Here is a 251,478-nt window from a genome sequence, read left to right on the forward strand (position 1 = left end):
GACCTTGGAAGTTCTCAAGTTCAGTCCCCTCATTTTACACAAGAGGAAACTAGAGGGGATATGTAATTTGCCATAGATAGTAAGTGACCAACCAAGAAATGCTCTGAGTCCAGAACCACTGTGCTTTCCACATCATCATATGGATGACTATAACCCTAGCACCCTAATCCATTGCTTTACAAGTAGCAAGCTGCTTAAGAAATGCAGTTGGAGAATTTCAAATTCAAAGAAAATTGTGTTCAAATACTTTTCAAAAATGAAAAGTTATAGCATTACTTATGCTGTGATTCTTCTGTTAGCAAAAGGTATTCATTCCAGTGACACCCCGTTGTTAGAAACTTCATGATCAGATGATAATAATATAGGGAACATAAGAATGTGTTAAGGGAGATTTATTATACAATAATATTATTAAATGCTAACTAAAATAATGTCAGATGCAGCTAAAGACAGTATCTGGAAATGAGAAGAAAGGTGGAAACAGAAAGGATTGACTGATTTAGAGTTTGGTGAAGCCTAACAGTGTTAACCTCTTCACATGAGTTAAGAAGATTTTTTTTTTAACATGACTAACTTCACATAAAGGAGCTTTGTTCCCAGAAAATTAATCACTCAAGATATGACTGGTTGTTTTCTGCTCTAGATTAACTTTAACTTTGTCTTATAATATAGAAGTGTGCTTTTTAGAAAAGCTTTTTTGATGCCTTTTTTTTTAAAAAAAATATATTTTTCTCAATCAAGCATTTATTTTCTCTCAAAAAGAAAAAAAGCTCTTGACTGTATGCATAGTCAAACAACATAAATTTCCACATTGACCATTTTTAAAAATGTGTGTCTGTGTCTTGAAGCCATCACCTCTCTGTGGTTTGTGCATGTTTCATCACAGACACTCTGGAATCATGGTCCTTGCATTGTTCAGAGTTCTTAAGTCTCTGGTGCCTTTGATTTTTACTATAACACATCATCCAGATTTTGCAGGTGAGTAAGAAAAATAATTCAAAGCAATAATCTTCCACTAGGGATGTACTTTTAAGAAAACTTGATACATGAACATGAGTTTAACAAAATATAAAATTTAAAGTAGGAATTATTTGTTTTACTGAAGGATTCTTCTAGTTAAAAAATTAATTTTAGGGTACCTTTAGAAAGTGAGTTTCTTTGCATTTAACATTCTCAGTTTCAAAGATTCTACAATTTCTCAGTACATCTCTGGAATAAAGCAAGGCTTATCTGTAATGGACAGCGAGGTGGCATAGAGGATAAAGTACCAAGCGAGGAGTCAGGTAGACCTCCGTTCAAATTCAGCCTCAGACACTTACTAGCTCTGGGCTAGTGTGTGACCCTGGGCCAGTCACTTAACCTTGTTTGCCTCAATGTCCTCATCTGTAAAATGAACTGGAGAAGGAACTGGTACCATTCCAGTATCTTTGCCAAGAAAAACAAATGGGGTCACAAAGAGGTGGTCATACTGAAGTGACTGAACAAAAACAACAACAAAAGGCATTATCTGTACCTGAGTTGTATGTGGGATTCTTTGCTCTTACTCTATTAGGTTACCTTTCCCAAAAAGGTATGGTATTTGGAAGTCTATAATCTCTTAGGACCCACTAGCTATACCAAAAACCAAAGTTCCTCTTCTGCATCATCTTGAGATTGAAATCCAAGTAGGATACAACTTATCCCCATTCTGCATATTTTCCTAAGTGGCCCTTGGTCTCCTCCTTTTTGTCTCTCTCCAGCTCTCTCACATCTAAATACTTAAATATTTCAAGGACATGTGATTTTATGGCAGTGGGTACTGCCTTTGCCTAAGGTTGGTCACAGTAGCCCTTCCTTTGCCACTTGAGTAAATGGTCTCTAGAAGTTGTTGGAGCTAAAAAAAGAGTTGATCACCTAGTGGACAAGTTTCTGCCCACGAGCATCTCTAGCTATACTGGGCCTCAAAAGTCCAACCTCCATATAGTTAGTTATTCAATCACTCGGCTAGATGTGAAGTCTTTCCAGCTGCGTAGGACAGGTCAGCGTTTGTCCTCCACTAGCGTAAGCTCTAAGGAGACCAACGTCACCTCCACGCCATGATGAGACAACGCATAATTGTGACCATTTTTAAATGTTTAGGAGATGATCAGGCCAGTTAAACCATTCCAGGGAGCCACAGGACCCAAAGGGACAGAAGTTTTCTTAGTATCCCAGACATTCTTTCACTCAGAAAATTGTCTTCATAATTTAAGTGTTTAAGCCTGTGATAATGTACTGGCAACCACCATGGAAGACCAAAACTGAGAACTAGAATCCTCCTTCACTAGGAGCTGACATCTCATTCCCTGCTTCATTTCACACATTCCTTCCCCTCACTCACAAGTATGAAAATGACTCTAGTATCTTTTCCTTCTCCCTCCTCGTTCCTCCTCATTACATCACATAGCCTGTGTTAGGCTACTTTGGGGGGAAGTTACCTTATGGTCTTCACATTTACAAGTCTCTTTTCCTATCTTAATTTACCTGTCCTGCCTCACAATCCTTCAGGACCCTTTCTGTGACTGGATGATATAAATTAATTTGATAATTTAATTCACTTTTGAATTCTAATGGATAAATGTGTTAACCCTATCAGGGATCCTTTAAAGACAATGCTTTTTTATCCCAAAGGAATGATTTTGGTGATAGAGTAAGTGCAGCTAGGTGGTGTAGTAGATAGAGCACTGGACCTAGAGTAAGGAAGACCTGAGTTCAAATCGTACCTCAAACACTTACTAGCTGTGTGACCTGGGCAAGTCACTTAACCTCTATTTGCCTCAGTTTCCTCATCTGTAAAATGAGCAGGAGAAGGAAATTGCAAACCACTTCAGCATCTTTGCCAAGAAAACCCCAAATGGGGTCATGAAGAGTCAGAAACGACTGAACAACAAAAAAACGATAGAGTGATTTTAGGCATTTGGAGTAGGCTTCTGGAAGAGATTTTTTTGGGGGAGGGGAGGGCTCCTCAACTCATACTATCATCTAGTTTTCACAGATACACAAACTTACACAGATATTAAAAACAAACCAACCGCATATATCATATGCAATTCTCCAAAGGACGGAATAATGCATAAAAATGCAGAGAGGAGCAGAGGAAAGGAAAAGTTAAAAAAAAGAAAATAAATATACATGGAAATAATGTAATTGTAAAGGAATTATGGGATGCACACAAAAGGAAATGATACAATAAAAGGGGAAGAAAATGACTGATAGTGGGTAGTTAAGAGACAACAGAGTAAGTATGGAGGACTGGGTCTAGGACAGGAGCATGGATGTGTACTGGGCTTGGAATCAGGAAAACCAGGCTTCAGAATCTGTCTTTAAAACTTACTAGCTGTGGAACTCTTATAGGGATGTGCTGGAGCCCACTTGTATTGCTCCTAAGAGCCTATTGTTAAATTTTTACGGTAAGCATTTACTCACAATTGGAAACTGGCAAGTGTTGCATTATTATTTAGATTGTCTAGACTCAGTGATGAAGAAAATGTTAGTTATGCAGGTTAAACTTAAAATTTTGTGGTGCATTTTTGGAAAGCAAGTTATTAGACATTTAACAGTATATCCCTGGACCCTGGGTACTTATCCTTTCTGAGCCTCCATTTCCTCATCTGTAAAATGAGTGTAATGATAGGGTTTTTGTGAGGTTCAAATGAAATATATATGTGCATACATATATACATATATTTTTACATATTATACAGTATGTTTATATGTATGTATAATACATTTCTATTTCTATATTTCCATTTTTATATATGTATGTTTATATATATGTCTATCTATCTATATCTATATATATCAGACTTTGCAAGCATTAAAGTGTGATATAAATTTCAGCTCTTACTATTATGGCCATAAGATTGTCAGTGGAAAAAAAGTGATAGATGCCTTGCTAGTGAATAGAGATATGCTTTGGGTGAGATGAGTGATGTCGCCACAGAATGTTAGGCATTAAGTGCGTACTAAGAACCAGCCACTGTGCTAAGCACTGGGGTTACAAGGAAAAAGCAAAACTAGTCCCTGCCTTTAAAGAACTTATGTTCTAATGGATGAGGCCACATATACATAAATTGGTACCCACAAGCTAAATACAGAGTAGATAGAAGGTAGACTTAGAAGGGAAGGCACTAAAGAATGATCCCATAATTCTAAATAGTAATACTTTACTGCATCTAAACTGTTATAAAATCAGTGAAGCATCATTAAGTGTGGTAAGGCATTGGTAAATGTCTCTGTGAGTACCATGAACAGTTTAGCCTTTCCATTTGATATCAGGATGATGATGATAATAATAATAATAATAATAATAATGATAATAGCTCACATTTATATGGTACTTTAAACCTTACAGAACTACTTTATATATATTGTCTTGTTTGACATAAAGGTAATTCCATTTGCCAGGGAAGGGAGACGGTGGTGCTCATTATGTTTGATGTCTTATAATAACAGACAGGAAGAAATGTGTAGTTTTGTAACATCTAGACTAGACAGAATGATTATAAAATTATTAGAGCAGAGTGGATTGGTCACCTTAAGTTTATCTATTTCCTATTATGCAGCTGACCTTGCAGGGTTAAATGTAGGTCTCTTCTTGAAGCTCTGCAGTGATAAAAAACTCATTACCTCCTGAGGTAGCTCCTTAAGCGTAAAGAATTTATTGGGGGTTTTTTTTGGCATATAAAGCTGCCATCTAAGTTTTCTCTTCTCTATGCGAAACATCCTCAGTCCTTCAATTTATCTTTGTATGGGCAGCTAGATAGTACAGGATACAGTGCTGGACCTGAAGTTAGGAAAACTCATCTTCCTGAGTTCAGATCTGGCCTCAGATGCTTACTAGCTGTGTGACCCTGGGCAAATCACTTAACTTTGTTTGCCTCAGTTTCCTCATCTGTAAAATGAGTTGGAGAAGGAAGTAACAAATCACTCCAGTATCTTTGCCAAGAAAATCCCAAATGGCGTCATGAAAAGTTGGATACGACTGAACAACAAAAATGTCAGGAATGCTCTCCAGCCTCCTCACTAACTCAGTCACCACTCCACCTTCAGAAGAATGTGTTACCCAGAACTGAATACAAACTCCAGAAGTGGTCAGACTAGGGAAGAGCCCAGTTGGGTTATCATCTCCCTGGGTCTTGATACTGAAACATCTTCAGCAGAAGAGAGATGCTGTTAGACCTACATTTTAGGAATATTAATCCAATCTGGAAGCTATGCGGAGGAAGAAAGAACTGGAGCACTTCTCATCTTAATGAAATCACAGATGTAGTCCATAAAACACCAAACCTCAGAACAGACAAACAAACAAAACCACTTATTGGATATGCAGAATGAAGGGGAGGGTTGAGTCAGACTCCTAAATGGATAAGAATGCTGATGAACTTAATGGGGAAGGGATTGATAGAGAGCAGAGGAACAAGTTGGGAAAAAAACTTAAAAGACAATAGAAGCAATAGTATAGAAGGGGAGAGGAATCATCATTCACCCCAACCCAAACCAAGAACCGTTAACTTTAGTAAATGGAGTTTAGTGATCTGGGCTATGAGTGAACAACTCATTCCAGAGTGAATAGGGATAGGAACAGGAACTGAAACTATGATTTCATTGGCTCTTAGGTGAGGATATTCTCTCTCCAGTGTAGGCGACTTATAATTCCTCTACAATCTAAAGTCTTAGAGAGTTGTCTAGAACATAGAGAGGTTTAGTGACTTAATCCAAAATCACGTAGTCAGTAGGTGTCAGAGTTGGGACTTGACCAGAGGTTTTCCTGGCTCCAAGGCAAACTTCTCCATTATATAATATTTCTTCTGGGGATCTCCAAAGGAGACTTGTTTCACATCAGGCTGTGGCTTTTCCTGACTCCGTGAAACTCTGCCTCATGGACTATCCTGAAAACTGCCAAACCTAATTTGAGGTAGCAGCCTGACCCTAGTATAGGGCAAGTCTTCAGCATAATTGTTAAGTTGATGAAATTTTTCCTAGTGTTCTCTCACTTCACCCTGGAGTCAGGAACACTCCTCTTCCTGAAATCAAATCTAGACTGAGACATTTACTAGCTGTGTGACCCTGGGCAAGTCACTTACCAGTTTGCCTCAGTTTTCCTCATCTGTTAAATGAACTGGAGAAGGAGATGCAAACTATATATCCTAGATTTTCAAGGATAAGCCTGATTTTAAATGGTCTATCCTGTTATCTCAGTAAATCATTGAAAGAGCCCAAAATATTTTCCATGAATATTAATTTAACAAGTCAAGTCCAAATGATCTCTGAGTCCAAAGCATTTTTATATGCATCACACAACATTGTTTGGCATGGATTAGAGCCAGATGCCAAGAAGCATAAAGTGAGACCTACTCCTTTCTACTTACTGGATACAGTGTAAAGCTCTTGGGGTCTTCTTTAACTCACTGACCTTTAGTAAGGTACTGGCCCAAGTTTACAGCTTCAAAATTGCAGCATACTTGGGAACCACTGAGTTGACATATCAGGATTGATAGAGGTCATATACCTGAGGTGGATCTCAGGCTTGTTCTTAAAAGAAAAGAGAAAACATTCAGAGCTGAGTGGAGAGACCTGGGGAGAGGTCTACACAAGCATGGAAGATAGAAATGGTGAAGGAAGTCATTCCTGGATGAAGCAAACCTGAAGACTTTTTTCTTGCCAATACCAGAGGGGCTGGTACAGCAGTGAACCACGTTCACCAAGGGGCAACCTGGACCTCCTATTACTTTGCTGGTGTCGTGAGTCATGTTGACTGCGTAGGTAGAGATGGAAGGTGGGATGCAAAAGAGAGGACAGTTGCTTGAGACCTTTCAGAAATTAGAGTTTTCCTGACTTCCATGGATATAAGCCCATTCTGTGGTTTGTTCCTCCTTTTTTTTGGTTGAGTTCAATAAAACCAGACCTATATTCAGAGTCTTACTAGCCTGCGTGTTTGAAGCAGAGCTGAACCTCTTTAGGGAAAAACAAAACAAACCAGATATTAATGTTCCTAGGGTTTCCCTCAATTAGGATGTGAGCCAGAGAGATTTTGTGAAATATCTCTCTCAAATTATACCCAGGTACGCTGTATTAGGGTCTGAAGTTCAGTTGACACGTATAATTGAGAGATGTAAACTATGCTAATTTTGGGGTCAGAAGAATTGAGATTGAGTATTAGCCCCACCACTTACTAGCCATTTAACCTGGGGATAAAAAAAAAAATATTTGTGTTACCTACCTTGAATGACTGCTGTGGGAGTGGAATAAGATAATGATAATATATGTAAAGCACTTTGTAAAGGCATGAAATTGCTCACCTATTGGCCCATATGTCCCTAGCTCTTAGTGAGGCAGTGAATTATGATAGAATGAGAAATAGACTTAGGGTCAGAGAACTTGGGTTCAAATCCAAGGTTTGCTATTTATTTCCCATATGACTTATTCCCTATGGGCCTCAATTTCTTCTCCTGTAAAATGAGGGAGTTGGACCAGATAGTTTTTAAAGTCTTTTCCAACTTTAAACCTATGACCTACTTGGTGAATATGAGTGTGGTATTTATACCTTGGGATGGTTGGAGATGTGGTGACAATGAAAAACTACAATATATAATGGAAAGGGTAGGGAGCTTGGAATCAGAAGACCTGACTCTGGACAAGTCATTTTACGACTCAGAGCCTTAGTGTCCCCATCTGTAAAATAGAAATACTAATCCTTCCACTGCCTACCTTATAGGGTTTCTTGTAAATCTTAAAACACTCTAAAAATGTGAACCTATTATCACTGGCTATGACATTTCTAGTCATTAAACCTGTGAATACCATGCTCTATGTCCTAATATTATAGCGACAGTATTTTTCAAACCCAAACTAGGACACATAATCTGACAAAGATTATTCTTTTTGCGAAGTCTTATTAAAAATAAACTTTTTTTTCTTGAAATCAGAACTGTTCTAGAAAATTTAGAACATAGGGTCACCATACTGTGGTAGGCAAAAGATGAAATGACTGAGGAAACAAAGGTTTGAGCATCCAAGCATGGTAATTTATTAAGCAATGTATGCCAATTGCATAACAAATGGGGAACAGACCTTCTCAGCTTTGGCACAGGACCCCAAATACAGGGAGGATGGACAGATTTTTTTGCATCAAAAACAATTAGTCAAATAAGACCAATAAATTAAAAGAAAACAATTAACCAGGGTACAAAATTCTTATTGGAGGAAAGATCTTAGGGACTTTCCAAGTTGGGAGGGGGAGAGCTAATAGGTGCAGTTCCCTGAAGTCAGAAAAAGAGGTGCCCCACTTCCCACAAGTATCTATAAACAATCAAAGGAACATGGAAACAATAACTGATTGACCAGTAAAGGGCTAGTTTTCAGATCAGACATATGGGCTACTTGAGATGTATAATTGTGAGAAAACTCCTTGCATCAATCTTTGGATCTGATTGGATTTCCAGTCAACATAACCTAGGTCCTTAGTTAAAGGTCTTGAAGTGGCAGCAAGAAATGGTCCAGCTTCCCAGCCATGCAGAGCTAGGTTCAAACAATGCAATAAAACTTTCTTTTTTCCCACAATTGAACAAAGTTTTCTCACCAGATAGAAATTGGACTAGACCCATAATTGAATAGAAAGGGAACTGAGCTAGCTCCAAAATTGAGTCACAATATGGAGTCAGTGTGGTTCACTCAATTTCCGCTACCATTTGCTGTTTTAATTCCTTCAGTAGCAACTATAAAAGGCTACTGCTCAGCTGTGGCAACAAGGCAAACAGGATGGTCTGTGTTTCCCATCCTTCAACTTGGAAAATAAAGGCACCGTACTCTTCAGTTCCCTAGGAACCCAGTGCCTTTATGCCCTCTAGACAATTCCTTCCATCCAAACCTGCTCTCACCTAGTTGTTATATTGGAAACTATCACATAAATGAGAGCTATTATTAGCTTTGTTGTTGGAAGGGCATTAATAAACTAACTCATTCTAATTTGGAGGAGTGGATTGTTTTGTCCCAACTAATAACTTCATTGCAGGGTCCATTTGAAAACAACTTTCTCTTTTGTTTTAGAGATTTTCCTCAGAAACTCCAAAAGGTTAAGTGATTTGCAAATAGTAATACTGTAACATGTCAGAGGCAATTATGCATACAATGCAAAGCCTCATTAAAAATAAACTTTCTTTTCTTGAAATCAGAACTCAAATATTTCCAGCTCCAAGATTATCTCTTTTCCTCTCCACTACTTCTCCTCTTGTTCTTTAATAAATTAAAAAGCAAGAAGGACCTGAGTTCAAATGCGGCCTCAGACACATAACACTTACTAGCTGTGTGACCCCAGGCAAGTCACTTAACCCTATTGCCTAGCCAAAAAAAAAAAAAATTAAAAAGTCTTCTAAAAGACCATAAACAAAGTTTCTTAAAGCTTTTTAAAAATTTTCTGACTTCTTAAAACTAGGGCTGTCAGACACTGCACTTGAACTCAAAGCCCTGCTTACTCCAAGATTGTCCCTCTACTGACTTTGCTCACTACCTCTCCTCCTGTTCCTTCAATAAGTTGAAATGTTTTTTAAAAGACCGTAAAAAAACTTCTTAAAGCTTTCTCATTTATCACTTCTTAAAATTAAGGGTGAGGTAAAGGCTGGAAAGCATGACAAGAGGATGAACTATTCTGAACTCCATCATCTCACATGACCAGCTGCCACCTGAACATCTTTGCCTGGATAACTTTGTAAGCAATCTCAAACTCAGCATATCCCAAAATGGAGTTCATTCTGTTTCAAGGGTTCTTAACTGGCAGTTGGTGAACTTAAAATTTTTTTTTAATAACTGCATTTCAATATCATTGGTTTCTTTTGTAATCCTATGTATTTCATTTTATGCATTTAAAAACATTATTCTGAGAAGAGGTCCAAAACACAAAAAAGATTAAGAACTCCTGTTCTATTTTCATCCAAACCCATCCCTTTTCCAGACTTCCCTTTTTCTTTGGAATGCACCACAATTTTTCACATCACCCCAGATTAACAACCCTAGTGTCATCCTTGATTCTTGCCTCTTCCTGATCATTTATATTCAACCAGTTATCATACCTTATTGACTCTGCTTTCCCATTCTCTGTTGCATTCATTCCCACTACCCTATGTCAAGCCCTCCTCACCTCTTGTTTGGACTGTTGTAACAGCCTCCTAACTGGCCTCCATGCTCCCAGTCTCTCTCATCTCCATTCCATTCTTCACATCGGTCAAATTAGCCTTTCTAAAACAGAGATCTGCCTATGTCTTTCCCCTACTCAAAAAAATCTTCAGTGACTTTCTATTGCCTTCAGGATAAACCACATAATCTTCAGCTTGTCATTCAAAGCCCTCCACAATATGGCTCCCACCTACGTTTCCAGTCTGTTCTAATCAAGCTGGCTCATTACTTGTTACTCTTACATGACTATCCATTCCTGTGCATAGATTGTCTCATATGTCTGGAATTCACAATTTTGCCTGAGGCCAATGTTGAGTCACAGCCTCATTTGTGGCTCAGAGTTGGTAATTTTAACCACCCTATGGAAATCAGTCCCGTTTTGCCACTGCACTCCATACAGAGATAAAATTTCCGTTCCTGTGTGCTGCTCTATTTAGCTGTATAATCTTTGTCAAAGGTTGCTCTGTTTGGGCCTCAGTTTCCTTGTCTGTAAAATGATTGGGTTCCAAGCTAGACTATCTTAAAGATCTCTTTGAACACAAAATCTATATGCAAATAATCAAATGGATCCATGACCTCATTGATTCATGAGGTTCTTACAATATTCAGATAACAACCTATTTTGCCTTGCCTGCTTTGTGTGACTCTTTTGTGTTCTCCCAAAAATCTACCACAGGGGGCCCACAAGATGTGCTGGAGCTCTTCCTCAATTTCTTCTGACATTGTGAGGGTAGTGGGTCACTCTGGCTACCTGCCTCTCATCGCTCCCACTCACTAGGTAACCAGTTCGTCTTTTCTTTCTGTCATACAGCTCTTTGATGACATCCTTCATTCTTATTCTTCATCAGACTTCCTCACCGTTTATATTATGCAGCCTGCCCGTACTTACCATGTGCTTTTCCATTGCTCTTTGTGTAATGCATATCTTTAATTTTTCTGAAGCAGTGGCATTCCATTTCTCACTGTTATCTCTAGTCATCCTGATGAATATCTGGCCACTGGACCCAGACAGCTCTGGAGGAGAAGGTGAGGCTGGTGACTTTGCACAGCCCTCCCTCATTCAAATCAAAGTCAATTGCAAAGTCATGTCACCATCTCCCTGATGTCATGGTCCTCTATGGGAATGAAGGACAAACACAACACAAGCTATACAATGACACCAATAAAATGTTTATATTGATAATATGGGCCTTAGCTATCATGAGAAGCCAGTTTCCTAAAAGCAATCCAGCCCACTCAATTCCTTTTTGTTTTTCCATTTCTGGGTTCCTGTCATTGTATTGTCTGTCTTATATATTTACCCATACCAATGGACAAACTCTGTAGAGTGTCTATTCCAATCCGTGTTGGAATCTAGACAATAAATATTCTTCATCCATTTAGTCTTTCCTTTCTGGCAGATCTATGCCCCTAAGTTAATATACTAAACATTCCTACACATAAACCATTATGAAGAACCTACTTGATGCAAAGCAAACGTTACTGATTTTAGAGTAAGGCTGCCTTGTCAGGGTCCCCTGCCTGCCACTTGCTCGTGTTTAGTGTTTTCCAGTGTTGAATTCCTAAAACAAAGGCCTGGTCTGATTTTCAGCTCCTATTGTGGTCATCTGGGGTTACAAAGGGCAATCTTCTCCCTTGCAATAATGTTTTAGGTTGTTCTGCTTGTTTCAGAATTGTTTTACCTGATCTTTCCCTTTTGCATCCACCATGCTTCCGCTGCCTTTTCCCTCTACTCTCTGGCCACCCTTTCCCGTTGGTGAGTTCCATTTTGGTGAAGGGACCAGACCAGCTGTGCTTCACTCTCCCGACTTTGCAACTATTCCCCCTTTGTTCCCATCTACCCCCCCTTCCCCATCCCCCACCCCCATTTCACCTCCCTTGTTATCTCCTCTTACTAGACAGTAAGCTCGTTGAGGGTAGATGCTGGAATTCCTTGTGCTTAAAATTATATCCCTAGGGCTTGGCACAGTGCCTGGCACATGGAAGAAGCTTTGTGACAGCTTGTTAACTCTCTCTCTCTCTCTCAGCTTTTGTGTCTCTCTGCTTTTTGTTACTCCTGTTTTGAATATAATATGTTTTCATGATCTAACCTTTGTTTTAAAGTTTTCTCTCTTCTCTGCTTCCAATATTTTAAATGATTTTTTGCACTTAGTGACCTTTAAAATGAAAAAATAAACATACTTTCCGATATCAATAGCAACTCTTGCCTAACTCCATAACGTCTTCTTAGCTAATGGTATTTTTATATGGTTGCAAGCAATGTGTACATAGAGTTCTTTGTCCTACTCTGTTCACTTTGCATTATTCCACATAGACTTTCCATACATCAGGATGATCATCCTATTTGTCATTCTCAATGGTGGTTTAGTAAGTGCATTATTGCAGTGACCAGTCTGTTCAGTCATTTTGTCACCGTTGGGCGTCTGGGATGTTTCCAGGTTTTGGTCCTATAAATAGCACTATTATAAACACATTTGAACAAGTAGGCCCTTTTTCTTTTGGCTAATTTCCCTGGGATATATACCCAGTATTGAGATTACTGGGTCAAAGGATATGACCAATTCATAGCTTTTTCTACCACTTGCTAGATTACTCTCCAGCAGGAGTATTTAACTCAAGGTCCATGAACTTGGTGATTGTTGTTGTTGTTTTAATAATTTCAGTAATCAATTTCCTTTGGAATCCTGCGTATTTTATTCCAATGCATTTAAAAACATTATTGTGAGAATAGGTTCATAGGCTTTGCCAGCCAGTCAAGGTATCCATGATACAAAAAGCAGTTAAGAACCCATATTCTACAGAAACATTTGATCAATTTGTATTGCTACCAATAGTATATGAGTGTACCTGTTTCCTACAGCCCTGCCCATCACTGTGGGTTTTAATATTTTAACTTATTTTTCTAATTTAAGGAATATAATGAGTTGGTTTATTTTATTATATTATGTATTATAGTATCTAATAATATTATTGTAACATTTATATTATTTCATCAAATTTTGTTTTTATCAGGTTTCTCATATATTAAAATTTTAATTTATTTAGTTCTCCTTCTGGGATCCCTATTCTGTTCCACTGGTCTATTTTTTGGGGAATTTTTTTGTGAGGCAGTGGGGTTAAGTGACTTGCCCAGGGTCACACAGCTAGTAAGTGTTATGTATCTGAGGCCAGATTTGAACTCAGGTCCTCCTGACTGTAGGGCTGGTACTCTATCCACTGTGCCATCCAGCTGCCCCTGGTCTGTTTTTTATTTGGGTAGTTTTGATGGTTGTTTCTTTATAATATTTTAAAATGTGGAGGTAGTTAAATTTCCTCCTACCTCCAACCTGTATTGGTACTATATTTCAGTACTTCAGGACCCTGTGGTTTCATCCATGAGATACTTCTTTCACTGAAAAATGAATGAATAAATGAAAAGGCATTTATTAAGTGCCTACTGTATGACAGGTGCTATGTTAAGTTATACTGGAGATACAAAATAAGGCAAAAGACAGTGTCTGATCTCAAGGAGCTCACTGTTTAAAAGGGAGACAACATACAATTGTGCATAAATAAGCACAGGATAAACTGGAAATAGAGGGAAGGCAGTAGAAGGGGAATCAGGAAAGGTTTCTAGTAGAAGGTGTGATTTTAGCTGGAACTTGAAAGAAACCAGAGGTGGGAGATGAAGAGAGAGAACATTCCAGATGTGGAGGAAAGCCAGTGAAAAGGCCTTTTCAGGTGTGAGGTGATTAGGTCCTGAATGAGGGTTGTAGGAGAGGGAGTATACAAGAGGTGCTGTGCGAGTAGAAATAAAAAGATTTGGCAATGGATTTGGTATGTGGAGCAAGGGAATGAGAGTGAGTCAAGACAGATTTTGAGACAATGACTTGGGATGATAGTGGTTCTTTTGACAGTAATAGAGAGGTTTGGAAGGGGAAAAGACAATGAATTCTGTTTTGGACATGCTGGATTTGAGATGCCTATGGGACATCCAGTTTAAGACATTAAAAGACAGTTGGTGATGTGGAACTGTAACTCAGGAGAGAGACAGGGCTGTAAGTATAGATAAAAGAATCATCTGCATAGATTATAATTGAACTCATGGGAGCTGATGAGATCATCAATTGACATTATATAGGGCAAAAAGAGAAAGAGGCTTAGGTCAGAGCACTGGGGGACACCCATGGTTGGTTGGCATGACTTGGATGAGATCCAACAAATAAGACTAAGAAGGAGTAGTCAGACAGACAGTGAGAGAAGACCAGGAGAGAACAACATCATGAAAACCCAGAAAGAAGAGGGTGTCCAGGAGTAGCAGCTGATCAGTAGTGTCAAAATGCTACAGATAATTCAAGGTTGAGAACTGAGGAAAGGCCATTAGACTTGGCAGTTAAGAGGTCACTGCTATCTTTGGAAAGAGCAGTTTCTGTTGAATGATGAAACCAGATTGCAGAGGGTTTAGAAGAGAATAGAAGAAAAGGAAATAGAGGCAGGGAGTGTAGGCAGCTTTCTCAAGGCATTTAGCCAAGAAGGGGAAGAAAGACCCAGGATGATAGCTATTGGGTATGGTTTTGATGAAGTTAGGGTTTCTTAAGAATGGAGGAGACATAGGAGTGTTTATAGGGAGAACGAAAGGAGCCAGTAGATAGAGACAGAAGATTAGAGAAAATGGGGATGCTGGAGGGGGAAATCTGTTGGAAGAGATAGAATCAAGGGTGTATATTGAACAGTTTGCCTTCGCAAGGAGAAGTGGTGATTTAGGGGCAAAGATGGAGATAGTGGGAGGGAAAAGATGACTGAATTAATCGAGATAAGGAGGAAGGTAGAAGAAGCAGCTCTCAGTAAATAGCCGTGTGTGTGTGTGTGTGTGTGTGTGTGTGTGTGTGTGTGTGTGTGTGTGTGTGTGTGTGTAGAATGAGCTGAGGTCCTCAGCTGAGAAGATGGCAGGGAAAGGGTGCTGCTATGGAGAGTTTGAGAAAAACCAAGAATATTGGGAATAGCCTCTGTGGAAAAATACAAGTCAAGTGGTTGATAAGTATAGTCTGCAGTCCAAAGAAAGGAAAAGATCAGTATTACACTATGTTGCCCTCTGCTTGGAATGCTGGAGTGCTGAAGTACTTGAATGCAAGGCAAAGAGCTCCTTCCAAAGCCATCATTTTAAGAGGGCTCCCAGGCCAGTCATCTTGTCAAATATATTGCTTACATATATTATCCATGGGTTATGTGTAGCATATTACCCATACATAATAAGTGACGTATTACACATGCATGCTGCCGCTTATTACACATGGGTATTGTCATCAATTATGCCAACATTATTTATGCTACATTCTGTTTTACTTATTTTATTATATGTTATATATGTTAAATATATGTTATATGTTCATGTTTTATATTATACAGATGTCACAAATTGTATATATTATACTGTTTTATATCTGTTACATATCACATATGTGTATATAGCTATAGATATAAATATAGATATGTAGATACATGTGAGCTTTGGTTGTGGTTGCTGTTCAGTTGTTTCAGTTGTATCTGACTCTTCATGACCCTATTTTGGGGTTTTCATGGCAGGGACACTGGAGTGGTTTGCCATTTCTTTCTCCAGTTCATTTTACAGATGAGGAAATTGAGGCAAACAGGGTTAAGTGACTTGCCCAGGGTCACACAGCTAGTGAAGCCTCCCACCTAATTGGTACATTCACTACACCCTGGCCCTCTATCAGAGGACTGAATGGCTGGAAGACAAGAATTTTTAAAAAAAGGCCTTCGAAAGCCTCTATTTAAGGAAGACTCCTAAGACAACCATTTCTTCACGTCCTGTCAGGTTTACTTATTTTCCTCGACTCCATCATGTCCTCAAGAAACCTCATCATCAGGAAACTCATCATATTTCCATATTAGAGAAGCTTTGGAACTCCCATCTCCTCTCTAACTGGAGTACTAGTGTAAGAGCTAGGACTTGAAGCTAGGTGTTGGGATTCTAAATTCAGTGGTCTTTCATTACGCAAAACAAGCTCTCTCTCTTTAAAAAAAGTTGTGGTTTAGTAAGATTATAGAGAATCTTATTTGATTTTATTTGCTGTAATATGTGAGAAATAATTTTCACCAGACAAAGAAAGACTAATGCAAGATGATGTTGTGTAGTGTAGAAGATAGATTGCTGGACTTGGAATCATTAAGACCTATGTTCAAATCTCTCCTGTTGACACTTATTAGCAAGTCAATCAGCACCTAATTTATAGTGTTGTATGTGTGAAAAGAAATGTATATAAAATAAGTTACGTGTAAAATTCTTTGTAAACCTTAAAACCCCATGTGTTAAATTATTATTATTAATTAAAAAGATATATTTTGAACATGGATAAATTTAAGGATATCATATATTTTCTTATTTAATAGAAGCTTTAGCAGAGAAGAAAACATTTAAATTTAGGGTTTTATAATATTGTAAGGATGATCAACTGTGAAAGACAGGTGCTCTGATTAAGACAATGGCTCACGACAATTCTAAAGGATTGATGATGAAAAAATGTTATCTACCTCCAGAGAGAGAACTGAAAAACTCAGAATGCAGATTGAAGCATACTTTTTTTTACTTTATTTATTTTTATTGTTTTACTTTGTGTTTTTTTTGCAATATGGATTATATGGAAATATGCTTTACATGACTCCTTTTGACTTACATGACTTACATATATAATCAATAACCAAATTGCTTGCCTTCTCAAGGAGGTGGGAAGGAGAGATTTTGCGATTCAAATTTTTTTAAAAGATTGTTAAAAAAATATTTAATGAAATAAAATAATTTTAAAAAATAAAATAATAAATTTAGGTCTTTACTTATGATTAGGATAAAATAATTTGTTGAAGATTTAGTTGAACATATAATTATTGTTTAAAACTTCCTTTTACAGGATTCTTACTGCCTGGAGAAAAAGAGTAGAAAATGCAAAACAACGAAATTATAAAACCTGCCAAATACTTTTCTGAATTGGAAAAGAGTATCTTGCTTGCATTAGTGGAAAAGTATAAATATGTGCTTGAATGTAAGAAAAGTGATGCTAGGACAATTGCACTTAAACAGAGGACCTGGCAAGCCCTCGCCCATGAGTACAATTCTCAACCAAGCGTCTCACTACGAGATTTCAAACAATTGAAGAAGTGTTGGGAAAACATCAAAGCACGGACCAAAAAGATAATGGCACATGAAAGGAGAGAGAAGGTAAAACGGAGCATTAGTCCGCTTCTAAGCACACAGGGAATAGGAAAAGAGAAGATTGCCAGCATGCTCCCTGAGCAAATTTACTTTTTACAGAGTCCTCCGGAAGAAGAGTCAGAATACCACCCTGACACAGCAAACCAAGGTATAAATGCTCCTGTTACCTCTTGCTCTGTTCATTGGGATGCCATCTGCATTTTTTGTGTAATGTCCCCAGTTTTTTTTTGTTTTGTTTTGGGGTTTTTTTTGGTTTTTGGCTAGGCAATGGGGTTAAGTGACTTGCCCAGGATCACACAGCTAGTAAGTGTCAAGTGTCTGAGACCGGATTTAAACTCATATCCTCCTGACTCCAGGGCTGATGATGTATCCACTGTGCCACCTACCTGCCCAATGTCCCCAGTTTTTACACAAACTTTGATGTTGGTTCTTGATTTTCCCCATTGAAAGCTGGGGACCATGGTGTTGTTGCAAAGGGAAAGAATCAGATGCTAGAATAAGTTATTGATTTATATGTTTGCAGCCCTTTATCCTTGTGATATCTTATTACAGGTCCTACAGACACTTACAAAAATAGGAGAATTTTTTATTTAATTACCCAAGGACTGCTGGTGATTATATCATTTAGCATGATGCATCAGAAGGCATTCTAAGGATGGAAACAGGCATTCTTCAAAGGGGATCTGCCCTGTTATTAAATAGCAGAAAATGAGCATTTCCACAGTTTATTGCAATGTTTCTTCAGTGATTCCCAACTGTTAACAATACCCTAGAGGGCTGCTAGGTGGCGCAGTGGATAAAACACTGGCCCTGTAGTCAGGAGGACCTGAGTTCAAATTTGCCTCAGACACATAACACTCACTAGCTGTGTGACCCTGGGCAAGTAATTTAACTCCAATTGCCTCACCCCCCCAAAAATACCCTAGGGATCTCAAAAATTCTCAAAGAAAATTAATTTTAATTTTTTAAAGAGCGATTATAATTCTAGTATTTACATAGCACTTTAAGGGTTTTTAAATGCTTTACAAATAGAATCACAATTTATCCTCACAACAGTCTTATGAAGTAGATGCAATTATACCCATTTTACAGATGAGGAAACTGTGGCAGACAGAGTTTAGGTGACTTCCCAAGGGTCACACAGCTAGTAAATGTCTGAGTCTAGATTTGAACTCAGGTTTTCCTGATTCCTAGAATTATAACTGTTTGACAAGCATGTCATAAAGTACTTATCTAAGGAAAAGGAAGAATTGTTGCACACACACACAAAAATAATGGCTAGGTATCACAATTTAAAAGGCTAGTAGTAATCACTGAACTATTAAAATATCTGTAGATAAGTAACAGGCAAAAAGAAATGGCTATACAGAGATGCCTTCCTCTTTAGGATAATACCAGAAAATATTTATTTGTGGCTTTGGAAACCCTCAACTTAGGTACTGGGTTTTTTAAAACTAAAGCTATTTGTAAGTCAGTTATTTAGAACCTGGAACACATTTTCCCGTGGAATCAGTCCAACAAATATTTATTATACATCTGTTGTTTGTAAAACACTATATGCTAGGAGCTGAGACTAAACTAATGTTAATGGCTTTCAACAATATCTCACTAATATTAGGCTTCATAGTTTTCTTTTATTTTTTGGTCTTTTTTAATAGCTACATAGTGTGATTTTCTATATTTAAAAATTTTATATGGTAGATCCAATATGTCCCTCCTTATCTGGTGCCTTCTGAACTTCTTTCTTCTTCTCTTTATTTTTCAATCATTCATTGATGTCATTTTCTTTTCTTCCTTTTCATAGTATCTCTAACACTAATTTGCCGTTTCCCCCAATTCCTAACCCCTCATCAAAATAAAAGTTCTCTCTTTGGAGCAAATAAGCATAGTCACACAAATCAAATCCTCCTATTTGCCATATCTTAATTTATATGTCTCATTAAATACCTCTAGTCCATCACCTCTCTGCTAAGAAGGGGATCTCCTTTGACCACTTAGCAAATGGAACTGGCGACATCAGGCATATCTTTTTACATGTCTGGACTTTTCATTGGCCCTTTTAAAACAATTTTTTAAATTGATGCCTACTAGGGTTTTGTTATATTAAACTCATTTGCCAATATATTCCTCCCACTCCACCCCCAACCCTAGCCTTGAAACATCCCTTTTAACAAACTGCTAAGCAAAACCAACAGATTGTTAGTATTTTTGGATATATATATATGTTTCTCATTTTTTTCATGTTTTTCTTTGTGTATAATAAAATACTGAAGTGCAGCTCTACTACGTCATTCTGGCATGGAGCTGACCTTATCTTCCTGTCAATAGGGAGAAACTTCTAGCAAGCTAGAAATGCTAATAGAATTGACTTGACAAATGGACCAAGAATCCATCATCTCATCACCAACCTAGCCAAGTTTAAAGAAAAAGAGAGACGTTCCTAAGTGATGACTTTTTTGACCAGGGTAAATCCTGAAACTGGTCTAAACTATAATGAAGTTGTGATGTGCATTGATTTAAAGAATAAGCATGATCACAAATCTTTCAAAGTATTGAAGAAGTATCCATTAAAATATGTCTTATCTGACATCCTCCATATTTTCAGTAGTCATGAATTTATCTTTCCTTCTTAAAATGGGATAAAATAGGCGGCTAAGTAGTACAGTGGATAGAGTACTGGTCCTAGAAGCAGGAAGATCTGAGTTCATCATAAGTGATCTGAGACACTTGTTAGCTGTGTGACCCTGGGCAAATTACTTAACCTTTGCCTGCCTCAGTTTCCCCATCTGCAAAATGGGAATAATAACAGCACTTACCTCCCAGGGTTGTTGTAAGGATCTGATGAGATAATATTCATAAAGTACTTTGCAAAACTTAAGGTGCAATGTAAATGCTAAATATTTCTGTTTTCCTCTACCTTTTAGTGAGAGTTTTGAAAAAAATGTTTTTTCTTTGGCCCATCTGCAATTTATTGCATGTGTTATAAAGTATAGAAACAAGCCTTCTCTATGGTTGATCTCAAACTATAGAGAGGTCCCTGGTTGAATACCACCCTATATTCTTCAGTGTTTTTCTCAATGATTTGAAAACATGGAGGCAGGGAGGATGGAGAAACATGCATTTATTAAGCACCTGCTATGTACCAGGCACTGTGCTAAGTGCTTCATATATTATCTCTTTTGTTCCTCACAGCGATCCTATGAGGCAGGTGCTATTATTCCTGTTTTGCAGTTGAGGAAACTGAGGCAGACAGGTTAAATGACTTGTTGAGGGTCACACGGGGAGGAAGCAAACATCTGAGGTAATATTTTAACTCAGGACTTCCAGACTCCAAGCCCAGTCCTCTATCACTATGCCACCTCGATGCCAACTTAAATGGCAACAGAGATGGCATACTTGTCAGGTTCTAGGAACAAAGTTGAAAGGCATCATCAATGAATTGGCTGATTGAATTGAGATCTCATCACACAATAGTAAAGGGAAAAACAGTGAAATAAGGTTGGAAATGTAAGTTGGGGACAGATTGCAGAGGGTCTTAAATTCTAGGCTGATGAGTTTGGTTTTTTTTATCTTAGAGATAATAGGAACCACTGAAGAATTTTAAGCAACTCTTAAGATTAAGAAGTCTGGTAGGGCAAGGATATAATTTTTTCCTTTTAAAATTCCTTAGTATTCTTACTCCTTCTAGATAATTTTCACTATCAATTTTTCATATTCTTTAAAATTTCCCATAGGGCCTTAAGTATGCAATATCAATTGCATTAAATCGCCCTGAATATTTAGTCTTCCCAGGCATAATAAAATAAGTCCTCCATTTAATAATCCTTTCATTTAGTGCTCCCACTGGAATTTAATATTTCTATTTACATAAATAGCTTATTACTGGGTTTTATAACTAAATATTAAATATTTTCTATCACATTATTTTTTCTATTGTATTTTCTATCTAGGTGCTGTTAGTGTATTGGAATACAGTTGATTTTTAATTATTTATCACAACCTTGCTGCTCATTAAAATTTTCTTAAGTGATATATTTTGTTTTTACATCACCTTCATTTCCAAATATGTTCCATCGTTCATTATCTGTTCTAACAAAGAATAAAACATAAGGCAATTCAACAATGCCGGCCCAACACATCAAATAAGTCTGACATGTGGAAGGTTCTACACTCACAGTCTTTCCTCCCCCCCGCCCCATTCAGCAAAGAAGGGAAGGTGGTGCAATTTCTTATTTCCTCCTGGAGCCAAACTTAATCATTATAATGACAGAGAATGCTGAGTATATTTTGAATTTGTCATTTTAAGTTATTCTCTTGGATTTTCTAAGTTTATATTAATGTTGTCTGTATAATGTGAAATTATTTCTTACTTTCTACATTTATAACATTTCTTTTTTATTTCTGATCATGGTGATCAACATTTCTTTATTATATTCAGCAGGTATTAGTTGCAGGAGACCTTGTGCTTATTTTTAAGGGGGAACTTTTCTAGGCAGTATGATGTTAATTCTTGGTTTTAAATATGATCTCTTTGCTATATTAATAAAAATTATTCCTACCTATTTTAAGAATGGTAGCAGGGAAAAAAAAGGATGGTAGTGGATACAATCTTGCCACTTATCTGCTTAAGTAATTATGGAAGTTTTTCTTTGTTTTATACTTAATATGATACATTGATAACTTTTCTTTGTGTCATACTTTTCCTTGGTCCCAGGAAATAACTCTTAATGTCTGCTAAGTTGTTTTTTTTGTTTTTTTTGGTGAGGCAATTGGGGTCAAGTGACTTGCCCAGAGTCACACAGCTAGTAAGTGTTATGTGTCTGAGGCCACATTTTAACTCAGGTCCTCCTGACTCCAGGGTCGGTGCCCTATCCACTACGCTATCTTGCTGCCCCACTAAGATTTCTTATAGGATTATTTCAGTAAGTGGGCATGTTGCCCTTTTCTGGTGTGGGAATAAAAACCACAGTGAATAAGATTAGAATCTGTATAGCGCTTTAAGATTTGCAAAGTGCTTACTGTATCTGAGGAGTATGGAGTAACTGGGCTTTCTTGTGACCTGTCACCCTTTCCCAAGACTGTATTTGTACCCCTCGCTATCGCCAGTCATCTTGACTTTTGTCTTGCCACAGATCTTTATGACTCTGGAGGAGAGAATGAGGCTGATGACTTTGCCTGCCTGGCTTAAATCCAGTTCATGGGCAATTCATGACATCACCCTCATGATGTCATTGATCAACAACAATTTGCAAAGAGTGGAGCAGAGACTCCAGAGTAGTGTTGTTGGATAGAGATGGTCTACAGGGCCTTCTGTTCCTCTCCTATAAGATAATCCCTAGTTTATTTACAAGAGCATAGTACTCTTTGCCACATAGGTGAACCTCCCCTTTTTCTGTGATGGACTTGAAATATTTTCCTTTAATATTTTTCTTTACTTACTCTTTAAAGTGCTTGGTCAGAATTTATTTTTATTCTGTACTTGACAAATGCTGCCACCCTCCAGAAAAAAGAGCATTTCCATATACAAAATAAAACAGAAAAGGAGTATTACATATGAAATTATGGTTTTATTATGTATAGCCCATTTTTTTTAAAACATCTGTAATTAATTTAGCATGTTTCTTTCAAAGCTGTGCTGTTTCTGTTTTCTTCTGAACTTCTTTCTGGTTTTTTTTTCTGGGCAGTTTAAAAAATGCTTCATAGAACCTGCTTTTCTTTTTTGTCAAAACTATTGGCAGATTCCTTCTTCCTCCAAATCTCTCCCCACCCCACCCAGGAAAAAAAAAACACAACCTTTGTAACAAATAATAAAGAAAAACAAATCCACGCATTTGATTTACCCAAAGATATATGTCTCATGTCATGAATCCAGCACTCCAGCAGGAGGTGGGTAGTCTGTTCTATCATCAACCCTCTGGAGCCCTGGTTGGTCATCATAGTGATCAAGTTGTCAGGTCTTTCAAAGATGTTTGTTATTACAATGTTGTTATTGTATAAATAGGTTCTCTTGGTTGTGTTTACTTCACTCTACATCAGGTTTCTCTGAAAGTTTCCCTTTTGCGATTTCTCATGGCTCAGTAATATTCCACTACAGCCATATACCATAATTTCGTTAGCTGTTCTTCAATTAATGGGCATCCCCTTTGGTTCCAGTTTTGTATGTGTGTGTGTTTTGCTATAGCAAAAAGAGCTGGTACAAATATTTTTGTATATGTGAATCTTTTCCCTCTTTTTTGATCTCTTTGAGTTATAGGCTTAGTATATCACTGTCAGAGTTCAGTAGCTCTTTGAGCATACTTGCAAATAGTTACCAGAATGGCTGGGCCACTAATAGTTCACTAATGTGTCAGTCTTCTCAAATTCCTTCCAACAATTGTCATTTCCCTTTTCTGTCATCTTAGCCAATCTGATAAATATAAGGTATAACATCAGACTATTTTTAATATGGATCTCTTTGATTATTAGTGATTTGGAGCATTTTTTTTCTCCTTATGATTGTTGATTATGTAGATATCTTCCTTTGAAAACTGATTGCCTGTTCATATTCTTTGACCATTTCCTGGGGGAATATATTTTTATATTTTATTTACATAGTTATATATTTTTATTTATAAGGGGTTTATTTTATTTATATTTTATTCATATTTTTTTTGTTTTTTGTTTTTTTTAGTGAGGCAATCAGGGTTAAGTGACTTGCCCAAGGTCACACAGCTAGTACATGTCAAGTGTTTGGTCTGAGGTCGGATTTGAACTCAAGTCCTCCTGACTTCAGGGCCGGTGCTTATATGTATATATTTTAATCATTTCTATCTTATATGTTATTGTTGTTGAGCCATTTTCAGTCCTGTCCAACTCTTTGTGACCCCATTTGGGGTTTTCTTGGCAGAGATGCGGGTCCAGTTTGCCATTTCCTTCTCCAGGTCATTTTACAGATGAGGAAACTGAGGCAAACAGGGTTGAGTGACTTGCTCAGAGTCAGACAGCTAGTAAATATCTGAGGCCTGATTTGAACTTGGGAAGAAGAATCTTACTAACTCCAGGTCTGGCATTCTATCCACTGCACCACCTAACTGCCCTCTATCTTAGATATCAGATTGCTTTTGGAGAAACTTTCTGTAAAAAATTTTTCCCCAGTTAACTTTCCCTTCTCATTTTAACTTCATTGATTTTGTTTGTGCAAAAATGTTTTCAATTTTATGCTATCAAATTTGTCCGTTTTTGTCTTCTGTAATCCTCTCCATGTCTTGTCTAGTCATGAATTCTTCCCCTTATCCATTGTTGTATAAGTATCATCCTGTATGCTCTGCTAATTTATGATAGACCTTTTATATCTAGGTCATGTATCTTTTTTGGAACTTATTATGGTATATGGTGTGATATCTTGGTTTAATTGGTTGTAATTTTTTTTTAACTTTGACTCTATTCCTATTTCCTTAATCTCATCTGTATCACAAAGGTTGTATTCTTGCCCTTCCTTTTTTTTTTTTTTTTTTTGGTTTTTGCTTTTGTTAGGCAATGGGGTTAAGTGACCTGCCCAGGGTCACACAGCTAGTAAGTGTTATGTGTCTGAGGGCAGATTTGAATTCGGGTCCTCTTGAATCCAGGGCCGGTGCTTTATCCACCTTCCTCCTTTTTTTCAAATGAAGAAGGTGCCCTGATCTTAGTGCTACTATGTAGTGAGAGAATAACTGGGCTGTATTTTTTACATCATCTCTTGATATTTCAGGCTTAGACTGGATATAGCTCAATATACTGGGAATTAGGAGCTTGAGAGACCCTTCTCTGCTATTGACTTCCTATGTCACCTTAAATATGATGTGATTTCTATGTATTTTGCTTGAAAAAATGGGAAAAATGATGCCTACATATCCTTCCTCTCTCATCAGGACTTTATGCTTACAAAAAGCAATGTAATGTAATCCATGGTTGGGAAGCAACTTATCACTAGAAATGCCATTAGGCATGTTTAGAATGTGTGCTAACTTTTCTAGGTCATCCAGGTTTCATTGCTTCATTAAGAAAATGGCTGTCTAGTTAATAGCCTGAAAAAAATGTATGTATTTTCAGTTGGCCACTAGGTGCCATAGTGGATGCAGCAGTGGACTTGGATTCCATAGGAACCCCATGTCCTTATTTTAGATACTTCCTAGCTCTGAGGGGCACTTTACCTCTCTCACCTTTAATTCCCTCATCTGCAAAACAGGGATAATAATAACACTTAACCTTACAGAGATGCTGTAAGCATATAAAGAGACCACACATAAAGAAAGAGCTTTGTAGTCTTTAAAGTTCTGTAAAAATCTTAGTTATATTGTTGTGGTTGTTGTTAAAATTTAAGATGAATTTCAGATTAGTGGATACAAGACTGGCCTTGGCCACAGGAAGACCTGGGTGCAAATCTTGCATCTGACATATCCTGTCACTGTGGGTAAACCACCTAACTTTTCAGTGTCTTAGGGGAAACAATAAATTACAGACAAGTTGCCGAGTTGCATCAATGAAGGATGTTCCTACTCAAGAACTTCAGTTCTAGACTTTACTTACACTTACAAAAACAAACCCTGAACTTTATCCTATGGAGAAAACACTTTCTTCCTCCTGGCAAAAGTGCACTGAAGCAAAGACTCTATGTAAATCCATTTTATCTGATGGTTATGGTTTCAAATTTTCATACTTTCTGTTGCTTCCCATTCACTTTGTCTTGCATCTCTCCCAGGGCGTTTTGGTATTGCCCTTCCCAATCTGGCCTCTGCATTACAGCCTGTTGATATGGGATAGCAACCTTTGAATGTCTGTTTTCTGCTTCTGTCTTTCAGAACCTTTTCCTGTTTCAAGTCGAGAACTATGCGAGGAGGAGAAGGAACTCATTCACTTCCCAGTTTGTGAAGGGACCTCTCAACCTGAACCTTCATGTTCAGCGGTCAGAATGACGACCCATAAAAACTTCCGGAGCAGAGCCTCTCAGGAAAGTGCGTTAAAGAAGATGCATGAAGAGGAGCACCATCAGCAAATGTCCGTTTTGCAGCTGCAGCTGATCCAGATGAACGAAGTGCACGTGGCCAAAATCCAGCAGATCGAAAGAGAGTGCGAAATGGCAGAAGAGGAACACAGGATAAAAATGGAAGTTCTCAACAAAAAGAAGATGTATTGGGAGAGAAAACTGCAAACTTTTACCAAGGAGTGGCCTGTGTCATCATTTAACAGGCCCTTCCCCAATTCACCATAGAAGATGGGAAATGAGCACACATGGGAATTCACATTTAACTAAGGTGTTTGGGGAAAAGGGTGTGTGGAATAAATCTGTGAATCCACAACTTGTCTAAGTTGGAAGGAGACCAGTTAAGTGTCTGAGTCAAATGGAGAGTAGTAACTTTTCAGAGGTTACATTCAGGTAACACACACGTCTCGCCCCCTTTCTGACTCCTTTGTCTATAATCACCTCTACTAAAGATGAGGAAAGAAGCGATTTTAGTTTTTGAACATCGTAGCTGTAGGTGTGATCATTCTGAACGTGATGTTGTCTTTAATTAGGATTCATACAAGAACTCTGTGGGTTTGTTTTTTGTTTGTTGTTTTTTCATCAAATACAAGGTATTTATAATGTGACCGTTTATTATTATCATTTGGATTATTTTGTACGTGCAAATGAGGGAGCCTCTTGGGAGGCCAAATACTTGATCCTACCATTGCTCTGAGCACATCTGAACCGCTTCATGTAGAATTAGCTACAGAGTTGTGGCATGATCTTTTTAAAAAATCTCTTCCATTTTTATTCTTTTAAGGTGATTTTGATTTTTTTTATAATAATCATCTGGAGCCCGGCCTAGTGCTGGGGAAAGAATGGTACAAAAACAAGAGCGTGAAACAAGGATCTTGGTCAAGAGAGGTAAATGACAGAACCTGAGAGTCTGCAGAGCAATGGAGGCAGATAGGAGTCTGAAATGGCAGAGGGTAAGGGGGCCAACTGAATGCCAAGTAGACAGTGGAATGACAGTGGAAAAAATATTAGCTCTGGAATCAGAGCACTTGGGTTCAAATCTTGCCTCTGACATTTACTGTTGGTGTGATCGTGGGTTCAGTTGTGATCACTTATCCTTCCTGGCCTCAGTTTCCTCAATTATAAAATAAAGTTGTATTAGATAGCCTCAGATCCTTTCTAGCTATGGGGTTAGGACCTGAAATCCAAGTTCTTTTGGCCGTGTGTGTCAGAGGGTATGAAAGAGCAACCAGCACTGTATAAAGAGGCCAGGTTTCTTCCAGAGAGAGCCAGGATTTTGTAAGCATAATAAGATGGACAATGTGTGAGACAGATTTTGGATAATAGGTAGTTTATTAAGAGAGACAAATATAGAGACAGATTGAGAGACAGTCAAGGGAGGGATGGAAAGAGAGATGACTACAAAGTCATGAGAGAGATATGACTATAGTGTATGTATGTGTGTGTGTGTGTGTGTGAGAGAGAGAGAGAGAGAGAGAGAGAGAGAGAGAGAGAGAGAGAGAGAACTATTAATTTATATAATCGGTTGTTTTGGAAAGGTATTTCCAAAGAGAAGTTTGAATTCCAAAACTGTTCTGAGCAATGGTAGCTCATATCATTGAGTAAAGTGCACGGCCTCCAGGGTGATCAAGAGGAAGGAAGGCATTCACTTGGATGAATACATTTGAGTACATTTGTTGCACTGTCTTATTATTTTATAATCACATCTTGTATATTTTAAGAAGATACTGCCCTCCTGGCAGCGTTCCCAAGGGCTCCCCTCACCTTTTCTCTGGATTTCCTACCTACTTCTATAGTATTAAATTATTGATTTCCTTTTATTTGGGCTTCCAGTCACACCCAAGGAGAGGCTCATTCACCAGCCATGCCAAAGATGCTAGCTTATAGTCGTGTCATAAAATGATGCATTTAGAGAGTGGTGAGCTGGTTGATTGCTTTTCCTATCTTACCAACATGGACTGATTCAACAGAAACTTTGAGAAGTGTTTCCTGAGCATAAAATTACAATTTGGAGAAGAAAAAGCTAGGATAAGCAAGGCGATGAACACTGTAAGAGATGGCAAAATTTCAGTCATTAGAACATTGGACTCAATGTTCAAATCAGAAGATTTGAGTTTCCATTCTACTTACTTATATAACTTCAATATGTCACTACACCGAGCCTCAATTTCCCCATATATAGAATGAGGGGATTGGACTTGATGACCTCTTAAGGTTCCTTCTAGCTCGAAAACTTCAATCCTATGACCCCTCTGAGCCTCAGTTTCCTCATCTGTAAAATGGGGATAATAATGGTTGTACTATCTACCTCACAGGGTGGTTGTGAGGAAGAGTGCTTTGTAAACTGTGAAGCACCATGTAAATGTGAACTATTATTATTATAAATTATAAGGTAGTTCATTAGTTTTCCAAGGCAAAATTTCCCAAGGCCATATGTGATGAGATAAGGAATCAGAATAATGAATGGGATATACTCTATATGGACACTATGAAGAGAATGCTGAATTTGGGGTTAGGAAGCCTGGGTTTGAGTCCAACTCAGACACTCACTGGCTGTATGACTCTGGGAAAGTTACTTAACCTTTATAAGCCTCTGTTTCCTGATCTATAAAATGGGGATAATAATACCTGTATTACCTACCTCACAGGGTTGTTGTGGGGAAAAAACTTGGAAAAGCTTAAAAGATATAAATGTAAGTTGTTATCATGCTTAGGTTCTGGAGGACAAAGACTTATTTTGTTTAGAGCATCAGTACCAACAATATCCTAAAACAATGCATCTGCAGAAGGGTTGTGTGCACCAAGCAAAAGGAATGCATTTCTAAACACTTGAGGCACCTGACATCTTCTGGGCTTTCAATGCATCACTTGCTCTACTTTTTAAAATGATTTAGTATTTTCCCCCCAATTACATGCAAAAACAATTTTTACCATTAGTCTTTTAAACACTCTGAGTTCCAAATCCTCTCCCTTGGGGCAGCTAGGTGGCGCAGTGGATAGAGCACCGGCCCTGGAGTCAGGAGTACTTGAGTTCAAATCCAGCCTCAGACACATAACACTTACTAGCTGTGTGACCCTGGGCAAGGCACTTAACCCCATTGCCTAGCCAAAAAAAATTAATTAATTAATTAATTGGAAAAAAAAAAACAAATTCTCTCCCTCCTTCCCTGCCTCATTGAGAAGGCAAGCGATTTGATATAGGTTATACATGTGTTATAGGTTATACATGTGCAGTCCATTACTTCTTTTCTAACAGCCTGTCCCTTATTCTCCCACTTCCTTGGGTCCCTGCGTTCTGTCTAAACAATATATCTCTAAATTCTCTTCAGTTCCCTGTGGATCCTACCAAGGTCCATATTTATTGCAGATGGCACAGTGTGGTGGAAATAGCACTGGAATTCAGAAGACATGATTCCAGACCCAGATCCATCACTGGGTATTAGTATGACCCTGGGCAAATGCCTTCCCCTTTCTGGGCGTCAGTCTTCTCATCTGTAGAGGGAAGGGTTTGGACTAAATGGCAGGTAGTATAGTGGATAAAGTCAAGAAGACCTGAGTTCAAATCCTGCCTCTAGCTTTGTGACACTGGGTATGTCACTTAACTCTCAATTCCTCAATTTTCTCATCTGTAAAATTAGGGAGACTAGATTTCATGACCTCTAAGGCCCTTTCCATCTCTAACATTCTATGTTCTTGGGTAGGAGATCCTATCATAGCTTCAGAGTTTGAAGGGACCTTAGAGACCATCTAACTCAATTCCACTTATTTTATAGGTGAAAAAAAAAAAGGTCCACAGAGCTTCATGTGATCTACTGAAGGTCACATTTTTATTGTTCAGTAGTTTCAGTCATGCCTGACTCTTTGTGACCTCATCTGGGGTTTTCTTGGTAAAGAGACTTGGGTGGTTTAGCCATTTCCTTCTCCAGCTCATTTTACAGATGAGAAAACTGAGGCAAATAGGGGTAAGTAACTTGCCCAGGGTCACACAGCTAGTAAGTGTCTGAGGCTGGATTTGAACTCAGGTCTTCATGACTCCAAGCCCAGCACTCTATCTACTGCACCACCTAGCTGTCTTGTAGGTCACATAGGTAGTAAATAGTAGAAGTGGGATTTTAACCAAAGTCCTATGATTTCAAAGCCATTGCTTGTTTTCACACTGTACTCAAAGTAATCAAAATGAAGCAATATGGATTTCTTTTTCTTTTGTTTTTTGGCTAAAGAGAAGCACGCCATCCACTGGATGAATTTTCTCAGTTTCTGTTTTCAGGACAGTCTGGTCTTTGTGTGTGTTTATGTGTGTGCATGGAAATTTAAGACTGGTGTTAGGACTAGATAGGATAATGCTGGGCAACTTGACAGATGAGGGAAGAAGGAATGATAAGGAGATATATGGGAGATTAGTGTGAAGTGACTGAGTGGGTGAAGCCAAATTATAGAGCACCTTGAGTGCCAGACTGAAAAATTTGGACTTTTTTCAGTAGGCAGGAGGGACTCATTGAATCTCTTTGAACTGGGAGTTGACATGAGCAACACAGTGCTTTAGAAAGATTTCCCTTGCAGTGATTTGTGGAATGTACTGGAGTAGGGAGAGATTAACAGCAGAGAAACTGGCTATCAGGCTCTTGCAATGAGCCAAGGAATAGGTAATTAGGACCTGCACTGGGGCCATAGCAATGGAAGGAGAGGAATGAGCAATAGTACAGGAGAGACATTGCAGAGAAGAGAGGACCGGGTTTAGAGATGGGAGGTGAGGGAGCAAGAGGGAAAAGAAACAGATTATTTTGAAGTTTCAGGTATGGGTAAATTAGAGAAAAGTGATACATGGATAGGAATGGGGAGGTCCAGAGGAGATCCTCACAGGAGACACAGGTGTGCACTCGTAGGCCCCAGCCCTTCCAGGAACCCTACAATGCTGCTGCCTCGCCCTCCTCTTCACTTTCTCTTGTTACTCCATTTCCACCCTACTACCTCAGCTGTGGTCAACTCTACATTTGCTGCTGGGATCATTCCATTGCCCCACCACCATCCTTTCTGCTTCTCCTGATGCTGCTTACATCTTTAGCTATGCCTACCTTCACATTCTTCACCCACTCCCATCACCTCAGGCAGCGCCACTACCACTACCACTAAAACCATTGACTGAGGGCTGGGAAACTACTCCCTGCCAATACCTTGTGTCCAGGCAGTTGAGCCTCCACAAATTATGAAATGTTGATATTTTAAAAACATTTTCCTATAAAGGAGCTTTGGTCCCAGGGAATTTAATGGAATGAATGTACAACACATCCCTTTCTGTGTTACTCAGAGAGCCTACAAAAGTGAATGTTTCCCTGGCTAGTGTTATAATAGTGTCCTCTTGCATTTACATTAAAAATAAAGTATATTTTGAGGGCAGTGTTTTGGGGAAGGCAAATGAATTTTTTATGTAAATTATTTCCACGCTAGTCACATTGAAAAAAAAGCAAGAAAAATAAAGTGAGAAAATTATACTTTAATTTGTACTCAAAGTCCATCAGTTCTCTCTCTGAAGATGGATAGCATTTTTTCATCATGAGTCCTTTGGAACTGTCTTGGATGACTGTATTGATCAAAGCAGCCAAGACTTTCAACAGCTGATCGTTATTACAACATTGCTGTTACTGTGCACAATGATCTCCCAGTTCTTCTCACTTCACTTTACATCAGGCCATATACATCTTGCCATGTTTTTCTGAAACCACCCCCTGTCATTTCCTACAGCACATCAGTGCTCCATCACAATCATATGCTATAACTTGTTCAGCCATTCCCCAGTTGATAAGCATCCTCTTGATTTCCAATTCTTTGCCACCACAATGAACTGTTACAAATATTTTTGTACATATGGGTCCTTTTCTTTTTCCTTTGATATCTTTGGGAAAGGCAAGTGAATTGTATTTCACTTTGAAGGGTCTCTCTGTAGGGAGAATGGCAAAAATATTGTCTGATTGTGAACAATGGGCAGAGGTTGAGGAGAAAAGAGGCTTGGTATATAAAACCTCATAAGCCTGGAAAAGAAGAGGACATGCATTTTCATTGGCACTAATTCATCAGTCTCCTGCCAGTCATATCCCTCTGCCTTTGTACCCTATGACACTGACATTTTTCTCCCTCTAAGAAATATAATGAGGCAATTCTTCTGTACATTCCAATGGCATAGAAAAGAATGATACTTGTCATAGTACTATATTTCATTTTGGAAACCTCAATGTCAAAGCATATAACCTAATTATATTTCACTGGACCCCTTGGATTTCCTTGGTGTCTTCTATCTATGGCTCATTCCTGGATGGCCATCTTATTTTCCTTCTTGCCTTCTCACCTCCCTTGACATCTCCCCCATTTGTTCCCATGTCTTCTCTATTTTTTCCATATGGCTTCCCCTTCCTTACTTCATTTCCCCAAATCTCTAGCTTGGCACTGTTTCCCCTTTCTCAACATGGGCCTCAATTCTCCCACATCCTGGAGGTCAAATTACTCTGTGTGTGTGTGTGTGTGTGTATGTGTGTGAAGGGAGTTGTGGAATACTTAAAATTAGACTGTATATTCTTACATTTGGTATGGATAGGCTGAAGGTGACCTTTGGAAGAGCCAAGTAAATAGGGTCCTGCTGTATTGTGCCAGCTTCTATGTTGGCAAAATTCAACAGCTGTTGGAAGCCAGTGAGGGAATAATGGGATTAATGGTGGCTGCAAATTCTATTCTTAACTTTGCCATGAAGTGTGCCCTTGAATGCAACTTCATTTTTCTCTGCCTTGGTTTTTCCATTAGTGAAATTGGTTTGATGCTTATCTACCTCCCACGAATGTTGTTAAGATTAATCAGTTAATGGTGGCAAAACATTTTTGTAATAAAAAGTATTCTAAAGTATGTGACATTGTTGTAATGCTAACATTCACTCCTGGTCTTAAAAGTCTTTCTGTGTTCATTTTCCCTGCTATAGCAGCATTACAGATGTGCCCACTTAAAAAAAAACTCATAGCTTTGTGTGATCGTACACCCTTACCCCCTTCTCCCAGCTGGGGAAGCTGGAGCCGGTAAATTGCTTCACTTAGAGGCACTTAGTTGCAGCAGAGCTAAAGCTGATAGGTGTTTGCAACATGGTGAGAACTCAGAAATAGAGGGCCACCAGGCTGCCAAAGGAAGTGAACCAGCCCAGTTCAGAAAAAAAGGAGCAGGTTAAAGCTTCTGGGCTGACCACTATTGGAATGGGGCCTATGAGTGGCCACTGTACTTCTAGTCCAGGTGAGATAGGAAGATACAGTCTCAAAAAAAATTAAGCATATACAAATCCAACATATATTAGAACATGGTTGTTTGCTTTACAAAAGAGTTCAATATAGGAGTCCTGTAAATAGTGAGCCTTTAGGGATAGTTAAATAGAATTCCTTTTCCAAAAATGTGATTTACATATAGCTTTTACAGAACATTTCTACTGAATAAAGAAAGGCAGTCCAATATATTTGATGGGTTTCTGAAATAATTGAAAACTCAGGAATAGGTCAGTCAGCTTATTATGATAAACTAGATGGCAGTTCTATGGTCATCTCCACATGACTCTCTGGATGGTGGCTCTCTTGTTATTTATGTGAGAAGGGTGGCTCAGTTACTCCCTTAACACACTAGGATTTGAAGATCTGGTTGGACCAGTAAAACATATGAAGGCTCATAGATATTCCTAATATCAACCTGGTTTAATAGAATTTTTTTTTAAAGCAATGGACTGGGAGTCAGAAAGTCTGGGTTTGACCAGTTTCACCACTTGCTGTCTGACCTCAGGCAAGTCACTGAAAGACTCTGAGCTGAAGATTCCTCCTCTATAAAAAGAAGGCTTGTCCTTAAAGTGTTTACCTTTAGTGGGAGCCAAGTACTTTTCAGACGGCAAAGTACTTTGGAAACCTGAGCTGATGTAGTAGTCACTTGGAAGCCCAGATTTCAGATTTAGATTTTTCTGATTTTGCCCTTCTTTTTGCGCAAAGCATGAGATGAACCCCTTGGAGTTGATGAGGGGAAAAAATCCTTATCTTCCTGTTCTTTTTCCACTGTTAGCTGGTGGATTTTCCAACAGTGGGCTAGTGAAAGTACCTAAGGGGCTCTGAAAACCATTTAGGAAAGTGTTGAGAGTGGATAGCAACCCCTAGAGAAGGTATTCTTAACTGTTTTTTTGTGTCAATCTGTGGCAGTCTGGTGAAGTTTATGGATCACTTCTCAGAATAATGTTTTTAGTTGCATAAAATAAAACACAGTAACCCATCATTTTGAAACCTAGTTATGAACCTGTTAAAGAAATGTGTGATGTAGCAATATGTCTAACAGCAGTTCTAATAACTACCATAATTTCAAAGGAGCGATGAGGTAAAATGATATTTCAAGAAAATCTGTAACTGCTAATATGGTATGAAAATATCTGATTTCTATTGGTGATAAAATCACAGCTATTGCTAACATTACTGTGGTTTGTTGCTTATATTCACAATGGAAGACAATGTTAAATTTCACTTAGAGGTTAGTAAAAATAAAGATGTAATTTTTTTCAATTTTTTTTCAAAATAATCTATGGACCTGGGGGTGGGGGTCTGTGGACCCTACCCTCAACAATACCAATTCACACATAGTGTATCTGATCTTAGTCTGGTCTAAACCTCCATCTTGATTTTTAGTGACATAGCAAGCAAGAGAATTCTCTCTTTCATGTTGCAGAAAGGTATTCTGTGGGTTGCTGCTGGCCATTGGCCAGAAAACCAAGTTCATAATTTCAAAATATTTAGAGATCACTGACTTCTTATACTGGTTATTCAGTCTGTTAGGACCTCAGGTTTACTGCCAAGTGATATTGGATGCAAATCTTGAAAAACATTCACAAGGCTAAAAGAATTTGGCCTCAAAGGTACTTGAACAGGTAGTTCAAGTCATACATTAGACATTTCCTAATTGTCAATTACATGCAGAATACTCTGCTAAGAGCTGGAGCCGGGAAGATTATAGGGAAAAGCTCAGTCAGGCAAAAAGCTTCTATTAAGCACTTTCTAGGAGCCAATGCTAAATGCTGGGGATACTGAGGAAGGAAAAAAAAAAAGAAAAAGCCCTATCCATGTCCACAAGGAGCATACAGTGTAAGGGTGGGAGGTCAAGGGGAAGAGGCAACATGTAAATAATTAGGTATGTGCAAAATACATACAGAGAAGACGAAAGGTAATAATAACAAAGGTAAAAAGGATAAAGGTAATATGAGAGGGGAAGGCACTAGTTGCTAGGACCTCCTGCAGAAGGTAGAATTTAAGCTGAATCTTGAAGGGAACCAGGGAAGTTGAGAGACAAAGGGAGAGAGGGAGACCATTCCTGGCATAGGGAACAGCCAGTAAAATGGGCATGGGGATGGCAGAGGGAGTGTCCTTCAAGGTCCTACATCATAGCTGGATTATATCATTCATGGCAGGGGGAATAAATAAGAAGAATAATGGAGAGGTAAGAAGGCGCCAAGTTGTGGGGAGCTTTAAATACTAAACAGAAGAATTGATATTTCATGCTGATGGGAAAGGAAGCCACCAGAGCCCAGTGAATGGGGCTGGAGAGGCGGGGTGGAGGAACATAATTAGACCTTCACATTAGAAAAAATACTTTGGCAGCTAAGTGAAGAACAGATTGGAGTAAGGAGAGACAAGGTCAGAGGACTATTGCCACAGTCCAGGAAGGAGGTGATATGATGAGATCCTGAATAAGTGGAGAGAATGGGGAAATATACAAGAGATGCTGTGAAGATAAAAATGTTAAGATTTGGCATTAGATTTGATATGTGGAGTAAGTGAATGAGAGTGAAGAGATGAGGATGACACAAGAGATTGTGAGCATGAATAAATGGGAGGATGGTGATGCCCTGATAGGAAAGTCAGGAAAGTTTTCCTTGATATAAGGAAGTTTGGAAGGGGGAACAGATTGGAGAAAAGATGATAAGTACTGTTTTGGACACATTGAGTTTAAGATGCTTATGGGACATCCAGTTTGAGACATTTAAAAGGCAGTTGGTGATGCACAATTGTAAATTCAGGAGAGACTAAAGCTGTACACATATATCTGGGAACTGTTTGCATAGAAATGATAAGAAAATGCATGGAGGCTGATGAAATCACCAAGTGAGACTGTATAGAGGGAAAGAGAAAAAAGGCCTAGCCTTGGGGAATACCAATAGTTAGCTGGCATGACCTGGATAAGATATAGCAAAAAAGACTGAGTAGTCAGACAGTAAGAGAAGTGTCATGAAAACCTAGAGAGGAGAGAGGAGCCTGGATCACAGGCTAATCTACAGTATAAAAATACTGAAGATAAGTCAAGAAGGATGAGAATCGAGGAAAGGCCATTAGAGTTGACAATTAAAAGATCATTGATGTCTTTGGAAAGGGCAATTTCAGTTGATTGATGAGATTTGAAGTCAGACTGTAAAGAGAAGAAGCCAGCAGATAGGGAAAATGATGATAAGATGGAGTTGAAAGGACAGTGGCCACAATTTACTAGAGAAGTAAGAAGGGGATAGGATCAAAGGTGCATGTAGATAGATGGGCCTTGGCAAGGAAGAGGGCCACTTTTTTTATTTGGAGTGAAGGAGGAGATTATTGGGAAAGATATCTGAATGATATGAGAGGAGAAGGGGTAGCTCTTTGTTAGTAGCCTCAGTTTGGGGGGGGGAGGGTGAAATATGAGGCAAGGTGCTCAACTAAGAGTATAGGGATCAAGTCAACAGAGTATTGTGATTTCGTCCAGTTCCATTCAGCAGCAAAGGAAATAAAAAAAGGTAGATGACAGGAGTAATCCAGAGTTGGGAGGTAGTTAGGTTATGATTAGTAATAAGAAGAGGGAAGAAATTTAAGATGAAATTCATTTGGTTCAGCAAAGGTTGGAGATAGGGAAGAGAGGAGAGTAGAGGTCAGTTCAGTGGTGATGGCCTGGATAAGAACTGAGGGTGGAGGGGAATCTAGGTAATGGAGAGGAGGAAGAACAGGGTTAGAGGTTTTAAGGCACTGGGAAAGAGAATGATAAAAGACTATGATTAGATGAAGGAATTTCAGAGTTTGTGAACAAGAATAAGTTTGTGAAAAAGGACCGGTAATACTTGTGGGTGATGGCAAGATCAAGGGTGTAACCATCTCCATGTTTTAGCTGAGGTGGATTGCAAGAGGTCATGGGAGGTGAGTAGACTGAGGAATTGAGAAGTTGGGGTATTGGAGTGGGGTCCCAATATGTATACAGGCAGCTAAGTGGCTCAGTGGATAGAGGGCTGGGCCTGGAGTCAGAAAGACCTGAGTTCAAATCCAGCCTCAGACACCAGCTGTGTGACCTTAGGCAAGTCACTTAACCTCTGTTTGCCTTAATCCACTAGAGAAAAAAATGGCAAGCCATTCCACTATCCTTGCCAAGAAAACCCCAAGGACAGCACTGATGTGCTATTCAAGACTGAATGTATATTGAAGGACTCTGGTATGAGGAAAGGAAATGAGGAGGAAAGAAAGACTGTGAGCAAAGTACTGAATTCATTGAGAAATGAAGGGGAAGTGTCCTGAGGGCAAAAGATAATTGCCGTTAGATAAAGAAATTTAGTTAAGAAACAGTTTAGGCCTTTATGGAGCTTATAGTCTCTTAGGGCCATCTAAACAACCTATCCCCCTTCCCATCCCTGACATCCTCCAGCCCTTGCTTGAAAGTTCCAGTGAGAGGAAACACCCTACCTAGAGGCAGTCCATTCTATTTATGGATGGCACTAATTGTTCATAAATTTTTTCCTGAAATAAGCTTGAATTTGTCTCCTTCAAATTTTCATCTGTTCCTCTGAATTCTGCCCTTCAGAGCCAAACGGAGTAAGTCTGATAAGTCTTCACATAACAGCCCTTCAAATATTTGAAGACAGCCATCATGTCTAAGCCTTCTCTTCTCCAGGCTAAACATTCCCAGTTCCTTCACCAGATCATTACATGGCATAAAGCTTTTCACTCTTTGGCTTTTCACCCATTCCGAGTTGCTGTGCTCTGGAAATTCTCCAATTTATCAACATCCTTCCTAAAATATGGTTCTCAGAACTGAACACAATATTCCAGATGTTACTTGTCCAGGGAAGACTGCTGGCTTCCTCCTTATTCCTATAGGCCAGGAGTTCTTGACCTTTTTTGTGACATGGACCCCTTTGGGAGTCTGGGGAAGCCTATGGACTCCTTTCTCAGAAGAATGTTTTTAAGTGCGTAAAATTAAGTGCATAGGATCACAAGGAAAACCAGTTATACTGAAATACAATTATCAAAATATTGTTTAGAAAGCTCATGGACCTGAAGTTAAGAACCTCTACAGTAAGCCATGATTCTATTAATACAGCCCCAAAATGCAATAGTTTTGGGGGCTGCTGCATTTTATCCTCAAAACAGCTCATGAGGTAGGTACAAATATATTATTATGCCCATTTCACAAATGCTCAGAGAGGTTGACTTGCCCATGGTTATATAGCTACTAAGAGTTTAGCTGTGGGATTTGAACTCAGGCCTTTCTCATTCCAAGTCCAGTTGCTTTTTTTTTCCCCACTACACTACACTACCTGTGTTATAAGCTGTGGGGCTGCATGGAGGGTTAGTGATGGGTTTTGCCCTTTCTAATATCCTCAGTACTTAGCACAGTTCCACTTAACAAATGCTTGTTGATTATCCCAACAGGCCTTCCTTTTTTCCTAATATTCTAATTCTAAATAATTTGACACCTCTACTTCCTCTCACCCTAAGATAATTATAGAAGTAATTATTAGCACTAAGATCCAGCTCAGTTTTCCATATATCTTTGGCAGAAAAATCCAGTATTGTGAAATCTCTTCTACTAAAACACTGATGTTTTATAATAAACAGCTTGGTTTCACAATGACCTTTCCACCCCATACATCCCACAATCCTGCTGGCATCCTTCAGGAAGAGGTAAAAAGCATGACCTTGTTCCCATCTGAATTTTCCATAGTCTAGTTCTTTCTTTCTTTCTTTCTTTCTTTTTTTCTTTCTTTCTTTCTTTCTTTCTTTCTTTCTTTCTTTCTTCCTTTTTTTTTTTGGTGAGGCAATTGGGGTTAAGTGATTTGCCCAGTGTCACACAGCTAGTATGTGTTATGTGTCTGAGGCTGGATTTGAACTCAGGTCCTCCTGACTCCAGGGCTGGTGCTCTACCCACTGCACCACCTAGCTGCCCCCCCAACCCCATCTGAATTTTCTAGTGAAACATGACACCTGCTGATCTTCCAGTCTGTGTGACTCCTTTACCTGTTCAGTCCCTGCTTTCATGTGATCAGAAGTAGCCAAAAGTACCCTAACTTTCAGAACATCAGAAAGACAGCCCCCACTCCCCACTCTAATCCATCCTCCATTTCACTTCAAATTGGTGCTTCCTAAAATGCAAGTCTGATCATATCACATACCCCTTCCCAAAACCCATTAAATAAACTCCAGTGGCTCCCAATTACTCCCAGAATCAAATATAAAACCCTGTGACTTCCAGAGCCCTTCATAATCCTGCCCCTTTTTACCTTTCCAGTCTTCTTAAAACTTACCGCCCTTCGTGTTCTCTGGCTCTCTGTCCTATGTGCCTGGAACTCTCACCCTGCTCATCTCTACCTCCTGGCTTCCCTGGGTTCCTTTAAAGTCTCAGCTGCAGTCCCACCTTCTGCAAGAAACCTTCCTCAGCACCTTAATCCCAGTACCTGCCTTCAGAGATCACCATCAATTTATCCTGTACTTATCTTGGTTGTACATAGTTATTTACATGTTGTCTTCTTCATGAGATTTTGAGCTCCTTGAGGGTAGGGACTGGTTTTGTTTTGTTTGGGGTTTTTTGCCTTTTCGTTTTCTTTTCTTTTTTTTTTTTTTGTATCCTCAGCACTTAGGATAGTGCCTGGACACTATAGTTGACTGACAGTTAATCAAATGCCAAATTCTGTCAATTCTACCCCCACAACATCTCTCCCATTTTCTCCCTAAAACTCCAATTTAGGCCTGCATCATCTCTCCTCTGGACCAGATTTCTGATTGGCCACTCTGCTTCTAATTTTTCTTTTCTCCAGTCCATCTGCCATATAATAGCCAAAATAATTCTTCCTAAGGTACAGGTCTAACCAAGTCATTTCCTTTCTCAAAAACCTCTGGTGACTCCCTAATACCTCTAAGAGGATAAAATACACACTCTTTATTTTGGCTTTGAAGGGTCCCAGTAATCTGACTTCAGTTTACCTTTCCAGATCTATCCTCCTGGTACAGTATCACTTCTGGCCAAACTAGATTATCGGTTATTCTCTGAGGTCAACAAACACTCACTAGGTGCTTATTACATGCTAGGTCCTATGTTAATTGCTGGAGATACAAAGAAAGGCAAAAAACAGTCCTAACCTTTAAGGAGCTCACATTCTTAGGGTGTTTATAGTGGAAGACAACATGCAAACCGTTGTGCACAAACAAGACACAGATTGGTTAAACTGGCAGATAACCGCTAAGGGACGACACTAGCATTCACATAAGTGATGCCTGGAATTCACACCCCCTTCTCTGCCTGTCACAAACATGATCTTTCTCCACGAACCGTTCTGTGATCCTCCCAATTTGTGCCTGCTTTCCCTTCACAGTACCTAATATTTACTTATATGTGTTGCATCCATCTATTATTAGAATGTAAGCATCCTGAGAAGCATGGAATAGATTTGCATGCCAATGCCTACTACAATACAATGCTTTACACCTTTTGTGGGGGGAGGCAAAAGACCTGGGTTAAAATTTCAGCTCCACTTTTTTCTACCTGTGTGGCTTCTGGTTTCAGTTTCCTCATATTTAAAATTTTTTTCCCTTTTTTAAAATTTATTTTTATTTTTCAACTTTCACTTTCACAAGATTTTGAGTTCCAAATATTCTCCCTATCTCATCCCATCCCAAGATGGCATGCATTCTGTATACCCCTTCCTCTAATCTGCCCTCCCTTCTATCTCACCCCGCCCATTCTCTTATCCCCTTCCCCTTCTATTTTCCTGTAGGGCAGGATAGATTTCTATATCCCATTTCCTGTACTCATATTTAAAATTAAAGCGTCATACTAGATGATCCCCAAAGTTCCTTGGAAACTTAAAACTTTGACCCCATCTAGGGGACCTGATCCTTGTTTCTTCCCTCTGACTTCTTCCCATCACTCTTTGTCCTTCTCTGTACCTAAATTCCAATCAGAAGCCCCTCCCTCAGCTAGGCAGCACAGGTCTAAGCACTTTTCCCTGACAAGAAGAGCATGAAACTGACGGTCAGAAGCCTGAGGTTCTGTTTTAAGTTCCAAAATATTGGACAAGTCTTTTCTACTTTGGCCTGCCTCACTTGCCCCAAATGCAAATTAACACCAAAGGGCTCAAATGATAGTTACTTGCATTTTCTGTCAGGAAACACTTCTAAACACTTCTGTTTTGGTTATCACCCACCAAGCTCAGAGTCTTATCATTGAAGAATAAGCTTACTTCTATTTAATAACTCAGAAGAACAGCAATTGACCATGTTTTCAAGGTTCAGACATGTTACATCCTAATCCAAACATTCTATGCTTCCCTCATAAGCATGAAACCTATATAGCCAAAGAGATTATGAAAACTAAAGTAGAAAAAGTTCTGGTCTCCGGGAGTTGAATGATCTGGATATAAGCTGTGTGACCTGGGCAAGTAATTTGACCTCTTTGGGTCTTAGTTATCTCAGTCTTAAAATAGAGATAATAATGTTTGTTCTGCTGTAACATTTATTACTCAGGCCCTCATTACCTGAAGGCTAGGTAGGTTATATTTTATCCTTCCTCTAGGGTTCTCAAGAACCCTTCTTAAGGAGAAGCAAAGGGGTTTTCTAGGCTTTCTGCAACTGGTTCTAACACACCACCAGACACCAAAGGTGTCTCCTCTAGTGTATGGGAGGGTCCCGAGCACCTCAGTTCCATTTAATCACTAACAAAGTAGCTTTTACAAAGGAATGTTTACTTCAAAGGTACAATAACAAATAGATAGGCATACTCTCCCAAAATGTGGAACATAATCCACCTCCATTATACTACTAACCTCATATGCTGGGGGAGTGGAAGAGCATTAGGTTCATATCTTAACTCAATTAACTCACTTACCTGCAGAACACACAGTCTCAAGTTTCAAGTCCAAAGCCCCCATCAGGTTCCCCTGTTGGGCAGCCTGGCTGCAAGCTTTGGCTCAAAGATCACCATGGGTTGAAGTGGTGGGAATCACCTCCAACACCTGACACTAGAATAAACCCAGCACCACCAGGCCCATTCCTCTCAGAGCCAGGGTAAAAGAGAGGCTGTGCAAGGGAAGGAACTTTTCACCTCTCACAGGTTCATTCAGTTTATGATGTCAAAGCTCTGGGTGAACAGTGTGGTCTTCACCCTCTGGATTTAGCAGGAGGGAGTGCAGAAAAGAATGTGAGTCAGAAAGAAGGACCATCCTATGCCCAAAGGGCTATAAAAATGTGCATACCCTTTGACCCAGCAATAGCACTTCTAGGGCTATATTCCAAAGAGATCATAAAAATGGAAAAAGGACCCACATGTACAAAAATATTCATAGCTGCTCTTTTTGTGGTGTCAAAGAATTGGAAATTGAGAGGATACCCATCAATTGGGGAATGGCTGAGCAAGTTGTGGTATATGAATGTAATGGAATACTATTGTGCTTTAAGAAATGATGAACAGGCTGACTTCAGAAAAATCTGGAAAAACTTGTGTGGTCTGAGTGTAGTGAGCAGAACCAAGAGAACGTTGTACACAATAACAATCACATTGTGTGATGACTAATATTGATAAACTTAACCCTTCCCAGCAATACAAGGATCTAAGACATTTCCAGAGGCCTCATGATGGAAAATGCTATCCACATCCAAAGAAAGAACTATGGAATTTGAATACAGATCAAAGCATACTATTTGCTATTTTTTTTCTCTTCTGTTGAGTTTTGTTTCCTCTTTCTGGTGGTTCCTCCTATTGGTTCTAATTTTTACTTACAACATCACTAATGTGAAAATATGTTTAATAGGAATGTATATTGTATAGACTATAACAGATTGTGCGCCATCTTGGGGAGGGTGGTGGGGAGGAAGGGGGAGAAAAATATTAAACTCAAAAGCATATAGAAGTAATTGTTGATAAATCAAAATAAATTAATTTTAAAAAAAAGACCATCTTAGTCTTGCCAGTATTAAAAATGCATCCAATCAGAGGAGGCTACATCCCTTCACCTAGTAGGGCATGCAGAGCACTTCCATGTTAGGCCCTCTAGGCCTGCCCCAAAGGCCCCTCAGGATGCCTCCTTACACTACCTATCTTACAGAGAAGGCACTGCTGACCTGGCCTGGAGGACTGGGTTCAAGTACCAGTTTTGCTTTCTGGTCACGAGCAAATCACTTAAGTCAGTGCTCCACACCTTTCTCTAAAACCATGGTCTATGGATGAGTGGCCAATCTATCAGTTGACAGAGTTGCCAAATCGGGAGTTCCTCATACTGATGGAAATCATGAGTCTAAACCAAAAAACTTGACCTTAGATTTAGGGCTAGAAAGGACCTTAGAGGTTATCTAGTGCAACCCTCTCATGTTACAGATGAGGAACTGAGTCTGACAGATGTTAAGTGACTTGCCCAAGGTCACACAGAATTGGTAAGTATCTGAAATAGGATATGAAACCTAGTCTTCTAGGTGCCAAGGCCAGTACGCTATCCGTTACATGATGTCGCTGTGAGGAAAGAAAGCATTTTGTAATAACTAAAATACTAAATAAATGATTATTCCCACTCCTCCTAAGCGGTGAAGAAGGCATTTTACACAGATTTAAAGAGCTATAGAAATGTTTGCTATGATTACTACTAGTATGATCCCCTCATTGCTGTGAAGATAACATTTTGTAAAAATTAAAATGCTACAGAAATGTACATTAACACCAACAACACCTAACCCCCTTTGCCCCCCTACTATCTAGCTACCTCAAAAAGTTCTAAGGAAAGCACTTTGTGGACTTCAAAGTACTAAAGAAATATGAGCTCTTATGGCTTACTGGTCTTTTGATTAACTCAATTTGCCACAAACTATCACAATGCTGCCACTTTACCCACTAATCTGACAGAAGCATCACCAAAGCAATTCAGAGTAAAGCTTTATGCGAAAGTCAGTAAATGTGTAATGTGTTAACATTGTCATGGTATTGCTGCTTGGGGCATCTGGGCCTCACTGGAGTTCAGCATTTGCTGTTGATAGCAGCATTCCCTCGTTCTTCATATTCCTCTTTGCTGACCCAGAGTTGCTGGAAGGCTTGGAGTGAGGCCAGGATGGAGCCTCCAGTCCATACAGAAGTCTTCCTCTCTGGTGCTGCCGCCACGAGGGGACTGTCACCGGGAAAGAGCTGGCTCAGCTCCCTCTGGAAGCGGTCTGGGAAGCCATCCAGCATAGTGCAGCCCCCACATAAGAGGATATTGGCCATCATCTCCTCCTTAAAGGAGGCTTCGCATTTGTTGAGACAGGCAGCAGTCATGGAGGGCAGGCCTTGCTGGCTAGAGCCAGTCAGGGAGGGCTTGAAGAGCATTTCAGAGCACAAGAACCTCTCCTTGCCAATAGTGATCAGTTTCCCATCCGGGAGCTCATAGTCGACCCGTAGGTCTTCGATAGGCAAGCTAAACTCTTCATCTGGATCAGATGCCACGTAACAACACTTCTTCTTAATGTGTTCCATGATGTGTAGATGTTCATCGTTGAATTTGTGCCCAGCTTCATTCAGTAATTTCATTAGGTGATCGGTTAGGTCGCAGCCAGCATAGTCCACATGGCCTATCAAACCGGGTATGATGTCCCCCTCTGAAATGGGCACGACATAGGAGACACCATGGCCACTCTCTACTACCAGTCCTGAGGTCTTGCCATAGGAATAGATGGACAGCAGGGACTGAGAAGCAATGTGCATGGCTGGGATGCTAAAAGTCTCAAACATCAGTTCTGCATACTTCTCCCGGTTACTGCTGGGACTCAGTGGAGGGTCAGAAACAAGAACAGCGTGTTCCTCGGGGACTATCTTCATGGCTGAATGAAAGATGTACGCCCAGATGTCCTGGACGCAGTCCCAGTCCACCACGATACCGTGTTTGAGAGGGTTGACCAACTTGAGGGGTATTTCTATGTTCAAAAGTTCATGTCCGACATAGGTTTCTTTCTGGTTGTCTCCGGAGTTGGCAGTCTCCAGGAAATGCTTACCAACTGTCGACGAGATGAAATAGGTGGGCCTTGGTTCTCCTGCATAGCCACACTTACAATACTGGGAGCCAAGGTCGATGATTAGTGCTTTGACCTTTCTTGTTTTCTTTGGTTTCATCTTCATCTGTGCCGATGTCCCATTATCTATGGATTTCCCATCTAGGCTCATTAACACACTGGCTTCCCCAGGATCACCTTGGGCAGTTCCTACAGGCATGGGCCTAGGGCTGGGGGTGTTTCTCGTTGCCATTTGCCTCCCTGACTCAGTTTTCACATCCACATACTTGAAATCTGTGGTGAGAAATAAGTAAGGATTACTCTCTGGTGGGTGTCATGGCGATAGCTGTAACTATGATGTAATAAGCATTCATACTTCAGAGCTTCTCTGCCCCCCCACCCCCCAGTGGTCTATATGATGTACTGAGGACATGTGAACTCTTCACTTAAAAGTTTTTGTCCAGCAGAAAATGCATACCAGTTCATTTTAAAACTCCGAACTCCATTTATTCTGAGAAGCTCTCTATGCCTCTTCCTTTTCCTCCTTTGCTAAGGAAGGTTGAGTCCTCTAAAAGTGTTAGTAACACGTGTTTCAAAGAATCAGGCAGGTCCAGAACTGAAGTTCCCCTGATTAATTTCTTTGAGAAGGTATAAAAAACTGTCAGCCAGGCAAGTCAAGGGAGGCAACTTGAGAAATGCTATTCTAAGACAAGAAACAAAAACCTAATTTAGTAAATATAGTTGTTGTGGCATACGGTATAGCGAGCCAGCCTTGGAGCCTGGAAGAGCTAGGATTAAGTCCCCTTCAAATACGTATTGGCTATGTGACCCAGGGCAAATAACTTTCAGTACTCTAAGCAATTCTCCTAGACTAGAAATTGCAGAGAAAATACTGACCTGTATTATAGAAGGAGTAGCCTATACTAATGAAATAAATCCAATTCTCATTCCTTTACTATATTTTAAGAGGCAATGTAGAGTAAAGGAAAGTGAGTTAGACTGGGAATCAGAAGACTTTAGTCTGAGATCTATCTCCAGTCATTAATCGTGTGACCTTAGACTTTTATTTGAAGAAACTGAGGCTCAGGGGAATTATCTCTAAAAGGGATTAATATTAATTAACAGTCCTGCCTGCCTCACAGTGTGATTTTGAGAATCGAATGAGATGTTGTAGGTAAATGTTCTTTGTAAAATGTAGAACAGTACACAAATGAAAGCTATTATTTACATTAGCATTATCATGATCCTCCTTTTTTTAGTAGAACAGGAAGTTCTACTATATGGAAATGTTTTCTCTCTCTCTCTGTTTTAATAAATTCAAGATAAAAAATAAAATTAAAAAATGGCATTATTATGATGGTTAAAAGTAATTTAGATCTATGGCAGCAATTAAAAAACAGAATAAATAGAACAGTTCAATATATATTCATTAAGGTCCTGGGCTAGGTGCTAGGGAATATACAAATATGAGTAAGACACAATCCCTTCCCTCAAGTAGTTTTTAATCTAGAAGGAAATAATACACAAATAAGTCTAACATGGAACAAAACAGACATGCATAAGAGGGGTACAAAGTATATAACATCAGAGGAAGGGAAGATCATTTTTGACTGGGAACCAGAGAAGGCTTCATGGAGTAAGTAGGTAGCATTTGAGTCAATTCTTTAAGGAGGAATGGTATTATTTTAACAAATCTTGAAGACAGAGTTAGAGGAGAATATTTCAGTCATAGGGGATGGTGTGAACCTAAAAGCAGGGAGATAGGAAAGTACAAAATTTGTATAAGAGACAGAGATTAGTAAAACTTAGGGATAGGCTTGAAGCAGGGAAACCAATTAGGAAGCTATTTCAGTACTCCAGGACAGAGGGGATATGTGAGTGGAGAGAAGGGGATGCATGAGATAGAAACAACAAGATTTGGCAATTGGTTGCACATATAGAGTGAGAGTGACAAATGGAGGATGCCACCAAGGTGGCCAACCTGGTGTCTGGAAGGATGGTGGTGCCCTCAACTGTAATAGGGAAGTTTAAAGAGAAATGGATTTGAAAGGAGAAATAACGAGCTCTGTTTTGGACACGTCTGCAGAATTTGAGTTGCCAACTGAACATCTTGTTTGAAATACTCAATAGGCAGTTGGTGATGCAAACCCGGTGCTCAGGAGAGAGGCGAGATCTGGTAGTTATCTGACAACTGAACCCGGGGAGGCTGATTAAATCACCAGGAGTGAGAGCATAGAATGATAATAGCTAACATTTAGATAGTGCTCACTAAATACCAGGCACAGGGCTAAGCACTTTACAATTATTACCCCATTTGATCCTGGGAGGTAGATGTTATCATCTCCAAGGCAAATAGAGGCTAAGTGACTTGGCTAGGATTATATAGCTAGTATCTGAGGCCAAATTTGAACTCTGACTTCAGGCCTGGCACTCTATCCACTGTGCCCAGGAAAGGTCTAGGAGATTAAGGGACTTTTCTAGAGTCTACCTTCTATCTACTATGTATCTTGTATGAACCTCGTTCTTTACATGGTGTCTCTCGCATTAGAATGCTAGTTCCTTGAGGACAGGGACTATTTTTTGCTTTCTCTGTATACCCAAGCAGTTAGCACAGTGCCTGGTATACAGTAAGCACTTAATCCATGCTTGGTAACCAAATGGATGATGAACCAGCAAAGGATCTTGAGAAGAAGCAGTCAGGTAGGTAGCAGGAGAACCAACTCTATGCCAGGCACTGGGCTAGCCCTGGGGTTACAAAGACAAACATGACACAGACCTTGACTTCAGGAACTGACATTCTATCAGGGAAGATAATGAATGAATGAAAAAGTATTTAATAAGCCCTTACTATGAAGCAAATCTGTTGAGCCATACATAACTACCAGGAAGTCTGGAGTTGTTGGTCTGATGGTATGATAGGTTTTAAAGTTCAGTCTCCTAGTTTTCTTCCAGGTTGACCTCAAGCCCCACCTGCATGAAACCTTTCCCTGACCTGATGGCACTACCACCTCCCTTTCCCCTAAAAAAATTACCTTGTATTTAAAATGTAAGCCCATTGAGGGCAGAGATTATTTCATTTTTTTCTTTTTAGTCTAGGGCAGTATTTGGTGTAGGCACTTAAATGTTTGTTGATTGATTACATATAGGCAAATGGTGAGAGATCAGTTAGTCTAGGGTAAGGCAGGTTGAGTTCCTAATAGCCTGACCCAGCAGTCCAAGCAAGAAGCAAATTTCAAATACAACAATGGCTCTCCTTTACCTACTGAATAACAATTCAGTATTCAAGTTCTTCCATAATCTGGCTCCAAGTTACCTTTCTAGCCTTCTCTAATAGGACTTTTCATCGTGTACTGTGTGTTTTAGCCAAATTGGATGTCCTTTTTCTCCCTGAAATGGGTCTCATGCTTTTTTACTTCCATGCTTTTGTTCTTACTTCCCTAAACCCAGAATGCTTCCCTCCCACCCCTCATCCTATCTCTGAGAGGAGCAAGGATCTAACCACTCACTACCTCAACTACTGCTTCCTCTTAAGCCCCAGTGGAGTTACTGAAGCATCATAAGCCCAAAAGTACTGGGGATAGTAGGATAGTAGTGCCGCCTACCCACCCACCCCTGGCACCAGACCATATAACATACACACAATACAAGTGTAGTGGACATGAAAGGTGGGATTTGGTTCCAAAGCCTCTATCAATAGCTAGTTCATGTGATCACAGAAAGCAAAGGGGAAGATAAAAAGACATGCTAACACCGCCCTGTTATCCTTTCAAGAAAAGTGAAATTACTTCTGATAGAATTACAAGGGGAGCCTGGCCATTGACTGAGAAAGTGATTGGCCATACCTGCCCAGAGTATCCCTTAAAAGACAGTTGGACAATTTGAGAAAATTCAAGCCCCAGTTGAAGGGTAGCAGACACATGCACACTCTCTATGGAGATAGACACATTCTAGACAGGAAGCAGTTTTAAGGAGCAAGGCCTTTGGCAGCAGAAAAGAGAGTCTCAAGAAAGAAGTAGCCTGGATAGTAGTTTTGGGCTGTGGAGAGCAGGTTTATAGAGTTCAGTTGAGCAACCTGCCTAGCACTATTGGATACTATGCCTAGAGGAGATCAGTATGCAGACACCTTGTGAAGAGGAAAGGACACTGGAGTCCTGCAGAATCAGAGGCAGGAGTTGCCTTGTCTATATGTCATCATCATTATATTCCAAGTCTGTGCTCCGCTTGTCCCACAAGTATATGAGAAGAATGCTTTGAGGTTCTTATGCCATCTTAGTAAATTAATTCCTTTGCTTTAATTGTTAAAGAAGACAATCAATGAGGATAGGGGAAAGAGAGAGAGAGACAGAGAGAGAGAGAGAAGAGAGAAAGAGAGGAGAGAGAGAGAGAGGAGAGAGAGGAGAGAAGAGAGAAAGAGAGAAGAGAGAGAAAGAGAGAGAGAGACAGAGAGAGAGAGAGACAGAGAGAGAAATTGTATTGTATAAGGCTTTGGGGCAACAGGGCTTCTGACTGGCCTCAGGAGTACCTAAGTCTGATGGATTCAGCTCCTTACCTACTACCCTTAGTAACACTCATGTAGATGGGAGAAATGATATCTATAGTGAATATTAACACCAAATTTTATTCATCTTCTGGAAACATGATTAACAAGTACTATTTCTATAACCTATTATTGTGCCATTAGAGCGAGATATAGTGGATGTAGTGGATAGAAAGCTGGCCTTAGAGTTAGAAAGACCTGTGTTCAAGACCTGTCTCTGGCACACACTGGCTGTGTCACCCTGGGCAAGAAAGTCACTTAAACTCTCAGTCAACTCTCTAAGATAACAGTTCTCAAAGTATGGCCCATTGACCCCCAGGGGTCCCTGAGGCCTTTTTCTAGGGGTCTGTGAGGTCAAAATTATTTTCATAATAATACTAAAATGTTATACCTATTAAAATACTCCCTTTTCCAACTACATATCTGTGTGAAGCTGAATTTTCTTTCTATACTTCAATCAAAACATCGTAACAGATTGAAGTGACTATGACGATCAGTTCTATTAAGCCAGATGTGATTTTCAAAAACATGTAAAAACAATGCCACTCTTATCACTAATTTTTTTTTGTTTTAGAAGATATTTTCCATAAATAATGTTATTTATGTTAACAGGTAATGAGTTTATTACATTTTAAACAAATCAATAAGTATTATAAAAATGTATTCATTTTAATTTCTAATATAGTAAATATTGATAGATATAATACACATAAACAAAAGCTATTTGTGGTACTGAGTTTTTGAGAGTGTAAGAGTCCCGAGACCAAAAAGTTTGGGAACAGCTTGCTCTAAAACTATAAGTTGCAGAGAAAGTACTAATATGACTAGATAGAGGGAATTTCCTCATACAGTATTTCCTTAACCAATTAAACCCACAGGCCCATTCCCTTTTCTTCCTTTAAGATAAGAAAAACAGAAAATACATAAGCTTCTCTGTTATAAACAAAAATAATCTTAAAGAACTTCTTTTTTTTGTTAGTTTTATATTTGTTTATAATACAGCCTGTCTAACATTACTTTAAGAAGCTGTATCGCCACTCTAGCTTTGCAGAGTTGAAAGGCTGAATAGGACCATAACCCAGGTAACACTTTTAGTCCCACAGGGTAATGGTGTCTAAGGTTGCTAGTAAGGGAATGGGGTAGAGAAGAGGTTCCAGGAAGCTTAGTTACTAAGAAGTAGTTCTTAGAGTAACTTGAGAGACTTTCATTGACTAGCAAGCAAGTCTCCTTCAGCAGTTATGATAGAAAAAAAGGAATATACTTTTTTTCTAGCATGAATTATTTTTATGATATTTAATTTAAAAATATCATTTGGCCTCATTTTCTCAGGGATATATGTGTGTATGTGCGTGTATGTGTGTGTGTGTATTATACACATACACACACATATTTGAGAGGAGTCATGGTAAGTGGGAACAGGTGAAATAGGATGGCCCATGATGATTTTCCCCACTGTAAGACCCGAGAACCACTGAGAGGCAGAGATAAGGAAAAAGAAATCACCCACATAGTGTTTTATGGCAAGTGGTATAGAAAGGAAAGCCAAAGGTTTGAGTGATTTTAAGTAGGAAGCCCTAGGAAAAGAGCACACAAAAATGACCTACTTTTTTTATCCAAGATTTATCCTACAGCAGACAAAACTTCTCAGTCACTGAAAACCATTATTCCACCAGGCCCTACCAACAGTTGCCTTCTGTCATAATCAGTGATGTCATTGTCAGGAAGATTCTGAAGTCACCATTTTGATTTTGGCCTCTTCCTCTATATTACGCCAATAGAGCCTAAGAAAAGAGTCATCCATGAGAGGAGGGGAAAAAAAATGGCATTCACACAGACATGGGCTCCACAGGTAGCGACTATAGGGGAAGGCCCAGCAAAGAGAGCTCTACTTGTTAAAGCAACTGAACAATTTTCAAAGGAACCTGAGTCTTTCCAGGTTGCCTCCTTGACAGAAGGTCCTGCAAAAAAGGCACTGCTTATCAATAAGAAGAAGAAACCTGAAGAAAATGCCCTTTCTACATTAGTTAAGGAGAAACCAAAGAGAGTGAAGAAAACTAGAGCAGTGGTTGTTGACATCGGCACGGGCTACTGTAAATGTGGCTATGCTGGAGAGCCAAGGCCGAGCCATATGATTTCATCTATGGTAGGGAAACCTTATATGGAGACCGCTAAAACTGGAGACAACCGAAAAGAAACCTTTATTGGACGTGAGCTCCTGTGCCCTGATATCCGCCTTAAATTAGTCAATCCCCTGAGACACGGTATCATCGTGGATTGGGACGCAGTGCAGGATATCTGGGAATATCTTTTTCTGCACGAGATGAGGATCCCTACAGAGGAACATGCTGTTTTAGTGTCAGACCCTCCCCTGGGTCCCTATACCAACAGGGAGAAGTATGCAGAGATGCTCTTTGAAACCTTCAACACTCCAGCAATGCACATAGCCTATCAATCTCGACTGTCCATGTACTCTTACGGAAAGACGTCAGGTCTGGTAGTAGAAGTTGGCCATGGTGTTTCCTATGTGGTCCCAATCTTTGAGGGATATCCTTTGCCAAGCATCACAGGTAGGCTAGACTACGCTGGCTCTGACCTTACTGCCTATCTAATGACACTAATGAATCAATCTGGGAAGCACTTTACAGAAGACCAAACAGACATTGTAGAAGACATCAAGAAGAAATGCTGCTTTATGGCTCCCGATCCCATCCAAGGGAGTTCCCACATCAAAGATGACATGATTAAATACCGGCTTCCAGATGGAGAACAGATTACTATTGGCCAAGAACGTTTCCTGTGTTCTGAGATGTTCTTCAAGCCTTCCCTTATCAAATCCATGCAACTGGGCCTTCATACCCAGACTATGACCTGCCTCAACAAGTGTGACATTGCCCTCAAAAGGGACCTCATGAACACCATTTTGTTGTGTGGGGGCAGCACCATGTTGAACGGCTTTCCTGTCCGTTTGCAGAAGGAGCTGTCTAAGATATGCCCAAATGACACACCTACTGTGAATGTGTTACCTGAAAGGGATTCTTCAGTGTGGACTGGAGGGTCAATCTTGGCCTCACTCCAAGGATTTCAGTCACTCTGGGTCCAGCGGTCAGAATACCAGGAACATGGGCCTTTCTTCTTATACAGGAGATGTTTCTGAAGCCAAAGCATGCCTGCTGGAACATGTACTCATAACTCAATTAACTGCTACCTCTCAGGACAGTGGCCCAAGACATATCTAAAATATCATAACTCATGTTCTATTCAATAATTACCATGTTCCAATTCACAGTGTAAATGATCTTCTGTTGCTTGATTTCACAGGAATGGCAGACATCACAAATATGTCATCTGACTTAGGTATTTGCCAAAATGAAAGGGTAGGGGGAGGAGGGAAGTTTAAAGGCATATACTATATTGTTTAACCTAAAAGACTTATTTTTCCTTTAGAGGAAAAAGAGTCTAGTTTATTTACTTACATGCAGTGCTTAGTGCAATTTTATATTTATATATTTGGGGGAAGTAAGAAGGTCCATTAGTCATAACGGTGACTATAGCTTACCAGGTGAGACACAAAAATGCATATTTTCTCCTCAAAATTGGGGTAAAATTATCCAAGAAGAGAAATGTTTAAGATAATAAGAAGAGGCCAATCATTTGTATGTATGCTCTCTTGGAAGTGGGCAAGCAAGGTTCAGTAAGGTACAGACATAAATAAGGAAATCAGTAATTAAGTAAAAGCAACTTGGACCACAGGTTCACAAACCTCTGCTAGGCCATTCATAGAGAAATGCAAATTTACATTAGAATTTTCCACCCAGGGCCACATATATCAAATAAATATGAAATTATTCTTAGAATTTGGCCTGTCAGTAGAGCATAAACTTAAAAAATTGTAGGTGTGAATTATTTTATACCTTTCCAAACTGGGGCTAGAGCAGGTTATATTTGTCAAGCAGGTTGATTATAGGAATAGGTCAACCATACAAAGAAGTATATAATCAACTAGCATTCATTAAGCAACTATTGTATGCCAGGCACTGTGCTAAGGGCTGCATAGTCAACACCCAGATGGGTCACAGACCTAATCATTCCCATTTCCCCAGACAGTCAAGACACAAAGTTCTGATGGTGGGAAAAGTCCCTTTGTCAGAACCTTAGGTGAGTCACTTACACTCCCTGGGCCTGTTTCCTTATTTGCAAAATTAGTTGGATTAGATGGTCTCGAGTTATCTTCTAGTCCTAGATCTGACATTTATTCATTAATTTATTCCATACATATATACTAAATATCTTTGTGTAAGGTACCATGGGTGAGACAGTGTGATACAGTGGAAAGAGTGCTAGCTTTAGTCGGGTTTCTATCTGTGAAACCTTGGACGAGTCACTCAATGTTTCTGAGTTTCAATTCTCTCTTCTGGAAATTGAGACAGGGCCAGAGTGGACAACTTCTAAAGTCCCTCTAGTTCTAACTTTGTGATCTTTGATTTTGCATATGACAACATCCCTGCCACCTTCAAAAAGCTTACCTAACCATGGGCAAGTTATATTCTCTCTAGGCTTCCATTTTTGTTATCTGCAATTAGACTGTTGGACTTATAAGGCATCTTTTAGATTTAAAATTCTGTGACGCCTAGGTGAATGCCTGCTGTGGATATGCTAAGGTGCTGGCTAAGTGCTATGGCAGCATAGGCCTTGCATTCGTGGCACCTTGAGCCCATTTAGGGAGATGATATGCACAGAAATAATTGTACTAGTGCTGTTGTGGAAGTAGAAGGCCAAAAACTAGAGCATTTTCTTCTACTGTGCATTTTCCACCCAAGTCTGGAAATGTTCTTAGGAGTTCCAGGGTGGTGAAGCATTGCGGGAGTAAACATCACCTAGGCTGGGTTACTCTAGAGCCAAATCATCCTTGGTCTAGAATCCCTTTGATTGTAACCCTTCTCTCTTCTCTCCCCTCCCCGCCCTTCAAAGGACAAATTCATTAACTCTAACAGAAATCTAGACCTGTGTGGAATAAACTTCTGGCTCTGCCTCTCACATATCTGGGATTCAGGGTACTCCTGGCGAAAATGAATCATATAGAGCAGTTTGCTACTGCTCAGGATCATCTACAGCAGTGGTTTCCAAAGTGGGGGCCACTACCCCCCAAAGCAGTTAATGGGAGGATGGTTCATGACAAGCCAACTGGAGAACGAGAAAATGAGTGGTATCCCACTCTTCCTATGATAGTCAACTGAATGCTTGTTTCCAGCACACCACCATTATTATCTTCACTCATTATCATCTACCACTCCTCTATTCTCACCATTGTGCAAACTCCTTACCTACCCCTTCCAGTGCCAAGTATCAATTCCTCAGGTGTTTACAACTTAATACTGACCCAGGCACCCACATCTACCGTATAATTGCCACTGGGAAAATTCTTTCTCATCTAATGTATTCACACCCTGCTCCCAAAGCATCTCATGGCTGTGGCAGGAGCCCTCAGGTTGCTGGCAGCCCGAGTTAGTGAACAGTTGACACATAGGATGAGTAGGCATGGATGGGTTACCATCTGCAGTGCTAATCTCATCTTTTCCCTTCTCTATTATTTCCTTACTTCTGCTAAGAGCATGACCACAATCACCCAGGTTTACTACCTTGGTACTATCCTCAGTTCTTCCCTCTTGTGTACTCCACATATCTAATCAGTTGCCACATCTTGGTTTTACTTCATTCCCTTTTCTCTAGGCACACTGCTATTGTTCTCCAGTTCAAAGCCTCACTCTCTCTCACCTATATTGTTGCAGTAGCAGCCTAATTATTCTCCTTGTGTGGCCTTTTCCAATTCTAGTCCAATCACCTCTGAGATGCCGAAAGGACTTTCTACAAGCAGGAGTCTGCTGTCCCACTCAGTAAACTCTGGAAGCTCCCTATTGGCTCTAGGATCAAATATAAACTCCTGGCTCCAACCTACCTTTTTAGGTTAATTATACTTTACTTCCTTCTGTACTCTATGATATAGCCAAACTATCCGTGCTATTCCTTACAACACATCTTTCCTCTCTGTACCTCTGGCCATCCCTCATGGCTGAAAGGTTCTCCCTCCTCTTACCTCATAAAATCCTGTTTCTTTCAAAGCTCACTCAAATAATACCTTTTAGATGAAGCTGTTCCGGATCCTCTCAGATCCTAGTGCCCACCCTTGCAAAATCACCTTGAATTTTGTATATATCTTGTATATGCTCATTTACATACATGTTTTCTCCTCAGACAGGATGTGAGCTGTTGGAAGGCAGGGAATATTTTAGTCTTGCCTTTGTATCCTGGTATTATGACTTGTTCAATGGACATTGCCTCGAACATTACCTCCTGTGGGACCTTTCTTGGTTTGTACAATACACATAGATAATGATCCTAAATTAAGAGATGTCACTTTGCACATTTTTTTCCTGGTTTCACTGATCTTTCACAAGGTAAATGAATTCAACAAATATTTATTAAACATCCACATGCGCAATGTACTGTAGTAGGCTCTAGAAATGCAAAAATAAGCAAGCCACGTTCCTCATGCTCTCCAAGAATTTACATTCTAGTAGCAGTAATGAAACGTATACAGATACATATATCTAAAACTAGAATATGATAAATGCTAAGAGGAATGCAAAGTGTTGAGATGAGGGAAAACCCGTTTCAAATTAGGAGAGATTAGGGAAGGCTTCATGGGAAGGTTAGCATTTTACTCTCTTGAAGGAGGGCAATATATCAGAAATAGGATGAAAAGTGTGTGTACTCGTGTGTGTGATAACAGAGGAGCAGGTTTAGGGAAATATGAACAAAGGCACATGAGGAAGTATGGGATCCATTTGGAAAAGAAAGAGGGATCCAGTTTGGCTGAAGTACAAAGTACATGATGAGAAATAGTATTAGAGAAAGTAAGAAAGAGAGTTTGGAGCAAGATTATGGAAGGACTCGAACGCTGTATTTAGTAGGCAATAGGGAGTCACTGCTATACTTGAAAGCTTCTTACCTGGGCTGGTTGGGTGATAAAAAACTCAACATGCCTCACCCTAGTCGATCTCTTCCCATTTGCTTATATTCATTCAACCAATCAAGAAGTATTTAAGTGTCTAGTATGTGCCAGGCTAAAAATACAAAAATACCCTCAAGGAGCTTATATCCTAAATATAAGGAATTTTTTTTTTTTTTGGAGGGAGGGCAGGATGAAGGGAATGTGATGGCAGTGGTGGTGGTACTGGCAAGGCAGGGAAAGGCCTCATGCAGGTAGGGCAATTCACTTAGGTACTATGTTAGTATATTCTTCAGAAAAGGATCATTGTAAATTGATTACGCATGTATGTGTATGTGTGTGTATATATATGTGTGTGTGTGTACATATATATATTTTATTTTTGAATTTTTTTGATTCAACTTAAACATTTTTATTGACATCTTTTATTTTTACATCACTTTAATTTCTCACTATATCTCTCACCTCCACAGTACATGCAGTGTTCCACATCTATGATCTCCTCTCCAAAGGGGGGGGGGGGTACATTTTCATATCTCTTTCAGGTACAAGTTTGCTCATTATAATAACAGATTTTTTTTATTCTTTCCATTTTTCACTGTTGGAATCATTGTGCATATACATTTTTCCCTCGTTTAGCTTACTTCGCCTTTTCCTCCAGGAGTCTCTATTCTTCATATCACAATAATATTCCATTACATCATGAATCACAATTTGTTCAGCCATTCTTCAAATGATGTAGTCTTAGCGTTCTAAAGAGATCTTGAATTCTTACTAATGCTCCGGGCAATAAAAGAACTCCTTTGGGATTCTAGTAAAATATAAACTCCTCAAGAGTAGGAACTATTTTTAATTTTTGGATACATTTTTCCAAAGCCTCAAAGATAATATGTGCTTAATAAACGCTTATTTAATGTCAAATTATCAGAGCCCAGACTCTAATCTGATTCAACTCTTAAGCAGTGTGGTCCTACTTGTTACAGGTCTTACAGGAAGCAAAATTCTGCAAATATTTTATTCCTATTCCAAGCTAAAACTTTGCTTTTTATAATTTGCTTAAAGCAATATCAAATATGACAAATCTGACTAGAGATTCATCAGAAAGTTACCAATGACAAGCAAGGATGTAAAAATTCTCATATTAGTATTCTATATCTATCCAGAGTAATAGAAATAGAATTTCTTGGTGGTTTCTACATATGAGTTGTTTTGGGGCTTTATTTCATATAAAAGCCAGCTTATGGAAGGTTTCGGACAAGACTTAACAGCCATGAAATGGTAATCAGAATAAACTAGACTGGCAAGCTCAACATTTGTATTCCCACACCCAATCTGCCTTTTAATTCCAACTTCTTTCCTCAAAACAGGGAAGAAAATCATCCTGAAAAATCTGCTATTTGTCAAAAAGAATGGAATGGAAATCAGAACACCATTAAAACAAAATAGTATCTGAGATTCTACATAAGACATCTCAATAAAAGCAAACAGTCTTTGGAGAATCAGGAGTGGTTATTACATTATACATATGCTATGTAGGCACTCTGCTAAATTCTGTTGTGAATGTAACAGTATTTTACAGGCATTTCAATTTGAATCCATCTTCTAACATTGCTATCTCATTAGCAGTAAGTATCAAGGCAATATAATAGTCCACATGTACAAACCGACTATCGGAGGTAAAAACTCAACACCTGGAAGCTTATGATTTGTTAAGGTATAACCTGTAATTTTTATGAAAGTAACAACTGCCAACTAAGTGAAAACTGATAAATAGGAGAGTTTAAAAATTCAATGGAACCATAAAACTTTTTATTATGCTTTAGTTAACTTGGAAAAAGACATATAAATCATCAATTTTCACAACTCTTCAGGTGGTACAACTACTAATAGCTTATTTTTCATATAGTCTGTCTTTCACCAAGAACTTTAAGCATGTTATGGGTACGATGTCATTTGCCCTCAGAATACTCTTGTGAGGTAGAAACCAGGAATCATTTTCATTTTAAAGATGGGGAAATGAGGCACAAAGACCAAGTGATTTGCCATGTGGTGAAAAGAGAAGCAGTCCTGACTCCTGCACTAAACAGGACTCACTAACTTTTAAAAACACCATGAATAAGGTACTTGTAACTTGATACTGTATACAGACTGAAGTCTCTTTCATACTGAGTATAGCATAAGACAATGAAGAGACGAGTACTCTGAAAAAAATTATTTTAAGGTGTTAGCCAAGGTCTGACCCAAAAAGCAATAGTAATTTCAGAGGATGTTCCTCTTATATTCTCCAAGGTTCAGATACTAGGACCTCAAAGTAGGGATGGAAAAACACTGAGATGAGTTTAAAATAATACTATTCACCATCAGAACACCTCCAAATGGCACAGAATTACTCTAGAAGGCTGAGTTTCCACTGGATAGTTTTATTGATCTTCGGAGGTATAAAAAGTTCTGCACCTGAAAAAAGGGGAAAGAAAACAGAAAAATCTGAATGATACAAAGAAAGATAACATCTAGCTTTAAAGGGAGAAGCAAAAATTATATGCTAAAATGAAATGAACCTGTGGATTCTAAGACCCTGGAAATCCCACATTTCAATATCTGGCTGATAAACTGTTAACAGGAACCAAGGAAACAAATGATTCCAAGGAAACAAATGATTCTGACCTTACTTTTTTTTGTCTATTATCAGAAATGATCATACTTGATGCTCTTGGGAACTACACAGTACTTCCTTTACATACACATAATGGAAAGACAACATTCATTTAAGAGGTTCAACACTAAGAAATGCAACTTGATACGGAGGTTGAGATTTTGTCCTTTTCCCAATGACCTGCTATGATCATTTTTTCAGTTCCCTCATGTCACTGTATCCAACTTCAGGAGGCAACAACAAGATCCTAGAGTCACTGCCACCACCTTAATCAGATTCCAGGTAAAATCTTGATTTAACAAGAGATTTTCAGATGATAGTTTACAATTCTAAAACTCTATCAAATTTAATACAATCAAATTCTAATATAATCAAGGAATTTGGATACTCTTAATGATCCTCAAGTTTGCTACAAGGGAATTTGATTTGAATGCTAAACATATTCCTATCAATCTAAAGCCAAGAACTTATGGAAACAGTGACTAGAAAGTTGGAATGATATAAAATTTTTTCTTCAGCTTACTAACATATTCATATTTCTTTGAAAAACTAACCCTGGAATACAGGAGCTGAAGCCTTTTGTTGTCGATAAGAAGCCATGATGCTGTTTGCAGTTGAATTGGGACCCATAACCTAAGTAGAAAACACAAATATTATTGGCAGCACATTCAAGAATAATTTTTTTCTTGTGGGTGCAAATTGTTTATAGCATTCAAAGGATCTGCCAGATGAATGAGGACAGGGCTTTTCCAAGGCACTTTGAGAGCACAGCCACACAATTCTCAGAGGAACAAGAATGTGTGAACTCCTATGAATGGCTTTATTTAGCTCTTTCAATTCTTCATTACTAGAAGAAAAAGCTTTGATTTTGAGGATCTGAACCCTGTTATATATGTATACATGCATTCAAAAAAAATTTGCTGGGAATTTACTAATTGATGCTACATTAGAGCTTATAACAAAAAAAAAAGTGTTCTGTCATTTTCCCTAAAGTTGCATAGATTTGGTGTCTGTGAGGACGATGACTGTTCCGGAGAAAAAAAGAGACATTATAAACTTCTAGACAATTTATTTACCCAAAAAGTTACAATCTCAATGAAGATGATCACTTTAAAAAATATATAATTTTGACTTTCATTAGGTGACAAGTATAAGTAGGTATTCAAATATATGAACAAGAGCATAAGAAAAGAAAAGAAATTTAAGTATATGAGCTGAAACCCAGCAGCAAGCAAATAAAAACCCAAACTGAATCCCAAAAGATTGTCATATGTCCTAGTAAGGCAGCATAACAAAGTGGATAAAGTGCTGGTCTCAGAGTAAGGAAAAACCATGTTCAAGATCCACCTTGGGCACATCCTTACTATATGACCAGACGCAAACAGCTTAGCCTTTGAGTGCCCCAAGCAGTTCCCTAAGACCAAAAGTTGCAGAACAGTTGCTGATCTCCTCTACCAAAGACATTATAGGTCTGGACCACCTATACCCCCACTCCCATCATGGAATGATGAGTATGAGAAATTGAGAGACATATGGGAAGGCTTATATGACCTAATGCAGCATGAAGAAAGGAAAACCAAGAGAATACATACCAACAACTAAAAATAATGTAAATAAAACAACACTAAAAGGCATCTAAAGTCAAGAGGCCTTCAGACCTCATCTGGAATACTGGGTTCAGTTCTGGGCCCTACAGCTGAAGTACACTGATAAGTAGAATACTGTCTACAGAGGGTCCCAAAAGTCTTAGTACAGTTTTAAGTTTAGCGGTAAGCTAAGTTTAGCTTAAAACTGCACTAAGATTTTTGGGACCCCCTATATTAAAGGAACTAGAGAACTTTAGCCTGAAAAAGACTCAGGGAGCATGTGATAACTGTTAGAAAATCTAAAGGGCTGTCATGTGGAAGAAGCATTAGACTTATTCTGTTGAGCTCCAAAGGACAATGGGTGGAAGTTGCAAAGAGACAAATTCTACCTTAATGTCAGGAAAAGCTTCCTAATAATTTAAGAACTGTTCAAAGGCAGAATGGGCTGCCTCTAAAGTTGGTAAGTTCCTCTTCCTTGGAGGTCTTCAAGCTGGGACTGGATGATCACACATCAGGTATGCTTATGGTGAGGACTTCTTTTGGTAAGAGTGAGACAAGGTGGACCCTTCCAACTCTCAAATTCTGCAAGTCTGTGAAATGCTATGATCAGTATTGGACTTACATACAATCTTCTTTTTCTTTTCCTTCTTGGAAATATTCTGGATGATATCCATCAAATTTGTAATAAAAATAAAAGACTCATTATGTGTTCCTGGCAAATCATTTAACCTTTTTTTTTCAGGCTCAGTTTTCTAATTTGTAAGGTACTTACCTTACTACCTCAAAAGGTATATATGTGAAGATCAAATGAAGTAAAATATGTCAAAATGATTAGAAAACCAGAAAGTTCTTAAGTCTCAGGGATTACAGTGTTCATGCATCCCATTTTTGTTCATTTTTAAACCTTCCTTTTATAGGTGAGGGAATTCATTATTCTGTCCCTTTTTATTGAGTTGACTTAACTAAATTTTCTTGAATTTTTATGTTGTTTACCAGTCAGTTTACCAATCAAAAAAAAAAAAAATCCAAGGAAATTTATTTTTGGTAACTCAATGAAAAGAACCAAACCATAAGTTCCCTTACTTATAAAATGGAAGTTTAAAAACAAAGCAATGGAGTCTCTCGTTGTGCACAACGCGTTACACAGACTAGCGAACAATACAGTTACACACTAGAGATGGCTAAAGGTGACCCAAAGAACCCAAAAGACAAACTGTCTGCTTATGGCTTCTTTGTACAAACATGTTGGGAGGAACATAATAAAAAAAATCCTGAAGTTCCTGTCAATTCTGCAGAACTTTCAAAGGAGTGTTCAGAAAGATGAAAGAATATGTCTGGGAAGGAAAAATTCAAGTTTGATGAAATGGCAAAGGCTGATAAGTTGCGGTATGACAGGGAGATGAAGGATTATGGACCAGCTAAAGGAGGGAAAAAGAAAAGGATCCTAATGCTCCCAAAAGGCCCCTGTCTGGTTTCTTCCTATTCTGTTCAGAATTTTGCCCCAAGATAAAATCTACAAACCCTGGGATATCCATTGGGGATGTAGCAAAAAAACTTGGTGAGAGGTGGAATAATCTGAGTGATAGTGAAAAGCAGCGATATAACAATAAGGCAGCAAAACTGAAGGAAAAGTATGAAAAGGATGTTGCTGATTATAAGTCCAAAGGAAAGTTTGACAGTGCAAAGGGAACAGCTAAAGCATTCCGGAAAAAAGTAGAGGAGGAGGAAGAGGAAGAAGATGAGGAAGATGATGATGAATAAAACTATATTATTTGTCTTAAATACCATAGAGTTGGGGAAACACTAAAACACCTTTATTGATACAGTGTCTACTGCATTTGTAGCATTTAACTTTTGAAATTGGAAACAGGTGCTCTAGACAGTTTGCCTGGTTTATCTCTCATGGATATAAAAAGTGTTACGTGCACCGTGAAACTGTATCAAAGTTGTACATATTTCCAAACATTTTTAAAATGAAAAGGAAATTTAGTGTTTTCCTCTCTCTGTGCACTTTGCTGTTGCTATAACAAAACATTTTAAAAAGTTACAGGCTTTTGTGTGTGGCAATTATGGTTATTAGTTAGAAATCCCAGGTTGTAAATTTATACTCTCTCTGTATATCTGGAGGGGAGGGGGTATGTACATATCTCCACATACCCATATAAATCTACATGTAAGTATACATATACCATATATACATACATATGTGTGTATATATATATGCGTTTATATATACATATATATGTGTGGGTGTATGTGTGTTTATATGTACTAGACAAATTCTTCTCATAAATATTTGGAATTATGACACCTTAGAAAGGGAAAATTAATTTGGATCTTTCATTAAGTGCCATGGCCCAAAGTATGCACTGTTAGAGTAGCTTTATACGATGATTGTCCATCTAGCTTAAAGTTGTCATTTTGTATATAGTGAAATAGCAGTCTGCTGCCATTCTTACATGTGGCAAGGGGGTAGGGTTCCAGCTGGCAAGAATAATGGTTTTTTGGTTGTGGTTGTTAAATGCTGTCATTTTAAAAATGGGAACTTTTTTAGAAAACTAAAGGGACAATGCAGCAATGGAAGTTAAAACATATTCTGTACCTAATATTTGAAACATTTTGTTGACTTTTTTTGTATGTTTAGAATGCTAAAATGTTCTCCAAACTAAATAAATAGTATTAACATTAAAAAAAAAAACCAAAGCAATGCAATATATGAATTATGTAATCTCTGAGAATCAAGTTAGTGAAAACTTACAGGAATAGCTGGATTCTGCTGGCGGGAGGGGGTCCAAATTTCTGGGAGTGAACTTTCCATCAGCTGCAGAGTATCCTCAAACATCTTCTGCAACTCTCTTGCTTGTTCATCATACTCAAAGAGAAAGAGTACTTTTAAAAGCTGATAAACCTCATCTAGGGAGAATAAATTTGAGACGTCATCAAGGCCTAAGAATAAGCAACTGTATCCTCATCCCTTTAATAATGCTGAAGGGGTCATAGGCTTTTTTTTCCAAAAGGAATATGGATAATATCATACACTACAGCTGTAATCCTTACATATCCCTTTCCTCCAAACAACAAACTGCAGTGTTCAGTGGTTCTGCTTTATGGAAAACAGTCATACTGTGGGTTACTCTACCTTTCCACTGGTTTCCTTTAATTCGGTAGTGGTGTTTAAGAATTTAGGTTTGATTGCTCATTGTGGGAATCCAGGGTGAAGTCTTTATTATTTATTTATTTCTTATGAACTATGTTAACTCCAAAGGCAGGACCATTTCATGACAGCATCAGACATGACTCCTTCTTTGTTTAATGCCTCCTGTTTCTTATGACTAGTACATTATGCCCATTACTAATTTCTTGTCAGTCAGTAAGTCTGTCCAAAAAACTAAGCGCTTTCCTCCTAAGGAGTAGTTTCTACATGAACCAACATATTTGGCACATGAGCATCAAGAACATACCTTTCAGTTTTTCAATGTTGTTTACCACTTCACCCAGGGCTTCCAAAAGAGCTAGGTCTTCGAGTGGACTCCCCTCTTTCAGGCTGTGTTTCTTTCTTTCTGCTTTTCGACGATTCTTGGAAGATCTCCTATTAGATTTGAGAATTAGTTTTAAAAAGGAGAACTTCTCATGGGAGAATCAGAGAACCTGAGTGGGATGGTAGTGACCAATCCATAAATGACTGAGACCTACTATTAAAGAAGCAATTGCCTAAAGAAGACTTAAATTTGGAGTTAAAGATTTAGAATTGGAAGAGACCTTAAAGTCACCTAGTTCAGATTCTTCATTGGGATGACGAAATTGAGGCCAAGAAAAGTTTAATGACTTGCCCAAAATTACACAAGGAGTATGTGGCAGGGCAAATTCAAACTCATGTCCTGTGCACCTTGCTGCCTTCTCTCCAGGTAGCGTAAAGTCAGAATCCCTTTGTGTTTAGACACAGAACAAATGTGCAGATTTAGCTAGGCTGGCAATATCAAACAAACATACACAGAACACACACAAAAACACATCAGGAGTTCTGAAACTAGAAATGATGAACCTTTAGGGGTAGAAGTAGCTACGTGATCATATCACCTGTAATAGATAAAAGGAGGCTATTAGGCACAGTCCAATCCAAATCCTAGGCTCAGGGCGAGCAGATTTCACAAAAAAGGTAGGCCCTATTTTGAGGTCTACGATTCTACAAGGGAAGTTAGTTTAAAAGGGATGGGATGCTCTTAAGAAAGAATTTCTGATGAGACAAACAAAAATGATTCCAATATGGCCCACAAGGGAGAAGTGACTAAAGGAACACAGTTTCTTTAGTTTCTGAACACAGAAGAATTTATTGACTAAGCAAACTGGTCAGGTAACCGTGGATGAATGTAAACGAATGAAGCTCCCATAAAATACTATTAGAATTAATTTATCCAACAGAAGCTTGAAATGAATGCTAAAGACTTTTTAAAGGGCTTTTTAATCTGTCCTGGGAGAGGAAAGTAGTGATCTTTGGGTAGACATCAATAACAGGAGAGATGAAAAAAAGGCAGAATTAACTTAACTACATTTTTGCTTTTTTCCCTCCACCAAAAAAAATTATCTTCAAACAATTAAATATAGGGGAAAAAAACTAATAGGAAATGAAATCCCAAGACAGTAACTGATGATATGGTATGAGGAGACCTAGCTGCCTTAATGAGTTCACATTATTATTCAGATTGAGTTTAAATACCATTTAGTCCTAACATCTTATTTTACAGACAAGGAAACTGAGGTCTAGAAGCAATGGGCGACTTGCCCAAGGCCAGCAGCAAATTAATGGCAGAACCAGGCTCTCTGCTTCTAAAATCAGGGTTCTTTCCACTACTGCATGCTGCAACCTCTGTCCTAGAAATACCAAACACTTGCATTTTATAGTATGAAGACCACAGCGCTAAGAATACAGTACAGTAAGTTGTTTAATAATCAGTATACACACGAAGATATCCTGGAGTTACTATGAGAGTATCTGCCACTCATGTCACTCCCACTCATACTGCTAGTTTCCGAGAAGAGGTCTGACTCCTGGCCATTTGGCATGTCATCATCTGTAATAGAAGAGGGATAAACAAAATTTTTTTATTCATAGTTAAAGACATACAAACACACTCATTCACTTCTGAGTTTCTCTTCCAAACATTTTAATTTAACATTTAAATTTAATTTAATTTAAGATGACTACAGTAAACTTGACAGGAAATGGAAAAATACACAATTTGAAAATAAGTCAAAGCCACAAAAGTTGACTTTAAAGTTAAACAAGACCATCTAAGATTCACTATAACTAAAGTTATTTTTCTGATATTACCATGAAGTGCCTCACTCTTATGCGAATTAAATCATTTAGCACATACCTAGATTCCCTTGCTGTGCTTGTTCCTTTAACTCTCGAACCACCAGTAAACGCTTTCTATGGCGGGTGAAAATGGCTGTCTGAGAGTCCATAAATACCACGTAGTTTTTTTGGGCTGAGTGGTAAGATGGAAAAAAAAGTTTTGGAATGGTTTTAAAGGCAAAGAGGCACAAGTAAAAATAAAAAAAAAAAAACAAACCCAGGAAGAACAAGGGTCTCAAAAGTTTTCTAACCAAGATAGCAAAATTCTCACTAGCCAATATAATATCTATCTTACAATTTAGTAGGGATAAAAAAGAAAAGTGAGACTCCAACCTCCAGTCTGTGAGGCAGCATTATGGTTAATAAAGCATAAAGTCAATATAGAAATTAAAATAAAGAGTTAATTTTATCACCTGACCAAATCTTGGTGAGAAAACTTTTCTTAGGGCATCAAGAGGAGAAATCAGCAAAAGGAGCAGAAGAATGAGGCATTAAAGTGGGAGAACTAAAGAGTATGATATCTTAAAAATCAAGGAAGGTAGGGGCAGCCAGGTGGTGCAGTGGATAGAGCACCAGCCCTAAGTGAGGAGGACCCGAGTTCAAATTCGACCTCAGATGCATAATACTTCCTAGCTAGGTGACTCTGGGCAAGTCACTTAACCCCAACTGCCTCACTAAAAAAAAAAAAATCAAGGAAGGAGAAGACTTCAAGGAGGGCCAACAAGGCTAAATGATGCAAAGAAGTCAAGGAGGACAGGGATTGAAAAATAGCCATCAGATTTATAAGACGGGCATACATAATAATGGCTTTAAGCTCTAATAGCTTAAAACTACACTAAGACTTTTGAAACATTCTGTATAGTACTTTAAGGTTGGCCCAGCACTTTACAAATATTAACTCATTGTATTCTCATAATAACAACCCTGTGAGGAGGCAAACAGGGTTAAGTGATTTGCCCAGGGTCACACAGCTAGTAAGCATCTGAGGACAGATTTGAACTTGAACTTGGGTCTTCCTGACTCAAAGTCCAGTGCTTTATCTGCTGTGCTGCCTAGCTTCATTCTCCAGTGTGACAACACTGGAAAAGAAAATGGTCAGGACCTCTCAGTCTCTCCCTCTCTGTTTCAAATGAGGCATTGTAAAGCATGAGTCCCCATTTAACAAAACGAAATACTCACCTTCTAAAATGGAAGGTTTAATATTTGTCTCTATGATGTCAAGTCTGTTGTATTTGTAAACCTAAAAGCAAAAACTCAACAATAATAATAGGAACAAAGTGAACAGGCCTCCACTAATGATAAATAAATGTTCTTTAGGAATAGCTAATTTTAGAAACTGAACATCCTTCCCAGTGAATTACTAAATGACAGCTTGGAGTACTGGGTTCAATAAAAGCTAAGAAAAGTAAAGCTTACTAATTTCAGACCAAATATAAATATATATTACATTAGGGCTAAGCTCATTTCCATATTTATAATGAAAGAACAAAAAATATGAGCCTTATCTAAATATATTTCCTCCAACCCTCAAACTAAGAGCATGAGCTCACTACTTGCCATCAGCCAATGAAAGACTTCAGGTGACTTTCTTTCCATTTTCACTACATCAACTCAATATCCATCAAAACAACAGTCTGAAAATGCTCTTACCAGTCTTAATGCTTCTTCCCAATTAGCTCCTTCTAACAGCAATAGTACAGCTTCTTCATAGTCCTGAGATGAAAATAAAAGGCAAGGTAATCACTTATGCACAATCCTCAACATTCAACAGTTTTCAAAAATGTTAAAATAAGTGAAATTAAGAAACTGGCAAAATTCTATAATCAAGCCAGATCAGCCTCTATACCCATTTAAAGAACAACATATACTAGGGTTCTGACTACTTTTATTATCTTAAGTAGTATTTAAATTGTTTTCTGTTCCTTAATGTGTACCTGCTGATAAAAAGAAGAGGGCACAAAGAACACTGAATTGGGAGTCAGCATATGGCATTAGGAAGCAAAGTATTATGTTCCACTTCCAGATCATCCACTGGCTCACATTGATTTAATTCACACTTCTGAAATCCAAATCACATATACCCATGATATCCTAATAATTGTACTGATCTTTGGAAGCTAGAATCACAAAATGTTAGAATTAGATGAGGCTGTAAAGATGACCTAGTCTTTTCATTTGAGGACGTCCTCATTTCAGCTTGAGGAGGTCCAGGGAGGGGGAAGATCATCCTCAAAGTTGCATATCTAGTTCCATGGCAGAGGAAGGATTTGAATCTAGATTTTCTGATTCTAAGTCCTATGTTCTTTTCCTACTTTTTCAGCTAATCTGACATGTTATAGGTATACCTCAAAATTATGGATGCCTTCCAGAAAAAAGAGCTATATGAAGCATATTTATGTAAACTTAAACCATGGTTCTACACTAGATCAACACCCTCCCCTCTTTTTAAGGCCATACTATTCATTTATAAGAAGTTTTTCCCATCTTTTTTGTCTATCATCTGACCACCAGCACGCTCATCTATTATTTTCTTTTTAAAAAACAGTTTCTTACTGATATCTTTTGTTTTTACATTGCTAAAATGACTCAGTATTCCCTTTCAGCTCCCCCCCCCAAATATCTATTGTGGGATGGCTTTTGATCTTATATATACAGGGTTTCCCAAAAGTCTTAGTGATGTTTTAAGCTATTAAAGTTTAAGGAAGAGGGCACAAAGCTATTAAAGATGAAAACTCCACTAAGACTTTTGGGATACCTGATACAGATATATCTATCTATCTACATGTATCTAAGTTGTCTATATATTTTGGATACCAAATCCTTATCTGAGAAATTTGACACAAAGATTTTTCCTCATTGGACCACTCTCCTTCTTAACTTAGACACATTAATTTTCTTTGTGTAAAACTTTTTCAATTTTATGTAATTAAAATCTCTATGTATAGTATCTTTTGTAATTATCTCTTATTTCTAATTATTTTTGAGAATACATCTGCCTACACCTGTGAAAGGTATATAATCTGTCTCTTCTAATTTTTTTTTTATAGTATGACCATAATATGATAATATTAAGGTTATTTATTCATTTTGAATTGTGGAATATGGTATAAGAGGCAGTCTAAGGCTAATTTCTGTCAGACTGCTTTCCAGTATTCCCCTAAGTTTTTATGAAATAGGGAATTCTTTCCTGGGTAATTTATATTTTGGGGTTTACTGAACACTGGGTTACTGAGTTCCACTATTTCAGCTTCTTCCTTGTCTAGTGTATTCCACTGATCTACCTCTCAATTTATGATCTCCCACCATTCCCAATGACTTTAGTTACTGACATTTAATCCTCCTCACTACCTTCTCCCCTACCATCATCCTAGCAGACTTCCAACATTCAATTCATGTAAGTCAACACTAATTATAATGATCGAGCTTGACTCCAAAGAATTAAGAAACTATACCTCCCTCCCTTCTTTGCAGAGGTGGGGTCAATGGATATGGAATATTGCATGTGTTGTCAGACAAGGTTATGTTGGTTGCTTTGGCTGAATTGATTTTTTAAAGTTTTTCTTGGGTGGAGCCAAGATGGCAGAGTAAAGGCAGCAAATTAGTCAAACTCTCCCATCATTCCTTCCAAACAACTTTAAAATAATGCCTCAAATCAAATTCTGGAGTGTTAGAGTCAATAAAGGTAAGAGTGAGACATTTTCCTAGCCTAACATAACTTAGGAGGTGGGAAGAGGTCTGTGTCACTGGGGTAGGAGCCAGCCCAGAGAGCAGGCCAGATGGCAGCACCAGCGGTGGGCCTTGAAAGAATTAGTGATAGCGGTTTCTAGAGCTCTCAGCCTAAAGTTGGTAAAGAAGTCAGACTGCTGGTCAGAAAGAGATTACAGGAGACTCTTTGCAGTTGGTATATTCAATTTTCTCTCCTGATCTGGTCTGTGTATTACTGGAAATTTAGGATTACACAAAACTGCATGACGAAATGACAACACAAGCAGGTAGAGAGGAACAACCCAATGAATTAGTTTGAGATTTGTGGTGAAATCATGTATTTGGGGCACTATTTACCTATATAACAATTTATTCTCACAACTGACCTGTATATCAATTTACTCTCCCTTATTTCCTAGTCAATAAGGGATTATTAAAAGCACAACTACTAAAGAAGTAAAAATGATACTCTTTAGCAAACAAATAAGGTATTAGTGCATTTTTCAAAGCAGACCTTTGCTCTAACAACTCCTATGAAGTATTTTCAATAATGTAGAGAAATTATACTAAATTTTTGGGTTTCCAAATATCAAGTCTTTCATGTTTAGCATATTGAAGAGAAGTGCTACTACACATCCCCCCAAAAGAAGAGGTTTACTAACTTTACAAATTGGGACATACTAATTTTTCACTTTGTTGACTAGGACTGGTACAGACTGGTGAAGGAAGTTAACATGAAGGAAAGAAAAGAGGTTTTACCTCAGCATACTGCTCCAAAACTAGGGCTGCATCACTGTGTTTCCTCTGCTCTGCTAGTTTTCCTGTAAGAAAAGGATGTTATTCATCAGTTGCTCATGGGGAGGCTGAGCTAATATAATAAAAATGACAATTCCACCTAAATTTATTTATTTATTCAGTGCCATATCAATCAAACTAGCAAAAAATTATTTTATAGAACTAGAAAAAATAATAACAAGATTCATCTGAAAGAAAAAAAGGTCCAGAATATCAAGGGATATGAAAAGAAAAGCTAGGGAAGGTGGCCTAGCTGCACCTGATCTTAAATTGTATTATAAAGCAGCAATCATCAAAACTACCTGGTACTGGCTAAGAAACAGAGTGGTGGATCAGTGGGATAGGTTAGGTATGCAAGACACAGTAGTCAATGACTATAGTAATCTACTATTTGATAAATCCAAAGACCTCAGCTTCTGTGATAAGAATTCACTATCTGACAAAAACTGCCGGGAAAACTGGAAATAGTACGGCAGAAACTAGGCATAGACCAAAATCTTATACCATATACCAACATAAAGTCAAAATGGGTACACGATAAAAAGGCTGATACTATAAGCAAACTGGGAGAGGAAGGAATAGTTTACCTGTCAGATTTATGGAGAACAGAAGAATTTATGACCAAACAAGAGACAGAGAACATTATGAAATGCAAAATGGATAATTTTGATTACATTAAATTGAAAAGTTTTTGCACAAACAAAGCCAATGCAACCAAGATTAGGAGGGAAACAGAAAATTGGGAAAGAATTTTTATAACCAGTGTCTCTGATAAGGGCCTCATTTCTAAAATATATAGAGAACTGAACCAAATTTATAAGAATACAAGTCATTCCCTAGTTGACAAATGGTCAAAGGATATGAATAGGCAGTTTTCAGATGAAGAAATTAAAGCTATCTATAGTCATATGGAAAAATTTCTAAATCCCTATTGATTAGAGAAATGCAAATCAAAACAAATCTGTGGTACCACATCACACCTATCAGATTGGCTAACATGGCAAAACAGGAAAATGATAAATGTTGGAGATGTGGGAAAATTAGAACATTAATGCATTGCTGGTGGAGTTGTGAACTGATCCAACCATTTTGGACAGCAATTTGGAACTATGCTCAAAGGGCTATAAAAATGTGCATACCCTTTGACCCAGTAATACCATTTCTAGGGCTGTATTCCAAAGAGATCATAAAAATGGGAAAAGTACCTACATGTTCAAAAATATTTATAGCAGCTCTTTCAGTGGTATGAAAGAATTGGAAATTGAGGGGATGCCCATCAATTGGGGAATGGCTGAACAAGTTATGATACATGAATGTATCATACTACTGTGCTATAAAAAATGATGAGCAGGTGGACTTCAGAAAAACCTAGAAAGAACTGTATGGACTGATGCTGAGTGAAGTGAGTAGAACCAGGAGAATGTTGTACACAAAAACAGCCACGTTGTGCGATGACTAACTTTGATAGACTTAGCTCTTCTCAGCAACGCAAGGATCCAAGTCTCCTGATGGAAAATGCTATCCACATCCAGAGAAAGAACTATGGAGTTTGAATGCAGATTGAAACATACTATTTGATCTTTTTTTTCCTTCTTCTGTTTTGTTTTGTTTCTTCTTTCTTGTGGTTCATCCTATTGGTTCTAATTCTTCTTTACAACATGACTAATGTGAAAATATGTTTAATAGGAATACATATATAGGGTCTATATGTTTTGAGGAGGGAAGCAGAGAGGGAGGGGGAAAATTTAAAACTCAAAAGCTTATGGAAGTGAATGTTGAAAACTAAAAATAAATTAATTTGAAAAAATTAAAAAAAGAAAAGGATGTTACTAATTGATGATTTGTCATGAAAAACCTTTTAGAAACCCCTCCAGTAAACTTTAATAGTATTTAGTTTATACCACTTTAATGTTGGAAAAAAGATATTTTAATCCCCAATCACCTGAAGTTAAGAGTTATCAGAGTGCACAGATAAATGCCTCTTTAGAATGGTATTTTATCAAGGTCCTATGAAACTAAGGACAATTTTCTGTATAGTATTAAAAAAAATAGCAAATCTGAAGAGAAATGAGAAAAACACAAATTTTAAAGCTAGCTAATTTGATTAAGGGCAACCTAATTTACTGACTCCTTAAACAGAGAGACACATTGAATCAACGGAACAAAAAGATAGAAGAAATTTTATATTTCAACAGATCAACATAACATTTTCTGAAGAAAAAAGTTTTTATATATTGTACCATGGATCAGAAAATGAGCTGCACTTAAAGTATTTATTATGCAAACATAAACACATTAGAGCTTTCCCCGCTTTGTAGCACAGTATTTATCTATTGTTTCAGCAGGAAAAGAGCTAAGTGGCAAAACAGAGAACCAAGTTAAATTTTGCAGTTTATCTGGATTGAGATATTAACCTGAAGCATGAGTTTAGATTAAGATTATTTCTATCTACCAACAATGGGAGAAAAAGCAAAGAAAGGAATATAAAAAACAATACTTGGATCAATTTCAGAGCCTAATTAAAAATACACAGAAGAGAAAATGAACAAAGGATAGAGAATCTGGACAAAAGAAATCCAACATTCATGAAGAATGAGAAAATGCTCAAAGTGTGGAGAACAAAGTCTGCAGGAAATACCTCTCAATCACTCAGCAGCGCAGACATGCAAAACATTTTTAGAAAACTTATGAAATATCTTCCTACCTATATCCCTACATGGCTAAAAATTCCATCTTCTTGCCGCATGTGAAAAAAAATTTCCCATACCTAGGAAAAAGCTAGCTGTGGCATATTGACTTCTGGTTACGTGGGGCTGTTTTAACCTAGCACACAGGTAAGATGGCCTTTATGGCTCTAGTTGAATAAAACAGAAGCAGAAAACTGGAGCAGAAGGAGTAGGGTGGGGAACCTGCGGCCTCAAAGCCAGATGTGGCCCTCTAGGTCCTCAAATGCAGCCCTTTGACTGAATCCAAACTTCATAAAACAAATCCCCTTAATAAAAGAATTTGTTTGTAAAACTTGAACTCAGTCAAAAGGCTGCACACCTAGAAGGCCACATGTGGCCACACAAGGCCGCAAGATCCCCACCCCTGGCGTAGGACCACTGGAAAAGAAGCGCCTTGGGAGCCCATGGAAGGATTTTCAGCAGGTGAGAGAAGAAAGACATATCACAATATTGTACACACTAAAGACACACAAGTCAGTGTCTTGAACTTCTTCTACAGAGAAGCCTTAGCACAACAAAGTCTCTGTCCCTTTGGGAAAAAAATTCTTGGCTACTACCAGAAACATTCAAGCTGCATCGTAACACTGTCTCCTCTTAGAGCTACATGCCTCCATGGTGCCTGCAAGTCATCTCTCTCCTACACATAGTCTAAGGAGAACTGATGCTTCCTCTAGACAAGACCAAGATGAGAAGAATAAGATGTGGCAAAAACTGAAGAACACTCCAAGCCATTTGGCCCTAGAACTCTACTTCTGTTGGCTTTTGTTTGGCTTGCAATTCTATACTGCCAAAAATTCTTTCATATTTTAGTTATATTCACAATGTGCATTTTAAAAAAAATTATCAATAGGGCTATGAGAGACGTTCATTTTTGTGGCCAGATGTATAATGATTTGTAGGTCAGGATGCTGGGTTATTGCATTTGGCAGGTGTTAAACTATCCACAAACCCAGTGAAATACACAAATAAACTCACATACACATACATACAGGTGAAAGGATACAAAAGCGATGAACGATGAAAAGTGGATGAGTGGATAGGCAGAAAGACTAAAGTAGGGCTGAATGGACAGAGATGAGGCTGAAAGACCGGAACGAATTTGGCAGCTAGGGAACTAGAGGATACAAGAGGAAAGCTATTTCTTCACCACTCAAGTATCTGTTTATGGTACTACTGTAACGGTGCTTCCCAACCAGAGCGCTGTGGACAAAACAGTCAGTTAAAAAGATCTCTCTGCTATGTTATAGTAAATCAGGTTTCTCTGAAGCTCTCTGGCTCCATTTATGTATTACTAACAGGCTGGTTCTTAACCTGTTTATTCTGAGTCTTTCATTTCCCCATTTACTCCATAATTCACAACCTTCTTACCTCCAAAATTATAAACTAGCTTTATCCTAAATCATGTCGGATTTAGGTATTCTACCATTCCCAATCTTAATTTACAGCTGTGCAAATCACCTTAAAGCGTGGCATACTAAATTAAGAATGTACAAATGGGTCAAAGAAGTAACAAAAAGAAAAGGATTGCGCAGAACTGGTGAAATAAGTATTGAGTCTTACCAGAGAGCGCTCTGCCCAGGCCAGCCAACTGGTCTTTGGTATAGTTCAGCTGAGCTGCCATACAGAAGGCTTGCTGCCAGCTGCCACTGCTCACAAAAGCATCCAGGGCTTTCCCACAGGCACCAGAGCGCGCAAATACCAGTCCTGCTTGTTCAAAAAGATTCTTTTGCTTCAGATGTTCCCCATATATGCTACTGATATCCTAAAGTGAATTTAAGGGCAAATAAAAGTACAAAAAATATAGCATCAATAAAATAAACCTAACAGAGGCTGCTTTGGTCATACAATTTTTTTTTTTTTTACCAATCACTTATTTAGGATGATAATATGTCTACATTTCTTGAAGATAAACCTCAAAGTCAAGAATAGTGTTGCTGGGCATAATACTAGTCCAAATAATGCTACTGTAAACTCAACAAAGCCTTGGGATAACAAATCACATACCTTGTATTGCTGAGAATTTGATGGGTACAATTTCAGAGCTTCATTATATAAGTTTTTGTCCTTTATCAAGTTTAAACATTCTGGAAAATACTCAGGTCCTATGGAAACAGAATTAATTAACATACAGAACTTACAGTTAGAAGGGACCTAAGAAATCATCTAGTTCAATTGCCCAATTAGTGAATAATCCCATTCAGAATAACCCTGGGAGATAAATGGATCTTTGTCATCTGTTTATAAACCTCACTACCTTCGAGGACAGCCTGTTGAAAAGCTACTTACTAGGTCATTCTTCCTTCTGTAGAATTGAAATGTGCCACTTTGTAACTTACTCATTTTACGGGAGTAAAACAGTTTACTTCATAAATAGCTCACCTCCCATGAGATTTCAAGATAGCGTGCTCAATGTAGATTCAATTTCACATATATGTGTATGTGAATAACACAAACTTCAATTATCATGTACTTATATATTACATATCACATGTACACGTATTTGTACGAGGTGTCCTAAAAGTCTTAGTGCAGCTAAGCTATTAAAACTTGTACTTTAGTAAGTGCTCATTAATCATACCTGTGATTAATGTTTGCTGAATGAATTAATAAAAAACAAAATTGGCTTTTTCATGAACTGGGCTCAAATTAGGTATCATTTTAAATGAAATTCAGTCTCTTTAAGAATAAATAAATTTGAAGTTCGTAATCACATATATTTCATGAAGTCATTCATAATCAAGTTGAAGAGAATGATGCAGTGTCCTGTGTTAAGAAAATCTGATTTATTGAGCAGCTAGGTGGCGCAGTGGATAGAGCACTGGGCCTGGAGTCGGGAGGACCCGAGTTCAAATCCAGCCTCAGATACATAATACTTACTAGCTGTCTGACCCTGGGCAAGTCACTTAACCCCAATTGCCTTGCCAAAAAAAAAAAATTATGATCATAGCTGAGGTTTTTACTTTTATATGTTTAATAGGAATGTATATGTAGAGCCTGTATCAGATTGCACGCCATCTTGGGGAGGGAGGCAGAGAGTGAGGGGGAGAAAAATTTAAAATTCAAAAGCATATGGAAATGATTGTTGAAAACTAAAAATAAATTAATAAAAAAAAAGAAAATCTGATTTAAAGAATCTGAACTTTAGTTAAAATAACTCTTTAAGACTGATAATAAATTGTCAATGGAGTCAAAGGACATGAATGGACAATTTATGAAGGAGGAAATACAGATCCATTAATAACTATGGGAAACAAAGCTCAAGTTTCCTAATAATCAGATAAATGCAAATCAAAACACTAGAAGAAAAAAAAGAAAAATTATTAAAACTCATACAAATATTTTAAAAAGCAACCTGGCAAAATACAAGAATCTTAATCTATCTTTTGACCCTTTAATTTCTGTACTAGGACCTTCTAAAAATGTCATAAAATTCACCTCTCTGTTAAAAAAAAAGTATTTATCACTGTACAAAAATATTCATTAGCTACATCATTTATAATAATGAAAAAACTGGAAACAGTTTAATATGTATAACAATTAGAAAATGGCTGAATCAATTCGGGTTCATATCATGAATGTTGTTTAAAAAAAAAGGGGGAGGGAGAGAGGGAATATGAACACAAACCAGAAAGACCCATATAAAAGATTGCAAAGCAAACTGAGTGGAACTAGAAGTGAATATACACTGATTACATACGTGCACATATATATAATGTGTGTGTGTATATATATATATATGTTTGTACACACAAGTAGGCATACATACACACACAGATACAAACATATACAAAGGAAGAAAGCCAAAGATAGTAAAACCTTAGACAGGATTGGATGGAACAGAGAATGAACACATCTTCCTTGTTTTCTGTTACCTTGTTTGCTTCTGTACTGCTAATTAAATGTTTTTAATGCCTTGCATTGTATGTGTATTTGATAGTTTGTTTATGGTTATTAAATTCATATAAAAATTAATTTTTAATGAAAATCCAATACATTGCTAAGTCCTATTGATTCTACCTTTACAACATTTCCCTGGACACTGACACCATTCTTTTAGTAACCAGAGCTTAGCTATAAACTGATAACATTTTTTGATGTCAAACGGCAATTATATTTTTAAAGGACAATAGAGCTACAGTGTTTAAGAAAGATTAGGAAGAACACTGAAAATACATTTAATTTTTGTTTATTGTCTTTTGTTAATCTGTCAAATTATTTAAAAGAATGTACAGTATAATAAGCTTGGTAGTTTTTGTGTATGACTTTATTTCTTACTTTGTATGTTTATTTCATTATTTGTATTAATGATAAGTTTATAGTAAAAAAAATTTAAGTATCCAATGTCCCTTAATTAATTTTAAATGATTCCACTTTTAAAAATCTGAATTACATGCAACATTTTAGTAATATATTTAGCTGATTAAAGTAAGATGTGCAGTTACAGTAAACAATATAGGTTTTAGATAGGAGAAATTATGATCTGCATTGCATGACTTTCTTATCAATGTTATCCTTTTAAAAACTAAATAGTAAAGAAACATAACAAATATTGTCATAGACTTACCACATTTGCTGAGGTGACCAATGGCTTTTTCATACCGTTTCAAGTGCTTATCTATTGTGTACCGTTGATAATTGGTTTCCATCTTTCTAAGTGTATTTAGAAATGGAAGATATTCTTTGGGATCCTAAAGAACCAAACAACAATGCTACATTCATTTCTCTTGAATATCAAATAACATAAGTCAATTTAGGCTAAATTTTTAAAAAATCTAAAATATTTTTACTTTTCAAGCAGAATACATTTTGATATTTAACTAAAATTTCACCTCATCTACCTCATTCTCATGCTTCATTTTATAAGCTAATAATGTCAAAGTTCCTACCTAAAAGATTATTGCAATAGACTTCTCTTACTACATTCCTTTGTTTTCAAATGTTATGTATGAAATAAACTGAATGTATAGCAACGTGCACATTAAACAAGTCTTAGGACTTATTACTCAAGTATTTACTGAATGCCAGTCTCTAAAACCACAGGGAGTCGTGGAAGATTTACACAAAACAAAAGACAAAGGGAATCAGCATGGTTTAGTAGAAAGAGCACTGATTTTAGAGCATAATAAAATAAAATAGCTAACATTAATAGAGCCCTTAAAGATTTGTAAAGTGCCTTATGTATATTCTTAGGTCTCTCTAACGCCAAGTCCAACACCTTTTCCAATATATCATTTAGGATCTGGGCTAAAATTTTGGCTCTGGTTCTTATTATTTGTATGATCTTACCTAAATTAATTAAATCTTATCCCCAGTTCCCTCACATGAAAAATGAGGGGGCTGGACTAAATAACTTCTAAAGTCTCTGTTTTAGCTCTAAATCTGATGAGCCTCTATGGTCCCTCTCCTCAGGGTAATCTCACTTGTTGGATGACAAGATCCAAAGAGGTGTTACTAATGGGTCACTGACAACCTGGAGAGAGGTGACTAGTGGAATGCCCAAAGAACTTATGCTCGGTCCAATCCTGTCCAACATTTTTATTCATGATTTAAATGGAGACACAGATGGAATACCTGTCAAATTTTAAAAAGACATGAAGCTTGGAAAGATAGCTAATTAGATGACAAAAACTGGACCCAAAAAAAGTCTACATGATAGAATAAAGAGTTGCAGTGAGTAAGAAGAAATTCAACTTGGAAAGATTTAAAATTCTATATTTGGGTTGAAAACTTTCTGCTTCACAAAAGCAGTATGGGGACAGAGGTGAAGCTAAACAACAGTTTGTATGAAAAACATGAGGTAACAGTGTGACATAGTAGTTAATAATGATGATAATGATTAATGGTAAATATTTATGTGGTACTTTAAGGTTTTCAAAGCATTTTACATATATTAACTCATTTTAATCCTCACAATGACCCTGTGAGGTAGGTGCTATTATTACCCCCATTTTATAGATGAGGAAACTGAGGCCGAAAGAGGTTAAGTAACTTGCCTAGGTTCACGCAGTGAACAAGTATCTGGGGCAGGATCTGAACTCAGATCTTACTGACTCCAAGTCCTGAGCTCTATCTACTTTGCTGCTTAGCTAAAAAAGTTATTGCTATCCTAGGCTGCATTAAAAGAAGCAATGTCCAGTATGAGGTGGGTTATGAATAATTCCACTTTATACTATTTTAATCAAGCCACACATGTTTAGTTCTGGGCAATGCGTTTTAGGAAAGACACAGAAAAGGCAGAGCACGTCCAGAAGAGGGCAACCAGGATGTTGAGAGAACTGGAGACTATTCCATATGAAGACTGCTTGAAGGAGCAGAGGACAATTAGCCCGGAGAAAAGAAGACAGAGATGATATGACAGATGTTTTCAAATATTTAAAGACTGTGATACAGAGGAGGGGTCAGCCCTGCTCAGCAGAATGTAAACTAGGGGAGGGCAGGAACAATTCCTTTTCATCTCTGTATCCACAGGGCACACAGCAGTTACTTAACTCTTGCTGTGCCGGCCACAATGACTACGTGTTGCAGAGAGGAAGATTTAAGCTTTAGCCACGGCCTAGCAGAGTCATCCAATGGGCTGCCTGCCACAGGGTGGGCTGGGGAATGGGGAGAAGGGGGCATCCCTCGTTGGAAGCCTTTAATCAGTTGTTGGAAGTCACGGGTTCAAAGTGATGATCCCTGAAGCCTCCCTTCCAACTCTTAGGTTCTGTGATGCCACTATACCATGCAGAGCTATTGTGCAATTCATTTAGGTCCTCTCTGGCAGAGCAGACTCACTTAACATAATTGGGCCATTCGTACCTGACTTGGGAAAAAGGAGAAAATATCTATTATGTGCTTTGAAGAAGTTAGAAAGACATGGGTAAATTTTACTCTTTAGGGTCTTAGACTCATATACAAAAGCAAAAGAAAAAGAAAACCCTCAGGATTGACTTTACAAGAAACCATAATTTAATCCAAGTAAATTTTGGCAACAATAAGAAGTAGTCCTTTCCATTTTTCCAGAATGGCACACGGCATGCATGTGCTTACTTAGCATTAGCGATATTTTACCTACTATTTTGAAAAAGTTCTTAAATTTTGTCATTTCTATCAGTTTTTTGGAATAAAACTTCAACTGCCACTATCAAGGTAACAGGGATAAAAAGACATAAAAACAAAAAATTATTGATATTATTCAAACCTTCTGTGACTTCTCAGCTACCATGAGCACCAAGTCAAAGTCATATGTCCCTAAAGAATGGTCATACAATTCATTGACATCCACCAAAAGCAGTAAGTATTTTAAGGCTTCCTCCGCACTCACAGCATCAGGAAAAGATGAAGTATTTCCTATAATTATTTAAAAATACACACATCAACACAGCAAAAGACAACAATAACTATGTTGGGTCTACTATTAAGTTTTATGCTAATATGCTATTACACTAACCACTGTCGTAAAAGGAAATCTCACTAAAGAAAAAAATGTATACAAGTACACCCAGAAAAGCAACAAAAATATCAATCACACCAGGATTCTATACAAGGTAGATTTGTAGAAAAGCGTAGCCTGTATTTTGAGCAGTAAAGTAGTATAATATTTTGACAGAGTTGACATATCTGAACATAAATTTTTCTGAAGTTTTACATACAACATGCAACACTATCTCTGCCCTCCCCCTTTCCTACCTAATTCCTTCTCATATGCATGCATTACACTATGATGCTTTACTCTGTTATTTAAAAAATAATTTTAGTTTTTTCTTGTGCAAATAGCATAGCTCCACAGAAAAATTTATAGCAAATTAAGAAAATTAAAATGATGACATTTGATGGGGTGCTTGGGTGCCTGTGCTTGGCCAATTTCTTGCCAGCCTCAGAAACACTATCCCTGGCAGTTTTCCCCAAGCCCAAGGACACTGTGCCTAGCAATTACTCATGAGTGGGCCCCAGCAAGACACTTATCTCTCCCTGATGCAGTTATATAAAGCTGGGTGAGGGAGTGCTGGGCTGCTCCCAGCCTAAAACCACATCTCTGGAAGCCTCCCAATTCCTTAGTAAGTTCCTGTCTTATGAGAAAACTTTCCCTTGTTGCAAAGCATTCTCTAATCAGGACAGAGAGAGAGGTGCCTGGCCCAAGGATTTCTGTCCCTGGTTGGACCAGGGTCTCTTCCTCCCACCAGATTCCCAAGATCCTTTGACATGTCCCTCCCTGTCTGGCATACTCCCTACACTTTCCCATTCATAGGACCTTTAGATTACCTAATTAGTATCCCTGGCATTCCTTTCCCATGCCCTTTTCCATATAAACCCCTAGCTCCATCCTCAGTCTCTCACAGGTTCCTTAAGAATCCTTGCCTGCTACATAGTGTAATAATAAATCTTTGCCAACTTGACTCAAAGAATGCTTGAGTCTGTGAATTCATTCCAGATGACCCCATCCTGTACTCTGCTCTTTGAGGGGTCTCAACCTCTCAGACTGCAACAATATTAACACATTGTTATTGTACCTTGAAGCTCATGGACCTTCTGCAGGACAATTTCTAGTTCTGGTTTAGTCTTTTTTATGTGAGAAGTCAGTATACATAGGCAGTACCTAAGATGAAAAGGAGGAAAAAAATAATGAAAAACATTTCCTTATGCTGTTAACTAGCATTACTAGAGACTTCATTTGACTTTTTACTCAGAAAGATTATACTTGTGCTCCTCCTTTTTTTAGGTATGAAATGCAATACTAGTATTAAAAGTTTGCCTGTGGTAAAATAATGTTTATCTATAATAGATATTGATTGCAGGGGTGGGGAACCTGCAGCCTTGAGGCCACATGTAGCCTTCTAGGTCCTCGGATGTGGCCTTTTGTGAGTCCAAAGATTAGGGTGTCTTAGATACATCCTGTAAAGCTTAACTTATTATTCAATTGAGTAACGAGGGTCTTTTAATTAACTGAAATTTATATGTCATATACAAGATCACTAATTTTCAAAGAACTAGACTATACCAAAATATGATTGACACTAAAACCATAAAAACAATTTAATTTTTTTTTTGATGATTCAGAAACAACTTCAGAATCTTTCAGTGAGTCAGTTATCATTATAAACTTCAAATAACATTGTCTAACACTGTCAAATTTTAAAAACAATAGAATGGAGTGGCTCTGGGTATGTACTTCATTACATACTCTGGAAGTTGTTTTTAGAAATAAATGCCTGATATTACTTTTTTTTTTTACTCTGATTAGAAAGAAACAACAAATAGAATGCTGTAAAAAGTTTCATATTACTCTAACAACATAATTCTTCCTGCCTCCATGCTGTTTGTCCTTTAGTTCATCTTGAACAATTATCACCATAATGAACACCCTGAAACACTATTTTGTGTAAGCCTCTCACCTGTTTAAATACTTTCTACTTTGCCGCACCACTACAGGATGAAGTCCAAATTCCCTAACCAGGTAGTCTTCCTTAAACTCGCCTCAGCCTACCTATCTGGCCTATGCTCCACCATTTTCCTATATCCCTTGTGTACTTCTGCTGGTTTATTCAAGAAGTCTAGTACTTTTCTGACTATCCATCCCTTTGCTCATACTTCCCCTCTTCAAAAATGTCTTACTGTTTTCTCTTCTTTTATCCGTGTCCTTTATCTCTTTCGAGGCCCAGGTCAAGTTCTATCCCTCTTGTGAAACCTTTCTGGGTCACTTAATTACACAGTGATCTTAGAGGATTTACAATCTATGCCACTCATTTGGCAATTAATCATATGCTGCCTGGTAATGTGTCTTGTACCATTGCCTTGTATCATCATTCAACTGTTCTTATGTATATATCTTGCCTCACAATTAGATTTGCAAATATCTTTTTTTTTGTTTTGTTTTGTTTTTTGTTTTTAGTGAGGCAATCAGGGTTAAGTGACTTGCCCAAGGTCACACAGCTAGTACGTGTCAAGTGTTTGGTCTGAGGGCAGATTTGAACTCAGGTCCTCCTGACTTCAGGGCCGGTGCTCTATCCACTGCGCCACCTAGCTATCCCTGATTTGCAAATATCTTGAAGGCAGGGATGATGATTTATACTTTGCTGTATTTTCATGAAACGTAACATGCAAGAATTGTTCAATAAGCATTTGCTAATTGTAAAGGATTTGTTCAGATCAAAAAATTCTCCCCTCTAAAAATAAATGATCTTGTTTTACTGTCTTTATTTTGAGAATTCAAGAGCAAAATCTGAAGTTGATAAATATGCCAATATCCCATTACTTAAATTTATATTTTGAGTTCACTATCTTGTCTTTAAGACAAAGTCATAACAATATTCCCCATGGTGGAATAAAAACATCTCATACTGATACAAAGTTTACAAAAGCAATGCAACAATTTTTTTGAGATAGGTAGTGTAAGTACTATTCTCCCCATTCTCCAAATTAGAATACTCAGGTCCTGAAAGGTTGAGTTAGTGTTAGATATTAAGAACTTAAATCCAGTCTTTTGATTACAAGTCAAGGGTCCTTTCTATAATTACTATACTTCCTCTTAGGGTAAAATTAAAAAAAAATGCAAATTTTGAACTAGATTCTAGGATATACAAACAGTGCTCACTTTCTGTAGACCTCTCCTTTCCCTTCCCTCTGGGGGCTCCATGTGGCCCCCATTCCCTATGTGGCTCTGCAGCCCGGCTTCAGTGCCTGGTGCTCTCTCCTACTCCCATAGCCAGAGCAGCTTTAATGCTTGCAGTGAAGGACCCCTGGAGTGGGGTTGCAACTGGGGCAGGGTCCTGCAACTTGCCTGCCAGGAAGCTGAATTTGTGTAATGCAAATTTACATAAAGCAAGAAGCGTCTATACACACAAAACACAACAGTTACTTCCAATTCTGAGGAACATCAAAGCTATACAAGCATAATTCCATACTCCTGCTATTCCATAATTTCTCTTAATATATAGCATACATACTTGTGAGGATTTATGTTCTGCATGGCTGCTCTCATGGCATCACAGATAAGGTCTACTTTTTTACCATCAGGACCTCTAGTCATCTGGATATTGTTGGCAACTGGAGGAGGGTACATAGTCTTTGTAATGTCTTCTTCCCTAACAAAAAAAAAGCATGTGAGTGTGTGTGTGTCTATGAAATATCACTAGTTGAACCCCATCACATGAATCCAGTTATTAATTTACACCCAAATGTGCCTAAGTAAAACAATGAAAAAAGTTGTAGGGACCAACAATACAGTTCTAAACAGTAAAAAATCTCATATTTGTCTTTATCAAAAATGCCAGAAGTAAATCCTAGCAGTTTATTCACGTCCCCAAAAGAAGTCATTCAAATTTATTTCAATTCCTAATGACATCAAAATTAAGAATCATTGTTCAAAGAGATTACAGCCTCTTAGAGGTCTTCTAAGAACCAGAAAAATCATTGTGTATGAGCTTCCACCTAATAAACATTCCCTCTAAAACATCTCTATTAGCCTATGTTTGAATACTTCAAGTGACAGGGAAATAAATTACTTTATAGCCCATTCCATTTTTGAACAAGCTCTAAGTAATAAAAAGCATGTAAGGAGGAGGGTAAAAATCTCCCAACACTTACTTCAATTCTGTGAAAAACAGGTTGATATAATTTACAGAATCAATCTGCTTTACAAAGGCTTCCACATTTTCAAGAAATGCCTGATAAAAAAGCAAAAATGATTTCAGTTTGTCAAATAACAAACACAAAAAGATGGTAAACAAAAGGAAATGTTTAGAGTTAATAAACTTCTGCCTTGAAATGACTCCACAATACGTAAATGTATAATTTTAAAACAATTTTATGTACACTCTCTCATACTAATTCTAAAATTAAAGTATTCAAGGTCAGTGTTAGTTCTTTGAAAATTTTCCTCATTATTTTTCTTCTCTCATTTCAGCCTTAATTGTTTCTTTCCAGATGGAAGATTTAAGTATAGGACAGAAGTGAGCTGCTATTCCCTTATGAATCTGAGGAATGTATATACGAAAATATTAGAGATTTAGACATTTACCTGAGGGTTATGATCATGAATTAGATTTAGATTAATTCTCAGTTTTCTCATACATTCAAATGCTTCTTTAAACATAAGCCTGTGGTAAGATAATAAAAAAAAAAGATGGAAAATACATATTTCAGAAAAATTCATTTCAGTGGAACCAGAATGTTTTCACTATTATAAAAAAAAATTTACAAGTACATTATCTCTCATACACAAAAAAAAATAAATTTCTATCACAAGAATGTAGTAATGGATTTCTACTTTCAAGAGCACAAAAAAAAAAAAATCAAATGCCAGAGTTCATTGAACTTCTTAAAAGATTACTGTCGGGACAGGAATCATAGGCAGAAAGAACTCACAAGGCTGTTCAAAGGCAATTTTTCTTTCAGGCTCTAAAATTTTCCTAATGCCAATAAAAACCCCCACAATCATCACACTGACAATACTGTAAATAGTGAAACTGTATATGGTACTCACCTGTCTAACCACTTCCGAATCTGAGCTAAAACCAGGGCTCGATGATAAACAACTTCTAAGTTTCCCCTTGGCATCTTTAACATAACAATGTAAATAATATAATAAATTTCATTAAAAAAAAAAAAGCAGACAGATAATAGCCTCCCAGTCCAAAGGGAAATGGGAGCAAGGTAACTGGCACACTTTCTGGCACAGACTTAGTGTAGAGGCTCAACATTAAACTATCTTTTGATGATGATGAATCTCTATCTGACTCTTGCTTTGCTATCAATAGAGGTGAACCCTCCAACAAAGTTCCTTGTGGGCAGGATTTTGTCTACATTTTGTCTACAAAGCTTTTAATAAAAGCTTTGGATGACTTTTCACAGAAGAAATCTCAAGGGCAACGGCTTCCTCTGGACATATTTTCAATTGCAGTATCAATTATATAGTAAAAATTACCTTTAAAAAAAAAAGCTGACCTGTAATACAAGCTTTGTATCCTGTGGCACAACAGTGACAATGCGGGAGCCTCTTTCTACTTTCCGGAGAGTTTCCTCATTAGAAGCAGTGCTGTTGGTCAGACCTGCTTGGAAAGCTGAAAATATCACAATAGTAAAACAAGGTGAAAAATTACCATAATCACCCAACTATATGCAGTGAAGGTCTGGACTGAAAAAGGATGCAGATATATTATAGGAACTTCAAAGAATTGTACTCAGGCTCAAACAGAGGACTAAGAAAACTTAGCCTATTTATAAGACATACCAACATGCAATCAACTCCATGACTACAATAGAGTGCTACAAGAAACAATGAATATGAAGAACTCAGAGATGCAGAGGACAAGTTTATATGAACTGATGTAGGGTGAAGTACATAAAACCAGAAAAACAACATATACAGTGACTACAACAATGTATATAGAAAAAAACAAAAAAGTGAAACTTAATGGGGAAAAAAGTCTTTTCTCTGATAAAGGGCCGGTATCAAAGACTAATTGGGAACAGATTCAAATATATAAGAACAAGAGCCATTTCCCTTAAGAGATAAATGGTTGAAGGATATGAAAAGGCAGTTCTTAAAAAAAGAAAAGTTATCAACAATCATATGAAAAAATGCTTCAGATAACTAGTAAGGGAAATGTACATTTAAAAAACTCTTGAGGTTCTCCCTCACATTCATGAGATTGGCAAAGAAAACAAAATGAAAAAATGGCGGTTGTTGGAGATGCTGCAGGAAAACAAGCACACAAATATACTGCTGATGGAATTGTAAACTGCTTTAACCATTCTGTAGAACAACATCAGCTCCCATGGACTGAATTACCAAGTCTATGCTGATGATTCTCAAATCTACCTTTCCTGCCCAAAATTCTCTGCTAACCTCCAATCTTGCATCCCCAACTGCCTTTCAGACATTTTGATGTCCAGATAGATGTCAGTAGACATCTTAAATCCAATGTGTCCAAAACTGAACTCATCTTTTCCCCTAAACCTTCCCCTGCTCTGACCTTCTCTATTACTGTAGAGGGTAGTACCCCCTCACAGTCCCCCAGGCGCACTACCTAGGAGTCATCCTGGACTGTTCACTATCTCTCACCCTCTATATCCAATCTGTTTTGCTAAAGCCTGTCAATTTTACCTTTGTAATATCTCTAGAAAATATCCTTCTCTTCTCTGACATTGCCCACATGTTAGTAGAGGCTCTGATCACCTCACTCGTGGACTACTGAAATAGCCTACTGGTGGGTCTGCCTATTTTGAGTCTCTCCCCACTCTAATTCATTCCCTTAAAGTGATTTTTCAATCACATCACACTCACTTGATAAACTCTAGGGGCTCCCCTTTGCCTCTAAGATCAATATAAAATACTCTGGCATTCAAAGTATTTTGTAATTCAACCCCTTTCTAATTTTCCAGTCTTCTTACACTTTACACTCTGACATGTACTCTTCCATCCAGTGACACTGGCTTCACTTCCACAAACAAGACACTCCGTTCCTGACTCTAGGCATTTTCTCTGGCAATCCCCCATGCCTGGAATGCTCTCCCTCATCTGCTCTGCCCACTGACTTCCCTGGTTTCCTTTAAGTTCCAATGAAAATCCCACCTTCCACAATAAGCCTTCCCCAACCCCTCTTAATTCGAGTGCCTTCCCTGTTATTTATTTCCTGTTTATCCTGTATATCTCTTACTTTGTATATATTTGCATACTATCTCCTCCAATTGTTAATTGTGAGTTCTTTGAGGGCAGAGACTACCTTTTGTCTCTTTGTATCCCCAGACCCTAACATAACGCCTGGCATCTGAACACAAGATTAGGAAGATGGGCAATAATGCAAAGAAACAAAAACAAAAAAACCGCTTGTCCTTCCTCGTCCTGAGAAAGCAGCTGTGGCAGCCTGTGATGTGTGACATAGGTTTAGGTAAGTTATGAGCTGCCTGGAGCCTTATAACCTTTGATGACTAAAGTGCACAAGCCTGAAGTAACAAGTGAAAGCTGCTGCTAACAGAAAAGATGCTGTTGCGTGTTGGGACTGAAACTGTCTATACTTACTAATTATAATTATATAACATATTTGTATATGTTATATATAATAATATATTAATATATAATTATGTGACATAATTATATTATAATTACTCCTGAGGGGAATCATCATGGAAGTAGAATAGAAGGGTACTACAGGCCTCTGGTTCATGAGACCCAGACTGAGGAATTGAGAATGGGACCTACATCTACAGAACTTAGCAAACATAGATTTCTGTTTTTTAGTGCTATGGCAACATTATACCTGTCTACTTAATAACATCCATCCTACCCTATTTACAAAGAGGGAGATAACAAAATGCCTCATGTTCAGGATGACCCTTATTCTAGAGATATAAAGAGGTGGCTAGGGAACCTAGACTGCCTAAGCCTCCTCAAAAAACTTACTCTAAATAAAATGTTACCCAGGATCTTTCACGCCTCAAGCAAAACTGGTAATATTTATTTTTGCCCATAAGTTTTATTTCCCTAATATGGACGAGAATCCCCTTAACTACTGCCTTCAAAAAAAAGAAAAACAAAATGAAAAAAAAATTTATGGGCAGCTTTTCAACTTTCAAGCAGAATGGTCTAATGTAATTATATTAAAAAAGCAGACTCCCAGAGCTGCTGATAAATGGAAGGGGTGGTGGTGGGAGGAATTATTAAATTAAGTATAATACATTAGGATAAGTGAAAAGCAGTAACTTTTAAAATGCAGAAGAAACAGAGTAGAAAGGACCTTGTCTTTTTAAGCAAACTAAAATATTACTGGTTCCTTCAGATGGTGGACAAAATAAAGGAAACGCTGGAAGAGGAAAATATGTTTGCTAAGCAATCCTTTCTTACTGCTACTGTATATAAAATATGAGGAAAGAGACCTAGTCTGTAGAATGATGGATTTAGGAGGTCAGATATATGGCAACATTTTCTGACAAGACAACCAGTGAATATTAGAATGGATTACTAACGGGATCATTAAAGAGAGTTGCAGAATCTTATTTTCTGGAGACTTTTAAAAATGGGACATGGAACAGATTCTAACTGGTTTAGAATGGCTTAATTATCCTGTCTATAAATAAATGAAGTGACTAAGCTACATCCCAAGATTCTTTACACTCTCCCACATTTAAAAAATAAAAATGAAAAAATAAGCAAGAACACAAAATCATCAAGTTTTTAGAAGGAGACAGAGAACTTCTTTCATAGTTGATTATACTTCTTATCTGAAAACTCACCTTTAAAAGAAGTATCTCTCAAGTACAGACACTGGCAGGTATGAGAGTGGGTTGTCAGCAGCAAAAATTCATCATATATTGCAAATGACATGATATTTGATGCAACCTACAAAAGCGGAGAATAAAGCATGGGAGACAAAGTCAGCATTTTGCCTATACTCTAAGCTATGCTCAATGGATCGATTTTAAAAGTTAACCTAGATACCTCAATGTCATTAATGAAAAAGCGGCACCTGTCAGTCAGTCCCAGGATGCATTCCTGCAAAAAAAAAAGAAAATGTACATTGTGAGGTCCACCCTAATTTTTCACTAGTGACAGTACAGGGACAATACCATCTCTCCTAGAATGCTCATTTGGATATTTTAATGTCTTAAAAAAAGATCAAGCTTTTCCTAATGCTCGTTTGTTTTTTTTAGTCCAAAAGATGAATTTTGCTGAGCCAATCTAATATGCAACTTCTTTCCTCACATGTTCCCTCCTAACCCAATTTTGAGAAAAAATTAGAAGCTGCTTTGTTTGCTGTCAGAAAGAATTTCTCCAAAGGTTTGGTCATAACAATTGAAAGGGTACAAACCACTAGAAAGTAAAAAATAGGATTAACTAAAGATATGTTAAGAAAGGTTAAACTGATCTGGGTTCAGAGGCCCTTCCACTTGGAGTGAGCCAGGAGAATTAGGAAAATGTATTCCTGGACAGAAAAGCTGAATTTTTTGTTTTCTTGGTCAATAACAGTTATAACCTAGAATAATTTACCTTACTATATTTTACTAGCAAAAACACAACCATCAACATTTCCATAACAAACTATTTTGATCATCATTGATATTATAACTATAGGAAGAAATAAAAATGGTAATCAAGATGATGAGAATGGAAAGAGCAAGTGAACTAGGGCACAGAAGAAACCATTACTGTAAAGGACAGGATCCTGAAAACATTAAAGGACAGACTCTCAATCTATCTGAAAAAAGAAGGAGGTAATGAACACCTGAAGGGAAAAGTATGGATGCCAATAGAAATGAAAATAGGCAATCGAAAGGATATCAACATCTAAGGACCCATATGACTACATTCACTTCTTCAAAAAAATATTTGAAAGGACTTAGGATGAAAAATGCTATCCATTCCCAGGCAAAGAATTGATGATGTCTGAATACAGACTGAAGCATACTTTTTTTTACTTTATTTTTCTTGAGGTGGTTTTTTTTTTGTATATGTTTTCTTTCACAACATGACTATTATGGAAGTGTTTTTCATGACTACACATGTATATCGAATTGCTTACCTTCTCAATTTGGAGGAGGGGAGGAGGGGAGGAGGAGGAAGGAAGAGAATTTGGAACTCAAAGTTTTAAATATGTATGTTAAAAATTGTTTTTACATGTAACTGGGGGAAAATAAATTACTAAATAAAGCCTTTAAAAAATCTTTGAAAATGATCTATATACATATCAAAGATACATGTGATAAAAACATTAGAATGGAAAAGGGCAGCTTTTGCAAAGGATTCTCTAGAATGGATCATACCTTTATAGTCACACAATTGACTAACAGGTACAGAAAACACAAGATTTAATTGTGTTTACAGTTTGTTCATTATTTTAAAAAATAGCCTTGAAAGTTCTCTTCCAACAATCTCCCTCCCCTGCGTACTTTAATATCATACGAGATTCCTTCACAGTTGCAACACAAGTACTGTGATGATCCTGATTATCAAAACTAAGAGAAGCACAAAATGGGAAGGCATTAGTTCACTAAGGGTACCTTCACTGTCATGAAGAATAACTACCACTGAGTTCAACTGTAAGATGTTGCTGCTGTTTGCAGACAGCATTTTGGTGATTGTATCAAGTTCCAGAATATTATAAAGTTCCCTTATTAAAACTAACAACTCAAAGGAATTAGGCTTAACAACCCTCACCAGAAAAAAGAAAAGTTAATAAAGAATGTTTATTCTCTAGATCATGATATACAGTTGGAGCCTATCAGGACATACATTCTGTACATGCAATGCAAATTTAAATAAGCCTGGCCCAGAATTAAACAGGAAGGAGATAGGCTGGTTTGCATTTGGAAAATTAAATTACCCTTTCAACTACCCAAGTTTCTCTTTGAAACGAAAACTCAACTTTTTAATACTAAAAGCCTTCCAATGATGCAACATGACTAGGAATACCACAATCTCTAAAGAATCAAAATTATGGATCATTCAAAGAGCAATGCAGAGATATATGGTGGGCATAAATAGGCTGCAGAATACTGACAATACTGAATTGTACACAAGAAACAATGTAAAGAGATGAATGGTTGGATGAGGATGCAGACCAGTCATAAAGTAAAGTGGCCAACCTTTGTTTAAAAAACATGGAAGAAGGCTCCCAGGATGTTGGGTGGACCATCTAGGGGGAAGTTTATGAGAAAAACATGGGGCAAGATTCAGATAGGCTGAGAAAGTGTGGATAGGTGGCAATCTGCACCATTAGAGGAAATACCCACATTGCTAAGACCAATGACTGATTGAAGCATATTCAAATATATAGTAATAGTACTCTATATGGGAAGAATCTAAATTTTTGTCATGGTTACCAGAACATTCCACATTTACAGGGTACGATAACATGTTATATGTACAGCTTTTCCTAATATTCTGTGCTTTCTGAGCACCGATTATCTTTCCATTCAATCCTATAGAACCCAAAAAGTGAGTACAGAATAAATCCACCACTGAATTTTTTGTGCAACAAGGATGTACACTTGCACAATAAGGTCTGGATTCCACCTTGATGCACTCAAAGAAGGAGTAAGAAGCATTTATTAAACTCTTCCTCTATCTATGCCAAGCACACACAAGTCAGCTGCACAGGGTGATTTGTTTCTAGCACAGAATTCCCTCTTGGAGAAGTCCTCTCCCGGGATCACTTACTTCACCACCTATCACAGCCAGTGTAGTCTGTGTGCACGGGTAGGGAAACTGGACAGCAAAACCACTGCGATCCTTCCATATTTCAATAGCAGGAGTTGGAGATTCTATAAATATATACAAAAGCATTCCTTTTTGGATTTTGATACTTTCAGAGAAACAATAGCACAAGTTTTAAGGCACTTAATCAGGTGATGTGGAACAATATTAAAGTAGTACACCAAATCATTTATACCCTCCAAAACACATAAAAGGAGGAATAATACATTTAACAATATAAATTACATTTTAAAAGGCAAGAATTCAAACCCTGAAAAAGGCTCAATGAAATATATTACACTTTTCTAAAAGACTAACAGATAGAAAAATGATACAGTAGACAGACAGAAGTTCCAACCCATGGTTATAAATAATCTAGCATTTAAGAGCAGCTAGGGTGGCACAGTAGATAGAGCTCCGGCCTTGGAGTCAGGAGGACCTGAATTCAAATCCAGCCTCAGACACTTGACACTTCCTAGTTATGTGACCCTGGGCAAGTCACTTAACCCTGATTGCCTCAACAAAAAGAAAAAAAAAATCTAGCATTTGTTTCTTTATTGGCACACCCTAAAAAGTATGATAGCTAAACTCTTCCATTTAAATTTATAAGGAAAACCCATAAAACTTATTATATAGAATTTTTATACTTACCCCAAAGGTATCTGAGGATTTGTCCATCAGCTAATTGTAGTGCCACTGACTTGGTTTTGGGATTGTGACACAGACTGATCACAACTCCATCCACAGTCACTGATGAGCTAACAGAAATGAGAGAGGAACAAACAATTATCTGACAGATTTCCTGGTTTTAGCAAGGAAAGGAATATAAGAACTGGTTTCCACATGGCATGACTTCTTCTATTTCCATACAGAGGCAAGCATGGTACAGTGGAATAAAGTCCAGGCTTAGGGTGAGAAAACCTAGATTGGAGTCCAACCAACATCATGTACAAGTCCTATGGCCTTGGGGAAGTAACAGCTTCTTGGTACCTTGATTTCCTCACCAGTTAAATACTAATGCTTGTACTACCTACACGACAGATGTGAGGGAAGCACTTTGTAAAACATAAAGTGCTATGTAAATTTAATGCGTTTTATTACTGTTATTACTAGTCTTCTTTCTGTGTCTCTACATGAGATAATTTCAAATTTGAAAAAAAAATGGCATGTTTTTGACAGCTTTCCCTAAAAATATTTAATTCCACCTGATGCAATACTGCACGCTAAATAAGGACTATGCTTTTATAGTAGGTACACTACTTTCTTGGTCACAAAAGCTTCTGTCAGAACACAAATATAAAAAGACTTGCTTTTTCTGTAGGAAAAGCTCTTTGCTAGACACAAGGCAAAAGCCCAACTTGTTCAGTGTAAAAAATTCATGACAACAGAATCTAAGATCTCTTGAATTTATCCACCGTCCATTTACTCCTTGTACAGCATTTCATTACTACTCATCTGACCTACTGCTACCTTACCAATCTTTTGATCTCAGACTTCTTACCCTCCAATCCATCTTACATATAGTACTGCCAGACTGATCACTGCGGAGTCCTGATCAAATTAATTCCCAGCCCAAACACTTTCACTGGCACCCTACTCTCTACAGAATAAAATTTTAAGTTCCTCAGTCTAGCATTCAAAGTCTTCAATGATCTGTCTCCAATCATCTTTCCCATCTAAGATTACACTATTCCAAGTCACACAGATTATAGGGTGGTAAAACTAGCCTATCTGCCATTCTTTGAACTCCTTTTTTCCTTTTCTGCTTCAAAACCTGTGCTCATCCATCCCTCTACCTGGAGGGGAATGCCAATTATTTCCTTATTCCTATTTCCAACATTTGCCTGTTTAAATCCTACTCATCCTCAAATGAGTGTTTTCTTGTCTCCTCTTATCTTGTTAAAGGGAACCGAGTTCTCTCTTCTTCTGAAATCTCATGGCTTTCTTTTTTATTCCTTTCCTATATTTATCAGGCTCTGCTTTGTATATTTGTTCCTGTCTTATTTCTCCTATAAGATTTTCAAGCATATATCATCGAATTTTGTATTACCAATGTATTACCAAGTGACAGTCAATTCAATAAATATTTGTTCAAACATCATAATTTCATTTTTATTATTAATGAATCAAAAACATCCAAAAGTTCCTAATACCTGATATTCAGACGTCCACTTTTGTCCTCTGTTTCAGAAGAGGCCACAGTCAAATGGTGCACAAGAGAACATGGGCCAGTCTGACCATGACTGACAGCCAAGAAAGCACCCTCTTGGATCCAAGTGAGAAGGCACAAGTTCAAGGGATTTACTTCCTGATCTTCTTTATCCTCCAACTGAATTCTATTTAAAATATTCAAGAAACTCAAGACATCAATAAAGTTTTAAAGGCAAACTGAAATTTTTTTGTATGTCATCTATAAACTACTTTTGCAATTTTAATTGCTCCTGTAAATTTAAAGTAATCTTTAAATTTTAAAACTAATATTTTGTTATTATTAAAAACTTTTATGCTCTGAACAGCTAAAATGACTTGAATGTATTTTCATTTGTACCTGAGTATATATTATGTTCTTGGAATTCACAACACTTTAAAAAAATAAACAATGAATTCACATTGCAAATACATTACTTAGGAGATAAAAGACTCTTAAATCTTGCCACCCTATTTCCTTGCTCAGAACTCCATGCTATTGATTTCATGGTAAAGTATAAAGGCATCATTTCTCAGGCCACCAGAAAACACTAGCCTAAAACAAGTTGTCACTTCTTAGACTGCTATGCTCTGGTTTCCACTTGCTCTAAGTTATGATAGAGAAATATGATAACTGGTTTTAAAATCTTTCCTTCTGCTGTGCAGAAGGCTACCTGAAAACAAAAGTAAACGAGATCTTTTCTACAATACATTTTACCGCATACTTTTGCCAACAAAAATCTGAAGGCAAGCTGTGCAATGGAATACACAATTTATACAAATGATGATAATATGTAATAGAATAAACTACTCAGGTTTCTTGGCAACTATATTGCTCTTTGATTATATAAAGGTCCAGTAGAGAGATTTCTGAACCTGGAGTCAAGAAGACCTAAGTTCAAATCTGACCTCAGACTGTTACCAGATACATAGCTCTGGACAAGTCCCTTATCTCAAGTTTGCCTCAGTTTCCACAACTGTAAAAAAGGGAATAATAGTACCTATTTCCCAAGGGCATTTTGAAGATAAAATGAGATATTTGTAAACCTCTTTGCAAACCTTAAAGTGCTATATAAATGCTAGTTCTTATTTTTGCCGTTATTCTAAAATAAAGATAAATCATGGCCAAAAACTAATGATGATCAATCTACCAAAAAGAAAAGGTAATTTGCAAATTAGTATCTTTTGTTGTGGTTTAAACTTGTGATTTCATCTGTGTAAGGAAATCCGGATGTGCAAAGTCCATCTACAAGTCAAGCTGGGGTCTTCAAAGGTCAAGTAACTTCCCTATGATTATATAGCTAGCATGTATCAGAAGCAGGATTTAAACCCAATCCTTTCAGGATCAAAGACTGGGCGTCAATCCACTATGCCGGTGAGGTAAAACCCAAATAGAAAGGGATCCCAGCAGCATATTGACTTAGAAAACTTCAATGAATATTATCTATGTTGTAATGTATTTTCATTTTTTTGTTAAACATCTCCCAATTACATTTTAATCTGGTGGGTAGCAGTTCTGCAGTATACCACTTATCTCTCAAAATAATGCATTATCCTTCAATTAAAACAAGGTGATTGCTTTAATTAATTTCAAAAAATTAATTATTTTAATTAATTAAAAACCTAATAGGCTGAGCTTCAATTACAGATCAGTAATAAACTTTATATTTCAATAGTATTTCTGAATTTCATATTTAGTATGGATAAGAACAAGCACAATTTTAAAGTAAAAGTCTGCCAGAAAAGTCATCTATATGTTGAAGAGGAAAAGCCTACTGAATTAATTTCCTCTACACAGGGGCTAACTTTTTTGTGTTGCAGACCCCTTCTCACAATAATGTTTTTAAATGAACAACACAAAATACATAGGATTACAAAAGAAAGCAATTATACTGAAATACAATTATCAAAATACATATTTTTTAAAACAACCCAAGTTCTCAGATCCCAGGTTAACTGCTCTATGTGATATAATGAAGTAAATACTGTTAAGATTAGTCAGATATTCATATTTCTATTACAATTTCTGTATTTCAGTTAAATGAACCTTTAGTTCAACTGGCAGAAGTGTTGTTGAGTAGATATATACAAATTATAAATATAATACTTTGCATTTGTATAGCATTTTAATATACATTATCTTATTTTGCATATTTGAAATAATGGGAACAGTTTTAAGGCAAACTGTAAGAAAGAGTAAGAGAATGTAGATCAAATTTTTGAGTGCTCAAAGTATTTCACTTCCAGGGATCTGGGGAAAAGGAACCCACACCTGAAGGGGTAGCAGATAGTATCACCAAAAGGAGAAAAGCAGGGGTAAAGGGCAATACCCTGGACTAAGAAATCTTTGAAAAAATTAAATAAACATTTATTTTTCTCAAAGGTGACTTAGCAGGTCAGGTTCTATTCCACTCCACACTGCAGCATCATATCATAAAAAAAATGCCTACTTGTATATTTTTTCCAGGTGAGGGGTCATAACAGAAACCTTAAATCCATTTCCCCCTACAGCTCCTACTTTCACTGTGGGGTCTAAATCTGCAGTACCACCTAAAAAACAAATGTAATTATGATCATCACACACATATGCAAGAATACAATTCACTACAATTTTTCCTTCATTACCATCAAACTACTTGATAAATGCATTACTACACAGTAAGGAGTGAAAGCCTGAGGGGACACTATCCCCCCTCCCCACACAGAGATATTGATCCAGAACAGAATAATGTCTTCTTATTTTTTTATTTGGAATGACTGATCATTCTTTAAAAGTAGATTAAAGTAGGGATCACAGGCTCCTTATTTTTATTGAAGAAACTGAAACACATAGAAGCTGATTTACCTAACTTATCCATGACTCTTGCACATTGTTTCTCATTTCTATAACAAATATTAAGGAACTAGATGGCTGAGGCAGGGAGAAGGGGAAGGGTAGAAGGCACTAGCCGAGAGAATGACAAGTAAGGATTTTCCAGTTTAAAAAAATTGGTCCTTACAGAACAAGTCAAGGCTTTTATAAAATAATTATATAAATCACAAATAAAACCAAAAGTTAATTCACAGTATCGGAAAGCATCAAATTTTACTTACTGATAAAATATTTTGACACAGAAGATGCTTCCCAACACTTAAACAACTGCCCTCACAAAATATAATCCCTCCCCAGTTTAAGCAAAATTGCCCAATAGTGACTGTAACTCAGAGTACAAATATCACATAAAATTTATATTTTGGTTTTAATAAAGAAGGAATCCCATAGCTATTGTATATCCCCCAGGTACAACCATACCCTTAGACACCCACTCTTCAAGCTCATGATGCTCTACAAGAATTACTTATAAGCCAACAGAAACATAAAGTAACCCTTAGTTCAATTTAATATCAAAATACACCCCAAAGGCAGTATTAAATTTAAAAATTTTTTATATATTAAAATACAACAGTAGAGTTTATTTTATTTTTTTGGATCAAGGTCTCTATCAGAATAAAACAAGGAAAAACAAAAATCTATGCATTTAAAACAAAACAAACAAACAAAAAAACACTCATACCAGATCTATAGACAGAGATCTGGTTGTTGGCATCAAGAACGGCAAGATCACTGCTTTTTTTAGGATGTGCACAGAACATGACCTGGTTCACAGGATGTGGAAGATGCAACTCATAGGTACAGAGAGGTGGAGGCACCACAGAATGTTGAAAGGCTGTCACCAATACCTTGTCTTCAATTGAAAAACAAATCAGTACATCAAGGGTTAGCTACAATGATGCTGTCATTAAAAAGTAGGCATTTAAATAATACTGCATAACTAAATAGAGATGGCAGTAGTATATCTCCATTAATTTTTCCTTAAAATCTATCTTACTTTTTCTGTCTCTGCAACAAACAAACGTAAAACGAAAGAAAATCGTAATAACAAGCTTAAAGGCTATGGTGGAATGTCCATTAGCATTACCAGATAAGGAGACACAAAGGGCATCCAAATATATGCTGTTTATATTGGGAGGGTTTCTCCTCCCCCAGGGATGGCCAAGAATTGCTGAGGTGGTCAGTGATATCCAAAAGAACAGGACAGGCACTTCAGGAATAGAAATGGGGAAATGGCCCAATTTTCAAAAAAGGGAAGGTAGTTTATTGTCTGTAAACTATAAACCACTGAGCTTATCTTCATTTAGCGGCAAAACTCTAGAACAGTGATATCAAACTCAAATAGAAAGTGGGGAAGGGTTGCTAACATAAGAAGTATACTGACTTCATTTTTTTAAAAATTTATTTTTTGTTACATTTTTAGTTCTGAACTGTTTCCCTCCCTCAAAGCTACCGTTTGACACAGATATTTATCTACCTATTAAATATCTGTAAAAAATATTATGCATACTTCTATTTATCAGTTCTTTCTCTGGAGGTGGATATCTTCCTTTACAGGTGGATATCTTCTTTTACAGGTTCTTTGTAGGTGATCTGAGTACTTACAATACTCAGAATAGCTTAGTCATTCACACTTATTCTCAAACAATTTTGCTGTTACTGTATACAATGTTCTCTTGGTTCTGCTCATTCACTCTTCATTATTTCATGTAAGTCTTTGCATGTTTTTTCTAAAATCAACCAACTCATCATTTCTTACAACACAGTAGTATTACATCACAATTATACACCACAATTTGTTAGCCACTCCTGCCAAATGATAGGCATCCCCTCAATTTCCAGTTCTTTGCCACCACAAAGAGAGCTGCTACAGCTTAGAACACATAGGTTCTTTTCCTTTTTCCCTGATCACCTTGAAAAATAGACCCTAATAGTGGTATTTCTGGGTCAAAGGGCATACACAGTGTTATAACCCTTTGGCCACAATTTCAGATTGCTTTCCAAAATGGGTGGATCAGTTCATAGTTCCACCAACAGTGTGAAATTTTTCTACATCCCCTCCAACATTTGTCATTTTCCCCTTCTATCATTTTAGCCAATCTGACAGGTGTCAGATGATATCTCAAAGTTGCTTTAATCTGCATTTCTCTAATCAATAATGATTTAGAGCATTTTTTCATAATACTATATGTCACTTTGATTTCTTCATCAAAAAACCATCTGTTCATACCCTTTGACCATTTATCAATTGGGGAATGATTCATATTCCTATAAATTTGACAAATTTCTTTATATATTAGAGATATAAGACCTTTATCTGAGAAACTGTCTATAAAATTTTTTCCTTAGTTTTCTGCTTTCCTTCTAATCTTGGCTACACTGTTTTTATCTGTACAAACCCTTTTTAATTTAATATAATTCCATTTTACATCTCACAATACTTTGTTTATTCATAAATTCTTCTCCTATTCTTAGGTCTGATAGGAAATATGTTCCATAGTCTTCTAATTTACTTATGATATCTCCTTTTACATCTAGGTCATTTTGACTTTTATCTTAGTAAATGGTGTAAAATATTGCTCTATACCTAGTTTCTGCCAGAGACTGCTATACTGAGCTTTTTAAAATCACCTACTAACATTACCTATGTTCTATTTTATTTTTATTTATTTTATTAAATATTTCCCAATTATTGGTTCTCATAGCCCAGTATGTTTGAGATTTCTGCTCTAGAGAATATTAGGAAAGAGATGGCTCTTGATAAAAGAAACATCTAAGATAACAGCAATCACAAAGATCTAGAATAGATTCTTTGAGCCCAAGTCATTACAGACTTTTCAAGAAGCCTCTCCTAGACCACCTTTGCACTAGTGCTTTCCCTCTGAGATTACCTCCAATTTACCCTTGTATATAACTGTTTGCATGTTGGCTCTCCCTGATTAGACTTACCTCCGTCAATGACAGCCACACTTGCTAGGTCACATGCATTCTCTCCGGCACTCCGGTCTGTACTCCAGTGCCAGTCATAGCAGAGGTAATGCCATCCTTGACAAAGGACATGTAATCTGTATGGAGTCACTGGGTCCCAGGTCAAGGACACAATCTTGCTCTTTTTGTAATTACTGAAGTGTAGATTTTGTTTAAGGTACCAGTGATAGTTTCCAACTGTCCACAGCTGAACTATAGGAGAAAATAACAGGGCTGTTAAAAGCTATACAGACTTAACTAAACTTCCTATTACTTGCAAGAGTGTGAAAGTGTAGGCAGTAACAGCTCTCTAGCCATTTGACCTGAAAAAGCAAGAAATTGACAACTAGGGTAGAATATGGTCAGAAGTAGTCACGATGCTAATAGTTTTGCTTAGCTATTTTTTTTTTTGTTAACAGGGAGGGTTCAGTTGGGGGGGGGAAGAAAACAAGAGATCATAACTTCTTTAAAAAACTGGTTCCTATGGAAAGAAAATGTCAGGTATCAATAAGGGGAATCATAAAGATGCTTACTTTTATCCTGGATTTGAACTTCATGGTAACAGGAATTCAGAGAAAGAAATAATCCTAAGGCATAAGATGCTCTTTCTTGGAAGGCTGTTCACAGAGTAACAGTTACAGAAGATACCTTGGCAAAATTCTGCAAATGGCCCTTAAAAATAACTAACAAAATACCCTACCCTTTATATAATTGTGAACTTACTGCTATCACTATATATTCAGATGTGTAAGTTCAGTACCAAAAAGATTTTTATTCTAGGTCAGGGGTGGGGAACCTGCATCCTCAAGGCCACATATGGTCTTCTAGATCCTTGGGTGAAGCCTTCTGACTGAGTCCAAGTTTTACAGAACAAATACTTTTTCTTTTTTTGGTGAGGCAATTGGGGTTAAGTGACTTGCCCAGGGTCACACGTTAGTGTCAAGTGTCTGAGGTCAGATTTGAACTCAGGTCCTCCTGACTCTAGAGCCAGTGCTCTATCCACTGCACCACCTAGCTGCCCCATAACAAATACTTTTATCAAGGGGATTTGTTCTGTGAAGTTTGGATTCAGTCAAAGGGCCACACTTGAGGACCTAGAGGGCCACGTGTGGTTTTGAGGCTGCAGGTTCCCCACCCCTGTACTAGGTACTTGGCTTGAAATTAAGGTACACTGCCAAGACAGTAGTAATTTGGTCATATTCTTGTACTCAGTACTCAGCTGGCTAAGAAACATGGATTAGCAAAAAGAATCCTTCGAGAAAAATAATTATATATTATTAAAGTAAATATCACCATGTTGAGCCATGTTAATTAATGAACAAGAGACAGTTTGGCATAGAGAGAAAGGGTAGTGGTGGTAGGAACAAGCATTTATTTATTTTATTTTGAATTTATTTTCTGTTCCATATTCTCTCTCTCCCCTCCCCATTGAGATGACAAGAAAAATAAAACCCATTACAAACATATAGTCATGAAAAAAGAAGGAAGGAAGGAAGGAAGAGAGGAAGAAAAGAAGAAAAGGAGGTAGGAAGGGAGGGAGGGAGGGAAGGAAGACAGGAGGAAGGCTTCAGTCTGCCCTCAGTCCATCACCTCTCTATCCAGAGGTGGATAGGTGCTTCATCACCAGTTCTTAGGAACAGTGGTTGATCACTGTGCTGATCAGTTAATAAGTCTTTCAAAATTGATTATTTTTACATTACTGTTGTTACACTGTTCTCCTAGTTCTGCCTATTTTACTTCGCTTCAGTTCAAACAAGTTTTCCCAGGTTTTTCTGAAACCATTCTCTTTATTGCTTATAACACAGTAATATTTCATCTCATTCATATACAGTAACTTGTTCAGCCATTCTCCAATTGATGGGCATCCCCTCAGTTTCCAATCTCTGCCACCACAAAAAATAAAAATAAAAAAGCTACCATAACTATTTTTATATGTATGAGTACTTTTCCATTCTGTGACCTCTTCGGGGTACAGATTTAGTAGCAGTATCACTGAGTCAAAGGGCATGCACAACTTAAGAGCTTTGTGGACACAGTTCCAGATTGCTTTCTAGAATAACTACACTAGTTCATAGCTCCATCAACAATGTATTAGTGTGCCTATTTTCCCATATCCCCTTTAGCACTTGCCATTTTTCTTTTTCTGTTATAATAACCAATCTATTGGATATGAGCTGGTACCTCAGTTATTTTAATTTGCATTTCTCTAGTTATTAGTGACTTAAGAACTTTTTTTAATATGGCTATTGATAGCTTATTGACAGTTTTATTTTCTTTTTCTGAAAACTGTCTATTTTGACCATTTATCAACTGTTCTTATTCTTGTATATTTGACTTAGTTCCCTACATAGAGAGTTCTTCTTTATGTAAATTCACATTATGCAAATTTAACATTATGTAAAGAATTCTGAAAGAAATCCACAATCCAAAAAAATCCAATGTTAACTTTACTGCACAGTGCCATGCTCTCTAACTTTTCTCCTGCCCCTCACCTTGGCACTCCACAGCCTCCCACTACCCCACCAACAAAACAAAACAAAACAACAACAAAAAAAAAATCCCCCCAAAAAAACCTCCAAGTAAAAGCAGAAGAACGGAAGAGCAGAGAGCCTGTCTCCTCCCCAGCCTAGCTGCTGGATTGGGGGCAAGCATAAGATCTCTCTAGAGAAGAGACCTTTGCCCCAGTAGGTCCATCTGCCACGTGTCTGTCTTCTGTTCATCAAGTCTGTCCCCTCCCTGGTGTGTCACCTGACCTCTCCTATCTGTGTCTACGATCGGCCGTCACGTGTCTGCCTCCCAAATGTTCTTTATGTTATTGAGTCATGTACCGGCCCCCTCCCACCACTGGCTCAGCCTCTTTTTTGCCTTCCTACATCCCTCCCTTCCCCATGTCCACGGGCAAATTTGTATGACATAAAAATTGCTTTACAGAGAGGTCTGCAGAAGGGTCCACTTATGTACAGAACTGTCTGCATAAATACACATGCATAATTATTAAAAACAAACAAAATAAGGAAATGGTAGAACAGAGTAAAGGCACTGTGAAGTCCCTGAATGAAAAAAGAGATCTCCTGTCCTTCCTACCATCCTAATATTTTTATCCAAACTCAAGATAAGCAAAGCTGTGACTCTACACCATCTTACCATAGGATGCTGGCCCTGCATTCTCTTCAAAGTTAAGGTCTTCCAGCCAAAGTGCAAGGACTGTCGAATCTGAATTCCATAGCAGCTCATTTACCTGGTAAGAAAGATTCTGTCGTTATTGTATTTTAACTATCACTGACTTTTCACTCAAGTTTCCAAAACCCAAAGACTCAGTGATGCTAGAAATGTTTCTGCTCCTTTGTACAAATCAAGAGCTCCAAGAACTTAATCGGCTGCTTAGCTGACAAGATCTCAAATAATACCTCAGTGGTGACTAAGTTGCTTTCAAAGGCGGTATCTGATTTTTAACTGGTGATTAGCTTGGTAATGAGGTGATTGTCTTGTAAAATTAACAATAAAACACAACAAATTTCTCTCCCTACACAGACTCCCATTTTCTAATACAGTTCATTCATCTCCAATATAACTTTATTTCAGGGAAAATCGGGGGTGATAGAGGACATATCACATTTCAACAATCCATCTCTCTCCGCCAGAGGAGCAAAACCATTTACATCTAAAAGGGACAAAAAATCAGTTCAAACAAACATATTCAATTTGACATTTATTCAATGTTTATGTTCAATAAGAGTCATGTTTTTAACAACAGGCACCCATGGTGGAGATGTGATAAGGTTTTCTTTAAAAAAAAAAGTTATAAACTTGTCAAACATCAATGAATTTTCCCATATTCAAAGAAGAGAGTAAGATTATATATTAACAGATGTTTTTCAGAATTGCATTTGAAGTGTCTGAAACAGTGAACAAACTATGCTGAAGAGCTCAGAAAAGAATGTCTGTATGCATCCGTCTCTCTCTTGTTTTAAGTATAAAACTCTGAGCTCCAGGTTAAGGGACTGTGTCCCACACCCAGTCCCACGCACTTCACAACTCCTCAAAGTCTGCTTAAACCAAACAGTTTTGAATGAGTCCAACCTCAAGATTAATTCTCGAGAGAAGTCAACTAACCTACTCAGCACCAGCTTACTCATAAAGTCTGCATTTTAACCAGTGAGTGAGCATTCATTAAGCACGCACTATATAGCAGGTAGGACAGCCAGGTGGTGCAGTGGGTAGAGCCCTGGGCCGGGAGTCAGAAAGACCAGAGTTCAAATCTGACCTCAGACACTTACTAGCTGCATGATCCTGGGTAAGGCACTTAATCCCTGCCTGCACAAGACCGGAGAAAGAAATGGCAAATCACTCCAGTATCTTTGCCAAGAAAACTCCAGACAGTTGGTCCACAGTCACAAAGAGTTAGTCATGACAGAACAACAAACATATGTCAGGCCCTGAAGTACAAGGAATAAAACAATCCTTACCGCAAGAGGCTTACATTCTAATGGGGAGACATCGATTACTTATATGAATATATACAGCATAAATATAAAGTGAACAAATACAAATATATACAAAGTAGTGAGGTACAAAGTAGTCTGTGAAGGAGTGGGGGCCCTAGTCGTTAGGGGAATCAGGAAAGACTTTATGCAGAAGACAGTTCTTGTACTTTGCCATAGGAAGAGAGAGATTTAAGGAGGAAGCACAATCTCAGGCTTAGCTCAGTTACTGGCACATAGGAGGCCTTAACAAAATCCTTACTGACTTGATTTGCTCCAGGTATAGCAAATAGTCAGTACAAAGGCAACTAAGTGCTGAGATGAAAAAGATGAAAAAATGCAGGGAACCGCCAAAAGAGCAGCTGTACTTGTTATGCAGTCTATCTCTATCAGATATAAGCATGATTCTTTCTATGAGAAAGAATTCATAATAATCAAAAGAAAGGATTCTGAATTCAACAAATATTTAATAGACATCCAAACGAATTCAAAAGCAACTCTATCTATCAAGCCATGATATCAGACCCATTAAAAAAGGCAAAAATTAAACTTATCCCTCTCAACACAATCAAGAAGGGGACACACCTTGCTTTTTAAATTTACTTTGCAAAAGCAATTCTCTCTTTTTTTTTGAAGAAAAGAATCGTGTAGTGTATTACATAAAGAAAGTGCTTAAAAAATGATTGCTGAATGAAATGCCAGCTATAACTGATTGATTTTCCTTATTAAGAACTTGTGTGTTTATTAATAATTAATTTAATTAATATCAGTTAATAAGACTTCTCCTTTTATACCAAAGACAATCATAAAGCTTTCCCACAGCTACAGAAAGTTTGCTCAACATGGCAAGCTTAATATTGATTCATCATGGACCTACTCACTTACCTTTACCTGACCTTTCTGGAAAGGAAGTATAAAATCTCCATGAAGAAGTCCATTTTTTTCAAAAAACACAACATCATGCTGGTTAGGTTTATTCTGTGTAGATGCAATCAAACTACCAGAAGGCCTTAAAGCAAACCAAAAGAATATTTCAGTAAGGCCAAGAGATTTTTTTTTCAAAAGCAAGAGAAAGTAGAAGTAAAAAGGGTCCCCAAAAGGGTCTGCAAAATAAGCAGAACTAGGATAATAATTTACATAATAAGCACAAGAAGGGAAAACAACATCCAAAGGCATCATAACTCTTATTAATGCAGCAAACCATCACAACTTCAGAGAATGGAGTGTAAAGCATGCCTTCCTCTTCTTGGCAGAGAAACAGTGAACTATAGGTATGGGATGAAGCATCCTTTATCAGACATTGCCAATTAGTATTTTTCTTCATTGCACTTTGTTAAAAGAAAAGGTACTATTTCAGAGAAAAGTGGGATGAAAGGAAGTGATATTAATGTTTAAAAAGTTTAAAATTTCCATAAAATCTCCATGTTAAATGACTTCACTTCTTTAGTAGTGGGTCCAAAATATTCCTCGTCTCTTTTACAACCATTAAAGATTTACCACTCTTATAAATCATACTCTCACTAGATTTCCCAATAAGTAGAAGCTACATTCATTCCTTGAGAGTTCTTAAAATAATCAGCTCAGAATTTTCCTTGTTTCAATTACTCCTTCCTATGATAATTTCCATATACATTAATAGAAAAAGAGAACTGTATATAAAATTGTGAATCTCTTATTGTAAGTTGCTTGCTTTTCCTTTAAACATAATAAATGAGATGTGTAACTGAAGGCTGTGTGGATGTTTTAGTTTATTTGAATAACTTAAAACTGCTTTCCAGAATGGTTTGGACTACTTGTTCTATGCTCAAAACAGTATATAAAATACTATAACAATATGCTTTTTGTTCCCCATCTCCATTGACTAATCCCATCCTCTGTCATCATCGGTTGTGAAGTAAAACATCAGAGTTTGTCTTCTTTTGCATTTCTCTTATTATTAGCAATGTGAAGCATCTTTTCCTGTTAATAGTCTGCAATTCTTTCTTTGAAAATTGCATGTTGATATCTTTTGACCATTTCTGTATTTGGGTCTTATATACTCCTGTTAGCTCCTACAAATTTTAGATATCTACCCCTTATCAGAGATAATGATATAAAGATTTTCATCTCAGTGGATCACTTCCTTTCTTATAATAGTTGCATTAATTTTATTCATGTCAAAGTTCTTCAATTTTATGTGATCAAAACAAAATCGCTGATTTTTTAAAATCTATTCTGCTGTCTAATGAGATATTCTCACTCATTTCTTGTGAAAGGTGTATATGGCATATTGTACAATTCCATATTTTGTGATAAGAGTATGACCAAAACAATGTAGTTTAAAAGTAAATCTTCTACAAATGTTAGTTCAATCTCTACTTAAATTTGCTTCACAGAATGAGGTTAAGCAGTGGTGTTGAGCACAGAAAGAAACAGTGGCCATTAACCAAACATAAGAATACATGTGGGTCACATCAGAAAAACACATTGTGGCCCAAGAGCCACTTGTTTGACACCTCTGAGGTAAAGTGGCTAGAACTAAAATTTAAGTTGCTCCTTCTATTGTCATCTAAGAATAAGAGGGGCAGCTAGGTGGTGCAGCGGATAGAGTGCCAGCCCTGAAGTCAGGAGGACCTGAGTTCAAATCCAGCCTCAGACCAAACACTTGACACTTACTAGCTGTGTGACCCTGGGCAAGTCACTTAACCCCAATTGCCTAAAAAAAATTTTTTTTAAAAAAGAGAATAAGCAAGGCAGCAGAAACAAATTTTGGATAGCTGGAAGTCCAAATGTTACATAAGTTATAGTTACGATAAGTTAACACTTACATAGCTCTTAAAGGTTTGCAAAGTACTTGATATAAAATATAAACGCTTAAAACTGCACTAAGACTTCTGGAACATCCTATATATTATCTCAACTGATGGTACTTCTAAGGAGCTCTTTCATGACCAGGAACTAGATTGTTTAGAGAACTTATATAAGAGATTCAAGTATACAAAGAGATGAAATAGCAAACAGAAAAATCTTTTTCAAGACTCATTTCTGATGGAGAACTGAAAATCAAAAGCAAGTCTTTGACCTTTACACAAATGAGATCTACAAACAGCAGTGAGGTCAGACCTTATCAAAGACAAACTACAAAGAATACATAAAAATCTAGCAGCATTGAAATTCCATTCTCACCAGAGTTTTAAGAGAGTCCAGAAAAAGAAATGTCAAGGTCTTGAAGTAACCATGAGCTAGCAAACAAAGCAGTATTCTTCTCCACTTACTTCCATGCCAGTGCTTGTCCTAGTCCGGCAACAGGCTCGCTGGTTGACTGTAAAACAAGCTCTCTGTTCCATACTCTGATTTTGCGAGCCCCTATAGAGTAAATGGTTTGAAAAACAGTGAATCAATATTTAAAGAAGAATGGAAGAGGGTAAGGGTGGGAATCAAGGAAATGAAGGGAAGCTACAATTTACTGTCAATTCAGCAACTTTTTGAGGAATTCCTTTATAAATGAAAAGTCCAAGATGAACTGTCCTATATAAGTTTACACACAAATAGATTCACACCTCTCTGCTAGATCCTCAAGCCTTTTAGAATTCAGAGTCTGTTCCATTTTGGATCACTTCTGTTTCTCAATGGGGCTGGTTCAAATTTTGTATTCAAAAGAAAAAATAAGCTAAAAAAAAAAGGGCAAAGTCTGTCCAAGAATTATATCTCTTGAAAAGGATGATGACATGAACATTATGTCTTTAGGACAAATCCTCACTAGGAAGACAGAGAGGAAACAAGTTTCTAATATTAAGTTACTGAGAAACTAAAATGTATTAGTAACTTAAGGGAAATAAGCCAGGGAGTTCGGGAAGAAAGTACCTACTTTTCTGAGTCACCACACTTTATATGGGTCTTTGCCAAAATAATGAATAGGAAGGGCAGCCTTGAAACCATGTCATGTAACATACAGCTGAAGGAAAATTCTTGGGGGCAAGAGTGTTATGTTATATATCTGTGCATCCCTCACAGTGCTAAGTAGTGTTTTATATACAGTAGCTGCTCAATAAATAATTGTTCAATGAATCAATCATTATTTAACTAGGAAGAGAGAAGCCGTGGGGGAGAGGTAATAGCCCTTTATATATGTGTAAAGGAAGATCATATAGCATAGAGATCACATATTGTTATCTCCACAGTGAAGAACTAGGTCCAATGGGTAGAATATAGAGGAAAGGTTTTGGCTTCATTCTTCAGGAAGCATTCTATAATAATCAGAGTTGCCTAAATCTGGCTGTCTTGAAAAGTAGTAAGCTCCTAAATAGTCGATGAGAATTTAGATGACCAAAATGAAAGGTGCTGTAGAAGGGCTCATTCATCCACCGTGCCATCCACTATAAAATACCCAAACAACATTAAATAATTTTAAACCTTAATGACTTATTATTAAAAAGTAGGCTAGGAGGCAAAAAAAAAAAGTAATCTAACACTAAGTCCTAAAAATCCTTAAGGAACATGATTTATCCTTCCAAAGACAGTAGTGTAATCAAAATATTTTATTTTGTCTCCTAGAAAAGAAAGGGAAAATACTTCCAATTTTAATTCTGTTAAGTGGCTAGTAAATTTAGTATATTTCATTTCCTGCAATAGATATTTGAGATATTTATAGAAATATCATAGAAAATAAAATTCTTTAAAAATGTGTCAGCATTTATTACATTGAAAAGGCAAAATACAAAATCTGTTATATATTTGAAAGCCTTAGTATCAACAGTTTTTTATATAGACAATTATTGCTTTCCATAAATTCACATTTTGCAAATTTGACTTTACTGAAAGAAATCTGCATTATTAAAAAAAAATCTATGTAAAAAAAAAAAGATGGGCTCTTTCATTAAGACTTTGGATCAAGACTTTTGGACCTTCTGATTCTCCTTTCATCAATTAGATTCTTTAATTCTCTGGCATTTATAAATGTAACCCTCAAGTTTACAATTGGAAAAAATTATCCCACAATGAAATGAGAGACAATGTCTTGAACTTACTAATAAGATTAAATTTTAAAAAGAATACTTATGGAAGCAGTTCATCTCCATACCTGTCTCTGGGCAAACAGCACTCACAGCAAAAAACTGCCCATCCCCTCTCCAGGTAACTTGGGGTCTATGATCATCCCAGGGCAAAGCGGGCTGCTCATTCTGAGTGGAGAAGAGAAAAAGAGAAACAGAAACATCATCTAAATACCTGAAACAGGGGCAGCTAGGTGGCACAGTGGATAGAGCATCGGCTCTGGAGTCAGGAGGACCTGAGTCCAAATCTGATCTCAGACACATAACACTCACTAACTGTGTGACCCTGGGCAAGTCACTTAACCCCAACTGCCTCACAAAAATAAATAAATAAATGAATAAATACCTGAAACAATGTATGTCCCCTCCCATAAAAGGGTCTCTGGTTATTAAAAATAAAATATTTTTATGTAGCATAAAACCCTAACTGCCTGGAGGTCAACTATCAAAAATATCTCTTGATCCATCAGGCTTTATAACCAGTATATACTTAGAAGTGGTGGGTCCCTGTAAAAGGAAACAAACAGATCCCCAACTACTTCTTTGGCAATGAAGCAGAAGACCCCGAACATCTAACAATAATGGAACACTGACAAGACTCTTCAATGAGTCATAATAATATTTAATAACTTACTTATACAGCACCTTAAAGCATTTTATGCAAAACATTTTACATGTGTCATCTCATTTGTTTCTCAAATAATCCTGTGAGGTAGGTGCTATTATCATCCTCATTTTACCAATGAAGAAATAGGCTGACAGGTTAAATGACTTGTCCAGGGTCACACAGTTAGTAAGCAGCTGAGGTGGTTTACAAACTCAAGTCTCCCTGACTCCACATCAATATTCTATACACTGTGACAAACTGCCTCCCACAGCAGGTCAGTTCACTGACTCAGCAGTACAGGAGGGCTATGACTGACTGGTGTTAAGTCAAAGATTAAGCGGAGAAGTACGAAAAGGTTGCATTAACCTTAAAACATAAAATGGATACCTGCATATGATTAAAAAAAATGAAGCACAAGAAAATGTTGATGATTGCTAAAATATTGTGAATCTCCATGGCTTAGAATGTGTAGCTTGTTAAAATTTTCTTTGCAGATTCTGAGTAACCTAAATATAAAGCTGTGCCATATAACACACAACTAAATTAGAGAACTTAAATCAACTTGCATGCAAGTGTTTTTCGAAGACAAAAATCTGAAGGTACCCCTACTTCTAGCCCAATGTTTATTAAAAAACAGAAATATTTTATGAACAGTCAGATAAGCTGTGTCTATTTTCTGAAGGGTGACACTGCTACTTCAAACTAAGACATGGCATAAGAAGGCCAGATACAGCTGATGAAAAAAAATTCAACAAATCATGTGGCCAAAGAATTATGTGGTTTTTCCCAGATAACTCATTTGAGTATAGTCAATTTTAGAAAGATGGTAAAACTTGTCTACTTTTACCCAGTGAGTATTTGTAAATTATGTGTGCCTCACATTTAAGCAGATTGCTTTTGCCTGAACTTATACACAAATGATAAAAAAAAAACTTCACTGAAAATTGAAAAATTCACTATCATAAAGGCATCATACATTTATCTCCTGTATACAGATCAATTAATGCATAGATAATCAAACTATTTTTAACAGTTTTGCATACATTTAGTGAAAGATCATTTCAGGACCACGGGCTTACTTGAAACAAGAAGAACAATTCTGTTGCTAGAGACACTTAAAGATTTCATTCTAAGGAAGTAGATTATTTCTCATTTTTTTCTTAATAGTATTTTTCCAATTACATATAAAGATAATTTTCAATATTCATTTTCACAAAATTTTGAGTTCCATATTTTTCTCCCTCCCTCCCTACTACCCCTTCCCAAGATAGCAAGCAATCTGATGTTATACATATACAATCACGTTAAACATACTTCCACGTTAGTCAAGTTATGAAAGAGGAATCTGAACAAAAGGGAAATACCACAAGAAAGAAAAAAAAGTGAAAATAGCATGCTTCAATCTGCACTGACTCCATGGTTCTTTCTCTGGAGGCAGTTAGCATTTTCCATCACTTTCGGAATTGTTTTAGATCATCGTATTGCTGAGAAGAGCTAAGTCTATCATAGTTAATCACCACACAATGTTGTTGTTGCTATGTACAATGTTCTCCTGGTTCTGCTCACTTCACAAAGCATCAGTTCATGTAAATCTTTCCAGGTTTTCCTGAAATCTGTCTGCTTACTCTTTCCTTTCTTTTTTTTCCTCAGTATTTTCTTTTTATTTTTTCCCAGTTACATGTAAAAACAATTTTTAACATTTGTTTTTAAAACTCTGAGTTCCAAATTCTCTCCCTTCCTTCCTCCCCACTCCTCCTCACTGAGAAGGTAAACAGTTTGATATAGTAATACATGTGTAGTCATACAAAATATATCCTTAATAGTCATGTTGTGAAAGAAAACATAGACCAAAAAAAAACTCAAAAAAAAAGTTTAAAAAAAGTATGCTTCAATCTGCATTCAGACACCATCAGTTCTTTGTCTGGGGATGGATAGCATTTTCCATCATAAGTCCTTCAGAGTTGTCTTGGATCATTGTATTGCTGAGAATAGTTAGGTCATTCACAGCTGATCATCTTATAACATTGCTGTTACTTTGTAAACCATACATTTCACTTTGAATCAGTCCATACATTTCTTTCTAGGTTTTTCTGAGAGCATTTTGCTCATCATTTCTTATAGTATAATAATATTCCATCATAATCACATACCACAACTTGTTCAGTCATTCCTCAACTGATGGCCATCCCTTCAATTTCCAATTCTTGGCCACCACAAAAAGAGCTGCTATATTTTTGTACATGTGGGTCCTTTTCCCTTTTTCATCTCTTCGGGATACAGACCTAGTAGTGGTATTGCTGGATCAGGATCAAAAAGTATGTACTGTTTGGTTGCCCTCTAGGCATAATTCCAAATTGCTCTCCAGAATGGTTGGCTCAGTTCACAACTCCACCAACAATGCATTAGTGTTCCAATTTTCCCACATCTTCTCCAACATTTATCATTCCTTTTCTGTCACAATAGCCAATCTGACCAGTGTAATGTGGTACCTCTGAGTCTTTTTAATTTGCATTTCTCTAATCAACAGTGATTTAGAGCATTTTTTTCATGATTATAGCTAGCTTTAATTTCTTCCACTGAAAACTACCTGTTCATATCCTTTGAACATTTATCAACTGGAGAATGACTTGTATTCTTATAATTTTGATTCCATTCTCTATAAATTTTAGAAATGAAGCCTTATGGCTGTAAAAATTGTTTCCCAGCTTTCTGCTTTCCATTTAATCTTGATTGCATTGGTTTTGTTTATACAAAAACTTTTTTAATTTAATGCAATCAAAATTATCCATTTTCCATTTCATAATGTTCTCTCTCTCTCGTTTGGTCATAAATTTGTCCCTTCTCCATAGATCTGACAGGTAAACTATTCCTTGCTCTCCTAATTTGCTTATGGCATCATCTCTTATGTCTAAATTATGTACCCATTTTGACTTTATCTTGGTATAGGATGTGAAATGTTGGCCTATGCCTACTTTCTGCCATATTATTTTCCAGTTTTCGCAGTGGTTTTTGTTAAACAGAAATTCTCATCCCAGAAGCTGGAGTCTGGGTTTATCAAACAGTAGATTACTATAGTCATTTACTACAGTACCTTTTTTTTGTTTTTGCTAGGCAGTGGGGTTAAATGACTTGCCCAGGGTCACACAGCTAGAAAGTGTCATGTGTCTGAGGCCAGATTTGAACTCAGGTCCTCCTGAATCCAGGGCCGGTGCTCTATCCACTGTGTCACCTAGTTGCTCCTTGCTACAGTATCTTGTGTACTGAAACTATTTCACTGATCTACCACTGTATTTCTGAGCCAGTACCAAGTAGTTTTGATGACTGCTACTTCATAATATAGTTTTAGATGTGGTATGGCTAGGCCACAGAAGATTATTTCTAGGAATATTTTTTACTGCCTTCCTGCCCTTCAATATTATCGTAATGACTGATGGGCCAAGTAGTTATTTACAACACAAAGTTATTACAAATAGGATTTCAGGAGAAAGTTGATCCAGAATTTTGTCTACTCTTAGACCATCATCTTCTTTCACTCCTACTGGAACTCCAAACTCTGATCTGGTTTCATCCACTCTGGTGACAAGTAAGCTTTCACTTTATTTTGCAGAAAACCAGGTTTCAGTAGCTCCAGCCACTGCCCCGCTTCCCATGCCCCTTTATGTATTGTCTTCCCCCATTAGAATTTCAGTGCCTTGAAATCAGGGACTGTTTTGCTTATATTTATAAAACCAGTTTTTAGAATGATGTTTAACACATAGTTAAAATAAAAGTCTGATCTTTTTTTAATATGCAAGATACAATTCTCAGGTTGTTTTTGTCTTGGAATTCTGTTCAAAGTCAAACAATCCAAGAATGGTTACAAAAACTATGGTCAGAGTGTGGCAAATACATTCAGAAGTGTCATCAGAGACTGCTAAAACTTTAAACAGCAATTAGAAATCATCTAGTAAAACTTCCCCAAGCAAACTGACGCCCCCAAAGGTTAAATGACTTGCCCAAGGTCACACAGTGGGTTGGTAGCAGAGCAAACGCTAGAAACCAAGGCTCCAGACTCTTTAGTCTATTGCTCTTTTCCCTTCACTATGTTTTTAATGGTGAACACTCTATAGGCTTTGGAGTAAATTAATAATACAAATTCTGAACAGGAAGAGGAACATTCCTTGTCAACAAACTTTATACAAGTGAGAAAGAATAGTATTTAAATTCAAGATGCCAAAAAAAATGCCTGTTAAATGCAACATAGCTACAAACATCCTATTAAAATTCTGATCCTTAAAAAGGTTTAACTTCAATTATCTAGAGAAAACTTAACATGACAAGACTCATTGTCTCAGGGGTTCCACTAGCTCCAGAGAACTGAACTTTTATTACACTACATAAAGATCAAATCATTTACCATCATTAGCTGGATACCTGGGATTTTCATAAAATACTTCTATATTTATTAAACATATCTGTTACTACTATACGCTTATCACTCCCAGGAATTCATTCTTTTGGGTCTGACCAGTACACTTAAATTAAAGAAATAACTTAGAAAAGAAATCATCTTTGTATGTTCATAACTATCCCCTTTTTAACTGAAAGATGTTATCATACAGAAAGGCATTACCATTTGCTTGCGATGTGCGGCTTGTTTGCCTTCTGATCCATGGAACTGAGTCTCCTTTTTCCCCCATCCAACAGTGATAAATTTACCTAGAGATTAAATTTGAAAACATGAAAGATAAAACAATTAAGCTGAATAAATTACAACAAAAACTTCCATTATTTCCTGTGTAAGCTACTAATCAGCAATTACTTGAGTTTTTAGAATTTTCATTTAATTGACTCAAAGTAATTCATCTGAAATACCTTGTTTCTTAATATGCATACCTATTACTATGAAGAATTTAAAGAAGCATTTTCTATCTCCTGTTCTTTAAAACTTATTTTAGAGATTCATCTAACAATCTTCCCAGTAAGGTAGGTCAGTAATTTTATCTTACACCACAAGTGAGCATTTTTTAAAATTATGTATCCATGAACAAAGAGCAAATTACTGGAAAAGATAAAAATGAAATTTACCATTTCCAAACTTCTAACTCACCAGCTGCCATTCAATTTTCTTGATTTTTTTTTAAAACTTTAATTCAATTTTATTTTCAGTTGCAAATTCTCTCCCTCCCTTGGGCTTCTGCCCCAGAAGCCAACTCTGAGCCTTCTCCTGGGGAGGAGTGAATGAGGAGATAAGTTTCCAAAGAAGGACCCTGTCTCTAAGTCACTGACAAATGTCTGTTCACACGTGCTCAGTCATCAATTTGATATTCATGTACCATGTAGTTATTTGCTTATAATAAAACAAAGGCATTAGTGCCCAACTTTAAAATTAAAAGTATTAGATCAAATGGTATTTCAAAGTTAGACTTTTACTCACTTTCTCCAAAATCATCTTGATGGATCTGCCTTTCAATGATCGGTTCAAAGTCTTTGGTCATCAAAATTAAGGTCTGCTGGCCTGTGGGGAAAAGAAAAAAAAAATTTTTTTGTTTCCCAAGTTTTTGCTACTCCCTAAAGACAATATTTATTCCCCAAAGCAAATGTTTAGTACTCAAAAGGATAGGAAACTAGATCTGTGATTTCACTGAAACACAGCACTCCCAAGTGAAGAGATCCCTCTACTAAAAAAGGTTAACTGATACTTTTAGAGGTGACTAGAGCACTTAGAGATCAGCAGGTATCCAAGATGAGACCAGAAGCCAGCTCTTTCTGGTTTTGAGGTTGGCTCTCTATCCACTATACTAAGCTGTCCTTTCTCAGAACTCAAAATATATCCTAATATTTCCTTTCATTCATTAGCTTGTCAGTGCCAGCGCTCATATGTATATTTGGGTGCACACACATGCCCTCATCCCTGTAATTCCATTAGTAATCACAATTCTGTTCCATGAATATTGACTACTACTACTCATTAAAGAATACTTGGGAAGCCAGTAATAGATTATTAAAAGTTATCTATTTACAGACACAATTATTAGGGATACAGACAGATATGAAAAAGAAAAATAAAACTTTTTAAAAAAATTGTTGATAAGGGTGTATCTTTCACTCTGGCATCTCAAAATTCCTAGATCTTAAATACTAGACTAGGTATATAGGATTAAGCTTAACTTAATGATGTTAACTGTTAAGAACAAATAGCATCTTGAGATTTACCAACAGTGATTCTACTAGAAAAATACACTGCATTCTCATCCACTTAAATATTTTATAACCTTGCTTTCCCTTTCTACAAACTTAGAAAATAAGGTTTTAGCAGTATACTGTGCTATAAACTCTAAGGACACAAACGAGATTCCCTCTAGACTATGATGCTCTATTACTTTTCCCCCAAAAGTCTTCCTTCTGATATATTTTTTTAAAGAAACAGCTTGAAGATCCAACAGATTGAGCTAGAATACTTTATGAGAGGGTCAGTGTAAACTGTGACAACTCAACCTGTAACAAGAAGAACAAGCTCCTGGTCTGGACTCCAACTCATGACAGACAAACCACTGGCAACACTCCCAACACACTCCAGCTGAAACACACATGGGAAAAGAAAAGTGAAATGCTGAAGTTCAAATGACCAGAAACTAGGAGCAACTGAGTGATTATTTAAATTTCCTAGCCCTGAATCAAAATAACAACCAAAAAACCCTTAAGCACCATACCCAATTTTTTTTTAAAATAAAGGAATAAATAATACAAGCTGTCCAAGATGGCTCTAATCTATGTTTCTGAGCTGATTCCAAAAGCTCTCCATTCTATCTCAACAGGCCTACTTACTGTACCTTGTACACAGAATTGCTCCTCCTGCCTCCATGCTTTTGTGGAAGTTGTCCCTCATTCCTGGGATGTTCCATTTCTCATCTCAGCCTCTTGAAATCCCTAGATGCCTACAAGGTTTGGCTCAGGTGACACCTGCTACTTGAGGCTTTTCCTAACTCCATCCCACCCTCAACTGTTTGGGCTTTTCCCCAACATCAATATTATTTTGTATTTATTTATTTAAGTACATATTAGTTCCTCATTCCCTCTCTCTCCCTGCGAGAATATAAACTCCATGAAGACAAGGACTCTTTTATTTTTGTCTTTGTATTCTTAATACAAATGTCTAACAGGCCCCTAATAAATGCTTATTGGAATGAATTAAACAAAATTTGAAATCCAATACACTTTTGATCATAAAATGATCTGAAAGATTTATCATGGATAATTTATATAGCTGATGTAAGAGACAGAAAGACAAGACAGCAAAAAGAATTAGGGAAGCCAGGTCACTAATCTGGATACACTGTTAGTAAAAAAAAAAAAAAAAAAAAGGGAGGGGGAATCCATATATACACAAAAAGAAAGTTTACTACATCAACAATCTGAGAATAAAGGAAGATGAAGTGAGTTTAGAAGCTACCTTTACCCCATTAGTCTTAATACTTTGTAGCACTGATGCATTCATGACAAAAAAAAAAAAGTAAGTCACATTAGGTGTTTAAAAGAAATGAATAAATTCAGACCTAAAAACAATTGCAATTTAGGATCACATTTTCTGGAAATAGTCAACCTACATAAAAGCACATGGCATAGCTCTTGTCAATACTGTAATATTCTCACTTGTAAAGTTCTATGATTGGTCAACAGAAGAAATTCTCTGTATGGTTCTAGCTAAAAAATACCCTCTAAACCCAGGATGGGGAACCTGTGGCCTCGAGGCCACATGTGGCCTTCTAGGTGCTCAAGTATAGGAGATCTGTTCTGTAAAACTTGGATTCAGTCAAAAGGCCACACCCAGGGACCTAGAAGGCCGCACGTGGCCTTGAGGCCACAGGTTCCCCACCCCTGCGTCTAAACACTGCCAGAGCCAGGATAGCAACTCCATTGAGTATGAGGTCACAATATGGAATACAGTGACATTTAACTTCTAAAAAATATACTCCCAAGAATATCGTAATTGATTCAAATCAAGATCTTTACTGTAAACACAGGACACATTAGGACACTTTTCAGGTTACCTGCAGATATTTATTCCACTTCCTTTTACCTGGCTCGTGCTGAGATTACAGAGCAGAACATCTCCCGAAGCCGTAGCCACACACACAGACTCTTGATCTAGCAGGTCCTGGACACCCACGATGCAGCCACTGCCATCTTCTGGCAGAAAGCCCTCTGACACCAAAGAAATCTCACAGGTTACCTTTCATCCAAAGAAAAGACACAAATGAGAAAACCAAGGTTCTCAAAACAGAATAGAACACCCAAATCACAAAATCGTGTTTAATGGCTTTACAAGTTCAGAAGTTTCATAAAATACCTTCAACTAGGGAAAATTTAAAGCTCTGCAAAGGGAAAGATCATAACAAGTAAAGAGTCAGTGAGATCTTCTTAGAGAAATGGCAAGTTAATGGTAATACACTCTGTCTTCAAAATGGGTAAAAGCTAAAAGAGTACAAAGACTAAATGTTCACCTACTGAAAGGCAGAAAGTAGGATAATGGGAAGAGAGAACCTAAATAAAAGGATTCCCACTATTTCAACCCAATCCTGTTTGTTCTAGGCAGAAATTGCATTCTGAGTACTCAGGTGTTTTCAGTGAATTCAAGTCAACAGGTCGAGGCAAATTACATTCCAGGGTAATAAAATAAAAACTATGAAAAACAGGAGAGGTGCTCCAGAATTGAAGATGGGCAAATGTTCCATTTTTTTGAAGAGCAAAAGTGTATAATTTCACTTGTAGAATAGTGATCCTCACTTAAACTCCAGGCAAAATTCTAGAAGTGATTGTTGTGTCCATCAATATCAACCTCATTCCCTTTTTGGGGAGGGTTATTAAACTGAAAGATCCACCTTATTGGAATGAATTAAACAAAATTATTGGAATAAATTAAACAAAATTAAAACAGAATTAAACCAGATGTTATAGGTATAGCAAATATGAGTTTCAGTTAGAATGTGCACAAGTATCTAACACTACCTCTGAAGAAAAAAAGCAGATGTGCTGTAAATGTCAATACTTGAATATACTTAGAACTAACTGAACCCCAAACTGGCCCCAAAAGGTAGTGACTAATGGATTTGTGTAAACCTGAGGAGAAGTCTGTAGAGGAATGCAATAAGGTTCTATTGGCTCTTCTCCCTTTCAAATTTTCACCAGTGACTTGTAAGGAGGCATAGATAACATATATGTGTGTTAAATCAGCAATTGGCATAAAACCTAGAGATAACTAATACAGTATATGATAGAATTAGAATTCCAAAAGATTTTAGAAGGCCAGAATAAGCTTAATTTAATAAAAAAAAAGAAGATAGGAATGAACATAAAGTCTTTACCACTTACACCTTTAAAAATTAACTGCATAGTACAGAATGGAGGTAATATAGCTAGGGAAGAGTTGATGTGAAAAGGATCTGGGGATATTAGTAGACTTCGAGCTCAATGTAAGTGTGATATGGCAGATTAAAAAAAAAACCCTAATATGATTTTAGGCTGCATTAGTAGAAATATGGTATCCAGAACAAAGAAGGTGAATGCCCTACTGTACTGCTGTCCTGAGCACATCTAGAATATACCTGGATGAATGAAAAGCATTTCAATTTCAGGAATGGATAAGCCAGAAAATGTCCAAGAGAAGAGGATCAGGATGGTGAAAGGACTTTAATCCATGCCACAGAAGGGACTGGTTAAAGGAATTGAGTATGTTTAACCAAAAATGGGAACGTTTAAGGAGTTGGTAACTGTCTTCGTATGTAAAGTGCTATCAAGTGGAAGAGTTGTTCTACCTCATTCCAGATGATAGCTCTAGGAAGGATTTTAACTAGACATAAGGGGGAAAAAAATATTAATAAATTGGTCCTGTCCAAAAGCAAAATGAACTTCCTGGCACGACTAATCAGGCAAGGTGTACTACATAGCTCCTGAGGTCGCTTCCCACTCAGAAATGCTAAAATTCTGTCAATACTGTAATATTCTCACTTGTAAAGTTCTATGACTGGTCAACAGAAGACAATATAAATTCTCTGTATGGTTCTAGCTAAAAAATACCCTCTAAACCAAGGATGGGGAATCTGAGGCCTCGAGGCCACACATGGCCCTCTAGATCCTTGAGTGTGGAGGATTTGTTCTGTTTAAAAACTATAATCAGTGGTACCAAAACTAAAGTGAACACCAGTGCTTCAATAGTTGTTTATAAGAATGGTATGGGAATTTGAAAGAAGAAAAAAATGGGTTCCAGTAGTTCCTTTCAGTTCATTTGTATTTTCATTTTTAGATATCATTGTCACTTCCCAATGCATTTCCCTTCCTTGGAACAAATAAATATAATCAAAAAAAGCAAATCAACACATTGGCCAGTTCTGAAAATACATGCCTCACACCATGACTATGGTCTACCATTTTTCTTCCAAGAGGCAAGAGGCATATTTCACCATCAGTCTTCAATTCCAGCAGTTTCTGAAACAATTTTGGGACCCACAAGCCCTCACAAAGCAAAACCCAAATTTATATTAATTTAACAAGGTGCATGCCATTTCACTCAACAATTCAAACAAGTAGTTATCTCTACTATTCACCAATAAATAAAAAAGTTGGTGTCTCCTTCCCCCCTATTAAAGTCCCTATGGGATGTGGAACAAAAGAAGAATGTAACTACTCAAAACACGTTAAAAAATATGTACCATAAACGAGTATTCTTTCAGTGGAAATGGAACAGTGATTATATAGATACACCCACACCCACCCCCACATATATAAAAACATATATTCATATATTGCCTGAATCTTAGGGCAAACAGAGAGTGGAAATAGATCATGACTTGAAATAACTACACCTTTTATAATACATGTAAAAGAGTAGAGATTTCTCATTAAATGAAGAATGAAAAACCATACAATTAAAATGATGCCACTAGAACCTGGAGAAAGAACTGGAGAAATTTTAGAAGAACTGGAAAAAAGGCTATGACAAGACGACATAAAATTCTCCCACAGTGACTCACTTCTCTTGCAACAGGATCCACTTCTATAAGCCCATATCCTGAGCCAATGAGCAGCGTCCCCTGATCAGTCCTGAGGGAAAAGCACTGAGGTTTCCCAAGAGTCTGAATATCCTTGAATTCCAAGGTCCGAAGTAACTTTAGGTTGCGCATGGTGAAGGAACAACTGTTGGTAAAAATAAACTTTCAAACTTAAGCAGCATCCAATCAAAAAACTAAAATGAAAAGCTTAAGTCACAATAAGTGTTTCACAGTTATTAGTAAATGGGCATCAGGAAAAAGGCTAAGAAAATAAAATCAGGCAACTACAATTCTTATTGCACAAATACATATTCACACGTGATCTCTCCCTCCCTCCCACCCCCAATCCCCCCCCATATTATATGGAGGCATATAGCAGACATTCAGGAACTAATATCTATTTCTAGCTCTGCCATTCAAAACAAGCAAATCTATGAATTTCGTATTTCTTGAGCACTGAAAGAAAAAATCCTGGATACTTCAAATATTGAAAACATGAAAACACCCAAAGCGTATTCTATCTTTGGATTACTATTATTTAAGTAAAAATAATTTAATATAATCATATATTATCAAATGAGTGATAAAAGACATGCTCTCATATAAAAGAAAATAAAATTGTATGACCTTGGGCAAGTCACTCAATTTCTCTAGAAAAGGAAGGAGTTGGACCTGATGGCTTCCAATATTAATTTCTAGGTAAAAACTATTATCCTAAATTCTCAAATGAGTACATGTACAAGTTAAGCTGAACAAGAAGCATTATAAAATTACTACTCTGAAAAATGTTCTAGGAGTTCAATAACCTCATAAAAAGTTACTTAAAATAATTAGATCCTCCTAGTAAGCATTTTTTTTTTCAATCCAATCCAATGAAAAAGTTTCAAAAGACTGCCCAGGAGATAGAAGCCTTTTGAACTGATAAAAACTGACTTTCATGACATCAAATTTAAAACTTAAAAAGATTAAATACAGCATATTTTTTTGTGCAGTTCACTTTAAGACTTTTAGTGAGACAGTAGTAGAAAGTTCTAATTTTATATCAGAAGTGAACAGCGAGCACTAGAATCCCAACAGTTTTAAGATTTCAAAACATTTTACCCCATTTGTTTTTGGGATACAAGCAAATGATTTACTTCTTAAATGTATCCAAAATCTAATCATGATCATTCCAAACTCCTCTTTCATCAAGCTTCCAACCTCATTCCCATTCCCCATATTTACTGCAGTTGACAGCTTCCTACCTCACTGAGGAAATTCAGAGCCATCTGACAGGAGCTCCTTCACAAACCCTTCCCTCACCCCCCCATGTTCTTAGCACTTCAAAGCATTACCAACCCCACAAAGAAGACTAATAATCTTTCTGACTGTACCCTTGGTCCTATCCCTCTTCCTGCTACCTTTAGAACATTTAATGGGTTTGTCTTCACTAGTTCCTTCTCAGACATTAGCTGTGTGACCTTGGATTAGACATCTGACTTCTATTTGCCTCGGTGTCCTCATCTATAAAATGGAGATGATAATAGCATCTACCTCCCAGGGTTGTTGTGACGATCCAATGAGACAATAATTGTAAAGTATTTAGCACAGTGCCTGGCACATAGTAGGCACTATATAAATGTTGGCTACTATCATCATCAGCCTACATACACTTTGGCCTCTCCAAGCCTTTAAAAAGTTTCTCTGACAATTTTACTTTAAACTAGAAAGCTTATCAATCTTCTACCCCTTTTACTGCCAAACTTAAAAACAAAAAAACCCCAAACACCATCTATACACATCCACTTCCTCACTACTTAGTTTTTCATTAAAGCCCTGCTATCTAACTCTTCCCCCTCCCCATCACTGCTTGCTCCATGGTCACAAACAGCCTATTAATGGCCTTTCTTTTGCCTCATCTACCCCTCTGTAACATTTCATACATGCCTTGCTCCTTCCAGAGCAGGGGTGGACATATCTGGCAGTTTGGTATAGTCTATGGACCTCTTCAGAATAATATTTTTAAATTTACTGTATATACAGGATTACAAAGAAAACCAGTTATATTGAACTTCATGGATCCTAGAGGTTAAGAACAACCCTTGTTCTAAAGGCTCTTATAGAGCACATCACAGAGATGTGGCTAAAGTGCTCCACCCAGAATCAGGAAGAGCTATGGTCAAACCCCACCTCTGATGGTGACTCATTGTGAGATCCCTGACAAATCAAGGGCTACAATCTATGGATGGATTTGGTTCACGTGGTAAATGGATGGTAACCATTCTTGTCCATTCTCATTGCCAGCAACCCTATTTCATTCAGATCCTTAACACCATTCACCAAAAATTTGTCTCGTCTCCTAAATGGACTCCAACCTCCAGTCTTCCCTCCGTCCCATCCATCTTACACAGCACTCTCAAATTAATCTCCCTAAATCACAATTCTGATCACTTATCCCCTCACTGAAAACCTCTAGTAGTTTCCTACTGCCTTTTTAAAAAAATTTTTTTTAGGCAATTAGGGTTAATAACTTGCCCAGGGCCACACAGCTAGTAAGTGTCAAGTGTTTGGCCTGAGGCTGGATTTGAATTCTGGTCCTCCTGACTTCAGGGCCATTGCTCTATCCACTGCACTACCTAGCTGCCCCTAAAGTCCAAATTCTTTAGGCTGTCATTTAAGACTTCCCCAGATCTGGCCCCAAACTACCTTTCTAATTAGAAAGGTGCATATTATGGTGGACAGTACTGGACCTGGTCATGTCCTGCCTTTGAAACTTACCAGCTACGTGAAGATAACAAAGTCACTTAACTTTAGCAACCTGCAGTTTCCTCATCTTTAAAATGAACGTAATATATGTGAGTACTTACCTCACAGAGTTGTGACATTCATATGAGATAATAAATGTGAAGCACTCCCTAAACTTTAAAGAGCTATAAGGAGGTCAGTTGTTATTATGAGGATCTCCTCAGATCACAGATTTAGAGATGGAAAGGACCTTAGAGGCTACCTAGTCCAACCCAAGGGGTGCTGGGGCCTCCATTTGAATTTCCAACACTACTAACTCCCTTGCTTGACTATTAATTGACATGATGACTCTTCTCACCCTCCCATGCAAAGAGGGGCAGAAGAATGGGATACTTTTTCATTCATTCACTCAACACATTTAATGTGACTAAAGCTTCCTAAATGTTTCTCTCCAGCTCCACCTTCCTTCCAGATCTCCTGGCACATGATAAATGCTTAACAAACAAATGCTTATTGACTGAGACTGACTTTTGGGGTGTGTAAGGAAACTAAAGTTTTGGAAGATTAAGTAACTCGTCCTAGGTCAAAGCGGGAGTAAGGGTCAGATATGGGATTTGACACAAGAGCCAGTACGCTCTTTCCACTATACCACACGTTGTCTCATTATTCCCCCTTCCTTACATTCCTTGGTTTCCTAACAATCTCCCTCCCCCTCCCCCTACTCATTCACTTCTCTTCTTTTGCCTTTCCACCAATTCTCCTAGTTCAAATGCTATCCATCCTTTAAGGTCTAGCCCAAATGTCATCTCCTCTATGAAGCCCTCCTTAATCAATAAACATTTGAGTGCCTACTATGTACTAAGCGCTCGGGATACAAAGAGGCAAATGACAGTCTCTGTCTTCAGGGAGCCTACAATCTAATGGGGGAGACAACATGCAAATAAATTGTATACAAAGCAAGCTATATACAAGATACATAGGAAACAACTAACAGAGGGAAGGCACTCGAATTAAAAGGAATTGGGGAAGGCTTCCCCGTAGAAGATGAGATTTTAGTTGAGACTTAAAGGATGCCAGGGAGGTCAGCACGTACACTAATCCATGGGCATACGCAATCTCTTCCTTCCCTGAGCTTCTACACTATCTTTTGTACCTCTCCTGTGCCCATTCCTCCTGGTATTAGTTATTTGTTTGAATGTCATCTCTCCTATAGAGGGTCAACTCCGTGAAGGCCGGGAGCCCATCTCCCTGACCACGCCTCACTCCCCGCAAATATTAAGGAGGAACGAAGGAATCAATGAAGGGAGTGGCCCCTTCTTCCGCCTCCCTCCCGGCTGTAGCTATCGAGTCAGAGTCGGCGGACAGTAAGGAGACAAAGTATCAATGCACAATTAATCCGGGACGCATACGTGGTGAAAACCCAAGGTGAACCCCCAGCGCCCCCGAGAAGCCCGAGCCCCTTCCTGCAGCGGGCACGCGCAAAGCCGCTCACGCGGGGGAGGGGTGGAGCGCGCATGCGCCCTAGGAGGGTGCCTCCGCGCCCTGCCCAGTCGTTCTTTCTCCGGCATGGATCCCAAATGGCCAGATTCCCCCCCACCCGAAATAACTGCGCATGCATTTACCTGCGGCTGCTCTCTCTCTAAAGCGAGTCCGGCAAGGTCCGAGCGTAGCCGTAGCCACGCGTACCCTTGTCTCGCCTCCGTGTGCACACTGTCCCCAACGCTACGACGCGCTCGCGCGAGCCGAGAACCTCGGATACGCAGGCGCCGGGGCTCGCGGCACCGACCTCCCTCCGGGCCGCGCGCGCTCTGGTTTCCGGCCGACAAGCACGCGCACCAGTTCTACGGTGTTTCTTGGGCCCTCGAGGGGCTTGCCGGGAGAGGCCGCTGGAGCCCGACGAAGTGGTGGGGAGTGGAGGTGACAAGGTTCGGTGAGCCAGCCCGGCTCCAGAGTGGCCACGGGGAAGTACACGTGACAACAACACAGCCTCGTGACCGCGGCCCAGACACGTGATGACTTCAAGGGAAAGGGCGGGAGCGCTGAAAGAAGGGCGTGCTTGGGCGGGAATGAGGTGTGAGCTGCGAGTGGGAGGAAGCCAGCTTGGTTCTCTCCACATCCTGACCCAGAATACCGAACTGCCGGCGCTGTCTGGCACGGAGGCTCCTTGGGATGGGGGCGGGGAGGACAGCCACAGGAAGTCCTGCCCAGGGGCCCCCCTCCTCTGGCCACCGAGGTACCTCCCAAACTTGTGCGGGTCCCGAAGTTTGCTGCAAGTCTCCCTCTCCCGCACCCCACATCCAGTCAGATGGCCAAGTTAAGGCTGAGTTTACATCCATTTCCTTCTCCAGTGTGTCTCTATTTTACAGATGAGGAACTGAGGCAAATAAGAGTTAAGTGACTTGTCCAGGGTCACACAGCTAGTACGTCCTGGATTTGAACTCATCTTCCTAACTCCAGGTCTGGTGCTCTATCCACGGCAGCACCTAGCTGCCCAACTCAACACTTAACAACTAATAATAATAATTATTATTATTAGCAGGCTATAATAATAGCCTCCAAGGTTTGTTGTGAGGACAAAATGATGACATTTGCAAAGAGACTATATAAATGCTAGTTATTATTATTATTGAAGTTCCTCTAAGGTGTGACTCCAACCTACTTTTCCAATCGTATCTCACATTACTCTTATGACCATTTCCTCCCTTTATTAATCGTGGGAGGAAGGCCTCCAGCTATTGAAATCCTTTCAGAGCCAGCTCAAATACTCCATTCCCTGGTACCCTACTTAAAAAGAATCTTTGCCATCTCTGGACTCTCTGAGCATTTTATATCTCTTTTTTGAACTTCTGAATGTTTTGTATCTCTTTTTTGCACTTATGAATGAATTAAAAGGTACTTATGCTAATTACCAGGGATATAAATAGAAAAGTGCAGACCACTCCCTGCCTTCAAGGAGTTCACTCACATTTTATTGGGAGAGACAACATATATCTGGAGGTTTCAACTGGGTGCAATTGCAAAGCAGTTTTCATTGACAAAAAACATAACAGTTTCTGATTTTGAACTATGTGCACCATAGTTGCTTCTCTGGATGAAAGCCATGGGGGCTAGGCTGAAAGCAGGGCTGATAGTGTGGGGTGTACTGGGTATACTGTTATTCCCAGAGTTCTTGAGCTCAGTGTCCTGGGCTTCTCCACTGAGGTCTGAGTGCCCATGGTAGTCCAGGCTTGTTGAATGTGGCTGGACCATGTTGCTACCTGTCCCTCCCTCATGGTACCTTGATGCTTCAATTAGGCTGCCTTGCCTGGCCTGGAGATGGCATTTGGTCAGTAATCAATGAGCATATTGACACCTCCACTAGGGTTGCTTCCTTGGATGATGGCTGCAGGGTCTGGGTTGCAAGGAGGAATGCTGGTGGTAGTGGTAGGGTGGTACTTATGCCCACTAGTGTCAATTGGTCAGCAGTTAGTGGACATGTCTTACCTTTCCTACTAAACAGTAATTTCCTTGAGTTAGTCAACTAATACTTAAGTGCCTGCTATGTGCCAGGCACTGTGCTTAGCGCTAGGTATACAAAGAAAAGCAAAGAACAAACAGTGCTGCTCTCTATATAAATTTATATAACTATATAAATAAAAATATATAATAAAATAATTTTATAGAACCATTTTATCTAAAATAAACTGGGAGTAGTTTCAGAGAGACTTCTTGGAGGGGCAGAGCCAAGGTAGCGGAGTAAAAGACTTCTTGCTGAAAGTGGGACTTTAGCCAAGACTTGAAGAAAGCTACAGGGTAGAATTGAGGAGGGAGAGCATTAGAGGCATGGGGAACCGCTCATGAAAAGCAATGGAGTCAGGAGATTGAACTTTGCTTGCAAGGAACAGCCAGGAGATCATTATCACTGGATCACACTATATGTGGAGGGGAGTAAGATGTAAGAAGACTGGGAAGGGGCAGAGGTGCGAGTGATGACTTTGAATGCCAAACACAAGATTTTATATTTGATCCTGGAGACTGAGGAACCACTGGAGTGTATTGAATGAGGGAGGGGGTGATGTGGTCAGACCTGCATTGTAGGGAGATTAATTTGACTTTTTTCCTGTAAAAAATTTCATTATTTATTTTAAATATTCTTTTCAAATTTTAAGTTCCAAATTCTATCCCTCCCCCACCCACTGAGAAGGCAAGCAATATGATATTAAATTATATATGTGAAGCCATACAAAACATTTCCATATTTTAAAAAAATAAGTGAGAAAATTATACTTCAGTTTGCACTCAGAGTTCATCAATTCCTTCTCCAGAGGTGGATAGTATTTTTTCAGCATGAGCTCTTTGGAATTGTCTTGTATCACTGTATTGATCAGAGTAGCCTAGCCTTTAACAGTTGATCATTATTATAACATTGCTATTACTGTGCACAATGATCTTCCAGTTCTTTTCATTTCGCTTTATATCAGTTCATATAAGTTCTGTGGTGCTGGAAGGAGTACCCCTTGCAAAGGAAATCCCAGATCACTTTTGAAGTGATGCCATACCATCAAGATGATATTGGCTGGCCAGGCCATTGAGTTTGGTACATTATAGCATAGATTTGGGACAGACTGCAAGTATACAGTGACCTGAGAGCAGAATTGAATGGAAGGAAGAGAGTGGACTAGATTGCATTTGGAAAATTATACAATGTTGAATTGTTTCCTGCAATAAAGCCTCATGTTTTCAATATACTCATTCTTCTGGTGATGCTCTATAGTTACTAATCTTGGAACATCCCAATCTGAGGAATCAAAGTTGCAAGTGACTGAAAGGACAAAGGTGAGATGTGGAGGGGAGAAGTAGTAGAACAGAAAGACCTCTGGATTTTCAGTCAGAGGACCTGAGTTCAAATCCTGGTTTTTCCATTTCCTACCTCTGAGCCATGGATAAGTCACTTCCCTTCCTTGAGCCTCAAATTTTTCATCTTTAGAATGAGGAAGTTGGATTGTATGGTTTTGGAAGTCCTTCTTAACTCTAGATCTGTGCTCCAACAGTATGTTATGACCTTTCTTGGGCTTCCATTTTTTCATCTGTCCTGGTACAAAGAAAACAGTTTTTTTTAAAAAATCTGTTCTTGTGACTTGGAGTATCTGCACTGGGTGCTATATATCCGTAGAGGCCACCATAAAACTGAGGCCTAGAGACATTAGGTTATTTGTCCAAGGTCACACAGAAAATTAAGTAGCAGAAGCTGGATTTGAACTCAGCTTCTCTGACTTTTCCAGACTCAGCTCTCTTTCTATTACATAATGCTGTCTCTCAGGAAGAGAGAGACAAATCAAAGAGAGACAGATAATATGCTAGATAGCAGAATTAGGCTCCAAAGAGAATATATCATGTTGGCCAAATGTAAAAAGATAGAATTTTAACAGCATTAATGTGAAGTCTTCAACTAGGTTTGATATGTAAAGACCTATAGAAATAACACAAGATGAAGAATTCACAACCAGATAGACATTCATTTGAAAAGCCTCAGGGGTTTAGTTGACTGTAAGTACAATGTGACTCAACAGTGTGACTGGGCAGCCAGGAAAGCTAATTTGATCTTAGGCTATAGCTGACATTTTCAAGTATGATGTTCAGGATGAAGAAAGTGTATTTTAGTTTATAAATAGTACTTTTGTAAATAGTATTTTGTAGCTACTATTTCATTCTATGCTGTCAAACCACAGGTACAACACTGAATTCAGTTTTGGGCACTATATTTTACAAAAGGCATTGACAACTTTGGAGCATACACAAAGTCCCAAGAGAGCACCATCAAATGTATCTAGCGTCAACAGTAAGACAAATTCAGACGGGAGTGAGGAGAGACAACAGTGACAGACTTTTGACCTTTGTACACAGTTCTTGGGACATTAGCTCACATGGAGGATAGAGGAAGAGGTCTTGGGATAATCTCTATCTTTGTCTACAGGGAGACCACAATTCTATTGCTTGGAGGCCACCTTCTAGGTGAGAAAGGTTGAGTTCTTATTCCAGGGAGAGTTGGTTTGGAATGTGTCAGTTATTTGGTGGGTTCCTATTTGCTAATTAATGATAAGCTTAGTTACTTCTTACCTGCTGAAGAGTACCTTTAATGTTAGCATACTTTAACTTTTGGGACCCTCAGACAAAGTGCCAGTCATCCTGAGGCAAGGGACCAGAAAAGTGAGAAGAATGGAAACTGTGTCAAACAAGGATCAGTTGAAGGAATTCAGAATGTTTGTCTTAATGAAGAAGAGACTTGAGGACATTCTTGTAACTCATAACTTGTAACATATCTTGTAACTTGTTTCATTCAGTAAGAGCTAAGGAGTTTGATAGATTGTATCCTATTTTTTGTTTTGTTTTGTTTTGCTTGGGATGTGGGAATGAGTCAGTTATTCCTTATTCCACTGCCTTTTTGAAAATAAGTCGTTCTCTAGCTCATCTGAACTGGGAATGAGCTCTTTTGCTTTTATTTTTCAAGTCAAGCTTTCCTTGTGGAATTCTAAAGGTTTTGCATGTTTGTAAAGAAATATATTTTGGAATCTTAGAGATGTCAGTTTTCTAGGTACTTCTACAAGTCCCTTTGCTATTATAGAACTGTATAATTGCTTTCTCTTTGTTGAAAGATGAATTTTATTTTATTTAATAACATTTTAAAGTTACATTGAAACTTGCATTGACTTTGCTTGTTAGGTGGAAAAATTGTATTGTGGAAACTAATTACATCTTTTGATTCAGTGATTCTATTGCTCGAACTTAATTCAATATCTTTTAGTGGACAGAGAGAATTCAATTTTAAGTTAGAAAGATCTAGGTTTGAATTCACCCCACGGACTTACTATTTGTATGATCCCAGGCAAGAGACTTAAAAACTGAGGTTTCTTGGAAGAGGTGGCACCTGACAAGCAGAGATGAGGGAATAAATTCCAGGTATGGGTTGATGAGATGGTGTGTTGAGTTCTGGGAACAGCTAGTAGTATGGTTTGACTGGAAGGTAAGAGTTTGTCAATGTGGTGTGAATTAAGTCTGGTAGAAGCCCTTAAATGTCAAGGTGAGGAACAAATATTTTATCCTAGAAGGCACTGGAGAACCACTGAAAGTTTTTTTTTTTTGAGTGGGGTGGAATGTGGCCTGACCTGAGCTTTGGGATATACTAATATAAAAAAAGGAAGGTGAGAATGCCTGAAACCATATACATATACATATACATATACATATACATATACATATATATACACACATATATACATATATACATATTATATATATACATATATATATGTAAAATAGGAGTGATGGAGAATCTCTCCTGGGGCACCTTTGAAGGAACTGGTCATGTGCCCCGGGCCTCCCTTATTTTTAACAGGGGCCGCTCAACCTCGCTCCTCATCCCAGCAGTCTATTCATCCAAGGATTGCAGAGTAGCTGAACGAACCACCGCATTCGAAGCCATTCTGGCGCTGCACAGCTGCGCCCACCTCGGCTGCCGGAAGGGGGCGCTCGCACGCGCACGAGGCTCGGTGCGCGCGGGGGCCGCCGCTCCATGTGGGAAGGCGGAAGTGCGCGGTGACTTCTCGGTGGGGCTGCGATCCTTGGATCTAGAGGAGCCGAGCTCGGCATGGCGTCCAGTGCCGGGGGCATCGCCCCTGCAGCCCCGTCGTTGGTGGATCGCTACTTCACCCGCTGGTACAAGGCCGGTAGGTGGGAGACGGCGGGGCAGGGGCGGGAGCGGTGGCTCCGGCCCTCGGACAGAAGGCCAGGCCAGGGCCAGCGGGGCGCCGACCCCGCCTTTCAGCGAGCATGCATTAAGCGCTTACTGTGTGCCCGGCGCGATGCTCAGCACTGCGGAGTCCTGGGAAGGTCAGGGCTGACCCCGCCCTGGAGGGGGCCGGTGTCATCCCACACCTGGGGTTTCGAGTCAAAGGCGGGCTCCACGAAGGGTTTCTTTATTTATCAAAAGCCGTCCTAAATGGCAAAGAATCACCCGGGCGGGGGGCGGGGGGCGAGGGGGAGCTGCTGTGATGGTGGATACGTCCAGGCGGCCGCTTTACCCGGGACTTCGGGTTTGCATCCCTCCCCGAGGCCCTGAGAGCCCAGAGTAGGCTTGGCAATGTCGGGAAAAGCCTCATGAGGCAGCAGACTTTTCGGTCCCCTCTCTCCCAGCCCTGGTGAGAAAATGGGGTGATCAAAGCCATGAGGTACCCTCCTGTATGATGTCACTTGCCACCATGAGGCTTACTGCTGCCAGCCTTCCATATAGATAAGAGAACAGTCCTCGTGGGTTCTCTTCCAACCCAGAACCTTGTAGTAGGTAGGGGCGATCCTCCTCCGTGGTGTCAGCCACAACATGGGGAAAAAGGAAGAATGTTTCCACTCTGGACCCTTAAAATACTGTTATAAGTATTTAGTTTTTAATATTAAGTTTTTTTATTGTGTTTTGGGAGGTTGGTACATCATAAGAAACTATGTGTACCGTGAAATCTGTTATCTGTGTTCTAAGATTGCTTATCAAAATGATCACTTGTCTTTGAAATGATAGGTGTTTTCTTTAAGTAGAATGTAATATTATAGCAAGTATTAATTTAGCAACTATGATACACTTAATTCTTCTGTATTTCCTAGATGTGAAGGGAAAGCCATGTGAGGATCACTGTATATTGCAACACTCTAACAGGCAAGTGAATCTGAATTGTTATTTTAATTGTTGAAAAAATTATACTACTTGAAAATAATAATAGTGTATATTTGTATTTTTTAAAGATTTACTAAGTGTTTTTCTGAAAAAAAATTATGAGGCAAGTGGTGCAGTAATGGAATTTCCATTTTATAGCTGAGAAAGGTCAAATGTCATGCTCAGGATTATGTAGTAAAAAGCTGTGGGAGCCCTGATATTATGATTGTGATAATTTTATTTGCATGTAGCATTCATTAGTGACACCTCTAAGTTGAAGCTTTTGAGTAAATAATTGCTTCTTAAATTCCTAAATTGTCATTAAAGCCTTCAAACAATTCACTTTGGGTTTACCAAGTTCACTTGCTTGGGAAATAGCAAAAACTAGGTCATCCAAAATTCAGTTAATCACCAAGGATTTATTATACTACTTTTTGCCAGGCATTATGTTACTTAAGAACTAGGTAAATCAGGAGCTCCTTCAAAGAACTTACATGTTAATGTAGGAGATATACACATATATAAATGTACAGTTTGGAGAGGGACTGCACTTGCATATGGGGGATCAGAAAAGACTCATGTAGAAGGTGGTGGTTGAGCTAAGTCCTAAAGGAAAGTAGATTCTAAGAGAAGTGAAGAAGGATGGGGGACAGCCATTGCCAAGGCACAGAGATATAGGAAAATCACTTTAATAACTGTGGGGGGATATATTGGAGTAGGGAAGAGACTTGAAGCACTGAGACCAGTTAGGAGGCTATTCTAGTAGTTTAAGGGAGAAGTGATGAAGGCTTGAAATAAGGTAGTGGCTGTGTGAGTGGACAGGAGGGGATATAGGTGAACATAGAGGAGACAGGATTGGCAACTAATTGGATAGGGTGAGAGTGAGAAGTTGAGGGTAACATTGAATCTTTGAACCTGGGTGACTGAAAGGATGATAGTGCTCTTGGGAGTTATAGGGAAGGTTGGCAGAGAGGTGAGTTTAAAGAGAATAAAAGAATTCTCTTTTAGACATGTTAAATTTTAGACATGTTAAATGGATGCCTATGGGTCATCCATTTGAAATGTCCAAAAGGCAGGTCATGTGGGACTGGAGCTTAGGAGAAAAATTGGAGCTCAATCTATAGATCCGGGAATCATCTCAATAAAAATGATAGTTGAACCCATGGGAACGGGTGAAGTGAGAGAGAGAGAGAGAGAGAGAGAGAGAGAGAGAGAATGTAGAAACAAAAGAGAAGAGGACTCAGGATAGTTCTTGGAGTACACCCAGAATTAGTGGGTATGATCCAGATGATGAGTCAGTGAGATGGACTGAAAAAACAGGAAAGAGCAATGTCAGGAAAACTCAAAGAGGAAAGAGGGTTGATCCAGGAGGGAGAGGGTTGTCTACAGTGTCAAATACTTTCTCTTTTGCAGTGAGCAGATACTTACCATCTCTCTCTATCAGCTTATAGGTTGAGTAGCATTCTTAATTATTCTCTACCGAGCATTTTATGATCAATATGTTTGATTATTTTTGGCACCTTTTTTGTGGAGTGGCTCCATTAAGTGTGTAATATTTCCTACATACATTTCTTCAGTTCACAATAATGCACTTACCAATTGCCTTTAAAAATTTTATTTTATTTTATTTTTAATTGAGTTCTAGTTCTCTTCTTCCCCCTCCCTCCCCTCAAGAAGGTAAACAATTTGATCTAAATTATAGATGAGAAATCACTAAAAAAAATTACATATTATCCATGTTGCAAACCACAAACACACAAAAACCAAGAAAAATAAAATTTAAAAAGTATGCTTCAATCTGCATTCAGAGTCCATCAGTTCTTTCTCTGGAGGTGGGTAGCATTTTTCATCATAAGTCCTTTGGACTTGTCTTGGATCATTGTATTGCTGAAAATAGCTAAGTTATTCACAATTGATCATTGTACAATATTGCTGTTACTGTGTACAATGTTCTCTTCACTTCCAAATGCCTTTTGGTTGTAGATACTCCTTATTGCAGTTCCCTAGAGTTCTTTAGTGATTTTTCTTTGCTTCATATCCAAATGAAGTATGAGTCAAGGAATAATTATGAGGCTAGAATGGACTTTAGAAGGTAATCTAGTCTAGGGTTCCTTGGCTACTTATATTTTTGATATAACCTTACTTTGTTTTATAGGACTAGAGGTTTTTCTTTCTGGTGATATGTAGCACCTACATTTTGCTGTTATAATTTGAAAAGAACTTTGAAGCAGTTTTGAGATGGCAGTCACAAGAGCAGCATAAGGGCCTGCTAGCAGGGTCCTAAGGCATTGACGCCATATCTGATACAGCTAGATTTAGATTTTGCTTTCTGGGGCATTTCAAAGGAAGAATTTAATTCAGTCCAAATGCCTACATAAATCCTTTCCCGATACCTAGCTGTTAGTACTGTCTGCCCTACTAAATTACATCGTATGTGTTTCCTATTACAGGTGTGTTGTTACCCCAGGTGAATATAAGTTCCTTAAGGGCAGAAACTGTTTTTTTTTTGTCTTTGTATCCCTAGATGGAAATTTTAACATGTCATAGGCTATATTTAAAATGAGACAGAATATATAATAACTAATATGAACAGAAGAGTAGCTGGCTTTGAGATTAGGAAAGGGAAAGCTGCAGATTAAGAACATATCACTTTTTTATTTCCAGCATTGTCCAGGGGTGAGAGGTCTCTGATTCTAGATGACTAGCCTGGTTATTTAACCAGAAGTATCATGACAATGGAAAAGTCGGTCAAAAAATGTCTATTAAGCTTTTATGTGCCAGACATTGCACTAAGTTCTAAGGATATAAACAAAAGCAAAAAACAGTCCCTGCTGTCACGAAGCAGGTGTTCTAATAGGGAGGTATATAATAACTAGATACATACAATATATATATACAGAGCAGATGAAGGTAACTTCAAGGGGGATGGTATGAGCAACAGGGGGGTGGGGGGGGAATGGACAGAAATGGCTTCTGATTTTGGAGTTTGAGCTCAGTCTTGAAGGATGAAAGGGAAACTAAGAGGTGGAGGTGAAGGGGTGAAGGGGCTGAGCATTTTAGGCATGAGGGACAGCCAGCTGGAATGCACAGAGATGAGAGGAAGGATTGTGTTAGAGGAACTCCAAGTAAGCAAGTGTAGAGCTCAGGGAGTACATGGTGGGAAGGAAGGTATAAGAAACCTGGAAAGGTAGGAAGGATTCAGGTTTTGAAGAGCTTTAAAAGACAAATAGAAGAGTTTGTATTAGATCATGCAGGTAATAGGGAGGCACTGGAGCTCATTGAGCAGGGAAGATGATATGGTCAGACCTACCTTGTCAAGAACCTAAAGAGAAATTTTAAAAAGTGGGAAGGAAGGGAGCTTAGCAGTGGCAGATTTCAAACTATCTTACAAAGCAGCATTCATCAAAATGATTTGATCCTGGTTAAAAAATAGATAGGTCAGTTAGTGAAACAGATTTGGTACACAACATACAGAAGCAAATGAACCCAGTAGCCCTATTGTTCGAAAAAACCCAAATATCCCAGATAAGGACTCACAATTTGAAAATACCTGCTAAAACTGGAAAGCAGTCTGGCAGAAATTAGGTATAAACTCACTTCTTCAAATGTATATATGACATAGACATTAAAGGTGACATAATAAACTAATTAGGAGAGGAAGAAATTACCTTTCAGATCTATGGATAGGGGGACAATGACCAAACGAGGGATAGAAAAGATTACAGAAGATAAAATAGACAATTTTTATTAACAAGTATATGCACAAACAAAACAAAACCACAATGCAGTTAACATTAGAAGGGAAATATAACTAGGGGAAAAAATCTATGCAACAGATTTCTCTGATAAAGTTGTCATATCAAGACATGCATACCATGTATAAAGAACTGATTGAAATTTATAAGGCTAAGAACCATTCCCCCATAGATGAATTTATGGTCAAAGGATATGAACAGGTAGTTTTCAAAGGAAATTCAAGTTATCAACACACTTGAAAAAATATTCCAAATCCCTAATAATTAGAGAACTACAAATTTAAAGAATATCTATGATTTATCTCACACCCGTCGGATTGGCAAAGATTACAAAAAAGAAGCATGGCAACTGTTGAAGGAGCTGTGAGGAAATAGGCACATTAATGCACTTTTGATAGAGCTATGAATTGGTATAGCCATTCTGGAAAACAGTTTGGAACTATGCTCAAAGAGTTACTAAACTCTGCATACCTTTTTGACCCAGAAATACTACTATTAGGCATTTATCACAAATAGAAGAAAGAGGAAAAGGAATCATATATTCAAAAATATTTGTAGCAGCTCTTTTTGTAGTATCAAAGAACTGGAAACTGAGGGGATGCTCATCTATTGTAGAATAGCTAAACAAATTATGGCAAATGAATGCAAGGGAATATTATTGTGCTCTAAGAAATTAAGGAGATGGTTTCAGAGAAACTGGGAAGACTTATGAACTGATGCAGAGTACAGTGTGTAGAAGTAGAACAGTAAATACAGTGACAGCATTGTAAAGACAAACAACTTTGAAAGACTTGAGAACTCCAATCAGTGATTCAGAAGACAGCTGATGAAATTTGCTACCCAATTTTCATACATTTTTGGATATAGCCAATATGGGAATTTATTTTGTTTGACTATAATGAGGGCTTCACCCCTCCCACCTCAGTTTGGAGGGTGGGGAATAAAAGTGCAAAGAAAGAAGGATAGGATAGGGGAAAAAAAAGGAAAGAGAGCCATTGAGGTTTCTTGCTTTAAATAATCCAGTTTCATGTATAATCCTGGAAATTTAGGAGAGATTATCCAGAAGGAAATAGTGACTGACAGTGTCAGGTGCTAGAGAGGTCAAGAGGGATCAGAATTGAGAAAAAGTCATTAGATTTAGCAATTAACATTGGAAACTTAGGAGAGAGCTTTTGCAGTTGAATGATGACACTAGAAGCAAGATTTCAGAAGGTTTAGAAGAGAAAGGAAGTTAGGTTACCATATGAGGATCCATTAAAAATATGTAACTCCCTTTGCCTTTATTGTGTTCATAATTTTTTTTTTGGTCTCTTCAGTGGTTTGTCCCTTTCACTGTTACCTATATACAGAACTGTTACCAAAATTAATAGATGTCATTCTAGTCTCTTCAGTCTCATAAAAATGAAGATGAAAGTGACTCAGGGTAAAAAAGTATATGTATATCTCTGTTGTCATAGATCAGAGTGTATATATGTGTTTATATCATTCTCATTTGTAATAAGTAGATAATACTTGTGCCTAATTTTGTGAGGAACAGATGAAATACTGTATATGAAGGAATTTGTAAAGCTTAAAGTGACATATATCAACTGTTGTTGTAACTATTTTACTTTCTGTCTTCCATCTTTTAGTAACCCTATTATCTCTGGTCCTGTTCTATTAGCTACTAAGATTTAATCTGTTTTCTAGCATTTTTGTATTATCTTAGGAGTAGCAGTTTTCAATTTTGTCTTAATTATTAATCCTTCATACCCTGCATATTAAGCCTTAGTTCTTTTCTTTCACCCAGCAACAACCACAGGGGAACAAAAGTCATTGCTTCTGGACCAAGTGTTGAGTAGTACAGTGTAAACTCAGAGAAATTGTACCTGACACAATAGTAGGTCATGGATGAGATTAAAATATTAACTAATGGATAATGTTTCTTTTTTATAGAATCTGTGTAATCACATTGGCAGAATCTCATCCACTTTTTCAAAATGGAAAAACAATTAAAAGTATTAACTACCAAATCAGTGCCAACTGTAGCAGACTTCAGAACAAGGTTTCTGGGAAGTTTAAACGGGTATGGATATTTGTTCTTATTATCTCTTTACATCCTCACCATTAATAGTAATATAAAAACAAATAAGCCTTGAGAGAGGATGGTGGTGAATTGATATAAAAAATCCTTTCTGATAATATAAAGAAAATATTTGTTCTCTGTACTAGTGGCAAATTCTTAAGAGTATTTATTGTCTGTAGCTAGCACAAAATTATTTTTGCCAAGGTGAAAACACAAAAGATTATTGGTATTTGTTGCCCTGTAATTAATAATTAAGTGGTATGGCTTTTGACTTTGGAAGTGAATAACAGGGATAGAAGGGGAGGTTTTGGGATTGGAGAGCAGAACCCCAGTCATGGCTAGGTTTAGTGTTCCTTGTTTTCCCATATAATCTTTTGTGATTAGGGGTGAATGCTTTTAGTGTTGTTACATGAGGGGCAGGGTGTTATAACTTACAAAGTGCTAACCAATACCTTCAAGTTTTGCCGGGGTAGGCAGATTATCATTGCTTTGCTTATTTAAGAAGCTTAAGTCTATGTGAGTGACCTCTTGTACCAGGAAAACCAGTTCTTGTAATATTTGCAAGATTTAGGCAACTTTTGTTGGGAGCATTTTATAACTTTACTGAAGTAGATTTCTTTGTTTCCAAATTTTTCTTACTACAATCCAGCCACTTGTGAACCCAGTATCTTCTATTACCAATCATATTTTATATATACAAGTATACACACCTTAACCACCTCCCTGGTTACAAACATCCTATCTTTCATACTTCTGCTGAAAAATTCCCATGAAGAAATGAAGGATGTTAAAACACAAAGGATTGCTTCATGGTACATTGAAGTATCTTAACACATTAGTCATATTTCATGTGATATTTCAGTGTTATTCATTTTAAAACAATTTTTAAAATGCTTTTAATTCAACAGAATATTTTTAAAAGAATGATATATATAGATAGATAGATAGATAAGTTTCTCAAAAAATCATGACCCCAGGTCTTCCTCAAAGTCTGTTAAAATCTGCTGAGGAAGCCCTTCTAACTCCATGACATGTTCTTCACTTTCTGATTTGTTTTAGTAAGAAAGAATGAAATTAGGAAGCAAAATTTAAAAAATTTGTACAGTGTTATAAAACCCATCATGTAAAATTTAATATTATAGAGCAACTTTGATTTTTGTACACTTTGGAAAGTTTATCCTAGAAAGTAGGCAGTAATATTACAGTTCAATTCAGTAAATATTAAACTCTTCTTACAACGTGCTGTGCTAGGTGCTGGGGGACAAAAAGATGAAAAAATAGACGATTAAGTGTGCTGGGTTTGGTCATTTTATTTAGAAGTGGGTAACTTTTATTCCCTGCTCGAAGACCTTGAATAGTTTCTTCTTACCTCAAATACAAACTCCTTGTTAAGGGGTGTAGGATTATTCCCTTGTTGCCAACCTTATTTCACAGGTACTTTTTCATACACAGTGCACTCCAGCCAAACTAGATCACTGACCTTTTCTTGATTTTTATCCTGCCTTTTTCACCTTCTGTGTATTGGTCTGTCCCTTCCCCAGGTCTTGTCCTTTTGAAATCTTTTTTTTTTTTTTTCCCAAGGCCAGCTTCAGTTCTCACTTCCCCTATGACATCTCTTTAGATTTTTTATGACACTCTGTTTGACCCCTTCTTTGCACTTAACTGAACTCCTAACTTGTGTTAGTACCGTATAGGATCATAAGATTTACACCTAGAAGGAATCTTTGAGATCATCTAATCTAAGATGGCAAAACTGAGACTTATAGAGATTTAATTTAACTTGCCAGTGGTCACGTGGTCTTCCCACTCTACGATTGTGTATAAATATATTATCCTTCCCTTACTAGATTGTCAATTCCTTCAGGGCAGGGACTCTTTAAAAATTCATCTTTGTGTATTTCTTGTGCCTAGTACAGTGCCTTGCACATAGAATATGATCAATAAATGTTTATTAGATTGATTTTCACTTATTGTTAGTAAATTTTTACAGGAATGTTAACTAGTTTATAAAAAAAAATTCACATTTATATAATACTTTAAGATTTACTAAATTCTTAGCTTTAAATATAAGGACTGCTTATATGTTAAGAAAAATTAAAATATGAATGAATTCTTGTTCTTTCTTTTATATCCAGGGGGCACAATTTCTAACAGAACTTGCGCCTCTTTGTAGGATATCCTGTTCAGATGGAGAAGAATATACTGTGTCAAGGTCAGTTGCTTTTGAAACAGAACTTGGGGGAGAAGGAGAACGGAAGCAATTTTCTTTTAAAATGGTCTTTAAAAAATTTTTTTTAACAGCTGTGTGAGAGGACGGTTGATGGAAGTGAATGAAAATATTCTAGATAAGCCATCCATTTTGCAGGAAAAGGTAAAAAAAAAAGCCTTATTTATAATTTTTGTTGGGTTTTTGTCATTTCGGCTATGTCAGATTTTGGATTTATTTTCTAGCCATCCACTGAGGGATATATTGCTGTTGTGCTACCCAAATTTGAAGAAAGCAAGAGCGTTACTGAGGGATTGTTGACACAAAAAGAATACGAAGAAGTCGTGGTGAAACGAATTAATAACAGATCAGAAACATCATGAAGACAAATGAAATCAAAAAGAAACACAGATCTATATGTGTTAAAGGACCACCTGCTGTAGAGCACGACTGGACAAGAAAGTGGTGGTAGAACAGTCCTCTCCGTATTGTGGGATGGCTCTGCTTCAGTTCCTGGCCACTTCAGTATTGGTGATCTTTGCCAGTCAGTCTTGATTTATTAGGTCATCTTTCCCTCCCCTGCCCAAGTATGCCCTATTTTTCCCTAGCTCTTCTCACTTATTCAAACGCAACATAAACATCTGGGAAACTACAAATACTATTTCCCAAATATTTTGGATTCACTTTGGCGAAACAAAAGACACCCCACACCCGACCCCTCAGGCCTCCTCGTTCACCAGTTTCACCAGAACTTTCAGACAAGGTAGTACACTCTGCCCAAGGACACTTCTTGATTGCCTGAACTGGAAGAGTAGAGATTGGGAATAAGAGAAGGTAGAAACTAGACCATCTTCTCTTTACTTATTTTTTTGACCAGATCTATTATTTGGGGAGCTTTTGGTGAGGATTTCTCTCTCCCATTGCAGATGGCCATATGCTCTTCAGCTTAAAGAGCCTAAGAAAGCTGCTTGGGCTCCTAAGAGATTAGGGACTTGCCCAGGGTAAAACTGTCTGTGTCAGAGACAGGACTTGAATCCAGGTCTTCCTGCCTCTAGGCCCAACTCTTTCTGTCCACCATGCTGTTTCCCTTGTCATCTGATCTCCAGTCAGGTTTTTCATATCTCTGTCCCTCCCGTTTCCAGGGTGTTCTCTCCCATCTCGGCTCAGAGCTGAGATGGTGAGATTCAAGTATGTGAGTTCTCACTGAAGTTGGTAGCAAATGAGTTTTAGTGCATGTGAAAGTATTACAAAAAGTATAAAATGCTATCCAATGTATAACTTTTTATTATTCTTTTTTGGGTCTTGACTGATGCTGTTGGTTGAAGAAACTCCCTTTACAAAGGCAAATGTGGTAGCTGCTTTGCAGCTTAGAGTGTTAAAAGTTGCTAACAGCCCTGAGAGGTTAAGTGACTTGCCCAGGGTTATAAAGCCTGTATTTATTGTAGCTGGGACTTTGAGGCTAGCTCCTATACACTGTGCCAGGCTGCTTCTCACTGGTAAAATACGATAATTCAATTTTTGAGCATTTATTACATGGCTACTTTATAAGTATATGTAAGGCTCTAGACCAATGTTTTTTAAACCTCAAGTATCTTGAGTAAATTTTTAGGTGAGAATTTATCATGTAATCAGTTTAGTGAAATGCAGAATTTTAGGCCTGGGAAGGGGCATTAGAGGTTATCTTCTTCATCTGTAAAGTAAGAGGTCATTTAGTCCAGTCCATTTACTTTATAGATGAAGAACCTAAGGTTCAGATGGAGGAAGTGGCTTGCCCAAGATTATACAGTCGTCGTATCTAGGACTAGGACCCAGATCCCTCGATTCTCCATAGGACCCTTTCTACCACGTCACAGTATAGATAAGGTTTGATGTTGAAATCTCTACACATTTTAGAAAAACTCAAAGAGAAAGTGAATGGTGAGTTCTGGGAGTTGAGTTTGGGGACTTTGTTATACAGAGGCATGGGAGAAAATCTGGGGTCTGAACAAAAGATGTAGGTGAAGATCCTATAGTTTGTAAAGTGTTGCAAAAATATTCATAATAAATACTACAATATCCACAACACTACAGATCTGGCCCCCATGTCTTTTCCTATGGGTTGCTAAATACATTAATTTATCTTATTAATGGATTTTCTCCATGGAAATGTATCTCCAGCTGTAAAATGGATAACTGAGGCTGTGGGGAAACATTTCACTTTACAACAAGTTCAGTTGGAGCATATTTATTCCATTAAGTAATATCTGTAAACAGTGATTTAATAATCATATAGGTATATTCCAAAATAAATGATATCTAGAGATTTAAGGTATTACAAAGCAATGAGGAATTTCCCAGAAATGAAACTGCTTCAAAAACATTTCTTTAATATGGTACTAAAAACTGTAAACATGTAAGCAGAACATAACTAATGTGGTATGTCAGAGGTTCTCGAGAACATCTTCATAGCTATTTTTTTTTAAGGCAATTGGGGTTAAGTGACTTGCCCAGGGTCACACAGCTAGTTAGTGACAAGTGTTTGGTCTGAGGCCGGATTTGAACTCAGGTCCTCCTGACTTCAGGGCCGGTGCTCTATCCACTGCGTCACCTAGCTGCCCCATAGCTATTTCTTTGGATTGAAGATTCATTAAGACATTCTGGATAAATGGCTTTGATTCTTAAATAAATGTTAGCAATGATACACATGTCTATTACAAAATCACACTGGAGTTAAAAGTTTTGAAAACTACCATGGCATTTATTAGATGCTAAGAATTGTCACAACAAGTTTGATAATCTGAAATCTTGATGGGAAGGGAAAAAAAAAAGTAGAAAGTGCTTAATTAATTTTCTCATAGCCCTGAAGAATCTGACGATTATTTGCTTTCTAAAAATGTCAGGTTTGCTATGTTATGTTCTAGAGATCTGACCCCAAAAGCTTCTACGGTTTTTTCATCCATGCTGTCTTTAGTTGTAACTGTTTGCCATCTGCTTTCCATCCAGGGTGGAAGAGAATTTATACAATCATTTTCTGATTTGCACTGTAAAAGTAATTTTATAAAGTTAAATGTGGCTTTTGTTTTTTTGTACAGTCAGTTCTGCTATAATGCTTCTTTTAAAAATTCAAATTTGTTCCAATGCAATTGATATATTAGGGAAAAATTTGAGCACAATCCATATTTCAGGTTTGCTTATGTGCTATTTTTTCTTTCAGAAACGGTAAGAACTCAAAAACTGCAACACTCGCAATAGTTCACAAGTTGTAGCCCTTTCAGCATCCACTTTCACAAGCAAACTTTAGGTCCTTTTCAAGGTAATGCACCATATATATCTTCCGTGCAGTCGGAGCACCAGAGTCACACCCTATTCCTGCTCGCTGCCTCCATGGCCAATGCCCCAGGTCCTGGAATGAGGGCCCAAGCAAGGTCACCCTCTCACCCGTAGGTGTCAGCTTTGCCAGTCCAAGCCCCTGTGTGAACCCAGAGTGCAGGCTGAGCAGTAGCCTAAGGTCATTGATGCTTTTACTATTGTAGTATTTATGCATTTAACTTTTTAACATGTGTAAAACTGTAATGTTTTTCTAGGCTCCTGTCTTTTTTTTAATGTGTCACTGATGAGGTTTTTAGGTGTTGTTGTCTTACTCCATTTTCCCTGAATACCCTGTGGGTTTTTATTTCATGATTTTGCATAGCATGGTGATTTTTAGGGACACATATATCACTTTACAGCACAACTGACAGTATATTCTTTCTCTGTGTACAAAGATAAAGGTTTGTTATGGAAGAACTAACTCACCTTATGCATCAGTTTATAGCAAACTGGGAGAAGTTGGGCCAATGTAGCCAGGACAAATCTTGTTTTTAGAATACATTTGTCAACCTGTAATTACAGAAAGACTGTCAATTTAAGCTCCAAATTTATTAAGACACTTTTACATTAAGGAAATCAGGAAACATCTATAAAACAGGTAAAGGCAATGGGTGTGAGTACTTGACTAGAAAAGTAATTTAAAGACCCCAAGCACTTTGTTCCCAAATTCTAGATTCAGAAGAGCCTTCAGGCAGCTCCACTGCCTATAACATGAATGAGACAGTTCTGCAATGAGAGCAAAGCTCTCTTTCCACTGTGGTATTAAGACACTCTAGGGAACTATGACTCCTCTCTTGAAACTTCTTCAATGTCTTGGGCCTAGCTTTGGTTGGACAAATAAGAATATGAGGACAGTCTGTAAAGTGGCTAAGGCATTTTTTTTTTAAATTAAAGCAATTCCTTATAGCCTGAGTTGATCTGCTGTAGGTTTTTGTCATCAGTTATAACAAGAGAAAAGTTATTCTGGCAGCTGAGCTGTGTGATAACACACAGGACTGTGAAATCTATACTAATATAAGCAGAAGAAGAAAGCATTTTATTTTTCTAGCTGAATAACACATCCTTTTTACCTTTGTATATATTTTATTCTGAATGGGGGTCTTAGCTGTGAGTTGGAGCTGCTGGCACAGAGGCATCAGCTTGTTTATTTCCAGTAGAAGTAAAAGCTTGTCATCATCTTTCAGCTGAAATGCAAATTTGAAAATTATAATAATTCCAATAAATAATAGCTTTTATTTTTATACCCACTGTTGTACCTTCAAAAGATGAGGCATAAGTTTAGTGTTCAGGAGACATACATTACCTGTTTTGAGAAACCTTGGAGAACTGAAGCAAGTTTTAAACCCTCTGTAGCAAAAACCTGATAGAAGGGAGAAAAAGGATTTATTTTAGATCTCAGAATCTATATTTAAGAATATTTCACAATAAACGTATTATATTTTAATTTTTATACTTTCTTAAAAAAACTTAAAAGTTATGTGACTGGGCGCTAATATTATCCCCATTAAAACAGGTCATAAGCCATAAAGAAAGGTGAACTTATAATATGAACATTTATTATTTTTCTAACAACTTATGCACATAATACAGTGTTAGTATGGGTTATCAATAATTGTATATTCAAAATTCACAGCAATATAAGCATATTCCACAAAACCTGGTTTCAAAATAACATCATTATGTATTATTATGCATTATTATACATTATGTAGTTTAACCAGATTAATCCAAGTCACAAAGTCCTTGGATAAGTAACATCATTTAACTGATCAACTCAAAAAACATGATCAGCAACGATGCTTGAGTCCCAGAAGCCCTAAACTGCTGGCATGTATTTGCTTACCATTTGTAAAGTGGTTCCTATTAAGCTAACTGATTTCCAATAACATTGTTTTGTCTGATATTTTCATAGACTCAATGTTAATGGTAAAGAAAGCCTGTATATTGCCCTGTTAATTGAAAAAAAAAAGAGATACTATTGATTTGTAAGGAGGGCATATAATTTGAGTATATTTGTTATAATGGATAGGTATACATTGCCCTTCCACATTCCTGTGGCAAATTATAAAAAAGTTCACCAGTGCACAGTCATGGAATAGAGGAAAACTACCTGGACCATATGGAGAACAGGCTTACAGTCTCATTTACAACACACTCATAATAGTATTATAAAACTGTACATTGTTGTATTTAGACTAGTGTGAAATTTAATGTCTTTAATTTAGTCTGAAATTTAATGGTAGGTGCAACATTTGTTTCACCTAGGCTAGGCTGATGTCACTTTTAAGGAGTAGGGAAGTTGTTCTTAATACTTAATTGGTTCGGGGAAATAGGGTTCAAGTGGTTGATGAGGTTTCCTGATTACCTGAGTCATAAAAGGCCTAACTTAGAGAGCCTTATTCTTATCAGAATTCCTATTGCTGGAGTCAACATAACTTTTGAGGGCTGCTTCTGTGATAAAGTGTAATTGCAGAGGGTAGTTGCATCCATCTCAATGCTGTATCCTTATTGGACCTTTTTATTTATATATATTTATAAATTTAAATTTAATAGTATATAAATTTATATATAATTTAATGCAACTAAATTTAATAAATATAATTTTATAAATATATTTATATATTTTATATATCTTTTTATTATCAAGAAAATTTTAAATGTTGTAAGGTCCATGTTTTATTGCCTTCCAAACCACAGTCTGAACCACTTGACTCGCCTGAGTTAGGCTTCGCCTACCTAGAACAAGGGAGAACTTTGATCAATATTAAGTCTATAGGCTGTAGGAAATCCTAAGTGGCTAACAAGAAGAAATGTTCATACCAGCTGGTATGGTATGTTTTTTTTCTTTCTCATCATGCAGAATTCTAAAATGATTTTACCTTGCAGTTCTTCAAAGAAATATTTTCTTTGGGAAGGAACATCACCTTCCCTGGTTCATGGAAGTGACTGTCTAAGGTCTCCATGTGGATGTTAGTTCCTCTTACCAACGATGAGGGCAGAGGGAAACTAACTGAGGATTTGGTCACCTTGGGGAAGAAGGGAATCTCTACCTTCTGTCAGAGGTGATACATGCTTGTTCAGAGAAAACAAGCTCACTTGTTAAATAGGGTAACCCCAAATGTGTAGGTCATAATAATGCCTGCCAGATAGTAACTACAGGACTGTAAAGTAACCAAAAAAAACTAATTACTAGTGGGCTTTTCGCTGTTCTTCATGTCTGTGTCACTGAGGCTGTTGTCTGAGTATCTGTAGTCCTTTTGCTTACCTTCCCTCTGAAACCTCCCTTGTTTTTTGTGCTATGCTACTCTGGTTTTCCTCCTGCCTGTAGTTTGTTTACCCTATTCACTACTATCAGATTATTTTTCCCAAAGGACTGTTTTGATGTTATTTGCTTATTAAGAACCCTTCAGTAGTTAATCGTTAAGGACTCTTTAGCCTAGTACTTGAGGTCCTTCATAATTTTGCTTCTTCAGTTTCACTTTCTAGTCTTATTTCTCCCTATTCCCCTGTATGGACCTCATTCTCTAGCCAAAATAGACTTGTTACTCCCAAGTATATTACGTGCTTTTCCCATTTCTGTGCCTTTGCTAAGACTGTTCTCTTCTCCTGGAATGTCCTCACTTCCGTCTCAACCTATTAATCCTCCCTAAGGTATAGTTCACAAGCCGCCTCTATAAAGCCTTCCCTGATTATCTCAGTTGAATGTGATCCTAGACTATAAGCTCTTTGATAATGGTGGCTGTATCTTAGTAACATACATTTGCCAAGGGTAGTTTAATAAATACTTGATGATCAAGCGGTTAAGTTAATATTCTCAGTGGGAAGCAAGGTTCAAATAATTTTTCAATTTGGAGGAATTTGGCCCAAAGGCTGCTCCATTTTGGATAAAGCATATCCTTATGAACTACAAGTTATGGCCATTTTGATCTCAATTGAGAATGGAGAACAATGACCACAGGAGAGAAAAAATTTCTAAAGGAGAAAGAAAAGATGAAGACTTGGGTATTTCTTCCCTAGGACCCTCTAAAAGGCAACGTCCATGTCAAATTTGCTAGTCCTTTTGACAAGCAGAACCCATTCCAGGTAAAGTACTGAAGGAAGCATAGCTATATAAGTTTTAAGAAAGGATAAGCCAGCTAGATCCAGCCTCTAACTGTGGTGGAAATCTAGTGCGCAGGGAGAAGGGAGAAGACAGTTGGGTTAATTTGAAGTTCTCTTAAGAATTCAACTTTCTCAGGGTAGCTTTCTCAGGGTGGTGTAGTGGATAGAGCGCTGGCCCTGGAGTCAGGAGGACCTGAGTTCAAATCCGGCTTCAGATACTTGACGTGTACTAGCTGTGTGACTTTGGGCAAGTCACTTAACCCCATTGCCTAGCAAAAATAAATTAAAAAAAAAATTCAACTTTCTCTGCCTCTCTTTTAGCTAATGGGCTAATTTATTAGTCAATTGAGAAGTAGAAGTTTGAAATGGCAATCAAATAGCTTCATTTATTAGACCTTAAGGCTTGGGTAGTCAAATGACAGAGGACCATCAAGGATTTTAAAAGAGGTTAATGTTAACCTTCCTCTGGTCTGACCTGTCATTTGGTATTCTCAAATCATTCCTTTCAAAAACTATACTTTTTGCCCATTCTCTCCACTCCTGCTGTCTCTACTTAAGTCAAGACCTTCACACCTAGATGACTTTAAAAGGCTGACTTCTTGGCTTGCTTCTCTATCCATTCTAATCCATTTTACATGCAGCTTCCAGGACAATCTTAGTAAAACAGTATATACCTATCCAAACTTATTTTTCACTGCTCCCCAATACACATCCCTCTACTCAGGCTGGTTTTCTTTTTGTTCCAACCCTCCTCTAAGCCCTTCTTCATACTTTTTATTCCTTAATCTATTCAAGACCTACCCATTCCACAAGGTTTATCAGAATTCTCACTTCTCCCAAGAAGGGGCTGCCCCAGCTATTCTAACCCAGACTTTATCTCTGAACTCCAATACAATAATGTTTTGTATTGTTTAGCACACTCATGGGAGCACAGAAAATACTTGACTGATGAATGAATCAGACAGTACATTAAGGTTGGTGAAGTCTTCCTGGTAGATATTTCTGTTGTTTGTTTGTCTTTTAAAGATCCTACTGACTACTTGGAAACCTCTACAACCTCAGGATCTGCACCTTGAGATAGATCAGTCTATAAAATGTTTAACGAGAAATATGGTGTGGACTGTTCAAAGAAAGAAGTAAAACTCTTGCTCTTGAAAAAGCTTATGAAAAGCTCACTGGCCTGACAAGTATAGATACAATATAGCAATATGGGTAGTTCAAGGCGTAAAAATAACATACATGTAAATAGTGCTCCCACTTAGGGTTATAGGATCATAGATTGAGAGTTGGAAGGGACGTCAGAAATCATGTAGTTCAACATTCATTTTATAAATGAGACTGAGGCCAGATCTCTGGCTCCAAATCCAACAGTCTTTGCATTGCACCATAGTGATGGGTCAGAATCCCATTTGCCATTATGAAAAATTTAGAGCTTTTAGGGAACTTGTTAGTTCAGAAGTAGAGGAAGAAGCTGTGAAAAGCAAAACAGCTTAGAGCAGGTATGCTTAGCTTTGTTTGTGCACCAGAAGCTTAAGGCCCCTTCTCAGAATAATGTTTTTAAATGCATAAGATAAAATACATTGGATTACAAGGGAAACCAATTGGATTGAAATTATGAGGTAATTTTTTCCCCATCAAAATTCAAGAACTACCTGGCTTAGAAAAACAGGCCCTGGCAGGCACAGGAATGTAGAAGTCCTGGTAGTCCTGGCCTACTTATATGGCAGCCTCAGTTCTCTCCATTCTCCCTCCCCTCAAATATCTTCCCATTGCTGCTTTTTTCACTTTGCTATGCTGCTTGAATATCTACCAATTAAGAAGTATCCTCTTGTATGAAAAAAAAACAAGCCTCTGGAAGGTAACTAAAGGCCCCTGACTTAGAATTTGTGGTAGTATTAGTATCACAGATTAGATATATTCTAGGTAAAATAGATATCTATACCCTATGTTGTACACCCAAGAACATAGTTTCTACTGAAAAATATACCCTAAATTCGAAAACTCTGACTTACAAACAAGCTCTTGGAACATGTTACTTGTATTAAAGGTCTGCCTTTATAAATACCTATGACTCTAAATGACAAGGAACACAGACAGGCAAGTACTCACTGGAGGGAAAGATAAATTGTGGGACAGAATGGTCAGTGTAGTTTCCTGAAGGAGGCAGACCTTGAAGCATGGGCAGGATTTGAATAGGTAGAGAGGAGAAGAAGGTATTCTAGATGGGGGAAAGATACAAACCAAGAGTGGGGAACTTCCAGCCTCAAGGCCACATGTGGCCCTCTAGGTCCCCAAGTGCAGCCCTCTGAATCCAAATTTCACAGAACAAATCCTTTTATTAAGGGGATTTATACTATAAACAAAACTGTGTAGAATAAGCAATGTGTGGGGGAAATAGTGGGTAGATTAGTCTGATTGAAGCAATTTCAGTCAATTCACTTAGCATTTATTAAGTGCCTGCTGTGTGCTATACATTATGCTAGGAAACAGCCCCAGCTCACAAGGACTTTTTGCATTCTATTAGGGAATATGTGTACATCAAACAAATAAACCCAAAGTAACTGGAGCAAAAGAACCAACAATTAGGTTCATGTAGGAGTTGGCATTTAAGCAAAGAGTTCAAACTGGGAAGTACTGTAGTCAAATAAAGTGGGAGAGGATGGGTTAGGGCCACATTTATGAATAAATTGGCAGTGGTGTAATGAATACATTAAAAGTAAAAGACTAGAGGAAAGAAATTTGCTATATAGTCTAGGCGTGAGGTAAACTAAGGTTATAGCAGCATGAATACATTACAAGAAAGAATGGATAGGACCTGAAAACTTAATTAATTATGGGAAACAAAAGGAGAGAGATGGAGCAAGACTGCCTGGAAATTTTAAGTCTGTAATGACTGAAAACAAGAGAAGTCCAAGTCTAGGGTATGGAAAAGTGAAAGGGGCCTTTTTCTGAGAGGTAGATGAATAAATTTGGTTTTGGTTATATTGGGTTTGAAGTGACAGAAACAGATTTTTTAGGTAGGAATGTTGGATTTATAATATTAGAATTTGGCAAAACAAAAAACAAGCAAACAAAAAAATCCCAACCCTAACAGAACTAGAGATTTGAGGGTCATTGGTGTAGAGGAGATAGTTGAAACAGTTTACCCATGTAAAGAGGGGAGTGTTGATCAAATTGAAGGGCATTCCAGAAGGCAATGTGGACTTTTGGAAAGACAGTAGGAGCTCTTTCCTGAGCTCTGCTATTAAAATACATGTGAATAATACTATGAAATAAGTAGTTCAATACTGTCCCTATTTTGAAGAAGGGACTCTGGGACTCAGTGGAAATGACTTGCTCAAAGTCACACAAGTATGAAAAGTCAGAGCTGGGACTCAAAGTCAGGTCTTCTGATTTTAAGTTCAGTGTTCTTCACAAAATTATTTTGCCTCTAATAACCTGTGTGTCCATGAACAAGCCACTCTGCATCTGTAAAATGAGGATCTCCATCTCTAAAATTATGAGTTAATGAAAAATAAGGCCAAAACTGAGAAAGTGCTCATTTGGGCCAGATAAAGATAAATTTGCTCTTAAGGATAAAAATTAACTCATTTTTTCTAATGTTTGGTGAGAATGTTGAGCATTAGAGAAAGGGAAAGAACTCAAGCCCTGTTAGGGCAGATAAAACAATAAAGTCAAGCAAAAGTGATGAAGTTTTTATAATTCTCCTTGAGAAAGGAAGACCAGATAAAATTCAACTACAGTTGAATCTAGTGGTTCATCATCTAGAGTACCTGCTGGGATATCTGGGAGCTTACAGTTTGCCTGAAGAATCATATACATCTGGTATTAAATCAGATACATGATCAAATGAGCTCAAAATGTTTAAAACTTATCTGATAAAATCCCAGCTATAAAAGTCAAGATGTTAGGAGAATAAATTTTAGAGCAAGGATTAAAGGGCTTAGAAAATTTACTATTAACAGGCTTTCTAGTGATAAAGTCCTCTTGTCATGAAGTTAGTATAAAAAAATAGGCATTAGAAATGGACAGGGCATCATCTGTCCCAGAAGCAAGAAGCCAACTGCTAAGTGCCATATGAGTAACCGACATCACAGTTTAATCATCTAAAAGACAGGTGATTCTTTGTAAAGTGACAGTGCCTGTACCTCAATCCAAAACTTCAGAACTAATAGAGAGTTTGGTCCAGTTTAAGGGAAAATAGCTTATTTTAAAAATCAAGTCTAAAAGGAGGTTTACTTTCTTTCATTCATATTTTGTCATTTGCTGTCCTTCACTTCATCCCAACTAAGAGTGTCTTTCCCAATGAGATTTGGCTGTGAAGCAAAGACTATGCACTTATTAACTGAAGGGGATTTCCAAGTTGGAAGATAATTCCAATTTTAGCGTAAGGGGCGGTGCTTTGGAGTGGAGGATAGAGTGGTTTGCTGGTCCTAAGCAAATTAATATCTCTGACAATTTTGAAGTTTCCTAAATTTAAAATCATTGACTTTTAGGGCTAGAAGGGACCTTGTGGGAAGGCAGGTAGCTCAGGTTCAACCCTGATCCTAGGAAATCGAAAAAGGAGGAGGGCAAAAGGAAGTATAGTATTAACACTTCCTCACTGTGACTAAATGTTGCCCTTAGAATGTGGTAGTGACCAAACATTTTCTAGATAGTGTGCGTAGATAGCTGATGGGAGGATTTTTATCCATCTTTGGAAAATCTAGAAACTTCAGATACTCTTGTATTAACTGGCAAAACCTATTATTCCTAGGAATTTTCATCAAATATGTTGTTCAAAAATGCTTCACAGAAGACTGCTACAATATCCTAATTTTATATTCTCCCTTGAAGTGACAAGAGAACAGGAAGTCATTGGTGAGAACATAGATGTTACATATTATTAGCATAAAATATTATGTAGTAATGTAAACTAGAACATAGCATACCTCTACTTGATAAATTAAATCCTGAGTACTCTTCAACAGCCCTTCCCCCCTGAAATAAACAACATTAATTTAAAAAAAAAAAGAAAAATTACTACATGGAGATTGGTCTATTTTATACATTATTAATGCTCTCAATTATTACGTATGAATTGAAACCTCAAATTTATTAAAATCTTAATGAATCAAGCAACAGAGTTCTTGTGGTTACTTATTCCATTCTACTATTAACCATATAGTAAGTATATATTTTACATGAAGAAATCAGTGTAAACTAAATTATATCTGAGTTTTACATAGCATACCTATACCTTTCAAAATCTTATATGCTTTTATTTAAAAAAAACAACAACAACCAAAAAACTATAGTATACAGAGTACTAGACAAGTGGCAAGATTTCTGAACTCTGAAGAGGAGAGATGTAGGTAATTAGCATTTTCATGATAACTGAATTCCTGCTTGAGTACTCCAAACAGATTCAAACTCAGGGCAGTTTCCTTTCCCTGGGGCTTAGGAGTATTGGAACTAAAGGGCTAATTCTCAAAGGCTGGTGAACATCTCATGACTAGGAAAAGTGGAAAGCCAACCATAAATGAAGCCAGCCTCAAGGAAGGAAAAAAGTGAGATGTAGCCAGAGAAGCAAGAAATTGAGAAGAGAAATGAAGCAAGAAATTAGATAGCAACTTTCAGATAATTAAACTGCTATTTAAGAACCTTATACAGAGAATAACCTAGAGAGCAAATTCTGTGAGAGTCTGGCAGCTTAATTGCAAAGGGCATCTTAGTCTAGCAAGAAAAGGTAGAAAGTTTACTTTAAATAATACTTGTTTAGCTGCCCTGTTTATGAGTCCCTAACCAATTAAATAGGTATAGATAGTATCCAGACAATTTATCAAAGTAGTCAGCCATGAGAGTTGCCAAAGAATAGGGCTGAAGTAATTTTGCAGTGGATGTGCTCACAGATTTAGGATTTAGATAGGACCTTACTTTGGTCATCTGGTACTACCACATAATTTTACATTTGGGGAAACTAAGGCCATGAAAGGTTTTGTGTTTTTTTGAGTACTGAATAACACTTATGCATGCACAAAGTGCAAATTGGTCTTTTTCCTAGAGTTCAAGCTGGATGAATGTGTACACTTTAAGTTATCAGGGAGGATGAAATCTTCCTTTAAAAAGTGAAAGGAAAGCTTTGGGATAGGAACAAAGGAAAAAAAGAATCCTGATTCATGTTAGGTTGTGGGAGGATAAAAAGAATATGACACATAAAGAGAAGGAAAGAAAGACCCTTGATTTAGAACTAAATATAAGACATAAAACTTTTCCCTTGGAAGAGGGAGCTAAATGCTGTTTGGAAGAAAAAACTTTTTGTGCTTCAAGGAATCAACTGGTGAGGAGGATGAAAAGAGGAGACAAGTGACAGTGGCCACTGACTTCCTACTAAAGGAGGCTGATGAACAATACAGAAGTTTGTTGTTTTCCCAGGAAACGTGTCTGGGATCTGTCAGAGCCTCTAGAAATCTGTGAAACGTTTTGACACTACCCACTCGTGGTGGCAAGTGGTACCACTAGGAGCACACTTTAAAAAAAAAAAAGCATTTCTAAGTACTGGGTAAAAAAATGAAGGTCTTGAAGGTATAGGTGTTGTTTTTAGCACTACTGACAATTGAAGGTACAGGTTCAGAAGAGAAAGGCAGCCTTGGGAAATGAAATGCAGACTAAAAAGTTGGTGGGAGAAAATAGGATTTCAGTTTTAGACCTTCATTTAAAATACAGGACATTGTGCTCTTGACCAGGGATGGAGTACACCTGGTAAGAGCCAGTAAAATGTATTTTCCCAGTCTTGCAAATCTGATCAAGGGGGCTTTAAACTGAAAATACAGTGGAGAGAGAAAGCTGTCCATATATATTTGTCATGTCAGATACCATAGAGAATCTTAGGTGTAATGTAAGAGTAATTGCAGAAAAGAGGACCAGTAATTCATAGTAAGCATTAAATAAAAAGAGAATTAGCACTAAAACTCATGGCTTGAGATGTCTATTTATAAACACAAAGACAATGGGTAACAAAAAGGGTAAATTAGAGATCCTAATCAAAGGAAGTAAATTTGACCTCAAAGGTATCACTGAACCTTGGTGGGATGAGATTCATGGCTAAAAATAGTTATGTGAGAAGTATACTTTATTCAAAAGGAACAGAACAGATTAAAAGGGTAGAGGAAACACAGTGTACATTAAGAATATATATTCATGTGAAGAAATTAAGGGGAAGCACAGTACTGGCCAAATGGTTGAAGAGCAATAGGAGAACATGAATCTGTAGGTACTCGCTGATAATCATGGAAGCAAGGCAGATGAAGTCCCTTTACCAGCTGGTACGTCTGATAAGAAGCTGTAACAATCAGTGGAAGAAATACTTGGGCACTAGTGACATAATCTCACTGTCTATCTCAGCCTTAACTAAGACAAGAAACTGAAACTTGGAAGCTGTGGGATTTTGCAGGCAAAAAAATCTGAGCAAGAACATGGAGATGCAGGTAATTTTCTACCTACAGTTTCAGACTTATTAACTTGTTGTATAAGTGTGATCCTCCAGGACCTGACTAGCAAAAGTTGACACTGTATGTGTATTCCTATTACCTCAAGTTATCATTGTATATCTTTCTGTCCCTCACTATTAAACTTCTAGGAAATAATCTATAATTACTGCATCAGCTTCCTCATCACTCAATACTAATCTTCTGTAAATTGTCTTCTGCCCCCTCTGTTTACTGAATCAGCTATCTTGAAGATTACTTTACAATTCTCAGATCCAAAGGCCATTTCTTAGTCTTCATTCTTTTCTACCATTTAATACTGATAGCCACCTGTCAAAATCTGCTCTTTCTCTCAGCATCCCTATTACTGTTGACAGCAGCATAATCTTCTGTCATAGGGATCAAAATCTCAGTCATCTTTGATTCTCCTCTCCTCCTACACCCTACATCTGATCAGTTGTTGAATCTCTTCTCACACCTACCTGCTTCTCACCACACTAGTGCAAACTAGCACTTTTACTGAGATTATTATGATCATCTCCCAGCATCTTCCCTTAATTCATCCTGCACACAGCTGCCAAAATAATCTTCTGAAGGCACAAATCTGACTCCTTTCTTCAAAAAACTTTAGTAGTTGCTCCTAACCTCATAAATATCAACTAATTAGCTTTATATTCAAGGGACTCCCCTACATTATTCCATTTGGAACTATCCATTCCAATCAATCTGTACAGTCAAGCTATTCTCAAATCTAATCATACTACCATATATTCATGGGGGCTATTGCCAATGCCTGGAATATAATCCAGTCTTTGCTTTTCTTCCTACAAAAGTTAGTGCTATATCTTCATTAAGTCTTTTCCTTATACCCCAGTTGAAAGTGATTTGTCCTTTTTCAAATTTTCACACAGTATTCTGTACTAGTCTCTTCTTTGCCCTTATCCTTAACACATTCTATCTTATTTGGGTATGTGTCATAATCCTGGATATAAATTTTAATATCATTAAGGGTCAGATAATCTGTTTTTTCGAATTTGTATTTTCATGCACAGGTGGCCTCAGGCGGCTAAGCGGCACAGTAGAGAGTGCTGGGCCCTGGAGTCAGAAAGACCTGAATTCAAATCCTACCACAGCCACTTATTACCTGTGTGACCTTAAGGCCACCCATGCGGATAAAATATGACTAATCATAATCTGTTTGCCTCAGTGTCCTCAAATGTAAAATGGGAATAACAATAAACACCTACTTTGCAGGATTATTGTGAGGTAAAGCACTTAGAGCAGTTCTTGGCACACAGTCGGCATTACGTAAATATTTATTTCCCTATTTTCTTCCCCTCATGCCTAGCCAGTCTATTGTACATAGAAAGCACCTAGGAAATGTTTGTTAAACTGTACTGTGGTCCTGGGAGAATTGAGACCTGCTGTGCTGTACCTCACTGCACCTTAAATCTTTACTAGCTAAAATGTACATATTCTTTGATCTACAGATTCCAAGTAGGTCATTAACAAAAATAAAAGCTCTATTTACACCAAAATCTCTATATCAGCACTTTTTTGTGGTCATAAAGAACAAGAAACAAAGTAGATGCTCACTTTTACTCTCATTTATTAGGAAGGAAGGGTTCCTAGGAAGAATGGAAGAAATAATCTAGGCAGGAAGCTGGAGAGAGGTTGGGAGGGGGTAAATGTGAATCAAATTCAATATCAAAAGGTTACCAAGAAGAAGAATGTAGGGAACTGATGAAAAAAGAAGTTCTACACCACTGAAAATATAAAACAAATTTGAAATTCCTCTTATGGACGGCTATCATAGAAAATATCCCATATTCCTAAGAACAGTAAGGAGGACACATGGGCAGTGTCAGGTGAAAAGAATCCTATTCCTTTTCCCAAGAGGAAATGTCTTTAAGATGGCTAACAGCTTTCTACTAAGGCATGTTGGGTAAGTGTATATAGACCTGACAAAGCAAACTAGAAGATATCTTCCTGGCATATGTATCAAAGGCATAAAAGAGAGCCGTTTAAGACTCATCAGAGTCACTAATTGCTATTTACTTCTGTTGATTTACATGGGAATGAATGACACCTTCAGAAAAAAACAAAACAAAACAAACCCCTGTAATATATATATATATATATATATACACATATACACACACACACACACACACACATATATATATACACACACATATATATCAAATGCCTCTGAAATCCTAGGTAAAACTTGAGAGCGTGGTGTGAGTTTACTTGGTCTAGCATTTGAAAGTCAGGCCTCTGAGAAAGAAAAAAAAATATGGTAAGTGAACAAATGATTACAAAAACAGTACTGAATAGAATTTTATCTTTCTGGACTAAATACTGGAATGATGGTCTTCTGGGAAAGAGTGGAGCCCCACAAAGGCTAGGAATAATTTGTTTTATAGGAGTCTCACTCCCTAGTCAAAAGGACTCCACACTAAAATTTCAAGAATAAAAATGCCAAGATAAAATTGAAAAATAATTAAAGGAAGGACACTTTATAAGATGAGGTTCATGTAAGAGGGAAGTGGGTTGGGAAAAATACTATAACATTAGATGCTTACACATTGCTATATGTCAAGGAAACCAAACAAATCTGAAATTTTAACACAAGGAGGTAACTATGACTTCGTAGAAGAATCACTGACACTTGGGAGACTCTCTACTGCAATATGGAATATATTATTTTGAGCAAATATGTAACTTTCTATTTCAAAATAAATATATCGAATAGGGAAGGGAAATAGCATCATATGTTAAAAAAGGTATATGGACACTAGAATACAAATAAAAAGTCCTTTAACATATGGCTCTGACCTTTCCAACTTTATTATTTGATACTCCTGCACATATTCTTCAGTTTAGTCAAACTGTCCTTATTGTTGTTCCTCACGTAGGCTCTTTGCTTGTGCACAGACTGTCCTTGATGCCCCCAATGTGCTCACTCCTCACTCCTCCCTCAAAAAATTCCTGGTTTGTTTCAAAGCTCCTTCGTTTCAAATGCTACCTCCTACCTGATCCCTTTTCTGATCCTTTCAGCTACTAACACTCCCTCTCACCTCAAATTACCTAGTGTTTATTTTGTATACACTTACATATGTACCGGTCATCTCCCTCAATCAAATGCAAGCTTAATAAAAGTCGAAACTTTCATTTTGTATTTTCATCTCTAGAGCCTAACACATAACAGAAGTTTGTGGACAATCCAAATTGTTGGTGGATTGGTTATAAAAACCAATAAATCTGAAGAGCTAAAGTAAAGAGAGAAAGCAAAATGATATCTTTGTGGGAATATACTGTAGACAATCCATCTGGATGGAGGATAGGGAAGATGCTTTCCTAAAAATTATGAAACAAACAGGCAAAGTCATGATGGAAAATTTCAGCTGCTCTAAAGTAGAGCAGTAGATTTGCTCTGCTGATTTCATTTTTTAGCAGGGAGAGGAAGCTGTTGGGGAAGCTACCTGCTTTCTTAATTTTGACCAAAATGAAACACTGATTACATGGAAGGTGAAAAATAACAGGAGAGAATGACCATGTTACATTGGAGTTTGTAATACAAAGGAAAGGAACTTAGGCATAGTCCAACCTGCACACTGGAATTTAAGAAAGCTGTATTAGAATGAAAAGACAGGTGTGACTCCATGGCCAAGGACTCTAAAGGGAATGGAGGCATCAAGATTGGGGCAGAATTCTTAAGGACAAAATTCTGTTTATGTAATTGTGAATGAATGTGATAAAAATAAAAGAAGCATCTAAAGAAACCAATGTGGTTGCACAAGAAACTCTCTGATGAAATTAGATTTTAAAAATATACATGAGCTGAGAAGATATAACCAAAGACAAATGCAACAGAGTGGGAGGAACCTGTCAGAAAATCTTGTTACAAAAGCTAAAGATAATAAGTCTTTTTAAAAGTGGTATCCAGAATAAGAAGAAAACAATGGGCAGGGAAGTGAAGAACCACCTAGGGGATATGGTATGATTTTAACAATCAATCAACAAGCATTTATTAAGCACCTGTTGTGCACTAGGCACTGGGAATACAAAGAATGAAATCCCTACTTGAAATGAGCTTGCACTCTTATGACAGAAGAAAGAACATTATAACTCACATTTGTTTTTTCCATTGAGTGGAAGGACGTTTAAACTGGAAAGGGGAGAACAAACATAAAGAGGGGCTTGACACCTAAGATGGTGGACAGATGGTAAGAAAATACCTGTTTTTTTAAAAAATGAATTCAAGTCTTTAGGTCCAGGTTAATTACATCTTAGGGTACTATAAAGACTCGCAGAAATGATCTAAGAAGTACTGTGGATAATTTTTGAGAAATCATGAAGAAGTACCAGATGACTAAAGATGAATTAATTTTTCCTGAATGTGTAAGAAGGAAAAGAAAGGTATTGCTTAATATAGGTCCCGAGGGAAATTCTAGAATGCACTATTAGTACAATAGCACATACAAAAAGTAGAAAAGGCAGAAGGGAAATGCAAGGTAGATATACTAATCATTATACTGTTGGAAATATAAGATCCCAGAAGTATAAGACCTGTACTTACACATATTTAATAACTTTATTTCACCAGAATTAGATAGTATTGGGATATGAATATTGGATAATATTCACAGGATTCATTGGATAACAACTGGAATACTGGATAACATTCACTTCACCAGCCCGTATATACTCTTGCTTAATGGCTGGTTGTATTCATAGAACACTTAAAAGTTTTCTCTTTCACTTAAGTAAATTTTAATTACTAGCTTTTGATATTGACTTTCATATAATAGATAATAAATAATCATTAGCAATTTAATATTCACATTTTCTTAACATGAAAGATATTGGTTGGATTGTGGACATCAAAATGGTATTTACCTAGTAAACAGGTATATGGAATAGGCCATACTGGACATGTTCTGCCCATGTCGAACAATTTCATTTTCCTGGTTCTTCCATTTTTCTATTTCACAGTCTACATCTGATGTGAGTAAACGAAGCTTAAGTCCAAGTTTTGCTATCTTCGCTTGTTCCTATAAATTAAAAATTTTAACTTTTTGGTCATTATTGACTTTAAAAAAACTTTTAAGGAGTATAAAATACAACACAATTCAATAGGAAATGGTCTCACCTCAGAATCAAGTTTGGTTGGCTTAAATGGCTTCAGGTTTGCATTATTCTTCTGTTGTAATTAAAAAAAAGTTTAAGGTAGTTTAAAAAATGGTACAATTGATCATAATGAAATAAAATAGTTAATAAAAACATAAACTAAATTCATTCTTTAAAACAAGGTTATTTGGGGGCAGCAAGGTGGCGCAGTGGATAGAGCACCGGCCCTGAAGTCAGGAGGACCTGAGTTCAAATCTGGCCTCAAACCAAACACTTGACACTTACTAGCTGTGTGACCCTGGGCAAGTCACTTAACTCCAATTGCCCAAAACAAACAAAAACAAAAAGAAGGTTATTTGCAATAAGATTTTAGTACTTGAATTAAGACTATGAAATGATTGCTATTATGAAATAAGTCAGACCCATAACATATTATATGCAATTCTTGTTTTCCTCATTTTTATGAATTTGGAATTCAGTTTATTAAATGTTTCTCTAATCCAAGAACTTACCTTCATTTAGTAAGTTAGATTGCAATGCCCTTCGTAACCCTATTTTCTAAATTTTGTAGAGGATTATACTTGTATTAAGGAACTCTGATTTTCTTATAATAAATTTAAACAAAAATTAAGGTAATATGCAAAATTATGAAAGCATTATATTCCAAGAACTCATTTCTAAGTGAATTATTTGGAATTTTTAAAACATATTTTGTAGAACAAATAATGATGAGGATTCCAGGACAGCCCACAAGAGTCTACTTAACCCATAGTGTATCTGAAATATATTTTGGCCTTCCTAAAAATCTTATTTTGAAGCTTTATTGTGATGTGGAGATGATTCTATGTTCTTGAAGGTTATATCAGCACAACACATGCTTTGCCAGGTCCTAACAAGTTGGAAAAGCTTCAAGTGTAGGCCGAGTGATAGAGTACTGTAGGTCTGTTTTACTGGAGCTGATTTTTTTTTTTTTTTTTTTGTTACTACAGCAACTCTTGAAGATAGTCTATTAACTATAGAGAGGTTGATACTTATGTCAGTAAAGAAAGTTCCTATACCACTAAAATTAAAGATTTTTGAAACACTGAAGTATCTTAAGTGTATAGATTTATAGAAATTAATTACTACACAGCAAAATGTTTCTAAAAGAAAATGAATTGAGTTCCAGCTTGGAATACCAGGAAGCCACTAACTTCTCCCCAAAGGACCCTATCTTCTACGTAATGGGAACAAGGACTCACTTAGCCACTGTTGGTGGCATCTATGATCTGGGACAAGGGTTCTAGAAAGAGTAAGAGCTGGGAGAGGCCCCAGATGTTCCGAGGATGGAAAACTGTTGGTACAGACCCTCCGAAACACTTTTTGATCTCAGGTTGACTCATGTTTACATCTTTGAGTAAGTAATGCAACCTCTCTGGGTCTTAGTTTCTGTAAAACGAGGGAGTTGGGCTAGGTGATTTTTAAGGTAGCTTCCAGCTCTAACATTTTATATGTCTATGATTCTATTTTACGAAAGGGAAGGTAAAAGACTGCATTATTCTATCATTTGGCAGTGGGCAAAAAGAATATGACTGTGAGAAAGAATGGCATGCAGCAGTGACATAGGTGGGTGTGGACAATGTGCTGAGAAGTTAAGTGACTTGCCCAGGGTCACACAGCCAATATGTGTTGGGGGGGGGACCTGAAACCAGGCCTTCCTGGCTTCAAGGCTGACTTTCTATATTGAGATATTAAAAGGCAATTAATTGCCTAAGAAACTATAGCAAATGGGTTCAAATATGCAAAACCACTTTCCAACACTTACCACTGGCTTTGGAAGTGAAAGGTAGGCACGCTTCTCTCCTACAACCAATACATGTATTAGTAAACAAAATTATTTCATAAATGTAATATTTCTCACTGTTATGTTTTTCACTATGTTAAATGTTATTACATAAACTACTAAGGAATGCTTAAGTAGTAATGCTATATATATTCTATCAATCACATGCATTTAGAAACAAAGTTCTTTCATTTATGAACCTGGAAACTGAAAAGTTATGTAATTTCATATTAAATTTATATTAGCCAATTACTTAAGATATATTCTGAGGGAGGAAATAAAATATTTCAAGTATATTCATCTTAATCTATAATCAGCTTACATTTCTTAAATAAAATTTGGCCAAAACAAAAACTGAAACAGATGATTCCCCTTAAAAGAGGCAAATGTGGATGGGTCATCAAAGTCCACGCATTTTCAGTCACAATATTACATCGGCTATATTGAAAGTTATTGTAATAGTTTGCCTGACTCCATATCCCCTCAAACATAGTGAATTTAACTAGAAGCTGTAGGTTCAGCCTCTCCTCAGACTTGAGGACTAATACTTATCCTAGAAAGAGGGAACATAAAGAATTATGTATGAGGAAGGTGGAATTATGTCACTAGTTCAGCATTAGGCAATGCTGTTGGTATTCTGATCTTGCTAACAGCACCAATCTCCCACTTCTCTTTACCCTTGTGGAAAGACTTACCTAAAAACTCACATTTTTATTAGCGGCCTGTCCCTAGAACAAATTATCCTCTCTCCCCACTCCCCATTAGACTTTACTTAACCTGATGGGCTTACATTCCTAGTCTTGACCTTATAAAGTCTGGCTTTTATTTCTACCATCTGAGCTCTTGTGTTGACAATGTAGCATCACATTGACCTTGTCAATGAAAAGTATTCCTTTAGATAAAACAAAATAGTTGCTGAGTTGCTGTTAGTGTATGTGTGTGTGTGATCCACTGTATATATATAATTTATCGTATATATATAAAATCCATTGTTCATGTGGTTTCAACCACCACCAATCTGCAGATGACTCCCAAAATGGCTCTCCTACTTATCCCTCGGCACTATGTAGGAGGCAGTCTGTACAAGATGCCTTGCAAATTTGGGTCTTTTTTGAGGTATTAAGTCATTTTCATCTTTACATCATGTGTTGTTTCCCTGATGAGATAGTAAGTTTATCAAGGATTATTTTTTTTTTTTTCCTTCACAGTACCTGGCACAGTGAACACTTAGCACAATGCCCTGAATGCAAATACTCTAGTAAATGATGAGTTAATGTTCTGAACTCAATGGCTCTGCCTCCTCGTCATCTAGTCCCTTCTGAGATCCCTATGATCTGGCTCCTATCACTCTACTGAAACTGCTTTGTCAGTGTCAAAATTCTTGCCAAATCCAATGCTATTTTCTGTCTCCATTCTCTTTGGCTATTGATTGCCCCTCTGTTTTGAAAATTTTCCACAGTTTTCATGACACAATTCTGATTCTCTTACAAGGTCTCTACCACTGATTCTTTGGCTCCTCTTATTTCTCATACCCCTAACTGTGGATATAAATAACCTAAGGTTCATACCTTGACCCTCTGGCTCTTCTCTCTTTAACTCTCAAATTAGGAACAACTATCAGTTTTGAACTATCACTTTTATTTATATCGAGTCCCTACCCTATATTTTCAATCCTGACCCCTAGTCTTGTACTTCGAATGCCTTCAGAGAAATTCCATTTGGATGGAAAAAATCAAGGCATTGTCTTCTTTTGTAAACTATCTGCCCTTCCCAATTTTCCCATTTCTTGTCAACTGTCTCACCTTTCTTCCTGTCACCTAGGCTCAAAATCTGGAAGCTATTTTCAACCTTCCCACTAATTCATCCCTTATATCTATTATCTTATATCTTCCTTTGTGGTATCTCTTGGATTCATTCCTTGCTTTCCATTATCACTGACAGCACCCTAGTCTGGTATCTTAATACCCCCTAAAATCTCAAGAGTTGTAAGGCAGCTCAGAAGTAATCTAGAACAACTCATTTATGAGTCAATAATCCTGCTTATAACATAATAACAGAAGAACTCTAATAACAGAGAAATTACTGCCTCATGAGACAACCCATTCTACTTCTGAGCAGCTCTGATTGTTAGGAAATTTTTCCTTATATTGAGCCTAAACACATTTTCCTATAACTTTTATCCATTGGTCTTAGGCAAAAAATAACAACAACAACAACAACAACAAAAACGTGGCTATTACTGCTTCCACGGGGCCACCCTCCAAAAATTTGTAAACAAGTCATATTCCCCTTAAGTTTCTTTCAGGATAAATATCTCCAGTTCCTTTAACTTAGCCAACAAACATTTATTAAAGACTTATTGGAGTCATGATTTTGAGTCCTCTCATAATCTTTGTTGCCCTCTTCTGGGTATCTATTAGCTTGTTAATATTCTTCCTAAAATGTGGCACCCAGAAATCCAAATGTGATCTGAACAGGGCTGAGTAAAGTGGGGCTATTAACTCTCTGATACTAGATACTACACTTATCATTTGGGGAGGGGGACTAATACTTACTAAGCTTTCAGTAAAAAAAAAAAAAACCCAGGCATTTTTCATATTAACCACTGTCTAGCCATGTTTTCCCCACTATATATTTATACAGTTAATTTTTTGAACCCACATTTAGTACTTTACATTTATCTTTATTAAATTTCATCTTATTAGATTTGGATCATCATTCCAATCTATTGAAATAGTTTGGGATCCCAATTCTATTATCAAATGAACCAACAGTTTCTCCCAGCTTTGCAAACTTGATAGGCGTACTATTTGTATGAATGTGTACATCTGTGTATAGGCATATTATCTGTGTGTCTATGGTCTTAGGGAGTCTCTTTAACTAGTCCCACTGTTTAACTTAAAACCAAAATTGGAACCTGATTGCTTCTACTGGGGATAGCTAGGCATATGGGGTGTCTCCTGTTAGCTTAAGTAATACATAGGTATTACCATTTCTATCACTACACATGGTATAAACCCTTTAATTTGCCAGAATATCTTCAACAAATGTTTTTCAGGTGGGTGTGATAGTCCTTGGATAAGAAGCTGATACAGGAAGTCTTCTTGTGAAATTACATAATGTGGGACCAAACATATACTTTCAATGTAGCAGAGAAGTATCCACTGCTAAAATGACCTGTTGTAGGAAATCAGATATGGGATATACCTGTGAAAAATGTTTGTGCCATGCTGGGACATGGATAGCATCACAGATCATTAGGCTAGTCAAGGACTGGGAATCCCTGGACTCCAACAAAGAATGAAAGATTACTAATCCCTAAATCAAAGCAGACAAGTCCAAGAAGTTTAATGAGGCTGGAAAGACTGGAGCAGTGTTAAAAGTCAGAGTAGTTAACAGGTCTAGTTCAAGCTAAAGATCAAGCCAGGGTCCAGAGTCTAAGAAGTCATCTAGCTCTAGGCAACAATATAAGCAAGAAGGAACATGAAATGAATTATGATCACAAGAAAGAGATTAGTTCCCATTTGTTCTCTTTTGTATGACCCAAGTGTAAGCAAACTTGGATTCTCAAGTGTATAATTATCCCCAGAGGAAAATGTCAGAGGTCTGAAGTATGTAGTATCAAAACACTGCAGGATTCACTGAAATATGCCTGATATGTGTCTAGTTACAGAACACTAGGAATTTAGAGACAGCTCTTTAATTAATTAAGATTAAGGGACTAAAATCCTTATTATTACACATCCTATTAGTGATACTCTCTGCTATGGGTTAATATTAGGAAACAGAAGGCAATACAGGGTATTTCACAGAGCATCATAGATTTACTACTGGAAGGGAACTTAGAGGACACCTAATCTGACCAACTCATTTTACAGATCAGTAAACTGAGAACTGGAGATGTTAAGTAGCTTGCTTGGAGTCACATAGCTAGAGTCAGAGGCAAGATCTGAACCTGGCTCTTCTTCCTAAATCAAACCTTCCATCCCCTATGCCACTCTTTTCCACATTTTATCTTTGTCTATTGGCTTCCTTTAGGTCCCAACTAAAATTCCACCTTCTATAGGAAGCCCTTCCCAATCCCTCTTAATTCAAATGCCTTCTCTTTCTTAATTATTTCCTGTTTTTCCTGTATATAGCTTGTTAGGACATATTTGTTTGCTTATTGTCTCCCCTATTAGATTGTGAGCTCTTTGAAAGCAGGGACTATCCTTTGCCTCCTTTTGTATTCCCAGTGCTTAGCACAATGCCTGGCACATGGTAGGTACCTAATAAATGTTTACTAACTGACTGTCTCTCATGGCAAGCATGAGGCAGGCTATTGTAGCATCTTGGTAGATAAGCGTATTTGTGATTATTTGTGTTTTTTGTCATATTGAATATTTGTATCTCCCATAAAATGGCCTTGCATAGGGTTTTTTTGTACACTTAACTTTTTTTTCTTACGGCAGGGTCAAGCCATAATGTAACTAGTCTGACATTATCGGGAATTGAAAAGAGGGCTGGCCTTGGAGTCAGGAGGTCCTGGTGATAAGTCTTGCCTCTGACACATACCAGTTGTGTGACTATGAGAAAATCACATAAACTCTCAATGCTCCAGCAACTCTCTAAGACTATAAGTTACAGATGAATTGCCATTCTGCATTGGTGGAAGGAGCTTCTATTGTGAGATTTCCCTACATTAATTAAAACACAGGTCTGGACAAAAAACCAAACCAAATCAAACCACGCACTACAACCAAAAAACCCCTACCTATACCTTTCTGAATCTGTTCCCTTCTTCCCATTCCCAATACCCTATGATCATGTCATGTCTCTATTTAAAAGCCTTTACTAGTTTTTCATTTCTGACAAAATAAAGAATAAACTCCTTATCCAGGCATTCTAAGGTCCATTCTACCCCCTCTGGTCTCATTTCACACAAGTCCCTTTTGTATTTTCTGTGCTATATAAAAACCAATCATCATCCCTCCTTCTTGACCTGCCCCTTCCCATCTCTGTGCTTTTGCTTAAGCTCTTTTCCATTATGGAACAGATTCATTTAAAAAAAAATCTATTAAGTGCCTATGCAAAGCCTTCTATTAGGTGTTGGGGACACAAAGATTAAAAAAGAAATAGTCCTTGACTTCAAGAAACCTGGGGTGAAGGGGTGAGGTGGAGAGATATGATGGTTATTCTGAGAAGTACAACACAAGGTAGAGAGTGACAGGGACAATTAAGTCTGAAGTATGAGCAATGGGAAGATGTGAGGATTTCAATTAGATGGGCAGGGGGTGCTATGGAGATTGGGTAAAGCTACTTGGAAGAGTTGGTACCCGAGTTGAGCTCTGAAGGAAAAAAAGGATTCTAAAAGGCTAAAATCAGGAGGAAGAGCATTCTAGGCATGGGGGAGGTAGAAGGCAATATACCGATCTGAAGGAATAGCTAGAAGTAGTTTGGCTGAAATGCAGAATGTGTGAAGGGAAATGATATGAAATATGTATGGAAAAGTAGGTTGGCACCAGATTACTGAGGGCCTTAAGTTAGTTTGTATTTCTCCCTTCACAGCATTGCTTGCATTTTTCTCCCCCTTCCCACTGAGCACCTACCTTAATTGAGGTCCTCATAATCTCTTGCCTGGACTATTGCGGTGGCTCCCTAATTGGTCTCCTGTCTTCAAGTGTTTCCCCACACTATCCATTCTGTTGAAGTGATACTCTTTTCTTTTTTCAAGGTTTATTAAAGATCCGCCATATTGGCCAGATTCTAAAGGAATCTGAGCATCTGTAAATTATTGGCTGGATTGTAAAAATCTGAGCAGTGGCTAGATTATATGAATCTGAGCTGAAGTGATACTCTTAATGCCTGGTTCTGACCACATCATTCTTTTGTTTAATAAATTTGAGTGGCTTCCTTTTACCTCTAGGATCAAACTCCTTATTTTGGCATGTAAAGTTCTTTACAACCTGGCTTCATTCTAACTTTCCAGCCTTATTATCTATTGCTCCATTTAATGAACCTTTTGGTCCAGTCAAATCGGTCTTTTTGCTGTTCTCCATACACATTTCCCTATCCCCCTTGGGGATGTCCCCCAAGCTTCAGATGCCCCACCTCTTCACTTCTGCCTCTTAGAATCCTCCATTCTTCAAAGTCCACCTCAACTGTCACCATCTCTGTGAGTCCTTTCATGGTCACCCCAGGTCCTAGTGCTTCTCCCACAAAAAATTAACTAGAATTTATTTTGCATACATTTATATGTGTACATGTATCTCCGAAGAGAATTTAAGCTCCTTAAGGGCATTTATATCTCCATATCCCTAGTGCCTAATATAGAGCCAAGTAAGTAGTGGATAATTAATAAATTCTTGTGGACTGACTAATTGGATTTTGTTCTGGAGACAAAGGAAACTACTAAAGGTTTTTGGACATGACAATACTTTAGGAAAACTATTTTGTCAGTTGTGTGAAGGCTAGATCAGGGAAGTTAGAGATTAGCAGTAGAGACACCAATAGGAGACTATTAAATCAAAAGTCCAGATGGAAGGTGATAATCTGAATATACAGAAGGGTCTACTTTGTAGAAAACTTCATGGAAGGTAGAATTGACAGGATTTGTCAATAGATAGATGGTATATGGGTATGTGAAGGAGGAAAGAGGCATAGATAATTGAAGTTTTGAACTTGGGTGGCTATAAGGATGGTAGTCTCCTTAACTGAAACAGTGAAGTAAAATGACAGGTTTAGGGGAAAAGATGACGAGTTCAGTTTTGTACATGTTGAATTTGAATTGCTGGCAAGAAATTCAGATGGAGATTTCAATCAGACAGTTGAAGATGCAGGACTGAAGTTCAGAAGACAGATTAGGGCTAGATATGTAGATTTGTATCTCTCTGCACACTGCCTATTAAAATTGCTTTCTTCCTGCAAGACCTAACTCTAATTTAACCTCCTGAGATGGTCTGGCTAAGCTGGATCTTACATCAATTTCTTTGCAGGCTTATTTATTCTTCAACTATTTTCCATTGTTTTTTTTAAGTCACATTGAAACAACCATCTCTTCTATGAAATTCTCCATTACTCTCATCAACTGAAAGTTATCTCCCCCTCTTCTGACCCACACAGAATTCTTACTTCTCTAATGCATTCATCATGTTTTATCTTGTATTATATATTTGTGTATGTCTTATATTTCCTATTGGATTGTATACTCCTTGAGGGTAGAAATACTGTCAATCTTTTTTTTTTTTAGGCAATTGGGGTTAAGTGACTTGTCCAGGGTCACACAGCTAGTAAGTGTCAAGTGTCTGGTCTGAGGCCAGATTTGAACTCAGGTCCTCCTGACTGCAGGGCTGGTGCTCTATACACTGCGCCACCTAGCTGCCCCTGTCAATCATTTTTGTATCTCTTCCCAGAACCTTGCATGTATATAGTGAGAACATTAAGATTGATCCTATATCACTTTCTTATTGATCCTATTTATAATTGCTTTTGTCCTATAACTGCTAAAGTCATGGTTCTTTGTCTCTAAACTTAGTTCAGAAATCAGTTGTCCTGTAATGGTTTACGTTTAAAAATTGAGCTCTCCTGCTAACCACTGATATATTCTTGCTTCAAGGAATTTTGCTGACCTTAGGGGACATGTATGAACACAAGGAAGTCAGGTCTAATATCTTTACACCATGAAGCTACTCTTCAAGGATGTCTTAATTTATTATCTAGGATATCTAATTTGTTATCATGTATCTGGACTCTCAGCGGGGAAGGAGGGGTTTTTTTGCTAGTGCCCATTACCAAACTTCCAACCAATTATGTTGTTCTCTGTGCCTCAGCTTTGCAACCAATCATATTGCCCTCAATCCCATGATATCATCTACCCTGTTCTGGTCTTTGTTCTATACTCTGCAAAACCTATAGAAGGGGAATTTTCCTTTTGCCCGGGGTCTTTGGCATAAATAGAGGCAATCAATTGATCCATTTATTGATAAGCAGCATGCCCCTGATAATAAATGTTATCTTACTCAGAGAAATGTCTCCACTTACCCTTTTGTTAAATTTAAATTGTGACAATAGTAGGCATTTCCTAAATGTTTGTTGAACTGAATGTTTCACAAATGATATGGCTTTAAAAAAAAAGAGTTGGTTTTGATTTTTTAAGTAAACACACAGCATTTGGGCAGCTAGGTGGCATAGCAGATAGGATGCTGGGCTTGACGAAAGGAAGACTCATCTTCCTGAATTCGAAGCTGGCCTCAGACACTTACTAGCTGTGTGACCCTAAGTCACTTAACTCTATTTGCCTCAGTTCCTCATCTGTAAAATGAGCTAGAGAAGGAACTGGTAAACTAATCTAGGATCATGAAGAGTCGGATATGACTGAATAACAACACAGCATTTATGCTGTGATCATTCAAAAACACGTAACAGTTACATATAGTGAAAAAACATTAATTCAATGAGATCATCATTTTAAATGGTATTTTATAATAATATGCTCCTGATAAGTGATATACTTGTTATACTAAACAAGTTTTTCCCTAAGAAATAACATGACTAAAACTACAATGAGATTTTTTCTGATAATAAGTATAAGAGATTCATAGTAATAAAAAATAAACTTTCAGGTGAAATTAAAATGAAGAATCAAAATAATTTCTTACTTGATATCTTGTGGTGCTTATTCTATATGGTGTAAAAATACCAATAAACTTACCAACCACAGGAAATATTTCAAGGTTGTGTAGTCATCAGGTAAAGAGATTCCATCCAAGAGGAAGGACAGCAGTTCAAAAATCAAATAGCTACATTCACTACATTATGAAGTGTCTATAATCCAAGCTAATAATACTAAATAAAGTATGGGATTGGTTCCAAGAACAAAGGATAGTTATAAGAGAACATTGGTAAGACTGAATCTTAATGATAAAGGCAAAATATTAAATTTAACAAGTCCTACAATACTAGTCAAGTAATAAAATGAAATTTCTACTTAATTATGCTTATCAAGATTTTAACTGCTTAAATACTAGGATAAAAAATGACTGAGGTGAACAAAAATTATGGATAACTCCATCGTTTCTCATCAGTCATACTATATTTAACTTAGTCGAGATAAAAAATAATTCTAGTCTATAATTTCTGAAAATTTACATGTTTTAGCTTAATAGCTAACCTGAGTGACAAAAGATAATTCATTTTATATCTGACAAAGCTTGGAACAAAAATTATAAACTTAACAGTTCAAAATTTAAACATGTGGCCAGCATTCTGACTTACCTCGTTTTCCTTCAAACACATCATTTATTTCTCTTAGTAATGTTGACATGTCACTAATCTGAGACTCCCAAGCTTCACAAAACACATCCAGATTTTCTTTAGCAATCTTGCTGGATGGATGTAATGTCAAAGTTTCAGCAGCTGAAATTATCTGAAGAATACATACTATATGTAAATGAATTTCAAAAAGTTTCCTCTCACTTTCTCATCTTCAATTTCTCCTTAAGTACCTAGAAACATGCTTAGTTCTCCCTTAAACTAACAAAATTCTTACTTGATCGTGCCATCCCCTCAAACTATAATCCTATTTTTTTCCCTTTTCACTGCCAAAACTCTTGACTCAGTCATTTAAATACTGCCTCAAACTTCCTCACTCCACCACTCTACGGAAACATCTGTTTTAAAGATTGTCTAATGGCCTCTCACTTGCTATATCCAACATAGCCTTTCCTCAGTCATCATTCTTTTTTTTTTAATCTTTTTTAAAAATTCATTAATTTATTTATTTTTAGTTTTCAACATTCACTTCCACAAGATTTTGAGTTCCAAATTTTCTCCCCATCGTGTCCCTCCCCTCACCCCAAGACAGCGTGCATTCTGAATACCCTTTTCCCTAATCCGCCCTCCCTTCTATCCCCCCCCTTCTCTTATCCCCTTCCCCTTCTATTTTTAAATAGGGCAGGATAGACTTCTATACCCCATTGCCTGAATATCTTATTTTCCAGTTGCATGTGAAAAGAATTTTTAACATTTGTTTTTAAAACTTTGGGTTCCAAATTTTCTCCCTTCCTCTCTCCCCAGCCACCCTCATTGAGAAGGCAAGCAGTTGGATACAGGTTATACATGTGTAGTCATGTAAAACACTTCCGTCATAGTCATGTTGTGGAAAACTATATTTCCCTTCATACTATCCTGCCCTTCCAATTTATTCTATTCTCTCTTTTGACCCTGTCTCTTCTCAGAAGTGTTTGCTTCTGATTATCCCCTCCCCCAATCGCCCCCCCATCCTCTCCCTGCTCTCTTGTCCCCTTCCCCCCCTATTTTCCTGTAGGGTAAGACAGATTTCCACACCCAATTGAGTATGTATGTTATTCCCTCCTTAAGCCAAATCTGATGAGAATAAGATTCACTCCTTCCCTCTCACCTTCCTCCACTTCCCCTCCACTGTAAAAGCCTTTTCTTGTCCATTTTATGTGAGATAATTTACCCCATTCTACCTTTCCCTTTCTTCTTCTCACAGTATAATCCTCTCTCACCCCTTAATTTTATACTCTAGATACCACCCCATCATCTTCAATTCATCCTATCTATATAATTTTTTCCCTCCAACTACCCTAATACTGACAAAGGTCTCATGAGTTACAAATATCATCTTTCCATGTAGGAATGTAAACAGTTCAACCTAAATAGGTCCCTTATGATTTCTCTTTCCTGTTACCTCTTCATGTTCCACTTGAGTCTTGTATTTGAAAGCCAAATTTTCTATTCAGCTCTGGTCTTTTCATCAAGAGTGCTTGAAAGTCCTCTATTTCACTGAATGACCATTTTTTATCTTGCAGGATTATACTCAGTTTTGCTGGGTAGGTGATTCTTGGTTGTAATCCTATCTCCTTTGCCCTCCAGAATACTATATTCCATGCCCTGCGGTCCCTTAATGTAGAAGCTGCTAAATTTTATGTTACCCTGATTGTGTTTCCACAATACTTGAATTGTTTCTTTCTGGCTGCTTGTATTATTTTCTCCTTGACCTGGGAGCTCTGGAATTTGACTACAATATTCCTAGGAGTTTTCCTTTGGAGATCTCATTCAGGAGGAGATTGGTGGATTCTTTCAATTTCTATTTTGCCCTCTGGTTCTAAAATATCAGGGCAGTTTTCCTTGACAATTTCTTGAAAGATGATATCTAGGCTCTTTTTTTGATCATGGCTTTCAGATAGTCCAATAATTTTTAAATTCTCTCTCCTGGATCTATTTTCCAGGTCAGTTGTTTTTCCAATGAGATATTTCACATTGTTTTCTAATTTTTCATTCCTTTGGATTTGTTTGACAGTGTCTTGATTTCTCATAAATTCACTAGCTTCCAATTGCTCTATTCTAATTTTTAAGGAAGTATTTTCTTCAGTAATCTTTTGGACTTCCTTTTCCATTTGGCCAATTTCGCTTTTTAGGGTATTCTTCTCCTCATTGGCTTTTTGGACTTCTTTTACCACTTGGGTTAGGCTATTTTTTAAGGTGTTATTTTCTTCAGTATTTTTTTAGGTCTCTCTTAGCAAGCTGTTGACTTGTTTTTCGTGATTTTCTTGCATCACGCTCAGTTTTTCCTCTACTTCTCTTACTTGCTTCTCAAAATCCCTTTTGAGCTCTTCCAAGGGCTGGGACTGATTCATATTTTTCGTGGAGGCTTTGGATGTAGGAGCTTTGGCTTCATTGTCTTCTTCTGGTTGTATGTTTTGATATTCTTTGTCACCAAAGTAAGGTAATATAGTCTGACTCTTTTTGCGCTGCTTACTCATGATCCTGGCCAATTACTTGAGTTTTAAACTCTTTGTTAAGGTAAGAGTCTGCTTCCAATGTGGAGAATGTACTGTCCCAAGCTTCAGGGGTTTGTACAGCTGTTTTCAGAGATACTTCTAGGGAACTGAAAATTTTCAGTTCTTCCAGGGTGCTATGATAAGGGGCGAGGTGTTTCCTCTCCACTACCACAACAAGCTCCACCAAGCCAGCACTCCTCCTCGCCCCAGGACCGCCCCTCAGAACTGTGACCCAGATCCAAGCACCGGCAAAGCAAGAGATTCCTGCCTTAGCACTGGCAAAGAGATCCCTGCAATCCCCCTCTGATCAGTCACTTGATTCCCCCTCAGTCTGTGTGCTGGAAGCTCAGGAAGCAGCTGCTGCCCGGACCATGCTCAAGACTTGCGGCTGAGACCTAGCCTCTCTCTCACCGACGTCACAGACTTTTCCCACTGACCTTCTAAGTTGTCTTTGGCATTTGTGGGTTGAGAAGTCTAGAAACTGCCACAGCGGCCTGCAATTCAGTCCTCTGAGGCCTGCTCCAGGGTCCCTGTGGCCTGCACACCCATGCCAAACTAAGCTCCTCTCCCCGCCCAGCTCAATATACCTTTCCAATCAACCATCCAGGCTGTCTTTGGCTGGAAATTTGTTTCATTCTGTCTTTTTGTGGGTTCTGCTGCTTTAGAATTTGTTTAGAGTCATTTTTTATAGGTATTTGGAGGGGTTTGGGGGGAGAGCTCAAGCAAGTCACTGTTTTCCCTCTGCCATCTTGGCTCCGCCCCCTCCCCAGCAATTTTTTTCAAAGAGTGGGTTCTTATCCCAGAAGCTGGGGTCTTTGGGTTTATCAAATAATAGATTGCTATAGTCATTGACTACTGTGTCTTTCATATTTAACCTATTCCACTGATCCACCACTCTATTTCTTAGCCAGTACCAAGCAGTTTTGATGATTGCTGCTTTATAATACAATTTAAGATCTGGAATGGCTAGGCCACCCTCCCCTGCATTTCTTTTCATTAGTTCCCTTGATATTCTGGACCTTTTGTTCTTCCAAATGAATCTTGTTATTATTTTTTCTAACTCTATAAAATAATTTTTGGTAGTTTGATTGGTATGGCACTGAATAAGTAAATTAGCTTAGGTAGAACTGTCATTTTTATTATATTAGCTCAGCCTACCCATGAGCAATTGATGTTTTTCCAGTTATTTAGATCTGACTTTATTTGAGTGAAAAGTGTTTTGTAATTGTGTTCATAGAGTTCCTGGGTTTGTTTCGGGAGGTAGACTCCTAAATATTTCATAATGTCTACAGTAAGTTTAAATAGAATTTCTCTTTCTATCTCTTGCTGTTGGGATTTGTGGGTAATATATAGAAATGCCGATGATTTATGTGGGTTTATTTTATAGCCTGCAACTTTGCTAAAGTTGTTTATTATTTCAAGTAGTTGTTACTTGATTCTCTAGGATTCTCGAAGTATAACATCATGTCATCTGGAAAGAGTGATAGCTCTGTTTTTTCTTTGCCTATTCTGATACCTTCAATTTCTTTTTCTTCTCTTATTGCTAAAGCTAACGTTTCCAGTACGATATTGAATAACAGTGGTGATAATGGACATCCTTGTTTCACCCCCGATCTCATTGGAAATGCTTCTAGCTTGTCCCCATTACATATTATGCTTGCTGAAGGTTTTAGATAGACGCTATTTATTATTTTAAGGAAGACTCCATTTATTCCTATGCTCTCTAGTGTTTTTAATAGGAATGGATGTTGTATTTTGTCAAAAGCTTTTTCTGCATCTATTGAGATGATCATGTGGTTTCTATTAGTTTTGGTGTTGATATAATGAATTATGCTGATAGTTTTCCCAATACTGAACCAGCCCTGCATTCCTGGTATAAATCCTACCTGGTCATAGTGTATTATTCTTGTGATAAGTTGCTGTAGTCTATTTGCTAATATTTTGTTTAAAATTTCTGTATCTATATTCATTAGCGAAATTGGTCTATAATTTTATTTCTCCATTTTGACTCTTCCTGGTTTAGGTATCAGCACCATATTTGTATCATAAAAAGAATTTGGTAAGACTCCTTCTTCACCTATTTTCCCAAATAGTCTATATAATATTGGAATTAATTGTTCTTTAAACGTTTGATAGAATTCACATGTAAATCCATCTGGCCCTGGAGATTTTTTCCTAGGGAGTTCATCAATGGCGTGTTCAATTTCTTTTTCTGAGATGGGATTATTTAAGTATTTTATTTCCTCTTCTGTTAATATGGGCAATTTATATTTTTGTAAATATGTATTCATTTCACTAAGATTGTCAAATTTGTTGGCATATAGTTAGGCAAAATAATCCTAATTGTTGTTTTAATTTCCTCTTCCTTGGTGGTAGCTTCACCCTTTTCATTTTGATACTGGTAATCTGGTTTTCTTTATTTTTTTAATTAAATTAACCAAAGGTTTATCAATTTTATTGGTTTTTTCATAAAACCAGCTCTTAGTTTTATTTATTAGTTCAATAGTTTTCTTAATTTCCATTTTATGAATTTTTCCTTTGGTTTTCAATATTTCTAATTTGGTGTTTAATTGAGGATTTTTAATTTGTTCTTTTTCTAGTTTTTTTAGTTGTATGCCCAATTCATTGATCTCCTCTTTTTCTATTTTATTTATGTAAGCATTTAGAGATATAAAACTTCCCCTAAGAATTGCTTTTGCTGCATCCCGTAAGTTTTGGTATGTTGTCTCATTATTGTCATTCTCTTGAATGAAATTATTGATTATTTCTATGATTTGTTGTTTGACCCACTCATTTTTTAGGACTAGATTATTTAGTTTCCAATTATTTTTTAGTCTATCTTTCCATGGCCCTTTATTACATATAATTTTTATTGCATCATGATCTGAAAAGGATGCATTTAATATTTCTTCCTTTCTTCATTGGATTGTGAGGTTTTTATGCCCTAGTACATGGTCACTTTTTGTGTATGTGCCATATACCGTTGAGAAAAAAGTATATTCCTTTCTATCCCCATTCAATTTTCTCCAGAGGCCTATCATACCTAACTTTTCTAATGTTCTATTCACCTCCTTAATTTCTTTCTTGTTTATTTTGTGGTTAGATTTATCTAGTTCAGAGAGGGGGAGGTTGAGGTCTCCCACTAGTATAGTTTTGCTGTCTATTTCTTCCTGTAACTCCCTGAATTTCTCCTCTGAGAATTTGGATGCTATACCATTTGGTGCATATATGTTTAATATTGATATTACTTCATTGTCTATGGTGCCTTTTAGCAGGATGTAGTTTCCTTCCTTATCTCTTTTGATAAGATCTATTTTTGCTTTTGCTTTGTCTGAGATCAGGATTGCTACCCCTGATTTTTTTACTTCAGCTGAAGTATAATATATTCTGCTCCTGCCTTTTACCTTTACCCTGTATGTGTCACTCTTTTTCAAATGTGTTTCCTGTAAACAACATATTGTAGGATTATGGTTTTTAATCCATTTCTGCTATATGCTTCCATTTTATGGGAGAGTTCATCCCATTTACATTCACAGTCATGATACATCTGTGTCTTTTTCTCCATCATTTTTTCCCCATTTCTGCTTTTCTTTCTCCTTTCTCCTTTCCCCCCTCACTAGTGTTTTGCTTTTGACCAGCGCCTCCTTCAGTCGCACCTCCCTTCTATTATCCCTTTCCCTTTCCTTCCCCTTTACCCTTACTGCTTCTTTCCTCCCTTCTATCCCCCTTCCCTTTCCTTTCCCCTTTTCCCTCCTACTGCCTATAGTGCAAGTTAGATTTCTATACCTAACTGATTAAGTTATTCCCTTCTGGAGTAAAATCTGATGAGAGTAAGGTTCAAACAATGCTCTAATACCTTTTTTCCCCTCTGCTCTAAGAGGTTTTTGTGTCTTTTCCTGTAATATAATTCACCCAGACTAATCCACTTACCTGGATCCATTTAAACCACTTGAATAGATTTTTAAGGTGTTATTTTCTTCAGCATTTTTTTGGGGTCTCCTTTAGCAAGCTGTTGACTTGTTTTTCATGATTTTCTTGCATCCCTCTCATTTCTCTTCCAAGGTTTCCCTCTACTTCTCTTACTTTTTCTCAAAATCCTTTTTAAGTTCTTCCATGGCCTGGGACTGATTCATATTATTCTTGGAGGCTTTGGATGTAGGAGTTTTGACTTTGTTGTCTTCTTCTGGTTGTATGTTTTGATCTTCTTTGTCATCAAAGAAAGATTCTATGGTCTGACTTTTTTTTTTTGGCACAGTTTGCTCCTAGCCAACTACTTGAGTTTTAAACTCTTTGTTAAGGTATGGGTCTGCTTTCAGTGTACAGAATGTACTGTCCCAAGTTTCAGGGGTTTTGTGCAGCTATTTTCAGAGATACTTCTAGGGACCTGTAAATTTTCAGTTCTTCCAAGGTACTACAATCAAGGGCAAGGTGTTTACTCCTTTCCTGGCCTGTGCTCTGGTGTATGAGTGACCAGAAGCACTCTTTTCTGCCTTAGAACTGTGAGAAGGATTCCCTCTCCACTGCCACTACAAGCTCCACCATGCCAGTACTCCTCCTCGCCCCAGGATCGCCACCTAGAACTGTGACCTAGATCCAAGTATGGGCAAAGCAAGAGATTCCTGCCTCTGCACCAGCAAAGAGATCCCTGCAATCCCCCTCTGAACAGTCACTCAATTCCCCCTCCATCTGTGGGCCGAGAGCTTCAGAAGCAGTCGATGCACCGGGGCTGTGTCAGGACTGGGGCTGGGACAGAGTTTCTCTCTCACCGTGGTCACAGACCTTTCCTACTGACCTTCTAAGTTGTCTTTGGCGTTTGTGGGTTGAGAAGTCTGGAAACCGCCACAGCTGCCTGTGATTCAGTTTCCTGAGGCTTGCTCCATGCTTTCTGAGGCCTGATCTTTGCCTATGCGCCCATGCTGAACTGCGCTCCTCTCCCAGCCCTGTGCAATAGACCTTTCTAATCAACCATCCAGATTGTCATGGGCTGGAAATTTGTTTCACTCTGTCTTTTTGTGGGTTCTGTTGTTCTAGAATTTGTTTAGAGTCATTTTTTTACAAGTATTTGGAGGAGTCTGAGGGAGAGCTCAAGCAAGTCACTGTTTTTACTCCACCATCTTGGCTCTGCCTCCCTCAGTCATCATTCTTCTTGATCTCCAATGCAACTCTTGACATTGCTAACCAGCCCCAACTCCAGAATACTATTTTCTCTCTTGGTTTCCATGACACTGATTTCTTTTGGTTCTCCTACCAGTATACCTGCTCCTTCTTTGCTGGCTCATACTCTGTCTTTCACCCTTAGATATTTCTCAAGGTTCTATTCTGGGCCCTTTTCTTTTATTTTATACTTTCTTCCTTGTTGATATCATTAACTCTCATGGCTTCAATTCTACCTCCACAATACATTATCCATTTACATTCACCCTCCATTCACATAGTCACTACTGTAGTTCTAGCCCTAATTCCTTCTCACCAGACCCAATTAGTCTGTCATCCAGTCTTTCCCCTCTCCAATCTGTCTTTCATATAGCTGTAAAAATAATCTTCCTAAAGCACAGGTCTGAATACATGACTTTCCTGCTTAAAAATTTTCAATGGTTTTTTATAACCTTTAAGATAAAATACAAATTCCCCAGCTTTGTATTTAAGGTTTTCCACAATCTGGCTCCAATCTACATTTTCAGCCTTATTTCATAGTACTCCCCTTCATGTACTCCATGTTCTAGCCAAACTGGACTTTTCTGAATTTAAAATTCTACCTCCCACCTCTGTCTTTGTATAGGCTGTTCCCCATGTTGGGAATGTAGTTCTTCCTCATCTCTACCTTTCAGAATTCTTATCCTCCTTCAAATGTCAACTCAGTTCATGTGGTACCTTCTCTTTGAAACTTTCCTTGAGTCCCCTCAGTTGTAAGTGCTCTCTCCCTTCTCAAACCATCTTGTATTGACTTATCTGTGTATATGATGTGCCCTTTTTAGTATAGCATACTTTTTAAGGTCAGGGGCTTTTTTTGTATGTGTCTTAATATTCCTAGCACCTAGCACAGTGCTTCACAAACAGACTGAATAAAGTTTGTGGAACTGAATTGAATATTTTCATAGTACTCAAATGTTATAGTTACCTAAGGCTTAAACTGACTGGAATGTCTGAAACAACTGAGTTAGGTATGAATAAGAACTAGCTCATGTCCAAACAATACCTCCCTGGAAATGCCATCATCCTTGAAATAATGCTACTTAAAATAATAATGGATTAAAAAAAAAAGGTTAGTGTCTAGATGGGTCAAAATTGGAAAACATCTTTGCCTGAGAGTAATCCTGGGTCTTAGCGTGTGTGTCAAGAAGAGATGACATTGGGGCAGTTAGGTAGTGCAGTAGATAGAGCACCGTCCCTGAAGTCAAGAGGACTGAGTTCAAATCCAATCTCAGACACATAAAACTCACTAGTTGTGTGGCTCTGGGTAAGTCACTTAACCCCATAGCCTCACTTTAAAAAAAAAAAAAAAAAGAAGAGATGACATCCCAGAGAGATTGAAGTATACCCTTCCATTACATCCCAACTCTGAACATAGCCTGTAAGAAGTGGTTTTACAGAGGAGCTGAAGGCAATTGATGCTAATATGTTGTAATATATGATGAAAAAAGCCTTCCTTGGGTGATGGCTAGGGGAGACAACACAGAGGCTCCCTGTGAATCTAAGGAGAGGTGGTAGAATACTAGGGATAAATTATATTGTTTGCCTGTGTTGAAACACTTACTTTCCCTATCCTAGCCCGCTTTAGCTGTTTATATTCAAGGTGGAATCTAGCTGAAATAACTTTCTAGTTGAAATAATGACACTCATAATTATCAAAACCCTTAGAAAAATAGTGTATTTCTGGGCTCTAAAATTTGAAAATCATTTGATCACGTATAAAATTATATTATGTGATTTTAGTACCCTATAGTGGGCACTTCTTGCTTTAAAACTTACAACTTACATTACAATGAAAGTTTAACAATTACAAAGCTATTTCTGCATCTATTAGGATAGGTAAATCATTCAGTCTCTCTCAGTGACCCAAGAATCTTTTTATGAGTTGCTGATCTTTTCTTTTTCTTCCATTCCCAAGGCTTAGCACTGTGCCTTTCCTATAGTAAGTCCTTAGTAAATGTTTACTCTTTGATTGATTAATCATATTATGTAAAAATGACCATCAAAATTATAAGATGAGATTCCATGACAAAATAGCTAATTTGACAAAACCAAAAAATGTTTTTAAATTAAAGCTTCATTTAAAAACACCAATCTCAAATTTTGCACATGAACAATAGTGAACCAGTTGATATAGCGGATGTCAAAGTCATACCCATACAAACTGCTATAGAAAGATCTCATGGTTTTTGTATTTGAAAATAAAATATTTCCCAGTTACTTTGAACTTATAGAGATAGCACCTGAAATTTCTCTCCTTACGGCAAAGATCTTTAACTTTTTTGGCATGAAAATTCAAAACTAAACTTTTGATTCCTAGAAAAATGTTATTTAGGAGAAAAAAAATCTAATGGCAATCATACCTGTTGACCAGTAACCTGAAATGTCTCTTCTGCATGCATACAAGTAATTTCAAGGGGTTCTGTCCCCGATATATGTCTCAACAATCGACAAGTCTAGAAAACAACAACATTTCCATAGTTTAACTTACAAATTCACATTCAAATGGGGATTAACAGCTAGAACTATGAGGATCTGGTTCAATTAAATGTAAATAAAAATTTTAAAAATAACATATATGAAACTTACAAAACATTATAAAAACAAGTTCATGGTTGCGTTCCAGACAGTTGAGGTTGTTGGAATTCTTACCACAAAAAGACAGAGATGCTAATATATGATAATAATAATATATGTAATATATTATATAATGATACCAAATTAAATTTTTTTTTTGTTTCCTGAGGACAAAATGGCAGAAGGTAATGTTAACAAATAATAAAGTTTGCTAAATAATAACACTGGAACTCACCTCAGTAAGCTGTTCTTTCTGTTCAGATAGTTTACAGGTGTATTCTGCCAAACCTTCTAAGTTTCCTTCCACTCCAGTAATTTTTAATGCTTTCAAAATCGCGTGATCCGCACGGTGCTTTAGAAGATCTGTTGCAAGCAATGTTGCTGCATTGTGAAGCTTCATTTGGGAATAATGGTGAGAGACAGATGAGTAAGGCTGGAACTGGAAAGGGCCTTAGAGGTCATCTAATAATGACCTTTCCATTTTAAAGATGAGAAAACTGAGACCTCAAAACATTGCCTGATTTGCCTAAGGTCGGGAAGATGGCAGCTTCCCGAAGTATTGCTACGAACCCCTTCCCTCTAACACTTTCCACTCCCCTCTACTGCCTCTCCTATGCTATGCTGCAGATTTTTTTCAGGAAAGTAAATGCAATTTGTATCCTTTGAGATTGCTTGTAAACTATTAACTCAGTCACACTGCAGGCTAGATTATATTCATTTAATAAGCTTGGGTCTTTCCTGACTTTCTCCCAATAAACTGCAAGACAAATCCAAAAGGTTTGTTTATTTTTAATATAATATATATCATTCTATGTAAGTTTTTAAATTTCAGAAAATATGAATTATTTATACTTTAATGCAGAATCTTTGAAGTAGAAGGATTCTGAAAGGCCATCAATCAAGCATTTATTTATTAAGGGACAACTATGCACCAGGCATGGTGCTAGACAGTGGGGATACAAATACAGGCCATCGAATTCAAACTGTACTTGAACAATATCACCCCTCTACATTTCCAACATAGGGTTACCTAGCATCTATCTGAATATTAATAGTAATAATGCCTTAAGGTTCACACATCTCATTTGATCCTCACAACAACCTCATGAAGTATTACTACAGTAATTATTATCCCCATTTTACAGATGAAGAAACTGAGACACAGAGAGGTTAAGTGACTTGCCCAGGATCATGGAACAAATAAAGATTAGAGGTGGGATTCAAACAGAATTCTTCCCGACTCCATGTAGAACACTCTCTATATAATGCCACATTTCCTCTAATAAAAGGCCTCCAGTGAATAGGAACCCACTAAGCTAAGCTCCAAGAAAGGTCAACGTTCTAATGGCAGGGAAGCTGCTCCTTATTTTGCCTTACAATTTACTCTACAATTTCTATCCCTTGTTCCTAGTTTTGCTCTATGGGACCAAGCAGAACAAATCTAATCCTTCTTCCAAGTGCTAGCCATAACTCATCTCTTACATTCCTAATTCCTCAGTCAGCCAGTCCTCACATGACATGATCTTGAGGCTCTCCACCATTCTGCTTACGCTGATCTGGATGTGCTCTACCGTGCTGATGTTCTTCATAAAATGTGATGCCTAGGATTGAACACAGTGCTCCAGCTGCACTCTGACCAGGGAAAAGTACAGCGGAACTATCACCTCCCAAGCCCCGTCTACTATGTCTTTCTTAAGACAGCTCAAGACTGCATTAGCTTTTTTGATTATCATATCTTGTTACTGATTGATAATGAGCTTACTAATCCCTTCATATCTTTTTCACATGAACTGCAACTTTTATATGAACTTTCTCTGTTTTGTACTTGTGAAGTTGATTTTTTAAAATTCAAATATAAGATCTCACATCTATCTCTATTAAATTTCATCTCAATACATACTGCCTATCATTCGAGCTTATAAAGAACATTTTGGAACCTGAATTTATGGACCAAGAAGTGAGTTACACAGGGGTTTTTAAACTGTGGTTCACGGATAGATTTTGGGGGGGTTTGAACTCAGAACTTTTAATATTTCGATAACTTTTTCAATAAAATCATCCTTTTGATAATACATTCTAGAATTTTGAAAGGAATAGGATTTGAGCTCACTCTTCATAGTTTGTGGACTTCAGTCTCTTCTTTTCCCCCCTTTAAATTAAGCCATTTACCTTTCACCAGTTCTATGGCACCTTTCTCATTCTCCATGACCTTTCAAAGATCCCTGGCAGTGGCTCAGAAATCATCTGACACTTCTCTCAGTAAGTACCCTGGATATAGTTTAACTGAACTTGGTAACTTAAATTCATTGGAGCTTTGGATTCCTCATCTATAAAACGGGAAAAATCCCAAAGGGAGGTCGTGGGAAACAAATGAGATAATGTAAGCAAAGTTTTTGGCTTCTGTTTTCTCTAAGAACAATAATCTTTGAATTGGGAGTTGAAACCTACAGTAAAGAGTAAGAATACATATACAGCACACTAAGGTTTGCAAATCATTTTGTACAAATCATTATTTCACTGATCTTTACAACTTATGAGGAAAGTGCTATATTGTTCCCATTTTACAGATAATGAACATGAGGATTTGTACAGTAGATTCTTGTTCACATATGAGTTATTCTAGAATTCAGGGGTGTCAAACTTGCCAGAGCAAAACTCCAGAGTCAAGGACCAGATTAAAATGTGATTGTGAAATTTTTTAGCGAAATAAATAAAAATAAATACAACGTGGATAATGTTAATTTGTGGTTTTCTAAGTCACTGCAGGGATCTATTTCTATTTGAGTTAGACAGCATAGGCTTAGATGACTCAGAGGTCCTTCCTAACTGAGATTCTATGGTTTTATTAATTTTTTTTGTTAAAACGATTTACTTAAATTTGTAGTACATACTGGTGTTTAGCATATAACTACATGAATAAAGAATTAAAAAAGGTTAAATTTCAAACTGTACTTACCTCTCTTTTAAATTCATGCATGCTGTGGCTTATTTTTAATATAGCTAGTTCAAGATCTTCCATGATGTTCTTTGTCTTCTTGCTTTGCTAAAATGAAAAAAAAAAGTTTCTTATTTCTATTATCTCTTTAAACCAATAATAATTCTAGTTCTATGAAATATAATTTTAGGTTGGCATTTTTAACTGTTAGAATTTATTGAGTTATGTTACAAAGTTGCCATACAGTTTTTTTTTTAATTTTAAAACCTATCATTCTTCAAATTCCTGATGTTAAAACTTAAAATGTACAAAATCAAACTCATTTTCCCTCTGAAATTCGTTTTTCCACCTGGCTGCTCTATTTGTATTAATGGCATCACCATCTACCATTTATTCCAGTTATCCAGGCTCAAAATCTCAAAGTAATCTGACTTTTTCCACTTCATGACTCTCCAAATTTACTTACCAAATCCTACCAATTTTACCTCTGCAATGTCCTTTACATATATTTCTTCCCTTCTATTTCCACTATCACCACCATAATTTAGGCCCCCATCTTTTACCTGCGCTATTATTATAATACTCTCCTGACTGATATCCCTGCTTATTGTCTCTCCCCAACTTCAGTAACCCATTCAATCTACTGCCACCATATTAATCTTCTTAAAGCACACCTCTGCTATTATTTTCTTACTTACATTATTAACCTTTTGTCTATTAACATAAATCCAAAATCTTTACCTAAACATTGCAATATGGTAAAAAGAGCATTGACTTAGGAGTCAAGAGACCTGGGTTCAAGTAACAGCTTCAAACAAGAACAGGGTGTTCCAAAAGTCTTAGTGCAATTTTAAGGTTTTAGTTATTCCAAAGTTGAAAATATCAAGTCCTTCTGCTAAGAAGAAAAAACAAAACAAAAAGCGTCCCCCTCCCCCAGGTCGCAGCACACAAAATGATCTGTTCTGGGATAGGTAAGTGCAGAAGAGTAGGAGGGGAGATGGCAAGCAAAAACCCTTTCCAAATACTTAAAAACAAACAACAACAACAAAAAACCTGTTCAACAGAAACTGTGATAAACACAGGATGATGCAAGATGAGTAAAAATGGAGAACAGTGAAAGAAAAAAAAAAGAAACAGTATTTACTAAAAGCTTTCCATGACTTCATCAAGTATAGGATATGCCAAATTAACCTCATTTTGTAGACCACTAAAGGTCACTCCTGAGGATATAAACCCTCTAGTTTCACCACGGGGTCCAAACCTGCAGTCCTGGCAATGAAGTTTAACTTCCACATGCCATAATATTTTAAGGGGGAAAACTGTTATATAGACTTTATTTTAATACAAAAAATTCTTGCTGTTTACATCCACACTGAAACCACGTGTTTAATTTGGTTTGATAGCTCCAAGATGCATTTCCAGTGCTTATGGCTGGTATAGGCAGAATTAGTAAAATCTTGTGTATGTTCCAAGATAAGTTTCAACATTGTTGAAAGATTTTCCTTAAGCTGAAAATAAAAATTTTCTCAAAGAGCTTCAACATTCATCTGAAAAGGTTTTAAAGCTTAAAACTACACTAGAATTTTGGAGCACCCTGTATTGAAGGTCAGGAGAATTTTACAGTGATGTGCACAGAAACTACTGTGTTTGCATTTCTACAAGTAACAAGAAAAATCTGTCTCCAAAATGAGTATTTTTTTTCCTTTTTTTTGTTTTTGTTTTTGGTGAGGCAATCGGGGTTAAGTGACTTGCCCAGGGTCACATAGCTAGTAAGTATCAAGTGTCTGAGATCACATTTGAACTCAGATCAAAAGAACTTTTTCTGCCTTTTTTTTTTTTCCCTTTTTGGTGAGGTGATTGGGGTTAAGTGACTTGCCCAGGGCTACATAGCTAGTAAGTATCAAGTGTCTGAGGCCAAATTTGAACTCAGGTCCTCCTGACTCCAAGGCTGGAGCTCGATCCACTGTGCTACCTAGCTGCCCCAAAATGAGTATCTGCCTGTAACTTACAGGAAAAAAATAAAAGGGCTAGGAACACATTTCTAAGACTGAAATGTTCCTTGAAAGACTGGAATAAGGGATTTGTGGAGGAAATAAAAAACAAAAAGGATATGATATGACAGCAAAATTTTCACATTTTGCATGATATAAGAATGGTGCCATAGAGAAAAACCACTGAATATCTGGAGCTACATAACAGCACAGGGACTCTTGACCTGGCATCTCTGAACATGCTTTAAAAAGTTTTTTTTTGATAACTGCATTTCAGTGTAATTGGATTCCTTTATAATCTTACGTATTTTATTAAGTGCATTTAAAAACAACATTCTGAGAAGGGTTAACCAAACTGCCAAAGAGGTCCATGACATGGAAAAAAAAATGTTAAGAACCTTTGTAATAGGAAGAGGTCTACAAGAGGTAGGGCCTGGACTATCTTTGAAAAAAGTAGCTTTTGGTACTCTATGGAAAAATATGGTTCCATAGGTGCCATCAGGAGGAAGGTACCATCAGAAGACAAAACTGTAAGTACAGTGGTTGTCCCCTCCCTGCTGAAGCTATTTATTGACGTGACATAGTACTGAGTTCGACGCTTTTCCCAGAGCACATAGGAGTGTCATGATGGAGAGTCCTATGTACCTGTGGTGATTCATGCAAGTATAAATGATATCATTATAAGGAACCTAGAAAGTAGTGCTAAGGATAATGGACTTAAGACCTAAACCAAGCCTACACAACCTGCGGCCTGCTGGCCACTTGCAGCATGCCAAAGGATTTTGGGCGGCCTGCAAAAAGTGTAGAGGAAAACAACCTCAACATTTTTCATGCGCCAGCTGAAATCCTTTGGCAGGCCACAGGTTGTACTGGCCTGACTTAGACAAAAAAACCTCCTACCAAGCTGCATTCCGCTGGACTTCTTCATCGTTTCTTTGGACCTTTCTTCCACACAACCTTTTTAATTTCCTTTTATGTGATGTCTTCCCCATTATAATATAAGCTTCTTCAGGGCAGAGGCTGGCTTTTTTTTTGCTTATATTTGTGCTCTCAGTGCTTAGCACAGTGCCTGGCACATAGTAAGCACTTTATAAAGGTGGATTTACTGCCTGACAGAGCTGGTGTTTTCATCATTGTAAATGAGGGCAGGTAAGGACTTCGGAAGACAAAGGCAAATTTAGGAAAAGAACAGAAAATAGTGTCTGAGAACAGGACTTAGATTTCTGGCCTGATGACTAAAATATAGAAATGATGGGCTCCTGATGAGGTTTGAATACTATAGAATATAGGATATATTAAATTATAGAATACTATAGAGAGCTAGGTAAAATGTTTGCTTGGAGTCTTGCACATCTAATCAAGAGAGATTTCAAGTGGAAAAGGAGAGGGAGAAAAAAAATCCAGTAAAAAAAAAACCCCACAACATTAGATATCTATATAGAAATGCACACATTATGGATAATACAGAGAATGAACTAGAGATCCTAACACAAGGAGGAAAATTCAGCCTCACAGCTATTAATGGAACTTGGGATAGGATTCAAGACTAGACGATAACTTTTCAAATGTATATTTCATTCGGGAGGAATAAAAGAGAGAAAGGGGGACAGATTAGGGTGGCAGGGCATATTAAAAAAGATATACTAACTATAAAGAAATCCAGGAAGCCAAGGGGGGCAGGATAATATGGTAGAGAACAACTGGTTGAAGATCAATGGAGAAAGAAGGAAATGATGATGCTAGAAAGTATACTATAAACCACTTAGAAGAGGGAATATTATGAATATTTTGGTAAATGGATTACAAATCTGGCATGAAAATATAATACTGTAGCAATGGGAGACTTAAATTATTACAGCCATCTACTATCTGACAAAAGCAGAATAACTAACAAATTTCTTGACTTGCCTAATGATAGTTTTATCCTTCAAAGATAAGAAATAGCTGGAAGAACTGCTATTCTGGACCTGATACTGACAAAAGAGATACTAATAGCTGAAACAGAAATGACAGAAAACTACGAAGAAAGTGATCACTCCATCCCAGTTCATGATAGAGGAGGTAAGGAAGTCAAGCAAATTCTGGCACATACCCTAGATTTTGGGAATGCAGATTTTTCAAAGGGATCAGTAATAAGACTGGTAGGAGATAATAGTCCAATATTGTGCAGGGTAAGTCAGTATAAGAAAGATGAGAAGCTTTCATGAATAAGATGGTGAAGACATGGATAAGTATGAATGAAGAGGAAAAGCAGGAACTGTTTAAAGAATCTAACACGCTTGCACAGAGCATTCATTAACCAACTCAGGTTTTAAAAAGACAACACAGAAGATGGAATCCAGGGGAAATAACTGAGGATGGATGCAAGAAAAAGGAGATAAAAAAAGAAAAAGAAAAACGGATAGTGATAAGAAGAATAAAGTATTCAACTTCTATTTTTTCTTGCAAAGACTCAGAAGAAAAAAACATGGGGAGGCAGAAACCTAAGAGGAGAAAGTGAAACACTACTTACCTGCTGCCTTTCATGTGTTAAAGTCACAAAGACCAGATGAACTACATCCTGTGGTACTAAAAGAAATGATAGATTTAAGTCCTGAGTTACTTTGAAAGATCTTAGAGAAAAGAAGAGTCACAGGACTGGAGGAAGACTAAGGTCCCAAATTTCAAAAAAAGGAAGAGATTATAGTCCTCTAATTACAAGCCTGTTACCTTTACTTTTATTCCTGGTACATTACTAAGGATGGTTCTAAGCAGTTAGAAAAAGAAACAGTGTTTATTAAAAACCTGTCATGACTTCATCAACTATAGATTATGCCAAATTAACCTAATTTTCTAGACCACTAAGGATCACTTCTGAGGATCCAGGGGTGGGGAACCTGCTGCCTAAGGGCCACATGTGGCCCTCTAGGTTCTCAAGTGCAGCCCTTTGACTGAATCCAAACTTCACAGAACAAATCCCCTTAATAAAAGAATTTGTTCTATAAAACTTGGAGTCAGTCAAAAGGCCGCACCCAAGGAACTAGAAGGCCACAGGTTCCCCACCCCTGATACTCTCTGGTCTCACCATGGGGTCCAAAATTGCAGTCCTGTTAATGAAGTTTAACTTCCACATCTCATAATACTTTGGGGGGGGGGGGAAACTGTTATATAGACTTTATTTCAACACAAAAAGTTCTTACTGCTTGCATCCATACTGAAACCAGGTGCTGCAATTCAATTTTAATTTGGTTTGATAGCTCCAAGATACGTTCTCTGTGCTCATGGCTGGTATAGGCAGAATCAGTAAAATCCTCTGTATGTTCCAAGATAAGTTTCAACATTGTTGAAAGATTTTCCTTAGACTGAAAATAAAGATTTTCTCGAAAAGCTTCAATGGTCATCTGAAAAGGAGAATTTATACTTATATAAATCTTACGTAAATTTATACTTACATAAATAAATTACAGGCACAAAACAAAATGAGTTCATTTTCATTTCCATATTTTTATATGACTGAATACCACTTGAAAAAATTATCAAATTATACTGACTAGTCCAGTATAAATTTTTGCTATCTAACATTAACTGGGCCATCACTGCGATACAGAAAACTCTTTATTAGCTATCATATCCTCTAATGAATGTTCCAAACTCTTTCTTCCTACTCAAGACTCCAATTCCACCTTTCCCCCCAAAGACTCAGCAGATGAACTCACCTACTTGAACTTTCCTAGCTTCCCATCTGTATTACTCTGAATTCTTTATATGTACAGTATTCCCTTTTTTCCTTCTTCTAATCTCAGAGGAAAAACATGGTACTTTTCCTAACCAAAGCTAACATATCCACCCTTCATGTCATCCTCAGGATATCTGTCATATCCTCTGGTACCTTGCTGCATCAGTCATCCTATTGCAGTGTGTCAGACAGGGTACTGGACTTTCTAATTCTAATCTCACCTCAGACACTTGCTATCTATGTAACCCTCATCTATAATTTAACCTCTCTGTGCCTTGGTATCATCTCATTCTCTGTTTTCTAATTCATCCCTCATACTACTGGCAGAAAAATCTTTTCTATGCATACCACTCCTCTGCTCAATAATCCCACTATCCTTCAACTGTTTACTACTGTTTACTAAGTAAAGTACATTCTCCTTTGACTAATGATCAAGAACCACAAGAAACTGGTACTTTCCTGATTCTCCAGCTTTATTTCATATTACTCCCTTGCAAGCATAGTAGTCTCTAATCAAAATGTTCTCAGAGGAACTATGCCTGTAATTTTCTTCTTCTCTCTCATTACTTGTTGAATTATTACCCGTAACTCTCATAGCCCAACTTAATACCACCTTGGCCAAGAGGCTGCCCTGATACCACTTTAGTCAACTTTTTCCTTTTTCCTTCTCCTATTTCACATAGCTCTTTATCTTGCACATTTCTAGTGCATGTATGTATTTATATTATCATAGCCAATGTATCATATCTCCTTAATAGACTTTAAGCTTCATGAGGGCAATCCAAGCTTTTAATCTTCCTCAGGACCTAATATAGTGCTCTGTACCAGTGGATGTTGGCTGAGAGATATTGTGGGAGTGGCTAGAGACCTGGCCTTGGAATCAGAAAGACCTGAATTTAAATCCCACTTCTGATACATATTGGCTCTATCACCCTAAATAAGTCAATGAACCTCTAACTCAGTGCCCCAGGCAATTCTTTAAGACTGTTAGTCTTCTTAAAGAAAAGAGGCTGACTTGCATTAATCCCAAAGAATTTCCTCAACTGGGAGTCCCCTGTATCACTGAAATCACAGATCCAGTTCTTATTTCTATTTATTATGTTATTTGCTTTGTTGTGCACAGTAGGAAATACAGAAAAGGTAAAATCTTTGCTCTCAAAGAACTTACGATCTAGTAAGGTCAATAAGAGTGAATAAAATAACCATAACTGTAATAAGATGTAGCATTGAATAGTGGAAAGAACATAGAATCTAGAATTAGAAAATCAAGGTTTCAGTCTCACTTCTGCTGATTAATAGCTGTGTGACATTAGACAAATACTTTAACTTTTCTGAACTTCGGTTTTGCTGTGTGTAAAATAGTAATAATAATATTTAAATGACCCTCTACATAGGGTAATTTCAAGGATCCAATGAGATAATATATGTAAATTATTTTGATGCTACGAAGTTTCATATAAATGTAAGCTATTATTATAATCATAATACAAAACTATTATCCTGGAAATTGTGGTAGATAATGACTCTCAGGTACATAACATTATTGAAAGAATACTGTTATTTAAAGAGATCGATCTGACTACACTAATGTAAGTGGAAAAAAAAAAAAGAAACTCAGTGTTACAAAATTAGAATGACTAAGAAGCTTGGATCTGTAGAAAAGAATAAAAAATGTACTCCTTCCTGTCTTTGTTGAGCTGCGGGAAGAGGAAGGGTATGGGTGTGGAATACTGTATTCACTGTCAGAAAGAATATTCTCGTTAGTGCTTTTTGCACCACCACCTCTTTTTTTCATTACTACAAGGGATGGATGGCATTGTATGGGGGTAAAATGGCAGAAAGAAAGAACATTTAGAAATGAAGGTGGTATAAAATGGGCCACTGTTTCAGAGAAAAGATTAGGATCATTAAAAGCACCATGAAACCTCCCAGTACAACCAGGCCTTTCTTCCTCCTGTTTAATTCTAGGACAAGCTCACTGTTCCATCTATAATGGCTAAAATGTATGTACTGATCAATTTTATGGATTGTCCATTCAATTGCATATTATAATTTAGACTAGTGTTTCTTAAGCAAACAAGCTCTAACTAAGGATTTACAAAAATATTGTTAGCTCTTTTTGCAGTGGCAAAAAATGGGAATCAGGGAGTGCCCATAAATTGGAGAATGGCTAACAAAGTATGGTATATGAATGTGATAGAATACTATGGTGTTGTAAGAACTAATGAAGAGGATGGTTTCAAAGAAACCTGGGAATACTGGTATGAACTAATACAGAGTGAAGTTAACAAAACCAGAAGAATAATTTATACAATGCCAATAATATAGTGAAGATAAATAACTTTGACAGAATTAATAACTCTGATCAGGATAATGATCAACCATGATTCCACAGTACTAATAATGAATCATGCTATGTACCTCCTGGTAAAGGTAAAGGACTCAGAACAAAGAATGAGACATATGTGTCACATATATGTGTGTGTATGTGTGTGCATTTTGGAGATGGCCAGTGCAGAAATATGTTTTGCTTGATTATATGTATTTATAACAGAGGCTTTCGTTTTTCTTTAGTTCCCAATGTAGGGGACAGAGAGAAGGGAAATTTTTGCTGATTGAAAAGAATAAAATACATTATAATTTAAAAAATAAACTTAAGGGTTCTACCACTGTGCAAAAGTTTGAGGACCACTGGTATAGATATGAGAAATTCATCATCTATTTGGCTTTTCCCACATCAATAGTTAAACTCTTGAGTGATCATGTATCTCATGTAGAAAACCCTGCAATGTATGCATAATGAGGCTGTAACATCTTTTATACTAAAGAATTGTACAATGGTAGTGGCATAAAGGATGGTATCAGAAAGATATATGAACAGAAAAGAAGGTGTGCTTATCATGTGCTTATCATGAGAGAAAGATAACCAAAAGATAGGTTTCATGCTTCAGTGGTATTCATGCAAAGCCAAGAACTTTTGAAGGACAAGAGTCACCTGCCCCAGATTTGATCTGCACTGGAGGAATAGTTTTCACATGACTGGGATCACAAATTTATGGAAATAAATGCACAGAGCTCGTGTATGAATCAGTCTTCTATAATAAACCAATTTTTAAAAAAGGTCTAAATTTAGTATGTCCTAATCACCACTAGCTGGACTGTTATCTTCAAGTTTTTAAACCAACAGCCTCAAAGTATACAACAGTGTCCTAGAGCTGGAGCTGGCACTCTTTTGGGGGTTCCATGGATCATGCTCACTATCTCAGAACAATTAATGAACTGCCTCGCCTAAGTTCTAAATTCTAAAAGTTCTAACTATTGGTACATAATGGGGATAATGGCTTCAAGCAGAAAATTACTTCTTCTCTAACAGCAGCCATATACATACCTACATATGCACTGCATTAGAGAAATAGAAAGAGGGCAACTTTTTGGTCAAAGAGAGAAATCCAAATGTTACTGAGAACCCAGGGGTGAAAATGTAGTCAATTAAAAACACAGACATTACCTATCTTTGTAAAGCTTCTGTCCTAAAACATGAACTCAAAGACACTGTTAGTAAGAGAAAATGGGAATGGAAAAAAAATTATTTCTTTCTTATTCTTACCTTAAGTTCTTTTATGCCAGCATATATACTGATAGATGATATTTCATTCTCTCCATTTGGTCTACAGTCTGTTACAATTTCAATTACTTGTTCCAAAGCCAGTTTCATTCGGTGAAATACTCCCCCTTTATTTTTACGAGCTGATTCACAATTAGGATGCCTAAGACATGTCTTTAAAAAAATGTGAACTTCTTTTAATGAATCTCTCTGTAGTGATATGAGGAATTAAAGTATTAATATTAGAGCATCAATGTAAGTAGTTCATTTATTCAGTACATAACAGGTGCCCAATAGATATGTATATAAGTAGCTAGGGCTTGGAGTTAGGAGTTGTGGATTCAAATCCACCCACACAAACTTATTGTGTGAGTTATCAGTTTCCTTATCTGTAAAATGGGGATAATTATAATTGCACAGTATAATCCAAAGGATTGTTCTATAGAATGAGAACTTTCCTACATTTTTCATGTCTTAGATTTCTTAGAATAAATTTTAAAATTTAAAGTTTTTAAAAAAGATTATTAAAAAATGATGCAAACTACCAGTGTTTTATGTTCTCAATACTGAAACATTAAAAGCACTAATTTTCATCTTACCTTTGAAGCTGTGAGAAGCATCATAGTACACTTCTCAAGAACTGCCCGAGCTGCTGCCATTTCTGCCTTTTTCTTTTCATCTTTCAAATCCTAAAATGGAATGAAAATGAAATTACTAACATTTTTGAATGACAACAGAAACAAATTCAACATCTGAAAAACTTCTTCACTTAAGAAAAAGGACTTAGAGATGTCATAATTAAAAGAAATATAAATTTATTTTTTCTACTTAATAGTATTTTATTTTTTTCCAAATACATGTAAAGATAGTTTTCAACACTCACTTTTATAAGATTTTGAGTTCCAAATTTTTTTCTCCCTCCCTCCTGCCCATTCCCCAAGACAACAAGCAATCTGATATAGGCTATGCATGTATAAAAATATAAATAATTTATAGAAATATAAATAAATATAAATATTAAATATAAATAGTGCATGTATAAAATTATAAATTATAGAAATTTATAAATTTATAGAAATTTATGAAAATGCATAAATTCATAGAAACTTAGAAATAGAAATAATTTATAGAAATATAATAGAAATAATAAATAGAAATAATTTATAGAAATATAAATAAATAGAAATAATTTATAGAAATATAAATTTTTGAAAATTATCACAAGGTTGTATTCTAAAAGCCTTACTTTTAAGTTAGTTGATTGAAATCTGGAATGTATTTCCCAAATAGAAAAAATATTAAAATACTATTAGGCCAGCCTTCAAGGGCCCATTTAATTACAACACTACTTAAAGAACTCAAACTAGGATGAACTATGGTGAATAATCTCAGTCCTGTAAAACTCATAAGGACACATACCTTTCTCCTTGAAGGAGAGAGATAAGCCTAAGGAATGAAGACCCTAGTAAACACTGCCAGAAACAGTAACTTCAAATGGATTTGCTTAAATGTTTTTGTTATTTTATAAGGGAAGGTTTAGTGGGGAGAAATGCTTTAAGGGGAAATAACTGTGGCATATAAACAAAAGGCAACGCTGTTGACTCATACTGAATTTGTAGTCCACTGAAACCTTCTGATCTTTTTCACAAAACTGTCACCTAGCCATACTTGCCCATTCTTTATTTGTAAAGTTGATTTTTTTACATTCAAATATAAAACTTTACATTTTTCTTATGAATTTCTTTATATTTATTCCATTTATGTATCAGAAAAGATAGCTACTAACAAGAAGAACCTAAACCCCTAGCCTGGATTGCTAGAGCACATTGATTTCGAAGGAGACAGGACAGAAATGGGGTAAAATGTAAAATATCTAATTAGCAGTTTTGCATCTTAGTGTAGTGGATAGTTAACTACCTTTGGAACTAGGAAGACGTGGGTTCAAATCGAACCTCTGACAAATGCTTGGTATTTGAACCCTGGGCAAGTAACTTAACCTCTGTACCCCAGGTAATACTCTATGACTCTATGGTGCACAGAAACTTCTGCCCTGAATGACTAGAAAGTTTCCTCATCCCTATATCACAAGTACCTTCTCTCTCCCTGGCCTTAACTTTCTATTTTTTTTCTTAATTATATGTAAAAACCATTAACATTCATTTTTTAAAATTTTAAGTTCCATATTTTCTCCTTCCATTCCCTCCCCACTCCTTGGGAAAACAATTTTATATAGATTAAACATGTGCAGTCACACAAAACATATTTCCATATTAAGTCATGTTACAAAAGAAAACACAGACAAAAAAACCCCAAGAAACGATAAATTTTAAAAAGTATGCTTTGATCTTCATTTAGACTCTGTCAGTTCTTTCTCTGGAGGTGGATGACATTTTTCATCATAAATCCTTTAGAACTGTCTTGAATCATTGTACTGCTGAAAATAGCTAAGTCATTCACAGTTGATCATTGTACAATATTGTTGTGACTGTATACAATGTTCTCCTGGTTCTGTTCATTTCACTTCGCATTGGTTCACATGTGCCTTTGCAGGTCTTTCTGAAAAAAATGTTTGCTTACCATTTCTTATAGCACAATAGTATTCTATCACAATCATATACCACAACTTGTTCAGCCATTCTCCAATTGATGGGCGTACCCTCAATTTCTGATCCTTTGACCCCATAAAAATAGCTGCTATAAATATTTTTGTGCATATGTGTCTTTTCCTTTTTCTTTGATCTCTCTGGGATACAGACCAAGTAGTGGTATTTTGGACCTTAACTTTCACCCATAGAGGTAACATGACACAGTGAATAACTGGGTTCAAATCTTGCTTGGGACAAAAACCAGCTGTGTGATGTTGGCCAAGGCAATTCTCTCAGGCTCTAAGTTATGAAGAAGGAGCTGATCTGCTGTGGTAGAGGGAGTATCCTCATGAGGAATCTCTTATACCAATGAAATCACAGGTCCAGTCTAAAACTCAAAGCCCATCTATCACCTTATTCAAATTGGCTCATATTTCTAGCTTGTACCTCCTGACCCCATCAATCATCCAATGTGGTACCTATTCCTCAAAGTTCCATATCATATGCAAATTTGGCAACCATGCCATCTACTCTTTCAACCAAATCCTAGTCAAAATACTGAAGAACCCAGGGTCCAAGGCTATTCTGGTCACTCCTTCCAAGCTGATATCGCAACATTATCAACTTTTATTTGGGCCCAGTCAGTCAACCAGTTCAAAATGAATCAATTCCATCAATAAGCATTTACTAAACACTTAGTATATGACAGATACTCTGCTAAAACACCAAGAATGCAAAGAAATAGCAGAAATTCTCTGCTCTCAAGGAGTTTACACTCTAATTAGGGAGATAATAGGTACATATATATGTACACAAAGCATTAGTAGCTGGGTGTGTGGTGGGGCAGACTGAGAAAAGTCTTTCTACAAAAGGTGATATTAGTTGAGTACTGAAGGAAGCTAGGAATTCTAAGAAGCTGAGGTAAAGAGGGACAACATGCCAGGTCTGAGGGAACAGTTGTTTTGGTCGTGTCTGACTCTTTGTCACCCCATTTGGGATTTTCTTGGCAAAGATACTAGAGTGGTTTGCCATTTCCTTCTTCAGCTCATTTTACAGATGAGGAGTCTGAGAATAGGGTTATGTGTCTTGACCCAGGTCACACAGCTAATAAGTGTTTGAGGACAGATTTGAACTCAGGAAGGTGAACCTTCCTGACTCCAGTCCCAGCACTCTCTCCACTGCCATCCAGCTGCTCCTTCTTCATAGACTGTGGATTTAATTATGAAGGCACTACCTGCATTAGAAAGATCCAACTCATGGGCATCCAGATGCACACTGCTTTGCCCATCTTTTCTTTCTCTTTACCCTCCTGCTCATCCCCAAACTTCCCTGGGATGATGGTACTGATTGATAGTTAGGTGTAAAGAATTTCTTTGAATAGTACTCAGAAATCCCCATCTGAATATCCATTGAACTATATATAATATTTTTTTAATTTAAATTTTCTTTTTTATTTGTGATGTTAACAATCAATACATAGGAACATTTTGGGAAAGGACAAAAAAAGAAGACTATATCAAACTATGAACTTTTTTGTTCTACATAATTTTTTAAGAAGTTATTAAATTTAAAATATGACTAATATGGAAATATGTTTCACATGATTGCACATATACAACCTATATCAAATTGCTTGCCACCTTAGGGAGGAGGGAGGGAGAAAATTTGGAACTCAAAATTTTATAAAAAAAAAGAATCTTAAAAAAATAAAAATAAATAAATTTAACAAGATAATGACAAAATTTCCCTGTTTGTATCCTCTTTTGAGCCTTTTTTCTTACGTGTATTTTCATAATGTTTCACTGATGCCCTTTTCTTTCTATTTTTTTGAATCTCCATCAGTACCCTCTAACTTCCTGTTTCCATAACAAATAAGTATATGTAAGTAAAATAATTCAATATAGTGACCACTGAAAACGCATACCTTATTTTGCACCTCTAGTCCTTCACCTGCTTTTCCTCTGGTATGAGTAGTTAACATCAATAAAAATTATTTCACATTGGATTTTTGCTGTTTTCCTCTCTAATTATTAATCTTTTCACTGAAAACTAAAGTGTATGCTAGGCAGGTAGGTGGCCCAGCAGATAGAATGCTGGATCTGGAATCTAAAACACCTGAGGCCTCAAACACTAGTTGTACGACAACATTCAATTGGGCAGTCACTTCACCTCTATCAGATTCAGTTTCCTCATCTATAAAATGAGGATAATAGTAACATCTAGCTCCCAGAGTTATTGTGAGGATAAAATAAAATAAGCATTATATAAATGCGAGCTAGTATTACAAATGATAATGAAAAGCACTCAAAGAATCATCAAAGCTTAGAGTTTGATTGATCAAATCTCATGTCTAATCCAATCTCTACCTGAAACACTTATCCTCTATTGAATAAATATTAGGTGAATGAACAAATTTAAAGTGTATGGTATTTTGAATAACATTCTTCAGGCATTTGTGGACTGGCCTCGGTACGTAACAACTATTTATTAAAAAGTTTTTTATATATATATATATATATATACACACACACAATACACATAATTGTTACACATTCCTGTGGGAAAAACAAAGCACAGCTATTTATCTGCTTCATCCTGACTCATTTCTCAAAGACATATATAAATAAAGGGTTCCAGTAAAGTTTGGGCACATAATTCACTTAGAAAAGAATATAATTTCACCTGAAAATAAAAGTAAATTCTGCTTTTTTACTATTAATTTCTAAGACCTTGAAAATACGCACATTTTGTCTGTCTCCAGTTAGGTGTGCAAACTCTACCATTTCATTTCCAAACTGACTGAATATTTGCACAAACTCCTGAAAACTCCTCACGCTCTCCAGCTGTTCCATAGTTGCAAGGACCTATAAAACAAAACATAATCTTATAATCTTAATAGTAATCAGATTAACTCTAAGATTAATTTTTTTTAAAAAGTATGTTTTTAAAGGAAGTAAATCAGGGTAATTCTTGATCAAACTGGGAAATTTACTAAACAAACTGATCATATGTTAGGGCTCTGGCCTCTGGATAGAGGCAACAGGACCCTCTCAGAGACTGGTTGACTTAAGGTCAGCTCTGTCTATGGAGTCTTTAAAAAGAAGGTAGTCCCATTTTGAGACAGTCAACTTGAGTCACCCCTACAATGTAGCACTCTAGGGACACCTCCATCACCACCCCCAACCTGCATTTACCAGTCAGGTGTCCTGGAGAACTACCCTGGGTTCATAGTACTATGTAGGTGTGCATTACTAAAACTATAGTCCATGAGCTCCCACTAATGTGTTTACCTTTAACAGTCAAAGGCTGCAATTAGCTCGAAGTAATGGCATTTAAATGACAAAGTAAGAAAGTAATAACAAAATATCTCCCCCATAAACCTGGGGCACATCCCACAAATACACTCAACATTATTAGGGAGAGATAAGCACACATACAGGTCACAAATAGAGGGAAAGATATGTAAAGATCATGTGTGGCCAGGGTGCTTATGAGGAGAGGTACATATATTGGGAACAGATGTGGCCAAAGCATGTGCAAGGAGGGGAAACTCCTTTGATGCTTCAGGGCCCTGATGTCTTCCCTCTAACCTTGGTCTTACAGTCACTTCCAGACACTGCTCCAGGGGTCAGTGTTGGTCAGTGCTTGGATGTAGTATATACCTGTAGCTTTTGCCTCAGCTAGAATTCTCAGAGGCTTTGTAGACTAAGGTATACATCACTATGAACCAAAAAACACTAATCCATTTGCATATGGTGCATTAATTTCTCTGAAACAACAAAACCCAGCTGTGCTTAAATTAACTTTTTCCAAAAATTATGACTCCTAATATGATTTAACTAAAAAAAGGCATGTCTTTTAAATGGGCTCTAATTACACAATCATCCTTCATAAAACTCACTTTATACCCTATCAAATGACTATTGTGGAGTAGAAACATAACTATTTGGGTCAGGGAACTTTCAGAAATAAAAGCTACTTTTAAAGGTTGGTCACATTATCAGAACACACTGAAATCAAGTACACCTTCAAATCATCACCTAACTAAATACCTATCAAGATTGGTGGGCCCTGTCTATTTTGATCAGTTTAACTTTATTCTTACCTATGTGTTTGGAAACCAAAATGAAAAGGTGTGCTATGAATGGGAAAGGGGACAACACCTCCCACATGCATAAAGATACAATATCTACATTTCTCTTGACCTACAGCAGGGAACCAACATTTTCTGCGCAAATCCCACAGTCTTGCCACAGAATCCATTTGCTACATAATAGTTAATGGAAAAAACCAGGTGCATACCAATTTCTGACTTCCTAGGAAGCTGTTCTTAAATGAGACAAAGGAATATAGTGCCCCAACATTACCATGACTTCAATCCTAGTCAGTTTTATCACAACAGTACAATGGCAAGGAACTGGGGTTTGTGCAAAATGCTATAGCCCCCTGCAGGAACATTCTGATAATCCTCCACTTGTCAGAATGCACAGAATTAAGAAGCATTCTGAAACATTTATGCCCAGATTAGAGTTCTGTAGTAGCAGCCACAGTCATTGCTAGAGTCAGTGCAATTTTTCAAAAGCTATAGGAAAAGTCAGAATTCATTACACAGGCACAAAGTCCTCTAGGTCTTCACAAATAAGAGTCTCCCCTTGCCCCTCCGCTCAACTTCTTCTTTCCTCAGGTAGATAATCTGAACAGAAAGAGCAGGGGTGGGGAAGGAAAGAATTGAATATTTGTAAGGTGCAGGACAAGTGGCTGTGTTCCTGGGAATGGTTTGAATGCTGCCTTATACTAATGGGCTAGGTTGCTTCTTAAGGTCCTTTCCCACCCTAACAAGGATAATAATAAAAACCTTAGAATTGTACATGGTTCAAGAACATAAAAGGAACTTTTATATACCTCACTAGATACTCCCAACCACTTGGTAAGGTAGGCAAAGCAGGGGTGATCTTTCAGGTCCTGCTTAGCTCTAAATCCTGTGATCCTAAGAAATCCTGCCTATTTCCAGATGCAGACCATTGAACATAAGAATCCTAAAGGACATAGCATAAGCCCCTTAAGGAGCTTAAGTTCCACAAAGCCAGAACTAAAGCAAAATCCAGTCACTTGCCCCAGGGTGATACTCCACGTTCCGTGTTGAAATTTACTGAGGAGGTTAAATTGATTACATATTTTTTTTATCCTATCTACAATTCATTGATTTTGTCCTGTAATTACCTAAGCAATGGTCTCTGAACTTAGTGCAGACATTTGTTCTCCTGCTAATCACTGTTCTCTTCTTGCCTCATGGAAATCTGCTATCTTTGAGGAATACATGTGGACACCAGGGAGTCTAGTCTAGTATTTTTATACCACCAAACTATCATTCAAGGATGTCTGGTTTGCTATCCAAAGAAGTCTGGTTCACAAACTCTGACCTTGCAGGTGGATTCAAATAATGAACATTTCTTAGTCACAGAAGGGAAGGATGGGGTTGTTGCTAGGCCCTCATTCTCAACTTCCAACCAATCATATTGTTTCCCACACCTCAACTCTGTAACCAATCATGTTTTCCTCACCCCTATGATGCTGCCAACTCTGTAACCAACTGTATTCTTTCCCCATCTTCAAAGTCCTGTTCTTTGTCCTTTACTCCCTAAAAACTTTAAAAGGGAAACTGTTCTTCTGCTCAGTCTTTTGGCTAAATAAGGCAAAACATTTTCCCATTCTATTGGTAGGCAGAAACCCTGTTAATAAAAAATAAAATAAAAATGTGCCTCTATCTACTACTGTTGAATTTCACTCACAACAGTTTATGGCAGGGGTGGGATCAGGGAGAATCTCCCCTCTTCTGGGCGTCGGTGAATTTTTTTCCCCACAAAGGGAGAGTTTTTTATTAGGGAATATGTTGCTCTTCACCTGAATACTAACCAGTCAGATTTTCTCCAGGGAAGAGAGTGTGGTAAGTATCCTGTTAGGAATAATTTTGTGTGTTCTGTTTTGTGTTTGTTATATGTCCTATTTGTATTAAAAGGTTACAGTTTATAGATTTGGACATAATTGGTTTGTGACTCAATTTTATGTTCTTTACTGTGAATCTCTAAATTGCAGTTGGAATGTTTTTATAAATGCTGAAATATCTGGGTGGGCCTTGAGTTAATATTCTTTGGAATTTGTTTTAAGGAACTTAAGAACCTAATTGTCAATGCTACAGACATATTTATTGCTTTGCAGCTAAGAGAGAAAGGTCATTTTGCTGATTAGAAAGAAACTGATTTGGAAGTGCTATCAGTGAAGTTTCAAAGTCAAGAAAAAAATACATTGCAACTTACATTTTAAATAGCTATGTTCTAACTATACACAATATAAAATACTTGGGAGTCTATCTGCCAAGACAAACCCAGGAACTATATGAACACAAATACAAAACACTTTTCACAGAAATAAGGTCAAATCTAAACAATTGGAAAATATTAATTGTTCATGGGTAGGCTGAATAAATAATAAAAATGACAATTCTACCTAAATTAATTTATTCAGTGCCATACCAATCAAACTATCAAAAATTATTTTATAGAGCTAGAAAAAATAATAACAAAATTCATCTGGAAGAACAAAAACTCAAGGATATTAAGGGAATCAAGGACAAAAAATGTGAAAAAAGGTAGTCTAGCTGTACCAGATCTCAAACTGTGTTATAAAGCGGTAATTATCAAGACAATCTGATACTGGCTAAGAAATAGAGTGCTGGATTAGTGGAATACATTAGGTACAAATTACATTATAGTAAATGACCATAGTAATCTAGTAAATGATAAACCCTAAGCTTTTGGAACAAAAACTTGTGATCTGACAAAAAATGCTGGGAAAAGTAGAAAACAGTATGGCAGAAACTAGGTATAGACCAATATCCCACACTGTATACCAGGATAAGGTGAAAATGAGTACATGATTTACACATGGAGGGTGATACCATAAGCAAATTAAGAGAGCATGGAATAGTTTATCTGTCAGATTTATGGATGTCTGGTTTACTATCCGAAGAAGTCTGGTTCATTATCTCTGACATTGCAAGTGGACTCAAATAATGAACATTTCTTAGTCACAGAAGGGAAGGAAGGGGTTGTTGCTAGGCCCTCATTCCCAACTTCCAACCAATCACATTGTTCCCCATACTTCAACTCTGTAACCAATCATGTTGTCCTTAACCATCATAATGGTGCAAACTCTACAACCAACTGTATTTTTCGCCATCTTTGAAGTCCTGTTTTTTGTTAATTACTTCCCAAAAACCATAAAAAGGGAGATGCCCATTCAATCTATTAGCAAGTAGTGCCCATTAATAAAAGGTTATCTTGCTCAGAAAATGTCGTAGTCTACCTTTGTTGAATTTAACTACCTCTTCCTATCTATACTGGAGATAATCTAGCAGCTGATTGTAGAAGAATCATGTTCAGATAGGAGCTGAACTCAATTGATGAAGTTCCTTTCAACTCTGGGATTCTATAGGGTGGTATAGTGGAAAGAACACTGAGTCCAGAGTCAGAAGACCTAGGTTCAAATCCTAGCTCTCTCAGTTACTACTTGTGTGTTTTTGAGCAGGTCATGTAACTTTACTGTACCTGTTTTCCTCATCTGTAAAATGAAGATGATTGGACTAGATAACTTTCCAGCACTAAATCTATCATCCTTTGATCTTTTGTGTGAGTCTGTCACAGCAGTCCGGGTTATTACTTTTTGGGAGATCATCTGTACACAATGAATATCTACTTGAGCCAACAGACTGTGAAGTTCAAACAAGATGACAAAGGCCAGGCAATCTGCCAACACTTATTTTCCAAAAGAACTCTTTCCAAAACAACTCTTATTTTCCAAAAGAAATAAGAATTGGTTGGATACCATCCAACTAATTATGCTCCCTGCCAAACATGACCATTAACTTCACATTTATTTTGTTGTACAGTAGATTCCCTTAACTTTATCACCGAGTTTATATGACCTGACTGATTCAAGATTTACTTGGCATTCCAGGTCTTCTTTTTCAAACCCAACTGAGATAATTCTTGCTCTGGTGAAATGAGTCCCCCTATTCATTCGGTGATTGTTCAAAGAATATCGTGTGTACTGTATCCTAAATTAGAAAGGGATTTAGAGATGTTTTATTATCTGACTGGGAGGAATAAATTAGCAAAGACTGATATTAGGAAAAAATGGAACAAATTCATACTCTTGCAAAAATCTGGTCTTCATTCAGAGGTATTTCAACAATCTAGGGACCTAAAGAAAAGGGTAAGCACACCTCCTGATGGGAGATACTATGAGATAATTCTAGCACCTTTATCCCCAGCTCACACAGAAGCAAGAATCACCTGCAAGCCTCTGACTATAATTGGTGTATCCAAGTACCAAACTACCCACACCCAGCAAGTTCTTGAGGAAGGAGTTAAACAGTTTCTATGCTAAGTTAAGATTTTAAACCTCGACTCAAACTGTTTTTTTGGACTGTCTGGCCTTTCAGACTTGAATCAGTTTCACTGTTCCTCATTATATTCGCCTTGACCTGCAATCTTCTAGACTCTTCCTGACCAGTTAGAACTTCAGGATCTGAAACTCGTTTTCCAGTCTTGTCCCATTATTAGTCATGTCCCAATGTGACAAACTATCATACAAGAACATTAGGCCTGCTCTAAGTCACCCAGAATGCCTTCTTTGACAATTATTTTGACCTCACTAGATGTAATTTTGTTTAAATGAATTCAACATGCAAAAAACTTTGATCTCTAAAAGATATTACCATCACCTTGCCAGCTGAGGCAAACTTCAACTTTGTGGTTCATGGTGACCCCTGGAGAGTTCTATTGGATGGACAGCCACTATGATTACAGGTTGATCACAATGTGGTCAAGGCAAGGCAAATTTTCAGCTCAATTCTGTTGAACAAAATAGGTCTGCAGGCTATTCTCCAAGTTTTATGGTAATCCATTAATATTTGGGAGCCCAGCATACACAAATTTTTATCATCACGAATAAATGGTAAGTATAGTTCCAAGTATGATAAATTTTCGCTTCTGTCTTGAATAAAAATGTTGATTCAATCAATGTTTTTTTAAATAAGTTTTTAATTGATATATTCTGTTTTTTACATTATCATAGTATCCCATGTATCCATCTTGCTGCCCTTCCCCAAGAACCATCTCATATGACAAATAATACTTTTTGGAGAGGATAAAAAAAAGTCAGTACAACTGTTTGATATACTGAAAAAGTCCACAAACATGCTTAATGTGTAACACATCTGGACTTCTCACCTCCACAAAGGGTTAGGTTGGCGGTATCTTCTCATATCTCTTCATTTGAGTCCTACTTGATCTTAATAGTTTTGTTACATTTACTTTTGGCTTTTTAGTGTGGTTTGTTCTTTCCATTTACACTGTTGTAGTATATTGTTTTCTTGGCTCAGCTTACTTCATTCTGCATCAATTCTAATGGATCTTTCCATGCTTCTCTGTATTCATCACACACATAATAGCACAGCAATATTCCATTACATTCATGTACCACAAGTTGTTTAGCCTTTCCCTAATTGATGGACATCTACTTTGCTTCCAATTCTCAATTATCACAAAAAATGCTACTATAAATATTTTGGTGTATATGGAGACTTTTTTTTCTTATCAATGGCTTCCTTGGGGTATAAGCCCAGTAATGGAGTCTCTGGCTCAAAGGGCATGGATAATTCAGTTATTTTATTTGCATGATTTCAAATTTCTTTCCAAAATGGTCATATTATTTTATAACTCTACCAACAATGTATTAGTGTGCCTATCTTTCCACAACCATTCCAATATTGACTGTTAGGATACAAAACCCTTATCAGAGAAATTTAACACAAAGATTTTTCCCCCCATTTGACCACGTCTCTTCTTATCCTTTATGTATTAATGTTGTCTGTGCAGAAGCTTTTCAGTTTCAAGTTCCCTCTTCTGCTGTAAAAATAGTATTATGTTCCTTCAGCTACTTTAATCTTTTTTTAAGGGAGCCCTGTTCCCACTGGCTCTCTTCCTCTCACCTCTGATCTCTTCTCATTTCATACCATTTTCCCTTTATGATTTGTGGTTCCTTTTTCTTTCCTCCTTTTATCTGTATATATATTTCTTCCTTCCTTTTTTTCTTTTCAGTTAGTCAAGTAGATTTCCCCTTCAACTAGTCTAGTTCCTTAGTTTTTAAATTTCATTTTCTGCACTCCTTTCCAAAAAGGAATCCTTACTCTCTTCATTATTCATATTCTCTTTCTGTTTATTCTAGATATTCATTCTCTAATTCATGACCCCTATAATTATCTACTTTCTCTCTTTTCCCTCCTATTCTTCATGTAATCAAAGCTTCCAAAGTATCTGTTCTAGGCTGTGCCCTCTAGGCACCTTCTGCTACTCCTTTATAGGACTTGCTGCACAGATTCTCTTTTTCCCATTGTCTCGTTCCCAGAACAATGCCAATTATTGCAGATGTCAGAAAGGACATTGCCCCATGGTAAGGCACTCTCCCACCAAGTCCATGATTACGCAGGCCACCACTGATCCATACTTTCTCTTGTTGACTTTTTCCCCCTACATTTGCCTGTAAATCTCCCTGTGGCCATGCTCTCCCACTCCCCCAAAAGGTAGCTGCCACCAGGGGTTCCAATGTACACCCTCCCAGGACACAATAGACTTTTCAAGCACCAAATCCCCTAGGCCTCATCCAGTATAAGGTCCTCATCTCCCTTTGCTAACCACCTCTCTTCACCCATAGGAGCACTAATTATTGGAACTTCACCCAAAGTAAGGCTTCCTTCCTTCCTTCCTTCCCTCTTTAATCTTTCCCAACTCCTCCTCATCCACTCCCCTTCTCTTTGTGAGACTACAAAGGTCACCTTCCCTGCATTGCCAGCCCTCAATTTAACCCCACCCCATCACTCCTCTCTATCACCCTACTCCCCACCCCCCACTTCTATGAAACCTCCCATGTTGTAACATAGTCCCACAACAGAAACATTCACCTATAGACAGGGTGTCACCATGTTTTGTCCTAATACCCCCAGCTTCTTCACTGTTACCTCTACCAGAATTCTACCTTCACCCATCTCCTTGTATACATTTAGAAAGAAATCTTTACTTGTCTCTCTGTTGTCACTCTGTTGCTGTTACTGTCTTTGCCTATTGCATTTATTCACTCCTGCAGAATTTCTGTTGTTTGGGATGTTCAAGAGGCGAATAATCTCTTTAGTTCTGTCTTCTTTCTAAAAATGTTTGAAATTCTTCTTTATTACTGAACATCCATTTTTGTCCTGTATAGTTAAGCTCAGATTTGCAGGATAGGTTACCCTGGGCAGCATTCTGAGCTTCATTGCTTTTTGAAACATATTCTATTCCCTCCTCTTTTTCCTAATAAGTGCAGAAAAGACTGGAGTTATTTGAATGCCCTTTTCTTTGTATTTGAAGGTTTTTCCCCTGATAGCTTACAGAACTTGTTTCTCAATTGAATTGTTAAATTTAACCACTATGTGTCCAGCCTTTTTTGTTTGTTTGTTTGCTTTGGTTTTTGGAGTGATTAGTGAATTCTTCCAACTGGAATTTCATTTTCTATGTTTAGAAGTTCTGGGTAGTTCTTTTTTTTTTTTATTATTACTATTATTTCCTTCATTATGCTGGTAAGGCTTTTTTGTCCTGTCCTATTGTCCTGAGACTTATGATATTTAGGTCGTCTCTGCATACCCTGTCTTCCAGATCAGTATGTTTTGCTTGCATTGTGAGAATATTTTCTTTTAATTTTTTTGTCTTCTCTTCTAAGATTTCCTTTACTTCTGTGTATTTACATTCTTTTCTTTCTTTCGTGAGGCTTGCCATTGCAGTTTCAAGTTTTTCTATTCTGTTCATTTTTGCTGTGCAGGATATAAATTCTGCCCTCAGAATTCTTATTTCTTTTTTAAACCACTCAGGAATGGTGTGTTGTGGTTCCATGTTCTCTTCAACTTCCACAGGGTCCTTTGTCTCATCAAGTATTAGATCATTTTCCTTTACTTTGCAGTATTTATTCATAGATGCCTGAACTTGTTTACCTAGAGGCCATATTTACTTCTGCTGTTACTGTTTATCCTGTTTATCCTTTATCTGTTTTTGTTCAAGGTCTTTTGAGTTTTTTTATTCCTGAAATCTCTGGTACTTTTAGTCTTTTCTCCCCTCCTTATTTTTCTTATTACTCACTTGGTGACCCCCTCCCTTCTGATTGTGGTTTCCTGGGGCTGAATCTCAAAGCGTCTCAGCCTTCTCCCACACTGGGCAATTCACTGTTCACCAGTCTAGGTCTCTGACCCAGCTGACTTTCGTGTTCTTTCCTTCAGGCTTGGCAGGGTGCTACACAGTCCCCCTACCCCTATACGCAGTGTCCTGACCTGATGACCTGTCCTACTCCCTCTGTTCCTCAGTTCTCTGGCCTGGCACCAGCAGTTTAGGGCTCATTTTCCTTGGCACTGTCAGTTTAGAACTTTGTCACACTGGTGCTTCTGGGTTGCAGCTCCCAGAAGGATTTTGCTCCTAAAGGGCTGTGCTCAACCTGGCTGTCAAGGCTGAAGCAAAGTTCCAAAGGCAGCACTGCAGTCTCCGTGGCACTGTAAAGATAGAGGGATGAGATTGGGTTGCAGGGGTGGGTTCTGATGTAAGCTTATATCATGTCCTTGGGTCTGCTGGTGCAGCCTCACCACCTGTAGCATGGAGGGAGGAGGGGTGCTAAGTGAACTCAGTCATGAGCATCAGTTCCTGATTTTAGTTTAACCTTCTTTTGGATTATGTCTGTCTTAGACTATGAAAACAGCTGATGCTGCTTTATCTCTGGCACATAATTTCTGTTTTGGAGAGGTCTGGGAAGTTTCAGGAATCAGAAAAAATGTCTAGTCTTCCGTATTTTTGCTCATGTGTCCCAGAACTCTCATTCAATGTCTTCATCAGTTGTCAAAATGGGCAGGTGTTCACTGCACATTTAACTGGTCTTCTGCCTTTGTCTTCCATAATTTCAACAAATTGGCTTTATAAAAGTTAAAATACTATATCATAAATATTTAAGGTATTACTTTTTTTTCAAAAGAAAATTTTTTGTGTGTTCAAAACTTGATTTCAGTTAAGGGGTATGTTAAAACCAGTTCAAATGAGATCTAATTGTTAAATTTTTATTGTGAATACTTATGCCTTAGAAATCAGCAAGCACTATAGGTTGTTTGGACTTAAGGTGACAGAGGAAAATGTTAGTAATACAGATTAAAATGAAAAATGTGTTATTCACACTTTTTTTGAGAGTTAGTTGTTGACATTATAGGAGATACCTGCATTCACTCTATCACAAAGTGTAAAAATCAGAGAGGACCTTAGAGATCATCGAGTCCAACCCCCTCATTTTACTGATAGGGAAATGAAGCCAGAGAAGGTGACTTGTTCTGGGTCACAACCTGGGTACTCAACTCAGGTATGCCACTGAATCCCAGTCTGGCAGTCTTTGAGTGTGTGTGTTTCTTTTATACCAAACTCTTATAGCTGTCAGTGTCAAGTGGAGATTTGTTTTTCAAGTATAGCTACTTAAAACCAGGGATTGTAATGAGTGATTTACACACACACACACACATACACACAAGTTTGTGTGCCATGTTATGAATCAATGCTTGCTCCCTGAAAGCTTAAAAAAAAACCATCGTCCAAAAGTATCTAACAATTAGTGGCAGAGAAAATAATGTAATGCTAGTCTTTACTGGGTCAAACGGTTTGTGAATGGTGTAGGCCATCACAAATGTACTTGTGCCAGCAACAATCTTAGAGCCATGGAGCAATTCTGCAAACCTAGCTGGAAGAGAAAGGAAGATATGTCTACACCACTTGAAACCATCAAGTAGAATATTCCCAAAGATATTAATGATATCTCAATATGCAATGAAATGTTTAATTTACCAGCACACCTCTGATCACAGTACATTTTTTATTAGGAGACCATACATAATGAAGGAGAGTAACCATTGTTTAATGAAAGGTACACTGAATCACTTCACTTGTTATCACTCATGCTAAAGAAAATATTGTGCTAGTGAAAAAATTAATTTACTATAGATTATGCTATACTATACACCATTAACTAATCCTAGAAACTTTATGAACAATTCTCATAGCTATATTTGTAAAATGAGTAGAACAGTCAAATACCTTGTTTCTTGAAGTTATTATTTGTTTAATAACTATTTGATCTGCCAGTAATAGCACTTTTGTCACAGAAGAAAGAAGTAACCTTGCAGCTTTTATGACTCCTGTTTTGTCTGTAAAAATTGTTATTTGCCCATCAGATTCTGCATTATTCAAGCTGGTTACATCTGTAAGTTCTGCAATTGTTTCTCCTGTCAAGAAAACCCAAATAAAAACAAAACTATTTTTAAAAGGTAAGCATATACTTAACATATTTAAATCAGAGTCAGTAATATTATACTGTCCTGGGAATCATGGAGCTGTACATCTTCTAATTTACATTTATGAGGAAGATGATTAAAAAGTGAATATCAAAAGATGTTTTTAAGAGACTTTAAAAATAATTTTATTTTTTCATCAATTTCATGTAAAGCCAATTTTTAATATTCACTTTTTAAAATGTTGAGTACCAAATTTTCTCCCTTCCTCCCCTTATCCCTCCCTGAGATGGTAAGCAATTTGATATAGGTTATACGTGTGGAATCATTCGAAACATATGCCCATATCAGTCACATTGTGAAAGAAGACACAAACCCAAAGGAAAACAAAAAAACCATGATACAAATAAAATGAAAAATAGTATGCTTCAATCTACATTCAGACTCCATCAGTTCTTTCTTTGGAGGTGGATGGCATTTTTCATCATGAATCCTTGGGAATTGTCTTGGACCACTGTATTGCTGAGAATAGCCAAGTCATTCACATCATTGTACAAGATTTTTGTTACTATGTACAATGTTTTCCTGGTTCTGCTCACTTCACTCTTCATCAGTTCGTGTAAATCTTTCCAGGTTTTTCTGAAATCAGCCTGCTCATCATTTCTTGTAGCACAATAGTGTTCTATCACAATCATATGCTACAACTTGTTCAGCCTTTCCCTAAATGATGGGCATCCCCTCAATTTCCAACTCTTTGCTACTACAAAAAAAGTTACTATAAATATTTTTGTAAAAATAGGTTCTTTTCCCTTTTTTGGATTTCTTTGACATAAAGACCTAGTAGTAGTATTGCTAGATCAAAGAGTCTGCATAATTTTATAGGCCTTTGGACACAGTTCCAAATTGCTCTCCAGAATGGTTGGATCAGTTCACAACTCCACCAACAGTGCATTAATGTTCCAATTTTCTCACATCCCCTCCAACATTTATCATTTTCCTTTATTTTTATTCTTTTTTTTAAGAAAAATATGTTTCTTTATTATTTTAATCTCTTTGCATTCATAACATAAGTCATTTCAACAGACATGGAATCCTTTTTTCCTCCAATGCCACAAACTGCTTTACAAATGAAAGCTGGTACTGTTGCTTATCAAAATATACAAGATAATTGATGTTTTTATATAAAACCACATTACACTTTAACTTGTTCCCAAAACCCCTTTTTTAGCCAGGTAAAAAAATGTTGTTACAAATATTTATAGCATTTTCTTGTGTTAGATGAACATTCTTACAAACTGAAAAAAGGAATTTTATGAACAGACCATTTAAAACACGATAGAATGTCAGAGGTTTCTAGCTGTGCTATTTTTTTTTCTTGAATACAGTACCGAAAATAATCCATTACCCCTTGCCTTTAACCCAAATCATTCTGTTCACGTTTAAACTCCCATTTTTCACAAAGTGGTCCATTCACCAAATAGAAAATACAAAGAAAAGGCCACTTTGCATTGGGTCTTCTTTCAGAAAGGAGCTTGGGGGAGAGTGGTGAAAGTTTAAGAGAATGTCTCTGTAAAACCAGAACAGTCAGTCTTTGGTCAGAGCAATGAGGTGACATTCCGATGCAAAAACTTGCTTGGTAAGCAATCTTTATGATTTGTGCTGCTATGGATCTAGGATGAACCTCTGAAGGATTTGGGTAACAATGTTAAAAAAAATAACAACAGCCTGGAATGTGATTAAAATGACAGTATGAAAGTAGCTATTTATTCACTAATATCACAAACAATGCAGAAATCCAAGAACTTTTTAAAAAAAGTTTACAGTGCTGATCTAAGCTTGTCAAAAAGAAGCTTCTGATCATAACTCGTATCTGCAAGGGCACTGGACCAGGCTATTATCCCACTACGCCATGTACCCCAAGTTAGAAAAGACACTATGACCCCTACAAAGATTTGAAGCAGCTCTATACTGGATTCCTGCACAATGCTATACAATGAATATCACATATCGTTCTCCTTTAAAAGAGACTTCTTAAAGAAAGCAAGTTTCCAGGTATTTCCTGGTTTCATTAGCCATTTAGCTTCAAGTATCATACCTCCTACATCTACAGGAAAGTATAAGAACTAATACTGATAAGGCTGCCCCACCAGCACCTTCAACTTAACATGTTCAAAACCAAAATTATCTTTTCCCTAAAACTCATCTTGATTTCTGACTTCCATTTTTCTGTAGTACCAATAGTTACAATCTTCCATGTTCAAAAGCTTGTAGTAAATCTCTTTTCCCTCTCTGACTTCTCATATCTAATCAGTTGGCATGTGTTGAGATCCTACTGCTTCTATATCCCTAGTATCTACTTCTTCCTTTCTAGTCCCATTATTGACCTTCTAATACATGCCTTCATTGTTATCCATGAGGACTATTGAAATATCCATCTGACTTATCTTCCCATTTCCAGTCTCTCCATCCTTCTACCCTTCTTTTGACAAAGATCTAATTGTGTCACTCCTTTCCTCAAAACTCCTCAATGACTACTACTACTGGATAAACTTCAAATTCCTGACATTCAAGCACACCAAAATATGACTTCACTCTATATTGCCAGTTTAATCTCATATTACTCTTTTTTCCATGGTACAGTCAAACTAGACTACTTCCCCATGGGGACCTTATGTAGTCTCTACTCTGCACTGTTCTTATGCATTCATCATGTATTACGGAGTATTAATATTATATGTTAATATGTGTTATACCCTCATTGAAGTAAATGGCATTGGAGAAGGAAATGGCAAATCACTCTAATATTTTTGCCAAGAAAAGCTCATGGACAGTACAGGCGTAGGGTCATGAAGAACACCACAACCCTCATATTAATATGATTGTGACCTCCATGAAGGCAGGGACTATGTCTGATTTAATCTTTGTATCCTCTTTAGTACTTAACATGCTGTGAACTTCACAATAAGAGATGTTCTAGAAAATGCTGGCTACAGTTTGCTATTGAAGTTTGTTGTTAAAGTCTGTCTGGGCTGCATACTTTATAGAAGTGATTCATGCCAATAAAAGAACACAGTATGAAGAATTTTCAAACCAGCATTTAGGGCTTATTAATTTCCTTATTAGTTCCTCTTATTAGTTACATGACTTTGGCTATGTCTTTCCTTGTTAGTAGTAAGAGTTCTGCTGTACTACACTCTGGTAAGGCAAGGAACTGAGGATATTTAGCCTAGAGAAGAGAAGCTCTGGAGAACTAGGAAAAGTCTTCATGTATATGAAGGGCTAAGATGTAGAAAAGGATTAGACTTGTGCTGCTGGTTCCAGAGGGTCAATAGATAGGAGTTACAAAGGCAAATTTAGGCTTGACATAAGGAAAGTAATCCCTAAGAATTAGAAATATGCAAAAATAGAATAAGCTGCATCAGGAGAGGGTCTGAAAGCAGAGGTTGGATGATGACTTGTCAGAGAGGATGTGGAAGGGAATTCTTTGTTCAGGTGTGGGTTGAATGAGAATCACCAGATGGTCTCTGACGTCTCTTCCAACTCTGAGAGTCTGTGAAAATATGGTTAACATTTGCATTATCTGCCTTACAGCACTTATGCTTCATTTCTTCTATTCTTTAAAATAAATTTTTTTTTCAAATAAAGATATGCCTCTCTCCTACAGCTCCCTCACCAACTAAGAAAACAAGAAATATAAAACTGCTAAGAAAATTCTTGCATTGGCCATTCCCCTGAAACACCACCCCTGGAAAAAAAAAGTCTTAATTTGCATTCTTAATTCTTTATCAGGAGGAGGGTAGCATGTTCTATGAGTACTCTGGAATCATGGTTATTCAACGTATTGATCAGAGTTCCTAAGTCTTTCAAAACTGTTTGTCCTTACAATATTGTTGTTATTGTGTAGATTGCTCTCTCGTTCTATAGATTGTACACATAGGTCTTTTTTCTTTTTCTTTGTTTTTTTGGGGGTTATGGAGACCTAGTTGTGGTAAAGCTGGGTCACAGGCTTTGCAACAGTTTAATGGCTAGACCAGTTCACAGCTCTATCAACAGTGTATTAATATGCCTATTTTCCCACAGCCCTTCTAGCATTTGTCATTTTCCTTTTTTGGTTAACTCTGTCAATCTGATGAGTGTGAGGTACATACTCAGAGTTGTTTTATTCTGTATTTCTCTAATTAGTAGTGATTTAGGGCATTTTTTGCCTATTGGTAGCCTGGATTTTTTCATCTGAAAATTATCTGTTCATATCCTTTAGCCATTTATCAAATCTTACAAATTTGAATCAGTTTCTTATAGCTTAAAAATTAGGATTTTATTAGAGAAATTTGCTGCAAGATTCACCCCCACCCCAATTATCTGCCTCCTTTCTAAATTTAGCTGGATTTTGTTTCTGCAAAAACTTTTAAATTTTATACATGGAAAATTGTCAATTTCACCTTCTGTGATCTTCCCTACATCTTATTAGGCCATGAACTCTTCTGGTACTACTAGGCCCCCTTCCTTACCATTTTTTTTTCATTAATTCCCTTGAGACTCCATTTATTCCTATGCTCTCTAGGGTTTTTTAATAGGAATGGGTGTTGTATTTTGTCAAATGCTTTTTCTGCATCTATTGAGATAATCATATGATTCTGTTAGTTTTGTTGTTGATATGGTCAATTATGCTAATAGTTTTTCTAAAACTGAACCAGCCCTGCATTCCTGGTATAAATCCTACCTGGTCATAGTGTATTATTCTCATGATAAGTTGCTGTAATTTTTTTGCTAGTATTTTATTTAAAATTTTTGCATCTATATTCATTAGAGAAATTGGTGTATAATTTTCTTTCTCTGTCTTGACTCTTTCCAGTTTAGGTATCAGTTCCATATTTGTATTAAAAAAAGAATTTGGTAGGACTCCTTCACCTATTTTCCCAAATAGTCTATATACTATTGGAATTAATTGTTCTTTAAGTGTTTGATAGAATTCACTTGCAAATCCATCTGGTCCTGGAGATTTTTTTCCTAGGGAGTTCATTTATGGCTTGTTCAATTTCTTTTTCTGAAATAGTGTTATTTAAGTATTTTATTTCTTCTTCTGTTAATCTGGGCAATTTATATTTTTGTAAATATTCATCCATTTCACTAAGATTGTCAAATTTATTGGCATACAGTTGGGCAAAATAATTCCTAATTATTGTTTTAATTGCCTTTTCATCGGTGGTGAATTCACCCTTTTCATTTTTTTTACTGGTAACTTGGTTTTCTTCTTTGTTTTATTTTTTAGTTCAATAGTTTTCTTGATTTCAATTTTATTAGTCTCTCCTTTAGTTTTCAGTATTCAGTATAATTTGGCATTTAATTGTGGAATTTTAATTTGTTATTTTTCTAGCTTTTTTAGTTGCATGCTCAATTCATTGATCTTCTCTTTCTCTATTTTATTCATGTAAGTATTTAGAAATATAAAACTTCCCCTAAGAACCGCTTTTGCTGCATCCCATAAGTTTTGGTATGTTGTCTCATTATTGTCTTTCTCTTGGATGAAGTTATTGATTGTTTCTATGATTTATTGTTTGACCCACTCATTTTTTAGGATTAGATTATTTAGTTTCCAATTAATTTTTAGTCTATCTTTCCATGGCCCTTTATTACATATAATTTTTATTGCATCATGATCTGAAAAGGATGCATTTAATATTTCTTCCTTTCTTCATTGGACTGTGAGGCTTTTATGCCCTAGCACATGATCAATTTTTGTGTAGGTGCCATATACCGTTGAGAAAGAGGTATATTTCTTTCTATCCCCATTCAATTTTCTCCAGAGGTCTACCATATCTAACTTTTCTAAAATTCTATTCACTTCCTTAACTTTTTTCTTGATTATTTTGCGGTTAGATTTATCTAGTTCAGAGAGGGAGAGGTTAAGGTCTCCCACTAGTATAGTTTTGCTGTCTATTTCTTCCTGTAACTCCCTTAACTTCTCCTCTAAGAATATAGATGCTATACTACTTGGTGCATATATGTTTAGTAATGATATTACTTTATTGTCTATAGTGTCTTTTAGCAAGATGTAGTTTCCTTCCTTATCCCTTTTAATTAGATCTATTTTTGCTTTTGCTTTGTCTGAGATCAGGATTGCTACTACCCCTGCTTTTTTACTTCAGCTGAAGCATAATAATTCTACTCCAGCCATTTATCTTTATTCTGTGTGTATCCCTCTGTTTCAAATGTGTTTCTGGTAAACAACATATTGTAGGATTATGGTTTTTAATCCATTCTGCTATCCACTTTTGTTTTATGGGAGAGTTCATCCCATTCACATTCACAGTTATGATTACTATTTGTGTCTTTCCATCCTATCCCCCACTCTTCTATGCTTTTATTTCTCCTTTGTCCCTTTCCCTCCTCACTAGAGTTTTGTTTTTGACCACTGCCTCTCTCAATCTTCCCTCCCTTCTATCAGGCCCCCCCCCCCCATTTCCCTCCTACTGCCTATTTAGCAAGTTAGATTTCTATAGCTGAGTATGTTATTCTTTCCTGGAGCCAAATCCGATGTGAGTAAGGTTCAAACAATGCTTATCTCCCTCCCTTCTTTCTCTCTACTGTAATATATCTTTGTGTACCCTTTTCTGCCTCCTCCTTTCTTCTTCTCCCCCATCTCCCTTTCTACCACTTAATTAGGTTTTTTATCATCACATCAATTTATACCCACACCCTCTGTCTATGTATATCCCTTCTAAATGTCTTAATAAAGATACAGTTCTCAAGAGTTACAAGTACCAACTTCCCAAGTAGGGAAGTAAACACTTAGCCCTTATTGAATAACATAGTTTTTTTTTCTTTCCTGTTTACTTTTTTATGCCTCTCTTGAAGTCCTGTATTTCTTCCAGTCATTCTTAAAGTCCTTGTGTCCAGGCCACTTCTTAATCTAAGACATTGCTTTTATTTGTCCTGAGGTTACTCTTTTTTGTCTTGGTCTTCCTTGTGTTTGGTGTTATCTTCTGATAGTCTTATTTTCTCGAGTTTGGCCCTTCTAGCAGCACTTAGAGACTTCAGGACCTTTTATAGAGGATTGTACTGGTTGCCCTGTTGTGATCCTTCTCCCAGTCTCTGCTGGCTGTCTTTTTTTGTGTAGTTCTGGCCTGAGTGGAAGAACTTTTTTCTGTTTCTCTTTGTTTTGTTGGAGTGTGTGTGGGAGAGCTGGGCATCTCTACAACCTTTCATCTTGCCAACTTAACCAGAAGTGTGTATTATTCAGTCTCCACAGATGGTGTTTCTGGGTCACCTGATTACTCATTCTGGCTGTGTGGAGGGAGTAATAAAGAGGAAGATGGTGTTTTGGGTCTTATTTCTCTGGCTCATGCCTCCTTGAGATGAAAAGGGCACAGAAGGAGCCAGAATGGAAAGAAAGTCATGAGTTACATTTTTGATATATTGAGTTTGAGATGCCTACAGCATATCAAAGAGAAGATGTTTTTCATTTGGTGATTAAGGATTAGAACTCAGGAGAGAAATTATCGATATAATAATATCAATATATACATGTACTGATATGTATATATGCGTATATGTATGTACACGTCATCTACATAGAGATCATTATGGATATACATACACATTATCTGCATAGGTATCATTAAACATCTCACAGCTAAGGAATTCACCAAAAGAAAGAGAATACAGTAAGAATATAAGAGGGCCCAAAAGAGCTTTCAGTGGCACTAAGAGTTAAGGGAAGATGGATGATGATCTAGCAAAAAAGAACAAATAGGAATGATTGGACAGGTGAAAGGAGAACTAAAAGAAAGCAGTATCTTGAAAGTATCTTCAAGGGAAGAGAGGGTATCCAGGAGGATAAAGTGGTCAACAATGTCAAAAGTTGCAGAGAGATCAAGATGAAGACTAAAAGAAGACCAATGAATTTAGAAATCAAAAGTTCATTGGTAACATTGGAGAGATAAGTTGAAGTCAAGTTGTTAGGGTCAAGAAATGAGTGCTGATTGCTTTTACTAGGATTTTGGTTGGGGAAAGGAAAAATATAGGATTACAACTTGAGGGGTTAACGGGATCAAGTGAAGATTTTTTTAAAGGTTGACTAGAGCATATTTGTAACCATTAGAGAAGAAACCAATATATTGAGAGTGATGATTATAGAGAGAAAAAGAGATGATTGAAGGGGCCAGTTCCCAGAGGAGACAGGAGGGGTTCAATGGAACAAGTGGCAAGTTAAAGGGTTACCTCTTTGTCAGAGACTAGAGCAAAGGATAAGAGAATGGGGAATGATGAAAACAGAAGAAGAAGCTTGAGATGAATGTCTTTTATTTTTTCAGTAAAGAGATTTTTTTTCCTCTAGGTTTCTGGATAGGGCTTAAACCAAAATATAACCAATCCTTTAAAAGTAATCCAAAGCTTCATTACAGGAGTGTCTCTGACAAGCAAGTAACATACATACATACATACATACATACATATATATATATACACATACATACATACACATATAATATATAATATACATATATGATAAATATATTATACATATATTTGTGCTATACATATCTTAACAACTAAGAATTTTCTATCTGTGCAACAATAACATTGGTATTAGACATCTAAAAATGTAAATATTCACATACCTGCTTGTTTTGCTTCCAAGCAAGCAATATTTATTTCCTCTTTCAAATCCCAATTTTCATTGGCTATAGCTTCCCCTACTGTAACAAATCTTCCAACTGCCAAGTTGACTGCTTGTCCCACTCGTTGAATTGCTTGCAAAGTCTTATCTGACCATTTGGTTTTATCTTTATGATTAATAAGTGTAGTTATCTATAAACATAAGAGAAAACTATGTTAGAATTGTATATCAATTACTTTTTAAAACTTAAAGGTGTTTACCTAATTATAATAATGGCTAATTATGGTTGTTACACAGCACAAGTTTTTTTTTTTTTAAATAAATTAAGTTAAGCATCTGGCCATTACCAGTAACATCACCCCATATCACACTTCAGGACTATTACTCCACCAAAATCAAACTTAAAGTTTATTCTGCAGACATCATCCCCATCCTCCAGCTACTGTTTGGAACAATGAGCTCTGTTCTCCCTCTTGTCACTTTATCAAACAGTAATAACAAGTGTTAGGTGGGAGGTGGATCTTGGTGGAGGAAAACTGGCTCATTACCTTCATAGAACCCACAACTGTCATCACCAAATGCTGTCCTTAGTTCCCAGTTTCTATGTTTTCCTTGAAACTCAAATTCCAGCTCTCCCTGATAGTTCTAAATCTAACTTGAATATGACAGAGCTACTCATTTTAAGCATACTTTTATATTTCATCCATTTATTTGCTTCATTTTATTGTACCAGAAGCAAAGAGACAAGTCATTTAACCTCCCGGGGCCTCAGTTTCCTCATCTTTAAAACGAGGAGCTGGACTAGATGGCCTCTGAGGTTCCTTCCAACCCTATATCTCCGATCCTATACAGAATGAAAGTTTAGTTCCTTCAAAGACATAACGGGTTGAAAAGGTCTTAGGAAAACACATACATGAAACAATGTTAAGTGGAAAATTAAAAATAATCAGTCTGCACATACTGTTTTTAACTGAAGAAGACATACATTAAAGATAGGAACAAAATTATGAGGGATGCAAACAGTTGGTTTAGACTCTTATTTTCTGTAAGTTTTTGCTCATAAGTAATAATAATAACGATACTAGCAAGAAGGGCTTTAAAACAGGCTAAAGCACCAACCATATTTCAAAGTATGCAGATTGTACAATGACTCCAGTGTTCTTTCCAATATGCATGAAAAATTAGAGTTTGTTATATTCTCAAGCTCTGGAAAAAATTTCCCTTTAGATATAGAATCTTTTCAAAATTAATTTTTGAGACTAATATCCAAGCTTTTGAATTTTGGGGGGGGTGGGGGACTGGGCAATGGGGTTAAGTGACTTGCCCAGGGTCACACAGCTAGTAAGTATCACGTGTCTGAGGCTGGATTGGAACTCAGGTCCTCCTGACTCCAGGGTCAGTGCTCTATCTATTGTGCCACCTAGCTGCCCCAAAGTTTTTGAACTTTTAAAAGAAAATGTAAATGTTTTATATAATTAAGAACAGGAATACTACGTCAGTTTCATTCTTAGTGCCAGCGCCTTTACAAAGATGGCACTTACTAAGTGTGCAGCATTATAAAGAGCACCAGATTGGAAACCAGAGGACTTAAATTCAAACAGTGACCCTGCATATGTGGGATCTCAGGAAAGTTGCTTAACCCCGCTGGGCTTCAGCCTCCTCATCAGTAACATGTGGGAAATGGACTAGATGACCTCCAATATCCCTTGCAGCTCTGAATCCTATGATACGCATACATGGTGAATTTTAAAACGGTAGAAAAAGAAAGAAAGGAACCTAACTATACATTGGCAAAGATGAAAAAAGATAAAAATAACAATTGTTGAAGGGTTCCTGGGAAGACAGCACTTCAAAGTTTACAAAATGCTTTACATGTGCTATTTCATTTAAGCTCCACAACAACCCTTCATCATCCTCTTTTCCTTTTTCCTCTCTTTATCCCATGTCTTGTTCTTTATAAAGGAGGCAAGGGTGCTACATAAAACCTAGCAAATATCTTAAAGAACTCCAAAAGATCAATGATAAAGAAAATCAAGTAGAATCAGAAATTACCTTCACCATCCAATCCAGAACTGCTAAAACCAAAACCAATAAACAAAAAACCAAAACAAAATAAAAAGCCCCAGCAGGAAGCTGATTGAAGCAGATAGAAAGGTCTAACCAGGGAAGCCAGCCTGATCACAGGTAAATAGGGAAGCTGTAAAGCTAAAGAGAGGAACCTCCCTAGGGAAGCCAGCATGAGCTCCCCCAAATAGACTTGAAACAAGCCAACCAGTACTTTGAGCAAGAGGGGATCTAATCACATCCTATAATCCTGGTTGAGGAAGCTCCTCTACAACTTAGAGTTTTAGAGTTGCTGAGTACACTGACAGAGCTACTTGAACACAGTTCTTCCAGGCTTCAAGGCCAGTCCTTCATCAACTGTGCTGTACTGCCTTTCATAGTCTGTAAAAGATTTATTTAATAATCCTGTCTTTCTACATTTAGTTATGAGCTCCTTTTGTCTCAACATATGATCAAATTTTGTAAAGGTATCCATATTTCTTTTAAAGTTGCTATGCTCTATATAATTTCTATTACATAATTGTCAAAAGTCTATCATATCTAGTTTTTCTAATTTAAAAAATTGCGTAAATTATAGCTTGTTTTTCAAATTGGTTGGACCAATTTCCTTTGCCATTACCAGTGAGTTTTAATGTGCATATCTATACCGCCAACACAGAATGATCCTCATCTTTGCACATTTGATAGGTGCCAACCTCGGAGTCATTTTAATTTATATTTCTTTTATCAGTAGTAATTTTGAGCACTTGCTAGATGGTTGTTGATAGCTTGCATTTCTTCTTTTGAGAACTATTTGTTCATATCCTCTGACCACTTATCTACTTGGAAATGGCTTTTAATAAAGTTCCTGATCTAACCTTCTTGCCTGACTTTAATGTCATCTGTCTACAAAAGATAAGAGAATTCATTTTCTAACAGTCAGAAGATCAAAAAATCTGATAGCACTTTACTAACACTTTCTTTTGCAAGAAACTTCTTGTTGAAGTATTTACCAGAAGATAAACACAAAGGCTAAAGCCAGTGTTTGCCCATTGCCTGGGGGGAGGGGAAAACAGAACTAGCCATGCTGTTTCTTTATTGGAAAAACAAACTCCAGGAAGCAAAATGGAAACAAAACTTTGCCCAAATTTTTGAAAACACCACAACTGAAATCAGTTAAACTACATTGGTCCAAAGATATGTTGCTTTGTATTTATTTAATGATGGTTATATAAAATTGGTTTGTATAAAACACAAGTGTGGCCTGTGTGTTTCAGTATCTACTTTCACATACATTGTCTGTCTCTTTCCAAGAAACTTCATTTTAGGAATGGTAATACTTTCAGGTAGCCTATATTTGGACTAATCTTAAATTTATATCTTTCTAAGAAGAAACTAGATTCCTATAGATCCCGGGGAAGGTTTGGGGTTCAACTTGCAGGGAACATATTTTAGGACACTTTCCCACAGAAAAGTGAGAGAGATAACAAGAGAAACTACTTTATTCAATTATCTAGTCCTACAAATTTATCTTTGTAGTTTGTTCGATTTGGTCAGTAATTATTCAGCACCAACAATGTGCCAGGCATTTGCTAAACATTGGGATTAGAAAGACAAAACCAAAACAAAACATTCCCTGTTTTAAAGGAACTTACATATTACTTAAGGTTTCAACCTGGGTGACTAGAAGAATAGTGTTGCCCTCAACAGAAACAGGAAGATGAGATGGAAGTGTAGGCTTAGGAGGATGATAATGAGTTCACTTTTGAAATCTGAAATGTCTGTGGGATATTCAAGTGGAGATGTGCAGTAAGCATTTGGTGATACGAGACTGAAGTTTGGGAGAGATTAAGGCTGGATATGTACATTTTAGATTTGGGAATATTGCACAGTGGTTACACTGTTAGACCTAGAATCAGGACAACCTACATTTGAATCCAGGCTCATCGACAGACTAGCTGAGTGACTCAACCCAAGTCTCAGTTTCTTTATCTATAAGATGAGATCAACAATAGCAGTAATTTCATAGAATTATTGTTAGGATCAATTGAGATAATTCATAGAAAGTGTTTCCATACTTCAAAGCACCACATAAATGCCAGTTATAACCCATAGGATGTACCAAGAGAAGGTAGAGAAGGAAGAGAGCTCTGGATGGAACCCTGGGCATACACTCCTACACAGGAGATGGATCATAGATGCTGATGCAGAGCAAGAAATGAAGAGTGTTAGAAAAGTGAACAGAGCACCAGGAGACAGAAATGTCACAAAAACATAGGGAGGAAACAATACCCAGGAGTAAGAGGAGATCGATGTCAAATGCTTCAGCACAGCTAAGAAGGATAAGGGCTAAGAAAAGGTGACTGGATTTAGCAATTAAGAGATCAGTAACCTTGGAGATAATCAGTTTTAATGCAATGGCAGTGTTAGAAGCCAGACTGGGAGGTGCTGAAAAGGTGAGCCGAATGTAATGAAGTAAAGTCAACAAATACAGACACCTTTTTTCTAGGAGTTTGGCTATAAAAGGGAGGAGAGATAAAGCATGATATCCTGAGGGAATAGAAGGGTCACGTGAAGCTTTTGAAAGATGGGAGAAATCTGAGCATGCCTGTATTTAGGGAAGGAGCCAATGGATAAAGAAAGATTGCCTATTAAAGAGGAGGTCTAGATAGTCTCTTTCAGTTTTTACTCTATCATCCGATGAGAAAACTCCAGAAGGAGAAAAGAATAGATGAAATCAAGGGTAGAAAAAGAATGATGGACCTAGCAAAGGAAAGGACCACCATCTCCTCGAAGACTGGAACAAAACTATGGAGAAAGAGGATAATTCTGAAAGGATCTGAGGTGTAGAATTGGAGAAAAAAGAGAGCTAATAATGGATGCTTCTATTTCTTTGATGTAATTCAATGAATACTAGATATGCAATACAATGTACTTTGTCTGGGAACCATAAAAGATAAACAAGACACAAAATTGACTGCAGGACATAGGTAGAAGTCAATAATTCCAGATACTCTGCAGTACCTTCCACATCACAGGTGGTTAATAAATATTTAATAACTTGAAATGTTTGTGGACTAATCAAACTAAAGAGGTGCTAAGAAAAGACTTTTTGCCATGAGTCTTTTTAATTTGTCCCAAGTGCAAAAACCTAGAGTTTCCAAACAACTAACCTTAATGAATTGTATTAATATAATTCCCTCAGAATAGACACAAAGTACTATCTACTCCATCTTTAAAAAGAGAAATCCTCCATTGTCTCAAAATTACCAACTAACCACCCTGTTGTTCCTTCTTTTCAAAATCTATGCCTTATACCCCAAAGGGGTAAAGGACAAAAAGGAGTGTCCCACAAATACCAAAACACTCATAGCAGCACTTTTTGTGGCAGCAAAGAACTAGAAGCAAAGTAGATGCTGATTAACTGAGGAACGGTTAAACAAACTGTGGGACATAAACGTAATGAAATATTAATGTAGTATAAAAAATGACAAATATGAAGAATTCACAGAAGCATGGGAAGACACAGGAATTGAATGAACTAAGAAAACAACATATACAGCTACAACAATGTAAATGGGAAGAACAACAACAACAACAAAAAGAAACTGAATATCATATATTTTTAACGACCAAATTTGGCCCCAGCAAAGAGATATGGAAATGCATCTCCTTCCCTTTTTTGAAGGGGTTGAAAATTATGGGTATGGATCACTGCATAGAGGAGCAGGAAGGGATATATTCAGAAAATGAAGTATAATAAAAATAAAATGTATCAATAATTCTTAAATAAAAAATTAAATTTTGCAACATGTTATCATTTTTAAGCCTATGCCAGCTTTTCTCTTCAATAAACAGCAGAATTGGATTTCCCAATATAATATCCATGAGAAAAGAAAATTTAGCAACAAACTTACCAGTACTGTTCAATAATAGAGCTGGCATTTATATAGAAGTTTTAGATTTACAAAGCATATTATAAACATTAACTCACTTGATCCTCATGTGAGGTAGATTCTATTATTATCCCCATTTTAGAGGCTGAGAGAAGTAAAGTGACTTGCCTAAGGTCACACAGCTAAGGTCTGAGGTAAGATTCCTACTCAGGTCTCAATCCATTCCATTAGACCTCATTGAAGACTTAACAACAACTTTAGGCTATCTGCAGACTGGCTATGGTTCAATGGCCATGAAACAAATTGTCCAGTTTTAATATAATTATTGGGTAACTGATACTTTTTTTGGAATCCACATCAAAAAACAACTGCTAAAATCAAAATAAGTAGGAATGTTCTCACAGAAGATATAATCCTGCTCTTAAATGGTAGCAACAGGACTATACATTATTGCTTCTCTTCCATCTATATCTAAAAATGATCCAAATTAAGTAAACATGATGCATATCTTCTGCATTAAACAGGGAGGCAAATACTTTCCTTTATACTGAAGATGCGATTTTATTGTCTTTGACTGGACATTCTCTTCTGTTTGGCACCTAAAGCCCTTCACAATTTGGCTCCATACTATCTTTCTGGAAAGAGTCAAGAAGACCTGGGTTTGAATTCTTCCTCAAACACTGAACAGCCTTATGCCTCTGGACAAGTCACTCCCTCAGCCTTAGTTTCCTCTTCAGTAAAATGGAATAATAGTAGCACCTATCTTACAGGGTTGTTGTGAGACTCAAATGAGATTATGCATGTAAACTACTTTTGCGCACCTTAAAGCACTATATAAATGCTAACTATTACTATCATTTCCCCTCACACACTCTATGTTCTACCCATGATGTGCCATCTTACACTTCCATAACTGCGCACAGGCTGTCTCCAATGCCTAGAATGCTCTCCCCCTTCCTCACCTCTACCTAACAGAATCTCTAGGTTTCTTTTGAAGCACAGCTGCTACACTAAGATGCTGATCCAGAGTAAGAAATGAAAAGTGTGAGACAAGTAAGCAGAGCACCAGGAGACAGAAATGTCACAAAAACGCAGAGAGGAAAGAATATCCAGGAATAAGAGGAGATCGGTGTCAAATGCTTCAGCATAGCTAAGAAGGATAAGGGCTAAGAAAAGGTGACTGGATTTAGCAATTAAGAGATCAGCAACCTTGGAGACAATCAGTTTTAATGCAATGGCAGCGTTAGAAGCCAGACTGGGAGGTACCATCTCCTACACAAAGTCTTTCTTGGCTCCTCCAGTTAACAATTGTATTCTTTCCCTACACTAAAATTTCTTTGTATTTACTACATACATACTTTGTATACGTTTCCCGTTTGGTTGTTCTGAATTCCCAGTGCTTATCACAATGCTTGATATATAGCAGATACTCAATAAATGCTACTCTATAGACATCTCAACAACTGCCTTTCTGCCCTGGGATCCCACTGTTCTGACTGGTGACTGCCTCTCCCAGGGCAGTATTTCTGGAAAGTCTATCACCACACAAAGAGATAATCAGAATCTTGAAAGCCTAACACTGGTCTGAAAACTAGAGTCAGGCCTGGTAAATCCTATTTCTTTTTAGCTAATTTGATTTCAGAATCTCTTGCACTCCAAGACATAAGAATGTACCAATGGACTAAGTTAATAATTAGGATTCTGAACTCTAGAGGAAAATCCATTGCCACAAGCAAGACTATTCTGCATGTCAAAATCTTTACAGTTAAGCAGAACAGGCTTTGTATGACAGCTGCAACTGCAGGATTCCTATACTCAGATCCAACGGTTTACTCTGAAAACCAACTCTACTTCCACACCTTGCATAGGATTATAAATGGAAGAACTCATTTGTACATAACCTCGGGAAGGTCTACTTATGCCATAATGAACTGTAGATAAGGTACATTAGGATATTCAAGACATTTCATTTGGTCATTTTAAATTTCTAGTGGTCATTAGTTTGACGTCATATCACCCTACACATACAAGTATGAGACCTGCCCTGAGTGAAGCACTAGGGAGGAAAAACTATGGGATTTCTATAGCTCCTAGTCAGTTCTAAGGTACTGTAGTACTCAGTGTCACTAAACTTTGTCACAGATCTGCCCCTGTCCAGGATACCATGCTGGTGGTACTGAATTTGTTAACCAAAACAGCTCCACAATGTCGTTTCCCCCACTGAGACCTAGTCAGCCTGCTTTTTCCTCAATGTTCTCTCTCTTCATGCTCCATAAGCTCTGAGTCTCTACAGTCCTGGAGCCTGGCTTGCTGCTAGCACATTCCACATTTTCATCAGCCCATCTCAATGCTGATATTCATTCATTAGTTCCTTGATCAACTACTGTGCTTGAAAGCCAGTTCATGATGAAGTTCATGACAAAGGGGAGATTCCAGAATCCCAGTATTAAATTAAATGGAAAAGCTACAAACAGGAGGACCATGCCTCGGAGTCCAACAGAAACCTCTAAATGTCAACATTCAGTACAGATCTCATAACATGTCCTGGACCTCAGGTACAGTGATGCTTGACAGCTGGGTCTTCAAGACCTAGGAGGGGAGAGGCTTATTACCTGCATTTAAAAAAAGTGTCATCCTACTGGGACACCAAGCAAACCAATCATGTAGTGCCCTGAACTGCTTTTTCAGTTTGTGAACCAGAGCTACAACATTTGGCCTTCTACCCCCTGCTCTAGTCTTCCTGGTGTTTCACCAGACCTCCATGGAATACCATTTCTAATATTCCCTGTTGATAAACCTCATATTTTAGTCTCTTCCCATTTTGGCTCTACCTCACTTATTAGGCAACCACTAGCCCTATTAGCTAATCTCAAACTTGACCCACTCTATTCTGGACAGGACAGGTGGAACTGTAGTTTAGTTATTGCTAGAAAAAGAAAGTCAATGACATCAATTACATCAAAGTAAAACTGTATTTTGTAGGCATTCACCAACATTTAATTAATCAAGTTAACTATCCTATCCATCAAGTTAACTCATTCAGCTTGTGAATGCATTTCATAGCAAACATCCTTGATAATACAATATTATAGTTTTGCTTAAAATTAGGTGTTCTCTAGGGGATATGAAGTTTTTTTATGGTTAAAGATGGTTAACTGATAACTATTTTCCTAATAATTATTTAGGCTAAAGAGAGTTATTCTATGCTAATGGTGCAGAACTCTAGGGTTCCAACCAAGTAGAGGTACAACCTAACATGATTAATGGATTCTACAAAGATACATCAGCCAAAACAATGTCACAATGACAAGTAGTTTCATTTTTAAATTTTGCTCTTAAACAAAAGAGAATGTTTTTACCTACACAGCAGAACACAAAAAGATTATATAGGCTGTCCCAAAAGTCTCAGTGCAGTTTTGAGTTTTAATAGCTTTTCCCTTTAATAGCTTAAAACTTCACTAAGACTGTTAGGATACTCTCTATATGAAATTCTGAATCTCCATAGTTATTTCTATAGGAAAAAAATGTTTTATAAACAAACTCTAAGTAGTATGATGACGGTAAGTAAACTGGCAGAGGAGTTAATACCATAGAGTGCTAGCTTACATCATCACTAACTGATCTGAATCTCGGAGAACTGGCTCAAGGTTACAGCCAAGGCTTTACAATGTTAGAATGGGCTTTATTTATAGTGCACTAATGATGCCACTGGAAAAAAAATGATCCTGGTTATTGCAACATTGTGGAGGTATACTTGTTACAAATGCTTGAAAAGATATAAGGCTTTTTCTTCTGTGAAAAAATAAAAACTCTAGAGCTGTAGGAAATGACCCCAGCTGAAAATAGGTTGGCCCATATGGGTGAGAATACAAATGTAGTTCTGGAACTTTTACCAGCTATTTCATTTTTAAAAACTTTTATTAATCAACTACTTGAGTGATGTGACAAATATGAATAGTCATGGAACTTGAAAACTTGGTACCATTATGACTGGTAGCTAAGGTACGGAGCTTGCACATTAACAAACAATAGAGAATATTTTCTTTATAGGAACTTAAGGGAGTTTGAGTTCTGATATTTAAAACAGTCTAATAGTCATGGTAACTATCCATTTATATAGATGTTTTAATTCTAGCTGAGTATTACTAGATCACGAGAGAGTGAAGTACATGGGACATATTATCTCACTATCCACATAAAATTTCTTATATATCTCTTTATTGAAATAAAGTTAATGTCCTATCTTTTACCTTTACACAGGGTCAATAAAATGTTTATGCATTTAAATAGATCTTAAAGGAAAGAAGCAAAACTAGTAGAGGAAATTGCCTGTGTTACCCAAGGTCATACAGAACCTATGCGATAACTTTTTGCTAGAGTGTAGTTCCACAGAAATGCCTATCTCTACAGAAGTTTTTATGTGCCCTCTTTAGTCAGAAAATTAAAACTACATAACCTAACAGGTTTCCTCTTTGCCTTAGCTGTCAAAAAATTCAGGAGTATCATTTAGTATCCAAAAGTAGTAATCAGTTTGTCCTTTTTAGATAAGATTCTGCTTTATTTCTAATTGTCCTATTTTACATTATGTTTAATCTCATAAACTACTTCAAATACTTTTGCAAGTGGGATACAAAGCCTAAATAAGTATTTCAATGGACCTGTTGTCATTATCTGGACACAGACGTCAATCAACCCAACTAGCCCTTCATATTTGTGTCTTTTGTTCCTATAAACCATTCACAGTGGGTTTACCCAACATTCTGGAGTCTTTCCTCAAGGTTTTTTGATATTATGTAGATGCCAATGGAGCACAAAGATTGTCCACTGTTACCCCTTATTCTAGCTACCTGATCAGTCCATTTTCTTTTCTGGTTACACCACTCTCTAATGACATTCTTGACGTTGCTTTTCCCTTGCAATTGCCAATGCCTGTTAATGCCTATCATCTATCCCTCTATTGCCTTTTGGGTAATCATCAATTTGAATTCACTGGACACTGTGGTATCCCATGCTTCATAGCCACAGAGTAGCAGCAGTCATGGATAGTCCTCCAGAACCTTCCAAATGAGAACTATAATCACTTGAAAGCATTCATTCTAATTTTCCACAAAGTAAAAGTCAAGTGGATAAAGAATGTTTATTTCCCAGTCTGTGATACACAATTGAACAGTCAACCCATAGTTCCTTCAGTATATACATCTTGGACACTGTGAATGAGCAATGAACCAGGTCCAGAACAGAAAAGAAGGAAGAAGGGGGTTGTTGAACTGCTTAAGGAAATTGCTTTTACTGGTCTAAACTTCTCTCTGAGAAAATAATAATAATAGGCCCATTAAGTATTTTTTTTTCTAATGATGCTTCAAGTTATGAACCTAAGAAGATAAGACTGAAGAGATAGAGGCCAATAGGCCTAAGCTTTCTCTTCTTTTTGTCTGTTTCGAAGAAAAATGTATCCAGACTTCTCCTTTCCCAAACTAGTCCTTAGCTCCATAACCTCAACTTGACTCTTAAAACTTTATTAACCACCTACTGCACATATGGGGCATTGTAGAGAAACATCCTTTTCTGCCCCTTCCAGGATCTTCTTCCCTTCTCCGTGAGTGTATTCAATATCTCCCCAGCAATTCCTCCTGCTTCCTTCCCTTTAGTATACTGCTAATTACAAGGCATATGCAGAAATACAAATGAACATATTTTCCTTGATCTGTGATTGCACTGCATTACTCTCCTCTACCCTTTTGTACAAAAAAGGTACACAACAAATACCTAATGAATGAACTCTGATCCACCAAAACTAGTTCCCACAGTAGACTTTCTTTTTTCTCTTAGTGGTTTCCAGACTTAAAACATGGATCAAATGACACAGCATATGTAAAGTACTTTGCAAACATAAAATGCTATATAAATACTTGATATTTTGTAAGCTGGCATCATAAATTCATATTGGACTCCATTCACCAATCACTAAGTCCTGCTGAGTTTTTTTTTGAAACATGTCTCACATCTGTCTCTTTCTCTCCATCCCCCCTGTTATATAATAGCATATTGTTTACCCAAGGCAAACTATGGTTACTCATTTCCCTTAAAAATTGTTTTTCTTTAAAACCACTTTTAGTATGAAATCTTATCTTTCTTATCTGAAAGTCTGAATAAAGTAATTAGTTCTTGTCCACGTACTTATCATTTACAAAAAACTTTAAAAATTAAAATAGTATTATTTTCTCTTTCAGAAATCACGTTAATTTTATTGAACTGATTATCACAGAATCATAGACTATTAAATTAAAAGGAAACATGCAGATTATCTAGTCCAGCCTCTTTAACAATGTAGGAGTGCTCTTTCAACGAAGGAACAACCAATAATTGGTAGTCAACCAGTCTCTGGTTGAATATTTCCAATACTAAGAAGCTCACTACTTGATGGGGCAGCACAATCTATTGTTGGACAGCTCCAATTGTTCCCACAAACTTTACCTTTCTGCAACTTCCATATACTGGTCTAGTTTTGTCTTCTGAAATAATAGAAAAAAAAATCATTCCTTCCTCTACATGACTGCTCACATTTAGTCCACTTCTCTCAACTTTTCCCTGATGACATTATTTTCTAGATCCCTCACTATCTTGGTTGCATTCCAAAGGCCATCTAGTTTATTGATGTTACACCTGAAAGTATGAAATACAGAAATGGATACAATATTCTGAATGTGACCTGAGTAGTACAGGGTACTACAGGACTTATTACCTCTTTTATCACAGATATTATGCTCTGCACTTGGTAGACATCTAATAAATGTTTGCTAAATTGAGTTGATATAGCCCAAGATTACATTAGTTTTTAATAAAGCAATTGCCTCAAACTTTTAACTCATATTAAACTTGCACAAAATAAAACAAACAAACAGACAAAAAATCCTTGGCTCTTGTCCCACATGAATTGCTGTTAATATAACAGATGACAAAAATCAGCATTCATAGGATCATGGGAGTTGGAAGGGACCTTATAGATTATCTAGTCCAAGGGTATGCAAACTATGGCCTGAGGATGAAATCTGGCCCATAATCTATTTAGTAGGGCCTGCCAGTGGTTTTTACATTTTTTTTTTAGGCAATTGGGGTTAAGTGACTTGCCCAGGGTCACACAGCTAGTAAGTGTCAAGTGTTTGGTCTGAGGCCCAATTTGAACTCAGGTTCTCCTGACTTCAGGGGCATTGTTCTATCCACTGCTCCACCTAGCTGCCCCCAGTTTTTACATTTTTAAACACAATACCACCTTATTTAAAATTGTAAAAAACCATCTTTACCTTTACCAACAAAAAAAAGTGGCCAACCCCTGATCAAGTACAGCCCTCTCATTGTGCAGAGGAGGAAACTGAGACCCAGAGAAGTAAAGTAACTGGTCTCAAATCAAACAAGCAGCAGAGACTGAGAAAACCTAGGTCCTCTGACTCCAAATTCAGTACCCTTCAAAATGATTTCAAAAAATTTCAAAACTGGGTCAAAACTAAAAAGATTAAACTTATCACGGGCTAAAAACTAGGCTCAAAAATCACTTGCAAAAATATAGGATAGCTAGAAGAGATATTTTGCTTGGCAGTAATCTAAGTTACATTTATCTGGCCTTTCTAGTTGACCACAAGTTCAATATTGGCCAACAGTGAGATGCTGCTACTTTAAAAAAAATTAAAGCCATCTTAGTGTTCAGAGCACAGGAAGAAATATACTCACTGTACTCTGCACTGATCAAGCAATATGTGAAATACTATGTTTAATTATGGATACTACATTTAATAAAATAATATTTTATTTTTCCCCAGTTACATATAAAGACAATTTTGAACATTATTATTTTTTTAATTTTGAGTTCCAAATTTCTCTCTCCCTCTTTCACCTCCTCCCTCCCTGAGACAGTAAGCAATTTGCTATAGGCTATACATATTCAATCATGCAAAACATAGTACCATATTAGTCATGTTGTGAAAAAAGACACAGACCCAAAGGGAAAAAAATGAAAAAAATACAGAAAGTGAAAAATAGTATGCTTCGATCTGCATTCAGAATCTACTAGTTCTTTCTTTGGTGGTGGATACTACATTTTAAGAGAAACACTGACCAACTAAACTTCATTCTGGAAGGGTGATGTGAAAGGAACTGTTAAAAGAACAAAGATACTTGGTTTCAGAAAGAGACACCAAAAAAATAAAGGGAGACAGTAACTACAGCACCTAGCACAGTGTATTCCTACACATGGTAATAATATCATTACGAGAACTGGCATTTATGAAAAGCAGCATGGTATAGAGGGGTGTCATGGAGCCAAGAAGACTTGGATTCAACTCCTTCCTCTGCTATATACTAGCTATGTAATCATGGGCAAATAGTTTAGGCTATTAATGCTACATGCAATTCCCTATAATTACAAGCTAGAGAAGTTGCTAATGATTTATACAAGTGAAGAGAATTTCCACACCAGAAATTCCTGAAATCACAAGTCTACGCAAAAATAAAAACAAAACAAAAAACAACTGGCATATATATGTACACACACACATATACAGACACATATAAACACATGCATGCATCTATCCATCTATATATATCTTTAAAGTCTGCAAAGCACTTTGCATACATTATTTCATTTGAGGCTTTGAGGTAGACAATCCAGTCTATAATTTACAGTAGGTATTCAATAAGTACCTGTTGAATGAATAGCTACCTTAAAATATCTGACGGACTGTCATGGAGAAGGAAAGATTTATTCAGTGTTACTCCAAAGGGTAAAATTAGGATCGAGTGAAAGTTACAGGAAGGTAGGATAAGACTTTCCTAACAATTAGAGTTGCCCAACAATGCAAATAGTTTCCCTAATAATTAGTGGCAAACCACTCCAGTATTTTTGCCAAGAAAAAACCTCATAAGCAGTATGACCCATGGGGTCACAAAGAGTTGGATACAATTGAATGACTGAAGAATAACAACAAATAATTAGCTTACTGATGATGAAGTGCTAAAGTAAAGGCCGGATGACCAACTGTTAGGAATGTTACAGAGCAGATTCCTACTTAAGAGGGAGGGTTGGATCATATAACCTTTGCTGATCTCTCCAGCTTTAAGTTTCTACATTCTAAAATTTTCTATGCCTTTAAAGCCTTCTATGGATACAATGCAAAATGTTGACCCAACCAACATCACTTAAATTTGCAAACCTTAAAGTGTTATATAATTTGTATCATACACTATCATTATTGTTAGAAACAACAGAAACAATAACATATACTAACCAGTCAGTTGCGTAATCCCAGCTAGCAGAAGTGGGGATGGGGAGGGTGCTAAGGCTGATGGATTCTTTGAATTCAGGACTTCTGAGCTACAACAGGGCTAAAAACCAGTTGGTATCCACATTAAGCCTAGCACTAATATAGTGAGCTCCTTCGAGTTAAGGGCTAGCAAGCTGTCAAAGAGGGGCAACCCAGCCAGAGTTGTAAAAATGGAGCAAGTTAAAGCTTCTGCACCAATAAGTATTGAGTGGTTGCTGTGCTTCCAGCAGAAGAACGATAGGGAGACTCAGTCTCAAAATAATAATAATGAGGATAACAATAATACATACAAACATGCTAACCAAAACCCACTGCACTGTTGGGAAACCAGTTGAAATGTCTGACTTAAGACTCAAACTGAATCATTATTTTATTGCTTTATAAATCAAATGGAAAGTGAAAAGTCTATTAATAGAAAGATTTCTCTATATTCGGAACCTGCTGGCACACCATGACAATGTCAAAAAGATGCATACATTCAGCATTCCCAAAATATTTGACGTATAAGGAAAAGAGTACTGGATTTGGAATAAAAAGACCTGGGTTCAAATTTGACTCTGCCGCTGTCTACTTGTCTGCTATTTGTAAAATAAGGGGATTGGACTTATATTTCTAATGCCATTTCCAAGACTAAGTCCTAAAATCCTATGTCATATATGCCATGGTTCTTGACTACTTCCTATACTTAGTAGCGTGGTTTTTCTGAGGCACTCCTTCCATCAAATAATAATGCTCCAACTTGGGGGTAGGGAGTTAAGGAAGGACAGGGGAATATTGCAAAGGTGCTTCGTTCTACTGATGTTCTCGAAACTCTGTCCCTTTCCAGTGCAGGACTCATTTTTCTGCCAAGACAAAGGAAAAGGGAGAACAAAAACCCTTCCAATTTCTAGTTCCTTCTTTTTTAAAATTTTTATTAATTATTTATTTTTGATATTGATGAGCTGGGCCTATAATAGCTCTGGCCACAATAACACCAGCTTTCATCTTTACCTCTTTCTTCATGCCATAGCTGTCTCTTTGTCCCTGCCAAGTTTAGTCAGCTTCAGTATCATCCATCTCCTACAAGCTCTACTTCTCTCAGTTATGCATCAATGTTTCAATCTTATTAGTTTCAAGTGTCTGTAAAGACTTATTTTAAGTTTAAATTTTGACTGTCCTGGAACATATCTCCATTTTATAACATTGTTGCTGTAGGTAATGTTTTACCTAGTGTCCTATTTTTATGGAATCAATTCATATCATTGGGTGGGGTGCGCCTGTACCAACTTGTTCTAAGTCTTGTTTCTTTAACAGTACTGCTGCTCTTGCTTCTCTCACCTCCATGCTATAATCCTTCTTATATGGGATGCTATATTAAATTTTCTTCAGATACTGTTTGTATCAAATCACCACCCTGCTAATAAAACTGCAGTAGCCACTATTACGATATCAAATACAAACTCCTCAGTTTGGTCTTAAAGACTCTCAACCAACAAGTCCTCTTTTCCATTTCAATCTAATGTAAGTGTTAAGTCATAGTTTATGAACAGAAAAGGCTAATGAGGGTGGGGAGAAGTGGGGAGGAAGAATAGAGAGAATAATAAGAACTAGCAAAAGAGAAATTTTAAGGTTTCAAGACTGGAGTTACTGATAAAAGATGGTGAAAGGATGGGGATACCAAGGACAGCAATTTTAAAATGTTAATGGGACATCCAAGTAGACTAAAAAGACAGAGTGAAAGGTCTAGGCTGAAGATGTAAATTAAGGAACAACTATGGTACTTGGTACCAGCTAAGTAAACAAGGTGAAAGGATAGAGATGCCACCTATAGTAAGTTTAAAATGTCAAAGAGATGTCCAAGTCGACGAAAAATATAGCATGAAAGGGCTAGGCTGAAGATATATAATTCCCCAAGTGTAGAAGCAGAGGAGAAAGGGACCCAAGACTAAGCCTCGAGAGTTGAAACACAGTTTATAAGAAGGGGTTGTGTGTTTGTGTGTGTGTGTGTGTGTGTGTGTGTGTGTGTGTGAAATCTAAGAAGAATGGAGATAGCAGCATAACCTCTAGAAAGCTAAAAGTCTAAAGAGCTTCAATAAATGAAGAATGTCAACACTAGCAAAGGCAGTAGTGAGGTCAAGACAGCTGATTATATATGGGATTTGGCCAAGAAGAAGTCGTTAATGACTAGAAGCAATAGTTCAAAGCAATAGTCAAAGACATAGGGAAGATGGTAGCCAAATTCGGAAACTTAAGGAAAAAACAAGTAGTGAATAAACAGAAAACAAAATGTAGATGACTCCTCTGAGAAGTTCAGAGGTTAAGAAAATAAGTTGATAGTACCTTCTTTGGTAATATTTACAAAATGTACTAAAACTTTTAAAACCACGTATGATAAATAGATTTGGACCGCTACACAGAATTGAATTATCCTGAATAGTCACAATATTGAAGAGGTTTTTTTTTGTTTGTTTTTTGCAATAAGCAAAAAAGTGCAATCAGAATTTTTAAATTTATTTATCCAAATAACAAAGAGGTACACAAAGTGTGTTTTCTTCCAGCCCATCCCACTGCACACGCTACCCTCTCATTTACTTATTATCTAGATTTCCTTTTTAAAACTTGGTCAACCAGCGCGGTGCCCCCGAAATGTATTTCCACTTTAAGACAGCCACCTAAGCGCGCGCGCGCACAAACACACGCGCTCGGACACACACACACACACACACACACACACACACACACACACACACACACACACGTATACATTTATTTGATCAACCTGCGCATTGCCCCCCAAATGTCTTTCCACTTTAAGATGGCACCGTAAGCTCGCACGCACACCCCCCCCCTCCACGGGATATACACTTATCTCTTGCCATTGCAGTGTACCTTTCAGGGAGATTACCGTCTCTAGCTCGCGGTTTGCTGCCTGCCCTCTGGGCACACAAAAAGAAAGCCAGAACTAACAGGAAGATTTCACCACTTTCACTAAGTCCGGGCAGCAGATCCCGTAGCCCCGAGCTCCCCGCCTCCACCTCGCCTCCCTTCCGCCGCTGCCGGCGGCCCCCCGCCCGCCCGGGCTGCACCGCTGCCTGCCTGCCAGTCTCGCGCACTCGGGAAACTTTAGCGCTCGGCGGCCCCCGCCCCCCCATACACACACACACACACACACGCGGTGCCTCGGGTTCTCGGAGACCGTTAAGGAGACGGGGCGGGCGGGATGGACAAAAGTCACGCCGTTCTCCCACTCGGCTCAGCTCCTGCAGAGTTTGGGGAGGAATCGGGCGCCCCCGCGCTCTCCGCGGCCGGCCGCCGTCGCCGGCCCGCTTCCTCCGCCTCCCGCGCCCGGGCCCGGCAGCCTAGGGGCCCGGGGTGGGGGGAGGGAGCCCGAGGCCGCGCGCGGGTCAGGGGGTGGAGGGCGTCGGGGGGCCGGGAAGCCTGCGCTCGCGCGGGGCGCGATCTTACCTGCGACACCAGCGGAAGGAGGGTCTGCTCCACCGAGCGAGTTTTGATCTCCAGTCCGGAGTCAAAGCCAAAGCCCGGGAAGTTTAGCGAGGAAACCCCCAAGTCGCCGCCGCCGCCGGGAGAAGTGGCCATGGTGGTCCGCGACGGCGGAGCAGGCCCACGGCGCTCGCCGACCCGACCCGACCGCACCACACTCCACCACAGCCCCAGCCGTCACACCGCCGCCACCGCCGCCCCCGGCGCCACCAAAGCCCCTGCGCCCGCCGCGCTCCGCCCCTGCCCCGCCCCCAGCCTGGCTCGCGCCGCCCGTCCCCAGCCTCTGGGGGGGGAGGGGCCCCGCGCGAGGACGGAGGGGGCCGCCCGGGAGAGGCGAGAAGCGGGTCTGAGCCTTCCTCCTCCCGCCGCCGCGTGGCCTCGGGCTTACCTGCGCGCCCCAAAGGTGTCAAGGGCCCAGGTACACCCTAAAGGTGGCCCAGGTACACCCTAAAGGTGACCCATCCCACAGAGATGGACTGGCCGAAACTGCCAGGGCAGAAGCCACCGGAGAGGGTCCTGAAAGGTGAAGAACGGAGAGATCAAAGAGCATTTACCCCTCCGAGCCAGGCTTTACCTGGAAAGTATTTTCTGTAATAGTCTTTCTGGGTGTTTCCGAGAGTAACTCGGTTCACGTTTCAACATAGTTCCTTTAAATTTATTCCCAAGGAAATCATACCCTCTGGCTTCTCAAATACCTTTGTTACACACACCCTAACCGGGGGCTGAAAAGTTATTGATTCACTCATCTAACAAATACTTGAGGCCAAGGGTGTAGGAAGGAAGGGGAAAAAGGAGGAGAGAGAAGAGAAGAGAGAAGGAAAGAACGGAGGAAGGGAGGAAAGGAGAAAAGGAAGGAAGGGGAATTTTTTTTTTTATATAGACTAGAATAATTCCTTCCAAAACTGTGTTTATTATAAAGAGGTTGGATGGAAGGATCTTTCGGGACTCTCATCTAAATCCTAGGATCCTGTGGTATATCTGATCTGTCTAGCTAGAGGGTCAGACCTGGAAAAGAGGAGTCACTTTCCTAGATTGAACCCCTGTGACTGAGTGGAAGGGTAGGTCCCCTTTAACTTATAAATGTTCCCCGTTGCAAAGCCACCTGGTGATTGTCAAAAGATAGCGAGGTGGTAGATAACTGGGGATAGAGCACTTGACCTGGAGTCAGGAAGACCTGAGTTCAAATATTGCCTCAGACACTTGCTAGCGCAGTGACTTGGAGCAAGTCCCTTAACTTCTTTCAATTTCAATTTCCTCATCTGTAAAATTGGAATAATAATAGCACCTACCTCCTATAGTTGTTATAAGGTTAACATGAGATAATACTTGCAAACGTTTTGCAACCTTAAATTGCTATATAAATTCTAGCTATTTATTACTACAGGACAAGGACCCTAGGACCCGAGGTTCTAAGCAGCAATCAAACTGAGGACAGTACCTTTTTATTTAGTAAATTATTTTTAAACTACCAAGTCAAGTCAATCAGTTATAGAACCACAGCCTCTTTTAGGTTCTTAACTTTTAAAAAATATTGTATTTGTTTTAATCAATCAAGATCTGTCTTCTCGTCCTTTTACCCTATCTCCCCTACTACTAAGAACACAAGAAAAACAAAAGTTATTACAAATATGTATAGTCAAAGCAAATTTTCACATTGGCTATGTCAAAAGATAATTGTCCTGTTCTCAGTCCTTCACCTCTCTCTCAGGAGTTAGGGAGCATGTTTCTTCATTAGGGCTCTGGAATCTTGGTTGGTCATTACATTGCTAAGAGTTTAGCACAATAGTATTCCATCATATTTAAATATATAACTTGTTTATTCATTCCACAATTTATGGGCATCCCCTCAGATTCCCATTCTTTCCCACCTCAAAAAGCGCTATAAGTATCTTTATATCTACATCTTTAGAGTTAACTTGGTTTAGGATGAATCTCTCCCTTAATTTATCCTCCCTTTAATTTCCCTGCCCCCTTTTCACCTTTCACTCCTGTTTTCTTGTTTAGTGAAATATGCTGTGTGGGTGGATTCTTCCTTCTTTTGATCAGTTCAGATAAGAGTGAAGTTCATGTCTCAGCCACCTCCCCCACTTGTTTGTATAGATATCTATGTGTGCACCCAGATTTTGTGAGGTAATTTTTCCTAATCTTTCTTTCCCTTCTTCCCCCCCCCCCACAATGTATTTCTCTTCCCCTCTCTTTTTATTCTTTTCTTAAGATCATCAAAATGTAATATAACCATTTCTAGGCTATATCTAATTGGACTCCATGTATGAATCCTGATGATGATAGTGATCAGAGGGTACACATGTATCATCTCCCCATATCTGAATGTAAGAAGTTTGTGCTTATTTAGCTCTTTATCATTGTTCATTAATGTTAACTTTTTGTTTCTCTTCACTCCTATATTTGAACTTCGAAATTTCTCCACAGCTCTGGTCCTTTCATCAGAAATGCTTGGAAGTCTTCTATTTCATTTAAAATCATCTTTGCCTCCTCTAGCATCATACTTAGTTTTGCTGGGTAGGTTATTCTTGGCTGTAAGCTCATATCCATCTGGAATATCATATTTCAAGTTCTCCACTCCTTTATAGTGGTGGCTGATAAATCATGTGTCATCCTGACTGTGGCTCCCCAGTACTTGAATACATTTTTTCTGGCTGTTTGCAGTATTTTTTTTTCATTGACCTGGAAGCTCTGGGTTTTGGCTGTCATATTCCTGGAAGTTTTCATTTTGGTGTTCCTTTCAGGAGGTAACTGGTGGATTCTTTCTATTTCAGCTTTGCCCCTTGGTCTGAGATCTGGGCAGTTTTCTTTTAAGACTTCCAGAAACATGATGTCTAGGCTCTTTTTTTCAGTCATAGCATTAAGATAGTCCAATGATTCTCAAATTATTTCTCCTGGATACTAGTTGTATGTCCCTGGGCAAGTCACTTAACTCTGTTTACCTCAGTTTCTTCATCTGTAAAATGAACTGGAGAAGGAAATGGCAAACCACTCCAGTATCTTTACCAAGAAAACCCCAACTGGGAGTTCAGTCAGGACTGATAATGACTAAACAACAACAACAACAAATCCAACCTTAAACTGAATAAAAAAAATCCCTTCTGTAGTATTCCTGACAAATGTTTAATTAACCTCTGCTTAAATAACTCTAGTCAAGGAGAGCTTTCTAAAGTAACCCTTTCCATTGCTGAATAGCTCTAGTTAGACAATTCCTTCTTACATTGTGCTGTAATCTTCCTTGCAGCTTTCACTCAGAGGCATTATTTTGGTAACTGGAACCAACTGAGAACAAACCTATCCCCTCTTCTACATAAAGACAGATATCACATGTTCCCGTAGTCTCCCTCAGGCTAAACAATTCCAGTTCTTTCAACCATTCTTCATAGATGATGGTTTCCAGTCCCCTTACTATCTTTACATACTTGTTTGCATTAGAATTTATTAATATTTCTTTTAAAATGTTGCTCCCCCAAATTAAACAGAATTGAACACAATTTCCCAGAAATAGTACGAACAATGCAGAATACAGTAAGACTACTATAATTTTCTTGGTATCTGGACAATATTTACTCCGTTATTTTGTTAACTTTTATAGCAGGTGATTAATAAAATAGCTCATATGAAGTTTATACTCTACCAAAACCTTTTTTATATAGTATTTTATTTTTCCAATTACATGTAAAGATAGTTTTCAACATTCATTTTTTTGTGGTAAGATTTTGAGTTACAGATTTTTCTCCCTTCCTTCCCTCCCCAAGACAGCAATCTGATATAGGTTATACATGTGCAATCATGTTAAACATATTTCCACATTAGTCATGTTGTGAAAGAAGAATCAGAACAAAAGGGAAAAACCATGAGAAAGAAAAAATAAAAAAAAATGTGAAGATAGTATGCTTTGATCTGCATTCAGACTTTATAGTTCTTTCTCTGAATGTGGATAGTATTTTCCACCCTGAGTCTTTTGGAATTGTCTTGGATCATTGTATTGCTGAGAGGAGCTAAGTCTGTCATAGCTGACCATTGCACAATATTGCTGTTACTGTGTACAATGTTCTCTTGGTTTTGCTCACTTCACTCAGCATCAGTTCATGTAAGTTTCCAGGTTTTTCTGAAATCTGCCTGCTCATCATTTCTTATAGCACAACAGTTTTCCATTACATTCATATACTACAACTTTTTCAGCCATTTCCCAGTTGATGGACATTCCCGTTCTTTGCCACCACAAAAAGAGCTGCTATAAATATTTTTGTACATGTAGGTCCTTTTCCCTTTTTTATAATCTCTTTGGGATACAGACCTAGTAGTAGGATTGCTGGAAAAGGGTATACACAGTTTTATAACCCTTTGGGTATATCAACCAAAAATTCTTGCTCTTTTTTTTATGAATCAAATACTGTTTTTAGTGTATTATGTACTGTAGTTAATACAAAAGAAGAGCAAGACAAAGTCCTTGCCCTCGATGAGCTTGCAGTGTTGTTGAGGAGATAAGAATCACCCAATAACAGTACAATATAGTATATAAGATACTAAATTGTAGGGTTCAGATTATGCTTTCTATAAAAAATTCAGGGAAAGGAGTGATCAGTACAGGCCAGAGTACTCAGAAAAGGTTCTAATACAAGAGATAGAATTTGATTCAGACTTTGAGTGAACAAGGATTTATTAAGTGTTTACTATGTGCCAGACACTGTACTAAGCATTGGGAATACAAATACAAGCCAAAATACAGTCCCTGCCCATAAGGAGCTTTCATTCTAATGAAGATAACACATAAAAAGGAGTTGACAAGCAAGGGTGGTGGTGGTAGTGGTGGACAGAAGGTACTTTGTGGAGGAATAGAGAAGTCCCGAGTGAGTCAGTTTCAGAGCTGGGAAAAGAGTGGAGTGAGCATGGTTGGCCTGGGCATTTCCCCCAAATGGAGGTCCTCCTGGGAGAAACTCACCAATCAGAGAAGGGGGCCACAGGATTGGAAGGATCTTGCAGGGTTAGAAGGTTACAGAGTAGAGGCATGTTCCAAGGTGAGAGCTGCTAAGACATGGAGGGGAAGTCCAAAGAGTCAAGAGCAGAGCTGGGAGAGGAGTAAATGATATCTTGAATTATAGGTAAGGATTGATTTTTACAGAAGGTATTTATTATTAATTAATTAATGTGGTTGGTAAGGAAATTTGCTACAGGAACAGAGGATTATGGGGAGGAATAATAGGACCAGCATGTCAGGAAGAAGAGTTTGAACTTAATCCAGTAGGTAATAGGAAGTCATCATGGATTTTTGTGCAGTGGACTGAGGCTGTCAGACAGAGCCATAGCCTGAGGGTTCACAGTAAGACATTCTTTAAACTGTACAAAACGGTATTTCCTGTTTGATCCATAAATCTGTTATTGCCCACCTGTACGTAGTTTGTATTCTCATAAATCTTTATTACTAGCAGTGAATTTTTTTTTTCCTTAAAAAGAATGGTCTGCTGTCATTCTGCCAAATTAATAAGAGGAAGGGTTATAGGTCCAGAGCTAGGAAGGATCTCCGACTCCCTGTAGTCCATCCCCCGATAATTTTATAGATGAGGAAACTGAAGGCGACAGAATTTGAACCCAGGCTCTTTGACTCCAGAACCAAAATTCTTCCTACTGTACCAGGTAAGGGGAAGAATCATGTATAATCTGAACCACGCAGTTTAGCAATTTATTATACATATGTCTTATGTTGTAGTATGATTGTTTCATCTATATAATTCTCATCTCCTCAACAAGACAGCAGTTTCCTTTTGGTTGGTCTCTCTGCCTCAAGTCTCTCTTCACCCCAGTCCCTCTTCCATTCATCTATCAAAACGATCTTCCTAAAACAAGATCTGACCATGTCAGCCCCTCTCCCCAGCCCATTCAGTAAACTTCAATGGCCCCTATCACCTCGAGTGGCAATTTAAATATCCTCTGTTTGGCTTAAAGCCCTTTATTATCTGGCCTCTTCCTACCTTTCTAGGCTTCTCTTACCTTTCTCGTCTCCACATACTCTATGATCCAGTGATACTGACCTTCTTGCTATTCCCTCCCACATGACACCTCCATCTCCTTACTACCTGTATTTTCATTGGCTGTTCTTCATGCCTAGAATTTTCTCTGCCTCATCTTCTCCTTGTTTCCTTGGCTTCCTTCAAGTATTAGCTAAAATCCCTTCTTCTTCAAGAAATCTGTCCCAATCCTCTTTCATGCTAGTGCCTTCCCCTGAGTGCTTTCCTTCTCTGTTAAACTATGAGCTTCTTGAGAGCAGGGACTATTTTGCTTTTCTTTGTAACCCCAATACTTAGCACAGTCCCTGGCAAAAGCAGACACTTAATAATTGCTTGTTAATTTGAGTTGAGGGCAGGGACTGTGTCTTACTGTTTTTGTTTTGTATCAACTATATACTTCTACCATGGCCACAACAAAAGAACTCTATTCTCCTAGTCTAGGAAGTATCATGGAATTTATTCAACTACAAGGTTTTCTTATCCTATTAGAATAAATAAAGCAACCAACCAATGAGTATCTATTAAGTACTTATTATGTACCAGGCACAGGAAATAAAAAGACAACAATGAAACAATGGCTACCATCATTAACATGTTTGTTGTTGTTAAGTCATGAACAATTTTTCATGACCCCGTGGATAATGCTGTCCATGGGATTTTCTTGGCAAGGATACCCATTTGCCATTTCCTTTCCAGTTAATTTTACAGATGAGGAAACCGAGGCAAATAGGGTAAAGTGACTTGCCCAGGGTCACATAGCTAGTAAGTATCTAAGGTTGGATTGAACTCAGGTCTTCCTGACTCCAGGCTCAGCACTCTATCCATTGAGCCACATAGCTGCCTCAAGGAACATATTGTATTCTATCATAAAGAGCCTATTATAAGAGATTTCAATGAGTAGCCATTAGTTATTGGTAATCAAAAACATGGATGAGTCTTGTGAAGAAAACTGTCTCTTCTGCTTAAGACTGTTCAGAACTCTGTTCTGCAAAAACTCTCTTCTGTTCAAGTATAATTAAAATGTTCAGAGGAAATTCAAAGACAAGACCTTTTTAAGAATGGGCCTCAGTTTCCTTATCTGTAAAATGAGGGGGTTGGATTAAACGATTTTTAATGTACCTTTTACCTATAGTTTTGTGATTTTATGTTCATGTGATAAGAGTTAAAATTGGAAACAGATCTCTGGCAAGGTTTAGCTTATAAAATGGCAAAGCTTATTAAAGAAATTATTCTCAATGTAAATTAAGTTTTGATGAAAAATGAGCTGTTTGACTTAGAAGGATGGTTGCCAGAGTAACCTTATCCTGATTGGAAAAATGTCATTGTGGACTTTACACAGACCCAGAGAAAGTTATATAACATGATCTTTATTCTTTCAGTGTGGTTATGAAAAGAAAAAATAATAATAGTAATAACAATAACATTTATATAGCACTTGCTAGGCACCCAGCACTGTACTAAGCACTTTATAATTATTATCTCATTTGATCCCCACAACAACCCTTCAAGGTAGATCCTGTTATTATGCTTATTTTACAGTTGAGGAAACCGAAGTAGAAACCTTAAGTTCAAGAAGAAATTCCTTAATTCAATACAATTTGACAAACATTTATTAAGCACCTACTATGCCCAAGTCTGTGTTAGATGTTAGGAATACAAAAGCAAACAAAAAAGAAATTCCCTACCCTTAAGGAACTTAAATTCTACTGGAGGAATACACCATGTTTACAAGTAAGTACAGGTGTAAACCTGTGACAAAATCTGACCCTATATCAGGGTGGCCAGAATCAGTAGAGGCTCTCTCAAGATTCCACTGACTTCTAAGGCCAAGAACTTTGAGAAGGCTTTTGGAATTTTTCCTAGAGGGTTAGTTCTGTGAGAGAGGCACCTGAAGGAGAAAGACAAGGAAGAAGGGAATATTTGGAAATATGTTGACAAACAGGCTTGTTCGCCACAGGTCTTTCATTTAACTGATTATGATGATGAGCTGACTGCTCCTTCAGGCTGACTGATCCTGGGGTGAGGATGGTGAAATTCTGTAGCACTGAACATACCCAATTTGGTGAGACTAATCCTATAGAGACATTTTCCCTCCTTCTATTACTCCAAGTGATGAAAGAAGCTATTACATTAACTGTCCCCCTTTTAAGCAGGAAATATCTTTCCTGCCCATTCAGTCAGAAACTTACTTCTGGCTTCTGTATTTTCTTAAAATAAGTTTTTTTTTTTCAAATGAAGATATGCCTTTTCCCAACCTTCTACCTCTCCACTGAGATAAAAGAAAAAACAAAATCCTCTACTATAAACATGTATAATCAAAGCGAAACATACTGCATTGGCTGTATTTGCTGCTATGTGGTACAGTGGATAGAGTGGTGGGCCTAGAGTAAGGAAGATGAGTTCAAATATGACTTCAGACATTAACTAGCTGTGTGATCTTGGGCAAATCATCTAACTTCTGTTTGCCTTAATCCACTGGAGAAGGAAACTGACAACCACTCCAGTATCTTTGCCAAGAAAATTCCAGGGACAGTATAGTCCATGGAGTTGTAAAGAGTCGGGTGTGACTGAACAATTTTCCCTTTCTCTCTCTCTCTCTCTCTCTCGTTTTCTCTCTCTCTCCATATATATAGGTAGATAGATAGATACATATACATATATACATACATATATATAATATGTAGATATATACATGCATATGTATATCTAATAAATGTGCAAGGCACTGCACTAATTGCTTTATAAATATCTGGTCTGAGGCAGGATTTGAACTCGGTCTTCCTTACTGCAGGCCCAGTGCTCTATCCACTGAGCCACGTAGCTGCTTCTTGCACATAGTATTCTGTATGCTGAGAACTTCACCTCTCTCTCTCTCAGGAGATGGTAGGTCATTGTATTGACTAGATTTCCTAAGACTTTCAAAATTGATTGTCTTTACAATATAGTTATTATATAGATTGTTCTGGTTCAGCTCACTTCACTTTTCATCAGTTAGTCAATGAACATTAATTAAGTGCCTACTATGTGCCTGGCATTGTGCTAAACACTGAGGATACAAAGAAAGGTGTAAGACAGTCCCTGCTCTCAAGGAGCTCACAGTCTAATGGGGGAAGACAACACATAAAAAGAAGCCATTTTGCAGAATGATGAGTTTCTGGAGGTCATGAAATCCAGAAAGTCAGCAGGGTAGGAAATAATGAGGCAAATTCCTTCCCTTCCTCAGATACAGGGTCTAAAATGAGCTCCCAGATATCCACCACCCCTGCCTTCTCCAGCCAGGAGGAGGGAGGGACCCCAGGGACAGAGAGTGTTAAGGAGGTGTGAGATTCAGAGTTGATTTTAGTCTTACAAAATGATGAATTTCTACAGATCATGAAATTTAGGAGGTCAGCAGGTTCATACAGTTCATACAGATTTTTCTAGATGTCTCTGACACCATCCCCTTCATCATTTTCACAGCATACTAGTACTCCATCGTATTCATATGCTATAACTTGTTTAGCCATTCCCCAATTCATGGTTACCCCCTCAGTTTCCAATTCTTTGCCACTATGAAAAGATTTGCTATACGTTCCTCTTTCTTTCATCTTTCAGACCTAGTATTACTATCACTGTATCAAAGGGTATGCATAGTTTAATAGCTTTTAGGGTTAGTTCTATATTGCTTTCTAAAATGGCTTGACTAGTTCATAGCTCCACCATTGCTGCATTAATGTAAGGTAATTTTTTGTCAATCTTACATATATGATAGGTGTGAAGTGGAACCTCAGAGTTGTTTTAATTTTAATTTCTCTAATTAACAATGATTGAGAGCAATTTTTTTCATCAATTTGCTATTGTTAGCTTGAGTTTCTTCCTCTAAAAACTGCTTGTTCATATCCTTTGATCATTTATCAATTGAAAAATGGCTGTTATTGTCATAAATTTAAATCTATTCCCTACATATCTTAGAAATAAGACTTTTATCAGAGAAATTTGCCTCAAAGATTTCCCCCTCCCATTTACCTGCTTTTCTTCTAACATTATCTGCATTACTTTTGTCTGTGCAAAATCTTTTTAATTTTATATGATCAAAATTATCCATTTTACTTCTTGGCAGATGTATTTCCAATGGATGGTGCTGCCCATCTTTTTGTCATTTTCTTCACTTTCTGTCTCCCTCTTCCCTTCTTTTTTTTAAACTATGGATTATCCCATAACTAGATTAGAAAGAAAACAAATAGTGTGCTAAATTTAGTATGTTTGGTGCTAGTTGGGTGGCAGCCATAGGAAAGATGAATCTGAAATATGATCAGGAGTTGCATCTATTCTCCCTTCTAGTGCTCTCTGAAATAGTTTTCTAAGCCAAACTAAGGTGATAAGCAGGAGAAATGAAAGCAGAGAAAGAGATTTATAATCTAAAGTCATAAATTTCCCCTCCAGCAGTGAGGAACCAGAAGCCTCAAGGCCACGCTTGGCCTTCTAGGTCCTTGGGTGTGGCCTTCTGACTGAATCCAGGCCGCACCCAAGGACCTAGAAGGCCAAGCGTGGCCTTGAGACTGCAGGTTCCCCACCCCTGCAGCCTAGACCATTGTTGTTGCAAGCTAAAAGCTGATAATGAGGAGGGAGAGGGTAATGAAGAGGGAAAGAAGGGTTTTGTCACGTGGGCTATCCCTTGGGTTCTTCTATCCCCCTCCTTCTGTTCGTGCTACATCTGTGCTACATAGTAAAAGAAAAATTGAGGGAGAAAGTACTAACTGGGAAGATCATGGAAGAGGTGGTCCTTGAGCTAAACCTTGAAAGAAAGTAGATTTTAGGAGACAGATGAGAAAGGATGCCATTCTAGGCATTAAGTGTGGCTTGTATGAATGCATGAAGGCAGGAAATGAAGTGTCTAGTTTGAGGAACAATAAGCAGGCCAATTTGGTTGGAATGTAGAGTTCATGAAGGGGGAATATTATGAAATAAAGCTCTAAAGGTAAGTGGGAACCAAATAATGGAAGATCCTCTGCCTGGAGGAGCCCAGAAACTGAGTTCTATGTTGGCTGAGATTTAAATGCTGGGCTAAGATATTTCTGTTTTATATACTAGAGGCAATTGGGAGCCAATAAAGATTCATTACCAGGAGGGTGACTTAGGAAGAATATATTGGCAGCTAAATGGAGATGGAAAATTGGAAATGAAAGAAACTAGAAGATTGTTCCAGTCTGGGAGAAAAATTAGGAGTCTATTACAGTAGTTAGGTGAATGTTGATATGGGTCTAAGCTAGAATGGTGGCTATATGACTACAGTAAAAGATCTGGATATGAAAGATATGGAAATAGAATTGACAAGACTTGATAACCAATTTGATGTAAGTGATGAAGAAAATGGAAGAATGAGGAATGACTCTAAGGTTAGGAATCTGGGTGATTGGGAGGATTATGATGTCCTCAATAGAAACAGCAAAATTTGGAGGAGGACAAGGAGGAGGATGAGATTGGGAGAAGGGGGAGATAATTTCAAGTTTATTTTATACAATCTCAACTGGGTCTTCATTGCATGGCATGCCTTTTACTTTTCCCTGGTTGGCCCTCTGTCCCACTTCCCTTAGCAGTCATTCTTCTTCTCTCCTCTCCTCTCTTCTTCTTTGTTCTCTCTCTCTCTCTCTCTCTCTCTCTCTCTCTCTCTCTCTCTCTCTCTCTCTCTCTCTCTC

General features: G+C 37.5%; 6 protein-coding genes and 1 pseudogene across 7 annotated transcripts; 4 read left to right on the forward strand and 3 right to left on the reverse strand.

Moving 5' to 3' along the window:
• Window positions 1-17,125: 17,125 nt before the first annotated feature.
• Window positions 17,126-26,939, forward strand: LOC114026102 (myb/SANT-like DNA-binding domain-containing protein 3). Its single transcript, XM_027839731.1, has 2 exons — window positions 17,126-17,543; window positions 26,212-26,939. Exons 1-2 carry the CDS (start codon window positions 17,126-17,128, stop codon window positions 26,619-26,621), a joined length of 828 nt encoding a protein of 275 aa, XP_027695532.1. The 3' UTR covers window positions 26,622-26,939.
• Window positions 26,940-44,639: 17,700 nt separating this feature from the next.
• On the reverse strand, window positions 44,640-45,917 carry LOC114026070 (actin-like protein 7B). Its single transcript, XM_027839685.1, has one exon. It carries the CDS (start codon window positions 45,915-45,917, stop codon window positions 44,661-44,663), a length of 1,257 nt encoding a protein of 418 aa, XP_027695486.1. The 3' UTR covers window positions 44,640-44,660.
• Window positions 45,918-51,909: 5,992 nt separating this feature from the next.
• LOC114025558 (actin-like protein 7A) lies at window positions 51,910-53,355 on the forward strand. Its single transcript, XM_027839020.1, is given in 1 exon segment — window positions 51,910-53,355. A coding segment is annotated over 1 exon segment (1,446 nt).
• Window positions 53,356-58,994: 5,639 nt separating this feature from the next.
• On the reverse strand, window positions 58,995-126,864 carry LOC114025758 (elongator complex protein 1-like). Its single transcript, XM_027839249.1, has 37 exons — window positions 126,714-126,864; window positions 122,350-122,512; window positions 119,400-119,552; window positions 117,818-117,899; window positions 116,757-116,837; window positions 115,953-116,038; window positions 110,763-110,862; window positions 108,958-109,048; window positions 106,589-106,712; window positions 104,367-104,460; window positions 101,205-101,435; window positions 98,938-99,108; window positions 97,834-97,933; window positions 95,350-95,532; window positions 93,848-93,954; window positions 93,161-93,264; window positions 90,443-90,496; window positions 90,238-90,343; window positions 86,950-87,065; window positions 86,489-86,562; window positions 86,024-86,102; window positions 85,591-85,670; window positions 84,951-85,088; window positions 82,518-82,603; window positions 81,209-81,357; window positions 78,593-78,716; window positions 76,033-76,130; window positions 75,589-75,790; window positions 71,267-71,328; window positions 68,453-68,515; window positions 67,982-68,042; window positions 66,822-66,935; window positions 66,407-66,515; window positions 64,908-65,035; window positions 64,205-64,359; window positions 60,415-60,493; window positions 58,995-59,661 (listed from the first exon to the last, which is right to left on the reverse strand). Exons 2-37 carry the CDS (start codon window positions 122,497-122,499, stop codon window positions 59,594-59,596), a joined length of 4,002 nt encoding a protein of 1,333 aa, XP_027695050.1. The 5' UTR covers window positions 122,500-122,512; window positions 126,714-126,864; the 3' UTR covers window positions 58,995-59,593.
• LOC114025759 lies at window positions 62,545-63,207 on the forward strand (annotated as a pseudogene).
• A 5,777-nt stretch (window positions 126,865-132,641) lies between the features above and the next one.
• LOC114025644 (protein Simiate) lies at window positions 132,642-143,069 on the forward strand. The gene is made up of 6 exons (XM_027839115.1): window positions 132,642-132,794; window positions 133,720-133,771; window positions 139,459-139,588; window positions 141,724-141,800; window positions 141,890-141,959; window positions 142,040-143,069. Exons 1-6 carry the CDS (start codon window positions 132,716-132,718, stop codon window positions 142,175-142,177), a joined length of 546 nt encoding a protein of 181 aa, XP_027694916.1. The 5' UTR covers window positions 132,642-132,715; the 3' UTR covers window positions 142,178-143,069.
• Window positions 143,070-144,320: 1,251 nt separating this feature from the next.
• Window positions 144,321-239,918, reverse strand: LOC114025643 (alpha-catulin-like). 2 transcript variants are annotated; one of them, XM_027839114.1, is made up of 19 exons: window positions 239,757-239,918; window positions 221,061-221,250; window positions 212,249-212,436; window positions 200,792-200,911; window positions 196,062-196,151; window positions 195,466-195,636; window positions 191,323-191,523; window positions 186,174-186,260; window positions 183,453-183,611; window positions 183,004-183,096; window positions 172,920-173,070; window positions 163,650-163,687; window positions 161,868-161,918; window positions 161,615-161,769; window positions 154,175-154,223; window positions 146,446-146,502; window positions 146,213-146,326; window positions 145,569-145,652; window positions 144,321-144,814 (listed from the first exon to the last, which is right to left on the reverse strand). In XM_027839114.1, exons 1-19 carry the CDS (start codon window positions 239,886-239,888, stop codon window positions 144,650-144,652), a joined length of 2,295 nt encoding a protein of 764 aa, XP_027694915.1. In that variant the 5' UTR covers window positions 239,889-239,918; the 3' UTR covers window positions 144,321-144,649. The 2 variants fall into 2 exon arrangements, with proteins under 2 accessions (XP_027694915.1, XP_027694914.1); XM_027839113.1 differs by lacking the exon at window positions 144,321-144,814 and adding an exon at window positions 144,821-145,242.
• Between the last annotated feature and the right edge of the window lie 11,560 nt (window positions 239,919-251,478).

This window comes from Vombatus ursinus, unplaced genomic scaffold, assembly GCF_900497805.2.
Source record: "Vombatus ursinus unplaced genomic scaffold, bare-nosed wombat genome assembly UNPS02014832.1, whole genome shotgun sequence".
Taxonomy (NCBI): Eukaryota; Metazoa; Chordata; class Mammalia; order Diprotodontia; family Vombatidae; genus Vombatus; species Vombatus ursinus.

Coding starts and splice junctions, on each gene's coding strand:
- LOC114025644 (XM_027839115.1), top strand. CDS start 132,716: ATGGCGTCCAGTGCCGGGGGCATCGCCCCTGCAGCCCCGTCGTTGGTG. Junction 139,589..141,723: donor TTTCTGGGAAGTTTAAACGG/GTATGGATATTT, acceptor TTTTATATCCAG/GGGGCACAATTTCTAACAGA. Junction 141,960..142,039: donor CATCCATTTTGCAGGAAAAG/GTAAAAAAAAAA, acceptor TTTATTTTCTAG/CCATCCACTGAGGGATATAT.
- LOC114025758 (XM_027839249.1), bottom strand. CDS start 122,499: ATGCGCAACCTAAAGTTACTTCGGACCTTGGAATTCAAGGATATTCAG. Junction 97,934..98,937: donor GATCTCTGTCTATAGATCTG/GTATGAGTGTTT, acceptor TTTGTTTTTTAG/GTGGTACTGCAGATTTAGAC. Junction 59,662..60,414: donor TTCAGCTCCTGTATTCCAGG/GTTAGTTTTTCA, acceptor CCCTTTTTTCAG/GTGCAGAACTTTTTATACCT.
- LOC114026070 (XM_027839685.1), bottom strand. CDS start 45,917: ATGGCAACGAGAAACACCCCCAGCCCTAGGCCCATGCCTGTAGGAACT.
- LOC114025643 (XM_027839113.1), bottom strand. CDS start 239,888: ATGGCCACTTCTCCCGGCGGCGGCGGCGACTTGGGGGTTTCCTCGCTA. Junction 200,912..212,248: donor TAATAACTTCAAGAAACAAG/GTATTTGACTGT, acceptor TTTGTTTTATAG/GTCCTTGCAACTATGGAACA. Junction 196,152..200,791: donor TAACTGGAGACAGACAAAAT/GTGCGTATTTTC, acceptor ATTCCATTTTAG/GATTTGAAAGATGAAAAGAA.
- LOC114026102 (XM_027839731.1), top strand. CDS start 17,126: ATGCAAAACAACGAAATTATAAAACCTGCCAAATACTTTTCTGAATTG. Junction 17,544..26,211: donor CCCTGACACAGCAAACCAAG/GTATAAATGCTC, acceptor TCTGTCTTTCAG/AACCTTTTCCTGTTTCAAGT.